Raw genomic sequence first — 253350 nt, forward strand, 5'->3', positions numbered from 1 at the left:
GACATTGTACAACGACGTTCCCAAATATGCGACTTCACCGCGGGCACGGACGGGGTCACTCGTGTATCGGACACGCGTATCTTTGACACTACAGCGCACGTCATGTCCTCTGACACAGGCTCCACCGAAGACTATGGAGGAGGCCAAGGCCGGATTTATGCAGGGGCTTACAAGGGCTCAGCCCAGGGGCCCAGCAGGTGGAAGGGCCCCTGGGCATGAGGAGAAAAAGGCTAGTTCAGTGCGGCTGTAAACGAGATCCCTCTATCTTTTCATCCTCCCTTACATGCAAGGCTTTACCAGACTGACATTATTGCTGGGTTGCAGGTTCTAGAATATGATGATGTCATCGGACCCAACGGGGGGGGGAGGAGACAGTTTTTCCTATTAACAGCATTACACTTTCACAAGTCATTGCTAAAAAGAAAACATAGGAATTTAAAAAATAGCATTAATATCAGTCACTGGGTCCATGATCTCTCTGTACAAGACCAAAAATGTCCTCAAAAATAAAATAATTTTCCCTCGATATAACAGTATAGGCCTTTAGAATGCTGTGATGTGACCTGCAACCCAGCAATACCATGAGACTAAACCAGGTCTAAACCAAACCAGGATTAACCTGGCTCTAAACCAGTTCTAAACAAGGTCTGACTAAGACTAGGACTAAATCCAACCAGGACTAAACCAGGTCTAAACCCGGTCTAAGCCAGGACTAAACCAGATCTAAACCAGATCTAAGATAGGTCTAAACCAGGATTGAACCAGATCAAAGATAGGTCTAAGCCAGGACTAAACCCAACCAGGATTAAACCAGGTCTAAACCAGGTCTATGCCAGGTCTAAACCAGATCTAAGATAGTTCTAAGCCAGGACTGATCCAGATCTAAGATAGGTCTAAGCCAGGACTAAACCCAACCAGGATTAAACCAGGTCTACGCCAGGTCTACACCAGGTCTAAACCAGGACTAAACCAGATCTAAACCAGGTCTAAGCCAGGTCTAAACCAGGTCTGAACCAGATCTAAGATAGGTCTAAGCCAGGACTAAGCCAGGACTAAACCCAACCAGGACTAAGCCAGGAATTCATTCATTGATCCTTTCATTGTAGAGAGGGAGAAATCCAACAGACTGACACACTGTATAGGCACAGATATTGTTCAAGCGCTATATACTGTATGTAAATAAATACATAAATTGATTGATTGAGTATGTGGGGGGCCCTGAGAAAACTTTAGCCCCGGGGACCACCAGGCACCCCTCCTGGAACCGCCACCTTAACGTGGTGAAGGGGTTTGAGCGCCCGAATGATCCTGGAGCTCTGTTGTCGGGGGCTTGGTGCCCCTGTAGGGTCTCCCAGGGCAAACAGGTCCTATAGGTGACGGGTCAGACAAAGAGCGGTTCAGAAGCCCCTCATGAGAGACCAACAGGCCCGGTTTGTCCCTCTGTGGACCCACCACCTGCAGGAGGAGCCGTAGGGGCTGGTGCAATGTGATATGGGCAGCTCCAACTGCTGCCCCCACGACCCGGCAACGGAAAAGTGGAAGAAAATGGATGGATGGACCACCAGGCAGTTTCAGAAAATATGGGGTTTTCAGAATGTTTCTCATATTTATATTAAGTCTAATTTTAGATGCACCAGAGTTGTCTCTAAGCCACAGCATCCAAAGGTTTTCAGGAGGTTGAGAAAAGGCTACTCGGGCTTTGTTGACGCCCAGAACAGAGCGAGAACCTGTCTCTTCTAGGGCATCAGGCATTAAAAAAATATCAGCCAAATCCCCATGCAACTGATTCCGTGTGACGACCCCAAACTAAACCAGAGCGGCGGAGTGAATGCGGCTGTAGAGAACACATGCTGCTGCTGCTGCTGCTGCTGTACGGCGGAGTGTGATTCAGTGTTTAGGCCCAGACTCAAGGCGACTGTCACAGGGCTGTCAGTCCACGGCTCGCACATCCAACACGACTGCTGCTCCTGGTCATCTTCTTACACTCTGAGGACACGCGGACACGCAAAGGACGCTCAGCCGCTACACAGAGCAAACAGTCTCACAAACAAGAGGGTCAGACACACAATGTCATCGTCCCGTCCTGCTGTAAAGAAAGACCATTGAAAGGAGACGTTTGAAAAGTGAAGAGTTTATTGTCAGTGTCAGTGAGAGACTTTATAACAAGGGCGCCATGCCATTAGTCCGACGTCTCATTATACCGAAAATTTACCATTGAGCAGAGGTGCCATTAGTCCGACATGTTAAACCCAGTTGTGTTGTGGATTAGAGCCATATACAACCATCAGGTTAGGGCCATAACCTTAAAGGGATATTTCAAGATTTTTCACATAGGGCCTCGTTTCCTCGTTATCCAGAGTGTTGCTGATTTCTGGAGATATTTTTTTTGTAATTCACGCAGTTCTTATGTTTGAAGAGTTTCGTGGCGCTAGGCTAGTGCATGTCTATGGTATCAGCTAGCCTGCATTAAAAACAGTCTGACCCGCTCCACAGAGCACCTGAGGCAAATCACTTATAACGCCGGAGTGTGGAAAAATACATCAGTTTTGGAAAGCAGTATGCGGTGAGACTAGCGCAGTAACTCAACGGTCCATACAGCCCAGTCCACTATTATGTTTACTTGGTCTTATTCCGGGACCACTCACAGTGCAGAAGGATACAATACAGTTTCTACTCATGATAGGGCGGAAGGCTCTTATGATTAAATGGGTTGGGGATGAGCCACCTTCAGTACAAATGTGGAGAGCCAAGGTATTGGATATCGTTATTTTGGAAAGGCTGAGATTCTGTATTAAAGGTCAATATGCAGCATTTGTAGAAAAGTTTGGCAAAATGGTAGAACACATTAAAACTTAGTCGCATTGTCTGAAATACAACAGTTTGGAGACTCACTGCTGGATGCACATTTTATTCTTTATTTTAGTATTGATTTACTTGAATCTGCATGGAAATCATCTTTTATATAAAATCTATATCTGGACTGTACTGGACTGTTAAAAACTTGAAAATGTTCAATAAAAAGAATGTTAAAGTATATATATAAATATTTCTATTTGTCAAATGGCAGAAGAATGAGAAATAGAATTTTCTACACCTTTATTTTATTACGTTTTATTTAAGATAACAAAGCCTTTAAACACATTGGGGAAGCCCAAAGGGCTGGAAATATTGGAGCAACATCTCAAGACATCAGCCTGGGCGCAGACGGGTCTTCCAAATGGACAATTCCCAAAGCATATGGCCAATACTGGTTACAAAGTGGCTTAAGGAAAACAAAGTCAATGTTTTGAAGTGTTCATCAAAAGTCCTGATCTCAGTCCAGTTGAAGTTTGGGCAGAGCTGAAAAGGCTTGTGCAAGGTGGCTACAAATGTGTCTCAGCTGCACCAGTTCTGTTTGGACGAATGGACCAAAATTCCTGCCAACTATTGTGAGAAGCTTGTGGAAGGAAATCCAAAATGTTTGACCCAAGTTATACAGTTTTAAGGCAATTCTACCAAATATTAATGAAATGTATGTAAACTTTTGGTTTTGTAAAAACAAAACATTGTGTGGAAAATTCTATTTCTCTAATCTCGATCTCAGCAGCAAATTCTAATTGACCAAAAAAGAAGTAAACGTTGATTCTGGTTTCATGTCAGACAGTGAGAAAAAAAATGTGTCTTTTTATAAAGTGTATGTAATAAACATATGGTTCCAGCTGTAGCCGCTAGGATCATTTGACCGATCAAGCCACAGCTCTATAAAAAACATCTACATGAGACAATCCAAACGTTGTTGAGGCAAATGTGGCGGCCATCTTGTGATTGTCCTATTAGCCAAATTGTTATGGAAATTAATGTAAAAAGAGTGCCTGAAATTTCCGCGATTGAGTCCAAAATTGTGAAAAGGGCTGACTCTTAAGAGCAAAATTCAAAATGATTTTCCCATCAGTATGGATGAACAGAGTAAGGAAAAGTATCACAAAAATAAGTCGAGTGTCATCAGTTTACATAAGTTCTTGCGCAGCATGGACGATCACAGCATGGTCGACCGAGCTGGACATTAGTGCCAGTGGATTACTATGGCAATGTCCTATCTAGAGTAGAGTTTTTTCATATAAAGCAATCAAAGAATGTAATAATCTCTGAAATTAATTTAAAAAATCAAATGGTTACAGTGCTTTTACCGGGGAATTGAAAAAGTGCTGAGAGGCCAAACCTCCCAGCACTCACAGGGGCTGGTTTTAGGTCCTTCATTATTCTATGACAAAATGCAGCTTTTGCTTATTCATTGTGAACCACTGGGGGCAGCACTGAATTATTTTAATGTATTTTAATATGTCTGTGAATAGGAATGGCGATTGGACTTATGCAGAATGAAACGTAGTGTGATTGGTAAAGAGTATGTGACTGACTATGTGATTGACTGTTAGAAGTATGAATGGTCATGCTGTATTTACTTTGATGCAACCAAGGACTACGGATGGAAACTATCTATTTAGCTATAATCTGGCGCAGTACATCTCTGTCTCTGTGAGCTTAATGTCTCTGTACATGTTCCCTTCAATAGAGATTAAAGTAAAGTAAGTTTTATTATAGATCAGACCTCTCCACAAAGTCAAGGTTGCGATTCGAGGAGGGTTTAATCTGGTCACTTTAAAGGGCATTTAGAGCAGTAGTTCCAAACTCATTGAAGCCCAGTTCCACTTTTAATTGTTTTGAATAAGATTACATTAACTTCAGCAAAGTCCTTTTCACAGTAAATAAACAGGCTCTGGTTTTAGCTACTTCCTGCTGGCAAGTTTAGGGTATAGACTTCCTGTACACATGTTAACTTCACTTCTTAACTCCCACCTGAACATGTTTTCTCCTGTTCTCCAAATGCTCCAAATCTAAAAGCTTCTTCAAAACAGTGATAAAATAACAAGAAGAAAATTAGGATGTAAACGCAACAAAAAAACGCTAAAAAGTGACCAAAAAAGCATAAAAAATGACAAAAACTCAACAAAAAAAATGACAAAAATCCATCAGAAAAAAGACAAAAATCCATCAGAAAAAAGACAAAAATCCAGCAGAAAAAAGACACAAATCCAGCAGAAAAAAGACACAAATCCAGCAGAAAAATGACAAAAATCCAGCAGAAAAATGACAAAAATCCAGCAGAAAAATGACAAAAATCCAGCAGAAAAATGACAAAAATCCAGCAGAAAAAAGACAAAAATCCAGCAAAAAAAGACAAAAATCCATCAAAAAAGACAAAAATCCAGCAAAAAAAAAGACAAAAATCCAGTAAAAAAGACAAAAATCCATAAAAAAAAATACAAAAATCCAGCAAAAAAATGACAAAAATCCAGCAAAAAATCCAGCAGAAAAAAGACACAAATCCAGCAGAAAAATGACAAAAATCCAGCAGAAAAATGACACAAATCCAGCAAAAAAGACAAAAATCCAGCAAAAAATGACAAAAATCCAGCAAAAAAATACAAAAATCCAGCAAAAAAGACAAAAATCCATTAAAAAAAAGACAAAAATCCAGCAGAAAAATGACAAAAATCCAGCAAAAAATCCAGCAGAAAAAAGACACAAATCCAGCAGAAAAATGACAAAAATCCAGCAGAAAAATGACAAAAATCCAGCAGAAAAATGACAAAAATCCAGCAAAAAAATAACAAAAATCCAGCAGAAAAGTAATAAAAAAGTGACAAAAACACATGAGGGAAATAAAAAGTGACGACAATGGCAAAGTGGAGAGAATGCATTTGGTTTTGGCGGGTGGTAAGGTTAAATGCTACATAAAAATTAGTTAAGGTGGAGCTATTTTACCATTAATGTATTAAAATAGACCAATTAGCTTCATGGCTAAAACACTTAGGGCTCGATCATAAATCCCACGTTACGTTCTAGTCTAGGTACATTTTTGAAACAACTGGTTAAATTAAGCCTAGGCATAAATTCAACCTGGAAGACTTATTTTCAGCATCTCCTACCTCAATGATCGCGTCTGTGAGGGGCACACCTCCACCTCAGCCTATCAGCGCAGAGCCACACTTTCGTCGCAGCCAATCCTCGGTCCCGTGTTTACGACTCCAGCGTTCATGGATTGTGCTGTGACCCACCTCCACCCCTCCACCGCCTCTTCTAGCTTCACACTGCTCCATCCTTCACAGGTCTCCCATACAACCACCAGTGTCCAGGCTCCGGGGAAAGACGTCCTAAATCTTTCTAATCACTGCTTTTCTCTGAGTCTATCCAGGTGGAAATGGTTAAAAGCTCGGAGTTGGTTTGGCGTAATATTTTGCAAAGTTTGATCCGATCCCGCGGTGAGAGCTTCAGCCGATCACCTCCCTCGCCTTACCTACAGTCGGCCTGTCCGAACCTAAACCATTTCGTCAGTTCCTCTTGTAATATCATCTACACAGTCTGACCAGTCTGCTGTAACAAATGGAGCACAGAGCCATCCTCAAAAGGGCAGCTCACTGAGTCGCTAAATGACTTAGCTGACTAAAAGGTGGCCCTCTATCAGCTTTGTGCAGTATTTAAATCTGCTGCTGCGGTCTGTTGGCCAAAACGCAACACTATTATGGCAGAAGTTACACAAAGCGTTGGCACATGCTGCGAATCGTAACGTCATCCTGCCCCAGCCAAAGAGCTTTCTATATCCAGCACAATGGATCGCATACGCTTCATTATCATGGACCTGCGTACTGTATACCGGTGCACATGTTGTACCCTGCATTTAAACACAGCCTTTTGTGAAGACAGGATTTACTTTAACATCAAAATGTGAAAATTCAACAATTTCATTAAAGGGACTATACGGGGGTTTAAAACGTGTTTTTTTTAAAAAGTATTTTCCTCCCTCTTCATGTTCCAGCCATGTCCTAATGTGTTGAATGAGCTCAGACCTGTTCACCTCTAAAATCCTGCACTGTCACTCAGAAAGGTGTTAATTCAGGTCTGAAGTGCCGTCATGCACAAGCTTAATATAGAACCTGCAGTTACACGTAAGACCTGAGGTGGCAGCAGGGAGTATAAAATGACAAACTTGCATCTAGTCTCTTTGAGCCAAATATTTTGTATACATCAGCGCTCGAATCGTTTAGAACTGCACAGCAGGACCATGGCTGAAATTTTCACATGGATTTGGGACCAATCACAGAACGAGGAGGGACGGCAAAGAGCTGAAGAACAGACAGACCGGCTCTTTCGAACGGTTCGAACCAGATCTCAATTGATAAAATGGAAACAGCTGGATATTTTTTTCAGTCAATTTACCCAGAACTTCCCCTGAACAAACAGAAGAATCAGCGCAACAAACTTTTTGCAAAAGAGTCTAAAGCTAAATGCACTGAAAATGATTTGACACTTTTTATTAGTCGTGGCACAAGAATTGATTCACAAACACGTTTTTCAAAGCATACGTTTGTCGCATCATAGATATTAGTTAGAGTTATCAGCAGGGGCGGACTGGGACTGAAAAACAGCCCTGGACTCTTATTTTTTTGATTGGCATCATCAGCAAAAAGAACGGGAAAGGCGGTCGTGGAAACAGAAGCAAAATCATTAATAAAAATAATAAATAATAACGGTCCCAAAATTGAACCTTGTGGTACACCATACTCCACGGAAATCCTTTTAGATTCATGTTTTTTTATACTGGGCTTTACCCAAATCTAAAAGCTTCTCGACTTGAGATCAACAATGTAACGCCTCATTTGAAAGCTAAGACCTACAAAAGTGGTGGAAACTTTTCGTCACGTCGCCACATTTTTGTTGTGTTTTTCTCACATTTTTGTAGGTTTTTTTGTCCGTGTTATTCTCATGTTTTTGTTGACTTTTCATCCTCCTTTTCTCGCTATTTTGATGCTTTTCTTTTTAGCTCTTACATTTGGGTAAAGCTCGGTTGAGGCGGGACCGGTGGCCCTAGAGCCGGTGGCCCTTCTGTGCTCTTCCAGAATGGACATATGGCCAGTCCGCCCCTGGTTATCAGACTGGCGTTGTTAAAACTTGACATTAAAATGAGCCAGACTTTTAAACAAATCCCAGAAAAGAGCCATGAATCCCATCGCGAGAACAGAATGCGCATCCCCAAGGCCTATAACTTCTCTGGCAGCTCCAAACTTCCCCACGAACTCCCACAGGTAATGTCCGCGTTTGTTCACATTTTTAATTCACTAGCGAGATGCATCAAATCATTGACTGGGAGCGGAGGATAGCCCGCGCTCTCACAAACAGGATTAAGTGCAGTTTGGCTGTGGATTATGAAAGGTATTACGAAGGAGCGTGGGTTTTGCTGCGCCGCTGCTGCAGAGGCCGCGCACGGGAGGCGTCGGAGAGAGAGAGAGAGAGAGAGAGAGAGAGGGGAGCAACAACAAGGAGACAGCCGAATGTGTGTCTGTGCAGATCCGGGGGATATCTGGGACAAAGCGCTCCGCAATCTGACAACCCCTCAGCCCCTTCCTGAGCTGTCAAAGTGCACACGCGAAGCAGCGCTCATTCACCGAGCTCCCTGCGCCATTCACCCCCCTCCTCTGCCATTCAGCGTGACGGTAATCCCCCCCCCACAGCCAGCGAGGATCCCCACCACCACCACCACCACCCCCCACATACAGAAGAAGAAGACAGAACACAGAGCGGGCTAAAATTAGCTCTCTATATCTGGGCGCCTCCGAAATAGAAGTGAGAATTGCTTACGGGGAAACAAAAGCGCGTTCGGAGCATCTCGCGGTCCTGCGCCCGGGAGCTTTGCACACAGGCGCGCATTGATAAATTTAGCAGCGCTTACGTAAGGCACGCTCAGTTTGAATCTCCCTGATGAGGCAGAAAGAGACGGTGTTTTATTGGGGTTGTTAATGCGGTGAGGGGGGGAGTGACAGGAGGGGAGGAGGATCCACGCGAGTTACTATAGGAGGGGATCCAAGCGCTTCAGGCTCGGCGCTCTGCGAGCGAAACGCGAGCTTTTCAAAGGGGTATTATGCAAAATCGACTTTTTCAAGCTTAACATTATGTTATTATGTCATTCCCTCGTTAAAAACATGCCTGAAGTGTTGCCTTGGCACATTCACGTATTTTTGAGTAATCTGTAAAAACTCTGATGGCGGCCATTTTAGGGATAGGTTTGCCTGAGTCCTCCTAGGAACGCCCCCCACCTCCTGGAGACGCCTCCGAGCTTTCGTCACCAGCCGAGTAACCGACCACTGCTCCTCAGCAGAACCCCCTCCCCACTGATGCCACAGACAGCGTGTGGAGGGGGCGTGTCGGAAAGGCTCAGAGGTTCTTAAAGAGACAGAGGCCTATTTCAAGACATTCACTACAGCCATTTTGAGAGAGCAATTTTATACAAGGCAGTTATTCTAATTTACTGCATTTACAGACCAACAGAAGGTTTGGTCATCATTGTAGTGTGATATAGACTGGTGCTATAGGACTGAAAAAAGTACAATACCCCCTCTTTAAAACAAACACTGTTGTGGTGTCTTGGTATTTATCAATCACAGAGCTTTGTAGCATCAACTTTCACAGTTTTACAACTTTTATTGCAAAGGTTGTTACATCGACAACAGTATATGTTAAAAATTGACTTGTAAAAGAATTGACGCTGAACTGACACTTTCAAAATAATCTAATGTGGCATTTTCTTTGAGTTAACGAATGAGGTAAAGTTACTGTAGGTGCTATAGAAACAGGTTTGGTTTTTTTTGTACTAAATTGCTACAATTGCTGATTTTGTTCTACTAAAATTAGGCTTTTGCCATAGTCACCATTCGTTTTACTATAGCGTGTTATTTGCATAGATAGCCCACATTTACATTATCTAAAAAATAAAAAGTTAATAAAATAAAGTAACTTTGTAATTTGCAGTTATGTGTTTTTCGTGCTTGACATCGCCATGTTTGGGCCGCGACTCACAGGCACTTTATCATTTTGGCCCTCGGAGACAAAAAGTTTGGGCACCCCGGTCTAGAGACAGGATTCTTAACTCCCGCCTGAACCGAAAGGATCTTTTTCCTCACGCTATCAGATTTTTTTTCCATCATTTTTTTGTTGGTATTCAACTCATTTTTGTAACTTTTTTGTCATTTTTTTTGTCATTTTCTTATCACATTTTTGTCATTTTTTTTGGGAAATTTTTGATTTTTTTTGGTCATTTTTTTTGTCATTTTCTTATCCCATTTTTGGCATTTTTGTCAATTTTTTGTAATTTTTTTGTCAACATTTTTATCATCTTTTTTTTTTTTTTGGTAACATTTTGTCACTTTTTTGTCAATGTTTTCTCACTTTTTTCTCACATTTCCGTCATTGTTTTCGTCTCAGTTTTGTTGCTATTTTCACAGCTTTTCTCCAGAAGCTTTTGGACTGGGGTAAAGCCAAACTGGAGAAAATGTGCTCGGTTCAGGTGGGAGGTAAGGGGTTAAAGAGCGCGGGGCAAACTCCACGGCGTAGAAACGTGTCGCCTAAATCCTTTAAACTTGCTCAACCTCTCGGTAAAAACAGGTTGCGTTGCCGGGTAATGGGAGAAATCGTGTCACAGTTAAAAAAGAACCGTTCGCCTCATCATTACCGCGCTTTGGGTTTGACGTGAGTTCCCGTTGATGTGACACTGATCCTCACATTCTCCCGCTGTGAAAATCCCGATAGTTTGGTCTGTGCAGATGACGGTGAAGCGCAGACTTGGCACCCGTCAGTCCCTCGCTCTCCCCCACAGACGGAGCGTGATGCCGCTGTGAGAATGTGCGCCCAGGGGTCCAGCTCTGTCCTGGCACAGGGGGCGCCCGGGCGAGCCAAGTGTGCCCCGCTCCAGACCTCATCCACACTGGCATCAGGAGGGTAAAGCGCTTCCACCGAGCTGCCTCAAGAGCTCAGTACAGGGTTTACCGCAGGAGACTGGGCGAATTCTGTGGGGAAACGTTAAAGTCTGGTTTTATGACTTGGTTTATGGTAGAAAAAAAATATGTATTTTCCTCCCCCTACATGTTCCAGAATGAGCTCAGACCTGTTCACCACAACTGCCTCTAAAATCCTGCACTGTCACTCAAAAAGGTGTTAATTCGGGTCCGAAGTGCCGTCATGCACGAGCTTAATATAGAAGCTGCAGTTACACATGAGACCTGAGGTGGCAGTAGTGAGTATAAAATGGCCAACTTGCATCTAGTCCGTTTAAAAAATGTCTGTCCCTCATTTTTGTGTCATTAGTTCAGCATCACTTTCCAATATTTATCAGGTTGAAGAACGTGAGATTGGCGCACCAATCACAGGCCAGGGAGGCAGTAGGACCATTATCCAATCAGGAGCCAGGCTCAGAGACAGTCCACCAATGGCTGTCGAAGACTTCCACAGTCACATTTAAATACAAACAAAGGGTTCATAGATACAGACGGCATCTCGTCATAGAAGGGGGCGTGGCTTCGCCGAGGGGGAAAATAGAATCTTTAGAGAAACACAATTTTCCCTCTTTTTTGCCATTTTCTGGTGGAATATGAACTTATTTATCACACAAATAAAGTCAAGTGTAAATCGGGCCCATATGGATATTTTCTCACAGCAGATTGTTCAGTAGAAGTGAAAAAACGGCAGTTGTAGCAAGCGCTAGCTAACCATTAGCATTAGCCCGATGCTAACATGTAGCATCAAGTTAGCATTCTCCGTTATTCATGTATTTATGGGCTGTTGAACCACTTTGCTCCTCCCCATGTCTTTGTATCATTATTTAGTAGAAACTATATTCATATTTCATTTGTTGTAGTTTTTGAATAATTAGAGAAAATATATATTTTTTCAAAATTGTTTTCCCCCTTAACTGTTTTCAAAAATGACCATATATGGGCGATTCCAGAGATGCCGTCTGTATCCATCAGCACACAAGATGACACCACAAAAGGGGTATGGCTAAAATGGTCCAAGTGGTCCTTGGTGCGCCGCCCCAGAGTCGGGCCAACCCTGGGCTCCCACCCGAACGGCCACACCCTTAAAGGACCTGCCAACCTGCCATACGAGCGATCGTTGTTATTGTTTACTTCCGCAATTTTCGCCGGATGTTTTGGTGAATGGTCGGCAACAGCTGATGCATCCAGGCCTCTAACTCGGTTTTATAAAATGATAGATCTGTTACAGTGCAAGAGAAGCAATGCCCTGTTTATGGACATTGTTTTTGCTGATTATAGGATTTTAATAAAATGTTTATCAAATATGAAAATGTGAAATGCCTACCACGGCCAACGGATGTGACGACATCGCGATCGCTCGTATTCGGGGCTGCTGGGATTTGATGTGAACAGCAGCCACACTACAAAAAGTAAATATCAAGCATTGGCTTAAATGACTTGAATTGAGGAAATGTCTCTTGTTTTGAGCGGTTTTCACTCATTTAGACACTTTTCCTGATTGGACCAAGTTTACTTTGCTTGTTTGAGGACATTTCAGACCAGTTCTAAGGGAAATCTCGCTTGAAATAAGAAAGTAAAATTGCCAATGAGATAAGACCAATTTTCTTACCCCATTGGCAAAGAAAATGACCTGAAATAAGGACGAAATGTATCGAAACGAGTCAGAAACATCTCAGAACAAGTGAAATAATCGAGGACAAATGCCCAAGAACATCTTAACTAGTCAAAACAACTCAAATTTGGATTATTGTGCTCAAATTGAGATGTTTATACTGATCTAGTTAAATACTTTTTGCACTTTGCTCTGTGTCTTTTTGAATTTTGTAAAGACACTCGTAGTCCTTAAGACTTAGTTAGAGACTGGTTTTGCTTTTTGTATTTCGTTTGGTTATTAGTTTGAGCTTTGTTTTGGAACCCTTATGAAACCTTTGTTCAATTTACCTTTGCATTCCTTTTTAAATAAATCATAACTTTAGTTTTACCATTTCACATCTTGGTTTTGTTACTTCCCCTTCACCTTAGCAGAGCTGGGTCGTAACAATTGGGGGCTCGTCCGGGAGCCAACACCTCCGTATATCCCAAGGGCTTTTTGACGAGAACATTGTAACATGGCAAAGAGCTCAGGAGAGATTTTCCTTTGATTTGAGAATAATAACTCGTTCCAATCCAATTATTTCCGTTCATTATTGGTCCACGTCCATGTGAAGGAACTTTCCACTCACTGATGAAGATAAAGTCTGTCTCTCCACTGCCTCCCGATGCAGATGTGATCATTAGCACACGTGACCCCCGCCCGCCCCCCTCTCCACCCGCCCACGACCCCTGACCTCCGCAGATGCTGACGCTAAATGAGTGTAGCCTTTAGCTCTGAGGCTAACTGCTCCGCGAGAGGGAACTGTGGACGCAGGCTAAACTGTATGTGCTGCTAAAGTGTGATAGATATGAACAGAAAAGACTGTCAGGGAGTCGGCCTGGAGCGCCCTCTGCTGGCAACAGTGGAAATGACAGTTTAAAAAAATACTTGTGGAGAGGAGGTTTTTCATATCTCATTCACTCTGAATTATCTGATTTCAAAGGGTTTCAACCTTTAAAGCAGTACTAATTAACTCATGCCCCTAGAGGCCATAAGCGCCACTGCAGGTGTCGTAGCATGTTGCGTTTTTTTTACTTATTAATTGTCCGTGAGAGTAAATACTACACTGACAGAAAAGACAAAGGGACAGAGGGATATTGTACATCCAATTACACAATGGAGATAAAAAAAATTTCACTCAAACTTGGCTGTAAATACTGTTTAAGTGGCGCTAGCCCGCAGTTAGCTTTGCCCGTTAGCATGTTAGCTTCTTCTTTGTGATTCTATTAGTGTGTATTGCTGACTCCAATGACTCTGACGAAGTTGCAATTGTGGTTTTGAGGCCAGAGACACCAGGGGGAGATGAAAGACCCTCCAATCATCCTATTAACACTTGTATTACCCCCAGAGGGACTACGGGAAGGATTTATTAAGGTAAACAAGTTACTTAGTTCTTCTTTAAAGGGACTATATAGTTTAAAAATGTTAAAATTGTGTATTTTCCTCCCCCTACATGTTCCAGCACTGTCCTAAGATGTAGAATGAGCTCAGACCTGTTCACCACAACTGCCTTTAAAATCTCGCACTCAAAAAGTTGTTAATTCGGGTCGGAAGTGCCGTCATGCACAAGCTTAATATAGAAGCTCCAGGTACGTGTAAGACCTGAGGTGGCAGTAGTGAGTATAAATGACCAATTTGCATCTAGCCCCTTTAACTTAGGTTAAACTTCATTGTCCCAAGGGGAATTTTGTCTTGGACTGACCATGTCGTGGTTTCTGCATTACGCAGACAAACTACAGCAGCTATAGATCAATACACGACAATAAAATACAAAAGAACAACCGTCTGCACATCCTGCATAATCTTAACAACGGGATGTGGCTGTTTCATAACAATCACGGAGCAAAAATAAAAAATGACACATTTAGGCCATAGATCAAACAGAGATCAGAACACAAAGTGCCATCTGTGATTATTATTAACATAATCTTTGTATCGGTTGCTTGTGTTCTCACTGCCCAATATCGTTTAACCCATTAACTCCCACCTGAACCGAGCACATTTTCTCCAGTTTGGCTTTACCCCAATCCAAAAGCTTCTGGAAAAAATCTGTGAAAATAGCGACAAAACTGAGACGAAAACAATTATGAAAATGTGACAAAAAAGTGAGAAAAGTTTGACAAAAAAGTGACGAAAAATTGATGAAAAAGTGGCAAAAATTTCACAAAAATGACAAAATAAATGACAAAAAAAAAGACAAAAAAATTACAAAAAATTGATAAAAATTTGACCAAAACATGACAAAAATTAGACAAAGACATTACAAAAAAATTACAAAAATGTGATAGAAAATTGACAAAAAATTGACGAAAAAATTGCAAAAATTTGACAAAAAAAAGAAAACCAAAAAAGAGTTACAAAAATGAGTTGAATACCCAACAAAAAAATGATGGAAAAAAAAATCTGATGACGTGAGGAAAAAGATCCTCTCAGTTCAGGCGGGAGTTAAGAGGTTAACCAATTGCACAAGCTCATATTCATTAAAGAGAGATTTAATGTTCTTTATTCTAGTTATTTTGAATCATACGCTGCAACTCATTAACTTACAGACAAAATCATACATTGTACATTGAAAATATCTAGAAAGATCATCTCTTTGCCATCACTGTGGGGAATAATAGGTTTAAACAGCAGTGGTTATTTACTCATTTTTACCAGTGGAGTGAACGTATGTCTTTAATGTGGATGACGGGGAGTTAAATGTTGTTAAATGTGTCTAAAAGCCTCCTATTAGCAGTTTTGCTATAACACAAAAAACAAAGTATCTGGTTTGTCCAATGCTATTGTTCGGTCCATATCAAATAACAAAATTAAAGTGGGCGACTGCTCTTTTATAGTCGTGTCTCGAAATGATCTGTGTGTTCAGACTCTCTAATGCATCGACACTGATCAAGCCGGGTGCAAATGGACTTTTTACAGCGTTTATTTACACGGGCTAATGTAATTTCCTCCACAAAAACGCACGCATGGCTCAGTAATTGTGTCGTGGAGATTGTATTCTCCGGAAACGTGCCTTGTAAAGTGTTTTTACTATTAAGTTTATAGTCTTTCTTTCACACTTCGTCTGGTGAAAAAAAACTCTTTCAATTACCTTTACAAAGCATCAATGTGTTAGTGTTATTAGCTATGTAACAGGAGAGAGTTTCTTGCGGTCCAATTTAGTTTCAGATTGCTGTCGGATAATGGAGGCGACGCAAATCCGGAATTGTGTCCGTGGGGCAATAACTGGGACCAAAACAAGATGTGGAAAAAGTGAAGGGGATACTTTCAGGACGCACTGTATCCAGTTTAAAGGGGCTAGATGCAAGTTAGTCATTTTATGTCTCACTACTGCCACCTCAGGTCTTATGCGTAACTGCAGCTTCTATATTAACCTCTTAACTCCCGCCTGAACCGAGAGGATCTTTTTCCTCACGTTATCAGATTTTTTTCCATCATTTTTTTGTCGGGTATTCAACTCATTTTTGTAACTTTTTTCTCACATTTTTGATATTTTCTTTTTTTCTGTCAAATTTTTGTCTTTTTTTTTTTCAAATTTGAATCACATTTTGATCATTTTTTTGTCACGTTTTGTCACATTTTGGTCATTTTTTCATCAATTTTTTCATCATTTTTTTTTTTTTTTTGTAATTTTTTTGTAATTTTTTCGTCAATTTTTCGTCCATTTTTTGTCAATGTTTTCTCATTTTTTTTCTCACATTTTTGTCATTTTATATATATATTTTTTTTTTTGGTCAAATTTTAATCCCATTATTGTAATTTTTTTTGTCACGTTTTGTCACATTTTTGTCATTTTTTCGTCATTTTTTTGTCCATTTCTTGTGACATTTTTGCCACTTTTTCATCAATTTTTCGTCACTTTTTTGTCACATTTCCATCATTGTTTTCGTCTCAGTTTTGTTGCTTTTTCACAGTTTTTTCCCAGAAGCTTTTGGACTGGGGTAAAGCCAAACTGGAGAAAATGTGCTCGGTTCAGGTGGGAGTTAGGGGGTTAAGCTCTTTTTGTGAATGAAGGCCGGTGGTTACCTGGGTACAAAGCATAGACTGTATATATAAATGGACAGCTTCTCCTCCCTTCTCTCTTCCCGCACCGATCCATCCGTCTCTCACTCGTGAACAAGACCCCGAGATACTTGAACTCCTCCACTTGAGGTAAGGACTCCCCACCGACCTGTAGAGGGGAAGCACCTTTTTCCGGTGGAGAACCATGGCCTCAGATTTGGAGGTGCTGATCCTCATCCCGGCCGCTACACACTCGGCAAACCGCCCCAGAGCAGCTGAAGGTCCTGGTTCGTTGAAGCCAACAGAACAACATCATCCGAAAACAGTAGAGATGAGATCCTGATGCTCCCAAACCGGACACCCTCCGGCCCCTGGCTGCGCCTAGAGATTCTGTCCATAAAGGTAATGAACAGAACCTTTTCTTGGTTCTCGGTGCGTGTTTATCTCTGCTATCCCAGAGTGTGTTTTCTACTTTTTCTCATGAAAATCAAGTTTGACAGTGCCTCGACGTTTCAGCTCCTGCACATCTGGGATTTTTTTTTTGGGACTAGACAATGCGCGACTGATGGATGACATCACGGCTTCTTCTTCTCTTCTGTCTCCGATCAAAACTGTCTGCGTCAAACTATGCAATAAATCTGTTTCCTGTTCAATTACAGCAACGTGTATTTCCCCCACTGTTGTCAGCAAAGAGCAACAAAAACCAGTGAATGTTGATTGTTAAAGAAATAACTTGCCGCCCTCGCAAAGTTTCTCAGGTTTTCAGAAGGGGCGCCGAGTTCCCCCGGACGCAAACTTTCTGAGCAAGGGAAAAGTCCTATAACTTCTCCTGCTTTATACGCGCTATAAATATCTCCGAACAGCACGTGGCGTACCTCGACAGTCTGTGAGAGCTGAACCGGTCCAAGGGAGATGACAGAATGATCGAGCGGTGCCAGCCAAATCGCTCTGGAGCACCATGACAGAGGGAGGCGCGACCGGACGCCAATCTGCTCGTCTGTCATCTTCACAGACTGGCACCGGCGCCCGGGCACTGTACTTCCTGTCCGGGATAATGAGGCCCGGGTTTGTTACAACTCGATTCAAAGGTGTGCAAACCTGGGCAGAGACGAGTACAATTACGTTTCATCCGCCACTTCAAGATGGTTACATAATCAGCTGCGAGAGACTGTTCCCATTACAGTGACACCCAAAGTCATCAGAAACAGCGAGCATGTGCTGTATCATTTCTACAGGTGCAATATCGCGCTTTAGTCAGGCTTTTAGAACGACTTTAGACACTGGTAATGTGGTTCTATGAGTTAAATGGTCGCATTTATATTTATTCTACCTGCTTTTAAGCACTCAAAGCGCGTTACATCAAGGAACCAGTCACCCATTCACACACCAGTGTCTCTGCGCCACCGTCGCCCCAGAAAAGAGTCCACGATGTCAATATAGCCGGACAACTCGATTCACCATATGGTGCGTTCATGTGGACCGGGGAGCTCGTTTTACCGAGATGTGACGTCGTTGTCTCCAGTTGGTTTGTGTTCCTTTTTTATGTGGGAAAGTGGAGATTTTGAGGTCATCAAATAAGGTCTTTTATCATTGATTAGCGCAGTGGTTAGGGCTGAACGATTAATCGCATTTGCGATTATATCGCGATATTACACAACTCGATTTCGAAATCGCACAGACACGCGATTTTGGCCCATGCAGCTGATGCCGCTGCCCATAGAAGTGAGTGTAGCAGCGAGAGACGCCACAGACGTCCGGGCTCCACCGCGTGCTTTTGTTTACTTCTCTGTCTACTTAAGGTGCGCGGTAGATCGTGGATATACTGTGAAAATATCAGCGCATATAAAGCAGCCACCGCTCAGGACTATTGCTGTTTCCTCTGTTAGCAATGCGTTAGCTGCAGCGCTCAGGACTATTGCTGTTTCCTCTGTTAGCAATGCGTTAGCTGCAGCGCTCAGGACTATTGCTGTTTCCTCTGTTAGCAATGCGTTAGCTGCAGCGCTCAGGACTATTGCTGTTTCCTCCGTTAGCAATGCGTTAGCTGCAGCGCTCAGGACTATTGCTGTTTCCTCCGTTAGCATTGCGTTAGCTGCAGCGCTCAGGACTATTGCTGTTTCCTCCGTTAGCAATGCGTTAGCTGCAGCGCTCAGGACTATTGCTGTTTCCTCCGTTAGCATTGCGTTAGCTGCAGCGCTCAGGACTATTGCTGTTTCCTCCGTTAGCATTGCGTTAGCTGCAGCGCTCAGGACTATTGCCGTTTCCTCCGTTAGCATTGCGTTAGCTGCAGCGCTCAGGACTATTGCTGTTTCCTCCGTTAGCATTGCGTTAGCTGCAGCGCTCAGGACTATTGCTGTTTCCTCCGTTAGCATTGCGTTAGCTGCAGCGCTACACGCTCTGATGCTCTGATCACAGAAACCTTCCTCCAGATTCACACGTCTCGGCTCCACACAGATGAAGCTGAGCCTGAGCTGATGTTCAGAGTCCTTTGCGGCTCACTTTTCAAGGCTTATGTTTGGGAATGTTTTGGATAAAGATAAGAACTTATCTCACAACCACTGACTAAAACACAAGAGCAAATAGCAAGAAATTATTTAGGCTATTTACTAAAAAAAACAAATTCAATATAAGCTTATTGGAAATGATGTAGGCTAAATGACTATGTGGACTATTTGGAATTATCTTGTGATTATAAAGGACTAAAGAGTGAGTAATGCTTTATTAAATCAGTAGTAAATATTTAATTGTTTTGCAACAAAAAGTTATTAGAGGAAAATCGCAATAAAATTGAAATCGCAAAATTGATTTTTGGCAAAATCGTTCAGCCCTAGCAGTGGTTCTCAACCTTTTGGAGCCGCGACCCCCATTATAACAGGTAAAGGGGTTCGATGAGTGTCATCGCAAAGTATTGGAGCCACATGGAAGAATCAAGGATCGAGAGAGTTATATTAGATAGGGAGCCATAAGGCAAGAGACAGGAAGGACAATGGAAGTGGGGGATGAGGCGAGTCGAGGAAGCCAAAGAACAAAATGTGCTGCTGAACATCTGCAGAATGTGACAAAGGGATCACGTTTCTTGAACCTTAAGACATATCGCTCAGCAAATTACAAACAGCTGGATTGAGTTTTTTTTAACAGGTGAGGCCACTCTAACCTCGTCTTGGGGCACTCCCCCTCCTTCAGGGGTGTCTACCTGGAGGTTCACACCTGAGTCCCACCACTTGAACAGGCCCAGGTAAGTGAGGCGGGATGAGGCAACGTTTTTTGTTCGCTTATGTTTATTTCTAAATGTATTTACTTTAGCTGTCCGCAGTATCTGGAGCATTTTCTTTTTCCATTTACATCCACATATTCCCTTAGAAGTACTCTTACTTTTACTGTCCCACGTATTAATAAAGAAATAGGACGCAGAGCTTTTCAGTTCTGATTGGAATAGTTTACCTTTATCCATTCGTTCTTTAACATTGTTTGGTTTATTTAGACCTCCTTATTTTCTCACCTAAAAACACCTTGTTTATGTCTTTAGGTGTATTTGTAATTTTGTACTTTTACCTCATCTCTTGGAATTGTTTCCTTTTGACAAAAGTTCTGTTGTTGTTTTTTATTTATTTATTTATTTTTATTTTGTACATTTTGTCTAATTATCTTGGAGGGGTTTGGGAGGACTATGGAGCAAGTTTGTTTTGTCTGTGCGACTGTCCTAATGTGTGTTTTGTCCTGTCTGTAGTGTTAGGATCTGGTTCTTTTGTATCACGCGAGAACAGTTTTTGGATATAGCCAAAGCAAACACTGGAGATAAAAGTCGTCTCAAAGATAAGGCTTTTATTGCCATTGTTCCAAGTTACAAAGCAGTATAACCAGCTGGTGACTTCAGAGAAAGAGAAGAAGTGAAGTCCAGAACTCCATTGACGGTCGCCTTTTATCCTAGTCTGGTGTGGACCATTGTCTATCAGCTCATCTCAGTGACATGGTCTTCTTGTTCTGTAGCGTGTGAGCAAAGCATGAGTCAGAGGTTTGTTCAGATTTCGTTATAATCCTTACAGTATCCTGTCTTTTACTGTGTTTTGTTAACCGTAACTAGTGTTTCGTGTTAAAGGACCCCCTCGCAAACGAGATGGCACGTCTCAAGGGGCATTCCATCAATAAACGTATAAAACTTAAACTTTGGAGAGCCTAGCCTACAGTATCCTAAAGGCCTTTTGTTCTAGTAGTAGTAGTAGTAGTAGTGAGTCCATGTATTCCTACAGAGTTTCTTTAAAGTAAAGTCAGTGCTCAGTGATAGTAGGGCACCTGTGAGAGAGCAGAGAAGAGACAAGGGCCGCATTCCCTCCAGAGCTCCACACTTGAACGAACACAAACTGAGAACTGCCGAGTCAGCGATAGTTTTCGAGTCGCTGACATATATTATCACGTCAGCTTTTACGAGCACATTCAATCCTAAAAAAGAACAATGTTTTCAAATCTAAAAGTCGATCCTTGGCATCCACAGCGTAGCATTAATCCAGTAATTAGATGAAAGGAAACATGCACGTTACGTAAAAAGCAGTGGTGCCGAGTCCTGCGTCCTGAAGTCCTCACCGTCAGCCTGGAGAGCCGGAGGACGGAGGACAGCGGTGACCCACATGTGTCCCCTGTCCTCAGCCGCCGCCGCAGTGAGGACCGGTGATGAATGGAGCTGTCCGGTCCATTCACGGTGTCCTCCTCCGGGACATCCCACCGAGCTGTCTGCACATCGCTGCTGCTCACACTGCAGCCGTCGCAGAGGGAAGGAGTCCACACGAGAGCCTGAAACAGCAGCTTTTGAATCACTCCATCCCCGACTGTGGACGAGGGTGACAAGGCTCGGACCCGATGAAGACAGAGCGATGGCAATGTCGTCACGTCAGGGGGCTGTGGAAGGAGACTTAATGGTTTACATAAATAATAGTTCTATGAAAGGCAAAAACAATGGGCCTCGTTCACTACACGTTCTTACGCACAAATTTGATGGGCTTCTTAGAAAGGTTTCTGGCCTTCACAAAATTTCTTCTTACCTTAAGGCGAGACACTGCAGGTGAATAGGGGAAAAAATAAATGTAGATATGTCAATTTGAAACTTTTGCTGAACATCACAGATATAAATATGAGAAAAAAATGTATTGCATTAAAATGGCCAAAATTGCGTATATTTTGTGCAACGAAATCAAAATAATGAATTGAGCCAGATTAAATTTTATGGTTTTATTTTATTGACATATTAGTAACTAAGATTTTTACAGAGGGGATTTAGGATATTTTGTTTAGTTTTTCAATAAACTAATCATCTGTAAAAACTCAAATTCCGCCTGTTTTTTTTTTTGTTTTAAAGCTGAATAAATCAGGCTAGGAATTAAATATTAAAAAATCCCTCTGAAAAAAACTTCAAAATATTGTTAGGTCTCAGACTGTAAAGTTTGGAGTCTGTGGGAGCTTCTATAAGGGCTCAGGCTCTGCCCGAGTGCGGCTTCTCTCATTCAGAGAAAACCAGCCCTGAAGTTCTTCGACTTTTCCGCTCCAGCGTCTTGTAGGAGGAAAAATGCCATATTTGGGTGAAAGCGTCATCACGGGGCCCCTTAGCAGGACACGTGGATGTAAAATCTGTCAATATTTATGAATGAAAACCTGCGGGAAAGACGGCCTTTCTACGCGATGCAGCAGCTACTTCCGGGTTGCCCCCACCTCGCAGACAAAACATCATAAAATAAACATCATGCGGGTGAGTTTTGTCATTTTTATATCTGACATGAAAACTAAGATGTAAAGGGAGGAAAATAGATACAAATCTCCACTTCGACCACTGTGAAAAATCAATACTTTCACCTGCCGTGTCTCGCCTTAAAGGGACTATACAGAGTTTAAAAATGTTAAAATTATGTATTTTCCTGTATGTTCCAGCCATGTCCTAATGTGTAGAATGAGCTCAGACCTGTTCACCAAAACTAGCTCTAAAATCCTGCACTGTCACTCAAAAAGGTGTTAATTCGGGTCTGAAGTGCCGTCATGCACGAGCTTAATATAGAAGCTGCAGTTCAGGTATGGCCTGAGGTGGCAGTAGTGAGTGTAAAATGGCCAACTTGCATCTAGCGCCTTTAACATTAGCAAATGAAGAACAAATCCTAAGAACAGGTCTCTTAAGCAAAAAACAACAACGCCCCAGTTCTGCACACCAGTGTTAATTTTGTCGACTCAAATATTTAGTCTTAATTTTAAAAATTGGACTAAAACTAAATTAAAAGTTTCTCATGAGACTAAAACTATGACTAAAATGTCCAGATATTTTAGTCGACTGAAATAAGACTAAATAAAAATGAAAAGGAGAGACTAAAATCATCCAAACTTCTACTGACAGTCTGAAAAAGCCTCATATCATATAGATTCACTGCCAAATGAACAGGTCTGAGCTTTGTTCATGTGGAGCAGCTCCATGAAGTCGAGGACCTTGATTTAGGCAGGAGGAAATACCACGTCGAAATACGTGCATTAGAAGTTTTCTAAACAGAGTGAAGAGGTTACGGACAGGAAAATGTTTGAAACGATGAACTGTACCTACAGCGCAGACGGAGCCTCCAGAACCACGATGTAAGAGCTGATTAATCAACAGGAATCTTGGGGCTTTTCGATGTTTTAAGGCGTTCACACAAAGGTTACAGCATTTAGTGACTATTTTACGCATCCGCACACAGCCCAGTGACAGCGGGACTGAAGGCTACGCGGAATCGACTTTGAGCAGGGGCGAATCCGAGTATACAGGGGCTGGGGCAGTACAGGGGAACCACTGACAGAAAAACTGCCAGAAACTAACAAAAATAAAAATATTATTTTATATTTATGTTTCAGACTGCAGTGAAAAGCAGCTCATATGCAAAATACTATATTTCATTTTTTTTAAGTCGCCCCCCACGGGCCCCCTTCCTTAAAATGCTGTCCCAGCAATTTTGTACATATTTTGAATGTTGTGGCGTTTAAATATTAATTAGATTTTAAATCCAAATCCATTAGATTTTAAAAAGTTTGATTTTAGCCTAAATGTTCAAAATCGCTATATCTTCAGAAAGCACTTGTAATTTTCAAGATTAAACACATTATGAAAAGTAGACACGCTGGCGTTTGTGACTTGAGGGGACTTGCCGGCTACAGCAAGACTTGACTTGACAAAAGCTATGACTTGACTTGACCCCATGACCGATTGACTTGGACTTGCTTGAGACTTGGACCTTCACGACTTGGACTTGACTCGAGACTTGCATTTAGTGACTTACTCCCACCTCTGGACTGTACCCACGTCCGCACAAATCAGAGCAGATTCCCAATACATCCTTCTCAATGTGGTGCCACGGGTCCAGGGAGGCACATGCGATTCTTACATCCTTCAGAACTGCTCTGTTGGAATGAGTCTGAGGCACGGAGCAGCTGGCGATGGATTATCAGTTGGCTTATAGGTGTGTAAAACGCTAATTTCTTGCCCATAACCCACACTCTTTTGTAGCCATTGGCCTGATCGAGGGTCTGCCTTGGCACCATGGATCATCACTCCAAAAAATCCACAGTAAGTAAGTTGAGCATGCTGAATCATAAACGGAATTTAATTGCAGGATTGTATGGCATGCTGAGTGCTGCGTAATATTGCAATGAAGCGGTGTGCCCTTTTCGGCTTGTAATGCCTCCGGAAATTGACACACCTCCTCGGCCACTTCAGGTCCCAGAACACAGGGCGGCTTTGTTAATCAGGCAGCGAATAATGTAACTGTGCTGTACAGAACACTCAAATGTACGGTCGTCCTGTTGTGTTGGCATTCTGGGTTGTGTGGGGGTTGTGTGAGGGTCCTGGGTTCAGGGGGCGTCCTGGGTTTTTCGGGTTCTGATGGTGATAATGGCGGGACTACCGTATTTTCCAGACTATACGTTTGTTAACCTCTAACCACCCGCCTAAACCAAATGCATTCTGTCCTCTTTTGGCTGTGTAACACCTCATTTGAAAGCTAAGACCCACAAAACTCATCTTTTTCCTCGCATTGTTGCTGTGTTTTTTTTTTTCTTTGTTTTTTTTTTTGTCACATTTTTGTTGAGTTTTTGTCACTTTTTGGTTGAGTTTTTTGTCACATTTTTGTTGAATTTTTGTCACATTTTTGTTGAATTTTTGTCACATTTTTGTTGAATTTTTGTCACTCTTTGGTTGAGTTTTTGTCACATTTTTGTTGCGTTTACATCCTTGTTTTCTTTTCATTTTTTGTGGCTATTTTGGTGCTTTTTTCCCCAAGAAGCTTTTTGATTAGGGTAAAGCCAAACTGGAGAAAATGGGATCCGTTCAGGTGGAAGTTAAGAGGTTAAGTGATGACGTTACAGCTCTACTTCCGGGTCCGCAGATGTGCGAGAAACCATGAAAAACTCTTTAAAGCAGTACTAAGTAACTCTTCCCCCTAGAGGCCGTAAGCGCAACTGCAGGTGTAGTAGCAAGTTACGATTTTTTAACTTATTAATTGTCTTCTAGAGTAAATAACTACACTGACAGGAAAGGCGAAGGGAGAGAGGGATACTGTGCATCCAATTATACAATGGAAATATTTTTTTCAAACAAACTTGGCTGTAAATACTGTTTAAAGTGACGTTAGCCCGCAGTTAGCTTTGCCCGTTAGCCTGTTAGCTTCTTCTTCGTGATTCCATTAGTGTGTATTGCTTTCTCTAGACCGGTGGCAGTCAAGTTGCAAACATGGTTTTCTGTCCAGAGACACCAGGGGGAGATGAAAGACCCTCCAATCATCCCATAAACACTTGTATTACCCCCACAGGGACTACGGAAAGGATTTATTAAGGTTAACACGTTACTTAGTACTGCTTTAATACCACAATCAATATTTCTGAAACTCAACGGAGGGTTACTGAACATACTTATTTATCAGGCCCATTAGCCAAAAATGCTGCACCTACTGCTATAAAAGTAATATTTACCAAAATCGGTACATCCGGGTTAGCGGAGAAAAATGCTAACGGCGCAGCAGCTACGCTAACCCCAGAACAGGGTTGCCAGGAATTGGGCGTTTTTTTAAGCTATTCCACGGGTGAAAAAAACTGTCTGCGTTTTTTTGCCTTGCTGTAATCAATGTCAAATTGTCTATTTCTGTCTTACTTTTGATCTAAATCACTATTTCGAATGACAAACTCTCAAATCCAAGGCTATGTGGGCTGCTTTTTTAATAAGGGTCGCAGGAGCACATGGGCTCTGTTAACTAGTAAACAACATGGAAAATTCCAGCCGCGCCGTTTGTCCGCGGGTTTTCAGATATTTTTGGGCGGGTTTGGCTGCCCAGACCTGGCAACCCTGCCCCGGAAGTAGCGACTTTAGTAAATATTACTTTTTTAGCAGTAGGTGCGGCATTTTTGGCTAATGAGTCGGATAAATAAGTAGGTTCAGTAACTCCCCGTTGAGTTTCAGAAACATTGATGGTTGTTTTTAAGAGGTTTTCATGTTTTTTTCTCGCATATTTGCCGGTTCTGCTAGGACCCGGAAGTGTAAGCTGTGACGTCACACTTTCCGAAACGTATAAGTCGCTCCGGAGACGCACCAGCCAAAATATGCGCAACGAAGAATAAGAAAACATATATAAATCGCTCCGGAGTATAAGACGCACTAGCAATAAAATTCCTAATGAAGAAAAAAAACAACAGGCTGAATAGGCGTACGCTATGCTAACGTAATACATTGATGGTTAGCTATGTGAAGCATAAACAACAAACTAACTAAATAGGTGTTTGGTATGTAAACCTCACATAAACTGTTGAGATAACTATAGCATAAAGAACAAACCACTGCACCGCTGACAAACCTCTCCCGGCAGCACATTTTTCAAGCTCTCAATTGTGAACTCGTTCCTCTAACTGCGGCCATCCAACCTTTAGCAACCTCCGCTTTCTTGCTCACTCAAAACTTTCTTTCTGTTGCTCGATTAGCCTGCAGTGCCCTCTAGCGGCATGTGAAATTATATATTTAAATTTTAAAAAATACCACAAAACATCACATATTAGTCGCTCTGGTGTATAAGACGACCCTGCCAAACTATGAAAAAAAGTGTGACTTATAGTTCGGAAAATACGGTACTAGTTCGTGTCTGATCTCTCGGTTTCTGGAGCGCCACACACAGCCGTCTCCTCCATGATAGCTGCTATTTTTTCATCCATGGAAGATACATTTTTACCAGCTGATGGCTCTCCTCCAGCCGCCTGCATTTCCCTTCTGTGTTGTGCTACTTTTTTCTTTGGTTTCCAGTTTTAAATCAAACCGCTTTTTTTCTACGTCGGCAGTGTTGCGCTTTTCCTTGGACACTGCATTGAAGACTCTATCAAGCAACGTTAATGCAGACTCTTTTTGTGTCTGCATATACTACTAAATAATATGTTTCTACGATCAGTCACTCCTTGTAGTAGTACCTGAGTTGCCGTTGAGTTAAAGTTCCTTTTTCTTTTGGGGTTTTCTAGGTTATTACTTTGTCCTCCTCTGTGTTCTTTTATAGTGAATGAGGTGGTGACATATGCTAATCAGTCCTAACACGCAGGCGCCTTCAGTTTGACATTCACCGACCTCAAAACACAGATGATTTACTCTAAATGTGTCAGGAATCTGCCGCAGTTTTCTCACAATGCCGTCTTGAGTACTTATTTAAAGCAGTGCTAAGTAACGTGTTTACCTTAAAGGAACAGGCCACCGTTTTTACATACTGAGATATGTTCTTACCTTAGCTTTGACGAGTTCTTTAGGACCTGTCTGATCTTCCCCCGTGCCTTCAGTCACGTAAACACAGCGCAGACGGCGTTAGCATTTAGCCTCTCCCTCTCTCCACTATAGCTCCAAAACAGGTCAAGATAGAAGCTACCAAGCTCTTCCACGTTTTCCCTATTTAAATATAGTTACGTGAAGTGTTCCACTACAAAGTATAATTACACAAGATTAAACAATGTAGATTTTCTAAGTGGATAAAAGGGGGGACTATATTGTAAGGCGTAATAATACCAGGAGTAGTTCAAAATCCACGCAGTAATCTTCACTTTACTGTGCGGATGCCAAATTACTCCGCGTCACTTAAACAGTATGTACAGTCAAGTTTGAGAGAAAAAAATGATCTCCATTGTGTTATTAGATGTACAATATCCCTCTCTCCGTTTGTCTTTTCTGTTGGTGTAATATTTATTCTCAGGGACAATTAATAAGCAATAAAAACAACATGCTACGACACCTGCAGTGGTGCTTATGGCCTCTAGGGGCATGAGTTACTTAGTACTGCTTTAAAATTAGATCATTATCTCATACTTGAAACGTGTTTTTTTCTTAATTAAACTGCAAAACTACTCAAACAGGGCATAGCTTCCCTTGCGCAGAAACAAATTGGTATTTTAATATAATTTGGCATTTCACCGTCAGGGAAGGTCACACCAAACGTAAACAACAAAAATTCCAGAACATTTAAAAGATTGGCCTATAATAGTAATTTCTGTGTTCTCTACCTCACAAATCCTGATCAAAACTTTGTTTCCGGGATCACGTCAAGGCAAAGATACAGACGGCAACTTGTTTTACAAGGGGGTGTGGCCTAGCCAAGTGGGAAGGAAGCTTTTAATGGGAATCACAATTTTTCACAATTTTTACCCGGTTTCTCATGGACTTCAAACATATTTACCACATACAAGTAAAGTCAAGTCAAAATCGTTTCCATGTGGATGTTTTGACACAGTAGATTGTCCAGTAGAAGCAAACACCAGCTAACCTAACACTAGCATTATGGTTAGCAATCCCTGTTATTTATGTATTTAAGGACTGTTGAACCACTCTGCTCCTCTCCATGTATCTGTATCTTTATTTGGTAGAAAATTCATCTATAATTCAGCGTTTGTTAAAGTATCTCTGCCGACAGCAGCTGTAAGCCGTTCCCAGCGCACACACCCCCCGGCTGCCCCTGTTTTCACCCCCGCTCACGTCATCGCCAGTGTTTTAACTTGTTTAAGAGGAGTTTTACGTTTAGATGGAAACCAAACAAAGGGACTAAAATGCAAGTTAAGTAAATGTCACCTGTTTTAATTGGCCAAATACCTATTAAAGGGACTATACGGAGTTTAAAAGTGTTATAATTAAGTATTTTCCTTCCCCTACATGTTTCAACAATGTCCTAATGTGTAGAATGAGCTCAGACCTGTTCACCACAACTGCCTCTAAAATCCTGCAATGTCACTCAGAAAGGAGTTAATTCGGGTCCGAAGTGCCGTCATGCACGAACTTCATATAGAAGCTGCAGTTACACGTGTGACCTGAGGTGGCAGTAGTGAGCATAAAATGGCTAACTTGCATCTAGCCCCTTTAAACTCTTGTGAAACAGCAATAACAACAGTTCAGTTTAAAGAAAAGTTCAAACTGATGGGCCTGTCTCACCGGAGGAGAGTTGCAGACATTGCGAAAACTGTCTCCACAACTCAGATTGATTGCGCACATAAAAAGGTTCTCTCTCACCAACCTGGAGACTAGTTGGGAGACTCGAATTTCCACTGGTCATTGAGACATCTCCAAGACGTCCTCTGGAGATAAGGTGAGTTCCCAGGAAGTCTCGGTGAAAACGGAATATGTTCAATTTCAGCGGAGTCTCCACATGTTCTCTGAGAGGTCTACGCGGTCTCAGGCAGTTTGTTGTCCTCAACCTGTGAGACGTTTCTGTGACGTCCCTGCAGTGTCTCTCGGAAACCAAGGAGATCTCAAAGAGTCGTATGGAGTCTCCTTGAGATCTCGGAGGCAATGCAGGGACGTCATGGAAACGTCTCGCAGGTTGAGGAGCTAAAATCAAACTTTTATCAAACTTTTATCAAACTTTTTCATTTTCACCGAGACTACCTGGAGACCCGCCTCATCTCCAGGGCAAGTCTTGGAGACATCCATGACAAGAGGCTCTAGTTGCCAACTAGTTTCCAGGCCGGTGAGATAGGCCCTTGAACAAGCATTTACATCAAATGAATTATGCAACTACAACTTTTCTCAACTAACAAACCAGCGTCCTCATTTATGTACTGGTAAAAGCTAGGGGTAAATACCAGAGGTGGGAGTAAGTCACTAAAGGCAAGTCTCGAGTCAAGTCCAAGTCGTGAAGGTCCAAGTCCCAAGTAAGTCCAAGTCAATCGGTCATGGGGTCAAGTCAAGTCAAGTCAAGTCATAGCTTTTGTCAAGTCAAGTCAAGTCTTGCTTTAGCCGGCAAGTCACCTCAAGTCACAAACGCCAGCGTGTCTACTTTTCAAAATGTGTTTAATCTTGAAAATAAGTGCTTTCTCAAGATATAGTAATTTTGAACATTTAGGCTAAAATCAAACTTTTTATAAAATATATATATATATTTTTTTTTTAATAAAATAAATTTATAAAATATCATGGATTTGGATTTAAAGTCTAATTAATATTTAATTGGCAAAAAATTCAAACTATATATATTTTAAATGAACAGTCTATGTACAAAATTACCGGGACAGCATTTTAAGGAAGGGACTTTAAAAAAAAAAAATGAAACAGAGTCTTTTAAACATGAGCTGCTTTTCCTTGTAGTGTGAAATATAAATATAAAATAATATTTTTATTGTTGTTATTTTTGTTAGTCTCTGGTGTTTTTTCTGTCAGTGGTTCCCCTGTACTGCCCCAGCCCCTGTATATTCGGATTCGCCCCTGCTCAAAACAGATTCTGCGTAGCCTTCAGTCCCGCTGTCACTGGGCCTCAAGTCCAAGTTAAGTCTCGAGTCACAAACAGCAAGTCCCAAGTCAAGTCAAGTCTTTTCGGAGCTTTGGTCAAGTAAGTCTCAAGTCCCAAAAATTGCGACTCGAGTCAAATGACTTGACTCGAGTCTCCCACCTCTGGTAAATACAAGGACCACTGCAAGAGGTAAGATCTCGTACGCCTCATTTTCCACACAGTCAAAGCGGCTTGTGCACAGACCCAATGTGACGTTAAAGGGACTATATGGAGTTTAAAAATGTTAGAATTATGTATTTTCCTCCTTCTACATGTTCCAATCATGTCCTAATGTGTAGAATGAGCCCAGACTTGTTCACCACAACTGCCTCTAAAATCCTATCACTCAAAAAGGAGTTAATTCGGGTCCGAAGTGCCGTCATGCTCGAGCTTAATATAGAAGGTGCAGTTACACGTATGACCTGAGGTGGCAGTAGTGAGTATAAAAATGGCTAACTTGCATCTAGCCCCTTTAAACACAGTGAATCTGAAGCTTGAGTTTAGCTGGTGCATAGAAAAGAGCATTGCATTACCGTACATGTCTTGTGTGGTTAAAAAAACAAGAGTTGTGACGAAGCTCGACTTAAAACAGCACTAACACTAACCTTGGCGTACCTCCACATTCCCTCATTCCTCCTCTCGGTAAGCGGTTCTGCAGAGGCAACCCGTGTTATGCCTTTGAGGTAAACTCTATGATGGATGAGATCTTTCCCGCGCCGTATTATGCAAAAATGGATGAATAAACAACATTTCCAGCATGCATTTCCACAAACCATCCGTCTCCCTCCGCCGGCACAACCTCTGTTGGATCTGATGTTTACAGGAGGTCACGGCTCAGGCTAATAGCTACAAATATGCGACGTATTTGTGAATTCATTCTAGGTAATGTATTTTTGGTAATGCGTCGTGACAGATGGAAGAGTTCTGCACCGATGCTCTTAAGACTCACCCCGAGTTTGCATCTGAAATATTAATGTGGTTAAATAGGTCTCTCAAGTCAAGTCTGAGGAAGATGATTTTAAGTGAAGCGACAGGAGAGAACGGTCTGATAGAGGAGATGGAGAGGCTGAGGAGTCTGCAGGTTCTGCTGCGGTGGAGAGGGAGCTGAGAAGGTGGCAGCTGAATGGGTGAGAATTGGGCGGTGCAGTGTTTAGCAGGGGCGGACTGGCCATATGTCCTAATAAAACCTGTACGTTTTAGAATTGATTTTAAAATTTTGTTGTTTGTTTTTAAAGCTTTGAATGGACTGGCCCCTCAGTATATCGTAGACCTCATCCGAATCTATACTCCGGCGCGCGCTCTGAGGTCTGAGGCCCAGCTACAGCTTGTGGTTCCTAAAACAAAGCGGAAAACCAGAGGGGACAGAGCGTTCTCCGTTGTCGGCCCAAAGCTGTGGAACGCTCTGCCCCTCCACGTTCGCACGGCCCCCACAGTGGAGTGTTTTAAATCTCGTCTTAAGACCCATTTTTATTCTCAGGCTTTTAACACCGCGTGAGTTGTATGGTCCCCGTGTCTTTTATTTATTTTATCTTGTTGATTTTATTTTTTTATTCAATGTTTTTAATTATTTTAATTGTTTTATCTATTTTATTGTTATTAATGTCATTTACGAACTATTTATTGTTTTATGCAGGTTTTAGTTAATTTATTTGTTTTTTTAATTATTATTATTATTTTTATTTATTTATTTTGTGGTAGAGCTAATAAGTATTGTACCTGTTTTAAAGATCTCATGTGCAGCACTTTGGAAACATTTTGTTGGTTAAATGTGCTATTCAAATAAAGTGGATTGGATTGGATTGGATATGTCCATTCTGGAAGAGCACAGAAAGGCCTCTGGCTCTAGGGCCACCGGTCCCGCCTCAACCGAGCTTTACCCAAATATAAAAGCTAAAAATAAAAGCATCAAAAGAGCAAGAAAAAGAGGATGAAAAGTCAACAAAAACGTGAGGAAAAACACAACAGAAAATGATAGAAAAAATAATAAAAAACAAAACAAAAATGTGACAAAAATGTGGCGACGTGACGAAAAGTTTCCATCACTTTTGTAGGTCTTAGCTTTCAAGTGAGGCGTTACATTGTTGCTCTCCAGTCGAGAAGCTTTTAGATTTGGGTAAAGCCCAGTATAAAAAAACATGAATCTAAAAGGAATTCCGTGGAGTATGGTGCACCACAAGGTTCAATTTTGGGACCATTATTATTTATTATTTATATGAATGATTTTGCTTCTGTTTCTACGACCAACTTTCCCGTTCATTTTGCTGATGATGCCGATCAAAAAAAATAAGAGTCCAGGGCGGTTTTTCAGTCCCAGTCCGCCCCTGGTGTTTAGCGCTTGTGCTTCACAGCTAGAAGGTCCTGGGTTGGATTCCCACCTGGACGGGGTGGTGTTTGCATGTTCTCCCTGTGTCGTGTGCGTAGGTTTCCTCCGGGTTTTGATGGCACAGACCGGTAGCATTGCTTCAGTCAGTCTACTCCAAAGGGGCAGCTGTGGCTACAATAATAGCTTAGCACCACTGAGTGAATCAATAATGACTACAGGGTGGCGCTTTGAGAAACCTGGTAACATAGGCTTGTAAAGCACAATACATATTTTTTGAAACTGGGTGCACTTTGGATATGAGGAGGAATCGCAGAAGAGGAGGAATCATAACAACAGACAAGCAGAAACCGAGGGGGAAAGATGAGTACCTGAGCGATGATGATGAGACAGACAGACCGACGGCAGCTCCATGAAAATCTAAGAAAAGAATGTGAGCTCTTATTGCATTTCAAACTCAGAAAACAAGTTGTCATTACTGACCCGGCATGAGATTTAAAGGCTACACTATTACATGATGGATTAAAGACGTACCGGCGCTGTGAGATAACGCACTCGGTGTAAATGAGGCGTTAAGCTCATTAGCTGTTATTTACTTTTAAAAAGCTGCTTTCTTCAGGACCATTATGGACTCTGTGCAGTAAAAAAAATCCATGGATCCCCACAAAAACATTTCTGTCCATACTATGCTGCTCAAATGAGTAAATAAATTAATGAAAATACTTTTGTTTTATATACAGATACAGATTGATGTAGGCTGTGCCTCAAGGTTCTATTTTAGGTCCTGAGGTTTTCTCACCTTTTTTTTCCCTTTCTGTTACATTTTGTGGGTTTTGTCAGGTTTATTTATCCTCTTACCACCCGCCTGAACCAAATGCATTCTGTCCTCTTTGGCCATTATATAGGTCTGTGTAACACCTCATTTGAAAGCTAAGACCCACAAAACTGATCTTTTTCCTCGCGTTGTTGCTGTGTTGTGTCACCTTTTGTATGGTTTTTTTGGTCACATTTTTGTTTAGTTTTTGTAAAAAGTTTTGTTGAGTTTTTGTCACTTTTTGGTTGAATTTTTGTTGAATTTTTGTCTTTTTTTTGTTGAATTTTTGTTACTTTTTGGTTGAGTTTTTGTCACATTTTTGTTGAATTTTTGTCACTTTTTGGTTGAATTTTTGTCACTTTTTGGTTGAATTTTTGTCACTTTTTGGTTGAATTTTTGTCACTTTTTGGCTGAGTTTTTGTTGAATTTTTGTCATTTTTTGTTGAATTTTTGTCACTTTTTTGCTGAGTTTTTGTTGAATTTTTGTCATTTTTTTGTTGAATTTTTGTCACTTTTTGGTTGAGTTTTTGTCACATTTTTGTTGAATTTTTGTCACATTTTTGTTGAGTTTTTGTCACTTTTTGGTTGAATTTTTGTCACATTTTTGTCTCTTTTTTGTCGCGTTTACATCCTTGTTTTCTTATTTTTTGTGGCTGTTTTGGAGCTTTTTTCCCAAGAAGCTTTTTGATTAGGGTAAAGCCAAACTGGAGAAAATGGGATCCGTTCAGGTGGGAGTTAAGAGGTTAAAATTTTATACTCACTACTGCCACCTCAGGTCATACATGTAACTGCACCTTCTATATTAAGCTCGTGCATGACGGCACTTCAGACCCAAAGTAACACCTTTCTGAGTGACAGAGCAGGATTTTAGAGGCAGTTGTACATTAGGACATGGCTGGAACATGTATAGCAGAGGAAAATACTTAGTTTTAACATTTTTAAACTCCATATAGTCCCTTTAAGGATTTTATTTCAGCCATTCATCTTCCTTCATCGAGAGGTGCTTTTACTTTTACTTCACTACAGCGCAGTACATCCCTGTTCTGCTGTTCACAAATTCACACACACACTGTTGAGGTTTTGCCCAGGTTAAATGGGAATATAAAAGAACATAACTGTACATCTGGGCAGCCACACACATTGACAATCACGTATATTTCCCAAAACTCGCACTCATGGACAAATTTGACATTCTTTAAACGGTTCCGCTCGTTTCGCCCGGTGCAGCCGATGTGTGAGAGAGAGAGAGCGAGGGGGAGGCCATCTGCTGTGAATAATCAGACATTATTTTGGAGCGGTCACACTGCTCACTGGTGTACAAGTGAACGCACTGGTGCACAATGCTCATATTGAGAGGATATGGCCAACTTTTTCTGGCTGCACAAAAGGAAATGTTGAATTCAGTCGACTAAAATATGTCTTTTCACATCGTATTGAAGCTTCTATATTGTGCACCTGCTTAGCCATGGGAGACGGAAACAGTATTTTAGTTTAGGCGACATTGGCATAGCAGGTTGTCTCGTGATCAGAAGGTTGAGGGTTTGAATCTCGCTTTCTGAAGGTGCACGCTGTCAGGGGCGGACTGGGACTGAAAAACGGCCCTGGACTCTGGACCAGCCTGGCCCAAACTAGCGTAAATGCAACACTTCCACAATGCATATTTAACCCTTAACCGAGTGCATTTTCTCCGGTTTGGCTTTACCCAAATCTAAAAGCTTCTTGACTGAAGGGCAACAGTGTAATGCCTGATTTGAAAGCTTACAAAGGCTTACAAAAGTGATTGAAACTTTTTTGTCACATTGTCGCCACATTTTTGTCATGTTTTTGTTGAATTTTTGTCACTTTTTGGTTGAATTTTTGTTGAATTTTTGTCATTTTTTTGTTGAGTTTTTGTCACTTTTTGGTTGAGTTTTTGTCGCATTTTTGTTGAACTTTTGTTGAATTTTTGTCACTTTTTGGTTTAATTTATGTCACATGTTTGTTGAGTTTTTGTATTTTTTTTTGTTGAATTTTTATCACTTTTTGGTTGAGTTTTTGTAGAATTTTTGTTGAACTTTTCTTGAATTTTTGTTGAACTTTTCTTGAATTTTTGTCACTTTTTGGTTGAGTTTTTGTCACATTTTTGTTGAATTTTTGTTGAATTTTTGTTGAATTTTTGTTGAATTTTTGTCACATTTTTGTTGAATTTTTGTTGAATTTTTGTCATTTTTTTGTTGAGTTTTTGTCACTTTTTGGTTGAGTTTTTGTCGCATTTTTGTTGAACTTTTGTTGAATTTTTGTCACTTTTTGGTTGAGTTTTTGTCACATTTTTGTTGAATTTTTGTTGAATTTTTGTTGAATTTTTGTCACATTTTTGTTGAATTTTTGTTGAATTTTTGTCATTTTTTTGTTGAGTTTTTGTCACTTTTTGGTTGAGTTTTTGTCGCATTTTTGTTGAACTTTTGTTGAATTTTTGTCACTTTTTGTTGAATTTTTGTCACTTTTTGGTTGAGTTTTTGTCACATTTTTGTTGAATTTTTGTCACATTTTTGTTGAATTTTTGTTGAATTTTTGTCACATTTTTGTTGAATTTTTGTTGAGTTTTTGTCAGTTTTTGGTTGAGTTTTTGTTGAATTTTTGTCACTTTTTTGTTGAATTTTTGTCACATTTTTGTTGAATTTTTGTTGCGTTTACATCCCTGTTTTCTTCTCATTTTTTGTGGCTGTTTTGGAGCTTTTTCCCCAAGAAGCTTTTTGATTAGGGTAAAGCCAAACTGGAGAAAATTGTCGCCACATTTTTGTCATGTTTTTGTTGCTTTTTCGTCACTTTTTTCATTGCTTTTTTCCATTGATTTGTTGTGTTTTCATCTCTTTTGCCATGTTTTTGTGGGTTTTTGTTGCTTTCCCGGCACATTTTTGTTTCGTTTTCATCCTCATTTTCGTCGCTATTTTGATTCTTTTCTTTCAAGCTTTTAGATTTAGGTAAAGCTCGGATAAGGCGGGGGATAAGAGGATAAAATGGAAAGGCCAGACCGGTGGCCCAAGAGCCAGTGGCCCCTCTGTGCTCCTCCAGAATGGACATGTGGCCAGTCCGCCCCTGCACGCTGTCGTTTTGTCCTTGGGAAAGACACTTCACCCACTTTACCTCCAGAGTCTGCGTAAATCGGTGTATGTATGAATAAGAGCGTGAATGGGTCAGTGGTTCGTTGATGTAAAGCACTTCGGGCCTGATGAAGGTAGAAAAGCGCTACATAAGTTGAGACCATTTACCATTCGTTAGTGACAGGACTTTGAAGCCACAAGGTTAATGTAGTGGATAAGTGGATTTTCTCTTCATTTCGCCCCATAGCAGTGGTTAGCCCAGAGGGAGATACTGACCACAGCCCTTGATCTTCTGAAATGATCAAATTGTGAACAACGAGCCCAACTTTTATGGTAAAGACCTTGTAAAGTTACATGACACAACACGAATGTCAAAAGCCGCCATGATTCACAGTAAGCACTCATTTAGGGCCTGATCTTCCACCTGGCGCAACAATAGCATCGCCCAAGACGAAGTTAGAATGTTGTGTGCAAAGAACGGTGTGCCAGTGCTTTGGCCGGTCGCCTGAGGGCGTCGCTTAGAGAAAAAAGGGGTCGGCTGAGGGGTGGTGTTTGCTGACGACAGTGAGGGCTTAGTCTTCGCTGTCCTCTCTACATTAACCCCTTAACTCCCACCTGAACCGAGCACATTTTCTCCAGTTTGGCTTTACCCCAGTCCAAAAGCTTCTGGGAAAAAGCTGTGAAAATAGCAACAAAACTGAGACGAAAACAATGATGGAAATGTGACAAAAAAGTGAGAAAACATTGATGAAAAAGTGCTGAAAATTTTTGAAAAAGTGGCAAAAATGTCACAAGAAATTGAAAAGAAATTGACAAAAATGTGACAAAAAAATTACACAAATTTGATTTAAAAATGACGAAAAAATGACTAAAATGTGATAAAAAATTGACAAAAAAATGACAAAAAATTGATAAAAAAGTAACAAACAAATGACAAAAATGTGACAAAAAATGTGACGAAAAAATGACAAAAATGTGACAAAAAATCACGAAAAAATGACAAAAATGTGATAAAAAATTGACGAAAAAATGACAAAAAATTGATTAAAAAGTGACAAAAAATGGGACGAAAAAATGACAAAAATGTGACAAAAAATCACGAAAAAATGACAAAAATGTGACAAAAATGTGACAAAAAAATGACGAAAAAATGATAAAAAAATTGACGAAAAAATTACCAAAATTTGACAAAAAATTACAAAAAAGTTACAAAAATGAGTTGCATACCCAACAAAAAAATGATGGGAAAAAAAAATCTGATGACGTCTGATCCTCTCGGTTCAGGCGGGGGTTAAGAGGTTAACATCGTCTGCAGCCTTGTGCATCTTGCAGGACAAACTACTAACTTGCTCCCACTGTGAGTTAAACATTGTCCAGCTCCTGAATATAATGTCCCGTTCTTAAAGGAGCTCTGGGTAAAGCTTGGGGAGGGACCACTGCTGTGCATAACATCACCATGAGGGTTAGTCCAGCTCCTGTCCAGACACTTACTGTGCAGAAGATTGCACAAAAACCCCCCCGTCGGGCTATTATGTTTCTCCATAGCTGTACATTTTTTCCAGTCTGAGCAAGCGTTTGAGGGCTTTCAGAGGAATTGTTCAACATCTAATTCCTCACCTCAGTGACCAGGGAGGGCTCGTTTGAAAACTTGACATCTCTTGTTTCTGAGACCAAAGAAACGCAAGTCTCTTTCACTTTCCACTCCAAAGCAATGTCAGAAAGTTGGCAATGTTGTCAAGAACATGGACCTAAGAGGGTTCAAATCTCACATTCAACTACTCGAAATGCACATGTACATATGCAAAATGTGCAGTAAAGCTCCTGCCTTATCTACAAAAGAGGGGAACGGAAGAGAATCTTATTTGTATTTTCATATGACACACTCAAAGCACTTCACATGAAAGGGAGGGGGGTTCATTCACTCCATGTTGATGGTGGTTAGATATATTTGTAGTCACAGTTTCCCCTGAGGCAGACTGACAGAAGCGAGGCTGTTCATATCTGCGCCAACGGTCCCTCCGACCTAGCCTGGTTTTACCAGACCCTCGTTCTTATTGTGTTTCGTACAAGGGTCTGGACCTTCACAATTGAGCTCCGTTATCAGGTGGGAGGGGTGAACTCCTTTGAAGCGATTGGATCTGATTTTCGCTACGTTTGGTCGTGACGTATGTAATACACCCGAGTGAGTGAAGCAGCGATTATAGCTCTATCATAGCTCTATCATAACTCTATCATAACTCTATCATAACTCTTGGGGACATTCCTTGAACATTCCAAGGCATCAGTTTTCATTTCTGGATATTTGGGAGCTGAGCCAGATCAGATTGAAGAGCTTCCATTACTTTCGAATCTGCCGCCATTGCCAAACTACAAGCTGCAAATCGGTGCAAATGCCTGACGTCACCTACAAGCCCCGCCTCCCCCGCTCTCTGAATGGTCGGTTGAAATTCAACCGATGTAACGCAGCCACTGAGATCAGACCCAGACGTACATGTAGGGAAATGATAATTCACCAGAGTTTACGGATGGCTAAGGCTAGGCTCCCTCCGACCACCACCAACCGTTCACACGTAGGCATTGGGTGAAGTGTCTTGCCCAAGGACACAACGACAGACAGACCCGCTCTACCATCTGTAAAGAGGGACTCCCATCAGCTCCATTGCCTGCCCCAAACTCTCCTTCAATGAGGTTCCTTGCCAAGAGAGAAACACCAGACTTTTCCATTTTGATTAGATTCCAAGCATTTCCATTTTGACTCATTTGTTGCATATTATCCTCATGCATTTGGGCTTTTTGGGTCTAACAGAGAAGAAACTAGGTGCTTGTGATTTCTGGATTGTCTCTGAAGTGCACTCCGTATTACATGACCCCTTTAATACCACTGCGGAGCTCATGCATCTGCTCATCCAGCACCAGTTTACCTCCACTCCAGCTCTCCCCCATTCCCCGTCCTGCATCGTGAATCGGATATTGCGCGCTCAAAAAGAAATGGGTCGCAGTCTGTAAAGCAGTGTCACGCTCGAAACCAAACCAAACATTAAATCTGAGTGCGCCTAAAACAAACAGCCGCCCGCGGAGAGCGATCCCGGCTCACACGTTCCTCCGCCGTGACCTGTGCATAAGCCGGAGCTGTCGGAACAATGAGCGCTGCACACGGCACACGGGCATTCTCCCCAAAACCAGTGAGTCACCGCATGCTAACAAGAGGATGCCCCACAGAGGAGGAGGAGGGGGAGGAGGAGGAGGAGGAGGAGGAGGAGGAGGGAGGAGGGGTACAGTTAGAATGGTTTTGGTTTGGGTTCAGCGATACTAATGCTCCCGATGCTGAGCGAGACACAGGCTATGCTTTTAGTGCAGGGGGTTATCACAATGAAAAACACTGGAGAGCGGCCGTTTATGGCTTTGTAAGTGAAGGATTCTGAACTCAGGGGAGAGACTTTAAAGCAGGGGTGTCCAAAGTGCGGCCCGGGGGTAAAATGCGGCCCTCAGACCAATTTTTGGTGGCCCTGTGCCTTCTAGCTGAATCTGGACACATCATCAGAGATAGTCCTTTTTATTTGAAATGTAATAATTCTACACGATTCTAACCAAACAACTGACCTTTTACTGTGAGACAGAGCTGGCATTAAGGTTTTGAGCGTAAATAAAGGTGTGGGGGCAATTTAAACCTCTGCTAGTCAAAGGTTTTGCGGCACTAACCACCGATCTATGGCCCTTCACCCTGTGTACGCTTCAGTATGCGGCCCCCCATGAAAAAGGTTTGGACACCCCTGCTTTAAAGGAACAGGCCATACTGAGATAATGTTCTTACCTGAGCTTAGACGAGTTGATTTGTACCCACACTGCAAAACGTGGATTCTAAGCAAGTAAAAAAAAATCTTACTTAATTTTAATTGACCAATTAATTATAAAACAACCAGTTTTAGAAATGTATATGGATTGAAATGAGTGGTGGGCCGTTATCGGCGTTAACGTGCTGCGTTATCGGCGTTAACGTGCTGCGTTATCGGCGTTAACGTGCTGCGTTATCGGCGTTAACGTGCTGCGTTATCGGCGTTAACGTGCTGCGTTAACGCGAGACTCTTATCGGGCGATAAAAAAAATATCGCCGTTAATCTATCCTCAAAGCTGGGTTGGGAGCTGGGTCTATACTCTACAAGCTATGATGACTTTCACCGTGATATTTTAAGGTCAGCACACATTACACGACTTTTATGCCCAAATTTGGACGCACAGGAGAAACGTGAGTGAATATAGCGTAGCGTATAATACGCACATGTTTCCCACCCCCCCCGACAGAGGCCTATATTTTCTGATCTGCCCGTAAATAAATACTTGTGGAGACTCCTGCCACAACTGTCCCATGTGAGAGACTTTTTTCTTTAGCAGGTCATATTGTGCAGAAGAGGAGATTTAGTTTGTCACCAGAAAATGTGAACAAGCTGGTCAGGCTGAGTGACCGGTGGAAGAAGGAGAAACAGCTTGGACTGATTGACACAAAGCTACTGACTGTACACAGTTCATCAGGACCTCTAATGTCGACCTACAGTTCAAAATTCATGTTTAACTGAATAAACAGTTAGGAAACACAAGTGCATCTTCTTGAACATGAATTATTTTCATCACCAATTATCATAGTAGAACGTTCTCATGCAGTTTGTGATGCATTTTGGAAACAGGAGATGAGCCCCTGGTCTAACGCACCGCCTGACCTGAGAAACTCGTTCTCAAAGACTTACTTTTAGTCATTATTTGGGCAGCACACATATTCTGAATGGTTCAGCAGAATTCAAGCGAGCCATTTTAATCTAGATTAATCTAGTTTAATCTAGATTAAAAAAATTAATCTATGCCCACCTCTAATTGAAATACATTCACCCATATGAAATGACCAGTATCGGTATCGGTATTGGTATCGACAAAAAAGAGCCCGAAAGTATCGGTATTGTATTGATTCCAAAAAATGTGGTATCGCCCATCCCTATTGGGGACAGCCCTAAACCGTATTACAAATGCAATCGGCCTGTTGCACCATGTGGCTACACTAGTTCCTCTGAGCTGAAGCTGTGGGCGCTAGTACTTCCTGTTCGTGTTCGTTTCCTTTAAGATGAGCTCAGACCAGGGAGTTCCTGTAGAAATATTTCCATAGAGACGTTTATGTTTGTGAGGATCAGGGAGTTTGTCTTGAAGCTAAAGGCTAATTTAACCTCTTAACTCCCGCCTGAACCGAGAGGATCTTTTTCCTCACGTCATCATTTTTTTGTTGGATATTTAACTCATTTTTGCAACTTTTTTGTCACATTTTTTTTTTTTTTCGTCAATTTTTTATCAAATTTTAGTCACATTTTGGTTATTTTTTTGTCAAAATTTTGTCCTTTTCTGTCAATTTTTTTGGTCAAATTTGTATCACATTTTTGTCCTTTTTTTCGTCAATGTTTTATCGCATTTTTGTCACATTTTGGTCATTTTTTCGTCATTTTTTTAATCACATTTTTGTCATTTTTTGGTCAAATTTTGTCAATTTTTTTCACATTTTTTTTGTCACATTTAGTAAATTTTTGTCATATTTTTGTCATTTTTTGGCGATTTTTTTGGTCATTTTTTTGTCCATTTCTAGTGACATTTTTGCCTCTTTCAATTTTTCGTCATTTTTTTCGTCACATTTTGGTAATTTTTACGTCATTTTTTTAATCACATTTTTGTCATTTTTTGTGACATTTTTGCTTCTTTTTCATCAATTTTTCGTCACTTTTATGTCAATGTTTTCTCACATTTTTGTCATTTTTTTGTCAAATTTTTTCACATTTTTGCCATTTTTTTTGTCGCATTTAGTCAATTTTTTGTCATATTTTTGTCATTTTTTGGTCATTTTTTTCGTCATTTTTTTGTCAATTTCTAGTGACATTTTTGTAACATTTTTGTCACATTTCCATCATTGTTTTCGTCTCAGTTTTGTCGCTATTTTCCAGAAGCTTTTGGATCTCGGTTCAGGTGGGAGTTAAGGGGTTAAAGCATTACACAATTTGAAATAATGCCTTTTTATGTATATTCTTTTAATAGCACGTTAGCCTTTAGCTTCAAAACAAACCATCAATCCTTCATGATCACAGGCGTCTCCCCTGAACTCGCTACATCAGGATTTGAACCGGGAACTCACCGCCCACAACGTCATCTGTAGACAATGTTATTATTATTCCAGGAAAAGAACACAGACAGGAAGTACCGGCGCTCACACCTTCAGGTCAGAGGAACTAGCGTAGCCGTTCTGTGCAACGAGCCCATAGGAAATCAGAAGTGTGTTTGGGCCATATTCACCCTATTGTTTCTAAACCACCCAAAAATGGTAGAACGCACTCTCACAGTCATCCAGCTTATATAATTATTGACATATTGTTTTGGATGACAAAATAGTTTTTGTCTTTTGGCGTCTTCTATCCAGGACAATTGCCAGTTAATCAGAGGCTCATCTACAATAGCGCTCGGCTTAGGGACCATTTGCTTTCATCCGCTTGGCATCGCAGTGGGATAATTTTAGCACACGAGCTTAACAAAATAATGAACAGATGGTGGCAAATTTAAAATATATTTATGTCACCAAAGCCGCGCAGACAATAAAATAACAAAGCCATTTTTTCTCTGCCATTATATCCAGCAGATGTTGATGAGCATTTGCATATTTTTCTTTATAGAAGCGCAGCGGCGTGTTAGCCGTGCGACTCTCTGGACAAACATCAGTCAGTTTGTGGAGAGATGGAGTGTCCAGATTGTTCTGTCCCGGCGTGTTGTTCCAGTGCGATCTCAGATAATGGGAGGGAAACATGATAAAACTGCACAATCAGCCTCTAATGCGGACGGTAACGAGAGCACGGACCGGGATGAATCCAGAGGGGCAGGAGCGTCCGGCCACGGTTGCCAGATCCTGAGTTAGCCATGAATCACCAAACGGCACGAAGTCGTAGAGTGAGTTTACATGCGCTCGAGTTACCTGGTTATTACCGGGAGTTTCATAAATATTAAGGTTTTGTCAAAGGCAGCTTCCCAATTACAGAAACCTAAAAATAGCAGCTTCCCGGGAATGACAAACCTGGATAGGCCATGAGCGCCGCTGCAGGTGTGTGTGCATGTTGTGTTTTTTTACTCATTAATTGTCCGTGAGAGTAAATCCTACGCTGACAGAAAAGACAAAGGGACAGAGGGATATTGTTCATCCAATTACACGATGGAGATCATTTTTTTCACTCAAACTTGGCTGTAAATACTGTTTAAAGCAGGGGTCTCAAAGTCATTTGGACTGGGGGCCAAAAATGCGAACCCAGCGTTGGTCGGGGGCCGCAACAGACAAAGCCTTTTATATTAAGTCAATTATGATTTAGCAACTTTTTATTGTTTGCTATAATTTTTGAAATTTTTTTGTTGAGTTTTTGTCACATTTTTGTTGAATTTTTGTCACATTTTTGTTGAATTTTTGTCATTTTTTTGTTGAATTTTTGTTGAATTTTTTGTAGAATTTTTGTCACATTTTTGTTGAATTTTTGTCACATTTTTGTTGAATTTTTGTCATTTTTTTGTTGAATTTTTGTCATTTTTTTGTTGATTTTTTTTGAATTTTTGTTAAATTTATGTCACTTTTTGTCATTTTTTTGTTGAATTTTTGTCACATTTTTGTTGATTTTTTTTGAATATTTTTAAATTTTTGTCACATTTTTGTCATTTTTTTGTTGAATTTTTGTCACATTTTTGTTGAATTTTTGTCACATTTTTGTTGAATTTTTGTCACATTTTTGTTGAATTTTTGTCACATTTTTGTTGAATTTTTGTCACATTTTTGTTGAATTTTTGTCATTTTTTTGTTGAATTTTTGTCATTTTTTTGTTGATTTTTTGTCATTTTTTTGTTGAATTTTTGTTGAATTTTTGTCACATTTTTATCACATTTTTGTCACATTTTTATCACATTTTTGTCACATTTTTGTTGAATTTTTGTTGAATTTTTGTCACATTTTTGTCACATTTTTATCACATTTTTGTCACATTTTTGTTGAATTTTTGTCACTTTTTTTTGCGTTTACATCCTTGTTTTCTTCTAATTTTTTGTGGCTGTTTTGGTGCTTTATCCCCAAGAAGCTTTTTGATTAGGGTAAAGCCAAACTGGATAGAATGGGATCCGTTCAGGTGGGAGTTAAGAGGTTAATGGCCACACAACAGAGCTGGTGAAACTCTAAATGTGTATTCTAAGTACATGTATTTAGTTACTCCCCAACACTGTTTATACGGATCACATAAATGCAAATTTCCCCAACCAGAGATGAGGAGGCTGCGGTGACTGATGACTCTGCTTCTATGGTTGACCTTTTATAACGAGGGAAAATAATTAAAACTCTGGGTTCCTGGTTTAATTAAAGATGGGAGATCAGCTTGTCTCTAATATACTGACCACGCTATAAACATGCTCTGCCCAATCCCGTCAGACCTTGGAAGCTCAGCAGGGAAGGGCCTGGTCGGTACTTGGATGGGAGACCGTTCGGTAACACCAGGAAGCCTATAGCGAATGTAGTGAGTGAGTGAGCGGTGGTGGTCGGAAGGGCCGATGGCGCAGACTGGTTGTCTCGCTTCTGTCAGTCTACCCCAGGGCAACTGTGGCTACAATAGTATTTCAACAAATTCAACAAAAATGTGACAAAAATGTGACAAAATGCGACAAAAACTCAACAAAAAAATGACAAAAAAATGACAAAAATTCAACAAAAATTCAACAAAAATTCAACAAAAATGTGACAAAAATTCAGCAAAAAAATGAAAAAAAATCAACAAAAATGTGACAAAACCTCAGCAAAAAAAATGAGAAAAATTCAACAAAAATGTGACAAAAACTCAACAAAAAAATGAGAAAAATTCAACGAAAATTCAACGAAAATTCAACAAAAAAATGACAAAAATTTAACAAGAAAATGACAAAAATGTGACAAAAATTCAACAAAAATTCAACAAAAAAATGACAAAAATGTGACAAAATCTCAACAAAAATGTGACAAAAATTCAGCAGAAAAATGTCAAAAATTCAACAAAAAAATGACAAAAATTCAACAAAAATGTGACAAAAATGTGACAAAAATTCAACAAAAATTCAACAAAAAAATGACAAAAATGTGACAAAACCTCAACAAAAATGTGACAAAAATTCAGCAGGAAAATGACAAAAATTCAACAAAAATGTGACAAAAAATCAACAAAAATGTGACAAAAACTCAACAAAAATGTGACAAAAATTCAACAAAAATGTGACAAAAATTCAACAAAAATGTGACCCAAAAAAAAGGTGACACAACACAGCAACAACGCGAGGGAAAAGATCAGTTTTGTGGGTCTTAGCTTTCAAATGAGGTGCTACACAGGCCTATATAACAGCTTACCACCACCAAGTATGGAATGAATGAATAATGCAATGTAAAGCATCTTTGAGTGTCCAGAAAAGCGCTATATAAAACCGATTTATTATTATTATTATGTAGCATTTGGTCGTTTGTCGAAATTCAGAGGAGACAGAGGACAACCTTGACTCCGGACATTAATTTTGGTCAAGGGATAAGTATCAAACCTCGCCCCCATCAGCCTAATTATCTCCCCCCCCGATCGGTCGTACTTTCCTCCAAACAGATGAGCGCGGCTGCATCTGAGCACCAGTCAACACTAATGTACATAAACGACATGACGTTATCGGGATCAACTGCTCCATTAGCTTCTCTTTCATTTCACACTGCATTTGCTTCGTATGCATGTCCCCCCGATACAGGCTGCACCACGGCCGTATTCATCTTCCTTAAAAGTGTCTTTTTTTGCTGGATTTTTGTCACTTTTTTAATGTTTTTTTTTAAAGGCAACAAATAATCGTTTGAATAATCGTGATTTCAATTATGACAAAAATAATCGTGATTATTATTTTTTCAATAATCGAGCAGCCCTAGGTGTTACTGCGTGAAAGAGACGAGTGATAAAGAAAAAAGTGGTTTCAGGCTCGTGGACAGAGGGAGACCAGGCTTTTACATCTTAGACCTTTCATCAAACACCGGGAAACATGTTCAGTGAAGGTTCTTGGAAGGACAAAACCTGTACTGAAGCTACACAGACGTCAAACAACATGGTTTTACCGAGTGACACGAGATAAGCTTTTAACGCTAACGTTTTCTAACGTAATAAACCAGCGGGAGACGTGGCTAAACATGAAGTCAATCTTCAAAACGTTTGTAATATCGTGACTGATACGTTTTATAATGGGCTATATGCACAGTGACCCCACGTGATTTCCGCCTGGACAGTCAGCCAGACGCTGTCCTTCCTGTTTGTTATCTCTTCCCATTAAAAATGAGCAGGTCCCACAGAAATGAAGCAATTGCTTAAGATTTGGTAAAGGACAGCGAGTAAAAGTTCAGATGTGACGGAGCAGGTTAAAAAATATTACGTGAGACTTAACGACTTCACTGGAGGAAAACTCCGTGTTCATAACGTGGATGTTTTTGTCTTGAAGCTAACGCGGCTAACACACAATAAAAAATAAAACTAGCGCAAAGTTTTGAACGAGCCTGTGTAGCAAGGCGAGCGGTAGTGGCGATTTAAAACCAAAATATCTCCGCCAAAATAAACTACTTTTAACATAAATATTGACAACGCCACCGGAGAGAAGGCTCCGGACCTTAAGGCACGCAGGTTCGTTTATGATAGACACAGGCAGAGTCCAAGCTTAGCAAAAATACATGTTTTATTTACTATTATATTTTGTTTCAATAAGTTACTTGGTTTCTCTTTCGTTGGTAAAACGTTCGGTTGGTACACAGATTTACATTTGCACATTTCATACACTACCACAAACTGGCAGCAAACTGCAAAGTCCCTTATTTGACAGTATTACAACAAAAGTAAGGTCCGTGAATGGGTTAAAAGCCGGTTAAAAGACAAGGCAACAACATGGACAGCGCCGTCATCGCACCAGCGCGGCCAGATCACCTGTAAATTAATTAAAACTGTTAACACCTAGCCTTACTGGTGGAATATAGTGAAACTCTGCCCCAAACGTACCATCGAACGCAGGGCACAACACACGGGTGTGGAGCCATGACAGCAGACGCACACCATCCCTGCCCATGGAGCATCTGGGGCTACATCGTGGAACCGTTACCACGCGGAGCTAAACCACAAAACCTCCAGTTAGGGCCAGTAATTAGTTACATTAAATTCGAGAAGCTAGAGCAAACGCTACCTGTCCTTCGGAAGAGCGAGGAACGCACCGACACCGGCGGGACCAGGAAGTGAGTGACGTCAGAGAACGAAGGAGTGAGTGCATTGCGCTTATATACTCGCGGCGCCACCAGCTGGCGGGAGGAGGTGCAACAGGCGCCATGCCACATTCCACCCGGCCAACTGTATCGTCGCCCCGACGATAAACCAAAACATTCACACGATTCCCCCCACGACTAACCAGACTCATTCATTCACATGGCGAGAGAGGAGTTACCAAACACTGCTCTCCCAGAAATAAAAGATGAAGCACTAACGCAACCAACTACCAGGACTGCATATCTCCAAGTCGTACAACCCCGTGCACATGGGCTAGACTAGGTGCCGTGAAGGCCGCAGAAGGGCGTGTTGAGTACGGATAGCGCGAAAACAAATACATAATAGAGGCTCCATAGCTTTCTTACAACGGCTGCTTGACGCAAATGGGTCATTGAGGCATCCTTCCTCCCAATGCACCCACCGCTGCCCAGGTATGAGCAACTACACACGATAAAATAATCCTGAGCTCCCTAAAGGCTATATTGGGCTACCTCTGACCATCTCAGTGGTAACAGCGGCTGCGCGCCTGTGCGCCATTTAGTAGCTAATCGAGGAACTCACATCTCGCCTTACCTACACCGCTACTCGGGGGTTTGAGCCACCCACTAGAGGCCACCAAATACGGGACTATAGGACCGGGCATCAGGATGCTGTGACCTCACCCACTACCGTCCTGCAAGTTCCCCTCAGCTAAACTGGACTCCTCTGCTGTTGCCTTGTCTTTAAAAACACAGAAAATAGATATCGTTATGTTCAAGTTACTAGAAGATTTAGCTGTTTGGCGTAGCACAAGCGTTTGAAACAGTAGTAGCATTACAACAATATTCACGTAGGTTTGCAAGTCACATGACCACCATAAACTTAACAGTACATGCAGAACATAAACATGAAATCACGCTTTTAAACACAAAAGCACAACATGCAAAAATTATGTGCAATAAAACAAACACAAATGGCAGGTCAGGAGAGGCTTTGGCCTACTATGAAATCAGGGCTACTGCTACACTGACAATTTAGCTTTAGCATTGCCTGACACAAACAGTAGGCTATGGAACACATGCCTGTGTTGGGAATCAATCCGGCCGACGACAACGCCAAAATGTAGCAAGGCGAGCGGTAGTGGCGATTTAAAACCAAAATATCTCCGCCAAAATAAACTACTTTTAACATAAATATTGACAACGCCACCGGAGAGAAGGCTCCGGACCTTAAGGCACGCAGGTTCGTTTATGATAGACACAGGCAGAGTCCAAGCTTAGCAAAAATACATGTTTTATTTACTATTATATTTTGTTTCAATAAGTTACTTGGTTTCTCTTTCGTTGGTAAAACGTTCGGTTGGTACACAGATTTACATTTGCACATTTCATACACTACCACAAACTGGCAGCAAACTGCAAAGTCCCTTATTTGACAGTATTACAACAAAAGTAAGGTCCGTGAATGGGTTAAAAGCCGGTTAAAAGACAAGGCAACAACATGGACAGCGCCGTCATCGCACCAGCGCGGCCAGATCACCTGTAAATTAATTAAAACTGTTAACACCTAGCCTTACTGGTGGAATATAGTGAAACTCTGCCCCAAACGTACCATCGAACGCAGGGCACAACACACGGGTGTGGAGCCATGACAGCAGACGCACACCATCCCTGCCCATGGAGCATCTGGGGCTACATCGTGGAACCGTTACCACGCGGAGCTAAACCACAAAACCTCCAGTTAGGGCCAGTAATTAGTTACATTAAATTCGAGAAGCTAGAGCAAACGCTACCTGTCCTTCGGAAGAGCGAGGAACGCACCGACACCGGCGGGACCAGGAAGTGAGTGACGTCAGAGAACGAAGGAGTGAGTGCATTGCGCTTATATACTCGCGGCGCCACCAGCTGGCGGGAGGAGGTGCAACAGGCGCCATGCCACACCTGCGCAAAAAAGAATCGTCCTGTTAGTAGTTTAAATAATATTTACTTGTTTACATGTTATATTATCATTTTTCAAAACTAGCCTTTAGCTCTAAGATAAAAGCTCCGCCCCTTACGACAGCTGGCGTTTCCTTTGGGGCTGGATTCACAGCGAACATGATGTTTGTAATACGTTGCTGTGACTCCATCAGTAACTCGTTGTCCTTAACCAGATCCTGAGCTTCTCTATATTTGTGTGGGAACCTGCTAATTGTGAACGTAAACGACCAGCGACAGGAAGTGCTGCGTCTGGCTGACTGTCCAGGAAGACGTCACGTGGGGAAACTGTGCATAAGCCTATAGTTTGAACCCAAATGGCTCGTTTTATTTCGGTCGTTCCTTGTTTGTTTTGGCTGCGGAAAAAGTCGGCGTGGCAGCTCGGCAGCAACACGTCTTGTGGAGGATGAAATGTCAGAGCTCAGACCAACTTTGTTCTCGTTCTTTTTGCCTCAAGAACAAGAACAAAGTCCTCGCGTCTTGTGGAGGATGAAGAGGCCTTTAGTTACTGTTACTACGTCCGTCGAACAAATGGTCAAACACGATCAGCGCCACAGATTGTCATGAGTGTCAGTGACCTTTTTTGGAGCAAAACCGCCGTGATATCCTCCAGATCGAAGGAAAAGGGGTTACAGTCTGCAGCAGAGGGAGATATTCAAGATATTAAACTATCCCACGAAGGATAAAGGACTATTGACACTACAGCAAACAGACAGACGGGTCTCCAGCAAAATCAAAGAAACCTCATGACCTCGTCCTTAAATGCAACAGCACCGCCTTGTGGACCAGTCGTGCTCTTGCCCTGCCTGGTAAGCACCTCTAGGAACATTTCTCCTGTGCGCTAAAGTTAGCTAACGCTAGCTAAACCTACAGGCGCCACAATGACAAACAGCTACAGCCGGTTATCAGGACCGAGACAAAATACACAGAACTTTTATCAGGGAGACACAAACAAGTGAGACTGTTGGCTTGTAAAAGTTCACCACCGCCGTCAAAGTTGTTGTTTGTTGTTTGTTTCAAAACTTGTAACGGTGTTTTGCACTTCCAGGCCACCATAGATTATTACGGTGATTTGGTCGGCATTGGTAGTGCGCGTGCTTCACAGCTAGAAGGTCCCAGGTTGGATTCCCACCAGGTACGGGCCTTTTTGTGTGTGGAGTTTGTACGATCTCCCCGTGTCTGTGTAGGCTTCCTCTACCACTAAAAACATGTATATTAGGTGAATCCTCCAGCCAGATGATTCTGACCTGCAGCCTGGCCCCACACTACAAGAAGTAAATATCAAGCATTGGCTTAAAGCAGTACTAAGTAACGTATTTACCTTAACAAATCCTTCCCGTCGTCCCTGTGGGGGTAATGCAAGTGTTTATGGGATGATTGGAGGGTCTTTCATCTCCCCCTGGTGTCTCTGGCCAGAAAACCATGTTTGCAACTTGACTGCCACCGGTGCGGAGAAAGCAATACACACTAATGTAATCACGAAGAAGAAGCTAACATGCTAACGGGCAAAGCTAAATGCGGGCTAACGCCACTTTAAACAGTATTTACAGCCAAGTTTGAGTGAAAAAAAATATTTCTATTGTATAATTGGATGCACAGTAACCCTCTCTCCCTTCGCCTTTCCTGTCAGCGTAGTATTTACTATCCAAGACAATTAATAAATTAAAAAATCGTAACTTGCTACTACACCTGCAGTTGCGCTTATGGCCTCTAGGGGGAAGAGTTACTTGGTACTGCTTTAAATGACTTGAATTGAGGAAATGTTTCTTGTTTTGAGCGGTTTTCACTCATTTAGACACTTTTCCTGATCGGACCAAGTTTACTTTGCTTGTTTGAGGACATTTCAGACCAGTTCTAGAGTAAATCTCGCTTGAAATAAGAAAGTAAAATTGCCAATGAGATAAGACCAATTTTCTTACCCCATTGGCAAAGAAAATGACCTGAAATAAGGACGAAATGTATCGAAACGAGTCAGAAACATCTCAGAACAAGTGAAATAATCTAGGACAAATGCCCAAGAACTTCTTAACTAGTCAAAACAGCTAAAATTTGGATTATTGTGCTCAAATTGAGATGTTTATACTAGTCTAGTTAACTACTTTTTGCAGGAAATGGCTTCACAACACCACCGACCATGAGTCATAAAGGCTTTTGTGTTTTCATTCAGATTCTTTGAGAAATGGCCAAAAAAAATCCTCCAGGGCGTGTAAACTTATTGGCACAACTGCATGTTTTTACCGTTTACCATTTTAAAGTTGAATAAACGTTTTTGGCTCCTCTGCCGACCTGTGAAGGAGTGAGACAGATTTCGACGTATCTATCCAGGATAAATGCGAGCGGCTGGAGGAGCTGGCCCATACATCTGTGCTGCTGTGATTATTATGTCTCATGCTTATAAAGACAAACGACCCAATAAACCACAGGCAGAAGCAACGTATGGGAGCTGTACATGGGCAGAAGATAATCCACGTCACACAGTGTTACAGCCATATTACCAGGAAATCGTATCAAGTGGTCTGCATGTTGGTGTGCGTTTGTATCCGCGGGATTTTTCTTCATCCGCTCGAAATGCTCCTGTAAATGTATCCTGTAAAACGTTGTTTTTCTGGATACTTTTGTTCGTCTTTACCGTGTTTTTGTGTAGGTTTGGTGGATTTGTTTACTTTGAGAGTCAGTCAAGAGAAATGGTCCTGAAGAAAGCAGCTTTTTGAAGATAAACAAACTGCTAGCTTATCAGCTAAACCCATTTGAGATCTACATCTTCTTCTGAGACACTGAACAGTGAAGAGGCACCAAGAGCCCCCACACCTGCAGCACGGAGGAGGCGTCACAAGAGGAGCTACAGGAAACAACAAAAGGGACCAACAAGGAGATGGTGATAGACTGTGGAGGGAGCTGTGCAGGAGGAAGAGGAAGGACGAGGTGGAGCTGACCAGTGCAGGACACCACGCTCTGAGACGGGGACAAGCCCAGGAGGCAGTGCACCGTTTCAGATGATCAGAGGAGACAGAGGGCAGCTACAGTTTCTCCATCCTCCAAGGTCATGCGGGTGGAGTGGCTGAAGGACAACGAGATCATGGACCCGGCCGAGGACAGGAACTTCTACATCACCGTGGACACAACCTGATCATCAAGCAGGTGCGTCTGTCCCACACGGCCAACTACACCTGTGTGGCCAAGAACATCGTGGCCAAGCGCAAGAGCTCCACCACCGTGGTCATCGTCTACGGATTTCCCATCAACCAGTGCTCCTCCTGTGACCAAAACAGTGAAGATGGCGGCCGCGACACAACGATCTTTCACCAAAGAAAAAAAAAGAGTGGTGCTGCCGGATGCTCTCTCATCGAATGCAATTTCTCCATCTGTGAGATCAATAAAGTATCATCTTATCTTAAATGTCATTAGTTGGAGCCCCTTGCTCTGTATCGTATTCCAAAACTAGAACTGTGACTTTATAGCCAATACAGTGCCTCTCGAAGGTACTAATACACCTTAAACTTTTGCACATGTTTGGGAAGTTGGCAGTGGTGCTGTACTCTTTCCATTTCCGAATGATGGATTGAACAGTGCTGAGATGTTCAAATCTTGGGAAATCTTTGTATAACTTAACGCTGCTTTAAACTTCTCCACAGCTTTATCCCTGACCTCTCTGGCCTTCATGATGTTGTTTAGTGACCACAGCTCTGAGGCCCTCACAGAACAGCTGTAATTATTCTGAGAGTAGTTTACACACAGGTGCCGCTATTTAACCGTTAGGCCAAGGAGTGAACATTCTGGAGTCATGAGGAATGTTTTAAAGGCAATTTAATGCACTCAGAAAAATGCTGTATGAATACTTACACTGCGTTCCAAATTATTATGCAAATGACATTTTTCTAAGATTTTCTAAATTGTGAACTCAAATGAGAGTCAGCATATTTTTTAAGTCTTTAACTGGTAGAGGATCATTTAAATGTGGTGGAAAAAAATTCCTAGTGATAACAGTATTTTTTTCAAAAATAAATATAGTAAAAACCTCAAAATCCACTGTTCCAAGTTATTATGCAACTCATCGTTTCAATACATTTTAAAGCTTGTAATTAACTGAAAATGGTCATTTGTTGTATTTGTAGCATTAGGAGGTCATATTTACTGAAATCAAAAGCTATTTCAATCAAAAAAATATTAACAGGTCAAGTTATATTTGACCATAGGAGCCCTTGTGTGATAGCAGCTTCAAAATTCTTAAATCCATTAAAATTGTAAGTTTTTGGACAGTTTCTGCTTGGATTTCTTTGCAGGATGTTAGAATAGCCTCCCAGAGCTGCTGTTTGGATGAAAATTGCCTCCCACCCTCATAGAAGTTTTTTTTGTTGAGGCTCCAAATGTTCTCAACAGGGTTGAGGTCAGGAAAGGAGGGGGTCCACATCATGAGTTTCTCTCCTTTTATGCCCATAGCAGCCAGTGATGCAGAGGTATTCTTTGCAGTAGGACATGGTACGTTGTCATGCATGAAGATGATTTTGTTAGGGAAAGCACGGCTCTTCTTTTTGTAGCATAGAAGACAGTGGTCAGTCAGAAACTCCACATATTTTTCAAAGGTCATTTTCACACCTTCAGGGAGCCTAAAAGGGCCTAAAGGGGCCGACCAGCTCTCTCCTCATGATTCTGGCCCAAAACATGACTCCGCCTCCTCTTTACTGACGTCACAGCCTTGTTGGGACATTGTGGTCATTCACCAACCATTCACTACTCCATCCATCTGACCATCCAGCGTTACACGGCCTCATCAGTGAACAAGACTGTTTGAAAATGAGTCCTCATGTATTTCTGAGCCACTGCAGCTGTTTCTGTTCATGAACATTCAATTTACAGTTTAGGGGAGGCCCGGATAGAAGGATTATGCACAACTGCAGCCTCTGGAGGGTCCTACACCTTGATGTTTGGGAGACTCCAGATGCACCAGCAGCTTCAAATACCTGCATGCTGCTTTGTGGCATCTGTTCTCCTAACCTGATGTGTTTGTCTGGCAGAAACCGTCCATATTGTGCCTTTATCGGCACAAACCGGAGTGTGCTCTGAATCATCCACAAATCTCTTATCAGTACAATGATTACACTTAATCTTTCATGAAATATCGAAGGTTTTCATACCTAGACCAAGGCATTCAACTATTTCACGCTTTTCATCAGCAGAAAGTCCTTTTTTCTTTCCCATATTGCTTGAAAATGATGATTTGCATAATAAAGTGGAACACCCTTTTTCAGTAGTTTTTCCCTTAACTGGGCTTAACCCGACAACTAATAATCCCAGGTCTCTGAGATTTATGTCAGTGATTCATAGAGCCCTGAGCCACGATACCATCCATGAGTTTCATTATTATTGCTTTTTTTTTTTACCTTTTTGACACAAAAATCCAATTTGCATAATAATTTGGAACGCAGTGTATGCACGCCCCACTTTTCACTTTTCTATTATTTGAAAAATAACAGAATCATGTATCATTTTGCTTTCACTTCACAGTTGTCTGTTACTTGTGTGTGAACTTTCAGTAAAAAATTCGAAATAAAATCTTTATGTTGATGGTTTATGTAAACATGACAAAATGTGCAAAAAGTCAAGGTGTATTAGAACACTGCAAAAAGTGAATATCAAGCATTGGCTTAAATGACTTGAATTGAGGAAATGTATCTTGTTTTGAGCGGTTTTCACTCATTTAGACACTTTTCCTGATCGGACCAAGTTTACTTTGCTTGTTTGAGGACATTTCAGACCAGTTCTAGGGTAAATCTCGCTTGAAATAAGAAAGTAAAATTGCCAATGAGATAAGACCAACTTTCTTTCCCCATTGGCAAAGAAAATGTCCTGAAACAAGGACGAAATGTATCGACACGAGTCAGAAACATCTCAGAACAAGTGAAATAATCTAGGACAAATGCCCAAGAACTTCTTAACTCGTCAAAACAACTAAAATTTGGATTATTGTGCTCAAATTGAGATGTTTTTACTGATCTAGTTAATTACTTTTTGCAGAGCACTTTCGAGAGGCGCTGTACGTACAATACAGACGGCATCTCTGGAATCGCACAGTCCCGGACAAAAGTTCAAGACCTGCTGAAAAATTGCAAAATATTCACATTTTGCGTGGAGGTTTCTAGTAGAACTTCAATATGTATCAAGAAGAAACGATGCTTAAACTGTTTGAACTTTGCAAGACAGTGAAAGGTGGAAGAAAGTTTGATTCTCTGATGCTAAAAAATGAGACCTTGATCCAGCTGGAATGTCAAGCAGATGTTTTCTACGCCCCACAGACAGGGGGCGCCATAATGCTGCACACGGGGCAGGGCAAAGGTCAAACGGCCGCTGGCTCTGGGCAGATGTTACAGAGGGCATCCCTCAGACTGACCACTGGATACTCGACTCCAGTAACGGCTTCATTTGGGTCGAGCATCGTCCAGTGTCTTGACGGATCCTCCGGCTCAGGGCTCTTGGCTCGTCCACTTGACTTTCAAATGTTGTTTTACAGCGTTCCACCTCAGCAGTGACGGCGCTGTGAGAGGCTCTGCTTATGCAACACTTTCAAAAATATAATGCTGTTTGCCTTTACAATCAGGACGTCATGACCGAGGGAACAGAAAAGGACAGGTTTTCCCTCTTAAAGGCATGTCGTCCGAAACTTTACATTGAAGTTCTACTTGGAACCTTGTAAAGACCAACCATACAAAATGTGAATTCTTCCAGTGGGACCGGATCTAGAGGGGTGGGGGGTCCCATTGAGTATTGAGGGTTGAAAAATAAAATTAGATTCAAGCAAGAGTCCTGAGCTTAAGGTTAGGGCCAATGGTTGTATATGGCTCTAATCCACAACACAACTGGGTTTAACATGTCGGACTAATAGCATCTCTGCTCAATGCACTGCAAAAAGTAATTAACTAGATCAGTATAAACATCTCAATTTGAGCATAATAATCCACATTTTAGTTGTTTTGACGAGTTAAGAAGTTCTTGGGCATTTGTCCTAGATTATTTCACTTGTTCTGAGATGTTTCTGACTCGTTTCGATACATTTCGTCCTTATTTCAGGTCATTTTCTTTGCCAGTGGGGAAAGAAAATTGGTCTTATCTCATTGGCAATTTTACTTTCTTATTTCAAGCGAGATTTACCCTAGAACTGGTCTGAAATGTCCTCAAACAAAGTAAACTTGGTCCGATCAGGAGAAATGTCTAAATGAGTGAAAACCGCTCAAAACAAGAAACATTTCCTCAATTCAAGTCATTTAAGACAATGCTTGATGTTTACTTTTTGTAGTGTGGTACATTTTCGGGAATAATGAGACGTCGGACTAATGGCCTGGCACAGCGGGGTGGAGGTCTTGCCACCCCATTGATGTCATGTAATGTCTCACATCTGCTCTAGAAGTTACTTTGGTGTTTACAGAGGCTCACTCTCAGTTAGCACTTCTTTTGACGGGACAAAGAATGATAACAACTTTATAGCTAAATAAGGAGCCAGGTGCCAACTCCTGTGGCTCCCCGGATGAAGGATTTTCTTTGTTTTTGTTTTTTTACAAAGGTTTAAATTCAAGAAAAACTTGCATACAATCACTATAAACACATTGTAATATATGTTGCCACCCCGGAAATGATCCCTGATCGTGCTTGCCACCCCGTGATTTAGTTTTCTAGATCCGCCCCTGAGAGGGACATCTTTTCCTTTTTATTTAAAACAGCTCTGCTTGTCTACAAGTCTTTTATCATTTTAGAGCCGTATGAACCATCTCGGGCTCTGAGAACTTCAGGGAGGGGCCTCCTGGTGGTTTCCAGAGTCAATAATAAACACGGTGAGGCTGCGTTTCAGTTTCATGCAGCTAAAATCTGGAACAGTCTTCATGAGGATGTGAGACAGGCCTCAACTCTGACAATGTTCAAATCCAGGCTGAAAACAGTTCTTTTTACCGATGCATATGACTGAAAGTATTTTATCTGCACTCTCGCCTTTTACTGTAATTGATTAATTTTATGTTGATGTTTTTATTGATTCTATTTGTTTTCTTGTATTTATGCAACTGTGAAGCACTTTGAATTGCCTTGTGTATGAATTGTGCTCTACAAATAAACTTGCCTTGCCTTATTTAGTCATATTTTAGTTGACAAAAATATCTGGAACTTTTAGTCATCAACATCCATCCATCCATTTTCTTCCACTTCTCCGTTGTCGGGTCGTGGGGGCAGCTGTTGGAGTTGCCCAAATCACATTGCACCAGCCCCTATGGCTCCTCCTGCAGGTGGTGGGTCCACGGGAGGACGGCCTCACGATTAACCGGGCCTGTTGGTCTCTCATAAGCGGCTTCTGAACCGCTCTGTGTCTGACCCGTCACCCAGGACAGGATCATGCGGGTGCTCAAACCCCTCCACCACGTTAAGGTGGCGGCTCCAGGAGGGGAGGCATCAACATCTTTCGATTTCATCTTAGTCTAAGTTTAGTCTGCAAAAAATATTACTTTGACCCAAATCATGACCTTTATGTAATATTTGATTTACATCGGACGACTTCGACAAAAGTTCTTTCTGATTTTAAAATCCTCAGTCATTATTTGATAGATTTACAAAAGCGTTAAAGTGCATCATTTCTGCTTGAGGACCACATTTCTCTTCACACTCCCATCCATTCGTATTGTTTTTCACTCTTCGGGGCTAAAAACCTCACAGAATGCCGACGCTCGTGCCAAATAAACGCTCCCTTCAGCTGATGGCGCCGTGCTCTTCGAACATTTTGCGCGGCGGCCTTTTGGAGCGCTCCCCCGGCCCCCTGACAGCCTCCTGATGACAGATAGGGCCGGCAGCGGTTCTGCTCCACAAACTCTCCTCCTCAGCTCACCTCTGCTCCTCCCTCACCGCCGGAGAGACAGAGAGAGAAAGAGAGAGAGAGAGAGAGAGCGGCGGCCATTTTTCAACCCAAACCACCACACACCGTCAACAAGTCTGCACGCTCCACGCCTCGCTGATAAACACAGAAAGTGTCTCACACGTCCAGAGGAGACGCTGGTCAGATCGAAATGAGGGAAAACCTGAGGTGAAATCATTGAACTTAACTTATGAGCTACAATGGTCTTTGGGGGTAAATACATATACAAATACAAACCTAGCAACACTTGCAGGCCTTAGCTTACAAATGAGATGTTACACTGGCCTGCGGCTCTCCAGTCAAGAAACTTTTAGATTTGGGTGATGCCAAACTGGAGAAAATGTGTCTCAGAATTGAAAAACGGTGGCTTGTTCCCTTAACAATAATTCTAACTAAACTGGACTAAATACCGATTTTGAACTGTACATTTCAATACATTTCTTGGTCTGAAGGCATGCTTTGAGTAGGTTTTGGAAAGCTTCTGGACAACTGAGAGCCTCCATAAACATGTTTTTAAGGGATGTTTCAGGATTTTTGACATAGGGCCTCATTTCCTGGTTATCCAGAGTGTTGCTGATTTCTGGAGATATTTTTTTTGTAATTCATGCAGTTCTTATGTTTGAAGAGTTTCGTGGCGCTAGGCTAGTCCAAGGCTAGCGCATTTCTATGGTATCAGCTAGCCTGCATTAAAAACAGTGTGACCCGCCCCACAGAGCACCTGAGGCAAATCACTCATAACACCAGACTAACCATATAAATGATTGTGTCAGTATCAATCAATCAAACTTTATTTATAAAGCGCTTTTCATACCGAAAGGTATTTAAAACATTTAAAACAATACGCCTGGGACAACCTTGCATATATATACATTTTATATATTAGGATTAAATAAATAGATTAGTCAGTTAAGCTAAAAAGGTGGGTCTTGAGCTGCTCTTAAAAACATGAACGTTCTCCTCAGGTCTGAGCTCCTCCTCAGGTCTGAGCTCCTCCTCAGGTCTGAGCTCCTCCTCAGGTCTGAGCTCCTCCTCAGGTCTGAGCTCCTCCTCAGCCCTGAGCTCCTCCTCAGGTGGTTCCAGAGGCGAGGGCCGTAATATTGGAAAGACGCCTCACCGTGAGTCTTTTTGTTGACTTTAGGAATAACTAGGAGCCCCCTGAGGAGGAGCGAAGGGGCCGTGAAGGTTCATAAGGTAAAAGCAGTTCTGAAAGATAAGAAGGACCAAGACCATTAAGACATTTAAAAACATTAAAAGAACTTTAAAATCGATCCTGAAACACACGGGGAGCCAATGCAGCGATTCTAAAACCGGTGTAATGTGGTCCCGCCTCCTGGTCTTCGTCAGGACTCGAGCGGCTGAAGTTTGTAAAAGTTGTAGACCTGAGATACATCACATGAATGATCGCATTTTGAGGGACTATTTTCTAGCAGATCACTCCGCCGCCGCGTAGCTCATACAACCACGAAGCTGATGCTGCTCAGATATAAGGTATGGACACGGACATTTATATGGTTAGTCTGGTGTTATAAGTGATTTGCCTCAGGTGCTCTGTGGAGCGAGAACACGTCTCAGTATTAGTAAATAAACTGGACTAAATACTGATTTTAAACTGTACATCTCTGAAGGCATGCTTTGTGTATGTTTTGGATAGCTTCTGGACAACTGAGAGCCTCCATAAACATGCTTTAACCTCATGTCAAGTGCGTCACTCTAGCGCTCTCTGCTGGAGACATTTTGGCGCAGAGACATTAGGGCTAATTACTTTGACCTTTTTTCCGTACTGTCATTTATTACAAGTTCCAAAGGAGCCTGAATCCTGTGCTCTGTTGAAACTGTGAAGTGAGTACATTCTGTGGTTTCAAAATGTTTCATAATAAGTGTGTTTAGAAGAACAAGAATCCCTGGTCATTCACCGGCGAGTGGAGAAAAGGCGTTCTCTCTCCCGCGCGCCGTCCGTAGATTATTATTGAGGCGACTTCCACGTATCAAGAGTGACGGCAAATAAACAAATCTGATCGTCGGCGCCGCTCGAGTTTGGCAGCGGCGGCGAACGTGGGCATCGGGCCCAGACTGATCCCGGTGTATGATGATACAGAGGAGGATCATTCTGGACTTACCGGGCGAGAGGACACACTGCAGAAAGTGACCTGGAAATGAGTGAATTTGTCTCTGATTTGCGACTCTGATTTAAAAAAATCTGTCCATGGGGCGAGATATTTACACTTAAAATCAGATGAAACAAGCGCAACAGTTTTATTGCAAGTAAATAAAACATTTTCCCCTCGTTTTGAGTGCAGTGATTTACTTTATCTTAATGTAAGTGTAAATATTTTGCCCCATGGACAGATTTATTGAAGTTAAACCCTCAAATCAAAGACTGAAGTATCAATCTCAAGATTATAATGCATTTCAAAAATAATCAAATAACCTCTTAAAGGGATATTTCAGGATTTTTTGACATAGGGTCTCATTTCCTTGTTATCCAGAGTGTTGCTGATTTTTGGAGATATTCTTATATTTGAAGAGTTTCGTGGCGCTAGGCTAGTGCATTTCTATGGTATCAGCTAGCCTGCATTAAAAACAGTCTGACCCGCTCCACAGAGCACCTGAGGCAAATCACTTATAACACCAGACTAACCATATAAATGTCTGTGACGATAGAGTAATTTCAACCATTTTGCATTTAAAATAACTTATATCTGAGCAGCATCAGCTTCGTGGTTGTATAAGCTACGTGGCGGCGGAGTGATCTGCTAGAAAATAGTTCCTCAAAATGCGATCATTCATGTGATGCAGGTCAGTTATATTCCAAACATTATTCTATGGACACAGACATTTATATGGTTAGTCTGGTGCCTCAGGTGCTCTGTGGAGCGGGTCAGACTGTTTTTAATGCAGGCTAGCTGATACCATAGAAATGCACTAGCCTAGCACTTGAACTCTTCAAACATAAGAACTGCATGAATTACAAAAAAATATCTCCAGAAATCAGCAACTCTCTGGATAACTAGGAAATGAGGCCCTATGTCAAAAATCCTAAAACATCCCTTTAACTCCCCTTTAACTCACGAGACTGTTGCCCAATCCCTGGCCCAATGCAATTTGCACACCTGCGCTGAGGTGCGCAGTTTGCGATAAAAGAAAGAAGCAGACGGGCACGCGGTGGACGAGGCGCAGGAGGAGGGCGCCGGACGAGAGCCATGGGGACGAAGGACTGGAGGACGAAAACGCAACGTGAAGCACCAGGGCGGGCGGAGTGACGGCGGTGAGGGAGCGTGCATCGAGGCCAGGGACGTCCCCCGGACAGGAGCGGCGGGATCGAGCGCGGCGGCGGCAAGCTCTCCGGGCTTGCGCTCCCCGAGGTGGACCCCTGCAAAGCCTCCGTAGGAGACTCCTGGAGCCGGCCGGACCTCCCCACCTCCAGGGAGTTGACTGAAGCACCTTAAAGCACACCCTCCCCATTTTTAGTCCGTTTTAACCCATATGTTTTAGTCCTCCTGTTAATGTATGTTTTAACTGTGCTTTAATTAACTACATTAAATTGTATTTTATGTTCTTAAACTGGTTTTATCATTGGCCACACCACAGATTCTCCAGAAGTCAAACCTGTGACACGAACACTCGAGGAATGACGACATTACAGTTGGTGTCCGAGCTGCTTCGAGAGGCGGCTAAGTGCATTGATCAAGCTGTGCAATCAACATCATCAGAACAACGTGCTCCCCAGAGAGGAGCCACCATGGTCCAGAATGTGCTTCTGGACACTTGGTGCCTCCCGTTGATGTCGAAGTTTCAAGACTTGTTTCCCCCATGTCCCCGCACACCGGCTGCTGCTGGACCCGTCGAACAAACAACTCCACATGGTTATTGAGCTACACTCATACGCTTTTTTGTCTCATGAATAAAAACTTCACCACAGTCCCACAAAGAGTCGAAACAGAAAATTTACAAACCCTAGGGTTACGGGAACCGAGATAGCACTGGCGACCTGTCACAGCTTTCCCAAAATCGAGAGACGCAGGCGGCTTTGAATTGATGAGAATCTGCGGAGCCACCTGTATTCGTCAGCTGATGCTCTTTCCATGAAGGATTCACTGGTCGATACTCGAGGGATCCAGTCAACTCTGTACATCATTCCACAATCTACATCAGACCTAGAAGTACCAGAAAATCAAACTGCAAATGGAAGAGGGCCTATCTTGCACTCACTGTGGAGAATGTTTCGTCTTCACCAAATCATAGCGAGAGCTGTTCCGGACATGGACGTGCTGAAACAAATAGTCCACATTCCTTGCAAGAGGAGTCTATTAACACAGCCTCTACATTGTCGACAGTGGCTACAGCTCCAACAGTTCCTAAAGCGATGAACAAACCCCAACACAAACCTCATGTGGTGGAAGTCGGCCCATTTGATGCCTGGGTACCGAAGCACATCCTAAAGAAGTCCATTCATTTCGTAGGGATCATGAAAATGGCGACACCCTCAACATGAGCTTGAATCTACAGGAGTCATTGGAAGAAAGAAGCAGAACCGTTGTTTATGTCCACAAAAGCCAAATGTTAAGTGGACCATCCCGTTGAAATACAAATTAATCGGAGACAAGGCTGTAGACGAATGAGTCACCAGATTTGTGTTGGCCATAATAATGGACTGTGTTCAAAATGGACTTCATCTCAATGAGACAGAATCGAAGACGCTTTTGTTTGAGGGAGAACAAGATCGTCTGGTCCGAGCCAGCTCACTAGACCTGAGTGATTTCTTTGTCGTAGCTGAAGGAGCACTGCTTCAACCACGAAGCTCCAAGATTCTATGGCCTGAGCACAGCCATCAAAGACATCGGTGCCGAGTAAAGTCACATCACAGATGCTACTCGAGAAGATCCAATGGCTCAACGTGTGCACCCTGGAACAGCAGCCGACTGTCATCCTTGCATCAATTTATTGAGAACAACTCTTCTTTAAAAAAGCTGCTCTTCTTCTGGACTGGATGGGATGTGGTTCCTGAGCGACTCAAAGTATTTGACAAGGACCTTCCACACTCATCCACATGTTTTTTCAGGCTGAAACTGCCACATTTGACACATTCCAAAATCATCTAACGGCAAGCATTTCATCCTCCTATGCAGTTTGGTCAGTATTAAGGAGCATGTGTACGTCCATGTGTTACGGGGTGCCTTCTTTCTTGCCATTTCTTTGCCCACTACATCGCATGCTAGTTTGCCGTGACTTTGTTTTGATTGTGTTACGTAGCACAGCTGGGTTGGACATTGGGTGGGCTGGAAAGGGGATTAATAGGACTACGCCCCAATTACCTCGAGAGCTGTTTCCATTGGTCAACCTAGGCCACCGGCCGGCTTTTGAGTGAATGGAGTGGACATAACAGGGGGGAACGGTGCACCAAGAGGACCTGGGACGGTGCAGAATGAGGAAGTGGACGGAGGAGGAGTACCAAGGGACAGACCGGGAACAGCTGCGGAACGGCAGTCTTCCGATCAGACGCCACAGACAGGGGGATCGAAGTGGGGACTGGCCTCCAGGACTGTATACAACGCCATGCACGATAAGTATACAGGGACGTATCCCACTGTCCTTCCTGTTTCTGTTTAAGCGCTGGGCCGCTCTTTGATCGGATAGCTGAGGTCCGTGTCTTCTACTTCATACAGCTTCATCAGACTGGGACGGGAGGTGCCATGCGCGGGGACTGAACCCACCAGGAGGACACCAGGTTCACCGCTCCATAAACGCTAAGTAAAGGGACGTGTCCCATTGTCCGCTGTACCGGTCTCCTTGAGAACGCAGTGTGTGTTTACCGGTGGACTGCTGTTCGTGTCCCGCTGTAGCTCACGGCGACGGTGCGAGGACTGGGCGAGTGTGGAGCTGACGCGGGGAGGGTCCGCAAAGACGTTCGGACAGGTGGACCCGTGCGGGGCTAAACGCTCACGGTGGCGCCAAGGAGGAGCGTGAGCGTTGGTTTATATATTTCCTGTGGTCATTTCTTAGTACCTGGTATTCGGTGATCAAAGGACCTGTACTTGTGACACATGTTTTGAGTCCTAGAGAAACCTTTGAATTTTTTTTCTATCATACTTTTGTCTATTTCCGAGATTTGTTGTAAGGCTCGGTGGATTAGGTCCACATACCTTTATTTTAACACTTTTCTTTTTTTGGAAGTTCTCCTGCTTTATCTTTATTTTTTTATTTTAACAAATGCATTTTTTTTTAGTTTAGTTTATTTCGAAGAATTTAAGAACAATGATAGTACAAGTAATGGATACCAATACAGCAATTGTTCAAAAAGGAGTGGGTTGAAGTGTGACCTTATTTAGTCCCACCCCCTTTTCTACTTGATATTTTTACAGGAGCAAAAGAAGCTCAGATCGTTCTTCTTTTACAACAACCTGCTCAATATTTACCACAATTGTTTTACAAACTCTGAATGTCTTTCTACAACATACACATCACGGCCATAGAAATCCAGCGACAATAATGTTACTGATTGTTTAAATTGTTGTTTAAATTATAATTAATATCCAGCTCTATAGTTTGTGAAGACCATGTTTTTATACATAGATTTAAATTGGCAAACTCTGGTACATTTCTTGAGTGACACATTCAAGCTATTCCATAGTTTTACGCCGCAAACAGCAAGTCAGAAACTCCTCCTAGTGGATCGGACAACTGGGGTTTTGAAATTCATGTGACCCCTTTATCTATACTGGCTGGTAATAGATCATTTTTAGCTTTAAACATCATTATTGCGGTGAAATAATTGATTAGATCCTTCAGTTTAAGTTGATTTGACTTTTATAAATGTATAAAATATCTTCACAAAAACTGATAAATAAATAAATAAATAAAGTTTAGTTTAATTGTTTAGTTGAGCATTCCTCAAAGGGCGTGGGCCGAAGCAAGAAGCCTATGAGCCCCCACCCCCAATAAATAAATTAAAAGAAATATGATTCATCATCTTCGAGGCGACGACAAGGCCAAGCATAAAGTTGTAGTTCATTATGATCAAATTGTTGTTGTGGTCGTGCGGCTCAAGGTTGGAAAAGAAAACCCTAGAAATGCACATGGTCTGCTCTTGAAGAGGGAACAGCTTAAAATAGGTCCCCTTTAAGTTACAGCATCAAAGCGCCGTTGCTTTGGACTGCAGCGCTGGATGTGATCAGAGATAGTGCAGATCTATAGGCGGAAGGTGCGCGTGAGCCAGTAGGGCCACAGTAAACAGTGCATTAGAGTCCACAGTGTTCCACAGCAACAGTAAATGTCAACGGTCCATCACAGACAGAGCAGAGGCCGAGGACACAGCCGGGGATCAGGGGAGGCACATACAGGGAGGATTGCATGTCGGCACACTTGAATAGTTAGGACTTCTCTCATAAGGATCTCTCGCATCGTGGTCGGAGCTCACGTGGTAAAAAATTAAATTCCACCGTTATTTTGCAAATGACATGCTGACAAATCAGTAAGTGCAGAGGAAAAGTGTAAACTGTACTGTAAAACTGTAAAAATGTGAGGACACGCACGACAAAATCCAAGAAATAAAAAGAATGTAGTGGAAGCAGTAGAAATAGAAGCTGTTTTTTTCCACTGTTGCCTTTAGCAGAGAGAGAGGAAAGCCCTGATTAAAACAGGAAAATCCTACTACATGATTAACATTTCACAACATCATGTCTCCAGTAAAAAGGGTGATTTTGCCGATTGTAGCATTTAGCAGAGTTAGCATAACATCTGCACGTAGTATACATTCATAGTTAGTCTTAAAGAGGGGGTATTATGCTTTTTTCAATCACATAGCACCAGTCTATATCACACTACAATGATGACCAAACCTTCTGTTGGTCTGTAAATGCAGTAAATTAGAATAACTGCCTTGTATAAAATTGCTCTCTCAAAATGGCTGTCGTGAATGTCTGAGCCTTTCCGACACGCCCCCTCCACACGCTGTCTGTGGCATCAGTGGGGAGGGGGTTCTGCTGAGGAGCAGTGGTTGGTTACTCGGCTGGTGACGAAAGCTCGGAGGCGTCTCCAGGAGGTGGGGGCGTTCCTAGGAGGACTCAGGCAAACCTATCCCTAAAATGGCCGCCATCAGAGTTTTTACAGATTACTCAAAAATACGTGAATGTGCCAAGGCAACACTTCAGGCATGTTTATAATGAGGAAATGACATAATAACATGTTGTAAAGCTTGAAAAAGTCGATTTTGCAAAATCCCCCCCCTTTAAGCAGCTTCTTTCCTCTAGCTTTTGGGCTGGCACATCTGAATAATTTCATAAACTCCATCAAAAGGTTGTATGTGTCCACAGACTCATGGCCCTTGACTTTATTCAATGGTCGCTTCTTAATGCAGTGGCCATTTGTGTCATGTTTCCTCTGTGACGCCGCCCACGTGCTCTTTGTTATGAAAGCAGAGGTACAGACGTGTTGAGTCTTATCACGTACTGAGTTCTAAACCCTGCTGCACGGAAAAACAACATTCTGTTTCAGCACTGAATGATCATTCTTGAGCAGCGCAGGTCAAGAAAAGTCACCTGTGACCTCCAGTGACCCGAGTCTGTAAAGACGCCGGACACACAGTCCCTTCTGCTCTTCACGCTCATGGTCGAATGCTGTTTGACAGACTCACTACTGCTCTGTCATCGGCCCCTTGACCTGGAGTTTACAAACACGTTTACGGTTTGGATGGAGTTTGTGTGTCTGGTGCCGTCCTTGTTTTTCTTTCTGAATGGCTCTGCCACGTTCGGCTTTCCCGTTTTGTGCTAGTATTAGTGGCTATCGGCTCTGTTTTTTGGCTCCATCAGTGGGGAGTTTGCTTGTGTGATTTTATTTTCATTTTTGTTTTTTTTGTGCGCCTCGTGCCTCGGTGTTGGTCTTCGGGAGGGCCTCACCGATGCATGGCCTGCTGTGTGAGGCACGCCTGGCTGCGGGGGAGGGCTCTGCGGTCTGGTCGCAGGTCTCCTCTCTGCTTCCAAATAAGCAGGCTCCGGACATGGAGGTCGTCAATGTTATCGCTGAGGCTTATCCCATGTGTGGTCGGTCACTATCAACAGGTGTGAGGTACCACTCCACCAGGGGCGTCTCCACTTCCTGTGTGCGATGGCTGACGCTGGAGACGGTTGTGAACTATGTTTCTATGAATCCTGAATGACCACCAGAGCGTTCAGTCCCTCTGAACCCTTTCTTGATGTGAGAGTCATTTTACTTTATTTGCCCGGCTCTGCCCTGGCTCTTCCCTGTCCATTCCACGCAGGGAATTAGTCTGGTCACGGAGCACTTGGAGCAGTTTGAAGGGGCGGGGCCTAACGCGCACAGATTGTCAGTGAAATAAACCAATTTGCGATTTGCGGACATGGCGACAGGTGTGTCCAATTCAAAAAATATGAAGTGAATATGAACTCACGCCGAAGCAAAATCCTCAACTACTTCATCCATGATTAGTTTTGGCTAATGTTATTACACTAGTGGAGCAGCGAGTGACGTAACCTTGTCATTTCTCTGTGACGGTCGTGATTGGTTCGGCCTTAGCCGCCAATCAGCAACTTGTTTACCGTGTGTGGCCAGACCCGCCTTCTTTCGCACAGAAAGAAGAGGGTGTGGTTTATCAGGCTATGACTTTAGACTTGCGTAGGTCACCGGAGGTCACAGGTGACTTTGCTATTAATTTCTCAACCTGCGCACGCTCAAGAATGACCATTCAGTGCTTGAAGCACCGTCTCCGGGATTCATAGAACCATAGTTACATCCATAGTTACATACGTAGCTTACGTTATAGGCCATTATCCAGCTGGACAGTACAGAGTGAAAGACAGTGAAGAGCAGGGAGAGACTATCAGCAGATTGTTGGAGCTGGGACTCTGTCCTGAAAAAGGCTACGACGGAGAGTGCAGGGTCATGGATTGGAACGTGTTGGGGTCCAAAGAGTTGGTGCACAGGAGTTACTGTAGGTTCTTGCCCACTCTGCAGAGCGGCCGACTGGACCCCGGCTGGACAGAGTGAATCAGGGGCACATGAGCAACACATTAACCACAATTACACTCAATATACCAGTACAACTATATTTTACATTGTTTTCAACTACCTTTAGCAGATTGATTTGACACTGCTTGTGCTTACAATCTCAATACCACAAACTGACCTGGACAGAGGACAAACATGAGTGAATGATGGAGAGAAAAGGTTCAGTTGTTTTTTAAACAGGTAGAAAAACCACACAGGACGACCCAGTTCGACCATGTTGTAATTGTGTCATGTAACAGAGCAACAAACACAGCCCTCATTTCTTATGCAGAACTGACTCTCCCTAAATGTCACTGCCGCTCTCGAGATTTTGATCTTTCTGTAACGTGGCCAAAAGCTAAACAAATAAAACTTGAATTTGCGTCCCTTCTAAGTTAAATGCACATGCCTAAAGATTAATTTAAAATGTACAAATAAAGCTCAGCCATTGTTATTCACGAGTGCCCCAGTCCCCGAGCCTCGTCTCTATTGTTATGTTAATATCCAGGTGCACACACTGAGCCGATGCCGATCTGTTCTTCAAAGGCTCAGGCTGAAGTCAGGATTTTATCGCATTATGATGCTGGTAATTAGTCATATGCTGCTTTAAAAGTGCCAAGAGGAGCAAACGTAAGCCGCGTGTTTCTGCCAGACTCCCAGGCCACCGGCGCTGCGTCTGAAATAATGGGCTTTATCTCTGCTACGACTGAATGATAAAACAGCTGATTAGGATTGTGTTCCATGTAACTCAGCTCGCCCTGTGGTCTCAAATGCTGGCGTTTTGTTGGCCCCTGGTCTTTATTAGACAGGACGGCTCAGGGTGAAAGGGGGTGACAGCAGAGCAGGGAGAGACATTCAGCAAACTGTTAGGACTCACTGCCGGCGTCTGATCCACGTGAGAGATGAAAGCCCATTAACACAGGCAGGTTATACGAGATAATATTTCATGCTGATGTTAGCGTTAAGCCGCTGTTAACTCTACTTTAGCTCGTGACATTAGCACGTAGCTTACCTTCATAGCTCGTCTTTCGCTGCTTCTTTCCTCTAGTATTTGCCTTTGCTTCTCTAAGTAATTCCATGAACCAAACAAAAGACACAGGGCCAGATCTTGTGGTTCATAGCACAGGCAGTAGAGCAGACGGGTGGCGCTCCTTGCAATCTCCAGTGTCATACCTGAGGCAAAAAGTGGGCAGGACAGGAGGGGGGACAGACTCGCATTGCGATGTTGTGGTGCCGCCCCCTCCCCATGCTTTCCCCAGACCTGCGGAAGGCGGTGGGTTTGCTCCTGTAAATGCGTAACATGCTGATGCAGCGCAATGTTTAATAAAGATTAAAGAAATAAAAGTGTCCCTCCGCTGCTGCAGATCCAAGATGAGCGGGCGGGACAGAAAGGCAGCAGCCTCGCGCTGGACACCGTTCGAATGCGCAAAGTTACGAAATGTAAAGGATTTAATTGATCAGAAACTGTCATATCGGCCTCGGAGGAGTTACAGAGTTATGCAGCAGTTACAAGAAAACTGTAGCGTATTGGAACATTTGAGCTACAACTGCGGGATTCTGGGAGCGGCTGAATTGGAAGAAAAAAAAAAGTTACTCTGCGGCCTGTAAAATGCGCTTCTTTCTTTTGGACTGAGCTGTGGCTCCACAAGGAGCGTCATCAGGAGGTAAAGACTGACACACGATGGAAATGTCTCCTTAAAACGCAGCTCAAACCTGGTGTTGTGGCACTTGAGGCATGTGTGGTTTATTTATGGAAAACTGTTGTTGTCTTGGTGTTGGGGGTGTGTTTGGTGTTAGGGGCACGTTGATCTACTGTATTAAAGTAAACCCATGCGTAACCGATGCTCAAACAGAGTTTTCAAGGCAATTTCGCTTTTGTTTTCAATTTGACGTCGAGGAGAAGAAGACAAGGCAGAGCGATGTAAAGAGGAACCTAATGTGAAGGCTGCCACAGAAGAGCGGTTCCCAGTGCTGCTTGTAATGAACCACACCTCAGTCGGAGAGGCCCTTGTGGCGCCGCCTTTAGCGCCACATGCAGGATCACGCGCGCACCACGTTGCGTTTAGAGTTGCGCACGGACTGCACCAGTCACAAGATCTGGCCCACAGTGTTCTCATCGAGGCAAACAAAACTTTTCATCTGCGATCTGTTGTTCCTTTAGTTATGTGTATTCCAGCGTGTGCATCCGTGCAACTGCGGTCTTTTAGATCAGTGGACAGCTGTAGGGGTGGGACTTCAGCTTTTAAAACCCCGCGCACCTTTGTTCTCCCTCTCATTCTTCAATCCAATCCAATCCACTTTATTTATATAGCACATTTTATAAACAAGTGTTTCCAAAGTGCTGCACATAAAATCGGCAATATAGGAATAAAAAATTAAATAAATATAATAAAATCAAGTGAAACCAAACTATACATTTAGCTAAAACAATAAAATAGTTCTTCGGTTTGGTCTTGTCCCTCTCTCAACTTGCGTGTTCATGTCAGGAGGAGAGGACACATCGCGCGGGGTAGTTTTAACTTTGATTTTGTATATGCGTTGTTTCTGCATGTTTTGTTTTCCTTACGGGATTTGAAGTGTTTTTAGTTTAACGCACCCCTGCCGTAATGGATTGATCCTCCCGCCCAGCCAATCAGACTGTTCCCCCAAACGGCGTAATCAGTGGACAGTGTTTTTAAACGAGGAAGTGGGACTGGAAGAGGGAGAGTCACCGGTGGACGTGGGGACCGAGGGACAACTCGACGCCGCCGCCCTATCGCAGCAGGACCGTGGATCCAAGGCCAGCAACAGCAACAGCAGACAGCATATGATACGCCCTACAAGAGCTAAGTGAAGGGACGAACCCATGATTATCGCCGTAGGCGTGTGTGTGTGTGTTGACGGGTTTTGACGAGCGGTTTCACTGACGGCTACTGTGTCGCTGTTTCCAGCTGTGCTTCGCCTGATCGCACGGAGGGGTGTCGCGGACCTGCGAGGGGATCGAACCACGGGACGTATACGGAGCTCCACGCAGCAGAGGCGCAGCGCCTACCCGATAGTCTGCCGGGACGGCTCCAGGCTGGTGACTCATACCACGGATTATCATTCCCCGGAAATCGTTTTAACCTTAGAGTTTTTAACGAACATTTTATCTGAACAATTATTTTTATCAGAACAATTTTATCCAAAAGACTTTTATGGCAATAAACTTTCTAAAACTTTCATTTGTGTTGTGTTGTGTGGCCCGGGCTCAGAACGAGTTTCAAACTGCGACATTTTGGCGTTGTTGGCAGTAGCCCTTACCACACAGCACAAACATGCCAGACGTAAATAATCCACCTGTGGACATACAAGCTGCACCAGTAGGAAACCAAGCTATTGTTAACACAATGGTTATGCCTTTGTTTATGGGTGTGCCCTGGGTGCCAAAATTTTCGGGGGAATGTGATCAGGTGAAATTTGGAGAATGGGTTTGGCAAATTGAGGCCATGTTGAGAGCCCAAGGTCTCAGTGATCAACAAAAAGCAGACTTTGTCATTGGGGCACTAGAGGGCAGCGCACGCAGAGAAATTTTACTACTTGATTCCAACCTCAGAACTACTGCGGCACAAATTCTATCCCATTTGAAAGGGTTATATGGGAAACGGACTTCTTTAGCGCAATTACGAGTCCAATTTTTTAAATGTCAGCAGCAGGAAGGAGAAAGCGTAGGGGCGTTCATTTTACGTCTCCGTGAGCTTTTTAGTAGGTGGAGAACAGAGGAGCCAGGTGGCAGTGCACAGGACGAAATCACTGCTCGTGACCAACTGATCCTGGGTCTGAGGGCCGGCCCCACCCAACAGGAGCTCCAGAGGCTGGTGCGGCGCAATCCCGACCTTACCTTCGCAAGGGTCTGTGATGAAGCCCGTGCGCTAGAGGACGACCATGCTGGCTCAGAACACGCTTGGACATCAAGGGTACAAACACCTATTGCATCTACTCACAAGCCTAATGACTCGTTTGACTGGAAGGAAAAATTTAAAGCTGACATACGCCAGGAAATGCAGGAACAACTGTCAATATTAAGCAAAACTCTCGTAGAGGAACTTAAACAACAACTGCTCCCGAGTCAAGCCTACGCTCATCCTAATAACTCCTTTAGGAGGAGACAGGCCGCTGCTCCGAGCCATATAACTGACTTCCAGTGGGACGATCAGGGGAGACCTATATGCAAACTGTGTAAACAAGTGGGCCATATTTTAAGATACTGTCCAAAAAAAACACAATCACCACCGACTTTAAACTAGAAACCCCAGCCACTGTTGGGCAGGTAGCTGGGGAAAAGCCACCGGAAATTTTAAAGGAGAAGATGGTTGGCTCATGCCCAGGGGTTGAGATAATGGCTTCAGGTGTAAAAATTCCTTGTGTTCTGGACACTGGCTCCCAAGTGACGCTGTTTTCAGAGACATTTTTCCATAAATGGTTTAATAAGGTGCCCCTACGGAGCACCGGAGAACTAAAATGGCTAACTCTTAAGGCTGCTAATGGACTACAGATTCCGTATGTGGGTTATGTAGTGCTAGATTTCGAAGTAGCTGGAGTGGAAGTGCGGGACAAGGGTGTCATTATAGTAAAGGACTCATGCCTTGGAGCAGACAAGGCTATTCTTGGAATGAATGTCATTTTTAGCTGCTGGGAGTCTTTGTTTCAAGGAAACCACCCAGGGACTACAGCCTTCAGAGTGACTGTAACCCCATCAGCTTACAATCATTGTGAGAGGGCCTTCGTAGTTTGTAACAGTGTTGCTCAACACCAGTTGACTGATGGGAGGATTGGTGTTGCTCGTCTGACCAAAAACACCACTGTTGAGGTCCCACCACAAAGTGAGGTGGTTTTATGGGCAAATGTCTTGGGGACAGCGCAGCTCCCTCATGGTGACGTCCTGGTGGAAGGGACAACTGGGGGAATGGAGTGGCAAGTGGCACGGACGCTCTGCAGCTTCAAAGGGGGTAAGATACCTGTGAGAGTTCAAAATCTTAACCCTTACCCTGTCACCATTCCTCCAAGGCAGGCACTCGCTTCTGTTTTTCTGCTGTCATCTGAACAGATCTGTAATGAACAGGACCTGGTGTTGACTGCAACTGATCCAGGCACGGTGGAAGTGGACGTGAGACCAACCCTCGCCTCTCCACCATCAAACCACCCGGTGTGCACGCTACGTGGTGAAAACCTCAGCCCAGAACAACAACATAAGATGGATAACCTTCTGCGGCATTGGAGCTCAGTCTTTGCAGCCAATGAGGATGATTTCGGCCATACCAGCGCAGTGTTGCATCAAATTCCAACAGGAACCGCACCACCAAGCAGAGAAAGGTACCGCCCTGTTCCTCCGTCTCTGTATTCTGACTTGCGTAGCCTTCTACAAAACATGCTGGACCAAGGAGTTGTTAGAGAAAGCTCTAGTCCATGGGCAGCCCCTATTGTCCTTGTGAAAAAGAAGGATGGGTCATGGCGTTTCTGTGTGGATTACAGGAAATTGAATGCGCTAACCCATAAGGACGCCTTCCCCTTGCCCAGGATTGAGGAATCCCTTACTTGTCTCAAACAAGCGTGTTGGTACTCCACCCTTGACCTCGCCAGCGGCTATTGGCAGGTAGAAATGGACCCAAAGGATAGGGAGAAAACCGCTTTCACCACCCCACTAGGCTTGTATGAATTTGACAGAATGCCATTTGGCCTCTGTAACGCACCGGCCACTTTTCAGCGGTTAATGCACCGATGTTTAGGTGGTCTGATACATGACTCCCTCCTGATCTATCTAGATGATGTCATTGTGTTCTCACCCGATTTTGACTCTCACTTGTCTCATTTAGATCAAGTTTTCCAGCGTCTGTCGAAACACGGCCTCAAACTTCAACCACATAAATGCCACTTTTTCCAACGCAAAGTCAAATACTTGGGACATGTTGTCAGCCAGGAGGGGGTATCAACAGACCCCGACAAGACTGCAGTGGTCCAACAGTGGAAGCCCCCGCACACTGTAAAAGAGGTTAGATCATTTTTGGGCTTCGTGGGTTACTACAGGCGTTTCATTCCGGCCTTTGCCAAGATTGCCGCCCCGCTGCATGCCCTTCTGAGAGGTTCTGCTGCTGTGAGCAAAAAGGAACAAAGGGTTACTTGGTCACCCGAGTGCCAAACAGCATTTGAAAAACTTAAACTCGCCTTACTAAGTACACCTGTACTCGCCTATGCTGATTTCTCTAAACCTTTCCATCTCTACACAGATGCGAGTCTGGAGGGACTAGGTGCAGTCTTATCCCAAGTTCAGGAGGGACGTGAAAGAGTCGTCGCATATGCCAGCAGAAGCCTGCACCCCACGGAAAAGAATGATCAAAACTACAGTTCTTTTAAACTGGAACTTTTGGCACTAAAGTGGGCCGTGACTGATAAGTTTAAGGACTATTTGTTAGGGGCCACTTTTACAGCTTACACTGACAATAACCCATTAGTCCATTTGGATACCGCTCAGTTGGGCGCAGTTGAGCAAAGGTGGGCGGCAAAGCTGTCAAATTACCAATTTACTATTAAGTACAGACCAGGTGTGGCAAATAAGAATGCTGACGTTTTGTCCAGGCTCCCACAGAGCTGTAGACCCGACACCAGTGTTGACTCAAATCCCGTGACTGCAAAGCTTGACGATGTGACGGAATGGCGTGAAAACCAGCAGAAGGATGAAGCACTCAGACTGGTTTGTGCATGGCTTCAGCAGGACACGAGACCCCTCAAAGAGGTGAGACTTGCAGCACCACAATTGGCCAGAAGCCTTCTTAGACACTGGGACAAGCTCCAATTGAACCAAGGTCTTCTTCAGCGCGCTGTGAAAGATCCTCTAACAAGTGAAATTTTCCATCAAATAGTGGTTCCCCCGGTATGCCAGCATCTACTGTGGGAACGCTATCATTCCTCGAGTGGACACATGGGAGCTAATCGGATTGAGGCATCATTGAGGAGATCGTTCTTTTGGCCACACATGGGGGAGGATGTACGCAAGTGGACAATGCAGTGTACCTCCTGCTGTGAACAAAAAGCCGGGCCAGAGGTAAGAGCACCCCTCCAGCCCATACAGTCCTCTTACCCCCTGGAGACGGTGGCCATTGACTTTCTGTCCTTAGGAAACCCCCAAAGCCCCTATCCGTATGTCTTGGTGATGACCGATCTATTCTCAAGATTCGGGTGGGCCGTGCCAACAAAGGATCAAACAGCAGTCACCACAGCCCAAGCCCTCTGGCGAAATGTGATCCAAATATGGGGTTGTCCTGAAAGAATCCTGTCTGATAGAGGAGCAGCATTTGAATCCACTGTACTCCAGCAGCTTTGCAATCTTTACGGCTGCAAGAAGGTACGAACCACACCCTACCATCCGCAGGGTAATGGCGCCTGCGAACGTTTTAATCAGACTCTGTTAACCTTGTTGGCCTCCTTGAGTGATGAGGAGAAAGTGAGATGGACAGACAGCCTACCTGCCTTGCTCTTCACATATAACAACAGCGCACATAGTAGCACTGGCCTCACCCCTCATTTTGTTTTGACAGGACGTCACGCCCGGCTTCCTGTAGAGATGGCCACAGGAGCTCCAACAGAGTCTCAAGCCTACAACATGCATGACTGGGTTGCTAATCATCACCGGACACTGACCAAAGCTTATAAACATGTAATTACGCGAACAAAAGCACAACAACAAAAGGATAAGGACAGGTATGACAAAAGATGTCAGGATGTACCGCTACTCCCAGGAGAAAGGGTGCTGCTCAGAAACTTCCATCGCCATGACCAAGGCAAGCTGGCGCCCCGTTGGCAACGGTCACCCTACGTTGTTGTGTCTCAACTCCACCCTGATTCGCCGGTATATGAAATTCGGCCTGAAGGTCAGGTGGGGCCTATAAAGACTATGCATCGCAATAACCTTAAACCATGCCCACTAGAACCTGGCGATCAGTTGGTTACGGAGCCTGCCCAATCGAGACACTCTGTGCCACCAAATTCTATGCCGCTCTTCTTACCTGTTGTATTACGAGTCTCGTTCGGCACCCGAGCCAGCAGGGAATGAACAAACGCCAGACCCAGGGTTTCCACATGAACAGCCACTCGTAAGACGTTCTCAGCGTCGCAATTTGGGTAATCTACCGTTAAGGTACAGAAACCAATCACTGTAGTAGTCGGGACGACTATCTGAAAACTGGGGGGAGATGTCAGGAGGAGAGGACACATCGCGCGGGGTAGTTTTAACATTGATTTTGTATATGCGTTGTTCCTGCATGTTTTGTTTTCCTTACGGGATTTGAAGTGTTTTTAGTTTAACGCACCCCTGCCGTAATGGATTGATCCTCCCGCCCAGCCAATCAGACTGTTCCCCCAAACGGCGTAATCAGTGGACAGTGTTTTTAAACGAGGAAGTGGGACTGGAAGAGGGAGAGTCACCGGTGGACGTGGGGACCGAGGGACAACTCGACGCCGCCGCCCTATCGCAGCAGGACCGTGGATCCAAGGCCAGCAACAGCAACAGCAGACAGCATATGATACGCCCTACAAGAGCTAAGTGAAGGGACGAACCCATGATTATCGCCGTAGGCGTGTGTGTGTGTGTTGACGGGTTTTGACGAGCGGTTTCACTGACGGCTACTGTGTCGCTGTTTCCAGCTGTGCTTCGCCTGATCGCACGGAGGGGTGTCGCGGACCTGCGAGGGGATCGAACCACGGGACGTATACGGAGCTCCACGCAGCAGAGGCGCAGCGCCTACCCGATAGTCTGCCGGGACGGCTCCAGGCTGGTGACTCATACCACGGATTATCATTCCCCGGAAATCGTTTTAACCTTAGAGTTTTTAACGAACATTTTATCTGAACAATTATTTTTATCAGAACAATTTTATCCAAAAGACTTTTATTCAATTCAATTCATCTTTTTTATTTGAGCATCTGAGCTCCACAAAGTTCTTCATAGGAACAGAGTTCAGCAGAGTAATTCAGCAAAAGAAAGATACATGCGTAGGTGAATAGCCAAATAGATAAATAAATAACGTGGATATGATGCTCAAAAGGAGTAGGCAGAAGCTTCAGCTTGTTAGAGCCTACCCCCTTTCGTACTTAAGAAATAGTTACATTCATTTACTATGCACAAAGAAGATATGACATAAAGTCATTTTATCATATTCCAGTGACTTTACAATCATCAATATTTATGTTACAACATTCTGCTGGTTCAAAGACAGGGAAAGAAAACTCAATAATTACAAATACCCATCACTGCCAAAAACAACGAGTCACCAATCTTAAGTTGAACATTTGTTCCTTGTTGTTTTTTGTTTTTAGTTAAGTACTTTTAATGGACACAATATTATTGATTATATTAATTACGACCACATTATATGATTGATTAATAAATGTAATTTATTTGATATTTTATGCTATTATATCATTATTGGTTAATTTATTATACTATTATTTTATTATTATTGTTGCTATTAATTCATAATCAGTCACTTCATTGTCACCATCTACAGCAGACTATGTGACAGTGAGAGCCCTATTCTGTGATGTGCATTAAAAAGCAGAGTGTGGGTCAGCTGGGAGGGGGCAATGACCCCCAGTCAACCGGCCCAACCCTGCTGCCCTGAGTAGTGACTTTACAAGTGAACGTTAGTAATCTGTGCTGTATGATGCTTCACATGACGAGTTTAATGAGCCCATTGGGAGGAGGGGGGGCCCTTCTCTCCAACAGGTCCATGTCTCGCCTGCCCTGATCCTTTGTATAGTTGAGAAGCAGTGATGGTGACAACAAGCAGACACAATATTGAGTTACTTGAGGTTTGTCTTTGTTATACTTGGTTTAGTTATGACACATCAGAAAAAGTATTGGTGATAAACGATCGAAGTAGATGTAACAGCGATCTGCATTTGTACTTATAGCCAAATATAGCCATATATATATCTATATAGCTTTGACTTCAGATTCACATATCTGATACAAAACAGAGATATGTGAGTAAGACAAAACAAACAGTTATATACACTATGTACATACATATACATCAGTGGATACAATCTCTTTTTTTTTTTTTTTTTTTTTTTTTTTTTTTTTTCCTCCTCTGCAAAACTAGTTTGTCAGTTACAGTACTACAACATAGATATTTTACTGCAGTTGTTTCCATTTCCACACTCAAGGACATTCCTCCGTCCTGTACGCAGACAGTATGAGTTGTTTATACTTTGATTTGAATTGATAAACGGATGAGCATTGCTTGAGTTGGACTCCCAGTTTATTCCAGAGCCGGACACCAGACACAGACACACACATTCGTTTCCTCGTGGAACTAATAGTTGGTACTTTAAGTTGACAACATCCCCTCAAATTGTAACACTCATCTCTTTTTGTGAACAGTTTTTGAATATTTTGTGGTAATAAGTCCCGGTTGGCTTTATACACTAATTGTGCTGTATAAAAATCAACTAGATCCATGAGTTTGAGCATGTTACTTTGTAAGAACAATTTATTTGTGTGTTCGAGGTAACCAACTTTGTGAATAGTTCTGATTGCTCGTTTTTGGAGTATTACAAGGGGATGGAGTGAACTTTTGTAATTATTACCCCAAACCTCAATTCCATAAGTTAAATATGACAGTATAAGACTTGAATACAATATATACAGAGCCTTATGATTTAAAACATACTTAGCTTTGTTTATTATCGCAATATTTTTTGATATCTTTCTCTGTATGTGTCCAATGTGTGATTTCCAGCTCAGTTTGTTGTCTATAGTGATTCCCAAAAATTTGATTTCTGTTACTTTTTCTATTTTAGTACCATTTATAGTTATCCATAATTCAGGATTTTCCTTGTAATTGCCAAACATGATCATTTTTGTTTTGTTCAGGTTGAGTGATAATTTGTTTAGATCCAGCCATGTTTTAAGCTTAGCTAGTTCCTGATTTACATCTTGTATTAGTCTATTATAGTTATCGTTTGAATAAAATATGTTGGTATCATCAGCAAATAACACCATTTTTAATAACTCTGACACTTTAAATATATCGTTGATATATAAATTGAATAGCAAAGGTGCCAGTATAGACCCTTGAGGCAGTCCACAAACAATGCCCATACATTTTGATTCAGTGTCCCCCATCTTAACAAATTGTTGCCTCTCGTCTAAATAGCTTTTAATCCAGTTCCCAGCAACTCCCCGAATACCATATTTTTCTAATTTTTGTACCAAGATAGAATGATTGATAGTATCAAATGCTTTCTTAAGATCTATAAAGATTCCAACAGCATGTTTTTTGTTGTCTAAAGCACTGGTGATTTCTTCCACAGCATCAATAACGGCCATAGTGGTCGATCTTTTGGGTCTAAATCCGTATTGCCCTTCGTAAATTAGCTTGTGCTTCGTGATAAATTTATCCAACCTGCTGTTGAACATTTTCTCCAATATTTTTGAGAACTGCGGCAGAAGAGAGACTGGTCTGTAGTTTGTAAATATGTGTTTACTTCCGTTTTTAAATAGAGGTAACACTTTGGCTATTTTCATTTTATCTGGAAAAGTTCCAGTTTGGAATGAGACATTACATATGTGAGTAAAGGGTTTCAGAATATTGTCAATAATTATTTTTATTAATCTCATATTTATGTCCAAACAGTCCATCGATGACTTATTTTTACATTTATTCACAATAGATTTGATTTCAGTCTCACTCACGTCTGAGAGGAAGATGGTTTGCGGGTTCCTTTCTATAACTGAATCCACCATTATGTTATTATTACATGCTGGGATTTGGGCGGCTAATTCGGGTCCAACATTTATAAAAAAATCGTTGAATTTATTGACAATATTCTTCATATCATAGTTTTCAGTATGGTCATCTATAAAGTAGTCCGGATATGAGTTAACTGTACAACTGTCTCTTAACAATTTATTCAGTAAACTCCAGATTCCTTTAATATTACTTTTGTTTTCATTTAATTTGTTATCGTAGTATAATTTTTTGCTGTTTCGTACAATGGTTGTCAGTTTGTTCTTGTATATTTTGTACCGTTCTTCAGATTCTTTTGTTCTTTGCCTCATAAATTTTCTATATAAATTATTTTTCTTTTTACATGCATTAAGTATTCCTTGTGTTAGCCATGGACACTTAGATGTTTTTTTCTCTCTTGTATATTGACGCGCAGGGCAGTGTTTGTTATATAATGAACAAAATATTTCCAGGAATGTATTGTAGGCCCTGTTCACATCATTCTCCACAAGCACATTTGTCCAGTCCTGGTTAGCTAGCTCACAATTTAGCGCATCAATAGACTTCTCGGTTAGTACCCTTTTATATGTATTTTTTGGAGATTCATCGTTTTTTTCATAATTGTCGTTGAGCAATGCAAATACAGGAAGATGATCAGTTATGTCAGATATCATGAGACCACTAACATTGGTTTGTTCCATAGCATTTGTAAAGATATTGTCAATGAGTGTTGCACTATGCGAGGTAATCCTACTAGGCCTGGAGATAGATGGGAAGAGGCTCATACTATACATAGCGTTCACAAAATCATCAGTAGCACGATGGTTGTTTGGATTCATCAGATCAATATTGTAATCACCGCAAATAAATAATGTTTTATTGACAGTAGAGAATGTTCTCTCCATCCATTCGGTAAATAATTCAATGCTTGACCCCGGTGATCGATAAATACAACTAATTATAATATTTTTTTTCCTTTCACAGTTAATTTCAATTGTTACACATTCAAGTAAGTTATCAACTGATATTGACATTTTTTCAATCATTTTGAACTTTATTTTATTGCTTACATATATAGCTACCCCACCACCTGCTTTGTTTTTCCTGTTCACATAATTTAAGTCATATCCTTCCAATTCAAAGTTGTCAATGCCTTTTCTTTCGTTAAACCATGTTTCTGAAATTGCTACTAGGTTAAAAGGAGAAGTAAATTGTTGCAGATACTCTTTAATACTACTGAAATTAGTGTACATGCTTCTGCTATTAAAATGAATAATGGATAGTTTTCCTTTGGTGTTAACAGCATTGAAATCATTATCAGAATAATAGCGGCAGTCAATGTTAGTATCTGACAGAAACATAGTATCAGGATCTAGGTTATTCTCTGGGTCATAATCACTGTGTTCATTGTCCTCTTGAGGATTGTTGAGATTGGATGTCATTGTATACATGTAAAATGATGTATTGTTACCTCTGAGATGTCACTCCCGTTCCAGTCATATCAGTCATATTTGGCTAGCTCCTCCATGCTTCTGACAACCAACACCTTTGCGTCCTCCGGTGGTCCGTTTAGCTTGATGAAGATTTTGCAGTTTCTCACCCAAGTGCTCTGGATTTTGTCTTGCTTCCTCAGGAACCTGGCTTTGCGTGCTATTTCTCCGTTCTTCCGTGTTAAGTGGTCATTCATGTAGACGTTAGTCCCCTTTAGTTTCCGTCCTTGTTTCAGTATTTCGATCTTTTTCTTCCTGTTCGCGAACCGCATTATCACCGCTGGCGGATCGTTGTCTCTTCTCCGCGGGAGCGGGTGGCAGGCCTCGATGTCTTCCACATCCAGCGTTATTCCTTTGGATCGTAGGAAGGTCGCCACCTGGTGTTCCGCGGAGGACGTGTCCTGCTCGTCTGGCTCTGCACCGGTGCCGGCCACCGCTTTGGCATAGTTCCGGGGCTTCACTTTCAGCCCAGTCACGATCACATCATTGACTCTGGAATATTGCTCCATTTCGTCTACCCGCCTTTCCAGGTCAGAGATTCTTTCATCCTTTTCAGCATTTTGCTTCCGCAGCTCTTTGACTTCCTCCATCAGGTGTAGAAGTTGTTTTTGCTGAGCTTTAATAGCGCTTGTTTCAGCTGTTAGGAAGTCGAGTGACTTCAAGATTTCTCCGACCTCCTCCGTATTCGCTGCCTCTCTTGGATGTTTATGCAGCTCTTTCAATGCGTGTAGTTCCTCTGTTAAGGAATCTAGCGACTTTTTTATGTCATCCATCTCTTTTTTCGGTGGCATAACTAGCCACACACGAGGGGCGCCTCTTAGCTACCACCCCAATAGCCGCTCCTCTACTTACACTAATTCTGGCAATTTATGGCAATAAACTTTCTAAAACTTTCATTTGTGTTGTGTTGTGTGGCCCGGGCTCAGAACGAGTTTCAAACTGCGACATTCACAGCAATGCTATGATACAAATTTAGATATTTGTTTTAGTTGCATAGTTAAAATAATGCTGACCTGTTAGTCTTGTCCACCAGGGGTCCAGGCCAGTCTGAAGGCAAGTCGGCTGCTCTGCTGGGACGGTGTATTGCAGGGGTCGCCAACCTTTTTTACCTGGCGAGCTACTTTTACACACGTTGGAGAGCTACTTATGCTTCAAAAACACTTGTGTAAAATGCGGCTTAGGCGGAATTCACCCAGGAGAATTAGTATTTCAAAGAAAATGACTCAAGCTTAGTCCTTATACTTTACAAAATTGACCAAACTGTTCACAGATTGTGTTCAGCAAGTTCAGAACAAACAGAAAATGCATCTAAAATTTGAGTTATCAAGTGTGTAGAGATGTAGAAAGTCTTTGGCGAGCTACCTAGAAAGGCCTGGCAAGGTGCTGGTTGGAGATCCCTGGTGTATTGTATGTTGGGGTCATAGCACCTTACCAGCGCAGAGACCATGGAGCCGACTAATCAGCCTGAGCCCCTCGGAAAGAGATCGTCTGTCACAAAGTTCCTTCCACCAATGCCTTGCTCCTAGGGGGTATGAAAATATGTTCTTTCAATGCTTTAAAAGTTCGGGATTGTTCCCTGGATTGATGCCCTGGAAGTGATATGTCCGGGCTCAGAGCTGCTGGTGCTTCAGGTGTTGCCATGAGAGGACAGATTTTCCACATGGGAATGACGGAAAAACAAGGTGCTATTGGTATAAAAGTAACAATACCTGAATCAAGCACTTAAAGCAGCGCCTGAGCCGAGCCGATGCAGCCACTGTTCAAGCGTGAGTCGCCACGTGGTAACGAGACGCCTGTTTTACAAGCGTGACAACGGACTCGATTGATTTGTCTGTTTGCTGCATCGCCGTTTGTCATTATGGAGCCACCAAGGAAAAGAAAACGTTCCGTGTGGGATCATTTTGCTCTCATAAAGCCTGATGAGGTAATTGTTCTTCCACGGTAGAATAGTTCAGGGCCACAGCTGAAAAAGCGGGATGCTTTGCGACAGACGCAGGTGGAAATATGCAACATTATCACAATTATTATCAGTTGCATTCGTTCTACTACTGTGAAAAAGTCTTGTGATCAAGTCTTTACGCTCAATGAAATCCAAAGAAGGACAAAAATAGTGACATATTTTCACTCCAGTGCTGCTGCCAGGGCAAAGCTGGAATAGCACAGATCAAATGTTGACCAAAAAGTGTCTGTTTGGGTGAATCTGGTGTCTTTGAACACACCAGCGCTTACGCCTGAGGAGCATGAAATCATTGTAGAGGTCCTGGTTGTTCTTGCTCCTTTTAATACAGCCACAGAGGAGCTGCTGTGTGAGGAGAAGCGAGTGAGCGGAAGGAAAATAATACTCCAAAAAGTGCACCATCATTAAAAACACCAGTGGGGAAACGACTCCAACTGGGAGACACTGAAACCCCTGGGACCCAAATTAAGACATGAAGCAGCTTATGACAGAATAGTTGAACTCCAGCGTTACGTGACCAGTCCAAACGCTCCAAGAACTCAAGACCCATTGGAGAACTGGATCTCTCAACAACACACACGTCCACACACGTCCAGAGTCCTGTTTAATCCAAAAATATCTGTGTGCAGCCGCCTCATCGGTTCCATGTGAACGGGTTTTCTCTAAAGCAGAAGAAATTGTGTCCAAGAAAAGAAATCCCCAACATTTCAAACACGTGTTTCTCAGTGAAGTTGGTAGTGCCAGGGTAGTGGGACAGCGAAAGGCCCCCCCCGTCACCAACCCACCTGAACTCTTCACCATCGGACGTCACACCCGGAAGCCACAGTAGCAGGGTCACAGCTTTGGCCAAGTTGTTGTGAAGTTGTTTCATCGTGATGGAGCGTAAAGCCGGCGACGTGAGGGCTTAAAGGAATTGGCTTGTTGCGCGATGTGGCTACGCTAGTTCCTCTGAGCTGAAGTTGTGGGCGCTAGTACTTCCTGTTATTATTATCCATTAAAAATTAGCTTAGACCCGTTCGAATCATCATCTTTTCAAGAGATTCTGTGGTGGACAGTGAGTTCCTGGTAGATGGTCACTTCCTGCAGGTGAACGAGTTGCTGTACAGTGTAAATATGTCCGTAGAGGAGACGTCTATGTTTATAAGGATCAGTGAGTTTGTCTTGAAGCTAAAGGCTAACATTCATTTCATGCATTATGCAATTTGAAATAGTGCCTCACATATAAACTAATCTGCATATAAACCATATTTTTTTTAATCTGTATTTACTTTTATTCCATTTTTATAGCATGTTAGCCTTTAACTTCAAGACAAGCTATCAATCCTTTATGATCACAGGTGTCTCCTCTGAACTCATTACATCCTACATCAAGATTTGAACACACAAGAAAATGATCATCTACCAGGAACTCACTGCCCACAACATAATCTTTAGAAAATATGATTATTATATTCCAGCAGGTCCGAGCTGATCTCTATAGGAAAAGAATACAGACAGGAAGTACTGGCGCTCGCAAGTTCAGGTCAGAGGAACTAGCATAGCCACACCGTGCAACAAGCCAATAGGCCACCGTTTGTACATACTGAGATATGTTCTTACCTTAGCTTTGACGAGGTCTTTAGGACCTGTCTGATCTTCACCCGTGCCTTCAGTCACGTAAACACAGCGCAGACGGCGTTAGCATTTAGCCTCTCCCTCTCTCCACTATAGCTCCAAAACTGGTCAAGATAGAAGCTACCAAGCTCCTCCACGTTTTCCCTATTTAAATATGGCTACGTGAAGTGTTCCACTACAAAGTATAATTACACAAAATTAAACAATGTGGATTTTCTAAGCGGATAAAAGGGGGACTATATTGTAAGGCGTAATAATACCAGGAGTAGTTCGAAATCCGAGCAGTAATCTTCACTTTACTGTGCGGATGCCAAACTACTCCAAACATCGAAAAGCCCCATGATTCCTGTTGATTAATCAGCTCTTACATTGTCGTTCTGGAGGCTCAAACGTTTTCCTGCCCGTAAATCTCCTCTTCACTGTCTTGCGAAAACTTTTAATGCATCCAAAGAAATATTTCCTCCTGCCTTTTCGCGCTGTATCGATTACCATAATGTAAACAAAGATGCGCCGCTTTTACGAAATGAATCCTGATCTTTCGACAGTTTCATTCAAATAAATAATAACTATAAAGTCACAGCGAGTCATTGAGAGTCATTGGCCTCAAGTCCAAGTTAAGACTCGAGTCACAAACAGCAAGTCCCAAGTCAAGTCAAGTCTTTTCGGAGCTTTGGTCAAGTAAGTCTCAAGTCCCAAAAATTGCGACTCGAGTCTCCCACCTCTGCTATTTAAATACGGTTACGTGAGTAGTTCCACCATCCCAATTTTCTGCCTCATGTCTTTTAAAAATCAAACTTTCAAACTTTCTAAATCTGGCCAAACTTAATGAGCACTGCCGCGTTCTGAAGAGCTCACAGCAAACTTGCGGATGTGTCGTTTCGATTCTCCTCAGCGCAGCTCCTGACGCCTGACACGGCCTCAGCCCCAGTCAGTGGGGGAGGCGGCCTCGCTCTGGGCTGAGATGGAGCCGGAGGAGCGGAGATTGTTTGACGAGTGAATCAGAGTAAAGCTCCTCTCTGCTGACGGGAGTCTCACTCTCCAACATAAGCCCCCAGTTACAAACACAGAGTCTGATCCCACTGTTAAGAAGCCGTCAGGAACTTGATTCTGCTGCTGAACTGATTAGTGTCTGGGAAAAGTTATATCTAGGGTGAAGTCAAAGATCAGAGCTTTGAACTGAGCCGTGTTTGGCTAAAGTGAGAGCTGGACGAGAGTGTTTTCAGACGGGGATGGTGGTCGACACATGGGGTAGAAATTGTGACAAAATGTTGTGTTTTCCCACCTGTATTTATGGTGATGTTCATTCTGGATCAGGAGTATGGGATCCTGATGGTCCGAGCATTTGTCCCACTAACTGACGTAGGGATCGGTACTTTTGCACGTGTCAAATTCATTTTAATTCACAAGTTTTGAGCCCGTTCCCAGTACGGACCCACCGGAAATGCCTTTTAATCTGCATCTTCCACTCCATGTGCTCACTGTGTTCAGACGTGAAATCAGACAGTTAACGAACAATTAGAAATAGGGATGCACTGATACCAGTATCGGGTATCGGGCCGATACCACAGGCTTGTACTCATACTCGTACTCATTCATGAGGTCCCGATACCAGAAACCGATACCATTAGACGTGCGGCCAGTGCACCTACGAGGCGCAGCTATGAGGCGCCTCTCAGCTGAGGAGAGAAGAAGCAACAAACTGGAGAATTCTTTAGTGTAAATGCAATAATCCACATAGATCTGACTTTATTACAGACTGCGCTCTCTAAATCAGAGTCTGAGCTGGATTTAACCAGAGCTTAATGTTGTCAGTGAGGCAGCGTCTGCAGTGTTTACAACATACAGGCTAACGTTGCTAACTCACGGCTAGCGGTTTTGGCCATTCTGACGCCGTTTTATGCCCAGGGGTTTATTCATCTGAAAAACTAACCCAGCGACTAAAAAGTCCTCAGAAAATCCAAATTAAAGACATACAGCATGTTTATATTGAGCCAAAATGAGCTGCAGCAGAACAATGAGAACGCTGTAGCTACTTGCTAAGTTGCTACAAAACACATGAGAAAATCTACAGGAGCTGAAGTAAAGACGAAAAGAGACCATTTAAGTAACATCTCAATACTATTGTTAAATAAAAATACATAAATGAATAAAGCACAGACATTGGGAGCTTTTGGACATGGGCTTTTCTGTCTATGATGGACAGAGCAATAAAAATAAATTATATTGAATGAAAATAAAATAAATAAATAAATGGCATCAGCACAATTCTAATATAACTGCTCTTAAATGTGTCGCCTACTTCACTTTAGGAAATGTACATGAGTAAATTAACTAATTACAAACCAACCTGCTGTGAAAAAAGTCAGAATGTTGAAGAAAATGCCTTGTACTCGTATCGGTATTCGGTATCGGCGAGTACTTAAATCAAAGTACTCGTATCGGATTTAGAAAAAGTGGTATCGGTGCATCCCTACTTAAATAGACAGCTCCTCATCATTACAATGACAAGGGGGAAATCATGGCGGATTTACGGAGTCTCCAGCTCTGATGAAGCATGTTCCTAAAAAGGGCATAAGGGCGGGATCTTCACTGCAGACTCCGCCCTTGTGTTAACTAAAACGTTGCAAGAAGAAGATAATGTGCAGCCCTAGTTTGAAACAGAAATCAGGCTTTCTCCATCTTTAAATGCAAGATATGAACGATTTTCCGAAATATTTCAAAAACAGGCGCAAAAGTTAATTAGTTAAAGCTCGGTGACTGAATTCAGGAGATTCTTAGCTTTCAAACAAAGAAACCGCTGAAAGTCCAAAGTCACCGTGAAGAAGCTGACTTGACTGTGCTCAAAAACAGCGATATTTCCTCCTTCCATCAGTTGCTTTTGACCATCCATCCCGCTTTGCGTCGGCGCCTCCTGACAGCCCGGACAAAAGACATCCTGACCCTCATGAAGACAGATGCTCCAGTCGTGCAGAGGACACCAGTGGACATTAGCCTGTCCCCTCTGTCCCCCGGCCCCGGACCATCCTTTTCCATTACGGGGCCGGACATCCATATTTCTCCATCAGTTCCATACTGTGTGGTGTCAGTGGCCTTTTACATAAAACATTTGGCCACATTCTGTGATGGATTATGTGGTATCAATATTAATAAAGGCTGTGTGAGACCTCGGGCTAGAAGCTTAGTTTATCAATTATGGATCGGATTTGACAGCTGATACAAATGACTCCACATAATGACATTAAAGCTGTTGAATATTGATCAAGAATGTTTAAGGATGCGATTTATTATAAGTCAGGAAAAAAATCAAACCAGCTGGATTATCTTGACTTAAGGCGAGACACTGCAGGTGAATATGGGAAAAAAATAAAGGGAGAGAAATCAATTTGAAACTTTTGCTGAACATTTTATGTTTTCACATAAAAATAAGGCATTTTGAGCATTAAAATGGCCAAAATTGCCTATATTTTGGGCAACGAAATCAAAATAATGAAGATTGAGCCAGATTAAATGTTATGGTTTTATTTTATTGATATATTAGTAACTAAGGTTTTTTCAAAAAATCTGTAAAAACTCAAATTTCGCCTGTTTTTTTTGGTTTCAAAGCTGAATAAATCAGGCTAGGAATTAGATATTAAAAAATCCCTCTGAAAAAACCTTCCAAATATTGTTAGGTCTCAGACTGTAAAGTTTGGAGTCTGTGGGAGCTTCTATAAGGGCTCAGGCTCTGCCCGAGTGCGGCTTCTCTCATTCAGAGAAAACCAGCCCTGAAGTTTTGTAGCGAGTGCGCATGCTCGGCCCATTCTTCGACTTTTCCGCACCAGCGTCTCGTAGGAGGAAAAATACCATATTTGGGTGAAAGCGTCATCACGGGGCCCCTTAGCAGGACACGTGGATGTAAAATCTGTCAATATTTATGAATGAAAACCCGCGGGAAAGACGGACTTTCTACGCGGCGCAGCAGCTTTTTCCGGGTTGCCCCCACCTCGCAGACAAAACATCATAAAATAAACATCATGCAGGTGAGTTTTGTCATTTTTATATCTGACATGAAAACTAAAGGGAGGAAAATAGATAAAAATCTCCACTTCGACCACTGCGTGAAAAATCAATACTTTCACCTGCCGTGTCTCGCCTTAAAAGCCGACGCCGCTAAACATGTAGCGTCTTTACTGGCCGGGGTCGGGGACCAACGTGACAGATTTATCGGACTTAGAGATAATGTAGCCAGATGTTTTAGCTCCCCATTGTTTTGGCAGAGATTGTTCTGAGATTGGAAACACCTGTCATGTGTAACTAATCACTGACCCAGCCTGTGAAGAAGCTACATGTGGCCAATAGGGCTGTCATGGTATGAACATTTTACCTCACGGTTATTGTGACCAAAATTATCACGGTTTTCGGTATTATCACGGTATTTTTTTTAATGTGTGTTCAGAAAGCATTGATCGTCCTACACAAACTGAAATAGATTCAAAAAAGTTTAACAGTGCTTATTATATATATTTTTTAAAATACAGACAAAGCCTTATCAAAAGTGCAACTTTTCACATCAAAGTAAAGGAACTAAATGTACCAGTTATAGCGCCAGAAACAAAGATAAACCGTCTGTATCAGGAAAATTGTCCTCAGTTTGTGTCCGTCCAGTGAGCTTTCGCTTTGCAGATTTGGGAAAATGCCTCAGACAGTGATCATTATTTAATTCATAAAACTGCGGCGAGAGTGAATCTATTACAATCTGCCACCGGGAGCCCTGTAGTGCACTGTGCCGTTGTGCGGAGGTATCCGGACACGGCTTATGCTGGCGGTGGCGCTGCAGCCGCACTATGGGGCGACTCGTTACATTCTCCCTCAACCCAAAGTCCCACATCAGCATTTCAGCTAAAGCGCTAACGTTAGCTTCCTGCTATAGAGCTGTGACGGTCACGCAGGAGAGTCAGAGGTTCGAAGTTTTGCTGCTTTAGAGACACTTTTTCCTGCACGTTCCACAAACAGGAAAACTGTCTCTATCAACTGTCCTTCAGCTTCTTAAAATACCCAAAATGTGTCCAGACTTCAGGCTCGGTCTCTGAGGCTGATCCTGCGCTGTCGTGTCGGACATGATTCCAGCTTCGAGAAAGTTTAGTTTTGGTTGTAGCTACAGAGGCGCCTGCGGCAGCTTCAGCAGAGGAGACGGCGGCTCATGAGGCTCACTTTGCCTAAACCGCGGGTGCAGCAATCCACCGAGATAATGTATTTTTTCAAAAACAAGACGGTTATTATTACCGTTAACATTTTTACCAGGGTTTACCGCTACACCGGTGACCTTGACATCCCTAATATTAAGTACATAAAGTCACCGGCACAAGCAGACTGGTTTGAAGTTGTTTTTAGTGTGTTTGTTATGCACTGGTTTTATGCACGTTTTTATAGTATTTTGCGTCAAATCAACAATTTCTGTCGATTGGACGCAGATTGACTGTGCAGGAGATAAAAGGCGGAAGAGCTGGCGGAATGACAGGCACGAGCAAAGGAGCGACGCACATGAGACCGGGCGACCGAGGGACCGATTTACACTTGACTTTATTTATGTGATAAATAAGTTCATATTCAACCAGAAAATGGCTAAAAAGAGTGAAAATTGTGTTTGTGTCTAAAGATTCTATTTTCCCCCTAGGCGAAGCCACGCCCCCTTCAATGACGAGATGCCGTCTGTATTTATACCTGCCAAAGTCGGCGAAGTGGGGGAAGATGAGCCTCTTTTTGCTTCGGTGGTTATTGTGTAAAAACAGTATAAAATAAATTCAAAATGTCACTATTTATATATACATTTTGGATTGAAAAAATCGCGGGGGTGAGTATGTTTTTTAACCTCTTAACCCCCACCTGAACTGAACACATTATCTCCAATTTGGTTTTACCCACTTCTAAAAGCTGAAAAAAAAGCATCAAAATGACATCGAAACACAACAAAGTGACGAAAAAGCGACAAAAACACAACAAAAGAGCGACAAAAAAGTGACGAGAAAACAGGGCAAAAATAAATAACAAAAAACTAAAAAAAGTGGCGACAACGCAACAGAAAGTTACCATTAGTTTTGTAGGCCTTTAGATTTGGTTAAAGCCAAACTGGAAGTAAAAAAATCCAGGCAAAACATCCCATATAATGTAAAACACTGGCATTTGCAGAAAACTGTCCTTTACTCTGGGCTTCAGTGGTTCGGCCCTCGTGATTTGGCGATGATGAAAATCGGCCCTTCACCACAGACTTGCCCACCCCTGGTCTGTCAAGTTTTGGCCGGGAAACTCCCGTATTTTACCCATCTTTCCAGCCGTCCTCCTGTATTAGTATTATCCCGTCAATCCCCCGTATTCTAACAAAAATGATGATGATAAAAGATTCCTCAGCCTCTCCAAACACTCAACTCTAAACGCCGCCTGAGTGGTAGTTGTCGCGAGGTGTCAAGTGTCGGCCGGGAAACTACTTCATGTGGAGCAGCTCCATAAAGCAGAGGACCTTGATTAAATATGATTATTATGAATATTATAAATCACTGTCTTAGGTCTTTCAGATGAGGCGTTACTCTGTTGCTCCCCAGTTGAGAAGCTTTAGATTTGGGTGAAGCCGAATTTGAGAAAATGCGAGAAAAGATCGCATTAACGCTAATTTGGGCCAGGCTGGTCAGAGTCCAGGGCCGTTTTTCAGTCCCAGTCCGGCCCTGGGGCAGAATGTCCATTTACCACATGTGTATATAATGTGTTGTTCATATCCTGAGCTCTTATTATGTCAATGCCCTCGGCTGGACTCTTTTTTTTTAAAGGTCCTATATCATGCAAAATCGACTTTTTGGAGCTTTTAGCCATGTTGTTATGCTATTTCCTTATCAAAAACACCCCCAGAGTGGTTTGTGGCTTCATTCACGCAGCTCTCAGTAATCCTCCTGAATCCTGCTCTCTGAGCAGCTGCTCCTCCCTCTCCTGGTGAACGACTGAGTGTTCAGTTGTGTCGTCACAGCGGAACGGAAGTGCTCGACGTCTGTAATGTAATGTCTTAATTCTATGCTTACGGACGGATTTTAATTTGTAAAACAGCGTTTTCATTATTTCTGTCATAAGAGAGAAACAAAGAGAAAAAAAAGAAAAAAAATACAAAACAAAAAAAAGGAAGGATGTGCCCGAAGTGCTTCCAGGTCAGCTGAGGCCAAAACAAACACCCCTGAGCATCTGAACATACGTCATGTTTGCGCTGCAGCTGAAGATGGAGCTCGTTATAACTGGACACACCTGTTCTTCATTCTTAACTAACGATCATGTCACGGACGGAGAAAAAGAAGCGCGTTTGGCTACGAGGACGAGGAGTTTATTCAACCCTTTTCAGGAAGAGGCCACTCAGCTGTTTTTTTTCTCCTGGATTCAGCGACTTTCACCAAAATATTGTTTTTCTGTGACTGTCTCTGATGGATGTTTGGTGAACCTTCGCCAGAACCAAAGTGGATTAACTTTTATAACCAACGCGAGTCCCACTATGTAAACAGCGATGGACCAGAGGGTGAGTCAGTCCAAACGCGGGTTAGCTTGTGTGTTAGTATATTAGCATGTGTGTTAGCATATTAGCATGTGTGTAAGCATATTAGCATGTGTGTTAGTATATTAGCGTGTGTGTTAGCATATTAGCTTGTGTGTTAGCATATAAGCTTGTGTGTTAGCATATTAGCATGTGTGTTAGCCATTTATGAAGCTGTGTTGCAGATGTGAACTCCATATAACTGCATCGCAAAGTGACTTCACTTATTGTTGTTTATTTATATTACGGTAAAGTTGTATGTGCGGAGAGAGAGGGGGCGGAGTTAACTGAATCGAAGCGTTGTGTCTTCCGGGTTCGAAAAATACCTCCAGAAAACACTTATATTTATCACAAAAATGAGTGCTCCATAGTGGTAGAGGTACAATATATCACATAAATGCCTATACTTTACTTTGGAATGGCTAAAATAGCATGAGACAGATCCTTTAAATGTATAGTAATGAGCATTCTGGTTATTCTTTAAAAATGCATAACTTCGAATGGGCCTAAGACTTACTTTTTTTTGGACATACTCTGGAATTTATGCTCTACATGGCACGTATGTTTGACACCCCTGGTCTAAGCACTTCCTGTGAGTGAGGATTTCGATTGTTGTCACAAAGAATGATGGAATTAAAATGGGAATAAATGAAAAACTTGTAAAAAAGCTCAACGGAATCAGTTTGATCACAGAGTGGAAAGACAGCGCGAAAAAGGAACCTCAGATTATTCCTTTGCCACGTGATGAGGTCAACCATAAGGTCCTTGTGCAGTTTGGACAATCCGTCCTCCAACCGCACAGTCAGACGACAAAACACGGTCCGATTCTCCTACAGCCTCAGACTGAATATTTTAAACACGATCATCATATTCTGACTGACTTCAATGAGGTCAAACTGCTGCTGTTCCATAAACACAGACTGTTGGCACATCTGCACTAGTTTCAAACATGAGCGACATAGAAAACGATGATCAAAAAGCAGTTTCAGACTCTTAGAAATAAAAACGCTCTGGTCAAATATTCCACCAAATCCTGTCCTTTGGTTGATCCTCAGAGATCCAGAGGCATTAACTCCTCTGCAGCACAGTTTATGCAAATGTGCCGTGTGGCTTAAGTTTCTATTCTAAATGAAAGCAAAAACAGTCAAACTGCCTGATTCATTTAGACCATTTACTTTAACACAGTCGGATGTGCACTGGTGACTCCAGCATTTATTTTGTCCCTTTTATTAAGTTTGTGCAGATTAAATATGTTGCCGTCGATCATCTACAGCCGTCGTGCAGAGACCGGCAATTTGCAGAATCAATAAGTTTCTACTAAATGAAAGCAAAAGCGCAAACCGCCCTCATTTAGGTCGTTTACTGAGGCAGATCTTTAAACACGGACATGACGGAGCTGTGGCGGCTCCAACATGTATTTTGTCACTTTTATAAAGTTTGGCTTTGGCTTTTTTTATTAGGTTGCGTGGGGACCATGGGGAAAAACTCCTTTGGCGATGTGGTCTGCAATAAAATTACAAAATCAATTGCGATATTAAGGAAAACTAGAAGTTACGTTCACAATTCTGTAATGTTATATTATAACATTATATTATACTCTAATACAGTGGTTCTCACTGGGGGTCGCCAGATCATTATCATATAATCTGATATTTTATTGTAGAATGTGTTTGCTATTATACCAGTGTCATTATTTGTTCGTAATTTGATGAATTTCATTTTAACCATTTGCTTTTTTTCTTTTTTTCTTTGTTTTTTTAAAGATTTATGTAGGCTACTATTTCTATTTCTCATGGTGTGACCTGAGCGGGGGTCTCGAACCCTTTAACTGTTAAAATGGGGGTCGCGGCGCCAAAAGGTTGAGAAGCACTGCTCTAATATACTCTATACCAGGGGTGGCCAACCAGTCGGAGACCAAGAGCCGAAATTTTCAACCTTGATCCTGTGAAGAGCCACAAAGGCACCGGCCATTAGCGAGATCCCGGGGCGGTAGTTTATTGTGATTAAATAGAATGTGACCGTTTTATTTAATCACAATAAACTATAACTTTATGCCTTTTTCTTTTTTTTTTAAATAATTGTGTTAGATTGAATGGTTTTACTCCTCAACAAGATTGAAATACATGTATATTAAATGACATTTTGTGTTTCCTGAGACAGAATTAGATTATTATCATTATTTTTATTTTTTTTAATGCTGGGGTGTGTTTGTATGTGGGGCCCTGCCCACTGATCCCCCTTCTCTGATTCGCCCCTGGCCTGTGCGCTCAGTGCCTGCAGCTTCGTCCTGACTGGACTGTGCAAAGAATGCACTCTAGGCTGCACAAAGTTCATAAACTTTAACCAGGAGCCTCTGGACGTCCGAGAGTCTGTTTTAAGTTGCATCTGTTACAGTTATAGCACGTGTGAAAGAAAAGTCATGACTTTGTGTATTTCCGCGTTACGATGTCGCGCTTCGCATCATACGCTTCATAAGAGCTCCGCTTTTTTCCATTTCCTAATTTTGATCTTTTTCTGTGAATATGTGGCCAAATTACATCAAATAAAGAGTGGCTGATCAGAAATCTGAAAAGCACAGAAGCTGATCCCAGAGCCACGATCTGCCTGCCTGTTGTTCAACCTACATCCAGCTGTGAGTGAGGCTGCACGGGCTCCTTTTACACACCGCCTCGAAAAGGAGAGAGATACGGACTCTCATTCATGTAGTGATGGAAACATGGTCTGTAGGACGATGGTTGGATTTTTGGTCAAAGACTGTTACAGTTTATGGGAAATATTTACCAATTATTTTGCAAAGAGCCGCATTGTATTAAACATCTCCAATCATGCAAAGAGCCGCACTCCGATTGGCCAAGAGCCGCATGCGGCTCGAGAGCCGCGGGTTGGCCACCCCTGCTCTATACTATACTATACCATACCTTTCCTACTACAATATTGTCTGGGCGAGTACTTTTCCAAGTTACCTCCAAGTTAAATTCAAAATCTACTCTTGCAAAAGGCTTTTGTTCACGTAGCAACATTTTTAGATTATAGTGCACCAAGCGCTCCTCTTTCCATGAAGCTACAGTTGTTAAAGATTTATGATATTAATATTGATCAAATCTGTACATTTGCTCAGATGTTAAGACAAAGAAAATCTCCTTCCTACTTCAGCAATTATTTTGTTGAGAAACGTCAAGTTCATTGTCATAAAACCAGACAGGCACTGACATCTTCCACTAATGCTCTAAATATGAAGCTTGATACTCAATCAAAATAGAGATAATAATAATAAAAAAAATACACAGTTCACAGTATTTTTACTTGAAGTATGTGATTAAAATATTAGACTTTGTGATGATTTACTGATGAATCCTGTCATCATCAATGAAATGATTCATTGATATTACAAAGGGATTTTTCATCTGTTATGTTATGCTTCACGGACAGGCTCCAGTTTACATCACTGACCAAATCCAGCGCTACTTCAGCTCGGAGTCTGAGGTCTTCAGGTCAAAACCTGCTCATGGTTCCTCGGACCCTTTACAAAACCCGAGGAGGCGGGTCCTTCAAAGCCGCTGCGCCCCGTCTCTGGAATGAACTTCCTCTGTCATTGCGTTCCCTCGATTCTGTGGAGACTTTTAAAAAGCAACTTAAGACTCATCTGTTTAAAAAGGCTTTCGAGAGCAAATAGAGCCGACTCTTTGAATACATATTTTTAACTGTCTTTTACTGTTTGTTTTAGTTGCTGTTCACTGTAAAGTACTTTGTGACCTCTGTCTGTGAAAAGCGCTATATAAATAAAGATGACTTACTTACTTATGTATTTGACCAGAAGGAAATGTTCATGTTCATGTTCTCTCTCTCAACGTGAGATCTGTCATTCATTTGGGGTGTGACATAAAGTATTAGCCTTTCGGGGTTTCTGTCACACTCCATTACCTATTGTTTTAATGTAATCAACATTTCTGTAGTTATTAATGTGAAGATAAATAAAAACAAAATAATAAAAATAACATGTGTCCCCACCAATAATAGCACCAAACCTATGCCCTTGATTAAATGTGCGCCTGTCAGTCACCAGTGGTTGCAGTGTGGTGTGGGGGTGGGGAGATCGGTGGCTTATGGGATGGCACATAGCTCCTAATCGCCGATGAGGAACCACCAGAGGTCCCCTGCTAAAGATAGGACGCATAGAGGCTCCTTTCCCTACCTCCTTCCAAACTCACAGCCCTATTCATCAGACGCTTATTATCTACGCACATTAGACCTCTCACCCCATCATATGAAGGAAGCAATCAACATCAATCAGTTCCACCTGGTGCTGCTGGCGTCAGGTGGAACTGATCGATCGTTACCTGCAGTGATAAACGGTGGCCTCTGCCTCCCTCTAGGGGACACACACTGTAACTGCAGTGATAAACGGTGGCCTCTGCCTCCCTCTAGGGGACACACACTGTAACTGCAGTGATAAACGGTGGCCTCTGCCTCCCTCTAGGGGACACACACTGTAACTGCAGTGCATGAAAAGAACAACCAAAGTGAATCTGATGCTACATGGAGGTAGCCTGGCTAACACCAGACTAAAATCACAAGTGATATTTAGTCTGGGGACCAATTCATTTTCTCGTAGGAGAGGTGTGGTTTACGATTGTCCATAGCCGTTTATTGGGCGATACGGAAAAAAAAAAAGTCTATCATGCGTCTGCACGTAGCCATGGCCAATCGTATCATCGTATGAGATGACGTATGACGTACCCGCTGTAAACTTTTGAGCTAAATTATTTAGAACAAGGTCTAAAGCTTGATCGAAAAATACCATCGCGTCATGTTGGATCCGTAAATAAACTTTTTTTTTTTTTTAATCCGTAAATAAACTACAAGCTTCCATATATGAATAGTGCGTCATCGTCTTGCCGTCCCTCCCCGCTCTGTGATTGGTTCCCAAATCCACGCGAAAATTTGGGCCATGGTCCCCAGGCTGCTGTGCAGTTCGAAATAATTCGAGCGCACACAGCAGCCTGGTGTTAGCCAGGTTAACATGGAGGTTAAAATGCTGTCAATGTCTTCTGAATGACCTGGAGGATGCCGCCCAATCACCATATTAGGACAAATATCACGAACAACGCTGGGATTTGGAGACATTGGGCTTTTTACTTGGGCCACGATTGGGAAGTTCGGCCCATGGATTTGGATAAGGATGAAAATCAGCCCACCTCGAAGCTAACTTGAATACGCCTGATTTATACTCACTTTCGAAGATCCGGCCGAGCTTTTGTACAAAGCTATAAACCAAACATTAGGATGCATTTGGTCCTCCTCGAAGTGCTTTATTTTGATAATCCATTTCAAAGCTTCAATGGTCAGGGTCTGGGTGAGTGTTAAAGGAACAGGCCAGCGTTTTTACACACTGAGATGTTCTTACCTGAGCTTAGACGAGCTGATACAAAACTGTCTGGTCTTTGAATCAAAAACACAGATGGATCAATATGAAGGACACAAAACACAGTTGCCCTGGTGTGTATTTGCACTCTCCGGGTACACGGGGACATACCTGCTTGTTTTGGGACATTGAAGGGCACCTCGTCCCAGCCTGTGTTTTTTTATAGAGCGTCGCGGGACGGTCAGGGGGACACCGTCTGCCCCGTCTGATCCGGAGGACAAAGACATGTTTTTGGAGGGTAACAATATTAGGCCGTTGTGTATGTTCATAGGACTGCAGTACTGAAGGATATTTCTGCACGGTTTCCAAAGTATTTACCCACTGCTTTTAAAGTCATTGAACTCAAGTGGAAGTCACAAGTAGTGCGTCAAAAAAACTGCTGACCATCCCATACCTCAAGGGCGTCGGGTATGGATACTGCAAAGTTACTTTCATAACACTTGATTTGTACTTTCACTTGAGTAAAAATATGACAGAGCGACTTCTTAGAGAGGTTTTTACCATATGGTACTTTTCACTTCTACTTGAGTAATATTATAATGAAGTATTTGCTTGCTGGAGTAAAAATAAATAGTTACTCGTCTCACTGTGATGACTCGGTGGAACGAAAGCTTCATGTCGTCACATAAAATAAATGACATTTTTTTGTATATTTTTCTGGCTTTACATTTGGAAATAGGATTTTTGTTTCTCATAATTACTGTCATGACCTCAGGTACTTTTTTACTCTTACTTGAGTAATTTTTTGGTCACTACTTTCTACTTCCTTTTGCATAAAATTAGTTAAAAGTAAAGTTGCTCTTATTGAGTAAATATGTCGTCCACTCTACCCAATGTCTGTGTGGTGAAAAACACCGACATTCGCCCAAATCCTGTCGCTAAACTCGTTTCTAGCTTTCACAATCCCTCCTGCAGATTTTCATACAAATCAATTACATGCACGTTTCACGCTCGTGTACGGCTTTGAGCTCGGGCTGGGTATTGCTGGGTTGCAGGTTCTAGAATATGATGATGTCACCGGACCCAGTGGGGGAGGAGCCAGTTTTTCCTATTAACAGCATTACACTTTCACAAGTCGTAGCTAAAAAGAAAATGTATGGATTAGAAAAATGATCATTAATATCAGTCACTGGGTCCATGATCTCTCTGTACAAGGCCAAACATTTCCCCAAAGACAAAATAATTTTTCCGTATAGGCCTTTAGAACGCTGTGATGTCACCTGCAACCCAGCAATTCAGATTTCCAAAATCAATAAACTTCACCATTCACTTTGATTGATTTTTGATCAGTTAAGGATATCACACAGCACCAGGTTCAGTTGGACATGAGAGACATCCTCAGACAAACTAACGCTGCAAACAGTAGAAACTAAATTAGTACAAATATGAATATTTACATTAAGAATTGAACGCTCCTTTGTTGCGTAAAGACGCTCTGGCTCAGCCAATCAGGTCTTTGACAGTAACAACATGGCCACTCAGACTGAATAAACCACTAAGTTTTAGCCTTGCATTAGCCTAGCTCCAGTGCTTAATTTGATCCCCCGCATTCCCCCAATTCAATTTTTTTCAGGGTAAAGGATCCGGGAAATATTTTGGAGGATCCGGCAAAAGATGTATCTGATATAATGGTGTCTAATGAGAGTGTTCCGGCAAATGTTTTGGCCTGTTCCCCCAATTCATCACATCAGACGTGTTCCTGAAAATACAAATTTATAAATTAAACACTGCCTAGCTCCACGAAACTCTTCAAATATAAGAACTGCTTGAATTACAAAAAAAAATATCTCCAGAAATCACACTCTGGATAGCTAGGAAATGAGGCCCTATGTCAAAAATCCTGAAACATCCCTTTAACAAACGTATTAAAACTTTTTTTTGTGCCTCTCTTCAAGTCATTGTTGAACAGAGGCCCATCATTCCTACCTCCATGTGTTTGTCTTAACACAAGAAGCATCGTCCTATTTCCCCCCCCACTCTAATACAGATATACAAGCTGGCTCCAAAAACCCAAACTGCTAGCATGAATGAGCGTCAGTTGGCCCCCGCTGAAGTCTCACTCAGTCCATCGCTTTTCTACAGTCAATGAAAACAAACAGCCTACTTCGACCACCACTGCTTTGCTCTGAAGTACTTTGTGTGTACAGATTGTGCTCTCTCGAGAAAACAGTCGAATTAGCACCTGTACTTCTTTCTCCTCCATCGCCGCTCGTTTGAGGGCACCACGAGGAACATCCAAACATCTCCATTAGCACCGCTCTATCCCAACGGAGACAATTAGTGCCTCCCCCCTCTCCTCACACCTCAGCCCGATTACACATCCTCCGAAAACCCCGCGCTAAACCAGACGTCTGCAGATGAAGCCATCATCATTATGTTGTATTTCGGAGCGGTTCTGGCAGCGCTGTTGGGGAGGGGTAATCCTCAACAGCCTCCAGATATTTAGCACTTCCCCAGCCCTTAACAAGAGGATCAAAAGCACTGGTCGCCACTGCCCCCCGGTGGTCGGTCAGGGCACCTGCGTCTGCGAATACTGGCTTGATTAACAATATAAAGCAAACAAATGAAAGAGTAATTCCAGTGGGCTGTATGACGGGGAGTGTGGCTGGTGTGCGTTCGCGTGGTGGTTTTTAGCCGGGCGTGGAGCGTGCGGATGACATTAGGGAAATGGCGTCGCCGTGGTAATATGCTAATGCACCTGTAAGCCCCGGCGGAATTACACGGGCCACTGGGCGCTGACATCATATCTGAGAGTACATTAGTTTGACTGTAAAAGTGTGAGCGTGACCTGATGGAGGGGCCAAGCGTGTCGTTATTACAAGGCGGCGGCTCCGCTTTGGTCATGTTGCGATTATGTCGTTCTATGGTTTAAGATAGATGTGGATTAACCCCTTAACTCCCACCTGAGCTGAGCACATTTTCTCCAGTTTGGCTTGACCCCAGTCCAAAAGCTTTTGGGAAAAAGGTGTGAAAATAGCAAAAAAGTGAGAAAACATTGACAGGAAATTGACAAAGAATTGACAAAAAAATGACAAAAATGTGACAAAAAAATGACAAAAGTGAGATAAAAATTAAAAAAAAAAAATACAAAAATTGACGGAAAAAATGACAAAAATGTGACAAAAAAATGACAAAAATGTGACAAAAAATGACAAAAAAACGATAAAAAAATTGACAAAAAAATTATACAAAAATTGACGAAAAAATTATACAAAAATTGACGAAAAAAATGACAAAAATTTGACGAAAAAATTACAAAAATATGATAAAAATTGGACAAAAAAATTACAGAAATGAGTTGAATACCCAACAAAAAAATGATGGAAATTTGTATAATTTCTGCCTGTCCATCATTTACTCTTGTCATGTCTTCATTATGAGCACAAGAGGAGATGCAGGAAACAAAACACAGGAGACAAATGAGGAGGTATATGGGCGAGACTCACAGCTAAGCCACACATAAGATAAGATAAGATAAGATGATACTTTATTGATCTCACAGATGGAGAAATTGCATTCGATGAGAGAGCATCCGGCAGCAGCACCCATTCAGTGCGCACCACTCTTTTTCCACTCTTTTTTTTCTTTGGTGAAAGATCGTTGTGTCGCGGCCGCCATCTTCACTGTTTTGGTCACAGGAGGAGCACTGGTTGATGGGAAATCCGTAGACGATGACCACGGCGGTGGAGCTCTTGTGCTTGGCCACGATGTTCTTGGCCACACAGGTGTAGTTGGCCGTGTGGGACAGACGCGCCTGCTTGATGATCAGGTTGTGTCCACGGTGATGTAGAAGTTCCTGTCCTCGGCCTGGTTGATGATCTCGTCCTTCAGCCCCTCCATGCCTTCTATCCTTAGTGTTCTGGCTAATGGACGTTCGCTGGAAATTAAAACAGATGAACTACTAAGTTCTCCTCAGAAGATGGTAAAAGAATATTGTGGAGCGGAGGGAGCTGTGCAGGAGGAAGGAGGAGGTGGAGAAGACCAGTGCAGGACACCACGCTCTGCAACAGGGATAAACCCAGGAGGCGCTGCACCGTTTCAGAGGCTCAGAGGAGACTGAAGGCAGCCAGGTTTCGGTTTCCCCAACCTCCTAAAACATGTTGCTGCAGTGGTGTCGTTAAACTGTTGTACGAAATAAAGGACTTTATTATTATTTACGTTATTTGTATTGTTCTGCGCCAAAACACCCCACACAGCAGAGCACTGGACTGAAGCACCTGTCATCATGTGACAGTTTATGCTCTGTTGTTTATGTAATATCATTTAAAACTAGCATTGTTAAAGCAGTACAAAGTAACTCTTGCCCCTAGAGGCCATAAGCGCAACTGCAGGTGTCGTAGCAAGTTGTGATTTTTTAACTCATTAATTTTCCGTGGGAGTAAATACTACGCTGACAGAAAAGGTGAAGGGAGAGAGGGATATTGTACATACAATTACACAATGGAAATATTTTTTTTCACTCAAACTTTGCTGTAAATACTGTTTAAAGTGGCGCTAGCCCGCAGTTAGCTTTGCCCATTAGCATGTTAGCTTCTTCTTCGTCATTCTATTAGTGTGTATTGGTGCTCTGGTCCGGTGGCAGAAAAGTTGCAAGCATGGTTTTCTGGCCAGAGACACCAGGGGGAGATGAAAGACCCTCCAATCATCCCATAAACACTTAATAATAAAATAATGTATCGGTTTTATATAGCGCTTTTCTGGACACTCAAAGACGCTTTACATTGCATTATTCATTCACTCCATACCCAGTGGTGGTAAACTACTATTGTAGCTACAGCTGCCCTGGGGTAGACTGACGGAACCGAGGCAACCAGTCTGTGCCATCGGCCCCTCCGACCACCACCAACCTCTCACTCACTCACTACATTCGCTAGGCTTCCTGGTGTTACCAAACGGTCTCCCATCCAAGCATCCCTTCCCTGCTCAGCTTCCAAGGTCTGACGGTATTGGGCAGAGCAAAGGCGGTATGACCACAACTTGTATTACCCCCACAGGGACAACGGAGAGGATTTATTAAGGTAAACACTTAAAGGGGGGGTATTATGCAAAATGGACTTTTTCAAGCTTTGCATCATGTTATTATGTCATTCCCTCATTAAAAACATGCCTGAAGTGTTGCCTTGGCACATTCACGTATTTCTGAGTAATCTGTAAAAACTCTGATGGCGGCCATTTTAGGGATAGCTTTGCCTGAGTCCTCCTAGGAACGCCCCCACCTCCTGGAGACGCCGAACCCCCTCCCCACTGATGCCACAGACAGCGTGTGGAGGGGGCGTGTCGGAAAGGCTCAGAGGTTCTTAAAGAGACAGAGGCCTATTTCAAGACATTCACTACAGCCATTTTGAGAGAGACATTTTATACAAGGCAGTTATTCTAATTTACTGCATTTACAGACCAACAGAAGGTTTGGTCATCATTGTAGTGTGATATAGACTGGTGCTATAATACCCCCTCTATAAATAACCAGAGAAACGCACATTAGAATTTGGCTTCATATGGAAAGTGTCCAGTTTCAGAAAGATATATTGACTGAAATGACCATTTACCCCAAAAAAGTCTTGGTTTCTTTTCGCCCATCACTAGTGAGGAGTGAGTGGACTAAGTTTAAACCTCTGGGTGCGTCAAATACCCGCTGCAAAAATAGCATTTTGTGTCAGGCCGGTCATTTTGAGCACGTTTTGTCGAATCCAAGAAACACTTCACTTCCCTCCGTGCCAGCTGAGGACAAGAGATTTACTTCCCCGTTTTAATGACGGACGCTGCCAGTGAAAAAGGGGGCGACAAATCAACGCCGAGATGTCCATAATATTTTCAAAAGCACGGATAAGCGGCCGTTAAAAGCTGGCGCGATCCTGTAAACTGCTGTGAATAGTGGCCGACTTGTTACCCGGACGCATCATTCAAAATAACGTACGGGAAAACAAGCGCGGGCCTGATTTACGGTAGTGAAGGCAACTGGAGCCAGAGCCGTGGGAAGATGTTTTAGTTAGGGGGCGCTGAGGGACAAAATGTACCCCCAAAATACTTTTTCTGTGCATAAATCCTATTTATTAACCTCTTAACTCCCGCCTGAACCGAGAGCATTTTTTCCAGTTCAGCTTTACCCAAATCCTGTAGGCCAGTGTAACACCTCATTTGAAAGACCTACAAAAATAAACTGATCTTTTTCCTCACATCACATTTTTTTTTCATCACTTTTTTTGTTGGGCAGTCGTCTCATTTTTGTCAAATTTTTAGTGATTTTTTTGTCACTTTTTCGGCAAATTAATCGCATTTTTTTTGTCAAATTCGTATCACTTTTTCGTCCATTTTTTCCTCTATTTTACGTCAAATTTTTCTCACTTGTCAATTTTTTGTCAATTTGTGTCATTTTTTGAAGTTTTTTTTGTCATTTTTTTGTCAAATTCTTTTTTTCGTCCATTTTTTCTCAATTTTTTGTCAAATTTTTCTCACTTTTTGGTAAATTATTTGTCCATTTTTATCATTTTTTCTAATTTTTTTGTCACTTTTTTGTCCATTTTTTCTCTGTTTTATGGCAAATTTTCTCACATTTTTGTCACTTTTTTGTCAATTTTTGTCAATTTTTCGTCAAATTATTTGCATTTTTTTGTCAAATTCTTATCACTTTTTCGTCCATTTTTTCTCTATTTTACGGCAAATGTTTCTCACTTTTTTGTCAATTTTTAGTCCATTTTTGTAATTTTTTTGTCACTTTTTCGTCCATTTTTTGTCACTTTTTTGTCACTTTTTTGTCAAATTATTCGCATTTTTTTTTGGTCAATTTTTGTAATTTTTTTGTCAATTTTTTCTCTATTTTTCGTCACTTTTTCGTCCATTTTTTCTCACTTTTTTGTCATTTTTTTGTCAATTTTTTGTCAATTTTTCTAATTTTTTTGTCACTTTTTCGTCAAGGTTTTCTCACATGTCTCTTCATCCTTTTTTTCGTCTCACTCTTGTTTCACACCTTTTTTCCAGAAGCTTTTGGACTGGGCTAAAGCTGGAGAAAATGTGCTCGGTTCGGGTGGGAGTTAGTGCGGTTAATATTGCCTGCAGTTCACAAACTATCCACCAGGGGGTGCTGCAGCGCCCTCAGCACCCTGGGTTCCCACGGCCTTTGACTGGAGCGCAGAACAAAAACACACGACTCGATGGTGGTTTAATGTTTAATAAAATCCAGAACTAAATATACAAATAGAGCGGATTGAGACGTAATAGTGGTATTTTTGAGGCACGGGGGCATCTCGTAGTTAAATAAAACACTCAATATAAAGTCGTAGAAAAACAATCTTCATTTATCAAAACAATGTTTCTAAAAAAAAAAGACAGTGTCAGTAGATAAGGCAGATACAGTAGAACCGCTTTGGCTTTAAGGAGGAAATTAAGACAGATTCCGGAGAGTGGCACTGCTTACGCGCTTTGCATAATTCAGACTTCGGCGGCGGGAAGCTCACGCTGGGAGCGATTACGGCGAGCCACGAGTCGGATATGGATGTGACGAAAATGGGATTGATTTGACGGCGTTTAAAAAAATAATGAGAGGACACTTATGGTAAGGGGAAAAGCCACGGGAAGCGGCGATAAAACGTTACAGCGGCGAAGGGTCCGGAGTCAATCGATGTTTTTAATTAGGCCGCGTGACGTGTTAAGCCTTTGTAATGTCCTCTCTTTGTCAGCGCTACAAACGGGTCTCATAGCGTCGTAGATAAAGGTGCTAAAGCTGTCATCTGGGCCGGATTGTTTAAGCGCTGAGGATGTTTCAAACGAAGGCGGCGCGATTAAAGGAAGTCCAAGAGCAAAGGTGCAATAAGACTGGGTGATGTGGATATATCGACTTCATCCCTATTCCCCAAATGTTTTCCCTATTTTTCCCCCCTATTTTTTCCCAATGTTTCAAATTTTTCCTCCCAATTTTTAATCCTAATTTATTGTATTTTTATTAAAATTTTCCCCTATTTTTTCTCCAATTCATCCTTTTTCCCCCAATTTTTCCCCCATTTTTAATCCTAATTTTTCATATTTTTATTAAAAATGTCCTCAAATTTTCCCCCAGGTCATTCCTATTTTTCCACATTTTTAATCCAAATTCTTCATATTTTCATTCCAATTTTACTCCCATTCCCCCCCCCAATTCATCCCTATTTCCCCAGTTTTTTCCACATTTTTAATCCTAATTATTCATATTTTTATTAAAAAATTGCCCAAATTTTCCCCCCAGGTCATTCCTATTTTTCCAACATTTTTGATCCAAATTCTTCATATTTTCATTCCAATTTTACTCCCATCCCCCCCCCCCCCCCAATTCATCCCTATTTTCCCAATGTTTTACACATTTTTAATCCTAAATATTCATATTGTTATTTAAAATTTCCCCAAATTTTGCCAATTTTTTCCCCAGGTCACCCCTATTTTTCTAGATTTTTCCCACATTTTTAATCCTAATTTTTCATATTTTTGTTTCAATTTTTCCCCTATTTTTTCTAGAATTCATCCTTTTTTCCCCAATTTTTTCCACATTTTTAATCCTAATTATTCATATTTTTATTAAAATTTGCCCCAAATTTTCCCAATTTTCCCCCCAGTTCATCCCTATTTTTCCAGATTTTTTCCAAATTTTTAATCCTAATTTTTCATATTTTTATTCCAATTTTTCCCCTATTTTTTCTCCAATTCATCCCTTTTCCCCCCATTTTTTTCCACATTTTTAATCCTAATTTTTCATATTTTTACTAAAATTTTCCCCATTTTTTTCCCCAGGTCATCCCTATTTTTCCAGATTTTTTCCACATTTTTAATCCTAATTTTTCGTATAATTATTCCAATTTCCCCCCCCAGTCATCCCTATCTTTCCCAATTCATTTCCACATTTTAATCGAAATGTTCCCCTATTTTTCAGAATTTTCAGCTCAAATTTTCCCATATTTTTCCCAAAAGTTTTTTCCTTTTTGTTACTCATTTCCTTCCCTATTTTTCCCACATTTATTGATTTTTCCCCCTAATTTTTCTACATATTTCTCCTATTTTTTCCCCTCATGTTTCTGAATTTCATCCCTATTTTTACAAATGTTTTTCTCTATTTTTCTTAAATTTGTCCCCATTTCTTTAAATTTCCACAGCCAGAGTTTCGATATGTTTAATTTAACTCAGTTTTCCCCATTTTTTGACTCTGGACTATACCCCGGCTGCATTAAAGACACATTACTCACTCTGCAAAGACAAACAAAGTGCCCGTTTTCCTCTTTTCTCTCTCCTCTAATAACAGTTGTCAGAAATGTCCTGGGTCAGAGGCTCCTGAGAGCTGCTCTGGTGGTGAATCCCCGGTGTTTCCTCTCACGGTGCTTACAGATGAAGATGTAACTACTCCCTCTTCTCTTCAGCCTCCACAAACTAAACGGAGACTACGGGGCCGGCGCCGGGACAGTTAGTACGGCTCCACCTTCAGGCTCCTGTAGAGGCAGCAGGTGAACACCATCCCGATCACCTGCGACGGGACAGGGGTTTCATTACAGGGAGAAGAGCTTTAGGACAGTTCAATCCACTACAGCCTTTTTCACTGAGGGCCACATACAGAAAAATAAACAGGTCAGATATAGAACTTCACCTCTATTGGATTAAAGTTAGCGAATTCAATAGACGTTAACTCTGCTTTTTAATTAAATATGTTTAAAGTAAAAAAAAAAAAAAACATCCTTCATCACAGCTTTCTATTAACCTCTTAACTCCCGCCTGAACCGAGAGGATCTTTTTCCTCACGTCAGATTTTTTTTTCCCCATAATTTTTTTGTTGGGTATTCAACTCATTTTTGTAACTTTTTTGTCATTTTTTTAAATTAAAATGCTTTTTTTTTTTGGCACATTTTTGTCAAATTTTTATCACATTTTTGTCATTTTTTTATCACACTTTTGTCACATTTTGGTATTTTTTTCATCATTTTTTTAATCAAATGTTTGTCTTTTTTTTTGTCATTATCACATTTTTGTCATTTTTTCCGGCATTTTTTAATCAAATGTTTGTCATTTTTTTTTTCATTTTTTTTTTCATTTTTTTGTCATTTTTTGGTAAAATTTTATCACATTTTTGCCACTTTTTCATAAATTTTTCGTCACATTTTTGTCACATTTTGTTACATTTTTGTAATTTTTTCAATCAAATGTTTGTAATTTTTTTGTCAATTTTTTATCACATTTTTTGTCATTTTTTTGTCAATTTCTTGTCAATTTCTTGTGACATTTTTGCCACTTTTTCATCACTTTTTCATCAATGTTTTCTCACTTTTTTGTCACATTTCCATCATTGTTTTCGTCTCAGTTTTGTTGCCATTTTCACAGCTTTTTTCCAGAACATACAACTGCCGTTTTTTCGCTTCCACTGAACAATCTGCTGTGAGAACATATCCATATGGGCCCGATTTACACTTGACTTTATTTATGTGATAAATAAGTTCATATTCCACCAGAAAATGGCAAAAAAATTGTGTTTCTCTAAAGATTCTGTTTTCCCCCTCAGCGAAGCCACGCCTCCTTCTCTGACGAGCTGCCGTCTGTATCTATAGCCTTCCGTTCTCCTCCTCAGTATTAATCCACAGGCTCTTTAGCTGTGACGTCGTGTGAGCGCCCCCTACCTGCACACAGGCGATCCCAATGCCCACGGCCCCGATGATCTTCAGATGCTCCAGGATGAAGTTCTCCAGTTTGGAGATGCAGCCGCCCTACAAAACCAAAACAAAGCCTTTACAACACAAGACGAACAGAACGCGAGAAAGATATTTTATTGACGGCTCCGGTTCCCAGACAGAAGAATATGAGCAGTGGGAACATCGACCCGCTCAGTCAGATACGGAGCTCTATCGCATCGATCACTGATTCAATTCAGATTGATCAGAGGATGAACTTTTCCAGCTCTGTGGGAGAGGAAGACGGATTCTCAAACACTTTGGAAGAACTTGTGCAAAATAGTGAACTGCCTTTAGTCCACGACTGTAGGAGGGTACTGGAGGTGAAAAGAATGAGCACCACTGACTCAGAGTTACAGAGCAGAGATTATTAAACTTTCTCCACCATTTTAATACATTTATTTTTGTTGTGATGCAGCTTTTGTGACATTTTGAATGCCCAAGTACTGCATGTTAAAGCCGCAAATGCAGAAAAAAAAATATATCATTGCATTTTTCATTTCTTAGATAAGTTTTAGACAAGATAAGATACGATGATACTTTATTGATCTCACAGATGGAGAAATTGCATTCGATGAGAGAGCATCCGGCAGCAGCACCCATTCAGTGCACACCACTCTTTTTCCACTCTTTCTCAGTGGTTTTCCTTGAAGCCCCGTGTATCAAAACATGAGAATAATTGCTAATAGGTTTTTTAAACAAATAAACTGAAATTGGACTGTTTAACCTCTTAACCTGAACCGAGAGCATTTTCTCCAGTTCAGCTTTACCCAAGTCCTGTAGGCCAGTGTAACGCCTCATTTGAAAGCTAAGATCTACAAAACTCATCTAAATGGATCTTTTTCCTCACGCCATCAGATTATTTCCATCTTTTTTTGCGGGTATTCAACTCATTTTTGCAAGTTTTTTGTCATTTTTTGTCATTTTTCTTTGTCATTTTTTGGTCATTTTTTTGTCATTTTTTCCTCAATTTTTTGGTATTTTTTTGGTCATTTTTTGTCACATTTTTTCGTCAATTTTTTGTCAATTTTTTTGGTCATTTTTTCGTAACTTTTTTTGTCAAAGTTTTCGTCACTTTTTTGTCACATTTCCATTGTTTTTGTCTCAGTTCTGTTGCTATTTTCACAACTTTTTTCCAGAAGCTTTAGATTTGGGTAAAGCCAAACTGGAGAAAATGTGCTCGGTTCAGGTGGGAGTTAAGGGGTTAAGCCTCTTAGCCTCTAAGCCTCTTATGAATTGTGCCCGCCCCTTTATTCGTTCAAGCGGGTGGTAAGAGGTTAATGCACCTGTAGTCGCTTCTCCATCTAATTTGCTAGAATAATATAATTTATGACCTGACCGTCTGATCCCCTGCAATCCCAGGGCCCCCCAGGTTGGGAACCACTGTCTTAGATAATCATTTTGGTATTTTCAATGAACTTATACAGTATTGTTAAGGGATGTCATTATTTTGTAATAAATTTAGATTTGATGAAGATTTTGATTCTTTCCCTTTGTTATTGATTCTGAAATTTGTGTCATTGGAATTGAAAGTATCGATTCTTTGGCGTCTATTTCCACACCCCTTGTTTAAAGGGATATTTCAGGATTTTTGACATAGGGCCTCATTTCCTAGTTATCCCGAGTGTTGCTGATTTCTGGAGATATTTTTTTTTGTAATTCATGCAGTTCTTTTGTTTGAAGAGTTTCGTGGCGCTAGGCTAATGCAAGGCTAGTGCATTTCTATGGTATCAGCTAGCCTGCATTAAAAACAGTCTGACCCGCTCCACAGAGCACCTGAGGCAAATCACTTATAACACCAGACTAACCATATACATGTCTGTGTCGATAGAGTAATTTTAACCATTTTCCATTTAAAGTACCTTATATTTGAGCAGCATCAGCTTCGTGGTTGTATAAGCTACGCGGCGGCGGAGTGATCTGCTAGAAAATAGTCCCTCAAAATGCGATCGTTCATGTGATGCAGGTCAGTTATATTCCAAAAATTACTCTATGGACACAGACATTTATATGGTTAGTCTGGTGTTATAAGTGATTTGCCTCAGACTGCCTTTAATGCAGGCTAGCTGATACCATAGAAATGCACTAGCCTTGCATTAGCCTAGCACCACAAAACTCTTCAAATATAAGAACTGCATGAATTACAAAAAAAAAAAAATATCTCCAGAAATCAGCAACACTCTGGATAACTAGGAAATGAGGCCCTAAGTCAAAAATCCTGAAACATCCCTTTAAGTACAGGTGTAAATAAACCCACGTCAGGGCTAAACTCCACAGATATTCTCGTTCTTAAGCCTGAACTGTGAGCCCAGAGCAGTTTCCCTCCTGGAGCCTGGTCTCACCTCCACCTTGTAGATGTTGGAGGGGTGGTCTCGCTGTCCGCACATGACCGTGGGCGTCTTACAGCAGCTGTCCGGGACCTTCCTCCCGTCGGCGGCCTGGGAGCGGATCCACTCGCTGGCCGCCCAGTCCGTCGACCCGTTGCTCCCGCAGCACTTGAACTGCACAGACACAGGATATTCCAGAAGTAAGAAGCAATCCTAGCTTAGTCAGAGTCAAATACTGTCTTCTTCATTTCCAATTCTGTGGCAGCAACACTAACACGATGACTTCTTTTTAGCTGGTGATTCAAAAAGCCAGAGTAAAGCATGATATATATTGGTTTTATTGAGAAACACTGCGACACACCTCGACTTCTGAGTAAAGTAGAAGGACCAGGGAGGGGTCGTTTGAAAGCTTGAAGTTCCTAGTTTAGTCTCACTTCCTGTTATAAAGTTTTGTCCGAAAATCATCCATGTTGTAGTCGGAGGGAGCATTGGGTTAAAAATTAAATCTATGGAGAAACATTGAATCAGTGCAATAATTCAAAATGTAATGGTGAAGATTTGGTATTTTCTTTACTTTATATGTTATGTTATATGTGACCAAACTGGCCCAAAACCTGAAATGTTAAAATGTAGCTCTGCCTGTAGTGTCTCCCCTGAAGTGGAAGTGAGAAAGAGGCCTGAGTTTTAAGGACTTTGCGTCAGTGTTTGAAGGGCTGTGCAGTGGAGGGAGCACCAGTCCGTCATACTTAGCCTGAGTCAGAAGCACTTGGGCTGGAGAGATGCTGCCGGGCCCCGTCACTAAAGGCACTAATCTGATGGATAACGGCGCCACGCCCCGGGCGGACACATGGGAGGATACGTGACCCCGTGTGGGAGTGGGACGGGTAAAATCCTCTGGAAGGTTCGGGATTTAAAGGCCCAACACCTTTTGATTTTAGTCAAGAGTTAGTCAAAAAAATCTCTTCCATTTGAGTATTTGAGTCTAGGTTTAGTCGACTAAATATAAGATGAATTTATCATAATCTTTCAAGTTTTTGATGATGATTGATTACCAGATTAGTAGCTGATTATTTTAAAAAGCCGAGACTCATCGATTAGTCCCATCTTATTGGCATTTGGCAAATTTTGACTTCACACAAAAAAGGGATTTACTTTTAGATTTGATTTAACCTGGGTCCCAAGAGACGGGAACAAAACTTCCTAACATACTATATGTTGCGACACATTTCCTCAGACACATATTGGAAACATTATGCGGATATGATTTGGATATTTCAAAGCAAATTGGGTAAATTGGGAAAAAGGTTTTGTGAAATGAAAGAAAACTGTTATTGAAAATGAAGGGCAAACCTGCAGCTGAATGAATTTTGGACCAAAACTTTTTTTTTGGGTATTTTTGATGAAGTCATGGCATAAAAGATCAAGAATGGCAACATGAAAAAGTGGGACATCGTCTAAATTAGTGAGACAAAGGTCTAAATCAGGGGTGCCCAAAGTGGCCCGCCAGAGAATGACCTACTTTTGCGTCCTGTATGGTTAATACTCTCTCCTGTTCGTTCTCAATGGTAAATATGGATGCAGTACACCTTTTGGCCACCAGCGTCAAATTGGGGGCGCTGTTTCACTCCTTTCACAAAGTTAAGCAAACACTGTTGTGGTGTCTTGGTATTTATCAATCACAGAGCTTTGAAGCATCAACTTTCTCATTTTTTCAACTTTTATTGCAAAGGTTGTTGACAACAAAGGTTTATGTTAAAAATGGACTTATAAAAGAATTTATGCTGAACTGACACTTTCAAAATGATCTAATGTGGCATTTCACAGTAGGTACTATACAGGTGGCATTTTGCGCTATATTGCTACAATAGTTGATTTTGTTCAACTAAAACTAGGCTTTGCCATAGTTAACATTAGTTTTAATGTAGCATGTTATTTGCATAGAAAGAATCAAATGCAAATGTATACCGGAAAATAAAATAACTACCGTAAATTCTCTAATACTGGCCTGTGTTCCATTAGAGGCCGGGGATTTTATTAGAAACTATAGTGGTAGAAATATTCCCCATGTTAGGAATTTGTCTCATACTCGTGTAAATAAAAACTCACGTGCAGGAAGTAACAAACGGGAACCTGGGCCGATGGGGACGCTGCGGAGGAGCTGATCCGAGCGTAACTTTGACACAGATTTAGCCACTTTTCAAACCTCCTGTGACTGTATTTGGAAACAGGGCAACAAGTGTTGTGTGACCCTCCAGGGTTTTAATAAAGTCTCCATCGCGTCTTCAAAGCACGTCCAGCTGCTCCGTGTGCAGGTCAGTCCCACGCCTCAAAATAACTCCTCCCATCAGCGCGAGCGTCTCGTCTTCTCTCGGGTCAGTGTCATGATCGATCACAAACACAAACGCTCCGTCTAAACTCGCCTTTTACACAACATAACAACAAATAATCCGGTCCGCGGTAAAAACGAAACAGAAACCTGCAGTGACATTGATGTCAAAGCTCCGCTAACAGCAACGAAACACTTCCTGTTGTCCCGACAAAATAAAAGGCGTCAATGTTCCAGCCGCTGGGAGAGGGTTTGAAATGTTAATTAATAAATGAACCTAATATTTTAGGTGCAAATGGACACGTTTTTCGTTTTTCTTTGTTTTTCTGGTCGTCCGTTTTGCTCAAATAGAAATAAACGCCTGTCTCTAATTGTGGCCTGGTTCCAATAAAGGCCTGGTCCTCGATGTCTTTGAGTAAATAAAGGCCCCGGCCTATATTAGAGCATTTTCGGTATTATTATTTGCAATTATATGGCCTTCATGCTTCACATCGCCGAGTTCAGCCCGTGACCCACAGGATTTTTTTCATTTTGGCCCCTGGAGACAAAAAGTTTATGCACCCCTGGTCTAAATGATGCAGTGCGACCAAAAGAGGGACATTATTATTATTATTATTTCTGGATTCTATCACAGACGGACCTGCTGTGGTTATAGTTAATGTGTATTTCCTGCTGGTTACCTCCTGCTGCAGCTTGTCCACGGCGCTGGTGATGTGTTCGTGAGAGCTCTTCTCGTACTTCTGGATCATGGTGTTCCTCAGACTCTGCTTCAGCTCCTCGTTCAGCTGGAAACACAGAAGCAAGTCTCGAAGTCAGAAACACAATACACAAACCATGGACCGTCGCACTGGCCACGTTCACACAAATCAGCAGCCGCCTTCAGGGCCGCGGTCACTGTAATCAGGTGGCTATTATGTTTGTTATGAAACCCTCTAATTCTCTCATTGACCTAAATGAGGTCTAAACCGAGTGTTAACCATTCCTAAACCAGAAACAACACCCGACTTAAATGCATTACGAAAGCATGAATGAAATTGGAAAATCTAAAGTTACAGATGAGCTGAGTCAAATGAAGAGACAAGTCTACAGCAGAGGCAGGGCTGGAGATACTGACAAACTGTTATATATCAATATCTTTGGGGACTTTCTCGAGAACGACAATGAAATGATAATGTTGCAAACCATCAGAAATATGCAAAAAATGTGTTGGAAAACATCTTAATATATTTTTTTTTGTCGCTCAAAAGGATAATTGTCCTGAATTGGCCTACAAAAGTGCAACCCCTATGCTCCCCCCAAATATTATATTATATATATATATATATTTTGTTTTTTTCCCTTATAATTTTCCATAATTTCCCGCACCTTTTCCCAAATTATTCCCTAATTCGCCCCCATTTTCACTTTGCAGTTTAAAGGGACTAGATGCAAGTTGGCCATTTTATACTCACTACTGCCACTTCAGGTCATGCGTGTAACTGCAGCTTCTATATTAAGCTCGTGCATGACGGCACTTCGGACACGAATTAACATCTTTTTGAGTGACAGTGCTAGCCTGGCTAACACCAGACTAAAATCACAAGTGATATTTAGTCTGGGGACACCAATTCATTTTCTCATAGGAGAGGTGTGGTTGACGATCGTCCATAGTCGTTTATTGGGCGTTACGCAAAAAATAAAAGTCTATCATGCGTCTGCAGGAGCCACAGCCAATCGTATCAGCGTATCCGATGACGTATGACGTACCCGCTGTAAACTTTTGGGCTAAACTATTTAGAACAAGGTCTAAAGCTTGATCGAACAATAGCGTCGCGTCTGCTGCTGTCATGTTTGATCCGTAAATAAACTTTTTTTTTTTATCCGTAAATAAACTACAAGCTTCCATATATCGAATAGCTCGTCATCATCTTGCCGTCCCTCCTCGCTCTGTGATTGGTTCCCAAATCCATGCGAAAATTTCGGCCATGGTCCCCAGGCTGCTGTGCAGTTCTAAATGATTCGAGCGCTCACAGCAGCCAGGTTATGACAGTGCAGGATTTTAGAGGCAGTTGTGGTGAACAGGTCTGAGCTCCTTCTACACATTAGGACATGGCTGGAACATGTAGGGGGAGGAAAATACTTAGTTTTAACATTTTTAAACTCTGTATTGTCTCTTTAAGTTGAATAACAGAAGTAAATGCACTTTTTCATGATATTCTAGTTATACGACAAGCACCTGTACAGTACATGAGTTCTGCAAGTGTATATAATCCATTTATTAATTTATTTTTGCTGTAATGTCTTTATTGTTGCTTTGTTCCTTTTGTTTGAAGAATTTTTATTGTATCGATTTTGGGGGTGGGCTCATAAGCTTTTTGCTTCTCTCCTTTTGAGCAGAATGTTTACTGCTCATATAAACAAATAAACCAAAGTAAGTTGTTTTACTGCAGTTTGCTGTTGCGTCGGTGGCTGAGCTCTGGGTGATAAACTGAAAGTAAACGCTGGTTCTGAAGCTTTGGTGACTTTGTGGCTTAAACAGGCTCACATATTTACTCCAACATTCGTTTTTTCTTCTTCTGCCAGACTTATTTGCAACTCAGTAAAAAAAAAAAAATGTAAACGACGGCGACATATGGTGCAGTAAACCGGAGTCTTCGTCGGGCAACGTCCTTTAATCACCTCCAGAGCGTCGGTAACATTTGAGGGGAGGGGGGGGGGGCAGGCGGTTGGCGAGGGGGGGGGGTTTAGGAAGCCACGGTGCCTATTCCCGGAGCAGCGGCAGACAGCGCGGAGGAGCCGGTCTTGGGGGCTCAGTTTCCATGGCAACGGGCCAGCTGGGAGCGCGCGGCAAATCAAGGCGTGAAGGAGATATCAGCGGATGGCATGATTAGAAAAGAGCGGGGGCCAGAGGAGGAGGAAGAGGAGGAGGAGGAAGAGGACGGAGGGATGAGGAGAGGATAGAGGCGGGATTCTGAATGGACCTGTTGACGGTGAAGAGAGAGAGAGGAGAGAGGAGGGAGGAGGGAGGGGGGGCGCAGGTGAAGGAGGGAGCGTTATGTAACCAGATGAAAAAGTAATGAAGACGTCGATTGTGTTATAGTGGAGCCCCCGCGATCCGAGCAGCGGCAGACGGAGGAGAGGCGTCACGTTAAGCCTCCGACACGTGGAGGGATTTCTACAGGTCGTTTTCAGGGAACAGAATGAGATCATTTTCCCGTTCTCACACGGATGGGGATGGGAGGGAGGGATTGATTATATGACACACACAGACACACGGCTCTGCCAAAGTACGACTCCGATGTGTCAGCTCTGAGGACCTCGGGGGGGGGGGGGGGCGGCCGGGTTTCCTGCTGGGTCCAGAGTCGGGACTAAACGCGGTGAGGCTGCGCTTCGGTTTACACAGCGCAGTCGGGCTTCGGTTTAGCCGTGCGTGTGACACTGAAGGGATTTTATCAGGACTCTTTGCTTTAACCTCTTAAAGGAATAGGCCACCGTTTTTACATACTAAGATATGTTCTTACCTCACTTTAGACGTGTTAATATATCCCCGTCTGGTCTTTGTCCGTGCGCTCTGCCAGGCAAACGGAGCACATACGCAGCCTCTCCTACATGTCATATAGCTCCAAAAAAGCTCACGATAGAAGCTACCAAGCTCTTCCACGTGTTCCCTATTTAAATAAAGTTACGTGAAGTGTTTTCATGCGAAGTATATTTACACAGAAATGTAGCATGTCGATTTTATAAGCAAATAAAAAGGGGGACTATATTGTGAGGCGTAATGATACGAGGAGCACAACGTCCGCGCAGTAACTCCTAAAGACTTCCCCCGCTCACTTCCGTCAATAACCTTTAGGAGTTACTGCGCGGACGTTTTACTCCTCGTATCATTACGCCTCACAATATAGTCCCCCTTTTTATTTGCTTATAAAATCGACATGCTACATTTCTGTGTAAATATACTTCGCATGAAAACACTTCACGTAACTTTATTTAAATAGGGAACACGTGGAAGAGCTTGGTAGCTTCTATCGTGAGCTTTTTTGGAGCTATATGACATGTGGGAGAGGCTGCGTATGTGCTCCGTTTGCCTGGCAGAGTGCACGGACAAAGACCAGACGGGGATATATTAACACGTCTAAAGTGAGGTAAGAACATATCATAGTATGTAAAAACGGTGGCCTATTCCTTTAACCCCCGCCTTAACCGAGCAGATTTTCTACTCACCAATAAGTGTGACGCTTCATTTGAAAGCTAAGACCTACAAAACGGATCTAAACGGATCTTTTTCCTCGCGTTGCTGCCGTGTTGTTTGTTTTTCCCACACCTTTTCATCTAATTTTTACCCTTTTTTTGTTATTCTTTTGTGGCGGTCCTGTTGCATTTTGTTGCTTTTTTGCGGCGTTTTCATCCTACTTTCTTCTTGTTTTTGTCTCTTTTTCAAGAAGCCAAACTGGAGAAAATGTGCTTGGTTCAGGTGGGGGTTGTGAGGTTAAATATAATTAATTACTGATTATATTGACCTACCTACTTGTGAAATACCTTGTGTATAAATTGGGCTGGAAATATTTTATATTTACATGAGTGGTGTCAAGCTTGTCAATAATGCCAGATAAAGTGCCATAATAATGGCTTTTTTAAGAGATTGTATGTTTTCTACGTTTGTTCAGTGGTGATATAGTTCAGTCAAAGTTGGCGACATGAAGAAGCGGGATGTATTTCAGTGGATTTAATAAGAAAAGGAGACTAGGCTCAGCCTCGAGATGGTGGAACAGGAGGAGACAGCGGAGACAGCGGGGAGGCTAGCCCCGTTAGCGGCGAGGTGAAGCTAAACACTCCAAACTCAAGTGCCGCTAAACTCTGCTCGTGGTTAAAATGTAGCTGGAAAAGGTGGTTGTCGTAAACTTTTGGTATATACGATATACGATTCGAACGTCAGTCGTGACCCCCCCCACACTACACGACCCGACTCCGTGTGACCGCCTTCGACCAGACGCGACTCGATTAGACTCGGCACGACTGAGAATTAGAGCAAAATCGGGCATAAAAGTCGTGCAGTGTGTGCTGACCTTAAGATGTTCAGAGATGATGGGGATGTAAAATGGTGAGCTGCACCATCGATTGTAGCAGCATTGTAAGTCTGTCTTAGTGAGTTTCAGATTCTGACCAGCCTGAGGAAAGCTGCCCCTGTTAGCAGTGTTTCTAACATGAGCTGCTGTTGTTGTTTTTGCTTCCACGATTTTTGCCAGATGTTTTGGTGAATGGTCGCCAACAGCCTCTTATGCTGTTTCATGAAATGACTGATCTGTTACAGCGGAAGGAAAGCAATGCCAGATCTCTCGCTCTCTTCTCTGTGTGATCAGGAGATACTGAGGTTGGCAGTTAAAATCTCTCAGGATCTGCCCACGTTATGTTCTCTGCATTTGAGGTTCTCCCTTCAGGACGTCGTCTGTGCTTCCTCTGCTGCAACTCAAGGAAGGAGAGAGACCTTTGTTCTCAAAGCAGTGGAGCTTCTCAACACACAAACATCTCCACTAGAACAAGACCAATGTGGGTTTTTCTATTTTTCCAAATATCTGGTCTATAATCCACTCCAGCAGAGGCAAATTTTATTTTCATCACTTTAGTAAGTAAGTGCTTTATTGTCATTGTATAAGCGTACGAAATAGTGTTCAGGTGTCAGTCCTGAGCCGCGCTGCCTCAGTGAGTGTTGGGGAAACTGTAGCACTCTAGAAACCAGTCTGCCACGTATCTCCACAACAGTCTTTGACCATCTCCTTGTTTGTCCCTTTGTTGTTTCCTGTAGCTCCTCTTGTGCCTCCTCTGTGCTGCAGCTGTGGGGGCTCTCGGTGTCTCTTCAGTGTCTCAGAAGAAGAAATGTGTAGGTCTCAAGTGGGTTTAGCTGATAAGCTAGCATTCTGTTTAACATCAAAAAGCTGCTTTCTTCAGGGCCATTTTGGACTCTCAAAGTAAACAAATCCACCAAACCTCCGCAAAAACACGGTAAAGACGTACAAAAGTGTCCAGATAAACAACGTGGAGCAGAAACCACAAATGCAGCTCGCAGAAAAAGGTAAACAATTCAGCTGCACTGCCATGTCAGACCAGCAGACTTCAGGTGATTCAATCATAGTTTCGGTCCCAGCTTTGATTAGTTGACGTTAGCATTAGCATGCTGCGGTGAGCATTAGCATACTGTTGCTAATGCTACAATTGAATTCTCCAGGTTCTGTGCATGGACATGCAGCATGTCCTTATTGACTTGTTTTAAAGCCCTGACCCTCAGTGACCATATTAGGGTAATCTATAAGTATTTTTTGCTGTCTTCACTACAAAAAGTGAATACCAAACATTGGCTTAAATTACTTGAATTGAGGAAATGTATCTTGTTTTGAGCGGTTTTCACTCATTTAGACACTTTTCCTGTTCGGGCCAAGTTTACTTTGCTTGTTTGAGGACATTTCAGACCAGTTCTAAGGCAAGTCTCGCTTGAAATAAGAAAGTAAAATTGCCAATGAGATAAGACCAATTTTCTTTCCCCATTGGCAAAGAACATGACCTGAAATAAGGACAAAACGTATTGAAACGAGTCAGAAACATCTCAGAACAAGTGAAATAATCTAGGACAAATGCCCAAGAACTTCTTAACTAGTCAAAAAACTAAAATCTGGATTATTATGCTCAAATTGAGATGTTTATATTGATCCAGTTAAATACTTTTTGCAGTGTTGCCTGTGTGCCATCTTGCCTCTCGGGAACAAATAAAGTATTTTGATTTCATTTGTGAACATCGTTTTTGCCATTCATTGAGCTATTATTATTTAAAAGCAAGAGTCCTGGGACACAGTTGCTTTTGACTCTGCTGGGGCTGGTATTGTAATTTGTTGATGACTCGGGAAACACTAACTCAAAACAAGGCACAGACGAACCTGAAAATCTTTCATTTATGAAAAGAGAGAGCTTCCACAAACAATCTCTCCAAGAGGTACATTATGAGACTAATCAGAAGTCATGATTGAGATTTTTGTCAATATAGCGTGAGATTAAGCAGCAGGTGTGAGGCGGATATTGTACTGAATGTCCAGGAAGTTAAAAAAAGTGGTTATTTAGTGTTGATGAGTCTGGTAGAGGAGGTAACAGCTTCTCTTTCTGCTCAGGAGGCCATCATTCAACCATGGTGGGCCCCCTAGTGGCTGTGGGGCCTTATGAATTTACTCAGTCTGAATATTAGAAACGGCTCTGTTTTATCCCGCATACTGAATGGTAAATCATTGCAAACATTAATGCCTCTCACAGAAAAACCCAGTCCGGTCTCCTGCTCTGTGAGGATGTGAGACTCCTAGAAAATATAACAAATACATTCTGCTGCCGTAGCTCTGGCTGTACCTCACAGATCCTCCCGGCTCATGGCTGTGAGCTGCTCTTACATCAACCAGTGGCAAATGGAATTTCTAGTGCAACATTAATGGTGCGGCGCGGTGCCTTTGTGGTGGTGTGATGAGCTCAGCCCGTCTGCGTTGGAGCTCATTCATAAAACAGGCCTCCAGAAACAGGATTTATGCACGACACCGTCTTCTGGAGAGATTCAGAATTCATCCCGGGCATCAGTTCAAGCACACGTGGTTGTAGCGAGCAGGGTTTGGGGCGTGTTCGGCGCCCGGTTCATTTTCGAACAAAATGGTTTGAAGAGGGAAGTTGGCAGAAGTTTCCCAAATGAATGTCCAAATAAATGATGAATAGGAGTTTTAAAAGTGGGATGTGAGCAGTTATGTTTCACTTCTTTTTAGTTGTAATTGAAGGAAAGAAACAACAATTAAAGTTTGTTTTCTTTAATCTTTAGCATAATTTAGTCTTTTTGTTCCACATTTTCTACCCACCTCTAGTTACAGGGCATCTGCAGGGTTGGACAAGTCAGATTTAAGACTTTTTAAGACCTTTTTAAGACCAAAAAATCTCAAAAACAAGACCTGTTTTTGAACGCACAATATATAAATGGACTGTAAAGAAAATCACAGTCACAAAAATCCAAGCGTCAAACTGTTGCTAATAGGCTATATGCACAGTTTCCCCATGTGACGTCTTCCTGGACAGTCAGCCAGACGCAGCACTTCCTGTCGCTGGTCGTTTACGTTCACAATTAGCAGGTTCCCACACAAAAATAGCGATAGCTCAGGATCTGGTTAAGGACAACGAGTTACTGATGGACAGTCACAGCAACGTGTTACAAACATCATGTTCGCTGTGAATCCAGCACCAAAGGAAACGCCAGCTGTCGTAAGGGCGGAGCTTTTATCTTAGAGCTAAAGGCTAGTGTTGAAAAATGATAATATAACATGTAAACAATTAAATATTATTTAAACTACTAACAGGACGATTCTTTTTTGCGCAGGCTCGTTCTAAACTTTGCGCTAGTTTTATTTTTTATTTTGTTAGCCGCGTTAGCTTCAAGACAAAAACATCCACCGTTATGATCACGGAGGTTTCCTCCAGTGAAGTCGTTGCGTCTCACGTTATATTTTCTAACCTGCTCCAGCCACATCCGAACTTTTACTGGCTGTCCTTTACCAAATCTTAAGCTATTGCTTCATTTCTGTGGGACCTGCTAATTTTTAATGGGAAGAGATGACAGACAGGAAGGACAGCCTCTGGCTGACTGTCCAGGCGGAAATCACGTGGGGTCACTGTGCATATAGCCCATTGATATCACAGTGGGATGTACAAACTTAAAGGAACTATACAGAGTTTAAAAATGTCATAATTATGTATTTTCCTCCCCCTACATGTTTCAGCCATGTCCTAATGTGTAGAATGAGCCCAGACCTGTTCACCACAACTGCCTCTAAAATCCTGCACTGTCACTCAAAACAGTGTTACTACAGGTCTGAGGTGCCGTCATGCACGAGCTGAATATAGAAGCTGCAGTTACGCATAAAACCTGAGGTGGCAGTAGTGAGTATAAAATGCCTAACTTGCATCGAGCCCCTTTAACGGCTTAATATTTCCTATTAGGTATTTTAACAACCACTCAAGTTTAAACAACCCTAACCCATAATAAGAATATAGTGATTATTCACAATTATCGACCAAACTGATATTTAGTTTGTGTATTTGAAATGCTTTATAAAACTTGAACTGATAAACATTCACTGTTTCTAAAAGGAAAAAAGCTTTAAGACTCCTTTGCATTGAATAACACAAAACACAGTCAACTTTACTCCTTTATAAATAACTATCATAATTATTTTTATTAGATTGTTTGTAGGCCAGAATCTTGTCTAGGTTATACAGTGCGTTCCAAATTATTATGCAAATTGTATTTCAGTGCCATAAAGGTATGTGATGAGTAGTTCTCAGGTTAAGTCCAGTTAAGGGAAAAACTACTGAAAAAGGATGTTCCACTTTATTAAGCAGATCATCATTTTCAAGCTTTATGGGAAAGAAAAAGGATCTCTCTGCTGATGAAAAGCGTGAAATAGTTGAATGCCTTGGTCTAGGTATGAAAACCTTCGATATTTCATGAAAGATGAAGCGTAATCATCATACTGATAGAGATTTGTGGATGATTCAGACACACACACGGGTTTGTGCAGATAAAGGCACAATGAGGACGGTTTCTGCCAGACAAATACATCAGATGAATAGAACAGCGGCTACAAAACAGCAGACAGGTAGTTGAAGCTGCTGGTGCCTCTGGAGTCTCCCGAACATCAAGGTGTAGGACCCTCCAGAGGCTGCAGTTGTGCATAAACCTTCTATCCGGCTCATTTTCTCATTTTCAAACTAATTTTCAAACAGTCTTGTTCACTGATGAGGCCGTGTAACCCTGGATAGTCGGATGGATGGAGTAGTGGATAGTTGGTGAATGGCCACAATGTCCCAACAAGGCTGTGACGTCAGTAAAGAGGGGGCGGAGTCATGGGGAGAGAGCTGGTCGGCTCCTTTAGGATCCCTGAAGGCGAGTTTCTGCTCTGTGCAGCGCCCAACATGTCAGCGTGAAAAATGTCTATTTTTTAAATTCAATTGTGAGCAAATAATGGGTCAGACACACGTTAATTTTTAAGACCAGTTTACCATGGATTTAAGAGCAAATAGGCAGAATTTGAGCCTTTTTTTTTTACACTTTTTAAGACCCCGCTGATACCTTGTAGTTAAAACTTGCTGCTGTAACTCACCAATGACATAAAAAAAAAGCCCAAGTCTATTTCCCTGATCCAAATTTGAGCCGGTGATTGGTCAAACGATCTTTACCTTCACTGTCAAACCCCTTTTCGACCCATTGTGTTGTTCCTTACCTGTTGGTAGTAAATGTAAGCCAGGACTCCAGCCAGAACCTCAAGCAGGAAGATACACAGCAGCAGGACAAAGTACTGCGGAGAGAAGAGACAAAAGTGTTCACATCGCAACAATAACTAGAACTGCCTTTTATTAAGATTAAAGACGGGGAGCGGCGAAAGTACATACTCAGCTGCAATCGATGCACACAAGCAGCGCAAGAAATGATTTAGAAGTTTGTAACAATAGGATATATAGATGCAAAAAATAAAAAAAATATCGAGTTCTTAGCGTTCCACCATCGGAAAAGTTGCTCGTTCACGCGAAACATTTAAAGTAAAGCCGCGTCAGTCGATAGCCGCTGATAAAGATGTGTTTGAATTAATTAAGAGCCACAATTCCCCCTGTTTATTGACTTTTCCTGCTAAATGAGGCTGATGAATACGAGGTGGATCATTCAGAATTACATCTAAGGTCCAAAGACATCAGGCGTCCCTCTTCTGGTTGGTCTGTAAACGTTACACACACCATTCACATCCCATGGTCTTGATGAAGTGCTGAGTGCTGGGTCTCCGGGGACAAAGACACTGATCATTGTGAATTAGAGGCCCATGGAGAGCTCTGGGCTCTCACGGGGCCGGGACGGTCAAAGGAGAGGGTTTTACGGACAGGCGGATTAGATCTCCACAGGATCAATGCGAAGATGACTCCTGACAGAACTACAAGACCAGAGCCGGACTGAACCATCAACCAGGACTGAGCAATTCATCGAAATTGCAATCTCGATTTTGGTCAATCTCAAGAATCGTCATGGGACTTTATAATCGTCAGGTTTAAAGCTATTTCTTTGGCAGGAACGGCGCCTATATTGCAGGTAAGATGAGAAGATTTTTGTGTGTTAACCCCTTAACTCCGACCTGAACCGAGCACATTTTCTCCAGTTTGGCTTTACCCCAGTCCAAAAGCTTCTGGAAAAAAGGTGTGAAAAAGCAACAAAACTGAGATGAAAACAATGACGGAAATGTGACAAATAAGTGACGAAAAATTGATGAAAAAGTGGCAAAAATGTCACAAGAAATTGACAAGAAATTGTCAAAAAATGACAAAAATGTGACAAAAAAAGACAAAAATTTGATAAAAATTTACGAAAAAATGACAAAAATGTGACAAAATGTTACCAAAAAAAAAAAAAAAAAAAAAAATTGGACTAAAAAATGATGAAAAAATTACTAAAATTGACAACAATGTGACAAAAAAATACAAAAATATGATAAAAATTTGACCAAAAAATTACAAAAAATGGGCAAAAAAAAGACAAAATTAATGATGAAAATGTGACAAAAATGTGATTAAAAAAAATGATGAAAAAATGACAAAAAAGTTACAAAAATGAGTTGACTACCCAACAAAAAATGATGGAAAAAAAATCTGATGACGTGAGGAAAAAGATCCTCTTGGTTCAGGCGGGAGTTAAGAGGTAAACTGATGCTGGAGTGAAGCCTTTGTTTTTGTTTAAGCTGAGGTTTGTATAAAAGATATTTCTAAGCTACTGCTACGTCGTACATGTCATTTTCATCCATTTCATCATGGAAAAAATGTAAAAGGAATAACAAACCATAAACCAATTAGCCTCTTAACTCCCACCTGAACCGAGTGCATTTTCACAAGATTGATTTCTATTAAAAGTGAAAATAAGTGCCAAAAAACGAGACGTAAACGCAACAAAAATGTGACAATAATGTGGCAGAAAAGTAACAAAAAAGCAACAAAACATGGCAAATATGCAATAAAACAGTTTCAAAAAAAGTGACAAAAAAGCAAAAAAAAGTGACAAAAAGTGATAAAAAAGTGATAAAAAAAGTGTTAAAAGTTACAAAAAAGTGACAAAAAGTTTAAAAAAAAAATGACAAAAACATGACAAAAAGTGATAAAAAAAGCAAAAAAAAGTGACAAAAAAGTGACAAAAAGTGATAAAAAATGTGACAAAAATGTGATAAAAATGTGACAAAAATGTGACCAAAAAGTAACGACACGGTAACAACGCGGTCTTAGCTTTCAAATGCAGTTTCTCTGGCCTATAGGCTGTGAGCACCAGTCAAGAAGCTTTCAGATTTGGGTAAAGCTGAACCGGAGAGAATGCGTTTGGTTCAGATGGGAGTTTAAGTTATGAGACAACAGTGGACCAGCTGACAAAAAGAATGTTATTTTTTATATCAATGTTTTCTATAAAAGGATCACCTCAGGAACTCCAATAATGTTGTTTTTCCCTGTACCTCGCTCAGCACGTAATAATAGCTGCACGGCTGAACCTTCCACAACAACAAAGACTACGTGGGCGGTGCCACATGGAAACATGAGAAACACGGTCCCCACAATACACACGATGAAGACAATTAAGATAAAGCCAAGGCAGCGAAGTGAACATTGGGCAGTAGGTCTGGGATGATTCGCTTTAGGTGCCACAGAAAGTCATGTGTCTAAAGGTTATAAACCATATGTTACTTGACAACAGTAAAGTGAATTCCCACAGCAGCATATAGGTTTAACATAAAGTGCTCCTGAAGAAATATCACATTTAAAAAGGATGGAAATTATTACTATATATTGTCCTAGCTTTGGTGGAGTTTATGAAATTATTCAAAGGTGTCAAGGCAAAACTGGAGAAAAGAGGCCGCTATAAGACGAACTATAAAGTCAAGCCAAGTACACATGTTATGCTAACAGCAGCTAAATGCTACAATCAGCAAAACCTTTTCCAACAGCGATGCTAAATATTACATTTCATAGGACATGCCCGTTTTCAAGAGGGTTTTCCTCTCTCTCCACTGGCAAATCAGAATCTCAGTCTGTTCACGTACGGCTGTGCAATTAATCGAAATTCGATTACGATTACAACAGTAAACGGTTACAAAATTAGCATAATCGCAAAAAATTGATTATAATTTTTTTTTTCAATTCTATTTTTTTTTTTTGCAAAGCAGACTTGCGTTATTTCACGGCGCTGGGATTATTTTCCCTTCGCTTTTCACGTGCCATGACTCATGCTTTTGTCTGACATAAAAACAAACGGCGCTGTGTGATGATGTCATCAGGCCGCGCTGCTCAGTTTACTTGCGCAGGTGTGAGGGCCGGCCAGCAGGGGGCAGGTGTGAAACAGAGACCTCTCTTTAATCAAGGTGTACTTGAAATCATTTGTACTTTTATGACTGTCCAGAAAACATAAAATATCATCATAGTGTTTTGATGAATAAATAAATAAAATAAAGATAGACTTTTTTTTAAAAGCAACAAATAATCGTTTGAATAATCGTGATTTCAATTATGACAGAAATAATCGTGACTATTATTTTTTCAATAATCGAGCAGCCCTATGTTCAAGTCACATTAGCTTAAAGGGGCTAGATGCAAGTTAGCCATTTTATACTCGCTACTGCCACCTCAGGTCATACGTGTAACTGCAGGTTCTATATTAAGCTCGTGCATGACGGCACTTCAGACCCGAGTTAACAACTTTCTGAGTGACAGTGCTCGATTTCAGAGGCAGTTGTGGTGAACAGGTCTGAGCTCATTCTACACATTAGGACATGGCTGTAACATGTAGGGGGAGGAAAATACTTAATTTAACATTTTTAAACTCTGTATAGTCCCTTTAAGTTCAGGGCGCTTTGGCCTGGAAGATGGTGCCCAAAGCCGCCCTGGTTTGGTCTTCCTCTGAAACAGTTGTGCGTCTCTTCCAAGCACTGGAGAGGAGAATCCGTCCGAATGTGGAATTCATCAAGCATCAAGCAACCGGAATCCAAATCCGGCTTCCTCAATTCTGTGGCTTGCTCTTTCCAGGTCTGTGAAGAGTCCCAGCCTGAAGGGGAGGAGTCCAAGTATCTTATCGTCATGTTTACCATTGAGGTCAGTGACAAGAGAGGTTTTCCAGTCTCCGAACAGAAGCAGGAGTCCTGACGGTTTCTCCGCCTCAGCAGCAGCTCTTGTTCCTTCCCTCAGAGTTTATAGCAGGTCTGGCCTTGAAGACACTTTCACTATGATTCTTGTGCACTTGGTATCCCTATATCAGCTCTGGTTCTTCTATGAGAGTTCACACTACACTTTGAAATGATCAAATCCATCTGTCGTTCATAGCTCGACCAGCAGAGGTAGCAAGAAAAGTGGAAAGAGCTGCAGTAAACATCACCAAAACAGCAGATCGTCACACCCATAACTCGGCTTTCATCATCAGACAAGACCACTTTCTGAGATAAGTCAAACGCAAGATTCCATTTCTGTTTTGAGAAGTCTGACCGTGAGGCTGCAGTGTCATCGTGACTGCGCCCGAGACTTGTGGGGTCAGAGGAACAAGTGTCTTCCGTGGCCTTGCGGAGTCCACTTAAACTTTAATGTCCCTTCGGAGCAATTTGCTTCGGAGACGGAGGTAAAGTGAAGTGTGAATAATGCATCGGGAGTGAACGGGATCCAAATCTTCCCCCTCTGTCAACACGAATCAGGCGGGACGGGCGCAAAGCCGGCGACTCCGGGCCACATGCAATATTAAAACAACTAAAACCAAAAGGACAAAACGCTTCTTGTACCGATTATTGGTGTCTTTAGAAAAAACCTCTAGGCCTGTGGAAGCATTTATAGGAGAGCAGAAGACACAACAGAAAGCTGAAAGGGACTAGGGAGTAAATGTGGGGGAACATCCTGAGTCGACATTTGACATTTCACGGTCTGAAACGTTTTGCCCTGTCATAAAGAAAGGCCTTTACCGATAACTGGTCTTACGATCCCTTTTCTCTGCTTCCACTTTTGTCTCGTGGCGAGTGTTGACCTTGCTGATGCAGAGAAAGGACACCACTGCCCTCAGTCACTTATCTCTTTGATTGTTTCACTGTGTATCGTTTGTTCAAGTTGGGAAAAAAGTCTCGGAAGCCCTGTGAGGAAAACTCTTATCTGTCTCGATATTGAGATTAGAGGCGCAACAATCTTGACAAAGGTATTGAACCGCAGCGTCGACCTTTGATACAGATGAGAACGGGTGAGCTGCATGTCTTTGAGCTGTAATCCCAGACTATAACATCTTCTTCGCACTTTGTTTTGACTTTTCACTTGAGAAACATTAAACCTGAGTGATGAAATGTCAGGTTGTTTGCGTAGATAAATGGTTTGTTCAAATCAAATTCTCTGCCTGACCCCCCCAGAAAGTGTCCTTTACCTGTATGTACCTAACTGTTCTGATCTGGGTTCTGCTGCAGTTGGTCGGGTCTCGGTTCAGACGCCCTGAGCCTAAGAAAGGACCGGGTTGTTCCATCAAGGGATTTCTTCTTTTTTCACCTGCATCTGACTTTGCGGTCGCTTTATAACCACAGAGCTGGATTCAGCCCAAGCTGACGTAGTTACGGAGTTAAAGACTTTATTCCAAATCAATACGGTCTCAAAGCAAGGGGAGTTGTACTTCCGGACCGGAGAGGAGGCGGGACTGTGGAGCTCTCTTGGCCCTCCCCTTTAAGCACATTAAGGCTCCTTCCGAAACCATCAGATTGCTAAGAGCTCTTACGCCAAACCGGATGTGCGTCAGCGTCCGCCATGACAAGTTGCTTCCGAATTGGTCTGTCAGTTAGGAAGTAGTTAGGAAAAGGAGCCTTGATGCTAACTATCACAGCCACTTTAGCATAGGGACCTCTGATGCTAACTATCATAGCCACTTTAGCATAGGGACCTCTGGTGCTAACTATCATAGCCACTTTAGCATAGGGACCTCTGATACTAACTATCATAGCCACTTTAGCATAGGGACCTCTGATGCTAACTATCATAGCCACTTTAGCATAGGGACCTCTGATGCTAACTATCATAGCCACTTTAGCATAGGGACCTCTGATGCTAACTATCATAGCCACTTTAGCATAGGGACCTCTGATGCTAACTAGCATAGCCACTTTAGCATAGGGACCTCTGATGCTAACTAACCGGTGATTAGGAGCTCTGTGCCATCCCACAAGCCACTGCGCCAAACCCCCACCCCCCTCGCCCCCACCCTCGAGTGATTCATGCGCAACCACTGTTGATTGACAGGAGCACATTTAATAATAAAAATAATAATAACTAAAAATTAAGATTCTGCACAAGCCAAACTTTATAAAAGTGATAAATCCATGTTGTCGTCTCCACAGCTCAGTCACATGTCAGTGTTAAAGAGGAAACTCAGGAAATCCTTTTGTTTTCATTTAGTAGAAACTTAAGCCACATGGATCATTTGCTGCTGTAGCTTTAAGAAACAGCTGCTGAAATAAAATAAAACTAAAGGGAAATGTTTGGATCATTTAGATTTATTTTTCTCCTTAAATGTCTTTGTTTGGACACTATGTTGTTGTTGTACACTGTACACTAGGGGGCGACATGCACTTTTGTTTGGCTTGCACTCCACCAATAACTTTAAAGAAGAAGAAAAACAGCTGTTGGTGATGTCACTTCCCTTTCCCCTGTTTAAGGACGGACGGATTGTGCAAATTCTGCTGAAGCTCTAGTTCACTAACTGCACAGATCTAACAGTTGACCCCATGAAAGGTTAAGGAGTTAGTTGCTAGTGTTAGTGCTTAGAGGCTACAATTTGATGGTTTCGGACGCAGCCTAAGAATCTGGAGGTCTGAAGGGTTCGTGAGAGCTGAACATGAACATCATTTTTGGAATTTACTGATTTCTCTTTTGTAATGCCATGCGGCTGATTTGCAATTTTATCCGACCTCTCCCGTTTCCGCCTCAGTAATTGGGCCACGCGACAATAAATCAAAATCGCAATGAACTCTTTTTCAATTCACACCCACGGGCGGCCACAAATTACTGCAAGATTTTCCTCGGGAAGTTTCCTGCTCCCCTCGCATTTTAGTTGGTCCTCGCGACGCACTCCGAGCAAACTTAAGGGCACAGTCTAATTAGCGCCCTCCGGTTGCACTGTCAGCGGGTCCATCTGAATGAATAGTTCAAAGCGGCGTTTCCGAGTCTCCACAAACCCTCCCCGCTTCCTCGGTCAACGTGAGATGTTTGCAGAGAAAAGCCTCCTCTCTCTCCAACGCATCTCGGTGCAAATATTTGAACGCTTGCGCCTCCCGCTGACCTACTGTATTCTCCACAGGCGCATTCTGCAGCTCGCCTTCGCTGATGAACAACAACTCTTGCAGCAAGGTCAGGCAGTTATGCGCCGTCATCCCTTTTCCATCGACACACTGTTGCAGAGGAATTGTGTGGTAGCGGTTGATGCGACGTTACAAAGGCGCGATTTCGGGTCTTGAAGTTATGAACCGCTAAGCCTGCAGTATAAACCGCTCCGAGACGTTTGGTACAGCAAATCCTGGTGTTGGCTTTAAAGTGTATTGTTTCCGTCTTTTCTCAAGTACGGGTCGTCTGAAGTGAAGGGAAGTGTATCAGAAAAGGCAAAAATAGTGAGAGCGCGATGATGATGATCCAGGAAAAAGCGCTGGTTCGGTTTTTGGTTCTTTCATTTGTAAGCCCTTGATCTAGAGCAGGGGGGCCCAAACTTTTTGTCTCCGAGGGCCAAAATGAAAAAGTGCCTGTGAGTCGCGGGCCAAACGCGGCGATGTCAAGCACGGAAAACACATATAACTGCAAATTATGGAGTTACTTTATTTTATTTACTTTTTATTTTATCGATAGCCTACATTTTCCATTGATTCTATCTATGCAATTTTTGCTTTTTTTTTTTGTCCATTTTTTGTCAATTTTTTAATCACATTTTTGTCACATTTTTGGTCATTTTTTGTCAATTTTTTATAACATTTTTGTCACGTTTTTGTCTTTTTTTTGGGTCATTTTTTGTTCCATTTTTTGTCATTTTTTTTTCATCACATTTTGTCACATTTTTGTCATTTTTTCATCACATTTTGTCAATTTCTTGTGACATTTTTGTGACATTTTCATCATATTTTTCATTCCAGTTTTGTTGCTATTTTCACAGCTTTTTTCCAGAAGCTTTTGGATTGGGGTAAAGCCAAACTGGAGAAAATGTGCTTGGTTCAGGTGGGAGTTAAGGGGTTAAAACAAATGGTAACTTTGGCAAAAGCCTAGTTTTAGTAAAACAAAATCAACAATTGTAGCAATTTAGTGCAAAAAAAACAAACACCTGTATCTACAGCACCTCATTCGTTAACTCAAAGAAAATGCCACATTATTAGATTATCATTATTAGCATCAATTAAAGTATTTTTTTTATTTTTTATTTTTTTACCGGTATACAGTGGTTGACGTCAACAAACTTTGCAATAAAAGTTGGAAAACTGTGAAAGTTGATGCTACAAAGCTCTGTAATTGATAAATACCAAAACACCACAACAGTGTTTCCTTAACTTTGCGAAAGGAATGAAACAGCGCCCCCAATTTGACGCTGGTGGTCAAAAAGTGTACTGCATCTATATTTACCATGGAGAATGAATGGAAGAGTTAGTTTTAACCACACGCAAGTAGGTCACTCTCTGGCGGGCCAACAGAATTGCTTCGGGGGCCAAATTCGGCCCGTGGGCCCCACTTTGGGCACCCCTGACCTAGAGAGTTCAGTCGCCAAGCTAGTTTTACGCTCTGCAATCTATTACATTATAGTACAGGGGTCGGCAACGTCAGGCCCTTAAGATGAGTTTGAGAAACATGATTACCCAAATCAGAGAGTACTTTGAATATTATTAGAGTTAAATGGGAGAAAGAAAGGTAGAAATACTGTCAATGCACCCAGTTAGGTCATACATTATGTACAACACTGGCATTTGAAGGAAGTGCACTGGAAAAAGAATCGTTTTAAGGAAGAAATTACATAAATCTACTTGAATTATCAGATTAAATCTAAGGTTTGAGTAGATTTGGTCTGGTCTTAGAGGAGATAAAACCTTTAGTAGTTGTTATTCTCTTAATTCAGATGATTTTGTGTCATTTCAAGTGAAAAACAATTATTTGTCTGATTTGAAGTAGGTTTTATTCTTGTTCCATTGGCGCTTTAGCATTTGATCTTGGATCAGTTCAAACCGACTCAAATTCAACATAGAAGGACTTTAATTCAAGCAATTTTAAGTCATTCATCTCATTTAAGATGGTCATTTTTCCAGTGTTGTGCTTTACTTTGGGCTAATAAAAACTTGCCTACCCCTGTTATAGTACATAGTATTACTACACAAATAAATTCTTCCTCTGTTCCTAACGCAGAACCATTTTCAGTGGGACGCAAGAAAACATTTGTCAAAATTTAGATACTGAAAGCGTGAAGGAAAACTGCCAGAGTCTGTTAAAATGACTTATCGAGTTGTTTTGATCATAATTTCTGCTTTAAATGCTTATCTAATAGTCATCCAGTAATGATTTGTGGGGAAAATAGCGTGTTTTGCACCACACATAACAAATGGCATTTTTATTTGGGTCGTCGCTTTCCATTAGAGGCCGAACGATGTGGGTTTTTCTGAGATCGATTGATTGGATATGCACCGCCTAGATTTTTGGCTGCTATTTTAGGCGGATTTTTCCAAATGTCTGGTCTGTAATCCTGTGTATGATGCTTCTAAACTGTAAATTGTGACAGCAGGGGGCGCTTTATTGGGGCATAGGGTTGATTTATTCCGGACATTCATGTTTTAAAGCAGTACTAAGTGACGTGTTTACCTTAATAAAGCCTTTCCCTATGGGGGTAATACGAGTGTTTATGGGATGGAGGGTCTTTCATCGCCCCCTGGTGTCTCTGGCCAGAAAACCATGTTTGCAACTTGTCTGCCACCGGACCGGAGCCACCAATACACACTAATAGAATCATGAGGAAGAAGCTAACATGCTAACGGGCAAAGCTAACTGTGGGCTAGCGCCACTTAAACAGTATTTACAGCCAAGTTTGAGTGAAAAAAAATATTTCCATTGTATAATTGGATGTACAATATCCCTCTCTCCCTTCACCTTTTCTGTCAGCGTAGTATTTACTCTCCAAGACAATTAATAAGTTAAAAAATAGCAACTTATGACCTCTAGGGGCAAGAGTTACTTAGTACTGCTTCAAAGCTCTTAATAATAAATAATAATGCATTGGTTTTATATAGCGCTTTTCTTGGACACTCAAAGACGCTTTACTTTGCACTATTCATTCACTCCATACTTGGTGGTAGTAAGCTACTATTGTAGCCACAGCTGCCCTGGGGTAGACTGACAGAAGCGAGGCAACCAGTCTGCGCCATCGGCCCCTCCGACCACCACCAACCACTCACTCACAACATTCACTAGGCTTCCTGGTGTTCCCAAACGGTCTCCCATCCAAGTACCGACCAGGCCCTTCCCTGCTTGGCTTCCAAGGTCTGACGGGATTGGGCAGAGCAAAGGGGGTGTGGCCTCATGTCACCAGTTAAAGGGTCTATAGGTAGATACTGAAACCTCCAGTTTGGGTATCAGGAGTAAAAAAGCTGGACCAGTGCACTCTCAGAGCATATTCTGAGATGAAAGTATTTTATTTCATGGCTATAAGACAGGCGTATTCAGTAAAGCTTCGGACGTCCGCTGGGGTTTGAGAACATTAAATATTGAATAGTGCTTTTTATTTATGTGGACAATTTCCCCGAGTTAAAAATGTGTTTTCCTGCCAAAAGCAGCATCTGAGGTCAGTCACACGTCGGTGTTTTTTATGCAAGACTTCAAAGTGCTACAGAAACACTACCAAACTCAAACAAACTTAAACCATGCACCTTATATAATGAATCTTCTTCTTCTTTTTCTCCTCCTTCTCCTTCTTCTTCTTCTTCTTGGAGCTGCAGGATTTTGAAATGATGAGCCTTCTCCGTGGCTTAGATCGCGTTAAAAGCCTTTTAGCCCTTTGTTTGGGCGGCCATGCTGTTTGGTCGAGACGTTCAGCTGGTTCCTTTCATTGTTGAGCGTTGTCAGAGCTTTGCCTCGTCCGTTTTTTGTTCGGCACATTCTCTTTCCAATTAAGCCCTGTTGTCGCAGATCTGACCGTGATTTAGGTTTGTTATGGATAAAAAATGGTTTACTCCGGCATCTGGTCTGGATATCTAGAGTCCGATTTAAACAAGCCCTGACAGCAGTGCTTAGTACCTTCATCTTCTCCTTCTTCTTCTCCTCCTCCTGCTCCTTCGTCTTCTCCTCCTGCTCCTTCGTCTTCTTCTTCTCCTTCTCCTCATTCTCCTTCTGCTCCTTCGTCTTCTCCTCTCCTCCTGCTCTTTCTTCTCCTTCTCCTTCTTCTTCTCCTCCTTCTCCTTCGTCTTCTCCTTCTGCTCCTTCGTCTCCTTCTGCTCCTTCTCCGTCTTCTTCTTCTCCTCCTTCTCCTTTGTCTTCTTCTCCTTCGTCTTCTTCTTCTCCTCCTCCTTCTCCTTCTCCTCCTTTTTCTCCTTCTCCTCCTTCTCCTTCTCCTTCTCCTCCTTCTCCTCCTTCTCCTCCTCCTCCTCCTCCTCCTCCTCCTCCTCCTCCTCCTCCTCCTCTCCGAACTTAATAGCGGGCTGTTGTCCAAACTAATGTGCAGGTTGCAGAGGCAGCAGTCTCGAGTACAGATGCACAGACCTCCCTATCCACACACACTTCCTCCAGCTGTTCGAGGTCTTCTCCTTCCCCTTCACCTCCTGATTGAGACGACCAGGAGGCATCCGAACTCCTCCTGGGTAACTGAGCTCTTCACCCTATCTCGAAGGGCCCAACCACCCTGCGAAGGAAACAGATTCCAGCCGCCTGTATCCGCGATCTTGTCCTTTCAGTCATGACCCAGATCTCATGACCATCGGTGAGGAACAAAGATCGGACGAGACCTTTGCGAAATATCCCATGTCCATAGTGCTTTATTATGTGTAAAGGTCAGCACACACTACACGACTTTTCTAGTCGTAAACGATTTTATATAGAATGGGGGGTCCACACTGCACGACTGGATTCAGTGCGATTTTCGAACGTCTGGGGGTTCACACATAACGACTGAGAATCGTAAGAGCGACACACGATTCTGACAAACAGCTGATGTTTTATAACACAGCGCGTCTGTCCTCTCGACGGCTTCCAAAACTGACCCCAAATCCGCAAAGACAGGTCTGTGTTTGTGAGCGTGGGATAACGTGTGTGTCCCGATTGGTCAACGGTGTCAACAATGTCACAACACCGCAGTGCTAGGCTAATGCTACTACGAAGCTTCAACTTGGCTATAGTTCTGTCACATGGAGATAAAGGTTGGCGACAGGAAGAAGCGGGACGTATTTCAGTGGATTTAATAAGAAAAGGAGACGGACCTCAGCCTCGAGATGGAGGAGACAGCGGAGACAGCGGAGACAGCGGGGAGGCTAGCCGCTGTTAGCGACGAGGTGAAGCTAAACAGTTCGTCTCCAAACACAGTAAGTGCCGCTAAACTCTGTTCGTGGTTGAAATGTAGCTGGTTGTCGTGAACTTTTGGTGATATAAAGTTGTGCTGTTTCGTGTGTGGGGCTGTGGCCGTGAAATGAGTTGTTTGTGCCGCTGGTTTAACAGAGAAGTGAAAAAAGGAGGCGCTGCGGTGTTTTCCTGTCTTTATATCTCTCTGTCATTCACATTTGGGACGGTAAAATCACCCACGTTTCTCCCGTGCGTCCAAATCGGGCTTAATAATCAAACATGTTTGACTTCCTACGACTGAAGTCTAGTCGCGTCTTTCTACCCCCCACACTACACGACCCGACTCGATGTGACCGCCTTCAACTAGACGCGACTTGAATAGACTCGGCACGACTGAGAATTAGAGCAAAAATCGGGCATAAAAGTCGTGTAGTGTGTGCTGACCTTAAAGGGGTCTAGTTTAGACCCCTACAGAAACATGTTCTCAAAAGGCAACACATGATTCTTGTGTTGTTCAGCAGCTTCAGTCGTTCTCTCAAATGTTTACGCTGCTGGACATGATTAAAAGTCGCACCGTGAACTGAATCTTCCTTCGAAAGATTTAAGGCTGTGGTTTCAACTTTGTGAGGCATGGCGCATTTGGAACCCCGGGCGCTCCCTCTGACAGATGGGGCTCAACTACCAATAAAAACCGGACCTTCCTCCTGACATTAATTGACACCAACTAAAATTTAACGGGTCTAAAGTGGTGACGGGGCACTTTCTGCGCTGCTCTGTCCCTGTTAAAAACCCGGGAACGGCTTCTCCAGGAGCATCACTGTTTAACCTCTGCCTCTGCTTATTAACACGGTGTTAGCGTAGCCTTAGGAAAACAGGATGAGGGGAAAATAAACATACAAAGAGGAAACTATAGTATGATATAATGATACAGCAGATAAACTGGACAGAGAGAGGAAAGAGAAAACTGTCTATGGGATCTCTTTTACATGTGAAGCCAGCTAATCCTGTAGAAAAGACCTCTACAAACATACCACCATAGATACAGACGGCATCTCTGGAACCGCCCATATATGGTCATGTTTGAAAACAGTTAAGGGGGAAAACAATTTGGAGAAAAATCTAAACTTTCTCTAATTATTCAAAAACTACTTTAACAAACGCTGAATTATGAATATAGTTTTCTACTAAATAAAGATACAAAGACATGGAGAGGAGCAAAGTGGTTCAACAGCCCATAAATACATGAATAATGGAGAATGCAAACATGATGCTACATGCTATTGCGTTTTTTTCACTTCTACAGAACAATCTGCTGTGAGAAAATATCCATATGGACCCGATTTACACTTGACTTTATTTGTGTGGCATAAATAAGTTCATATTCCACCAGAAAATAGCTAAAAAGATTTAATTTTCCCCCTCGGCGAAGCCACGCCCCCATCTATGACGAGATGCCGTCTGTATTATATGTTTATAAGTGGCTGCCGAGCTCCATAGTCTGTTTATTTCTCTGAGTGTAGAAATAAAAAGGAGAAGCAGCGTTTGACCCTAGTCGGCTAGTCCAGGAGACTTTTCGGAGTCGGTGCTTAATGTGTTTTCCGTATTTAGCCGTTAGCATTAGCCATCATACATCGCAAATTGTGAAGTTGGAAGCTACCACGCTCTTCCCAGACACGCACAAAGACCAGACAGGTACGGATCAACTCGTCTAAGCTCAGGTAAGAACATAATATCATTTTAGGGATAGGTTTGCCTGAGTCCTCCTAGGAACGCCCCCACCTCCTGGAGACGCCTCCGAGCTTTCGTCACCAGCCGAGTAACCAACCACTGCTCCTCAGCAGAACCCCCTCCTCACTGATGCCACAGACAGCGTGTGGAGGGGGCGTGTCTGAAAGGGTCCGAGGTTCTTAAAGAGACAGAGGCCGATTTCAAGACATTCACTACAGCCATTTTGAGAGAGACATTTTATACAAGGCAGTTATTCTAATTTACTGCATTTACAGACAAACAGAAGGTTTGCTCATCATTGTAGTGTGATATAGACTGGTGCTATGTGATTGAAAAAAGCAGAATACCCCCTCTTTAAAAGCCTGAATATAAGATAGTACGAAGTAGATCTGAAATGTTCCCGTAAACCCACCTCTCTTTTCACCAGAGACATTTCCTGGACCTATTGTTTAAAATGTGCCTCTATTTCAACACTATTTCATCACACCCCTGCTTATAGACTTGTACATGGTCTAACTTTTAATCAAGCGTCTCTGCCCTTCCGACCTCCACAGCTCCGGACGGTCCCGCCGCTTCTGCTTACTCCGCCGTTTTGTATCCGCTCCCGATCGCTCGCGCCAAACTATTATTCCACATCCCGCCGCCCCGCGCGCCCTTACGTATGCCCTTTTTAACAATCCAGATAGCATCTCCCCTTGGCCACAGGTCCGCGGCGCTCGCTCCGTGATTCATCGGCCCCAATTCGAGCTCGTCAGGGATGCGCGGGGCGTTCGAGAACAATCCGACACTCCCAGCGTTTGCCTTATTGATTGTGTGCCCATACAGCCCGGCTTCATTTATCGAGTAGAAATGCGTGCGGCTTTTCAATTATCTTTCAAAGTCTTTCGAAATAGGCCAGACCTCTGCCGGCGTCTGTCTGCGATAAACTGCCACCGAGTGAGTGATAAATCGGCTGCCACTTCCAGCAGAGACGTGCAGCTATTTGACACTCGGCATTCTGACGGGAGCCAGAGCTTATATTTTTAAAAATGAACAAACCACACGGGTCTTTTCAGTAACTTTTGAGCAACTGTTTGGATTTAGCAGAGTAAAGCTAGATCAGTTAAAGGGATATTTCAGGAATATTGACATAGGGCCTCATTTCCTAGTTATCCAGAGTGTTGCTGATTTCTGGAGATATTTTTTTTGTAATTCATGCAGTTCTTATGTTTGAAGAGTGTAGTGGCGCTAGGCTAATGCAAGGCTAGTGCATTTCTATGGTATCAGCTAGCCTGCATTAAAAACAGTCTGATGGTTCAGGTGGGGGTTAAGAGGTTAAATCTTAAGGGTGGACACAGAGCATTAAGTAGAATCGAGCAGTTTAAGTCACAGCACTTTGTTTATCGTGCATAAGTAGCCATGTGCTCTGGGGCTTGGCATCTGTTTACAGGCTTTTGTATTGTTTTTATTCACACGCCGTGGTATCGGACAGGAACTCAGTTTCAGCGACTTCTCACAGCCCGAGCATCGGATCAGGGAAAAAAAATGTGTCCGAAGAATCAAGTCTCGTTTCCATCCATTTTGTTTTGTGCTCTCAAATGTTCAGCTGTTCACAACTTCTTAAGTTAGGAGCCCTGATGAGAGTTTATACCTTAAAGGGATATTCCAGGATTTTTGACATAGGGCCTCATTTCCTAGTTATCCAGAGTGTTGCTGATTTCTGGAGAGATTTTTTTTGTAATTCATGCAGTTCTTATATTTGAAGAGTTTCGTGGCGCTAGGCTAATGCAAGGTGTCTATGGTATCAGCTAGCCTGCATTAAAAACAGTGTGACCCGCTCCACAGAGCACCTGAGGCAAATCACTTATAACACCAGACTAAACATATAAATGTCTGTGTCCATAGAGTGATTTTAACCATTTTGCATTTAAAGTACCTTATATTTGAGCAGCATCAGCTTTGTGGTTGTATAAGCTACGCAGCGGCGGAGTGATCTGCTAGAAAATAGTCCCTCAAAATGTGATCATTCATGTGATGCAGGTCAGTTATATTCCAAACATGATTCTATCGACACAGACATTTATATGGTTAGTCTGGTGTTATAAGTGATTTGCCTCAGGTGCTCTGTGGAGCGGGTCAGACTGTTTTTAATGCAGGCTAGCTGATACCATAGAAATGCGCTAGCCTTGCACTAGCCTAGCGCCACAAAACTCTTCAAACATAAGAACTGCATGAATTAGAAAAAAAATATCTCCAGAAATCAGCAACACTCTGGATAACTAGGAAATGAGGCCCTATGTCAAAAGTCCTGAAATATCCCTTTAAGATCGGATTTAGACGGGGCTTCATTCACTTCCCAGATAGTAAGATACGAGCATCCACAGTAGGAAACATGCAATGCTCGTTTAGATCAGATGTTTTGTTCAGAAACAGTCACAAAGTAGTCCTAAAAAGGCCCTGTACAATTACTTTTTTTAGTATTGAAATGAAATATATATTGAATACAGGGGGGGGGAAAAGAAGACTATAAAAAGCATTTCAATGGATTGTTAGCTTGTAGGCTAGTTTTTGTTAGCATTACTGCAACCGTGAAAAGGGTAGGGTAGGGACAAGGGTAGGCAAAATAAGCATTAGCTTCAGCCTATACCTTTTTCGGTCATTTTGTATGTTATGTTATGAAGAAGTATACTTAACTGAATGTCAATCTTTTGTCATAATTTTGACCGAATAAACGGAAACTGTGAAAAGTGATGAATAATTTTTGGAATATAACTGACCTTGTATCACGTGAATGATCGCATTTTTAGGGACTATTTTCTAGCAGATCACTCCGCCGCTGCGTAGCTTATACAACCACGAAGCTGATGCTGCTCAAATATAAGGTATTTTAAATGCAAAATGGTTAAAATTACTCTATGGACACAGACATTTATATGTGGAGCGGGTCAGACTGTTTTTAATGCAGGCTAGCTGATACCATAGAAATGCGCTAGCCTTGCATTAGCCTAGCGCCACATAACTCTCAAAACAGAAAAACTGCATAAATTACCCAAAAAATATCTCCAGAAATCAGCAAAACTCTGGATAACTAGAAAATGAGGCCCTATGTCAAAAATCCTGAAATATCCCTTTAATACTTCCTAATTACTTACACACATTCAAACTGCTTTTTCAATTTCAGCTGCGACTGACCTTGCATCCGTCTAAACATCATCAAAAGCCCCTTAGCCAATTTTGGAAACGAAAATAATTTTAGATAAAGCCTATTACCTCGTGTGCTTTTTCCTTGCCCAGAAGTGTATGTGTGTGCGCCCTGTTGTTGGCGACACAGACACAGTAAAAAAAAAACAAAAAAAAAACACCGCAGTAAATGCCAGATCTGCCGGCTGTGTGTTCTGGCAGGGCCGGGTGAGACTCTGCCGTTTGCACACAGGAAGCCGCTTTATTAACTTCTCGCAGATAAACGTGAGCGAGAGAAAAACACAGGTGTCTCTGCTGGCACCCCACGCCTAATTAAATACCGGAACACATGCCTCTGATGAGTCGGGGTTCGTCTCAGAGCACAGATAAACACATTCAGGACTATGAGCAATGAACTGAACTGGAATTTGAGCGTGACATCGAACAGCGTCGTCTTACACAGTTAACGGGGTTATTTTTCTACTGGGAAGTTTTGTGATCTCCAAAGTTCTGGCTGGACGAACTCGCAGGAAGATACGCCAAAGAACTTACGTAACGATTTCCAATCCGAGCCAGTAGATCACAATTCAACTTGATCTCAATTCAAGCCCACTTCGTAACTTTATATTCCCCAAAATAGCGGCTCGTCACAAGAATTAGCTCATAATCGCCCAGCCCTATATAGATACAGACGGCATCTCTGGGATCGCCCATATATGGTCATGTTTCAAAACAAGGATGAAAATGCAACAAAAGAGCAAACAAGAAAGTTGCAAAAGTTGATGAAAAAGTAAGAAAAGTGTGAAAAAAAAATACAAAAAAGAAGTGAAGCGCCGTCATGCATGAGCTTAACCTCTTAACTCCCGCATGAACCGAGAGGATCTTTTTCTTCACGTCATCAGATTTTTTGCTCCATCATTTTTTTGTTGGGTATTCGACTCATTTTTGTAACTTTTTTGTCATTTTTAGTCACTTTTGTCACATTTTTGTCTTTTTTTTGGTCATTTTTTTTAATTTTTTTTTGTCAAATTTTAATCACATTTTTGTAAAAAAATAAATAAAAAAATTAAAAAAAAGTCACATTTTGTCACATTTTTCTCATTTTTTGTCACATTTTTGTTTGTCATTTTTTTGTTTTGTTTTTGTCAAAATTTAATCACATTATTGTAAAAAAAAAAAAAAATTTGTCATTCTTTTATCACATTGTTGTCATTTTTTGTCATTTTTTTGTCCATTTGTTGTCCATTTTTTGTCATTTTGTTGTCAAATTTTTATCACATTTTTGTCATTTTTTCCCACATTTTTGTCAATTTTTTTTTACATTTTTTTACATTTTTGGTCAAATTGTTGTCACATTTTTGTCATTTTTTTCATCAATTTTTCGTCACTTTTTTGTCACATTTCCATCATTGTTTTCGTCTCAGTTTTGTTGCTTGTTTCACAGCTTTTTTCCAGAAGCTTTTGGACTGGGGTAAAGCCAAACTGGAGAAAATGTGCTCGGTTCAGGTGGGAGTTAAGGGGTTAATATAGAACCTGCAGTTACACGCAAGACCTGAGGTGGCAGTAGTGAGTATAAAATGACCAACTTGCATCTAGTCTCTTTAGGATTTGGGTAAAGCTGAAGGAGAAATGCACTCGGTAAGAGGTAAAAGCAGATAAAGACGATCATTACGATGAGCTGAACCTAAAGCGAGTGTAGGCTCCTCCCCTTAAGGACACCGGCGGGTGAATTCATGCCGCGCTCGCTCCTTACCACCCGCAGCAGCCGCCTCCGCTCCTTGAAGGTGGCGCAGCAGCCCAGCACGCCTGTTACCATGACGATGGCTCCAGCCAGGACCAGGATGTAGGCCGAGGCGGCGTATGTGGCGGAGGGCAGCAGGCTGATGTAGTCGCTCTTCTCCAGCAGGGTCCAGACTCCCACAGCCATGACCACGCCGCCCGCCAGCTGAGGAGGAGCAGCACAGGGACATGTTCACGACAAGCTGCAAAAGAAACATCCTGCCCTGATATGAAACCAGCTAACCCTGTAGTTAACGCCTCTACAAACCTGTCCTGGAAGGCTCTTGATTCTTGTATTAGTTTAGCAGGTCATTTTCCAGTCTAAATACTACATAAACAAATATGAATATTACATAAACATGACCATAGCTGTGTCAACAGATATAATAATAATGAAAATAGAAAATGAGCGCTGCTTTGGGTCCCATAGGTGTAACAGGTTGTAGTAGACTCACGGGTGCTCTTCCAAGGAGCCGATAGTGCATGAGGCCAGAGGAGAGACTGGCTGTGCGTGTCAAAAGCAGTCCAAAAAGGTATGGAGGCACTCCGGAGTAGCAAAAATTAAAAATCCTTTATTAATGCATGGACAAGAAGATTTTATTAAAAAACGCCAACGCGTTTCGACAGCTATGTCTTCATCAGGGCGATTTTTGTGAATGAAATCACTTAAAGATGTGTTAAAATACCAGAGAGGGTCATACTAAGCTCTGTTATTATTGTACTTTTCACATGTGTTTTCCTGCATGTGAATGTTTTTTAATATGTCCTGTTAACATATGTAACAATAAGCTCTTAATAATTAATAATGTCTTAATAATTTCATGTTGTACATTGTGTGTATGTATTGGTTTGTCACATTTGGGTCACGTAACACCTCACGTGAGCCCTCTCGGGTATTTTAACACACTCTTACCGCAATGAAGAAAAAAAGCTAATCACGGGCTAAAAGCTTGATGGCCACAGCTAGAGGAACGAGTTTGCAAATGAGAGCTTGAAAAACGTGCTGCCGGGAGAGGCTTGTTAACGGTGCAGTTACGCCTCCGGTGCAGAGGTCGTTGCCATAGCGATTGTTCAGAAGTGACACCGAGGATGAGGAGGGTGAAGTGTCTTGCCCAAGAACACAACGACAGTGTGCACATGCTGATCCTATTGTATGGTTTAATCTAGTTTAGAAATGTCTCCTACTTCCACAATCCCAGCATGTCCCTAAACAAGTCCTAATGAGCTCCTGTTCAGCCTCTTAACTCCCACCTGAACATGTTTTCTCCTGTTCTCCAAATTCTCCAAATCTAAAAGGTTCTTCAAAACAGCGACACAAAATGAGAAGAAAATGAGGACAACAAAAACTAAAAAAGCGCTAAAAAGTGACCCAAAAAAGCGCCAAAATGACTAAAAAACAACAAAAAAGTGACAAAAGAGCACCAAAAAATGACAAAAATCCAGCAAAAAAGTGACAAAAAATCCATAAAAAATGACAAAAATATAGGCAAAAAAATGACAAAAATCCATAAAAAAGATGACAAAAATCCAGCAAAAAAGTGACAAAAATCCACACAAAAAATGACAAAAATATAGGCAAAAAAGTGACAAAAATCCATTCAAAATGACAAATAAAAAATGACAAAAAATCAATTTAAAAAAGTGACAAAAATCCATAAAAAAGTGACAAAAATCCAACAAACAAATGACAAAAATCCAGCAGAAAAAAAGACAAAAATCCAGCAGAAAAAAGACAAAAATTGACAAAAATCCAGCAAAAAAAAAAACACTTAAGGGAAATAAAAAGTGACGACAATGGCAAAGAGGAGGGAATGCATTTGGTTTTGGCGGATGGTAAGAGGTTAAAGCAGTGACTGAACTCTGGAGGTTCTCAGCTTTCAAATGAGTAACGGCTTGCTCACATACAAGAGATTTCCCGGTTAACGTGACATTTCCTAGACTGAAGTGTCAAAAGAACGACTAAATAACACACGCAGTTCAAAGCCGCTCACTGTAATTAGCAGCAGCTCAGGATCGATGCGGAATCGATGGCGTCCCGGAGCGAGCGGGCGGCGCCATGTTTGATCTAAACCAACAGTCCGCAGATACAGGAGGACACGTGTGGGGAGACGCCAGATGGTGCTGTCACTTTGACGGAGATGTCAGTCTGAGCAGATGTCTCATTTAGACTTGGTTAAAAGCACAGATGCCGGCGCCGCAAAACACGCTCCTTATTTGGAAACTGCAGCTCGAATATTCAAATTATAAAACCACAGAGACACAAGTGCACATTCACAGTCTTCTGTAAAAAAACACAAGGTATGATAAATGTTTTAACAAAAAGAGAGCAACTTGTTTTTTAACAAATTGTATAAAAAAGCCCAGAAATATGACAAAATCAGAGCCAAAACAAGGGAAAATGAAACTTTTGCAGTTCTTTTATATATATATTTCCATGTCTGTTTGTCTAAAGGTGTGTAAATCTCAGTCACATGGACGACCTCTGTGATTTTGCAAAACATTGTGGCTTCATGTGCCATGTATAGAGTTCGGGAATGTGACGTCATATCGCTAAGCATTATGGGATTAGCAGCTATTGTAAACTAATGGAGATTTTAAAAGTTAAAACACTGGAGTTATTGTTCACATTAAAACACTTGGACGCCACAGTGAGTTAGGTGTATTTACCAGCAGTAACTCAGCAGCTAACGGAGCTGTTCCACGGCTCTTTTTCTCCACTTTTTATACTGTTTTCAGCTAATGTTAGGCTGTATCCGAATCTCCACACTAGTCCCTAACCCCTCATTCACTACACAGGCCCGCACTATATAGTCGACTATATAGTCACTGATTCTGTTGGCGATTCGGACACAAGCCACTACTTTCTCCGCGCTGCGTGACGTCACGCGTGCTGCGGCGTGCAGATGTTTTTTTTATATTTTTTTATCTGAATTTATTGGTACAAACGTTTATTTTATGAAAGAGAACGACTGTTTTGGCACTTTTACAGGCGTTACTATCATCACAAAAAAGCAAAAAAAAAAAAAAAAAAAAAAAGTCACCCCAGCGTGAGCTCAGAGACCCAAAAGTAGGTCACAGGCAGGTGTCCGAAGCGCCAGCAGATTGAGTGACTACATCTGCTAAAAGTTCACTAAACTCCGGGAATAATGTATTTCTGCGATAAAGACCAACCAGACTCATGAGACAGTGGAATATTTATGGATAAATACGAGTCAGATACGCTTTTACTTCACATGGATTTTACGTGAATGGCTTGGATTATTCGAGAGGAAGCTGTCGGTCATTTAACAGCGCAAGCTAAAGGTTATCAGCTAACGTTAGCATCTTTTCACCGTAACCGTTTATATTGAAGTCGTTTATTCATGAGAAACACGCAACACACGACTGAAACAGCTGATTTACTTCAGTCGTGTTGTTTAGTTCAAAGACCTGTCGCTGTCAGGCTCTTCTCTGACTCTCGCAATGCATTGTGGTCTATATTGACCCGTTTAGTGACCATGGACTTTTTTCTCTCTGGACATTCGGAGACCCCTACAAAATGGCGTGACCACTATATAGTCACTATATAGGGAATAGTGTGGACATTCGGATACAGCCTTAGTCTATGGAAATGTATGCTAGCAGCTGCAAAGATGGCAAATCTCCATGGTAACTGTGGAATTTCCCGAACTCTATTGCTGGGTTGCAGGTTCTAGAATATGATGATGTCATCGGACCCAACGGGGGGCAGGAGCTAGTGTTTCAACTCTTTCATACACGATTTAAAGCAAAGCGACATAAATACATATTACATTTTAAGGTAGTGGCAAGAAAAAACATCTCTGGTCCTTTTTTCTGCGTTTGGACAATCTTCAAGTGTCGTCTCTTAAAGCCACACTGCGGAACATTCCGGGTGAGAAGGAGGTGAAGGAAGTCACAGCTGTCAATGTTCTTTTTCCTCCTATTTCATTCCACTTTATGTTTTTGTTTGAAAGAATGTAGATTGTAGAAATGTGCACTCGTGTCGAACTGGTGACACTTCAAGGCTTTCTGGGTGAAAGTCTGAAAGGATTGGCTATTGATACAGACGGCATCGCGTCATAGAAGGGGGCGGGGCTTCACCGAGGGGGAAAATAGAATCTTTAGAGAAAGACAATTTTTCACTCTTTTTAGCCATTTTCTGGTGGAATATCAACTTATTTATCACATACAAATAAAGTCAAGAGTAAATCGGGCCCATATGGATATTTTCTCACAACAGATTGTTCAGTAGAAGTGAAAAAAGGGTAGTTGTAGCTAGCGCTAGCTAACCGTTAGCATTAGCCTGATGCTAACATGAAGCATCAGGTTAGCATTCTCGGTTACTATATTCATAATTCAGCATTTGTTAAAGTACCTTTTGAATAATTAGAGAAAGTTTAGATTTTTCTCTAAATTGTTTCCCCCCTTAACTGTTCTCAAACATGACCATATATGGGCGATTCCAGAGATTCCGTCTGTATCTATGGGCTTTTTTGAACGTTGTGATGTCACGTGCAGGTTCTAGAATGTGATGATGTCATCGGACCCAACGGGGGGGAGGAGCCAGTTTTTCCTCTTAACAGCATTACACTTCCACAAGTTGTATCTAAAAAGAAAATGTATGGATTAGAAAAATGATCATTAATATCAGTCACTGGGTCCATGATCTCTCTGCACAAGACCAAAAATGTCCTCAAAAACCAAATAATTTTTCTTCTATATATTAGTATAGGCCTTTAGAATGCAGTGATGTCACCTGCAACCCAGCAGTAGATACAGACGGCATCTCTGGAATCGTCCATATATGGTCATGTTTGAAAACAGTTAACAGTTTCTCTAATTATTCAAAAACTGCTTTAACAAACGCAGAATTATGAATATAGTTTTCAATTAAATAAAAATACAAAGGCATGGAGAGGAGCAAAATGGTTTAACAGCCCATAAATACATAAATAACGGAGATGCTAACCTGATATACGTGTTAGCACAGGGCTAATGCTAACGGTTAGCTAGCGCTAGCTACAACTGCCGTTTTTTCACTTCTACTGAACAATCTGCTGTGAGAAAACATCCATATGGACCTGATTTACACTTGACTTTATTTAAGTGATAAATAAGTTCATATTCCACCAGAAAATGGCAAAAAAGAGTGAAAAAATTGTGTTTCTCTAAAGACTCCATTTTCCCCCTCGGCGCGGCCACGCCCCCTTCTATGACGAGGTGCCGTCTGTATCTATACTATTATACAGAGGAAACATTATTTTGTTTTCAATTACATTTTTGGTCTTGTACAGAGAGATCAGGGACCCAGTGACTGATATTAATGATCATTTTTAAATTCATATATTTTCTTTTTAACTACGACTTGTGAAAGTGTAATGCTGATAATAGGAAAAACCCAGCAATTGCCGGGTTGCAGGTTCTAGAATGTGATGATGTCATCGGGCCCACAAACACTATAAAAAAAAAATATATATATAAACAAATTCGACCCTTTACTACAACAGAGGCAGCAAAGTCCTGCCTCCACTGTATGATATTCTCCCATATTGAACATTGTTTCACAGGATGGTTCTTTGCTGGTGCCACTGCGCTTAAACCAAGTCAGCAGTTATACAAAACAGCTATTAAGGTACTGGATCAAAAACCCCAGTCTTTTCCCAGATGTGCTCTGATTACGAAATATAAATGCTTTAATTTTGAAAATCTAAAGTCTTTTGAAATGAATGTCTTGTTTATAGAGTGCAACATGAGCTGGCCCCGCCTCCTCTTAGGGAAAAATAAATTGTGAAACCAGCACTCGATCAACAGTCAGGGGGGACTGTGAGGTACAGTTTCCATTAACCTCTTAACTCCCACCTGAACGGATCCACTTTGGCTTTACCCTAATCAAAAAGCTTCTTGGGAAAAAAGCACCAAAACAGCCACAAAAAACAAAACAAGAGAAAACAAGATGCAACAAAAATGTGACAAAAATTCCTCAAAAACATTTTTTTCCCTCCATACAATAGTATTGGCCTATAGAATGCTGTGATGTCACCTGCAACCCAGCAATAGACCCTTTCGCTGCTGACATCATCAGTGACATCATCTGGAGGCAAGAAGTGATCAAGAGGAAAAAGATTAAACTAAAACTAGCAAATATAAAAGTAAAACTACAAGTGGCATGTGACTGTTTAAGACATGTGGTTCTGTTGTGGCTTAGGGTGCAAGAACAAGAGAAATTATATTTAAGACGACAAAATAAAGCTTATCTGATATTTCCATAGAAATATATACATGGAAGAGGCATGTTGTCCCAGCTCCTATCTCTTTACATAGAGGTGCTCAGTGGCGCATGACTCCAGTTTCGTCCGCCATAACGGCCCAAAGTACCCGTATGACGCGTCATCTGTATCTATGCTCCCACGGCCCAAGTGGGTGAAAGCAGCGTGAGCGCGCACGGCTGCCGACGAAGCCTCAGAGCGGAGCGGACGCCATTACGCAAAAAGTCAAATCTCTTAATATCATTGTTCTTTAAATACAAAATGTTTTTTTAAGGCCATTTCAGGCGAATAAGCTACGATGCTACGATGACTTTGGGGGTTAGTTTGTCAGTGCGGGGCTTAAAAAGCTAGTTTAGCCGCTCTTTGAACAACCGGGCGCTTAGCGGCCGTTCGGACGTACGTAGCCGCGCACATGAACTTCCGCTCGGTCACTTTTCAGGGAAGTTTCGTAAGTGCTGGAAGTCTTGATATTGTGATAGAATTGATAAAAATCGAGTTGTTACTTCACTGTATTTGCTAGTATAACATCACAACTAGAATTGTTTGGCTGAAATACAAAGAATGAGCACTGCAAAAGTGTTTTTTATTACATTTTCATTGGTAAAATGTGAGATATTGTTTTATATACAGCATTTATCTGTACTGCACTGTACTGTACTGGATCCAGGACAGATGCAGAAATCATGCATTTTTTTGTGTTTCATTCTACTTACACAAATATTGGTGTAAGTACATAAGTACATTAAATGCTGGTAGTATTTTTTTTAATTAATTCAACAGTTACAGGTTATTAGTGCCATTATTTAATTTTCAGAAATGAGTTTCCAATAACATGTAGACTAGTTGTTTCTTATTAACCATAATCCAATGCTATAAACACATGCTATATTCAACATACATTTCGTATTTCGTTTTTGGCTAAAGACTTAGAGAAACATAAACTTACTTGAGATGTTTGTTATTTCGCGTTTGTCCTTGTTTTTAGTCCAGTTCATTTGTTTTGCTCAGACTTCAGCCGCTAAATCACACGAGGGAGAATCTGCTCGTTCATGAGTCATCACGCACACGCTCGCGCACGTCTGCGGCCCTGGTGACGTCACGTCATTAGAAAACTTTTAAAAATGTATTTTTGATGCTTTACAATTTTTTTTCGAAGAAAAAAAGTCCATGTCCTAAAAATAGTAATTTTAAAGAAATATATTTGCCTCAGTCTGAAACTCCAGATGCCCTGTGGACCATTTTACAGGCTGCTCCTTTTACATGAGTGTCTATGACAAAAAGGGCTTTTTGGGCTGCTGGCTGCAATATCACGGCCTGCCACTAGCACAACTGGAGACGGGTGTAAAGGGGCGGACCCCCCCACTGGATATTTCCAACAACAGTTAGACATCTGTTTATCGTTACTATGACAACAGCTACAATGGAAATAGAAAGGAATCCAGCTTCCTGCCTCCAGCTAAGCCCGGAATGTTTACAAACAATTAAAGCGTCTATGTTTCTGTTCTTAACACTTGTGTTTCGAGAGACACCGTCGCAGATTCACACATCACGTTTCTGCCAAAAGAAAAAAGGACAAAAGTTGATGAGGTGGAAAAAAGTCAATGAACCCTGGGCATGGCGTTTTGAATGCCAAAGATGTTCCTAAACCGGAGAACATGAGTGACATCTGGTGGAAGCCGAACGCAACTACATCTAAGTGATGAAGAGACAAAACAAAAACACTTCTGTAAATCATCATAAAAGTAATTTACAAGAACATTTTATCACAATAAACCCATCACTGACTTATCGCTAACGTGTCGTTTAAAATCAGCCTCTTGTTGTGGGATATTTTATATGAATGTAAGGGCTTAGGGCATTAAGGTGAGACACTGCAGCAGAACTACATTACTCTACACATCGTTTCTGATCGGTTCGTTTGTGTTTTTGAATGAAGAAGAGTTGGAGTTCGTGACCCACTTTAAATATGGTTAGTGCTAGATCGTATGCTCCGGAGGGACAGTCTGCTGTGAAAACGTGAGATATCATGACACAAATTAAGGTTAGGGCCAGGGAAATGGTTAAGCTCTTAACTCCCGCCTGAACCGAGAGGATCTTTTTCCTCACGTCATCAGATTTTTTTTCCAACATTTTTTTGTTGGGTGTTCAACTCATTTTTTTAACTTTTTTGTAATTTTTTATCACATTTTTGTCATTTTTCGCCAATTTTCTCGTCAATTTTAAATCAATTTTTAGTCACTTTTTTGTCACATTTTTGTCATTTTTTAGTCATTTTTTATCACATTTTTGTCATTTTTTCGTGAATTTTTCGTTAATTTTTTGTCACATTTTTTGTCACATTTTTGACATTTTGTTGTCAATTTTTTATCCATTTTTTTTGTCATTTTTTCGTCAATTTTTTGTCAATTTCTTGTGACATTTTTGTGACATTTTTGCCACTTTTTCATAAATTTTTCGTCACTTTTTTGTCAATGTTTTCCCACTTTTTTGTCACATTTCCATCATTGTTTTTTTTTCCATCACTTTTGGACTGGGGTAAAGCCAAACTGGAGAAAATGTGCTCGGTTCAGGTGGGACTTAAGGGTTTAACTTTAAGGATTATTTGTATTTTTAGACAAACCAACTCATAGATTTATACAAACTCACAGCAGACCGTCCCTCTGGAGCATACGATCTAGCACTAACCTTTAAATATCCTTGGATCCCAAACTCACATTCAAAGAACACATTAACCTCTTAAGACCCGCCTTAACCGAGGCACATGCTCTTTATCCAAATCTAAAAGCTGCTCGACTGGAGCTTTTCATTTTTCATTCATTTATTGAATTATTTAATATGGACATAGCAAATACATTGGACGAACCAGATGCATTGTTTAAAGTGTTGTAGCACATGTGCTAATTTTCAACACCTGTCCATAGGGGGCTTTTAGGATTTAAAAATAAAACACATTATTTAACACGGTTACAATAAAACAGATTATTAAACTAGATAAGGCACATTTTGCACATGTGAACAGCTTTGGGCCGATTTGAGCCAGTTTAAGCTCTCTGGTAAAGATGGTAACGTTCGTCTGCAGTTTCAGAGCCGTGGGCAGAGAGAGTTCCACAGTGTAGCCTCTGAAGGAGAAGCTCGACTGTCCAAAAGATTTTCTACATTTTGGGAGCACACAGTCCCCCTTAACTGAGGCTCTGGTGGAAGCTCTGAGAGCCCTGACACCTCACCATGAGGCCAGAGGACAGAGGTGACACACAATTGTTCAGACATAGGTTTATATGAGGAAACTGGAATGTCAAAGGCTGTTTTCATGAAGTGATTTTTTATGTACTGTACGTTGTGGCAAAGTCTCACCACAAGAAGCAATTACAAACACTAAATTTAGTCAAAATATTGTGAATTCTTTTTCAGAAGGATTTCCCGAGATGTCATTTTTTCCACTTCTTTTTGCCGACAAAACAAATCCAAAGGCAAAAAGATATTTCCAAAATCTCTACAAAATGGTCGTATTTGTCAATAATATAAATTAACCTCTTAACTCCCGCCTGAACCGAGAGAATTTTCTCCAGTTCAGCTTTACCCAAATCCTGTAGGCCAGTGTAACACCTCATTTGAAAGACCTACAAAACTAAATTGATCTTTTTCCTCAAATCAGATTTTTTAAATCTCTTTTTTTGTTGGGCAGTCGTCTCATTTTTGTCAAATTTTTTGACTTTTTTGTGACTTTTTCGTCAAATTATTCGCACTTTTTTGTCAAATTCTTATCACTTTTTTTGTCTTTTTTTTTTACATTTTTTGCAAATGTTTTGTCACTTTTTCGTCAATTTTTGTCACTTTTTTGTAAATTTTTTGTGACTTTTTCGTCAAATTATTTGCATTTTTTTTTGTCAATTTTTTGTCAATTTTTGGCATTATTTTTTTACATTTTTGTAAATTTTGTGTCACTTTTTGGTCAATTTTTTGTGACTTTTTCGTCAATTTTTTAAATTTATTTTGTCACTTTTTCATCAAATTATTCGCATTTTTTCATCAATTTTTTATCACTTTTTCGTCCATTTTTTGTCACTTTTTTCACATTTTCATCCCTGTTTTCGTCTCAGTTTTGTTGCAATTTTCACACCTTTTTCTCCAGAAGCTTTTGGATTGGGGCAAAGCTGGAGAAAATGTGCTCGGTTCAGGTGGGAGTTAAGGGGTTAAATGGTAATAACAACCCTGGCTCTATCCATTATTCACATTTGCCTCAACAAATGCAAGTTTTTGGTCATTTTTAAACATAATCCGCCTTGTAAAAACATGAAATGAAAGAAAACGACACATTTCTCTCAGATTTCTGTCTCAGCTGCGTCTCGTCTGAGAACTCGGTTACGTAACGTGAATCTAAACTCGGTGTTGATATAAATATGCAGTTTTCTTGGATGACTCAACACATTGTTTGTATCGTGACATGTGCGTTTGCGGAGGCCAGTGTGAGACAGACATATGAAGGTCCCATATGTGCAGCTCTGCGTGTGTTCACACCGCGGTCACATGACAGCTGCCGACACGCACACGCCAACACGCACACGCTGACACGCACACGCTAACACGCACACGCCAACACGCCGCTCTGATCAGCAGGATAACACACTCACAAGTCACAACACACTTTCATATGTGCGGAGCGGGGTCTGGTTTTCATGGTCAGAAAAAGAAGAGGAAGATGAGGAGGAAGAAGAAGAGGAAGAAAAAGAAAAAAAGAAGAGGAAGAAAAGATGAAGCAGAAGAGGAAGAAGAAGAGGAAGAAAAGAAGAAAAAGAAGAAGAAAAAGAGGAAGAAAAAGAAGAAAAAGAAGAGGAAGAAAAAGAAAAAGAAGAGGAAGAAGAAAAGAAGAAGAAAAGAAGAAGAAGAGGAAGAAAAGAAGAAGAAAAAGAAGAGGAAGAAAAAGAAAAAGAAGAGGAAGAAGAAAAGAAGAAGAAGAAAAAGAAAAAGAAGAGGAAGAAAAAGAAGAGGAAGAAGAAAAGAAGAGGAAGAAAAAGAAAAAGAAGAAAAAGAAGAGGAAGAAAAGAAGAAGAAGAAAAAGAAGAGGAAGAAGAAAAAGAAGAGGAAGAAAAGAAGAGGAAGAAGAAAAAGAAGAGGAAGAAAAGAAGAAGAAGAAAAAGAAGAGGAAGAAAAAGAAGAGGAAGAAAAGAAGAAGAAGAAAAAGAAGAAGAAGAAAAAGAAGAGGAAGAAAAAGAAGAAGAGGAAGAAAAGAAAAGAAAGAAAAAGAAGAAGAAGAAGAGGAAGAAAAAGAAGAGGAAGAAAAGAAGAAGAAAAAGAAAAAGAAGAAGAGGAAGAAAAGAAAGAAAAAGAAGAAAAAGAAGAGGAAGAAAAAGAAGAGGAAGAAAAAGAAGAAGAAGAAGAAAAATAAGAGGAAGAAGAAGAACTTTATTTAGATATTGCCTACCACAGACATAGTCACAAAGTGCTTTATATGAGACAATTCTACGACTGACCTTAAAACCCTTTAGAAACTTACAAAAAACCTCTAAGCCGAGAAACTCCTCCGAACATTCTGCTCTGACTCCCAGTGAAAGCCCGGCCGTAGTTACTTTGACAAAGTCTCGGTAAACTGAGCGAGTGCATAACGTTAGAACCAAACTAACGGCAGCGTCGCCACGGTTACAGTGATTCACGGATCAGCCGCATGAATGAAAGCCCCGCATGGACACTGGTCTCAGTCATTAGTTCTGCGGTTCATTAGTTCAACTCTCTTTATGCCGAGCCCGGGTCGCCATGATGAATGTCGTGGGATGTTCGTGGACATTTTTAGGCCCTTTGCCCCATGGGTCGATGACATCATCAAACCTTTATAACGTTTGTTGTTTTTGTACATCAGATCAAAGGACAACTTTAGCTCTGCTGCTGGTGTAATGTCTAATAATGCTTCTTCTTTCTAATAGTGCTCATCGGGTCAAACGCCACTCGGTTTATCTGCTCAAACAAGTGACGGAAACTAAAACAAAAAACATGGGCTCCTCCGGCTCTGAAAAGACTTGTCCTAAAACTAGCTTTTCCTCTCTTTTTTTTCTACTGTCGTCACCGAAGAAGGTCAGAGCGGACATGTGTCACGTTAGCTTTACAGAGACACTTAAGTATTCAGACCTGCTCTGTTTGGTCCACTTTAAAAAGACCAGGGTTCGTTTCTAACACTGGTCCGGATCTTTTATAAAAAAAACAACAAACAAATCCTGGTGCGGATCGAAGAACTTTTTCGGGTGGTCTCGGTCCACTTCCTCTGGTGCGGTTCGCTTCAGGTGTGAATATAAACCACAGTTGATCCGTGACAACTCCAGGACACATGCGCCTTTTTGAGCTTAACAAGCCACCGTACCAAGGCACTGTGGGAAAAGCTAGCCCTTCGCTGCTGCTAACGCTAACACTGGATGGATGCTACAAACAATGAGCCGTGGACAGACCTGGAGCCTTGAGGAGACACTGAGCCTCCTGGATATTTGGGCAGATGCACCAACACAACTGCTAGAAGAGACACACAATGTGTTCAGCAGGTTTAGTGACAAAATGAAGCAGAGGCTTCGAGCGGTTTCCTGAACAGCCGCGGCGTCAAAGTGGAAAAAACGTTGCCAAACCTAAAGGGATATTTCAGGATTTTTGACATAGTTATCCAGAGTGTTGCTGATTTCTGGAGATATTTTTTTTTGTAATTCATGTAGTTCTTATATTTGAAGAGTTACGTGGCGCTAGGCTAGTGCAAGGCTAGCGCATTTCTATGGTATCAGCTAGCCTGCATTAAAAACAGTCTGACCCGCTCCACAGAGCACCTGAGGCAAATCACTTATAACACCAGACTAACCATATAAATGTCTGTGTCCATAGAATAATTTCAACCATTTTGCATCTAAAATACCTTATATTTGAGCAGCATCAGCTTCGTGGTTGTATAAGCTACGCAGCGGCGGAGTGATCTGCTAGAAAATAGTCCCTCAAAATGCGATCATTCATGTGATGCAGGGTCAGTTATATTCCTAACATTATTCTATCGACACAGACATTTATATGGTTAGTCTGGTGTTATAAGTGATTTGCCTCAGGTGCTCTGTGGAGTGACTGTTTTTAATGCAGGCTAGCTGATACCATAGAAATGCACTAGCCTAGCGCTAGGAAATGAGGTCCTATGTCAAAAATCCTGAAACATCCCTTTAAATGAAAGTACGAGACGCATTAAAGAAGAGGAGGAACAAGAACAACAGTTTGTCCCGTGGCCATAATAGAAACAAACAGCTCAGCAGATACTCCGGTGAAGCTGAGGTTAATGGTAAGTGGTTTAGTCTCTTACGTTTCGTTAATTATCATCGACAAATATTCATTTTTATTTCATTTGTTGTGGTCACTGCTGTCCAATGGGAGCATCGATCGTCACACGTGTATGTGTTTACAAAGTATAGTTCACTTGCAGAGAGTACAGTCTGAACGCGAACCGCACTAAACGGGAAAAAAAAAGTCTGCTTTTAATCCGGAACAAACAAGCAGACCAAAGGACTTTTCTGGTCTGAATACACCCTTCATTTGCATATTTAATCATATTCTTCATGTAAAATAACAAGTGCGTGCTAGACATGAACGAGAACAATTAAATGATACGAGTCACTTCTGAAAAAGTTGTTACAAAACTAGCGGCTGATCTTGTTTCAGTATGTTTTAATGTTTTAAGTTCATTAACAGTTGACCAGGACTAAAAGCTTCACCAGCTTCACCAACACATTCACAAGATTTTAATCTCTTTCCTCAACTTTTTTTCTGCCTTTTGTGAACAAAGCACGCGTTTATTCAGTTTCCAGAGAAAACATCTCAAATGTGCATAATTCAAAGCTATAATTGGCTCGGAAAGTTCAGTGGACAGTGCGATGAATGCGTCTTCTGTGTCGTGCATGTGGGTGAGTGAGCAGCTCGGCTTTGAAGCGGCGGCTCGTGAAGCAATTACGATTTGTGAAAGTATTCGAAAAGTGGGCCTCGATGAGCAAGTTTAGCCATTTGTTGTAACTGATGCCATGAATTACAAAATTATATCTAGATGCAAACGTGGGCTGGAGTCCCTTCACTATCACTAAACTAAACAATCTTTTTAGCTTCAACTTTAAAGGTAAAATTATTAATACCATGAGGAAGCATTCTCTTTCGTCTTTGGTCTCATGTCCTACTGTTATTTAGCACAAACCTACCCAGAAGAGAAAGTTGAAGGTGATCAGGAGATATTTGAGGCAGATGGTTCCACATGTTTCCTTCTTCTCGTCGTACGCACCCATTCTGCAAAACACACGAGACAAATCATCAAACACAAGTAGACTTGAAAGCAAAAGCTACTACAACAAGACGGGGTCATATGGTATTTAATAGATACTAATAATTATTATGCAAATTGTATTTCAGTGCCATAAAGGTAAAATAGAAAAATCTTTAACTAAACTCATGGATGGTATTGTGTATCACTGACATCAGTCTCGGTCAATTTGATGTCACCAAGTAAGTATAAAAGTAAAAAGCCCAGGACAAAAGTTACAGCCCAAACCCTGACATTGGTCCTGGGCACACAACTTTCCACATTATTAAGCAGACCACTATTTTCAAGCAATATGGGAAAGAAAAAGGATCTCTCTGCTGATGAAAAGTGTGAAATAGTCGAATGCCTTTGTCTAGATGTGAAAACCTTCGATATTTCATGAAATATTAAGTGTAATCATCGTACTGTTGAGAGATTTGTGGCTGATTCAGACACATGCGGGTTTGTGCAGATAAAGGCACAATGAGGACGGTTTCAGCCAGACAAATACATCAGATGAATAGAACAGCGGCTACAAAGCAGCAGACAGGTATTTGAAGCTACTGGTGCCTCTAGAGTCTCCCGAACATCAGGGTGTAGAACCCTCCAGAGGCTGCAGTTGTGCATAAACCTTCTATCCGGCCTCCCCTAAACTGTTCATTGAAGCTCATGAGCAGAAACAGCTGAAGTGGCTCAGAAATACATGAAGACTCATTTTCAAACCGTCTTGTTCACTGATAAATAGGGATGGGTATCGAACCACGTGTCCACCCGAACCGTTAATCTCCAGCTAATCACACGGGGTCAAATAATCACTAAAAAGTCTCTCTCCGCACTAGGGCTGAACGATATGGACAAAATTTAATATCTCGATATTCATGCCAGATATCTCAATATCGATACGACATAACTATGGGCTAGGTGAAAACTCAGCATTTTGCAGAATATTTTAATATTTAATATTTTAATATTTTGAATGTACATATCTCTATATAAATACGATAACAATATATTTTTCTTTTGCGATATTGATATCTTGAATGTTCATATCTCGATGTCAATACAATATCGATATATCTTTCAGCCCTACTCCACTTTCAATTGGAAATAAAATGTTGAATAATAAAAAAAATATATGCCAAGGATTAATGCTTACATATACAGCAGCCTCTATCGAACTTTTCATTTTAAAGCACCGATCAGAGTACCGTTAAAGTACCGGATCGATAAGGAGTATCGATAGGAGGAGTAGTATCGATAAATCCTTAACAATACCCATCCCTACTGATGAGGCCGCGTAACCCTGGATGGTCAGATGGATGGAGTAGTGGATAGTTGGTGAAAGGCCACCATGTCCCAACAAGGCTGTGATGTCATCAAGGAGGGGGCGGAGTCATGTTATGGGCCAGAATCATGGGGAGAGAGCTGGTCAGTCCCTTTAGGCTCCCTGAAGGTGTGAAAATGACCTCTGAAAAATACGTGGAGTTTCTGACTGACCACTTTCTTCCATGCTACAAAAAGAAGAGCCGTGCTTTCCCGAACACGATCATCTTCGTCATGACAACGCACCATGTCAGGCTGGACGTGTTTCTGAGCAAACCGTGTCCTGGTACCCGGCCAAACGTCAGGCTGATATTAGCTTGTTTGTGCACAACAGGCAGAAACGGTATTCACTGTGAACGTCCCGTCAATGAAAACTCACACACGTCATGTTTCTGTCACCAAAGAGCCGTTTAACTCGTCACTGTCACGTTATTGTCAACGGGTACAGGGCCTTCAAATGAAAAAGTAAAATGATTCACACAGATTCTGAACTCTTTGGAAAGAGTGTGGGCTGTATGAAGAATAGCGCTGTTGTTCTCAAACAAGGTCAAACCGAGAAGAAGTTTCTCTTTTTCTATTTCCAAGAACTGGCTTTAACACCCAAGCTCCTCATTTGAATGTAGCTACCAAAGAAGCACAGTCTCATGTTCTTTTCTTTGCTGAGGGCGGCCTGTTTTTTTAGTGCCATTGTACGAGGCACAATAAAAATGAGTGGGTACTTCACTTCACTTTACGGCTTGTTTTCTGACTTGGCCTACGCAGCTGCAACTGCTGACCTCTACACTCCTCCACTCCTGCAGTTTTTCAGGAGCTACACATACATAATTTAAAGCTATTACACAGCCGTAATTATGATGAACAGGCCTTAAAGTAATTAAGCATTTAAAGAAAAACTCCACCCTGTTTTAAAGGATGAAGGCAGCCGTCTCCAATGGCTTAAGTGAGAAGCCCATAATAAGGATTTAGGTTTCGTAAATGCAACTTGAATCACTCACAAAGCTAGTTAGGAACAGCTTTAGACCAGCAGCCAAAGGGAATTTAGTTTATTTTACATTTTAATTTAAGAATATGGAGAATTTGCCAAATATTTGCTGAGCTTTTGGAGCAGGACGAGAGAGAGAGCAGCTCAGGTCTCACTCTCAAATGATTTAAGGAGGAAAAAGACAAGATAAAAGTAAGTTCAAGCAAGAGCTACACTTGGATTTAAACCTGGTTAAAACGAGACAAAACAAGCTCCACAGTTTAGTCACAATAATCATCATCATCAGGAAAAACATTACACAACGATCACTGGACTTTTCTGCACTACTTGGCTATGACAGGCTTTAGGTTAGATTAGGGCTGGGCAATGAATCGAAATCGCAATCTCTACTTTGGTCAGTCTCAAAAATCATCATGGGACTTTATAATCGACAGCCATTTCTTTGGCACAATCAGTACCTAGTTTGGGAGTTTGAACGAGTGAAGCATTTGTTTTTGTTTGAGTTGAGGTTTGAATAAAGATGTAGTTAATTGTATGAACCAGCAAAATGTATTTAATTACATCGAATCGAAAATCGAGATCGATCAATACGGGGGGGGAAAAACGTGAATACTTATTTTCCAAAATCACTCAGCCCTAGGTTACCTTTATATAAACAACTCACAATATTATTCTGATCATTACTAATATATTATATCAGTTATTCTTGAACCTCTTAACCCCTCGCCTTAACCGAGCACATTCTCTTGTTTGCTTTACCCAAATATAACAGCTTCTTGAAAAAAGCATCAAAATAGCGACGAAAACGAGGATGAAAATGCAACAAAAATAGTGCTCAAGACAGAGTGAAATAGTGCTCAAGACAGAGCGAGTCAAAACAAGACTTAAAAATGCATATAACTGAAAGCATTTTATCTACACTCTTGCCTCTTACTGTAATTGATTAATTCTATGTTGATGTTTTTATTGATTCCATTTGTTTTCTTATATTTATGCAACTGTGAAGCACTTTGAATTGCCTTGTGTATGAATTGTGCTCTACAAATAAACTTGCCTTGCCTTGCCTTGCCAAAAATGTGACAAAAAGCAACAAAATAATCGATGAAAATAGACAAAAAAGTCAAAAAAGCGTCAAAAAAGTGTCATAAAAAGAGAAGAAAACGTGACAAAAATGTGACAAAGAGAAGAAGAAGATCTTTATTTATACAGCGCCTTTCACAGACATCGTCACAAAGCGCTTTACATGAGATAGTTGGACATTCACTCACTCAGTGGTGGTAAACTACGTTTGTAGCTTCAGTTTCCCCTGGGGGAGACTGTCAGAAGCGCCAACGGACCCTCTGACCACCACCATACATTCACTCACACACATCATTCATCCTGGCCTATTGTACATGTTTCTAGTGGTAGGGGAAACCGGAGTGCCTGGAGGAAAACCTATGCAGACACGGGGAGAACATGCAAACTCCACACAGAAAGGCCCGTCCAATACCAGGAGTAGTTCGAAATCCGCGCAGCAATCTTCACTTTACTGCGCGGATGCCAAATTACTCCTGGTATTATTACGCCTTACAATATAGTTCCCCCTTTTATCCGCTTAGAAAATCCACATTGTTTAATTTTGTGTAATTATACTTTGTAGTGGAACACTTCACGTAACCATATTTAAATAGGGAAAACGTGGAAGAGCTTGGTAGCTTCTATCTTGACCTGTTTTGGAGCTATAGAGGAGAGAGGGAGAGGCTAAATGCTAACGCCGTCTGCGCTGTGTTTACGTGACTGAAGGCACGGGTGAAGATCAGACAGGTCCTAAAGAACTCGTCAAAGCTAAGGTAAGAACATATCTCAGAATGTAAAAACGGTGGCCTGTTCCTTTAACTAACTAACCTAAATTTTGTCCCTCAGCCCCCCGACTAAAATATCTTCTCACGGTGACTGATGTGCTGTTAATTCACAACAGGCAATATTATCCTGCGAGATTAAGGGATCCTTGAATGAAGAAAACGAACTCTTCAAGACAGTTTTAGCTTTGTTGTTGTAAATACACTCTTTACATCATATCCCCTTCTGTTCTCAGATGGTCTCACACATGTGTCACTGTCTGAGTTTGAGTTTACAAAAGGAAACTCCAGCCCGACCTTCCTTTACCTCACCGTTCTCTCAAGCCTGGACTCGTCTGTGCTGCTGACTGTGCTGACGCCGGCCTCCTCTTCCTCCCCTCCCCCTGGTAGCACGAGCCCGCTAATTAAATACAAACGCAACTTTCTAGACGACAGGATTGTTCTGTAAGACGCAGCTGAGTCAAGGAAAAGAAAACGGGATTAGAGCGGGTCTGCATCCATCTTCTTACAGCTCAAAGTCCTTTCACATGACACGTTATTGAACAATACCTCAACGTCTTGATCCTAGAATGAGGTTATTTCACTTTAGATCGTTTCTGTAGACAGAGAAGATATTGAACTTTATGCCAATTTTTGTTTCATGTGGACGGGCACTGTGTAAGCAAGGCCACGCGGCGCATGTTAGTAGTCGCTGTGGATTTTCTGTAACAACCAGGACCATGTTGTAACAAAAAATAATGTCCTGGGGGACGGCCACGAGACAAAAATAAGTCTGGGATGGAATCACAGAGCGCTTATCTAAACCGTTTGGAATCAGCTTCATGGGAAGTTAACTCTTGTAAGAAAGTTGATTCAGTGTCAGTGATATTACACAAGAAAGGATTTGTGCAGTGTTTTGAAAACGCTCTGAGGAAGGTTTATGCCTTATGTGTAGATTTTCTCGTGTGTTTTGTAGTAACTTAGCGAGTAGCTACAGCGTTTTCATTGTTCTGCTGCAGCTCATTTTCCCTCAATATAAACATGCTGTATGTCTTTAATTTGGGTTTTCTGAGGACTTTTTAGTCGCTGGGTTAGTTTTTCAGATGAATAAACCCCTGGGCTTAAAACGGCGTCAGAATGGCCAAAACTGCTAGCCGCGAGTTAGCAACGTTAGCCTGTATGTTGTAAACACTGCAGACGCTGCAGCACTAACAACATTTAGCTCTGGTTAAATCCAGCTCAGACTCTGGTTTATTGAGTGTCGTCTGTAATAAAGTCAGCTCTATGTGGATTATTGTATTTACACTAAACAATTCTCCAGTTTGTTGCTTCTTCTCTCCTCAGCTGAGAGGTCACGTCAAATGGTGTCGGTTTCTGGAATTGGGACCTCATGAATGAGTACGAGTATGAGTACAAGCCTGTGGTATCGGTGCATCCCTACCTCGGGCACAACCTTTTTTTTCTCTCTCTTTGTTTCTCTCTTACGACAGAAATAATGAAAAAGCTGTTTTACAGCAACAATACTAATAAAATAATAGTATAATAAATAGTATAATAAATTAAGCAATAATGATATAATAGCATAAAATATAAAATAAATTACATTTATTAATCAATCATATAATGTGGTCGTAAATAACATAATCAATAATATTGTGTCCATTAAAAGTACTTAACTAAAAAACAATAAACAACAAGGAACAAATGTTCAACTTAAGATTGGTGACTCGTTGTTATTGGCAGTGATGGGTATTTGTAATTATGGAGTTTTCTTTCCCTGTCTTGGAATCAGCAGAATGTTGTAACATAAATATTGATGATCACTGGAATAGGCCAAAATGACTATATGTCATATCTTCTTTGTGCATAGTGAATGAATGTATCTATTTCTTAAGTACGAGAGGGGGTAGGTGCTGAAGCTTCTGCCTACTCCTTTTGAGCATCATATCCACGTTATTTATTTATCTATTTGGCGATTCACCTACGCATGTATCTTTCTTTTGCTTGATTACTCTGCTGAACTCTGTTCCTATGAAGAACTTTGTGGAGCTCAGATGCTCAAATAAAAAAGATGAATTGAATTGAATTGAATTGAAAATCAGGCCGTAAGCATAGAATTAAAACGTTACATTACAGACGTCGAGCACTTCCGTTCCGCTGTGACGACACAACTGAACACTCAGTCGTTCACCAGGAGAGGGAGGAGCAGCTGCTCAGAGAGCAGGATTCAGGAGGATTACTGAGAGCTGCGTGAATGAAGCCACAAACCACTCTGGGGGTGTTTTTGATAAGGAAATAGCATAACAACATGGCTAAAAGCTCGATTTTGCATGATATAGGCCCTTTAAGGATTGATTGTACAAACATTAACATAATATAAACCTTATAAAACAAACAAACCGTTATAAAATATTGTTTTGTTTTGATGCAACAGTACAGTAATTTTAAAGTAAATCCCATGTCTACAGGTTTGTACACTCACTGCGCTGCATTTACAGTGAAAAAAATCCCAGTCGAACTTCTGGATAGCGATTTCCACCAGAGAGAATCCGGAGCTGCCCTTTCACTTCTAAACTGCAGCCACTCCGGGTGTTATGACATCACATGAATGAACACAACCCCGGGACATAAGCCGCGGTTTGTCAAGGGCAGATAAAGCCGGGGGGGGGTTTCGTCTGGTCTGGAGCAGGCAAAGGGCGTCTGACACGCTCGCTGTAAATTGCGTCTGTGAGTAAAAGCGCTGTCTCGTCTACCCTTGACATTACTGTGGGGAAGCACTTGGAGCGCCGCCAGGAAGCGTTTTCACTATATTAAGTCTAGCGTGCGTTTCGGCATTGACTTTATGAGAAGAGCAATGGCCCTGTTGAGACGGCCGTGGTGAAGTAGCTTTAGTCAGGTTAGTGAAGTGTAAAAATAATGTTTATCGTCGGGCGCTCTATCCGCAGGGCGACGGGTTCAGATTTATTGGAAACATATCTTGGACTGAGTTCAGATATGCAACAAGTGCGCTGTTAACAAGACTTGCTTTTCGAGTAGAGCAGTGCAACGTAACACACAACAAACTATTCACTGGAAAACAAAGCCAATGTAGTGTTTAGGGCTGAAACAATTCTTCGAGTAATTGAGTAATTCAAAAACAAAAAAGCCTTGACGATTCGTTTTATTAAATGTCACCAAAGCCTGTTTCACCAGGACTGAATTTATTGACTCGCATCATTTTCTCTTTGCCAATGGCAGAAAAAGACAGAAAATGTCATAAAGTGTGGGACCATTTTACGACGTAGTCCAGTGTATATGGATTCATCCAACCAAAACAGTAACTCGGAGCCTCTACAACAGGGGTAGGTAACGTCAAACCCGAGGACCAAAACCTCTGGCCCCCCAAGATAATTTTGAGAAATATTATTGTCCAAATAAGAGATCAAATACCTGTTAAAGTACTCTTAAAATGCAGTATTTTAAAAAGAAAATGCATGGAAACACTAACTGTGTCCGTTATAATGAATGTTATTGGGTTGTTTTGATCAGAATTTCAGTCTTAAAGCAGTACTAAGGAACTCTTCCCCCTAGAGGCCATAAGCGCAACTGCAGGTGTCGTAGCAAGTTACGATTTTTTAACTTATTAATTGTCTTGGAGAGTAAATCCTACGCTGACAGGAACAGCGAAGGGAGAGAGGGATATTGTACATCCAAATATACAATGGAAATATTTTTTTTTCACTGAAACCTGGCTGTAAATACTGTTTAAAGTGACGCTAGCCCGCATTTAGCTTTGCCCGTTAGCCTGTTAGCTTCTTCTTCGTGATTCTATTAGTGTGTATTGACACCAGGGGGAGATGAAAGACCCTCCAATCATCCCATAAACACTTGTATTACCCCCAGAGGGACTACGGGAAGGATTTATTAAGGTAAACACGTTACTTAGTACTGCTTTAAAGGGAAATCTACTGCTTGTTCAACAAAAACTTACAAAACACAATATTTTATACGACATATGACAAATAACAGTTTTATTTGGGTCCTCGGCTTGTCATCCGAGGGTACTGGTGGGTCCCAAAGCCCTGACACTTGGTAACCACTGATGTAAAACATAAGAAAACAGTTCTTTACTTTAGGCTACAATGTTGACGTTCGGCTTGGGTGTTTCGGCAATGACAAAAATCGTCCCTCCACGACACAAACTTGCCGACCCTGCTCTACAAGGTAATGCATTTTAGCCAGTATTATAAGTTATTAGTGATCAGGCATAATAAGTAAGTTCTAAAACAGTCTGAGACAGAGGAAAACAACAGGTTCGAGACACACTGGACTAACAGAGACTCAAGTCATAGTGAATAAACAAACCAGCTTTGAAGCCCCAAAGACAGTTGTCAAATTGGCTTGGTTTGATCAGTCTTAGATCAGTCTGCTTTTCAAGTAGAAGCTTCAGGATAGTGAGAACTCTTTCTTAATCCATTATCCAATTTCTTTGCAGGGACGACTTTATAAGAGTAAATCTCCAGCCTCTTGTTTCACTGCCCGTGTATAAACTATTAGTCACACTCTCTCCATGAGAATCAAAGACATGCTCAGGGCGCACTCAGTCTGAAATCTACTCCACAATGGACTTGTCGCTGCTCACACAAAAACACCTGTGACCTCAGCACACCTGGGGCAAAGCAAATACCACAATGCATGAGACATAGACTCGCCTGAAGAGCTGTTATTCGAGTAGTTTCGTGTGAAATGCACAGCGACAGGCTTTCACTGACGGCAAAACTCTACATTTATAGAACAAGTTTCACTAGTTCACACCTACGTTTATGGTTAGGCTGGAAGTTTGTCATTAATTCAGTTTATCCCTAAAATTAAGTGAGTATTTTTCTCTCAAGAATACATTCTGATTGTACAATTTCAAAGTTTTGCTGTAGATTAGACATTAATACAGGCATGACACCATAATGATAGGAGTAAAAGGATTTCTTACCTGAATAAGGTCGTTATTACTAGAGCTGCAACTGATGCTTAATTTGGCCATCTACAGATTATTTCCTATGATTAATCGGCTGTGAAAGGCGCATGAAAAGAGTATTTTTGAAACATTTCCCACATAAAGCTAAAGCTTGAACATGCTTTTGGAGTAAACTTATAGTGAATGTTAGTTGGAGGCTCATTTGAAACCTAAAGGTGCGTACACACCAAAAGCGTCCGCGCCTCCAGCTTCCATGTTAACCCTATGTAGAGGCGCTTCAACGCGCTTCGAAATGCAAGCAAAGCTGTCCGCGCGTATTAAGCGTAGCAAACGCGAGCGGATGAGGAAGGACGCGCGTCAAAGCCAGGGAGAACAGCGCGGTGAGCGAACAGGGAGGCCACGCCCACTGCTTCATGCACTCAAGTAATCCAATCTACACGTGCGTTCATTTATGCCTTGTTAACCAATCAGGGATGCTGACTGGGCTCAGGCGTCACCTGTTACCTGCAACAAACCATGCCCGAGTCGGACTCGGTTCGACTTTGGCCGCTTGGAGGAGGGGGGGCGGAGCGCGGCTCGCGTTTGCTCGTGTATGCGCACACGCACGGATACAAGCGGCTGTTGTGTGGGCGGGTGCATTTGTCACGTATAACAGTGAGAAAAGGCTGTATTTATCAAACAGAGCAGGGGCTGCCTCGCTCTCGTCTCCCCGGCCCCGACCGCTTCTCTCCCGGGCGGCTCCCCGGACCCCCGGCCACCGCTGGTCTCCCCGACTGCTCACTCCCGACGCCCTGGCCGCTTCACGCACATCTCGGGCTGACTATACGGGAGCGGCTGCGCTTCTCCCGCCCTGTGTCCGAGCTTCTCTGCTGCTGTACCTGGTTTGGCCACAGGCTTTAGTGGGACAGATAAAACCTGCGGGTGCATTTATCGCTTGTGATTTTGGTGCGCGTTCGTGTTAAGTGCTTTGTTGTAACGTAAAGCGCAGACTTCAGGAGTTCACCAACACAAAGCTGTTTAACCAGTGGCCGAAGCAGCAATGAATGACATAAACTGAGCGTCAGATCTTCTGTTCTCGTAGCCTTTTTTGAAGGCTGTATGTGACTCCAAAGAAAGGCTCAGAGCAGCAGGTGCTGCTCCACCCCCCGCCTCAGCTGAGCGGGACAGAGCGACGCGTACTTCTCTATTTCTCTGCTTTATTAAAATCGACTGTTATATTCACCATAGCCCTTTTTGTTAAACTGTAGTAAAATACAAAGAAAAGTGGAGTGAAGAGATTTGACAGGGCTCATAGTAGACATTATTTCACGCAGCTGTTTAGGTTTTTTTTTCTTCCACATTATGTTGCGCTGCTGCTGCTCACGTGCACTTGTAAACAACTCCTCGTGCTCGGCCACGGCTCGGTTCGTTTGTGTAAGTGTGAGCGCGGGCCGTTCGGGGCATCCAGGCCTTTCCTCAAACGAGATGGAGAGTGGCAGGTTCGGATGTCAAGTGTGAGTGTGCCCTGAGTCAACAGACACGCCTCCTATGTCTGACGCTTGCAAAACTTCACGCGCAGCAAACAGGCGTTTGTCGCGAGTGTGAAGTATGTGAAGCGGCGTTGTTTGGCGTCCAACGAGAGGCAGATGGGGCGTGGATGCGCGTTTGGTCTGTACGCACCTTAAGACACTTCAGTTCAGCCACAGAGCTGTAAAGACGCTGCACTGGCACTGACTGGGACTTTATTAGGGACACGGAAGTTTATTTACAAACCGGTTAAAACCATAGAGTTCGGGAATGTGATGTCATATCGCTAAGCATTATGGGATTAGCAGCAATTGTAAACTAATGGACATTTTAAAATACTGGAGTTATTGTTCATATTAAAACACGTGGACACCACAGTGAGTTAGATCGACAGAGCTGTTCCACGGCTATTTTCTCCACTTTTTATACTGTCTTTAGCTAATGTTAGTGAATGGTAATGTATGCTAGCAGCTGCAAAGATGGCGGATCTCCATGGTAACTGTGAGAGTGGAGCTAATTCTGCTTTCTGATTGGATAATTCACAGACATATAATATTTATACAATTTATAAAGTCCAAAACACTCTCTTTCCTTTCTTTGACTTTAGAAACAAATTAGTTTTTCATCAAACATATTGAATTTTCAGTCTGTACCAGAAATCTGAAAATTCACTCACAATAACTACTGTATTTCAAAAATCGATTTGTTTGCTTCAGTTGTTGTTTCAGCCCTAGTTATTTCTTAGTTATTATTAACTAAGGGGGGGGGGGGAACAAATCTCTGAATAATCAAGTTTGGCCTTGGCTCAGTAAATAAGGCTTGTAATTAGACACCAATAACAACCCATTATGACAGAACACCTTCAAAATGTTGTTTTAATATAAGACTATGATGCATAAGGCTGGACAAAATTAATAGTGATTATGTCAAAAGTATCAAGTTTTCATAATCATGGAAACAAAATATTGTGTTGATAGACCATTTCATTGTTTCCAAGTGAAAGTTAAGACTAAAAATTGGAGGCAACAAACCAAAAAAAAAGTTTTGCGTACAGAGTCTGCCCTCAAATTACACTATTGTTACACAATTACAGATTAAGAATAGGCTTCTTATTCCTAATACGCTTTTATTTGGAAACAGCGAGCCACTTTTTGTTAGTCTTCAGCCCAGAGTTTTGCCTGTAAGGTAAAGTAAGCTAGCTCCAGGTTATCAATCTGTGGCAGACCATACATCACTTTGTAGCCGCCGTCCAGATGCTAAACTTCCGCCATGTCGCAGCCATTTTACCCACATAAACACCTCCAACACTGCCCACAAAGTACAACAATTCACTGAAAACACAAAAAACACAGAGGAATAATCTTTTACTGGCGTTTTCGAGGGAGGCGTTAGCTAGTTTGATGACGTAGCCGCGCGTTAAGCTAACTAGCGTGACAAACCGTTAGCCGTTGACGTACCTGGCCGACGTGCCGCTTCGTAAATCACTGCTGGTCCCGGTTCGCGGTCGGAGAGGTTCCCGGTGTGGCCTGGTTTCGTGGTGAAGCTGCGGGGTGAACTCTCCGGAGGCTGTCCCGTCTCTTCCACCGTGGCTGCAGGCTCCACCCCGGATACCTCACCCCCCTGATGCGGCATGGGTTTTTTTTTACTGTCCCAGGGCGATCCATGTTGGGCTGACGAAGGGGGAGCTATATGCGGATTATTTTCATGCCTTCAGGAGACATGGATGAATCATTTTTAACTGTATGTGCTAATAGTCTAGTTGTAGGCTTAGCTGTGTGAGAAACTGAGTAGAGTAGCCAAAAGGTTTACTCAAGTAAGAGTAACTTTAAATTAACTTTACTCAAGTACAAGTTAAAAGTTGTGGCCTAAGTAAATACTCAAGTAAAAGTGAAAAAGGTTGGCCTACTTTGAGAAAATGTTGCTGGAGTACTGAGTAACTGACTGTGAAAATCTGATTTGGTTTCAGTTTTGACATAAATTATGAGAAACAGTGTGAAAATCCTAAATTTCCAAAGAAAATACCAGACAAATGTATTAAAAACATGTGTTTGAAGAAAAAAGGGCATAAAACAGAGACTACATATATTTTATGTGTCAACATGAAGCTTTAGTTACTTTAAAATGTACTCACAGTGGCACAAGTAACTTTTTTTTTTTACTTTAGTAGGTGGTGCAGGTGGTGGGTCCTCGTAAGGACGGCCTCATGGTTCTAACCGGGCCTGTCGGTCTCTCATAAGGAGCTTCTGAACCGCTCTTTGTCTGACCCGTCACCTAGAACCTGGGAGACCCTACAGGGGCACGAAGCCCCCGACAGCAGAGCTCCAGGATCATTCAGGTGCTCAAACCCTCCACCACGTTAAAGCCACACCGCATAGAATTTTACCCTATATATATAAATACAAGCATTAATTTATGACAGATATTTTCATCATTGAAAAATACCTCATAAATGTAAATGGTCTCAACTTATATAGCATTTTTCCACCTACATTAGGCACTCAAAGCGCTTTACAGCAAGGATCCACTCACCCATTCATACTCTCATTCATACACCAATGTACACAGACACTGGGGGCAATGTGGGTGAAGTGTCTTGCCCAAGGACACAACGACAGTGTGCACTTTCAGGAGGTGGGATTCGAACCCCCGACCTTCCAATCATGAGACGACCCGCTCTACCAGCTGCACCACTGTCTCCCATGTACAAACAAACATTGATGAGGCGCACCCCTCCTAAGATCTGACAGTAAACTTTACGGGGAGTGGGTACGTCTCCAGCTCGTCTCCATGGAGATGTGACGAAAGGCAGAAGAATGAGAATTTAACACTTTAGTTTTTCATCCAAATCCACTCTTTTATTACCCACTGCAGTAACAGCATTTTCTGTGTTGAGCTGGCCATTAGGATCAGTTTTTTGTTTTTTGTTTTGCATTAATATAGTCCAAAATGCTACGCAGTGTACCTTTAAGGCGGCGGTTCCGGGAGGGGCTCATATCGTTCAGTAAAAAGCACTGAATGATATAACTGCTCTAATAAGTACAGTTTATTCAAAAGTTACTCAAGTACTTGAGTAAATGTAACTGAGCAGCACCCGTCTCTCAATACATTGATTATACAATGGTCTAGTTTTTAATCTATAATGAGCAAACCATGGTCTGTGGGCTTATGAAAAAAGTGTATGTAGTTCTGTGACAGGTTGTCATATTGTTTTCTACTTATTATCCGCTTGGTGGAGTAATGCCTGTAATAACTCATAGTTTTACACCAGTGAAGTGGTTATTTATGGAGATGAGTTTGAATATTAATAATGTTCTAGAACAGTGGTTCCCAACCTTTTTTGTCTCACATACGCCTTGAGTTTTTCATACAAACTCCAAGTAAACCCTTTCTTCAAGGATCCTGCCTGTATTTTTACAAAGTCATCAACCAAACTACTCAATTCCATATTTAGAATGGTGTGTACAAAATGAAGCTTAAACATCTTAAATACCACTCACCTTGATTATTAGTCTGAATGAATTCCTCTGCTAAGAACTCAAGTATCCCCAGGGGTAGCTGTACTCCTGTTTGGGAGACACTGTTCTAGAACTTATTTATTTCCTTCATTTTAACAGGCAAAACATTTAGAACAGATTGTTATTTACAGTGTTGGCCTGAAAGTGCTTAGTGTGCAGTTTAACCCCTTAACTCCCACCTGAACCGAGCACATTTTCTCCAGTTCGGCTTTACCCCAATCCAAAAGCTTCTGGAAAATAGCTGTGAAAATAGCAACAAAACTGAGACGGAAAAAAAAAAAATGGAAATGTGACAAAAAAGTGACAAAAAATTCATGAAAAAGTGGCAAAAATGTCACAAAAAATGTCACAAGAAATTGACAAAAATGTGACCAAAAAATGACAAAAATGTGACAAAAAAATGACAAATATGTGACAAAAATGTGACCAAAAAATGACAAATATGTGACAAAAATGTGACCAAAAAATGACAAATATGTGACAAAAATTTGATTTAAAAAATGATAAAAATTTGATTAAAAAAATGACAAAGAAATGACAAAAAATGTGACAAAAAAATGACAAAAAATGTGACAAAAAAATGACAAAAATGTGACAAAAAATGACAAAAATGTGACAAAAAATGACAAAAATGTGACAAAAAAATGACAAAAATGTGACAAAAAATGACAAAAATGTGACAAAAAAATGACAAAAATGTGACAAAAAATGTGACAAAAAATGTGACAAAAAATGACAAAAATGTGACAAAAAATGTGACAAAAAATTGACCAAAAAATGACAAAAATGTGACAAAAAAGTGACAAAAAATTGATGAAAAAGTGGCAAAAATGTCACAAAAAATGTCGCAAGAAATTGACAAAAATGTGACCAAAAAATGACAAAAATGTGACAAAAAATGACAAAAATTTGATTAAAAAAATGATAGAAATGTGATAACAAAAAATGACAAAAAATGACAAAAATGTGACAAAAAATGACAAAAAAGAGTTGAATACCCAACAAAAAAATTATGGAAAAAAAAAATCTAATGAGGTGAGGAAAAAGGAGTGAAAAAGGCGGGAGTTAAGAGGTTAATGGAACAGGGAAGGGGACACAAAACAAACAAAATAGTTACAGTGAAGTAAAGAAGAGGGATTTTTTTTTTTGGGGAAAGAAACACAAGCTTCCAACTCGGACCAGTAAGTTGACAAGCAAGGAATGATGAGTAAATAACAATAATGAGTCAATTAAATAAAACAGCTGTGATACTGCAGCTTTATTACAGCTGCAGAATGATCTCAGCGCACTGACTTATGGGAACCGACAGATATTTTCCACTAGATGGTGCCATGTTTCAGCTCAAAGACTTATTGATCTCAGCAAGAGCAGCATCCACAAAGGCGTCAGCAAAAAGAAAAGTTCCACATTAAAATAAACAAACAAATCAATATTTGAAGAAGAAAAAAAGTGATGGCTTCAGTGGGTGAAACGGGTTGTGAAGGAGGTCAGGTGAAAACGTGAAAGAAAACGTGCAGTTACCAAAAAGAGCTGCTCCGAGTCCCTCCAACACCCGATAAAAGTACTTTATTGAATTACGGACATGCTGACTTCGACAAACTAATCAATATATTTGTGATACAGGGAGGACCGGACACGGGCTGGGATCAGCTGCTGCAGTTTGAGGGATACGAGGATACGAGGGAAGCGGGGGATTGGAGGCTGAAGGAAATCTAATTAAAGCTGCTGGTCTCCATCTGTGGCGGCTTTTTGTCCCCGGGCAGACGAGCGTGAGCCGACCTCCTACTGCCACCTCCTCAGGTAGGACTTTATCTGTTGCCAGCAGTGTAATTTGATATAATGGAAACTTTAGTTAGTGAAAACACAGCAGATGTACATGAAGTTTCTGAGACATTTGACCTAATTATAACATTTCCTCCAAAAGCGCTTGTTTTTCTTTGTATAATAAGATGTTTTACTCGGCACTCGAGCATTATTCAAAATACACAGATGAAAGTTTACTGACCTTCAACATCAACAGTCAGCTTCCTCAATGAAAGTCAGGAAAGAGCATGATAGTCATTCCAATTGCGAAATAACAAAGGTATCACTTAGAGCAGTGATCTTCAACCATTTTTACTGGGCAACAAAAACATCAGAGCTACTTGTGCTTGAAAGAAATTGTCTTTGTAAAATGTGGTGAGGTGGAGCTCACCCTGAAGAACTAGAAGCCGAGATGATATTTTAAAGAGTTTGGTCTTTATATTTACTATATTGAACCAAATGTTTGCAGATTTACACCCTGATGTTTTACTTTTATGACCTGTTCTAGTTTTTTTTATCCTATTTTTATAGTTGTTGTTCACCTATTGTTGTATTTCTGCTGCTTGTTGTACATGGGATACCTCGTTTTTATTCTGTTTAACTGGTTGCACATTTTCCCGTCTGTTTTTGCATAACTCTGAGTGATCTTCTTGAACGCCGACTGTAACAAGTGAATTTCTCCATTGTGAGATCAATAAAGGATTATCTTATCTTATCTTAGATTACCCATAGAAAAGAAAATGCATCACCCTTACGTGGAAATATACAGTGTTTAATAATATACAAAGTGTTTGGTGAGCGACCTAAAACGGGCTGGAGAGCTGCTGGTTGGAGATCCCTGACTATGATAAAATGATAAAAGGATGTACTAACATTTGGAGCAAATGTACTGTGAAATCATTTGAACTGATAGTCATTTTTTTTTTTTACATGAGAGTCTTGGGGCCACTTATACATTCAGATGCATAAAATACTTCACAGTTTACACAAAAATTCAAATTATTCAAATTTAAAGAGCTTCACCGTAGTTTTTAAAAAACATAATGTTACTACCAGTGTTGGGAGTAACGTATTATATATAAGTTTTTCAGTAACTGTAAATGTAATTTACTAAAATTTGAGGATATAGTAAACTACAATATCCTCCCGGTTTTGTATAAAGCAAATAGAAAAATATTGCCAGTGAACATCCAAGAAATGCTTGAGAAAAGAGAAAGTCACTATAATCTGAAAGGAACAGACGTCTTTAACAAACCCGGGTTCAATTCTGAAGCAATGGAACGAACTGTTACAGTGACAGGAATCAGTTTATGGAATAAACTCCAGAAAGAAGTGAAAAAGTCAGAAACTCTCCTGCAGTTTAAAATACACATAAAAGCTACAATGTTAAAAAAGTATGAAGTACTTGGACCTGAATAATGTGGGATATTTGATTTGAACAAACATGAATACGACGGTTTGTTTCTTTTTGACCATTTTTAACATTCAAGAATACGAAGGTTCTGTATTTTATATATTGAAAAAACTGAATATAGAATATAAAAACATCTGTTAATACTGTAAATATACATATGTATACATAAGACTGTAAATATATGTATGCAGACATAAATACATACCATTTTCCAAAGGACAACAGTGTTAAGTGTAAAGTGTGAAGTAACAAAAGGGGCAGATATTATAAGACTTATATATAAGACATACTGTGTTGGCGGTTTTATTGTGATTGCATAACAACACTTTTGAATGAAATAAATAAATAAAATGAAATGAAATAACTAAGGAATATAACATGTTACTTACTACACAAAATTGAGTTGCAAGTGCATCCATGAATGAAAAAATGCCAAACTCCCCCCAAATAACGCACACTGGTGTCTGAGATTTGCTGTTGTTAATGTCCTCAAAACAAAACACAAGAGAATGGGGGAAGAAAGGGAAAGGAAATCTGTGACTGCACTTTTGCTCACTGGCATTATTACTATTTTCACTTTAGATTTTGCCAAAAGTAACTACAGATTCCTAAACACTAAAGCAAATGAAGTTAAATATTAGGGGTACTTTGAAGTAACAACACTTTGCACATACCTCACTGAAAACAGTATTTGATTATCCAGATATTGATTCATGTGTATCTTTATTCTTAAAGGTGCATTATGCAACTTTTTATGTGGGGAAAAAAAGGTGATATCAGTGTGTGTTTAACTTTGTCGTGACCAGTGGCTGTGTGAGTAGTCAGCGTGGCGCCTTTACTTTCCATCACAGTGGTCTCTAGGACGCTCCAGGATCAAGTATTTGGAAGGATGGACCCTCTCACCAGAAAACCAACAAAACAACTGATCCTGGAGCGTCTGTGATGGAAAGTAAAGGCGCCATTCTGACTACGCACACAGCCACTGGTCACTACAAGTTCAAATACACACAAATATCACCTTTTTTTTCACATTAAAAGTTGCACAATGCACATTTAAGGAGTGCAGTAGTAAACAGCTCCCGGTTAATTTTTAATGCTCAGCCATTTATTATATATCTTAAATTGCATCACATTCCAACACATTGTCCTTCTTTCGAAAAGAAGTTCACAAATGGGGAGGAAGTGTGTTTACAACTCCATGGGGTCTTATTTGCAACTAAATGTATTATTAGGTTTTTTACGATTTCTACAGCTCTATATCAGAAAATAAACAAGGGGTCAGAGGGGAATGAAACGACATGCTGATTCACATGTACCCGGTGACTCTGCACCACATCAATATGAGCCGAATATGGGGCAATACGTGAACGCAGAGTCCGCCGTAAATCTCCCCATGCAGAGAATTAGCCCTAATCTGCCCCACACCTGCCACAGTTTATACTTGTCCAGCAGCGCGTGGCCAGAGGTCAGAGAACTCCTCCCCCGGGCCATGGAGTTTCATCCAAACCAGCAAAAAATATATCACGAAGGGGTCAGAGAGATTCAGTCAGACACCACTTCCATGAAGCAAGGTGGCAGTTGTCATGGGTGGGCTGAGTTTATGTGACATCGTGACATTTGGTCGAATAGGTTGCATTCACGTGACATCACAACATTCTAACAGAGTCATACAAGGGGGCGTGGCTTAGCCGAGGGGGAAGGAAGTTCGTCTTGGGAATCACAATTTTCATTCTTTCTAGCCGTTTTTTGGAGGACTATAAACAGATATCACAGACCAGGGTCCATGTGGATGTTTATTCACAGCAGATTGTCTTATATTCACCTTATTCACGTGGGCGCTGCCATTAATTGTGTTTCCCCTTCACTCTTAGTTTACATAGGACTGGAGAAGTCCGGATAAAATCAGTTCTACAAGCTGTTTTCAGGCCATACAGAGAAACGCTGCAGTGTTGACTTGTGAACATTGGACATTTTACACAAATCAATCTACTAAACATCAGATTTTAGTGGCGAAAATTTCCGTTTAATGAACAGACATCGCACTCACAGACTTTTTTCTCCAACAGAAAGGGCCGGGGCTGTGGGGGCTGAACATGTGCTTTTGTTTTGGTCGCTTTAAAGCAGTACTAAGTAACGTGTTTACCTTAATAAATCCTTTCCGTAGTCCATGTGGGGGTAATACAAGTGTTAATGGGATGATTGGAGGGTCTTTCATCTCCCCCTGGTGTCTCTGGCCAGAAAACCATGTTTGCAACTTTGCTGCCTCCAGGTTGGAGTTACCAATACACACTAATGAAATCATAAAGAAGAAGCTAACATGCTAACGGTCAAAGCTAATTGCGGGCTAACGTCACTTTAACCAGTATTTACAGCCAAGTTTGACTGAAAAAAATATTTCCATTGTGTAATTGGATGTACAATAGCCCTCTCTCCCTTCGCCTTTCCTGTCAGAGTAGTATTTACTCTCCATAATTAATAAGTTAAAAAATCGTAACTTGCTACGACACCTGCAGTTGCGCTTATGGCCTCTAGGGGCAAGAGTTACTTTGTACTGCTTTAACGCGGCGAGCGAGTGCCGACCCGCACCACAGCAGGACCGGCTGTAGGCTACATCTCTTTCTCTCAGAACACGAACATTGTTGAGCTCACGATGGGGTTAATAAAGTTTTTAGTTTGACCTGTGAGAGCCTGTAATGCTTAAGGAAGAACACAAGGAAGCTCTATGTAAATGAGGACATGAATGTGAGGCATAAGCACCGCTCTCAGTGCTGCTTGTAATAAACCTCAGTCCTCTCTCCTTTTATAAGCACCGCCCTCTCGCGATGGAAGATAATCATAGTGTGAGAGTTTGCGCTGTCTTTGTGGCACAAGATCTGACCCCTAATCTTTTTTAATGCTTTAACATAAAATTTGTATGTAAAACATTGATTAATACTTATCCCAGATATAATCCCGTAATTTAGAAAACAATAAAAACCTGCTACATATCTTATTTATCTTATTTATTAATGAGTCAGTCGATGGAATGTTTTTGCTTATTGTGACATGGTTTTTCATTTCCTAGTTATATTAATTTGACAGTGTTTTGCAGTCTTTGTGCGTTTTATTTATCTGACTATCTTAAAAAACAAGGAACAAAACATGAATTATTGTTAATTGCCCTTAGAGTTAATGTTTGAGATTTAAAGCTAACTTGTTTACCTTAGTAAATCCTTTCCTAAGGTAGACCCTCTGGGGGTAATGCAAGTGTTAATGGGATGATTGGGGGGTCTTTCATCTCCCCCTGGTGTCTCTGGCCCGAAAACCACAATTGCAGCTGTCCTGCCTACGGGTCGGAGCACCAATACACACTAATGGAATCATGAGCAAAGCCAACTGTTAAAGCCAAGTTTGAGTCAAAAAAAAAAATCTCCCTTGTGTAATTGGATGTACAACATCCCCTCTCTCTCTTTGTCTTTTCTGTCAGCGAAGTATTTACTCTCACGGACAATTAATGAGTAAAAAACACCTGCAGTGGCGCTTATGGCCTCTAGGGGCAAGAGTTACTTAATACAACTTCATATCAGAATTGCTACATTTTCTGTGAGGTCCATCCATTGTTTTTTTGTTGCAGATCTAGAAGAAAAAGCGCAGCAGCCAAATGAATACGTCTTTTTTTTTACAGAATCGTCCGTTGGTGAAGCAGAATGAAGGACGCTACAGGCTGAGCGCTCTCTCCACATGACTGTTTTAAACTGCCACAATGTGATCTAACCGAGTGGAAAAGTGAGCCTTGCACAGCCTGAAGACGTCAGCTGTGAATGCAACATGAACAGACGGATGACAAACCAGCCTTCGTGCTCCACACAGGTCACCATGTCATTGATTTGTTGGTTTTGCATTAAAAAATATCTCAACACACGTAATAAAAGTGAACGTCGACATGTGAAACAAGTTGAAGTCTTTTCTGCTTCACCGTAATCCTCTGTGTCCCTGCAGGCGTGAGGGCTGATGTTCACGTGGGGCGTGGCTGGTAGAGCAGTGCAGCAGTGGATCCGCAGTGGGCCCAGCAGCCTGGGCGCCCACCAGGCTTTGCGCCCGAGAAGCTCCAGACCAGCAACTACAGCGTGGTGCTCTTCATCCAGATGAGCCTGCTCTGCTTCGACCTATTCGTCAACTCCAGCAGCGAAATCCTCCGCGACGAGCCTGCCAACCAGCTCATGCTCTTCATGTAAGGAACACCTGACGATTCTGATATGACTTAAGGTTTCCTTTTGGGGGAAATTATATTTTTTTCTGGACAAATCTACTAGACAAAGCTGACAGCACCAGCCTCTTAAATGTTCCAGTTAGTCTGGTAGTAGGACATCCTTTTCAGGCTTATGAAGAAACCAGGCTCTCAGACTCCCAGACTGATTAATGTCGATCTTGTGCACGTCCTACCTCCCAAAGGCCTCTCAGAATCTGGGGAAGTTGAGAACACAAAGTCAGAGTGCACCATGTTCACCACCTCAAAGCTGTGGGCGCCAATTTATGTGAATGCTGTGTTTAAAGAGGGGGTATTATGCAAAATCGACTCATGTTATTCTGTCATTCCCTCATTAAAAACACGCCTGAAGTGTTGCCTTGGCACATTCACGTATTTTTGAGTAATCTGTAAAAACTCTGATGGCGGCCATTTTAGGGATAGGTTTGCCTGAGTCCTCCTAGGAACGCCCCCACCTCCTGGAGACGCCTCCGAGCTTTCGTCACCAGCTGAGTAACCAACCACTGCTCCTCAGCAGAACCCCCTCCCCACTGATGCCACAGACAGCGTGTGGAGGGGGCGTGTCTGAAAGGCTCAGAGGTTCTTAAAGAGACAGACGCCTATTTCAAGACATTCACTACAGCCATTTTGAGAGAGACATTTTATACAAGGCAGTTATTCTAATTTACTGCATTTACAGACCAACAGAAGGTTTGTCATCATTGTAGTGTGATATCGACTGGTGCTGTGTGACTGAAAAAGCATAATAACCCCCCTTTAATGAAAGACAGATCAAGATTAGCACAAAGAAGCCTCCAGTCAGAGGGAGATTGCATGATTGATTTGTTTTTTCTAGTAGCACAGTCAACACAATAACACTTTCAGAAAAAGTCCATAACAGCAACAATATTAAAAAGATGTGGTTTGACGTTTGACTCGATCCTCCTCTGCTGAAGCACATTTCCGGGTCTAATTTCTTGTTCTCTTCTTGTTCTTTGGCAGAGTCCAGGACACTTCCATCCTGCTGAACCTGATCATTATCCTGCTGATGCTCTTCAACACGTTCGTCTTCCAAGTGGGTCTGGTGTCTGTCTTAGTGGAGCGCTTCAGGGCACTGCTAATGCTCTCGGCCCTCTACCTGACCTTCAGTGTCACGCTGCACTGCTGGCTCATGGTGCGTCCCGGGCCCGCGGCCACAGATCAACATCCGACACACGGTCAGAAAGTCACCAGCTGTTCCTTCCTCTTCACAGAACCTGCGCTGGTTTAACACCAACACGTACGTCTGGACGGATGGACTGCAAGTGCTGTTTATGCTTCACAGGACGGGTAATTTTTTACAGTTATTTCTTCTTCTGTATAAAGAGATCGACGACAGGTCAGACTTAACGCAATAAAATGATCCTGACAGGCAAGTTCAAGAAATATCGTGCTGAACTATCGTGCGATTCAAAACATGTTTTACGCAGGGGCGGACTGGGACTGAAAAACAGCCCTGGACTCTGACCAGCCTGGCCCAAATTAATGTATATGTGCACTTGCCAACCGCCTTAACGGAGCGGATTTTCTCCAGTTCGGCTTTACCCAAATCTAAAAGCTTCTCGACTGGAGAGCAACAATGTAACGGCTCATTTGAAAGCTAAGACCTACAAGAGTGATTGCAACTTCTTGTCAAGTCGCCGCATTTTTTGTCATAGTTTTTTTGTTTTTTCATTCCTTTTTTTTGTGGCTTTTTGTTGTGTTTTTGTCACTTTTTTGTTGTGTTTTTGTCACTTTTTTATTGTGTTTTTGTCACTTTTTTATTGTGTTTTTGTCACTTTTTTATTGTGTTTTTGTCACTTTTTTATTGTGTTTTTGTCACTTTTTTATTGTGTTTTTGTCACTTTTTGTTGTGTTTTTGTCACTTTTTTATTGTGTTTTTGTCACTTTTTGTTGTGTTTTTGTCACTTTTTTATTGTGTTTTTGTCACTTTTTTTATTGTGTTTTTGTCACTTTTTTTATTGTGTTTTTGTCACTTTTTTATTGTGTTTTTGTCACTTTTTTTATTGTGTTTTTGTCACTTTTTTTCTATCATTTTTTGTTGTGTTTTTGTTGACTTTCCATCACATTTTTCGTCACTTTCTTTGTTGCTTTTCCAGCACATTTTTGTTTTGTTTTCATCCTCTTTTTTGCCGCTATGTTGATGCTTTTAATTTTAGCTTTTAGATTTGGGTAAAGCTCGGTTGAGGCGGGACTGGTGGCCCTAGAGCCAGTGGCCCTTCTGTGCTCTTCCAGAATGGACCTATGGCCAGTCCGCCCCTGGTTTTACGTGAAATGATTGGCTGTGAGCAAAGTCCCAGACGATCCTGCTTCTGAAAACAGTCATTAAAATATTAAAACCTTTTCTAAAAGTGTTGAGGAATGAGATCTGCCTGAGGTAGGAGTGCCACGGAGCAGGAGCCCAGTCTGAAAATGGACCTGTGGCCGACGTGTTGTATGTAGTTTTCCATCTTCTCAGTCAACACTAATGATGTAAGTGTTGTCAAAAAGTGCGATCATGAAGCTCATTCATGCATCAGTATTTCACTAATAGAGTTATACAGAGTTTAGCGTAATTAAGGGACATCATGGAGATATCAAAAAAGCTTGTAATAATAATTATACATTTTGCTTGTATTGCACTTAACATAGATGAAAATGTTAAAGGAACAGGCCACCGTTTTTACATACTGAGATATGTTCTTACCTTAGAGCTTTGACGAGTTCTTTAGGACCTGTCTGATCTTCACCCGTGCCTTCAGTCACGTAAACACAGCGCAGACGGCGTTAGCATTTAGCCTCTCCCTCTCTCCTCTATAGCTCCAAAACAGGTCAAGACAGAAGCTACCAAGCTCTTCCACGTTTTCCCTATTTAAATATGGTTACGTGAAGTGTGACACTACAAAGTATAATTACACAAAATTAAACAATGTGGATTTTCTAAGCGGATAAAAGGGGGAACTATATTGTAAGGCGTAATAATACCAGGAGTAATTTGGCATCCGCGCAGTAAAGTGAAGATTACTGTGAAGATAACTGTGACGGCTTTTTTTTTTACCAGTTTTTCTGCTTTTTTGTAAGTGTTCTATGGCATTTTTGTAACTTTCTGATTTCTTTTTCATCCTTGTTTACATCTTGTTTTCATCTCTATTTTGGCGCTCATTTTCAAGAAGCTTTTAGATTTGAGTAAAGCCAAACTGGAGAAAATGTGCTCGGTTCAGGTGAGGGTTAAGAGGTTAAAACATCTAAAACATCTCGATCTTCATTATCACATGTATTTTTACATCTTGAATGCCACATATGTCTTTTGTGAATCCTAGTAACTCTGACTATTGAAACATTCTCCCTCATTGCTGCTGAATATCAGTAATGTAAATGTCATATTTGATCAGCAGCTGTAGTGAGTGTTGTAGTTCAGCTCCTCGTGGGCGTCATCCATTCACGCTCTTAAGCTCATAAGCAGAAGAGAGGATTTATGGTCTGGCATTGTTCTCCGCCGCTGATCCTCTCTCAACTATGGAGACGGGCCGTGTTTATGTTTTGTCTAAAGACCCGCCCACAAAGATAGTCGCCCTGTCATTAACTTTTATCTCAGGGCTTTGGCTCAAAAGGCCACAGAGAGATTAGTGATCAAATACAGGTCCGGTTAATTGGGTTATTTGGTCACGTCCTGCCTGAGCCGTGACACCAGGGTCAGTTTGTAAACATAGTCGGGACAGTCGTAGATCAGTCACATCTTTACATTTGTTTAAATCATCTCTGTGTAATTATCTTAAACGTTATGTCAATGCTATTAACCTCTTAACTTCCACCTGAACGGATCCCATTTTCTCCAGTTTGGCTTTACCCTAATCAAAAAGCTTCTTGGGGAAAAAACACCAAAGAGTGACAAAAATTCAACAAAAAAATGACAAAAATTCAACAAAAATGTGACAAAAATTCAACAAAAAGTGACAAAAAACTCAACCAAAAAGTGACAAAAATTCAACAAAAATTCAACAAAAATGTGACAAAAATTCAACAAAAAGTGACAAAAAACTCAACCAAAAAGTGACAAAAATTCAACAAAAACTCAACCAAAAAGTGACAAAAATTCAACAAAAATTCAACAAAAATGTGACAAAAATTCAACAAAAAGTGACAAAAAATTCAACAAAAAAGTGACAAAAATGTCACAAAAATGTCACAAAAATGTGACAAAAACCCAACAAAAAAATGACAAAAATTCAACAAAAAGTGACAAAAACTCAACAAAAATGTGACAAAAACTCAACAAAAAAAAGACAAAAATTCAACAAAGTGACAAAAATTCAACAAAAATGTGACAAAAATTCAACAAAAATGTGACAAAAATTCAACAAAAATGTGACAAAAATTCAACAAAAATGTGACAAAAATTCAACATGACAAAAATTCAACAAAAAAAATGACAAAAATTCAACAAAAAGTGACAAAAATTCAACATGACAAAAATTCAACAAAAAAAATGACAAAAATTCAACAAAAAGTGACAAAAATTCAACAAAAAAAAGACATTTTTAATTATGTAAAAAAAATTTGAGGAAAAAATGAGTAATAAAAATGAGCAAAGCTGAGGGGCTAAAATGGGAAGACAAGAAAAAATAGGGGCAAAAAAAAAAAGTGTAAACAAATACAAAAACAAAACCAAGTCACTTCCTTTAATGCTGTCTGTGGACCAACAGTAACAGTAGCCAGCCAGTACGTTTGTACATTTACTTAGTTATTAACCACCTCTGCAGCTTTTCAGAATTTGAGACCATGCACAATTACTTAAAGGAACAGGCCACCGTTTTTACATACTGAGATATGTTCTTACCTGAGCTTTGACGAGTTCTTTAGGACCTGTCTGATCTTCACCCGTGCCTTCAGTCACGTAAACACAGCGCAGACGGCGTTAGCATTTAGCCTCTCCCTCTCTCCTCTATAGCTCCAAAACAGGTCAAGATAGAAGCTACCAAGCTCTTCCAAGTTTTCCCTATTTAAATATGGTTACGTGAAGTGTTACACTACAAAGTATAATTACACAAAATTAAACAATGTGGATTTTCTAAGCGGATAAAAGGGGGAACTATATTGTAAGGCGTAATAATACCAGGAGTAATTTGGCATCTGCACAGTAAAGTGAAGATTACTGGAGAGGGGGAGAGGCTAAATGCTAAACGCCATCTGCGCTGTGTTTACGTGACTGAAGGCACGGGTGAAGATCAGACAGGTCCTAAAGAACTCGTCCCACTACATATTCCAGCCATGTCCTAATGTGTAGAATGAGCTCAGACCTGTTCACCACAACTGCCTCTAAAATCCTGCACTGTCACTCAGAAAGGTGTTAATTCGGGTCTGAAGTGCCGTCATGCACGAGCTTAATATAGAAGGTGCAGTTACACGTATGACCTGAGGTGGCAGTAGTGAGTATAAAATGGCCAACTTGCATCTAGTCTCTTTAAACCTGTATAATTGAAAAAATATCTGGTCTGTCCGTTATGATAAAAGCAGTGATTTTAAAGTGTGTGTGTGTCCGCAGCGTCGGTGCTTTACTATTACTTCTACAAGCGCACGGCTGAGTGTCTGGGAGACCCGCGGCTCTACGAGGACTCGCCCTGGCTCCAGGATCTCGTCTCCCGGGTCCGGCACCAAGGACAGGGCTCCTACTGACAGAACCATCAGAGCGAAGGCTGAAGGAACAACCAGCGGCACAGGCAGATGCATAAAGGAACATGTGGGAAACCTGTGCCAAGTATAGAAGTACCGAGCTGGATATAAAACCAGTGGGCGGGGCAACACCCTGGCTCCACATCTGGAGATGGGTCCCACACTGGCCCCACGCTGGCACTGCTCCTACAGGTCGCCCCAGCAGCAGCGAGGACGGGTCAAATGCAGAGAACGAATTTCCCTCCGAGGATTAATTTCTTAAGGCGAGACACGGCAGGTGAACGTATTGATTTTTCACGCAGTGGTTGAAGTGGAGATTTTTATCTATTTTCCTCCCTTTACATCTTAGTTTTCATGTCAGATATAAAAATGACAAAACTCACCCGCATGATGTTTATTTATGATGTTTTGTCTGCGAGGTGGGGGCAACCCGGAAGTAGCTGCTGCGCCGCGTAGAAAGGCCGTCTTTCCCGCGGGTTTTCATTCATAAATATTGACAGATTTGACATCCACGTGTCCTGCTAAGGGGCCCCGTGATGACGCTTTCACCCAAATATGGTGTTTTTCCTCCTACGAGACGCTGGAGCGGAAAAGTCGGAGAACGGGCCGAGCATGCGCACTCGCTACAAAACTTCAGGGCTGGTTTTCTCTGAATGAGAGAAGCCGCACTCGGGCAGAGCCTGAGCCCTTATAGAAGCTCCCACAGACTCCAAACTTTACAGTCTTAGACCTGACAATGTTTTAAGGTTTTTTCAGAGGGATTTTTTAATATCTAATTCCTAGCCTGATTTATTCAGATTTGAAACCAAAAAAACAGGCGGAATTTGAGTTTGTACAGATTTTTTCACTGATGATTAATTTATTGAAAAACTAAAGAAAATATCCCAAATCCCCTCTGAAAAAATCTTAGTTACTAATATGTCAATAAAATAAAACCATAACATTTAATCTGGCTCAATTCATTATTTTGATTTCGTTGCCCAAAATATAGGCAATTTTGGCCATTTTAATGCTCAAAATGCCTTATTTTTATGTGAAAACATAAAATGACAGAAAAAATGCAATACATTTTTTTCTCATATTTATATCTGTGATGTTCAGCAAAAGCTTCAAATTGACATCTCTACATTTTTTTTTTTTTCCCTATTCACCTGCAGTGTCTCGCCTTAATGAAGTTTTTTGCTGACTTCCTGTTGGCCTGTGTGGGACAAACACAACTTCCTGTCCACATTCTTACGTAAATTGAAAATAAAATATTTTAAAAAACTTGAGAAATCTTAAACATCAGGCTGAGTGTGATTCAAAACATTATATTAGGTTGTGCTGGTGCTATTTTAACAATTGTTAGCATCAGATTAGCATTAGCCTTTAGCCTCAAGCCATCTTTCCATAGGAATAAAACACAGACATGAAACAAAACTCTTGGAAGTTATTAAAGATGCAGATGGCAACGTGTCAAACAAGGGGGCGGAGCCGAGGGGGAAAGACGTTTGTTATGGGAATCACAATTTTTCACAATTTTGGACGTTTTCTGTCGGACTATGAACATATTTACCTCAAACAAATACACACTTAAAGCTAGCGTTAGCATGTAGCATGAAGCTAACGTTGCATCTTTGTTATTAGCAGAAAACACATCCATAATTCAGCCTTTGTTAAAGTAGTGGTGGAGTGATGGGTGAAAGAGAAGTTATTTTCCTCTTTGTTTTCCCCCTCTGGCTGCATCAAACATGACCATTTGTGGGCGATTCTATATTGCTATGGTACAATCCACGCACGGAGCCTATTGACCATGTTTTAGGTTGATGGGAGGAAGCCTGACCTGCTGAAGTCCGTTCTTAAACTGCGTTGCACTTTGGACATGAACTTTTAAAGTGACAGCATAGATTTTTTTTGCTGTACATTTCCAGTGTTAGTAAATGTACTGGTCAAATGTGAAATAAAATGTTTAATAACAGCGTTGATGTTTTACACTTGACTTGCTCCGGTCCGGTCTTCGAACAGGTGGGACAGGTGACTGAAACTGGTCACTCGGTGCATTTCTCTGTACTCTCGGAGGAGCTCTTCATCCTGCAGTTTAAACTGAAACAGAAAATGAAGGATTTATTCCAGTAAACCCTTGAAGAACCTGACTAGTGTTTTTTAAACTCACCTTTACGGCGTATTTATGATACATCTCTGCTTCTTTGAGCCTGTTAGACTGAAGAAAAGCGTTTGTTTAGTCTTTACTTTTCACAATGTGCTCCATATATAAGTGAATGTGCTGTTTAAGATGTTAAAGGGTTAGACTTGACTGGGAGATATTGAAAAACATTTTATATCTTTGATAATGAACCGGCTGTGAGCGGCTTTATTTATTTTATTTATCTGTGTGTTTGGTTGGGACAGTGCATGTTAATTAACATACATGCATGTAAACACCCCCCCGATTGTAAGCATGGGGTAATATCCATCCGTCGTCCCCCCCGGTTTGTATAAGTACTTGTTTTTAGGGTTTCTGGGAGGTCTCCTCTCCTAGTGGAACCATCTCCATGGTTACACATCCAGTCCATCCATGGAGATGGTTCCATCAGCAGAGAACCCGACCAGAAAACTAAAAAAAAAATTGGTCCTGGAGCGTCATAGAGACCTCCATGATGGAAAGGCGCCATGGTAACCAACTGATACAGCAGCTGGGTCACTAAGAGATCAAATACTCACTAATCATCCCTCCATCCACCCACCCACCCATCCATCCATCCACCCACGCCCTATGCAGGCGCTGGGTCCACAGAAGGACGGCCTCATGATTCTAACCGGGCCTGTTGGTCTCTCATAAGGTACTTCTGAACCGCCAGGGGCACGAAGCCCCCGACAACAGAGCTCCAGGACCATTCGGGTGCTCAGACCCCTCCACCACGTTAAGGTGGCAGCTCCAGGAGGGGACGCCCTAATCAAGTTGTTCTAATTTTTTTAACACCAACATAAAGTTTTAGTTACAGACTTATTCCCAGAGGAAAGTAAGTTACCCAGGTTACTCTTGTAAAAAATACAGTTTTATCTCAATGAGACCTTTCCTTCTAACTCTCCTAACATGTTGGTATCATCCCGGTTCTTCACAGGGAGGTGTTTATTGGCACTGACTCACCTGGAGGTTGATGAAGGACAGGTGAATCCACACTTCTGCATTGCGGCTGTTCAGACGGTTGGCCTCAGTCAGGGCACTTTCAGCCAGACTCAGCTCCCCCAACTGCCACAAAACACACAAAACACAAGCAGTCACTGAGGACGGTCACTGAGGACGGTTAGAGACAGGACACACTCTCATTGGCTGATTACCCGGTAACAGGCCACGCCCAGGCCCAGCCAGGTGAGACAGGACGGAGACTGTTCACACGCCTGCAGGTGGAGCTCTTTGGCTTGTTCAAACTGAGGACACAGCACAGCACACAGTGAAAAGTACTTTGCAGAAGTACTAGTAATAGTGGTGGTAAGAGTAGTAGGAGTTGTAGTAGTAGTAGGAGTTGTAGTAGTGGCAGTAATAGTAGTAGGAGTTGTAGTAGAGGCAGTAATAGTAGCAGGAGTTGTAATAGTACTAGGAGTTGTAGTAGTGGCAGTAATAGTAGTAGGAGTTGTAGTAGTAGCAGTAATAGTAGTAGTTGTGGTAGTAGCAGTAATAGTAGTAGGAGTTGTAGTAGTGGCAGTAATAGTAGTAGGAGTTGTAGTAGTAGCAGTAATAGTAGTAGGAGTTGTAGTAGTAGCAGTAATAGTAGTAGGAGTTGTAGTAGTGGCAGTAATAGTAGTAGGAGTTGTAGTAGTAGCAGTAATAGTAGTAGGAGTTGTGGTAGTAGCAGTAATAGTAGTAGGAGTTGTAGTAGTAGCAGTAATAGTAGTAGAAGTTGTGGTAGTAGCAGTAATAGTAGTAGGAGTTGTAGTAGAGGCAGTAATAGTAGTAGGAGTTGTAGTAGAGCCAGTAAAAGTAGTAGGAGTTGTAGTAGTAGCAGTAATAGTAGTAGGAGTTGTAGTAGAGCCAGTAATAGTAGTAGGAGTAGTAGTAGTAGCAGTTATAGTAGTAGGAGTTGTAGTAGAGGCAGTAATAGTAGTAGGAGTTGTAGTAGAGGCAGTAATAGTAGTAGGGGTTGTAATAGTAGTAGGAGTTGTAGTAGTGGCAGTAATAGTAGTAGGAGTTGTAGTAGTAGCAGTAGTAGTAACAGTAGTGTGTAGTTGTGCGAGCTGACCTGCCCCGCCTCCTGGCAGATGGTGCCCAGCCGCAGAAGGACCAGGTGGGGGTCAGCAGGAGGAGGCTGGAAGCTCAGGCTGCACTCGTAACTTTCCCGTGCCCTGCAGAGGGCGCCCTGGAGCAGGTAACAGTGGCCCTTCAGAGCCCAGGCCTCCGCATTCTGTCACAGGGCACAGGCATCAGACTCCTTCACAGACTCACTTTATTTCAGATTCAGAATTAAAGGGATATTTCAGGATTTTTGACATAGGGCCTCATTTCCTAGTTATCCAGAGTGTTGCTGGATAACTAGGAAATGAGGCCCTATCCTGAAATATCCCTTTAACCTCTTACTGCCCGCCTAAACCAAATGCATTCTGTCCTCTTTGGCTATTATATAGGCCTGTGTAACAACTCATTGGAAAGCTAAGACCCACAAAACTGATCTTTATCCTCGCGTTGTTGCTGTGTTGTGTCACCTTTTGTATGTTTTTTTTTTCTTTTTGTTGAGTTTTTGTGACATTTTTGTTGAATTTTTGTCATTTTTGTTGAATTTTTGTCACTTTTTGTTGAATTTTTGTCACATTTTTGTTGAATTTTTGTCACTTTTTGGATGAGTTTTTTTCACTTGTTGTTGAATTTTTGTCATTTTTTGTTAAATTTTAGTCATTTTTTGTTGAGTTTTTGTCACATTTTTGTTGAGTTTTTGTCATTTTTTGTTGAGTTTTTGTCACATTTTTGTTGAGTTTTTGTCATTTTTTGGTTGATTTTTTGCCACATTTTTGTTGAATTTTTGTCATTTTTTGTTGAATTTTTGTCACTTTTTTGTTGAATTTTTGTCACATTTTTGTTGAATTTTTGTCACTTTTTGGTTGAATTTTTGTCACATTTTTGTTAAATTTTTGTCACTTTTTGGTTGAATTTTTGTCACATTTTTGTTGAATTTTTGTCACATTTTTGTTGATTTTTTGTTGAATTTTTGTTGAATTTTTGTTGAATTTTTGTCACATTTTTGTTGATTTTTTGTTGAATTTTTGTTGAATTTTTGTTGAATTTTTGTCACATTTTTGTTGAATTTTTGTCACTTTTTGTTGAATTTTTGTCACATATTTGTTGAATTTTTGTCACATTTTTGTAGATTTTTTGTCACATTTTTGTTGAATTTTTGTCACATTTTTGTTGAATTTTTGTCATTTTTTGGTTGAGTTTTTGTCACTTTTTGTTGAATATTTGTCATTTTTTTGTTGATTCTTTGCCACATTTTTGTTGAATTTTTGTCATTTTTTGTTGAATTTTTGTCATTTTTGGTTGAATTTTTGTCACATTTTTGTTGAATTTTTGTCACATTTTTGTTGAATTTTTGTCATTTTTGGTTGAATTTTTGTCACATTTTTGTTGAATTTTTGTCACTTTTTGTTGAATTTTTGTCACATTTTTGTCACATTTTTGTCACATTTTTGTCACATTTTTTGTTGAATTTTTGTCACATTTTTGTTGAATTTTTGTCACGTTTGTTGCGTTTACATCCTTGTTTTTCTTCTCATTTTTTGTGGCTATTTTGGTGCTTTTTTCCCCAAGAAGCTTTTTGATTAGGCTAAAGCCAAACTGGAGAAAATGGGATCTGTTCAGGTGGGAGTTAAGAGGTTAAGATTTAACCTACGTACAACAAAAGAAACAACTGGTCTTGTAATTACGGCGTGTGATTGGATGTGGTCCCACACACTGTCACATTTCACTACCTCATCGTTGTGGTGCAGCGCCTCCTCCAGGTTGGCTATAGCTGAGGCGTATTCCCCTCGGCGCAGCTGCAGACGGGCCAGGTGGAGGAGGTAGGACACGGTGTAGCCTCCCTCTGGAGACAGCAGCTCCTGGGCCAGCGCCCGCTCCGCCATCTGCAAAAGCACGCGAGAATTATGCACAGTTCACATCTCTTTTTGTGGATTAAACAGAATCTTACTAAGCACAAGACTAGAACATTTGGTGTCTGCAGGAGCTATAAAGTGGGGATGTTGTCTCCAGTGTTTTCCCTAATGAATTATGACGTATATCTGTAGCATTTGGGCTCTGTGGTGTTTTGTTTGCGGTGGTCTGTTACCTGCAGGGCGTTGTTCTGCAGTAAGAAGCTGACGGTCTCTGTGTAAATGCTGGGTCGCTGTGTGGCTTTCAGCTGCTTGGGCTCGCTGCTCTTTGCCTCGTGGCCGGAGTCTGGATCTTCTTCTTCTGATCCTGCAAAAGTTGTCACCTTGTTAGTGGTTACTGGACTGAGACTCAGGCTCGCTCTGAAATTGTCAAATGTTTCATTAACTCATTAAAGGGATAGATACAGACGGCATCTCTGGAATCGCCCATATATGGTCATGTTTGAAAATAGTTAAGGGGGAAAATGTAAACTTTCTCTAATTATTCAAAAACGTCTTTAACAAACGCTGAATTATGAATAAAGTTTTCTACTAAATAAAAATACAAAGACATGGAGAGGAGCAAAGTGGTTCAACAGCCCATGAATACATAAATAATGGAGAATGCTAACAGAATGCTTCATGTTAGCATCGGACTAAGGCTAACGGTTAGCTAGCGCTGTTTTTTCACTTCTACTGAACAATCTGCTGTGAGAAAATATCCATATGGGCCCGATTTACACAAGACTTTATTCATGTGTGATAAAGAAGTTCCACCATAAAAAGGCTAAAGAGAGTGAAAAAAAGTGCTACGTGGTGCTAGGCTAGTACAAGGCTAGCACATGTCTATGGTATCAGCTAGCCTGCATTAAAAACAGTCTGACCCGCTCCACAGAGCACCTGAGGCAAATCACTTATAACACCAGACTAACCATATAAATGTCTGTGTCCATAGAATAATTTTTGGAATATACTGTTCGGTCAGACTGTTTTTAATGCAGGCTAGCTGATACCATAGAAATGCGCTAGCCTTGCACCACGAAACTCTTCAAATATAAGAACTGCTTGAATTACAAAAAATCAGCAACACTCTGGATAACTAGGAAATGAGGCCCTATGTCAAAAATCCTGAAATATCCCTTTAAAGTTAAAACTACAATAAGGATCTTTCCCACATACTACGAATATTAATAATGATGCAGTATAGTTGACAGTTTGTGAGGTCATTACAATTTCATGAGAGGAGTTGTTTTTGAAAATTGAGTCGAAACAAGACTGAAAAAGACTCATTAACTCATTCCTCTGACCCACTTTACCCTTATCTAAAAGCTTCTTGAACAAAGTGTCAAAACGGTGATGAAAATGAGGATGAAAATCCAACAAAAAAGTGACAAAAAGCCACAAAAGTGCAACAAAAACACAATAAACACACAAAAACACGATTAAAAAGTGATGGAGAAGCAAAAACAAAAAGAGCCACAAAAACACAACAACGAAAAGAGACAAAGAATCAACAAACGAGTAAATTAAAATGTGCCGGAAAAGCAACAATGACACAACTAAAAAGTGATAAAAACGACAACAACGTGGCAACAACGAAACACAAAAACTGCTAGATTTGGGTAAAGCTGAACTGGAGAAAATGCACTTGGTTAAAAAGAGGTTAAAAACGAAGATGTTAAAGGGGGGGATTATACAAAATGGACTTTTTCAAGCTTTACCTCATGTTATTATGTCATTCCCTCATAAAAAACATGCCTGAAGTGTTGCCTTGGCACATTCACGTATTTTTGAGTAATCTGTAAAAACTCTGATGATGCAAACCGGTCCATTTTAGGGATAGGTTTGCCTGAGTCCTCCTAGGAACGCCCCCACCTCCTGGAGACGCCTCCGAGCTTTCGTCATCAGCCGAGTAACCAACCACTGCTCCTCAGCAGAACCCCCTCCCCACTGATGCCACAGACAGCGTGTGGAGGGGGCGTGTCGGAAAGGCTCAGAGGTTCTTTTTTTTTTTTTTTTTTTTTATTTATTTGAAAAAGAGGGACAATACATATTAATGAACATTGTAAACAATGTAAATATGCCAGATTATAGCCTTAGGCTAATTTCCATCTGCAGACCCCCTGGCAGGTTGATTTTACACACGAGTTAGTAAAAACATACAGAGACACTATATACAGACTATGTACAGAGAGAAAGGAATGAGAACAGTGATCACATCATGTTAAAACAAATAACAATAACAAGAGTGGACAACAGAGGAGAATATAGAAAATAGTAAATGCATCGACTGTATTGCACAAACCTCAATAATGCACATACCCTGACAGACCTGATATTGCACTGACCCATATTGCACCATTCTGTATTGCACTGACCCATATTGCACCATTCTTTATTACACTGACCCGCATTACACTGACCCCTATTGCCCAACCCATTTTATCTGACCCTTATTGCACAACCCGTATTACACTGATAATTGTACCTCTTTTTTATAATGCACTAAACATGATCACATGTTTGTGTGCCCCTCAGCCACACTTTTAAATGACTCCTGAATGTGGGGAGACTTGTGCTTTCCCTCACTGACAGTGGAATACTATTCCAGAAGCTCACTCCCTGATATGACAGGACGTTCTGTGAAAAGGCAGTCCGCTTAAATGCCAATTCACAGTCACCTCTCACAGTGGCTCGAGTCACTCGAGACCCCGCAGCACTGCTAGACTTTTGTTTAATAAAATCACTTAAAGAGACAGAGGCCTATTTCAAGACATTCACTACAGCCATTTTGAGAGAGACATTTTATACAAGGCAGTTATTCTAATTTACTGCATTTACAGACCAACAGAAGGTTTCATCATCATTGTAGTGTGATATAGACTGGTGCTGTGTGATTGAAAAAAGTATAATACCCCATCTTTAAGGAGAAAACTAGCTAAAATCTCAACATTAACCACTACATTAACAATCAACGTTTGCATCTGCCATGTCTTTTCTTAACTAAATATAAAATTGGAAGAAAAACAAAAACTTGGTAAGGAATAACACAATTAACTCATTGACGGCCAATGACGCCTATAGACGTCAATTAGGTTTTTCAATGGGAACAGCTGCAGCAAAGCCTTGTGCATGTCTGGTGTTAAAATCTTAGTTGTGCTGCCACCTAGTGACTCAATAAAGAACTACAAGTTCTTTTATTGAGTCACTAGGTGGCAGTATTGCTCTTTCGTTTTCTCAGCTTTTTGGTCAGAAAACAGCATTTTGGGTGATTTCACCTATTTTCTACGGACGATTTCTAAAAAATGGAAAGAGGGACAAACAAACTTTTTTTAGATGAAAGAAGAGAGTCTAATCTTTCTTTTGGTGGGTTTCGTGTTGACATAGACCTAAATTTTCTGAAATCCAGTCCAAAATAGCTGGGCCCTGTGTTAAACCCACCTGCGCTGAGGCTTCTTCTCTCTGCCTGCTCTTGCTCCTCTGGAGGTGGAGGTGACGCTGCCTGAGTCACTTCCTCCTGTGGATCCTCGGCTGTTTTCTCGGCCATCAGCTCCGTCCAGTGTTTCAGAACCTCTTTCAGCTTATTGGACTCTGCAGATTTTAGCAGCTTGTTGGCCTCCAGGAAAGCCCTCTCTGACAGGATCTCATCCTCCTGGCTCTCATGAAGCAGGCCTAGAGACGCAGACACAGAGGAGACACATGGACCTGCTCACAAACTGTCTCATGATTTCTTTGGGATTATCTGCTGTTGGAATGGCTTGGCTTTTTGAAATGTTTTAAAGCTTTAGATTTACTTCTCTCATTGTGTTTGTGTAAAGTGTTTGGGATTAAGGGTTTGACACAGGTCCTATTTTTAATCTTATATGGTGTATGTGTTCAGTCAATGGAATTTAGCGTCCAATCAATTTCTGAAATACGTATTGATGCACAAACATAGGAGAGACTGGAAGACCCCTTTAAACACCAGCAGATGAAGTATTATCACTCCGAGTTCAATTGTATTACTTTGAAGACCTGACTCGCACCCAGAGCACATGGCTACTTAACATGCAGCAATACAAAAGGATGTACTTTAGCTCTATTTACCTTTGTTGGACTCGATTCTACCAGAGTTCTGACTCTCCTCTAAAGGTAACATGGAAGTACTACAAAGGTCATTCTTTCCTTATGATACGCCATAAAATGTGCCCGCCCCTTTTCTCGTATTAGATTACACAGGACTGCAGAAGTCAAGAGAAAATCAGTAACTATTCGTGCAAGTCAACATTTTCCCTACATTGTCTTGTTCTCCACAAGAGGCAAAAGTGGGAAGGCGGAATAAGGTGAATTAGTTGTGATTATCCGATTTATTTATCAGGGCTGGAACAAAATATCTGATTTCGATCACAATACTTTTTGCTGCAATACCAAGAATCGATACTTTATCAACTATTGCAATACTTGCTCCTTTGTTTTTCCAGTAACAGTTACAGCCAATGGGCGCTGGCTGCTCTGCTTTATGACCACGACACTAGAGGCCGCCATTGCTGTAGTTCCTCCATATCGCCGCTAGTCTCCCATTGAAAAGCATTGGAGTTTAGACACCTTAAAAACAACTTTAACGCCTGGTTTCAATTTTTTCAACACTAGACTAGGCTAGATATTCCTCCTGAGATGACGCTGGGTTAATCACAATTAAAGAAACCAGGCTGGTTTTCGTAAAAATAATTTTTGAAATCTCGAACTTAATGAGGGTCGGACTGTTAGCATTGGAGCAGCGTGAGCTACACGTCACGCAAGGGCGGAGTCTACAGTGAAGATCCCGCCCTTATGCCCTTTTTAGGAACATGCTTCGTCAGAGCTGGGGAGGAGGAATCTGAAAATCCTCCATGAATTCACCCACGAGCGCGGTCAATATGGTAAACGGGGAGGAGTGAGCAGAAGACGTCCATTATTGTTTACAGTCTATGGCTACAGCACTTTGTTACATTTTGTGTTAATGCACTTTTCAATCTTATAGGGGCTAGATGCAAGTTGGCCATTTTATGCTCATTACTGCCACCTCAGGTCACATGTGCAACAGCAGGTTCTATATAAAGCTCGTGCATGACGGCACTTCGGACCCGAATGAACAGCTTTCTGAGTGACAGTGCAGGATTTTAGAGGCAGTTGTGGTGAACAGGTCTGAGCTCATTCAACACATTAGGACATGGCTTGAACATGTAGGGGGAGGAAAATACATAACTTTAACATTTTTAAACTCTGTATAGTCCATTTAACACTTTAATAAATGTCAAATGGCATTTGGTTTATAAACTTTGAACACATGACTGTTTTCTTTGTAAACATTTTAAGGTAAACATTTTACTTATCATAATTACTTACTGTATCGCAATACATATCAGATAGGCCCCTGAGTATCGTGATTCGTATCGGATCATGACAAAAGTATATCGTCTCAGCCCTATTATTTATAATAGAGAACAGAGATGATATAGTCGTTTAGCATGAGCCAATGTGATACACCGTGATTCCACAATCCTGCAAATATCTGTATATTAGGTCAGGCTCATTTACACTTCCACTGCTCTCCCTCATGTTTGCGCATGTGCAGTTTGCCTCACCCTTGACCTAGCACGTATTTCAGAAGTAAGGAATTGAGAAAAACTTTTATCCATTAGTTTATACTGTCTAGTCAGTCATACTGTCGATACGTGTCAGGCATAAATGTGTCTTCTAAACCTCTGTTTGAGCTCACATTTATGCCTATAATTTGTGTCTAAAGGCGGATTTGTCACTTGTATTGTTTATGCATCATAGTTTGGTTAGTGCGACCCCCACTGTCAACAGGAGGAGGTAAAGTGAATTCTGCATGATACTGTATGTCATGTGTTTTGTCAAACCAAGTATTGTCCAGGCCACGACTCCATGGTTGTCCAGAGTGGCCGCTTGTTCCAGGAAGGTCTGTGCGGCTGTGTAGTTCTCACACAGGAACGCCAGGACGCCACACATGATCAGGCTGATGAACCACCACAGAGAAGGGCTATGAGTGCGAATACACAACATACAAAGTGCTGATGTCGGGTCTGTACCTGGGCTGGTGAATTGGATCTATGGCAAGAGCTTCATAGAAGCACGTTCTGGCCTTCAGGTAGTCTTCAGTCAGCATGTAGTGACTCCCCAGATCAAACAAGCTCTGCGGGTCTTTGGGGTTCTGCATCAACACCTGCGGAGAAACACGTGGTTTTAGGTCTGACAGTAAGCAGGCAGGCGTCTTTGGTTGGTTGTAAATCACGAAAGGTGCAATTGTTTTGGCAAAATAATGTTCACAGCAGAGAACTAATGCACATGGTCTGGCTGTGTAAAAGCCTAGTTTAGACCAGTGGTTCTCTACTGGTATGGTGTCAGAAAACATAAAGTAAGAATTACATTTGTTATTTGCTACATACTGGTATTTCACACAAGGTATTGTTAAACAAGCATTAAATCTAATTCTCTATATATCTCTATATTCTCCCCAACACTGTCCTGGAGCGTTATCTCTGGACACAATAATAAATTGCTTATGGTCACATGACCAGCTGCCTTTAACCTGTCCCCGCTCATAGCAAAAAACCTGAGGTGACAGGGCGTTTGCGGTCGCTGGATCAGCCTCATCCATGGGGATTTTTAAGTCACTCTTAAAAACGTGTCTTTATGCGTTCGTTTTTAAAGCAGCACTAAGTAACTTATTTACCTTAATAAATCCTTTCCGTAGTCCCTGTGGGGGTAATACAAGTGTTTATGGGATGATTGGAGGGTCTTTCATCTCCCCCTGGTGTCTCTGGCCAGAAAACCATGTTTGCAACTTGACTGCCCCCAGAGCGGAGAAAGCAATACACACTAATGTAATCACGAAGAAGAAGCTAACATGCCAACGGGCAAAGCTAACTGCGGGCTAACGTCACTTTAAACAGTATTTACAGCCAGGTTTGAGAGAAAAAAAATATTCCCATTGTATAATTGGATGCACAATATCCCTCTCTCCCTTCGCCTTTCCTGTCAGCGTAGTATTTACTCTCCAAGACAATTAATAAATTAAAAAATCGTAACTTGCTACTACACCTGCAGTTGCGCTTATGGCCTCTAGGGGGAAGAGTTACTTAGTACTGCTTTAACACAAGCTGAGCTGAACATTCTACACTGTTGCTTTTTTGTACCTTGTATGTATATTTTTGTCTCTCACTGAAACATGTACAGCCCTGTGCTTTATGAATAAACGTTGATGTACCTCAAGGCAGTGCTGGTGAGCCAGCTCATAATCCCCAAGGGACTGAGCCTCTCTGGTAAAATGTCGGACCTGGGATGGGCTCAGGTGAAATTCTTCACTTGTCTCGACTTCTTCCTCCGAAAGCATCTGAAAACATTCTGAACATGAACACCACATTTTGAGAACATATGAATTAAACTAATGAAAGAATGTTCCTCCACCTTGTTCAGGCCGACGTGCATCTCGTTTACCAGGTAGGCGTACAGGTTGCAGATAAACACAGCCCTGTCGCGGGAGTCGTTGATCAAATCACTCCCCGGCATTTTATCCCGAGCCAGCCTCGTAACGGCGTGCTGATGTAGAAACAGACCGTTCAGGGATGTGCTAGCAGAAGACACAACAATGTTGTGGTCCGTAGAGTCTGACCTTTAGTGATTCTCTTATGGAGAAGTATCTGCCGGAGAGGTTGAGCTCTGCCATCACCTGTGCCTTCAGCTCTTCTTTGTTCACCTCTGAGAGCTTCACGTCTGCTCCATACAGCTCGTCCACCTGCTCAGACACAATCCGGCCCACGTTGCAGACCTGCTGGTGGAAGTTCTGCACTGCCTGTGGGAACAGTCACACACGGGGAAGAATGTGCAGTATTTCAGTGTGGTATTTCATCTGGTGTAAGCCTTCTCTTGTACTGGATGTTCTGATGGCTGTTGATGTTTGTAGCCCTTTTGGTTTTGATGTACATCAGGAGACGCCGCTCTGAAACAGGAGGTGTTGAACGGCTATGTTCATACCGGTTAATAAAGGGCGAACACTACTTCCTGGTTTTCACCTCTGCACTACATTTGATTAAAGATGGGCAAAGTGAAGCTTCATGAAACTCCACAGCAGCTGACGAGATTCTGCCGGAGCCTCGAATCACAGCTCGAAACTGTGCATTATGGAGAAAAAAAAAGTTTAAAAAGTTGATATTTGTGCCTGCTGACGGACTCTTTGGTCTGTTTTAAATAGTTTGAAAAATATTAAATCCCTAAAACCAGAGCAACGTTTTTGAAAAGGCTTCCTGCCGCTTGTTTCTGCGTCATATCCCGTGTTTCTCTAATTGGTCCCGTCTGTCAATCACGTTCACTCCCAGACCACGTATCTTTGAAAAATCTTTGAAAAATGGCAATATCCAAACGGAGAAAGAAGCCTTAACGCCTTCACCTGTTCTGCTTTGGTGGGTCCTGGAGTAACGGGTGGTTTGGGAGGGATCAGCGCCATCACTCTGCGGACACAAGCCACAGCGTTCGTCCACAAATCTCGAGGTTAGCGGTTTGAATGAGGACTCCTGTACCTTCTGGACAGCTCCTCCGGGGGAGTCTTGGGGACCAGCGGCTTCTCCAGTGAAATCTCCACCAAAATGTACGTCCTGGCGTCCAAATATAACTGGACGAGGAGTTTTGAGAGAAAGTTATTAACAAAAAAGCAACACGATATTATTTGATGACTTTCTTCTTACATTTCCCTGTAAGTTGACCGTTTCAGCCGCGAGGTCCGTCGCTCCGTCTGCTCCAGCGTCCACTCGGCTCTGCACGGGCTGCGAGGACGCCGCACTTTCATTAGAGTTCATGTACTTACTGAACGATTCATTCATCAAATAACCGTCACTGCCTGTGCTTTGTTACAATATAGGCAGGTTATTACTCGCCCTGCCACGACAACAGAGTTTAAAGTTCGATGCATTGAGCCACAAAAAAAAGCCTCTAAGGCTCTAAGGAAAGCTTTGTTTAAAAAGTACTTCATCTTAAAATATCACACAATGAACATTCAACCTCCTTAGGGAAAGAAATATAGTATTACATTAGTAAAATGTAAAATGGGACGTTGATAAATGAACTAAAGATAAATATTGAGCCCAAAAATGTATTGCTTGTCTGCCATTTATTGAACAATAAGTCGATATAGTAATTTTTGTGACAGTCCTAGGTGTACTATATAGTTCAGGGGTCTCCAACAGGCGGCCCGCGGGCCATATCCAGCCCGCGAGATGATTCAATCCGGCCCCTGACTTGTAGTATGTAAAAAAAACAGGCTCATTCATACTTGAATGAGAGTGAATACGGAGTTATGCATTTTTAAAGAAATAACCAGAATGTTCACTTCAGCCACTAGGGGGCAACACTATATAACACATGTCCAGCAGAGGGCACCTCATCATGCTGTAATAGGTTTACCTAGTGTTAGATCTTTTGCTTCGTTTGTCCAATACAACTTGATTTCTATAGCATTTCATTTCATTTAGTTATTCATTTGAGCAGAAAAAGTATGTCAACATTTTACAGAAAGAAAAAAATACCAAACAAGACTTTGTGCTCAAAAGGAGTAGGAAGAAGTTCAAAGAACTTAAAGTAAACCTACCCCTTATCTCTCATTCAAGTAATCATCACATAAACTTACACATAAACCGATGCATGAGTCTGTGCTTACATATTGATATAAATCGTTTATGATCGTACAAAATGTCAAAGAATTTCATCATTTACAGTCTACCAAAATATAAAAATAAAGGATTTATCATTTACAGTCGTAAATAAATGAATACACCGTATGGTACATAAGAGTTATAACAAGGCACAACTCTCTTTCGTTCTGATCACACAAAATATATATAATATCGCTCAGCCCTGCTATACCAACTATACCCAAATGTATAAGCTCCGTAAAACCATGTAGAAATAGAAACTATCTGTCCATAGTCATTCACTTAAGATTGACAGGGAAAGCACATTTTATAAACAAGAGTTCAACCATATTGTCATCTCGAAGTGACTGCCCAAACTGTCTATAGGTGCTTCTCCCTCTTCCAATCAATGCATAGCTCCCTCTTTATTGAACTGGTCCCAGGTAAACACCTCTAGACCTCAGTGCAGAATTGATCCAAGGTCAGACTGGCTTGGATCCTCCCCTGAAATGCACGTGCTTCCTGTATTTGTTTGGTAGTAAATCCTCGATATTTCTCAGCAGTTTTCCGAGTAGAATTTCCTCCAAAACATCATTATTATGGCATTTCAAAGTTCCTATAACTCTGAGTGACCCTTTCATGTGAGTTGTGCGGACTGACCTTCCTCGCGGCGCCCTTGTTGCCCGCGCCCTTCTTGCCCGCTACTGCTGCCGAGGCGCCCCGAGCCGCCGCCGCCGCCGCTTTGGCGTGCTCCTTCAACACGCTCGCGCTGCGCTTGGCCTGAACACACACGTCACGATCCGATTTAATAACAGACACAACACACGCTTTTCCTCTGCAAAATCTGGAGTGATTTCTTCTAATTCTCAATGGGCGGGATTGACAGGCGTATAAACCAATCAGAGAAAGTGGCTCCAATGATGCTTGAGGATCCATTTAATTCAAAGTTTTTTAGGAATTCTGGGAGGTTTTCGGAATGAAAGGTATGCGTAACCATGGAGACGGTTCAATCAGCAGTGAAAACCTACCAGTAATCCTAAAAACAACTGATCATGGAGCGTCTTGGGAGGAGCAGAGCAGCTTAGTTAACCACCCAAGCAACCGCTGAGTCACTGAAAAGAATAATATCAACTTTCCCTCACGTAAAATGTTGCATGGTGCACCTTTAAAGGAACAGGCAACCATTTTTCCATACTGGGATATGTTCTTACCTGAGCTTAGAGTGTGTATTTGACCCAGCGGCTGTATGAGTGGTCAGGAGGGCGCCTTTACTTTCCATCACAGTGGTCTCTATGAAGCTCCAGGATCAGTTGTTTGGAAGGTTTTCACTGCTGACGGACCCTCTCACCAGAAAACCGACAAAACAATTGGTCCGGGGGCGTCATATAGGCCGAATAAAAAATTGCACAATGCACCTTTAAAGGGATATTTCAGGATGTTTGACATAGGGCCTCATTACCTAGTTATCCAGAGTGTTGCTGATTTCTGGAGATATTTTTTTTTGTAATTCATGCAGTTCCTATATTTGAAGAGTTACGTGCCGCTAGGCTAATGCAAGGCTAGTGCATGTCTATGGTGTCAGCTAGCCTGCATTAAAAACAGTCTGACCCGCTCCACAGAGCACCTGAGGCAAATCACTTATAACGCCAGACTAACCATATAAATGTCTGTGTCTAAAGAATAATGTTTGGAATACAACTGACCTTACATCACATGAATGATCACATTTTGAGGGACTATTTTCTAGCAGATCACTCTGCCGCTGCGTAGCTTATACAACCACGAAGCTGATGCTGCTCAGATATAAGTTATTTTAAATGCAAAATGGTTAAAAATGACTCTATGGACACAGACATTTATATGGTTAGTCTGGTTTTATAAGTGATTTGCCTCAGGTGCTCTGTGGAGCGGGTCACACTGTTTTTAATGCAGGCTAGCTGGTGCCATAGAAATGTGCTAGCCATGCACGAGCCTAGCGGCACGAAGCTCTTCAAATATAAGAACTGCTTGAATTACAAAAAAAAATATCTCCAGAAATCAGCAACACTCTGGATAACTAGGAAATGAAAAAAAATCCTGAAATATCCCTTTAAGTTCATTTAAGAAAGTATTTTACAAGTGGTTAATTTGGTTTGTTATTTTGGTTTTGGTCGTGGCAACATGATTGTATCGATATAAAACTTCTCGAGATTTGATTGGCTTGAGCAAAGTTCCAGACGCTCCTGCTTTTGAACAGATACAAAAAGCAGGAGTGGACGGCTGGACCAGCAAACAAACAGCAGCGTTTTTGACCAGTAGAGAATGAATTTATTACTAATATCTCCATTACAAAATACAGCCGATTGAAAGTGTATGAACAGCACCTTGTCTGAGAGCAGGCTGTCAGTGAAGGGCTGGACGCAGTAGGCTCCCCTGATGCGAGTGGCCCCGGGGAACAGCAGGCGGCCCATGTCCACAAAGGCCACCCCATGAAAGGGGATATCCGGGTTCTCCTCGGGAAGCTACGCCGGCACAGAAACAGATGAGTGGAGAGGAAACAAACACTGGACTGGAGATAAAGTACAATATAAATATGATTTTGTACCATTTTAGCATTAGCCGCCGACCTCATGATCTCCACCGGCCACAGTCTGCATTTGGTGATTGTGTCTCGCAGCCTGAAGTGCAGATATATAGAATAGATGGCAACAAGAACAACCTTTCACCGATGACTCCATGTCTGAGTCTGAGGATGGATGATTCCACTCTGACCTGTTCGTGGCTTCTCCGCTGAGGAAGCAGCTCATCTCCACATCCCAGCTCACTCGGCTCTTCTTGGTCTCCGCCTCCTCGCGGAACAGGCGATCCTGAGGGAACACACAGGGATCGGCTCAACCTTCTGTATCTGTGGTGTTGTCGTAGCACATTTACTACCTTTGTGTCATGAAAGCAGTAAAAAGTTCAAACCGCAAGTGTTAATATCTATGACCTACCTTTATATCAGGGTAGGCAACCATGTGAAGCTCTTTAAAGGTGCATTATGCTACTTTTTATGCAAACAAAAAAGTTGATATCAGTGCTTTTTTGAGCTGTCAGTGACCCGGTGGATGTATGGGTGGTTAGCTTGGCGCCTCTATGACACCCCAGGACCAATTTCATTTATGTTTTTTGGGGGGTTTTCGGTAGATTATCTGGATGGACTGGTAACCATGGAGACAGATCCATCAGTAGTGAAAACCTTCCAGAAACCCTAGTAGTCCTAGTAGAAAGTACAAATTTTAAAAAGACAAGACAAGACAAGATAGCAAAAATCTTAAAGGGGGGTATTATGCAAAATCGACTTTTTCAAGTTTTACATCATGTTATTATGTCATTCCCTCATTAAAACATGCCTGAAGCGTTGTCTTGGCACATTCACGTATTTTTGAGTAATCTGTAAAAACTCTGATGGCAGCCATTTTAGGGATAGGTTTGCCTGAGTCCTCCTAGGAACGCCCCCACCTCCTGGAGACGCCTCCGAGCTTTCGTCACCAGCCGAGTAACCAACCACTGCTCCTCAGCAGAACCCCCTCCCCACTGATGCCACAGACAGCGTGTGGAGGGGGCGTGTCGGAAAGGCTCAGAGGTTCTTAAAGAGACAGAGGCCTATTTCAAGACATTCACTACAGCCATTTTGAGAGAGACATTTTATACAAGGCAGTTATTCTAATTTACTGCATTTACAGACCAACAGAAGGTTTCGTCATCATTATAGACTGGTGCTATGTGATTGAAAAAAAACATAATATTCTTTAATAATCTAATAATCTCTAAGGGAAGGAATTATAACAATAAGAATAAATAAAAACAGAATAGCAAAAATTAGAATAGACTATAAAAAGTAGAATATTGAGGTGTAAATTTTACTTTACAGTGTTGTTGTACACTCTAACAGCAGTGGGGACAGAAGGACCTGTGGTAGCGCTCCGTCTTGCACTGAGGGTGTCTCAGTCTGCCACTGAAAGAGCTGCTCAGCTGCTCTACAGTCCCGTGCAGTGGGTGGGAGCTGTTGTTGATAACGTGCAACTTCAAAAACATGAACGCGCTCAAGTTATTCACCCGTGCGGCAACACGACTGTCAATGGCACTGATGGTACAAAGTCACAGCGCCACCTACTGTTCTGTAGGTGTTCTGTAGGTGCATTATGAGGATTAATATGGGGCAAAATATGTGACCAACTTTTGCTTCTTGCTTTTATAGAAATGTAGTGGAGTAGAGAGTAATGAGTTCTCAACAAAAATACTTCTCAAGTATAGTACACATATTGAAAAATATCATGTACTGTATAATAGAGAGTTAAACCTATCATCATAAGTGTCAGAAATGATATCAATAAACATTTGTTGGTATCCTACATAATGTATGTTTTAAGAGTAATCACTGCAGGTGTTTTTCTTACCCCTCGGCCCGTTAGCTCCCCGTCTTCTTCCTCGATGGGCGCCGGCTCCACAGTGGCCCCGGGCAGAGCGCTGTTGACGGGCAGCAGCTGAGGCAGGAACGGCCTCTTTTTGGGACGTCCCTCCTCCTCTCTCGATCCTCCAGCTTTGAGAGCGCCTTCGCTGAACACCAGGCGCTGATTATTCTGACGATCACACACAAGGTCAAACGGAGAAGCAACTGTCTGTGAGCCACTTTATTGGTTGCTTTTCGTAATTGTTTCTTCGAATTGCTGCACAGGAATGAGAATATTTCGTAGACAGTGTTGGTCTCTGCTGAGTGTAATACCATTAAATTACGCTATAGAGTATAAATCTCTCTTTTATTTACTGAATAAGCAGCGTGAGTGCGGTGCACCTGGGTGCTGACGGGGAGCTCCAGCGCTGCAGTGTAGGAGCTGGAGGTGGGAGAAGACCCAGCCTGCTGCGTCCAGGGCTCGGGCACAGAGAAGGCCGTCTCCACAGTGACCCTCAGCAGGTTGGAGCAGGCCAGGTCGACAGAGGACATCAGGGCCTCGGACACATCCAGCTTCACGTCCAGGGTGGGCTGCACCGGGCGGAGACAACACGGGTCAGGGGGGAATCGGCTGACCAGTGGGTTTGGCAACTGTGTCGTGAATGGAATAACTAGCCCTAAGCTAAATAGAAGGTCATATTGTAAACCCCATCTTAACTCATTGACTGCCAGCCATTTTCAAATCAGAGAGCTCCCCACTGCCAGAGGTTTTTCAGGATTTTGACTGTTTTTTCAAGACCCACAGAAAATTTAGGTCTAGGTCTATGTCAACACGAAACCCACCAAAAGAAAGATTAGACTCTCTTCTTTCATCTAAAGAAAAAGTTTGTTTGTACCTCTTTCCATTCGTAGGTAATCGTCTGTAGAAATTAGGTGAAATCACCCAAAATGCTGTTTTCTGACCAAAAAGCTGAGAAAACGAAAGAGCAATGCTGCCACTTATTGAGTCACTGGGTGGCAGCATTAGGCAGCACAACTAAGATTTTAACAACAGACATGCACAAGGCTTTGTTGCAGATGTTCCCATTGAAAAACCTAATTGACGTCTATAGGCGTCATTGGCAGTCAATGAGTTATCTGAGTGCATTTTCTCCCATTGTGGTTTATGGATCTTTTTCCATGTGTTATTTATTTATTTTTTTAAACTTTTTTCACTTTTTTTTCTGCGTTTTTTGTCATGTTTTCATTGCTTTTTATGGATTTTTTGGGTCAAATTTTCATCCATTTATTTTCACTTTATTGTTGAGGGTTTGTGACTTTTTGTCCACATTTTTGTCGTTCTTTTGTTGCTTTTTTAGATTTGGGCAAAGCCAAACTGGAGATAATGTGTTCGGTTCCGGTGGGGGTTTAGAGGTCAGTCAATAATATTTAAGTTTTCCAAGTTTTCCTTGTTTGAAATGCTTTGTGATTGTTATTTCACTTCCTTATTTATGTTGAGCTCAGGATGTGACATATCAGGAGGCAAACCATCTCCATGCAACTACTGTATACTGTATTAAAGAGCCGTGAGGGACTCCTAGGTTTATGCTTGGAAGATGTAGCTTTTATGACTTAAAGCAGTTCTAAGTAACTCGTGCACCCTAGAGGCTATAAGTGCAACTGCAGGTGTTGTAGCAAGTTGCGACTTTTTAACTTATTAATGGTCTTGGAGAGTAAATCCTACGCTGACAGAAAAGGCGAAGGGACAGAGGGATATTGTACATCCAATAACACAATGGAAATATTTTTTTTCACTCAAACTTGGCTGTAAATACTGTTTAAAGTGACGCTAGCCCGCAGTTAGCTTTGCCCGTTAGCCTGTTAGCTTCTTCTTCATGATTCCTGAAATATATTGCAGGAATCATCACAAAAAGCACCCCTGTGAAAGTTTTACAGGGGAACTTGGTTTGGGCCTACTGTGGTTTGGCAGATTAAGTTTACAGGTTTTGTGGTTCATTCAGGCTTTTTAAACAACTTTATGGGACCTTAGCCATGACATTTTCCTAGTATTACTTAAAACAATGTGTCTTTCTTGGAAAATACCCCTAGAACTTCAGATTTGATTAAATGTAGTTATGCAATACACCAACAGAGGACGCATTGCTGCTTCTGTCAACTGCAGTGAAAAGACAGAAGGCTCAAATTGACCACAATGTCAGTGTGACGTTTGTCAGAGTGTTGGTTGGCTTTTTAGAGTGGAAGAGATGGTATATAATACAATTCTACAACATGGTTAAAAAAAAAAAAAAAAAATGTATTTCACATTAGTGTGTATTGGGGGCTCCGGTCCGGTAGCAGTCAAGTTGCAATTGTGGGGGAGATGAAAGACCCTCCAATCATCCCCTTAACACTTGTATTACACCCAGAGAGACTATGAAAAGGATTTATTAAGGTAAACAAGTTACTTAATACTGCTTTAACATGACACCTATCTAAAACAGACCTAAATGTATTCAAGATGCAAAAAAAAGTGCTGATATATTCAATTATTCAATGAAGTTAAACATATTTTTTGTGGGATTAAATCTTGACTAAAACTAAAGACTTTCACATCATTCTGAAAGTCTTCCTCGGTTTTATTTGTCAGGTCACAAACTGGGCCTTTATAGCCTTCAGTGGATGAGTGAGACTTGGCTCCACTTTGATTGACCTCTCTTAACTTACATCTCCTTAACAGCCCAGTGTTTCTGTTACCTTCCTCCACTTGAGTACAGCTTTCCTGACCAACTCATCAGAAGCTCCTGCATCCTGGCTGCTCTGAAGGTGCACAACATTGTAAAGAGATCGAAACGTGTTCAAACTGTCACTCTCACCAACACTTTCCTGGACTATCATTCTCCCCTTTGCTAGAAAAACAACAACAACATGATAAACGTGTGGTTCTGAATCCTCACTAAGAGCCTGCCTTCCATGTGACGCTGGAAACAGAGATTTTATGGAGCGTGAACCCAAAAAAAATATTGATGATAAAGCAGGAACTTTACGATTGGGGCTTTGCTGTCCCGGCTTTTGGTTTGCAAGTCTGTTCCTGAGTGGAGGGTGACTCTGGAGGAGAATTTGGTCTGGCCTGAAAAACAAGCAGAGAAAAGGAACTCAGAGACACCAGAAGGACAAACCGACAACAAAACATTTTAAAGAGATGGTTTTGAAGTGGACAGGTCAGTACTTGGGACGTGGGTCATGTAATGGAGAGCCTTCAAAACTTTATGTAATGTAAATGCAAGAAGAGTGTCATGGTTTTCCTTTCTTTCCTAAACCCCAAAGAGGATATTTGACAGAAGCGTCCCGCGCACTTTGATATTTTTTTTTAAATAACTTTACCATGTAGGAATGGAAGGAGGTCCAGCACAGCCTGGCCCAGCACTGCCGTCCTGGCGTCTGCTTTCCTCTCATCAGGCAGGAAGTCCAACACATTCACTGGACACCACAGCACAACACAATAGGCCATTTTAAAACCTTTATTTCACCAGGAAAATGTTGAGCAGCCTCACCTATGACGAGCTTCCGGGCCAGCTCGGCGATGGCCTGGGGCTCCCTGGAGCACTGGAAGCTGCAGCTGAAGTCATAGAGGAAGAAGTTTTCCGAATCATCCTTCAGTTTCTTCTCTGACTCCCCCAGCACTGTCCCATCCACCTCGACCTTCACAAAACTCTGGAAGGAGGGTTTACGCCCTTGCTGAGGAGAAGAGCAGCGTTATTAGTTAGTAAAGTGATTCAGCCACATTACATTTAGGGGGAAATTTCAGTTTGAGTTACGTCACAGGCATAAATGTGTGTCAAAGATTTAAAACAGACAAGTATATTACATTTAAATGACTTTTCTTCAGCTTACTCTTATATGCGTATTGTATTCCTATAGCTCCAAACAGGGGTGAAGTTGGAAGCTACCACGCTCTTCCTCAGGCACAAAGACCAGACAAGTACATAAACTTTGGACAAATGACATTTCACTTACCATAATTATTTATTCTGGATCGCAATATGTGTCAGATCGGCCCCTGAGTATCGTGATACGTATCGGATCATGACAAAAGTGGATCGTCCCAGCCCGACTGTATTTCTTATTTCTCAGACTCATTAGCCAAAAGTGGCGCCTACTGCTAAAAACAAGCTATATTTACTAAAGTTACTACTTCAGGGGTAAACGTAGCTGCTGCGCATCCGGGTTAGCGGAGATAACCCAAATGTACCAATTTTGGTAAATATTACTTTTTTTTTTGGTTAATGGTCCTGATGAATATGTTCAGCAACTTTCCGTTGAGTTTCAGAAATATTGATTGTGGCATTAAAGAGTTTTTTGTAGTTTCTCGCACATGTCGGGACCCGGAGGTAGAGCTGTGACGTCACCAATTAAAGGGGAGGTATTATGCAAAATTGACTTTTTCAAGCTTTACCTCATGTTATTATGTCATTCCCTCATTAAAAACTATCCTGAAGTGTTGCCTTGGCACATTCACGTATTTTTGAGTCATCTGTAAAAACTCTGATGGCGGCCATTTTAGGGATAGGTTAGCCTGAGTCCTCCTAGGAACGCCCCCACCTCCTGGAGACGCCTCCGAGCTTTCGTCACCAGCCGAGTAACCAACCACTGCTCCTCAGCAGAACCCCCTCCCCACTGATGCCACAGACAGCGTGTGGAGGGGGCGTGTCTGAAAGGGTCAGAGGTTCTTAAAGAGACAGAGGCCTATTTCAAGACATTCACTACAGCCATTTTGAGAGAGACATTTTATACAAGGCAGTTATTCTAATTTACTGCATTTACAGACCAACAGAAGGTTTGGTCATCATTGTAGTGTGATATAGACTGGTGCTATGTGACTGAAAAAAGCATAATACCCCCTCTTTAATAAACATATGAGATGAGTGAGTCAGAATTCTATGGAACTTTCCCCTCTATGTCCGTTTTTCATTAAATTGCTGCTTCTCTAAAATAAAACTATACTTATTACTTACAACAGATGTTATCCGTAACTAAAAGTCATAATTACAAAAGGATTAAAATCGTGTCACATGATGCACTCGTTATTGTTGTCACCAGGCTATGACGTAGCTAACGTTAACGCTTGCTGAGTGCGACCTCCGCTAACTTAAAAAAAACTAAACTAAACAAAACTAAACTAAACCAAACCAAACCAAACCAAAGCAAACACTTACCAGTCTGTTCGCACGAAGCACCTGCACGGTGATGGTGTAAGGAGGAGCAGCAGCGGGAGTTTGAGGCGCCTCCATGTCGCTAAATGATGCAAAAAAAGAAGCTAACGTCAAACAGACTGGCGTTTCCATGACGACGGTGGACTCAGTGCGTTCAGGAGCTTCGGGAATTTCAAGCTTTACCGGACACCAGCGCTCACAAACTTTATACAACATATTTCATTTGTTTTTCTGTGTGTATTTATGTACTAACCAGTGAACTATGCCTTGTGCTGTGTTATATTTGTTAAGCTGTGCCATTAAAAATTGGGGCGAAGATTCATAGTAGGGTATAAATGGTACAAAATTCACTAATCATAAAATTAAAGAAGCAAAACTGACTTGAAAAATCTACTTTTATTTAAGTAGAATGCACGCAGCTCATGTGGCACTGCAGCGTGTAGTGACAGTGGTTCAACACAAGGGGGCAGCAGTGTACCGTGACATTTACCAAGCTTGATCCACAGAAACGACCAAAACCCTGAAGGATATTTAGCTTCAACACATGTGATTAAATATAATAAAGAAAATGAATCAACATCATCCATCCATTCAAGGTTAATCGGCCGCCTTATAAAGATATTTTATCCTGGTTATCTTTGTGGCATCACTGTGACTGAAAGATTAATTTGAGGAGGATGTTTTGAGGATGGAAGGTCAGCTGCTGCTGCTGTTGTTGAGGAGGAGAAATCATCTTTCAATGTGCTGCGCCCACATCTTAGCACTTTATTGATTTCATGTCAATCCAAATAGTCTGTGTGAAAGTGACGCGGAACACCATGAAGGGCACACAGGCTTATGAAAAGAAGCCTTTGCCATGTCTTTCCATCTTCATTTAATCATTAACGTTATTTGTATGTTCAATTATAGCATTTGAGATTTCAAATTAAAGCCATACTGTAGAATATGTCACACAATTTTTCTTTTTGTTTATTATGTAATACCTTTGCCCTTTGAAGCCTTCTATTCATCATGCTGTATATAAGACATCTCTCACTTCCAGACTATTTTGCACCCCCTCCATTATGAGCTCAGTAAAGTCCCATCTTATCTCAGAAATAAAGGGGCAAATCAAGTTTATAAAAAGCAAACTGGGTCAAACGATGGACAAATGAGCTGATGTTATTGCACACTCGGAAAGGGATTTGAACCAGGGCTCTCTGAACAGTATCAGGAGCGCCCATAGTGCTCGGCTCAAAGACTTTCTACATTTCTATGCCCGATGTGAGGTTTTAGATGGATTTTCTTGTTGTGAACATGTTTAACACAATCTACAAATATTTAGGTGCATACAGTCAAGTAATTTTCTTTGTGTTGAAAACCTAAAACTCCATCCATCCGTCTTCTTCCACTTGTCCGTTGCCAGGTCGTGGGGGCAGTCGTTGGAGCTGCCCAAATCACATTGCACCAGCCCCTTATGGCTCCTCCTGCAGGTGGTGGGTCCACAGAAGGACGGCCTCACGATTAACCGGGCCTGTTGGTCTCTCATAAGGGGCTTCTGAACCGCTCTTTGTCTGACCCGTCACCCAGGACCTGTTTGCCATGGGAGACCCTACCAGGGGCACGAAGCCCCCGACTACAGAGCTCCAGGATCATGCGGGCGCTCAAACCCCTCCACCACATTAAGGTGGCGGTTCCAGGAGGGGAGCCTAAAACTCAAGAAGTCCATTTTTGTTAGTCTAAACAAAATAATCTTCACAAGGACATGTTTAAATATTGCACTGATTCAATGTCTCTCCATGGACTCCTTTGGGAAATTGTCATTTCAGGGACATTTTCTCAAAATGCATTTTTGGGCAAACTTTGGGGAAGAGGCGAATCTGCCCAGATGACAAAATGGGCAGAAAATGTGTAAAGCACAAGAGCCATCTCGTTTCTTCTCTTTCATGTCCATATTGAAGTGCAGTGCAAAATGGTAGATAGGCTTGTATATAATTGAGACGCCATACTGTTCGTGTAGCTCTGTGGGGAGCAACCGGTTAGGGATCATAGGGTCATGAGTTTATGGTCTTTGGTGGTTTAGTCCTTGGACATCCACTGATAAAAAGCAGAAATATGTATGCGTCGTCTTAAAGGCTCATTCATACTTTCATGGAATCACGAAGAAGCTAACGGGCAAAGCTAACTGCGAGCTAATGTCACTTTAAACAGTATTTACAGCCAAGTTTGAGTGAGAAAAAATCCATAGTATAATTGGATGCACAATATCCCTCTCTCCCTTCGCCTTTCCTGTCAGCGAAGTATTGACTCTCCAAGACAATAAGTTAAAAAATCGTAACTTGCTACAACACCTGCAGTTGTGCTTATGGCCTCTAGGGGCAAGAGTTACTTAGTACTGCTACTACTAATAGGGAAAAAGTAGAATCGCTTGGTAGCTTCTATCTTCACCTTGTTTAGCGCTATAGAGGAGAGGCTAAATGCTAACGCCGTCTGTGCTGTGTTTACATGACTGAGGGCACCCGTGAAGACCAGGTACAAATGAACTCGTCTAAGGTAAGAACATATCTCTGTATGTAAAAACAGTGGCCTATTCCTTTAACCTCTTAACTCCCGCCTGAACCGAAAGGATCTTTTTCCTTAAGTCAGATTTTTTTCCATCATTTTTTCTTGTTGGGTATTCAAATCATTTTTGTAACTTTGTCATTTGTCACATTTGTGTCATTTTTTGTCACATGTGTCATTTTTTCTTCAATTTTTTTTATCAATGTCATTTCTTTTGTCAAATTTGTCAAATTTTTGTCATATTTTTGTAAAAAAAAAATTTGTCACATTGCAATTTGTTCGTCAATTTTTTGTCACTTTTTTGGTCAATTTGTGTCTGTCATTTTTTCTTCTATTTTTTTTTCCAACTTTGTCATTTAACAATTTGTCAAATTTTTGTCATTTTTGTAATTTTTTTGTCACATGTCATTTTTTCTTCAATTTTTATCAATTTGTAATTTAATACATTTGTCAATTTATCAATTTTTTGTCGTATTTTTGTCACAAGTCATTTTGTCAATTTGTCATTTATGTAAAAAAATTGTAATTTTTGTCAAATTTGTCATTTTTTTTATCAATTTTTTGTCGTATCTTTGTACATTTTTTCGTCACATTTGTTCAATTTTTGTCACTTTTTTGTCAACGTTTTCTCACTTTGTCACATTTCAATCATTGTTTTTGTCTGTTTCGTTGCCATTTTCACACCTTTTTCCCCAGAAGCTTTTGGACAGGGGTAAAGCCAAACTGGAGAAAATGGTTCAGGTGGGAGTTAAGGGGTTAATAAAAACCATGAGGAAGGTCTGCTCACACAGCCCTTTCCAATACGTCGAGCTCGATCGTGTTTACCGCTCACACCGGCGTTCAAGTGTCCCCATTGTTGCATCTGTCACCTTTAAGAGCGCATCGCCCCCATCACCGCGTGACCATGTGCACAGCTGTCGCTTCCAGGGCAGCGCCTCGTTCTCCCGGGAGCCTCGTGGTCCGGCGAGCAGAGGTCAGCGCCACCACCAGCAGCAGCTCGAATGATGCAAACGCTAATGCACCCGTGCCAAAAGACGGATCCATTATTAATGCCCAACATCTGACAAATCAAACGACCATTCGATGCATTCACTTCTTGTTTTATTCATAAGATGGGTCATTTTTTTTTGTTACATCTTATGCACAGCAGATACATAGACAAACATGTTTCTAAACCACAAACGAAATTCCTTCAAAACGCCTTTTCTTTCCTTCTTTCTTTCTTTCTTTCCCCCCCAAAAAAGCAAACCCCCGTTTTGTTCGCGGCACAGTTTTCACATTCGGAAAAAAAGATTCTTTCTGAATACTCTTGACAAATCCCCCCTTTCCCCCCCCACACTTTAAACAAATTGCACTTCTTTTTTAAAACTACTTCAAACAGGATTATAGTTTCAAAAAAATGAACACCGAGACGACTAAACATCCAAACTTATACAGGTTTCAATATTTAGTAGCACACAAAAAAGTACAAATATTTCTCTTTTTTTTTTTCTTCTTCTTCTTCTTGCACAAATAATGACGGACACTGATATGGCCACGTAAAAAGGACTTCGGGATTGTCAGAAAAGATGCATTCACAAAAAAAACGAACAAAGAAAAGCCCATGCCAGATAAGTCACGCACAAAAAAGGGCCTAGACCGAAGTTCCACAGAAACAAAACTCGATATTCGCCGTCTACGGAGAAAAACAAAAACAAAGAGGCAACACAAAGTACGCGACGGAAATTTACACACAACTCTGCGCTCTAAAAATTCATGCCGGAAAAGACTAACATGCAAATACTTAACACTTCTAAGCCCCTCCCCCCTTCCCTCGGAGCTTGACGTGGCAGGTTTTTCCTCCGTCGTCGTCCGCGGGTGTGTTTTCGTATCCGAGGTGTTTTTTTTTCTGAAGCGCTAAAAGGTGGTCGAGGTACCGCAATAGTTGCCAAGGATGAGCTCAAGATGGTCGACGGCGAAAGGATGCGTCTTCCCCCCCCCCGCGCCCTCCGTCCGTTCGAAAAACGAAAAGGAAGGGGAGGACATAAATACTGTTTCTAAAGTCCGTTAAATAAACCTGATTAAATTAAACGTCGAACTCGGCAAAACCTCACTTCAGCTGGACGAAGGCGTGGCTCCCGGAGACCTGTGTGGGGGGGAAAGAAAGACGCGTTACCACAGAGAAGGGTTCGGTGTTTAAAAAAAAAGCTCGACAGAACTAAAAAGATACACAATATACCGTAAATTCTCTAATATTTAGGCTTTTATTTACTCAAGCACATCGAGGACCAGGCCTTTATTAGAACCAGGCCTTTATTTCTATTTGAGCAATATTGACCAGGGGCGGATCTAGAACCAAAATCACGGGGTGGCAAAGCAGGGTCAGGGATCATTTCTGGGGTGGCAATGTCGAAGGTTTATAGCGGGGGGTACGCAAGGTTTGCTTGATCACAAGGAAATTTTTCCGTTTAGATGCAAACTGAGCCCCCCCAAAATTATACTCAAATAGTAGCATTATCCATAATATAAGTCGGGGGTTTATAACTCGGGTACAATTTAAACTTTTGTTAAAAAAAAAAAGAAAAAAAAGTGAGCCTCTAAAAGCTTCTAGGGCAGATGACCACATGACAACGGGGTGGCAGCTGGGGTGGCAAGACCTTTACTAGATCCGCCCCTGAAACGGATTACCAGTAGAATGAAGAAAAACAAGATTTGTGTCCATTTGAACCTAAAATATTAGGTTAATTTATTTACTTTGCAAACCCTCTCCCAGCAGCTGCAACATTGACGCCTTTTATTTTGTCGGGACAACAGGAAGTGTTTCGTTGCTGTTAGCGGAGCATTGACATCAGTGTCACTGCAGGTTTCTGTTTCGTTTTTACCGCGGACCGGATTATTTGTTGTTATCTTGTGTAAAAGGCGAGTTTAGACGGAGCGTTTGTGTTTGTGATCGATCATGAGACTGACCCGAGAGAAGACGAGACGCTCGCGCTGATGGGAGGAGTTATTTTGAGGTGTGGGACTGACCTGCACACGGAGCAGCTGGACGTGCTTTGAAGACGCGATGGTGATTTTATTAACCTCCTAAACCCCACATGAACCAAGCTTATTGTCTCCAGTTTGGCTTTACCCAAAGATTCTCAACGGGACCGCAACAGAGTAATGCCTCATTTAAAAGCTAAGACCTTCAAAAGTGATCAAAACTTTTGTCATGTTGTCGTCGATTTTTGCTGCTTTATCATCACGTTTATTATGTTTTTTTTGTTGCGCTTTTTTGATGCTTTTCATCGTACTATTGTCATGTTTTCGTTAAGTTTGGGTCACTTTTTTGTCGGCCTTTTGTAACGTTCGTGTCACTTTTTTATTGCCTTTTGATTGCTTTTTTTGGTCATGTTTTCGTCCCATTTTTGTCACCTTTTTGTTGCTCTTTTGATTTTCATCTTTTCGTTTTCATCTTGTCACTATTTTGTTGTTTTCTTTAAGCTTTTAGATTTGGGTGATGCCAAACTGAGAGCTTGGTTAAGGTGGGGGTTAAGGGTCACACATTATTTGTCCTGTTTCCAAATATCGTCACTGAAGGTTTGAAAAGTGTCTAAATCTGTGTCAAAGTTACGCTCGGATCAGCTCCACTCCGGGTTCCCGTTTGTTTACTTCCTGCACGTGAGTTTTCATTTACACCAGTATGAGACAAATTCCTAACTTGGGGAATATTTCTACTTATAGTTTCTAATAAAAGCCCCGGCCTGTTTTAGAGACAGGCTTTAATTTGCCTCCGCCAGCCGTGAACCCGGCCACTGTTAGAGACCCGGCCTCTAATGGAATACAGGCCAGTATTAGAGAATTTACGGTATTAAAAACATCATGGACATTGTTGAACCTACACCATAAAAGATGCCGTGCCCCCCAAAAACTAACACCAAACAATGGACTGCCAAAAGATGGTGATGACACACTGGGAACGGAAAGCCTAAGACTCTTAGTGCTGCACATTGGAAGGGGAAGAAAGTGCAGTTGAGGAGGGGGAGGGAGGGGGGAACATGGACCAAAGGTTACTCACTAAACATCTAACAAAACTGCCGGGACTTCCATCCGGGCTGGGAAGTGTCGGATGGAGTGGGGTACCAGCGCATCTAAAGAGACACAAACACAATGATGACACAGAGCCTCACCAGGCCGGGGCCCGTCTGTCAGTGGGAACCAGCCCCTCTAACTGTGCTCACTGAAGCCATGGGAATGTGGAGCGGGGAGCTCAGAGGACAATGCTCCTGCGGTAATTAACAGCCATGGAGCAGGACGGCGCAAAGTCTGTGTGGACCTGATAAACCCCCATCAGCAGCACCGTAACACACGCTCACGCAGAACGAGGACAAAGTCAAACGCAGCTGGAGACCGTCCCCGTCTTTCAGCAACTCTCGATTAAGAAACCTCGCCGTGAGCCAACGCAGGCGGCTCCTGCTCCGTCAGAATACACTGAAGCCGGCACTTTTCTTACAAGGCAGAAGTGTTTGTGCAATGCATCGCTCACATTCCTGCGTGCCCACACTGAGCCGTGTACGAGCGGCTCCTGCATCACCTCCGCAGCCTTACATCACACAAGGAAGTCCGCGCTGACCTCCACGCGACCCAGGAACACGGCCATTGTTCAACACTACATTTGGCTACGAAAAAGACAAAGCCCAATAGTCTGTGTGCACGGAATGTGTTCGGCCCATTTCCTGTTGGCCGGTGCAGGGTCAAGACTTTCTGTCCACGTTTCAATGTAAATAGAAAATAAAACGTCATCGAGCTTAAAAGGAGTAGTTCACCGTTGTTACATACTGAGATATGTTCTACCCTTAGCTTTGACGAGTTCTTTAGGACCTGTCTGATCTTCACCCGTGCCTTCAGTCACGTAAACACAGCGCAGACGGCGTTAGCATTTAGCCTCTCCCTCTCTCCTCTATTGCTCCAAAACAGGTCAAGATAGAAGCTACCAAGCTCTTCCACGTTTTCCCTATTTAAATATGGTTACGTGAAGAGCTCCACTACAAAGTATAATAATACCAGGAGTAATTTGGCATCCGCACAGTAAAGTGAAGATTACTGCACGGATTTCGAACTACTCCTGGTATTATTACGCCTTACAATATAGTTCCCCCTTTTATCCGCTTAGAAAATCCACATTGCTTAATTTTGTGTAATTATACTTTGTAGTGGAACACTTCACGTAACCATATTTAAATAGGGAAAACGTGGAAGAGCTTGGTAGCTTCTATCTTGACCTGTTTTGGAGCTATAGAGGAGAGAGGGAGAGGCTAAATGCTAACGCCGTCTGCGCTGTGTTTACGTGACTGAAGGCACGGGTGAAGATCAGACAGGTCCTAAAGAACTCGTCAAAGCTAAGGTAAGAACATATTTCAGTATGTAAAAACAGTGGCCTATTCCTTTAAAGGAATAGTTCACCGTTTTTACATACCGAGATGCTCGTATCTGAGCTTAGACGAGTTGATGTGTACCTGTCTCGTCTTTGTGTGTGCCCTCAGTCACGTAAAAAGACCAAAGATGTTGTTAGCATTTGGCCTCTCTCAATGTATTCCTATGGCTCCAAACAGGGGTGAAGTTAGAAGCCACCACGCTCTTCCAAGGGCACAAAGACCAGACAGGCACACATCAACTCGTCTAAGCTCAGGTAAGAACATATCACAGTATGGAAAAGCTGAACGATTCCTTTAAAAGCCTAAAAACGTGTTAGCATTAAATTATTGTTAGCCTTTAGCTTGGCTAATATTGTTAGAGGATAACATTAAATCACCATTTATCATACTGGGTCAGGCTGTACAGTCGTGCTCTCTCTGTCATAGCCTTGACTGTGAGGCTCAGACTCTCAGCCACTGTCTGCTTGTGTATCAGTCTGACGCTCTGAGAGGGTATGTATCCCTTTTCTGTGAAGCAAAGACAGACTTAAATGGTAGGACTAGCGCAATGTCTGGAGTTCATGTCTCCGGGTCCCGCACCGATGGTAAATAAACTTCTCCTGCATAAGACATCCAGACTGCTGCCTATTCTTCATCTATCCTCTCCAACACCATTGCCATTTCTCTAACAATTATGAAAACTTAAGTCTCTTTTGCTGAACTATTTACATCCTGAGTAAAGTTTAAGGGACTATACGGAGTTTAAAAATGTTAAAAGTGAGTGTTTTCCTCCCCCCACATGTTCCAGCCATGTCCTAATGTGTAGAATCAGACCTGTTTACCACAACTGCCTCTAAAATCCAGCACTGTCACTCAAAAAGTTGTTAATTCGGGTCCGAAGTGCCGTCATGCACGAGCTTAATATAGAAGCTGCAGTTACACATAAGACCTGCGGTGGCAGCAGTGAGCATAAAATTACTAACTTGCATCTAGCCCCTTTAAACACACTGTATGTAATAATACAAAAGCAGCACGTTTTCTTCCATGCTCGGTTTAAACTGTGACACATTTGCTAAAACATAGTTGGCTAAAAAATGCACCCAGTTGTGTTTTGTTTGACTATTCTTGTGATGTTTATAGTTTCACTTCCTTATTGGACACTTCCTATCAGCAGCTTAAAAATCCAAATAAAAATAACTTTTCTTCATTAAATTGCTGCTTCACTGAAACAACATGACGCAACTGTTGTCACCCTTCTAAATAAGTCATATGTTCAAAAGCATTAGGATCTGTCATATGCACTTTTATATTTTTTCTGCAAGAAACACTTAAGTCTTCATTCGAACAAACCAAGAGGAAACAGTCGCTTTATAAAGTTAATCATGTTGCTGTACACAGAGCCTATAAATGCAAACTAATTTAGAGCTTTCACACAAAAAACAACATTTACATAACAACTAAAGTACAACACAACACAAATCTCTGCTTTAGTTTCCATTGTGAATGTTTGAAGCTTCCTTTATCATACACAAATAAAACTCAATTAAGGAGAAGTTTTATTTAAAGGGGGGGTATTATGCAAAATGGACTTCTTCAAGCTTAACATGTTATTATGTCATTCCCTCATTAAAAACATGCCTGAAGTGTTGCCTTGGCACATTCACGTATTTTTGAGTAATCTGTAAAAACTCTGATGGCGGCCATTTTAGGGATAGGTTTGCCTGAGTCCTCCTAGGAACGCCCCCACCTCCTGGAGACGCCTCCGAGCTTTCGTCACCAGCCGAGTAACCGACCGCAGCGTGTGGAGGGGCGTGTCGGAAAGGCTCAGAGGTTCTTAAAGTGACAGAGGCCTATTGGCTTGTTGCACGGTGTGGCTATGCTTGTTCCTCTGACCTGAACTTGTGAGCGCCAGTACTTCCTGTCTGTATTCTTTTCCTATAGAGATCAGCTCGGACCTGCTGGAATAATAATCATATTTTCTAAAGATTATGTTGTGGGCAGCGAGTTCCTGGTAGATGATCATTTACTGTGTGTTCAAATCTTGATGTAGGATGTAATGAGTTCAGAGGAGAAACCTGTGATCATAAAGGATTGATAGCTTGTCTTGAAGTTAAAAGGCTAACATGCTATAAAAATGGAATAAAAGTAAACAGATTAAAAAAAATATGTTTTATATGCAGATTAGTTTATATGTGAGGCACTATTTCAAATTGTATAATGCATGAAATGAATGTTAGCCTTTAGCTTCAAGACAAACTCACTGATCCTTATAAACATAGACGTCTCCTCTACGGACATATTTACACTGTACAGCAACTCGTTCACCTGCAGGAAGTGACCATCTACCAGGAACTCACTGTCCACCACAGAATCTCTTGAAAATATGATGATTCGAACGGGTCTAAGCAAATTTTTAAAGGAATAGGCCACCGTTTTTACATACTGAGATATGTTCTTACCTTAGACGAGTTTTTTAGGACCTGTCTGATCTTCCCCCGTGCCTTCAGTCACGTAAACACAGCGCAGACGGCGTTAGCATTTAGCCTCTCCCCCTCTCCTCTATAGCTCCAAAACAGGTCAAGATAGGGAAAACGTGGAAGAGCTTGGTAGCTTCTGTTTAAATATGGTTACGTGAAGTGTTCCACTACAAAGTATAATAACACAAAATTAAACAATGTGGATTTTCTAAGCAGATAAAAGGGGGAACTATATTGTAAGGCGTAATAATACCAGGAGTCGTTCAAAATCCGTGCAGTAATCTTCACTTTACTGTGCGGATTTCAAATTACTCCTGGTATTATTACGCCTTACAATATAGTTCCCCCTTTTATCCGCTTAGAAAATCCACATGTTTAATTTTGTGTAATTATACTTTACTTTACTTCACGTAACCATATTTAAATAGGGAAAACGTGGAAGAGCTTGGTAGCTTCTATCTTGACCTGTTTTGGAGCTATAGAGGAGAGAGGGAGAGGCTAAATGCTAACGCCGTCTGCGCTGTGTTTACGTGACTGAAGGCACGGGGGAAGATCAGACAGGTCCTAAAGAACTCGTCAAAGCTAAGGTAAGAACATATCTCAGTATGTAAAAACGGTGGCCTGTTTCTTTAACGGATAATAATAACAGGAAGTACTAGCGCCCACAACTTCAGCTCAGAGGAACTAGCGTAGCCACATCGCGCAACAAGCCAATATCAAGACATTCGCTACAGCCATTTTGAGAGAGCAATTTTATACAAGGCAGTTATTCTAATTTACTGCATTCACAGACCAACAGAAGGTTTGGTCATCATTGTAGTGTGATATAGACTGGGGACTGAAAAAAGCATAATACCCCCCCTTTAAACTAAAACCATGGCCAACTAGTGAGCAGTGAGTATTTGGGTCTTGATCCTCCAGGCTGAAGCGTGCAGCAGAGATCACTGTGAACATGCCTTTAATACTCGCGTGTCGAACATCAGACCAGTGGTTCAGTTCACGCTCTCACCTGGGCATGGAGCGCCGCGGCCGCTGCAGCCGCCGCAGGGTAAGTGAAGGCGGCATGAGGCAGCCCGGGGGTCAGCTCGGTGGTGTACAGGGGGTACGGGGTCCAGGCGTCAGGAGAGGCTGGGATCAGTGCTGCCCCCGTCAGGTCATCTGTGGACGCACCGGGAAACACTCAACTTAAAAAAAAAAAACGACAAAAAGTCTCCCTCACATGATCTAAATCAGACTTTGTATATTTGGAACGGATTCGTTTGCCGTAATGGATGCGTTCAGCAGGTGTTTAGGCTGAGAGCCAAAGCAACTGCCGACTTGACCCCGAGGGGAATTTCCCGCCGAGAAGCAGAGCGGCTGTTTGTAGTCAGAGGACACATGCATGTGAAGGGTGAGTTAGTCCTTCATTTGTTAGATTCTCTTTAGCGTCCAGGAACAGTAAGAGAGAAAAAAGGCCAATCGAGTCCTGGCACTGCAGGGTGTGAGTGGATGAGCCTAGAGAGTGCAGCAGTAAACTTACATGGGTCCCGTGCAATGAAGTGTGCTCCTAGAGCGGGGTGGATATTTGTGGGGTTCGGTGTGGCCATCAGCTTACTCTTTGCCATCTTCGTGTTGGCTTTAGCAAACTCTAAGCGCAGGGTCTGGGGGCTTTCGGGGTCAAATCGGATTCCCTGGGGGGAAAGAGATGAGGGGAGCGGGGACACAGTATGTAAGGGACGTGGCTCAGTTAGGATTTCAGCTCGGGCTCACCTCGGCCTCCTCTCCTTTAAACCGTGCTTCAATACCCAGGGCGGCCCTTCACTGCGGCCCCTGCACAATCGGCAGGTGGACCCGTAATAGTTCTAAGAGTTGGCGTCAAAGTGAAATGGCGACAGAAGCCAAATGAGTGCCAACTTTCAGCAGGGTTTCAGTATCCAACCCCTCTTTAAGCCAATATGGAACTGCATGGTCATTCCAAGTTTTGTATTTAAAAACCAAATGTCCAAGTTCCCCTAGTCTAGTGCAGGACACGCCTGGTATTCGGACACGGGAGGAGAGCGGCCGGAGTGACCGTGTAGTCGTTGGTGGTTAAACCCTGCTGGTGTTCTGTGCCCTAAGCGCTGTGCCCACATGCAGGTGAATATCTGTGTGTCCGTCTGAGTGCGCCTGCTGTGTGTCTGAGTGATGCCGGTATAGGAGGGCTAAAAAGGTGTTAGATTTACTGCCAACGTGGCCTAGTGGTGACAACTACTCGACATGTGGCCAATAACTACACGTGTGGCTACAGAGAACAGGAGTTAACAACGAAGCAGTGGTAATGCAACATAAGGAAAGCTATAGGAGCGGAGCAGATCCGGCCCAGTTTGGGGACGAATCATCCGCTTTGTGATACAAGCACGAGATTCGTCATAAACGCCCAGGGCCTTGTTTTTGCAGAAAAGCCCGTTAGCGGCAAAGAGTTTAAACGAGAACAACCACGGGTCACTTGAAAACGGCTAAAAGTTCAGTTTCAGTTTTTCAGATCTAAACTGCAGTGGCTGATGGGTCTTACAACAGAAGATCAAGATATAGCAGAGTTAGTCTTGTATTTTTTTTAGCTTTCTGTCCCATTGTCCTACACTTTAGCAGCTCATCAGGTAAATGTAATGGATTCAACTAGTTTGGAAAGCATTTAAAATGTATTTTAAACAGGAAATGTGTCCAATAATGACTCAAAAAGTTTCAATGAAGGTTCCATTAGAGCAATGAACGTCTGATGCCGGCCGGGCTGCATCCATTGAATCACCAGTGTATGACCCAACCAGATACAACCATTGATAATAAACTAGCTAAGGCAGCGCAGTGGCAGGGCAGTTAGCACTCTTGCTTCACAGCAAGAAGGTCCGAGGTTTGATTTCAGGACCTTTTTGTTAGGGCTTTTCCACCATGGTGCTGGTTCAGAGCCGGTTCAGAGCTGGCCCAGAGCTGGCCCAGAGCCGGTCCAGAGCCGGTCCAGAGCCGACTTGCTTTTCCACCAAAATGAGAGCTGTGCCTATTGCCATAGCAACGCTTCGGGAAGTCAGCCGTCACATAAAACATGGATAGTAAAATCTTACTACAGACCCTTCTGTTTACAAAAATAAGTTTCTGCTCCTGTCACAGCAGCCGTTAACATTTTCATTTCTTCTTTCTAATTGCTCCCTCTTGTTTAGCTGTAGCTTTAGAGCATGAAGCAAAACTACCGTTAGTTTCCTCCACAGAGACCGTTTTGGCTTCTGCAGGAAGTTCACTGGTGCTCGTTTCTTGGTCCAGCTTTTAACGGATTCCCAACCAGCACCAGTTTTTTGGAACCAAGAGCCGGCATTTTTTCAGTGGAAAATGAAAGAACCAGCACCAGCACGGTGGTAAAGGGCTGTGTGTGGAGTTTGCATGTTTCTCTGTCTGGATGGGTTTCCTCCGGGTCCCCCTCCCCCATCAACAAAAAACATGCACAAAAGGCTGATCCTCCTGCAGGTGAGTCGGACCATCAGCCTGGCTCCACGGGTGCACCCACTGCTCCTTACAGGCCCAGCAGTATCGAAGGATGGGTCAAATGCAAACTTTTTTTTTTGTCTTCCACTAGTATATTGTACAGTCATATTTTTTTTAGGAAAAACACCCAATCCAATTAAAGCATTTTCATGAACTCATGTCTGACAATGACCCTGCATGTTGTGAAATGAGCCTATAAACTTGTCCCAGTGAAGAATTGGGACGTCACAAAAGTTGGGAATGAATTTAGACCACAACATATTTAGTGACTTTCTCCTTCATTGTTTGCATTTTAAAACAAATCAGGGCCTTTAACACTTTGTTTGGCTAAACATTTCAGCCCAACCTAAAATGACAAATACCAAAACAGGCCAGCTCTGTGTTTGTTCTAAGCTCTTAGGCTTCCTGTATGTGCGGTACATTCTCCCTCATCGACTCATCTAACCGGCTCCAAACCCACCGCGGAAAAGGCCCCAGGTCGGAGCGACTTGGACCTCCCATTGGGCCAGATTGGTTCATTTTAGGAAAAGGAAATGGTCCGTCTGTCCTGCCCCGTCCCGCTCTTATGGGAAGTGATACAAGAGATACAGACGGCATCTCTGGAATCGCCCATATATGGTCATGTTTGAAGCAGTTGAGGGGGAAAACAAAAGAAAAATCTAAAACTTTCTAGAATTACTCCAAAACTACTTTAACAAATGCAGAATTATGATTGTATTTTTATTGGGTAGAAAACTATAAAGACATGTAGGAGCAAAGTGGTTCAACAGTCTATAATTTTTTACTATTTTTGAACAATTTACTGTGAAAAAACGACCATATGGGCTCAATTTAGACTTTTATATTCTGCCAGAAAACTACTAAGGAGTGGAAAATGGTGTTTCCCAAAACATAATTCCTTCCCCCTCAGCAAGGCCACGCCCCCTTGTATGACCCGGTGCCGTCTTTATCTTTGCTACTTAGTAAAAATAGACCAGGAATCTGACCACTGATAACCGATGAGGACCAGAGCATCAATGGGTCTGCTGTGTTCGACATATAACCTTGTACAGGCTGATAAAAAAGTACATAAAGTACCTATTTTAAGGTTGTTGTTCTGCCATGTTGTCGGCTAACGGGCTTTTCTGAAAGTTTAGGCCCCAGAGACAATTCATACCAAATTCGGTGCTTGCATCACAAGGTGAACAATCGTTGGCTGAATCTGCCCCGCTGTAGGACCAGACTAAGAAGGGAGTGTAGCAAGGTCAAAGTAAACTACCGTAAAGTCTACGGGATTCTGGCCTCTTTCCAAAAATGTCCCTGCCATTGAATTATAAGAGACATTGGGTTGGCTTTGAGTCTTTGTGAGAGAATGATCTTGTATTCCCAGTTATTGTAGGACAAAGCACAGGTTAGAAGAACGAACAGACATGTTGAAAAGAACACTGGAGAATGAGACCGTGTAGGAAAACAGAGGGATGCTTACGTTCAGTGCATTTTTGGCCGCTTCAGCTCCGGAGCGACTGTCGAAGGTTACAAACCCGACAGGCTGCAAGACACAGAACAGACATCCAGAAAACAGTGCACCAAACAGCACCACAGTCGCCCCACCCTGAGCAGTGGGTTTTAATCAGGTTTCCCAAATTCTGAGCAAAATCCACTGGCATTTGTATAAATCTATATCACCTCATATCTGGAGACACCAATCATATTGAAATAATTATAAATATTCTACCATCAGCCTGAGCCAGCATGTTTGTCCAAATAGGTGGTGTTCACATGACATCACAACATTCTAAAGAGCCTATTCACCTTATTCCGCCCCGCCCACTTTTGCCACTTTTTACGTTGTCTCGGCACCTGTTGTCCAGACACTTCCGGTCGAGCGCGAAGCCTGTTCATTTTAACGGAGATCGAGGGAAAATATTCTGCCCTCAAATCTGATGTTTAGTCGATTGATTTGTGTAAAATGTCCGATGTTCATTTGCACCGACATGTCGACACTGCGTTTCTCTGTGCGGCAGAAAAACGGCTTTGTTTTCATGTAGTGACTGATTTTATGTGGACTTCTCCAGCCCCATGTTAACACATAGGAGAAAAGGGGCGGGCACAATTCATGCCGGCGCCCACGCGAACCTCCGGAATAAGGTGAATAGTTTAACATTAACGTGGAGGGCAACTGAAAATTCCACTGTGGTAACTGTGGTAACTGTGGTAACTGTGGTAACTGTGGTAACTGTGGTAACTGTGGTAACTGTGGTAACTGTGGTAACTGTGGTAACTGTGGTAACTGTGGTAACTGTGGTAACTGTGGTAACTGTGGTAACTGTGGTAACTGTGGTAACTGTGGTAACTGTGGTAACGCTGATTTTTTTTCCTAGTTTTTGGTAAATATTTCTTGAAGACACTGGAAGAATCCACATGAAACGAAAAAAGTTCACTTCCTCCGTCCACATATAAACCAATGTCCAATTATTTCCTCAAAGGCATCCAAAAGTGGGGGCAATATTCTAAACTTGAGCGTCCTTAGGAAGGACTTTCAGACATAAAAATAATATCACAGGTTTGTGAATGCAATCACTGTCACACACTGAAGAGGAAAATCAGTTAACTTTCGTACAAAAACTGTATTTCTCCCATAGAGTTGTATTGGGCCTGCCCTCCATCTGACATAACATCACCACATTCTAAATCTTGAACGCTACCTATTTAATTTCCCCACATGTCCTTTGGGTAAAACAAGCCTTCAAACATTAGAGACGTCTTGGAAAGGAGGCGTTTAACGCAGTATTACGCAACTTGTGCTTGGAACTTCTCATGCTCCTACTGATATATGGGAGATACTAAATCATAACGTCTGCCACAAAGACATTTAATAAAACTAGATCGGACATGGTGCTCGTTGTCATGGCAAACATCTTGTGACTGGCCGGCGAGGCTAACCCCAATAGCAACCAACGCAAAACCAGGAGCTACATTTTCGTTGATTGAACGGCAGAATTTGAGAAACCGATCACAATGAGTATTACTTCCAAGTCTAGTTCTCAGTCAGGACCAGGCCATTTCTTTGAAATGTCTGCAAAAAACTGCAAAAAAAATATATATATATTTTCTTGCCAGATCTGACATAAGGTCAGGCACAATTATCAAAGTCATGAAATGACAAAAACTAGATAACAGTATCAAGGAAATCAGTGTTCATTTCATTACACTGGGTTGGCCACAAGATGGCCGCCAGAATTTCCATTTGTTTCTAACGTATTACTATGGACATGTCGTATCTAGAGTTTTATTAAAGATCTTTGGTCTGCTATATATAAATAAAAAGAAGCGGCATTAAGCGGACAGTCATGTATTTTTCCTATAGCTGTTAGCATTAGCCATCCATCATCGCTACTTGTGAATGATCCAGATGTTTCCAGCTGGATGCCGTCTATCAAGATGGCGAATACTATTGATAAATTAGCAAACGCTTCATCCCCAGCATAAACCCGAGGCCTCTGCATCCTCAGGCATCCTGTGATTGATTGAAGTGTAACCAGGCAGACGCTCGGCGATGAACACGTTACTCTCCCCGACTCCCCTCACCTCGTGCAGGCGCGTGTGCTGCAGACTCACCTGTTTTGATGTTAACTTGATCAGTGACCCTTCATAGCCCTGTGGAGAAGACACAGCCGGTTACCCAGTGAGCAGTCACATGAACTCGCTCACTGCACACACAGCAGCCAGAGCAGAGGAGGAACATCAATGTTAGATTCACAGGCCAGGTCCAGTCGACTGAGGAACAGCTTCATACATTTGTGTTAACTGTTATAACAATTGTGTCCGTCTCATATACACACGCACACACCAAAAAGTCATTTTAGAGCAGAACTACGTAACTCATGTCCCTAGAGCCCATAGATAGCACCTCTAGAATCGCCCATATATGGTCATGTATAAGTAAAATCGAAACTTTCTCTAAAACTACTTTAACAAATGCTGAATTATGAATATAGTTTTCTACCAAATAAAGATACAAAGACATGGAGAGGAGCAAAGTGGTTCAACAGCCCATAAATGCATTAAAAAAAAAAGGGAGAATGCTAATTCATTGTGCTAACGCTAGCTAGCGCTTGCTATGACTGACGTTTTTTGCTTCTACTGAATCTGCTGTGAATAAATATCCATATGGATCTGATTCAGACTTGACTTCATTTGTATGTGATAAACAAGTTTATATTTCGCCAGAAAATGGCTAAAAAAAAAGAGTGAAAAACTGTTTCCCTGAAGATAGATACAGACGGCATCTCGTCATAGAGCGTCATCAGCTGAGGGGGAAAATAGAGGGAAAATTGTGTTTCTCTAAAGATTTTTGGCTATTTTCTGGTTATTTATCACACATACATAAAGTCAAGTGTAAATCAGGCCCATATGGATATTTTCTCACAGCAGATTGTTCAGTAGAAGTGAAAAAACAACAGCTGTAGCTAGCACTAGATAACCGCGCCAGATAATCGCATTAGCCCGATGCTAAGATGTAGCATCATGTTAGCATTCTCCATTATTTATGGGCTGTTGAACCACTTTGCTCCTCTCCATGTCTTTGTATCTTTATTTAGTAGAAAACTATATTCATAATTCAGCATTTGTTAAAGTAGTTTTTGAATACTACGCTGACAGAAAAGACAGAGGGATATTGTACATTGAGTGAAAAAAAAAAAAAATCTCCATTGTGTAATTGCGTAGTGGCACAAACTTGGCTGTAAATACTGTTTCAGTGGTGCTAGCCCGCAGTTAGCTTTACCCGTTAGCAGCTTCTTTGTGATTCCATTAGTGTGTATTGGTGGCTCCGACCCGGTGTCAGTCAAGTTGTAATTGTGGTTTTCTGGCCAAAGACACCAGGGGGAGATGAAAGACCCCCACATTTTGAAAGTATGATTGATTTAAAACCGTTTTAAAATCCAGATTTGGTTACTGAACACATTTTAAACTCAACCAGGAATGTTAATACAAGACTTAAATGTGAACTGCCAATGGAGACGGAAGAATTTTCTTTCTCCCTAAAAAGACTTTACTAATCTTTGCGATCATCCATCATCGCCCATAACATTATAGGACCAGAACCTCTTTTGGATCTCCTTGATTCATGGATAAAGTGCAAAGCTAAACCTGACCAAAGGATTCTTTCGGTTGATGTACGTCGTTTACATTTCCATTACAGTAAATCAGGATTAAGCTAAGAGGCCGTCCATCAGTGGCGCGCTCCAGACTCCCCTTGTAAGGAATCCAGTCTCCCAAGTCCCGTTTCCTGCTCACTCTGGCTATATTTGGAGACCTTCATTCCCAACATAGATTTCAGATACAAGGGCAGAGAAAGGCTAGGGCTTCACAATGTAAGCTAAACATCACTCAACGCTTCTTTATTACTCTACACAACATCAAGTGAAATAACGGCAGTTGTAGCTAGTGCTAGCTAACCATTAGCATTAGCCCGATGCCAACATGTAGCAATATGTTAGCATTCTCTGTTTATGCATTTATGGGCTGTTGAACCACTTTGCTCCTCTCCATGTCTTTGCATCTTTATTTAGTATAAACTATATTCATAATTCAGCGTTTGTTAAAGTAGTTTTTAAATTAGAGAAAATTTTCATTTTTTCAAAATTGTTTAAATATATAATATATTACCATATATGGTCATGGGAGAAAAATCTAAACTTTCTCTAATTATTCAAAAATTACTTTAACAAATGCTGAAATATGAATATAGTTTTCTACTAAATAAAGACACAAAGACATGGGGAGGAGCAAAGTGGTTCAACAGCCCAAAAACAAACAAAAATTGAATGCTAACATGATGCTACATGTTAGCATTGTGCTAACACAAGCTAGCACTTGCTATGACAGCAGATTGTTCTGTAGAAGTGAAAAAACGGCAGTGAGAAAATATGCATATGGACCCGATTTACACTCGACTTTATCTGTATGTGATAAATAAGTTCATATTCCTCCAGAAAATGGCTAAAAAGAGGGTAAAAAATTGTTTTTCCCCAAAAGATTTCATTTTCCCCTCGGCGAGGCCACGCCCCCTTCTATGACGAGATGCCGTTTGTATCTATAGAATCATAATTTCAACTTTGTCTTATTCAGTGGTAAAACTGAATGAATTTATATAGTGCTTTCAAACCTTTATTAGGCCCAAAGCGTAATTTAGCAAGGAACCAATCACTCATACACCAGAGGTAAGGTCATGAGACGACCCGCTCTACCAACTCTGCCACCGTGAAACTGGATATTTGGTTCCGTTTTAGATCAATATTTATTGCATTTTCTAACCAAGACCAAGATGCAAAAAGCTGAATATCACTTTAAGATCCTGAGGCCACGAAAAGTTGTTCCTCGGGGAAATGGTGGTTCATATTTCGCTGGCACTGGGGAGCACGTCTGATGAAAGTTGATTAAATAAAAGACTTGTCCAGCTCTGGTAATAACCCTGACCGCGGCGCTGAATCAGGCCCGTCTTTGATTCCCATGAACAGGACAGGACGTGTCACTCCTGTTCCCACTGGGCAACTACAATGGCCAGATTTGCATATAGGAAAATGAGGCCACCGCATTGTTCCCATGCAGCCTGGAGCCCTTTAGTTCCATAAACAAACCTCCCTCTCTCTGGACTAACTAACCACACTGGGAGAAGTGGACTCGCTCGCACATGGATGAGCCGGAGGAATGTGTAAATGAGTAAGCTCTAGATTGGCCAAAAAACTCCCTCCCCGCGAAAAAGCTCTGGCCCGTGTGTTACTGCGGCGCTCGTCCCGGCGCAGGTTGACAAGCGGAAATGTTCCTGCTCAGAACTGACCCGACGCGCCCGACTTTAGGTCTAACACAGGAAAACACCCGGATCAGTGAGGGTCAGTGTGGGGTGTGTGGAAACAGGACCCAACATGGTGATTTTGTGCATTAGATCAGAAACGAAAACCCATGCAGGCTCTGAGTACCTAAAGTTAAACCATTTTCTGGTAGGTCCATGCTCCCGCCATCTACAACATCGCTGATTTTCTCACATCATTTTGGAAAAGGAAGTGATCCAGACTTGCGGACTTTTGTGCCAGAAACTAGAAATTTTAAGGGGAGACACTACAGGCAAAACTAATTTTTTTCAGTTTTCAGGTTTTGGGCCAAATTGGTCTCTGAACATATAAGCTTTCACCCGTAGACAGAAATTATGCCTAATCTTCACAATGACATGTAGCCTGGCTAACACCAGACTAAAATCACAAGTGATATTTAGTCTGGGGACACCACTTCATTTTCTCGTAGGAGAGGTGTGGTTTACGATCGTCCATAGTCGTTTATTGGGCGACACGAAAAAAAAAAAAAAAGAAGTCTGTCTTGCGTCTGCACGTAGCCACAGCCAATCGTATCATCGTATGAGATGACGTATGACGTACCCGCTGTAAACCTTTGAGCTACATTATTTAGAACAAGGTCTAAAGCTTGATCAAAAAATACCATGGTGTCTGCTGCTGTCATGTTGGATCAGCAAATACACTTTTTTATTTTTTTTATCCGTAAATAAACTACAAGCTTCCGTATCTCGAATAGCGCGTCATCGTCTTGCCGTCCCTCCTCGCTCTGATTGGTTTCCAAATCCACCGGAAAATTTGGGCCATGGTCCCCAGGCTGTTGTGCAGTTCGAAATAATTCGAGCGCACACAGCAGCCTGGTGTTAGCCAGGTTAAATGACATGTTTAAATATTGCACTGATTCAATGTTCCCCCATAGACTTATATGGGACAATGCAATTTCAAGGACCTTTTTCTCAAAACACATTTTTCTGTCATTGTGGCGACACTATGTCCACGTCAGTCGGACCTAAAGACTGAACAATACTTGGAAGATTTTTTCAGAGGGATTTTTTATTATCTAATCCCTAGCCTGATTTGAGTTTTGAATGTCAAAAAATAAGGCGAAAATAAAATTTGTACACATTTCTCCACAAAAAAAAACAGTTTTTTTTTAAAAAACTAAACAAGAAATCCAAAATCACCTCTGAAAAAGTCTTGGCAACTCTTTTATCAATAAAAAGAAACCATAAATTTGAATGTAGCTCTATCCATTATTCAGATTTCGCCGCCGAAAACATCTGAAATTTGGGGCATTTTTAGGCATAAAACACCTTGTTCTTATATGAAAAGATAAGACAGAAAACTTGCAATGTATTTTTTTGAAAATTTACTTCAGAAGTAGATGTTCCTCCAATTTAACTGTTGTGCACATTTCATGAATGCACATGTTCAGATTTTATGTTCAAACGAATAGATAATATAACAATGAAAATCATAAAATAAAACTAGGTTGCATGGTAGAAACACACAAATATACTTGGAATTGAATAAATATTAATTTTCAATCTGGCTGTCCACTTTAATGAAACTTAAAGCAAGATTTAAAGCTAGGGTGCCCAATTTTCCCGGTTCAAACTGACTTTTTTCTAGCTCTCACAATCCCTCCTGCACATCAGAATTGTTGAAGCAAATTGATGATGCACGTTTCACGCCCGAGTCCAGCTTTGAGCGGTGGCAAAGTGAGGCAGGAGGGACCGCCGCTAAAATCACACTAAACATTTACGTGAAGACAATGTAGTGTTTACAACAGCAACGATAAATTCACCCAGCAACAACAGGCAGGCAGGTACCACGGCTTTACAGAACAAAGTGTTGGGTTGAGACCTTTAAAAAAAAAAGGGCTGATAAATTGCTTCAATGGACGAAAACTATAATAAATAAATATTTTATCTGGGTCTCAGCATTTCAACAAAGAAAATGAAGACTGGTCTTGAATAGGGCTGGGTACCGTATAATGTTTATTTATATAACATAAAAGGCCACTTCTTTTAAATTTGGATAATTTATTGAACTGAAACGAACAAGTCACTTCCTTTAAGGCTGAGAAATCTGTTTTTTTGTTGTTGTAAAGTCAGTGTGTTTTTACCACCAGAGAATGTTGTGAACAGCAGTAAAACAGACCTCGTTTCATCTAGGGCTGTCACGGTATGAACATTTTACCTCACGGTTATTGTGACCAAAATTATCACGGTTTTCGGTATCACCGCAGTGTTTTTTTAAATGTGTGTTAATATGTTCAGAAAGCATTGATAGTCCTGCACAAACTGAAATAGTTTCAATAAAGTTTAACTGTGCTTGTTACATAAAAAAAATACAGACAAAGCCTTTTCACATCAAAGTAAAGGAACTATAACGATGTGTTGTTGATCGTTTTGAGGGTGTTACATGGACTATTTATAGCGTCAGAAACAAAGATAAACTGTCTATAACTGGAACATTGTTGTTGTCCTTCCGGTGAGCTTTCGCTTTGCAGATTTGGGAAAATACCATCAATATTAAATTCATAAAACTGCGTCGTAATGTGCCATTGTGTGGAGGTATCCGGACACGGCTTATGCTGGCGGTGGCGCTGCAGCTGCACTATGAGACGACTCGTTACTTTCTCCTTCAACCCAAAGTCCCACATCAGCATTTCAGCTAAAACGCTAACGTTAGCTTACTGCTATAGAGCTGAGACGGTCACGCAGGAGAGTCAGAGGTTCGAAGTATTGCTGCATTTGCTGACATTTTCCTGCACGTTCCACAAACTGAACTCTGAGGCTGACAGATCCTGCGCTGTCGTGTCGGACATGATTCCAGCTTCGAGAAAGTTTTGTTTGGGTTGCAAACAACAAAGTGCGCATGCGCGGAAGCTGCAGCAGATGAGACGGTGGCTGGTGAGGCTCACCGTGAGGTTATTCACAGAGATAATAATAAACACAAAACAAGACGGTCATTTTCACCGTCAAAATTTTTACCGGGGTTTACCGCTACACCGGTTACCGTGACATCCCTAGTTGCATTGTCTTCATCTAATTTTGATGGACTGATAGAAATAAATTCACTTTGCCACAACTCAAAGCCGTACACAAGCTTGAAACATGCATACAAACAATTTGCTTGAATGATTCGGACTTGCAGGAGGAAGTTTAGGCCAAAAAAAGAAAAAATCTGGCAAGTTTTAATGCTGTCCCTGGACTCAACTGGCATCAAAACTCAGTCTCTAAAGATACACATTTTTGGTACCAGTAGTACCTAAACTTTTTATTGTTTAAGGGTCCCCGCTCTAGTTCTGAATTATATGGACAGGCTAGTTTTATCTCCCTCCCAGCGATTGGAAGTAAAGTCTGTAAAGCTGAATCAAAAAGTTCAGCACATTGAAATCTCTGCACCTCGTCAAGGGCCCCATTCAACCCCTCAAAGGGCCCAATTTGGACCGCGGGCCTTTACTTTGAATTGTTTTAGGTCAGCGTCCATATTAACACATCCAGGAGCAGCAACAATGAGAACCAACATAGTAAAAAACTAGAAATGCTGTCCATTTTATTCTTTCTATAGGGATACTTTAGCCTGGTCCTGCACTGTACTATAAAAGCAGAAATCTATGAAAAAGGGGGTGTTGCTTCCAGGAAAGATATGAAATGTGTTTATAAACCCATCCCTGTTAGTCCTTGATATGTTAGGAATGAGACTGACTGAAACAGCATAAAGCATAGACACAGGGGTGTTTTCCAAGTACTGGAATTTTAAAGTGGATCCAGTAAATGGAAAAGCACCGGTGACACCGACACAGAAGCGTCTGGATCAGGGGAGTCCATTTAGAGTCACAGCATTCGACGCTTCACACAGAATGACTGGGTCTGACTTTACCTTGAAAGGTCTGAAGAGGAGGTACAGCTCCCTCGGTTTAATATCCACGGGGAGGCCGCTGACAAACAGTGTCCGCACCTGCGAGGAAAGAGAAAGAAGGATTGTAAACCCAGAGGGAGAGTTGTATTTTTAGCGCTGAACGATAGCGGGGCCTGTGCAGCAGCAGAGGAGGAGGAAGAGGAGGAAGAGCGGCGGGACGACACTTCCTTCCTACGACTGAAAGGTCAGGAGGTGGAGGTGACCGGGCGACAGCGTGTGGGGACAATGGGACGTTCGTGGATACATGTCTGTGCAATTCATTTCTCTGGTAAACCGTGGGCTTTGTAAAGTCTACGGCCTCCTGTGGCAGAAACATTTTCTTATTTTGGAGCAGTGGCAACATTTGACCCTCGAAAAGATCCAATCCACTGTTAAAACACTCAAAAACTATACATTTCTATAAAGTATACTTAATATGTCCTGAGAAGAACCACGAAACCTTCATGTTGAGTCGAAGTGAGGATCAACTTCACCATTTGTTCATAACAAAAACGAGTTTGAGCCCAACCTTTTTTACTTGGTATGCAACAAACATGTCAGAAAGCTACTTATGTGTAAAATTTGACTCAGGCAGAGTTCAGGAGGATTAGCAGACGCGATGATATTTCAAACAAATTAATTGAGTTTTGTGCTTTTTTTTTTTTACTATATTGAACCAGATTGTGTTCAGTAAGTTCAGAACATAAAGAATCTAAAATGTGACTGACAAGTGTACATCGAAATGTAGAAAGTGTTTGGTGAGCAACCGAGAAAAGGCCCTAGTTTAGAGTCCAGACTTTCAGAAATAGACACTTAAGAGCAGGGGTGTCCAAATGCGACCCTCAGACCAATTTTTAGTGGCCCTCGTCCTTCTTGCTGAATCTGTATCGGAGATGGTCCTTTTTATTTGAAATGTAACAATTACTACACTATTCTAAACTAACAACTGACATTTTATTGTGAAAGCTTTACCAGACCCTCGTACTCAGTTTCATACAAGGGTCTGGATCTTCACAATTGAGCTCTGTTATCGGGTGGGAGGAGTGAACTCCTTTGAAACGATTGGGTCTGATTTTCGCCAGCGTTTTGGCGCCCGAGTGAGTGAAGCAACTCTACCATAACTCTACCATAACTCTACCATAACTCTACCATAACTCTACCATAACTCTACCATAACTCTACCATAACTCTACCATAACTCTACCATAACTCTACCATAACTCTACCATAACTCTACCATAACTCTACCATAACTCTACCATAACTCTACCATAACTCTACCATAACTCTACCATAACTCTACCATAACTCTACCATAACTCTACCATAACTCTACCATAACTCTACCATAACTCTAGGGGTCAGTCCTTGCACATTCCAAGGCTTCAATTTTACTTTCTGGATATTTGGGAGCTGAGCCAGATCAGATTGAAGAGCATCCATTACTTCCGTATCCGCCGCCATTGCCGAACTACAACCAGCAAATGCGGCACAAATGCTTGACGTCACCTACAAGCCCCGCCTCCCCCGCTCGCTGAATGGTAGGCTGAAATTCAACAGATGTAACGCGGCCACAGATCAGACCCAGACGTACATGTAGGGAAATTATAATTGACCAGAGTTTACGGACGGCTAAGGCCAGGCTCGGCATGAAGGTTTTCAGCATAAATAAAGGTGTGGGGCACAGTTTACACCTCTGCTAATCCAAGGTTTCGCGGCACTAACCACCGATCTATGGCCTTTCACCCCGTGCATGCTTCAATATGTGGCCCCCATGAACACTGCTGCTTTAGAGGAAAGCATTCATTTAACGTTTGATCTGAGGTTTACTTTGAGAAATCCATCTCATTGGTAAAAAGCAGATTAGTTTTTATAAAAAGGAAACCAATCAAATTGAGTTGATCAAAATGCAGGGGGGTGATTTATTCTTTTTTTTTTTTTAATATCGGCATGGCTTTAGTTACACATGTGCCCAGTCGGTTCTGGGGCATTTTGAGATTTTCACAGATTGTTAAAGTGTCGTCTCCGAGCTTTCCAACAAGGTGCAACCCATGGAAATCTGATAACATTTGGAGAAGTGAGAGCAATTTGAAGTTAAAGACCCAGAAGATGCTTTGTTTTGTCCTTTCGTATATTACAAACGCAGACATATTTGTGGGAAAAACACTGCACATCTATGATATGAAGCCTTTGTGTACATTTCATGAGCTTACAGGTTAGTTTTCTACTATTCTGTGAAAGCTGTGAAATGTGTCTATAAACTCGTCTATAAAGAATTGGGAGGAATGAGTTGTTGAGATGTTTGTAATAAAATAAATCCGGTATGGGCCTTTGAATGCAACATGAACTGCCTCTAAAGTTCACGTGATTGGTTGAATCTGCTTCACTCGGGAGCATGAGACTGACCAGGAAGAGGAGTGGAAAAGTCTTGAACATAAAACTGCATCAATTTACAAAGTTTAAGATCTCTCCTAAAAAAAGTACATCACAAAGAGCAGATCACGGCTACAGTTTTATGATCACATCTCCACACACTGAGGCCAAACCCGTCACAGTGCAAGTTTCTGCACTAAAAACAGTTTAGTAAATGAGTATCAATCCCTGTCATTCGAGTTGAAGCTCGGAGCTGAGAGTTCTATATTTGCCTTTAAGGTTGTGGCCTTTTCTTCACGGCAGTTTTACACACGCATTTCACAAAGTTTATGACACGTGATGCTGCTGGAAGCTTCGACGATACTGTACAAGAGTCAACGTTCACTCAATCTTATGAACGGCTCTTTGAAATAAACAAATTCCATTCCAGAACCGTTTGTCCCGAGCCTGGTCGCTTCCTTTTGTTTACAAAGACGTGTATCTGGGATCAGGGGTGATTTATTGCAATTCCCAATTGACAAGCGTATAAACCCAAGCTGGATATTCGTACACTGCAGAAAGTGAATATCAAGCATTGGCTTAAATGACTTGAATTGAGGGAATGTATCTTGTTTTGAGCGGTTTTCACTCATTTAGACACTTTTCCTGATCGGACCAAGTTTGCTTTGCTTGTTTGAGGACATTTCAGACCAGTTCTAAGGTAAATCTCGCTTGAAATAAGAAAGTCAAATTGCCAATGAGATAAGACCAATTTTCTTACCCCATTGGCAAAGAAAATGACCTGAAATAAGGACGAAATGTATTGAAACGAGTCAGAAACATCTCAGAACAAGTGAAATAATCTAGGACAAATGCCCAAGAACTTCTTAACTAGTCAAAACAATGTGGATTATTGTGCTCAAATTGAGATGTTTATACTGATAGTTAATTACTTTTTGCAGCGTAAACAGGGAAGTGAGTGGTTTTTACGAGGCCAGAAGAGCGGAGACAAATGTGAAGGAGTCAAAAGGAGTCATTAGCAACTCAACACGAATCGATGAAGTTTGGAGCGGGTCAGGGGGGGAAAACGATGACGCATCAACATCTACACAGGTACATTCTTGTCAAGTACATTTAAGAAAATGTTTTACTAGTGATTAATTTAGTTCCTGTCGAAATGAAACTGAGATTTGATGTTCCTGGTCTGAACACGACTGCAGGCAAAACTTTCATTTTGAGCTTCAGGGAGAGTTTGTGCCAAATTTGCACAACAAGGAGGTTTGTTTTGTTTTTTCCTCGCTGATTTAATATTTCTCCATTCACTACTTGCACATGACCCATAATGCTTTGCGTCTTGGGGGTATAGCTACGACCTAGAGGCCTTTGAACAATGATGAAAAACAACTCCTGCTGTGCTCGTAATTTCTCCAACAAGCAAAAACGTAATCCTAAAAAACTACAAAGCTCAGCACACGAAGTTAACGGGAGCTTTTTCCCCGATCAATTTTTCAAAATCAATAAATTAAAGAGGTACAGATTTTCTTACGCTTTGGTTTAGTGTAACTGCATATTTTATGGTATTTGGAATATTAGTCTCTTCGATGACGCCATATTGTTTACAGCAGCGAACCCCCCCGAGGTGCAATGCATTATGGTTTTGCGCAAGTAGCGAATAGAACATTTAAAAACCCCAAGGCTTGTATTTTCTGCATTATAGACCAGTGGTTCTCAACTGGAACGGCATCGGGACTAAGGCTGAAACGATTAATCGATTATTGAAATAGTCGACAACTATTTTAGTAATCGATTCATCGTTTTCTGGTTCACACAGACTAAAATTGAGCAAAAATGACATAAAAATTTAGTATTTTTGATGAAATCCTACTTTGTTTATACAGTTAGGGTCTGTGTACATTTGGTTCATTGTAAATTTAATGATTAGAGCCAGCAAACATTTCCCTTTAGTTTACTCCATCAACACATCTTCAAGCAGTGCCACTTAAGCTATTTGTGATTTTAAAAAAAATAGAATACAATTTTCCTACACTGTTCACAGCCAAGCAATTACTCGATTAATCGTAAAAATAATCGATAGATTTATCGATTACAAAATAATCGTTAGTTGCAGCCCAAATCGGGACCCACCATCGCCAAATGACAAAACTGAATCGACACAATGTAAAAAACAAAAACATGTGATAAGTCTAAAACAGCTGAAATCATAATATAAACAATCAAAGGCCATTTTGACTCGTGTAATGTTTTGATGCTTTTTCAGCAGAAAAATATTGAATATGTTTTCTGGGAAAGACTCGCGACCCATAGAAGGTTTTGTGACCCACCAGTTGAGAAACACTGCTCTAGATACATGAAGGTTTCACCTACAGAAACGCAAGATTCTCCAGCCTCTTTTCCCCCCAGAACATTTGGTTATACATTTCTGGATTCATTGAAATGTTGACATCCCCCAAAAAGAGGTGAATTGTTTTTTTTCCTCAGAAGAGCTTATTTGAAGAAGTGGAAGCTCTGCACAACTAAGAAGGCGACAGGTGATTCAAGCTTTTTTTATTTGACATGTGAATGGTTTGAAATTATTTTTTTCTCATCCTTGATTGTGGTAAGAGAGGGGGAATACTTAACTTAAAAAAAAAAAAGCCTGATGAAGGTCAGAGTGACTGAAATGTTGCAGCAATAAAAGCTAAGAAAAAACTCTGAGTATGTGTGGGAGCTTGTTTATTCCCCAAGTTCAGTAAAGCTTTTTTACAGTCAAAATCCCCCTTAGGAGCTGTGTCCAATATGTCAAAACTTGGATTACAATTTGACACAAAAAGCCTTATTCCCTACGACATATTAAAAACACATCTTAATCCGTTTTGATATTCATGTCATTTGTCAACATTAAAAGTTAAACTGATATGTAAATCATTTCCCTTTCACTCGTCCATTAAGGGACTCAAAGCAGGACGAAGCGTGTAGAGGACGGGAAATGAGCGCGGCGTTTAGTGCGCTCACAATGGGAACAAAGGCGGCTGACAAAAGGCCCCCGCGGTCCCCTGACTCTCCCCGCCAGGAGCCACTTAGGAGCTGAACACACACACACAGACACAGGGGCCCGGGGGAAGTCAAGTCCAGCGCTCCATTCACGGCTCTCAATAAAAAGGGCCAAGGCCAAGGCGGTTATTTAGTCACGGATTACAACCCAAACGTTTAGTGCCTTTGACGGCTTTATTTAGGGGGAGATCAAATGATGCAGGTCTGGGTCGTGTTTTAAATTCACTCATGATTTTGTTATTGTGTGATCGAAGTGTAAATGAGGCGTCTCCAGTCGATGAACTCTCCATCACCAACAATGAATGATTTTTATTTTTATTATAACACAATGCACCTCAAAGCATAAAGGCTGATGCAAATCAATAACAAAAGCAAACTGCTGATCTCTCATTCAAAGCCAAGTTTACAAATGCAAGACAATAGATTAGTGATTGTTGTTTATTATTGATCATTTTTAAATTGACAATTTTTTGCAATTTGAATTTTTTGCCATTCATTTGAAATTTTTTGTGTGTTTCCATTTTTTTATTTTTTTACTTTGACAATTTATATTTATTATTTTTTATAATTTATTATTATTATTATTATTTTTTTACAATTCTAAATATTGACAATTTGTATTTTAATTTTTTATTTTTCCAATTTTAATTTTGAAAATTGGCATTTTCAATTTGTATTTTTTCCAATTTTTTTTTTGCATTTATTTTCTATTATTTTATTTAGATTTTCTTTCACAAATAGGCTGTGTCAGACATTCAGCCTGTTGTACGGAATTTCCAGATCATTTTTTACATTTTTTTTATTTTGACAATGTATTTTTTTTTTTACAATTTATCATTTTTATTTTTTACCCTTTCAATTTTTCATCTATCATTTTCATTACAATTTTATTTAGATTTTCTTTTACAATTGTGTCAGACATTCAGCCTGCTGTATGGAATTTCCAGAGCATTTTTTACATTGTTTTATTTTGACAATTTGTATTTTTTACCCCTTCAATTTTTTTGCATTTATCATTTTCATTACAATTTTATTTACATAGTCTTTTACAATTAAGCTACGTCAGACATTCAGCCTGTTATATGGAATTTCCGGGATAACATCATTTCCTTTTCCCATTAAAGATCCTTGCCTGAAGACAAAAATAAAAAAATGTAGGTCTTTATATAAAAGCTATTCAATTAAAAAAAAAAAAGAGAAAAATAAAACAGCCCTAAAACACTCCAATTCCTATATTTGAAACCCATTACGTCATTGCCCAGAAGTCGGACATTTTGGGGCCTTGGCTTTTATCTCTTCAGTAACGCGTCCCTGATCCCGTAAAAGTGTGAGAACCCCCTTCAGTCGCAGCAGGCCTCAGTGCCTCAGTGTGTGTTTCATGGATTTATGCTCTGGCTGTGGAGGATTCGTGCCAAATGGATGCTCCCGGGTGACGTCACTTCATGTCGCTGTGGTCGGTCCTCCCGGTAAACAAAGCGGACTGCGTCACACCGGACCAGAGGCCTCGCACACAGGCCCCAAACAAACGCAAAAAGTAATGAACTAGATCAGTATAAACATCTCAATTTGAGCACAATAATCCAATTTTTAGCTGTTTTGACTAGTTAAGAAGTTCTTGGGCATTTGTCCTCGATTATTTCACTTGTTCTGAGATGTTTCTGACTCGTTTCGATACATTTCGTCCTTATTTCAGGTCATTTTCTTTGCCAATGGGGTAAGAAAATTGGTCTCATCTCATTGGCAATTTTACTTTCTTATTTCAAGCGAGATTTACCCTAGAACTGGTCTGAAATGTCCTCAAACAAGCAAAGCAAACTTGGTCCGATCAGGAAAAGTGTCTAAATGAGTGAAAACCGCTCAAAACAAGAAACATTTCCTCAATCCAAGTCATTTAAGCCAATGCTTGCAGATCACGATAACACCCGTTTTCTCATTGAATATTCAGTTTTAATTTGTGGAATGCAAAAGACATGAGGCCAAAAACAACTGGGCCGTAGATTTTTTTTTTTAGCCAAGGCTTATACTTATAACCTCTTACCCAAATCTAAAAGCTCATCGACTGGAGCTTACAGCCTATAGGGCCAGTTATGCCTCATTTGAAAGCCAAGACCTACAAAACTGATAAGATTTTTCCTCTCGTTTGTCATATTTTTGGTGCTTTTTCCATCACGTTTTATCACCTACTTTGTTGCCCATTTATTTTCTGTGTTATTGTCGCTCTTTTGTCATCGTTTTCATCCTCACTTGTCGCCATTTTGACCCTTTTCTCCATGAGCTTTTAGATTTGGGTAAAGCCGAGCTGGAGAAAATGTGCTCAGTTCAGGCGGGGGGGAAAAAAAGATTAAATAAAAGCTTTATTTTTGGCCTGAAGGACAGCAGGGAGGCACGTTTAGCAAGGTGTTGGCACCAGGGCTTGAACTCACGACGCTGAGGGGAGATAAGCGGTGCTGCAGTCTTAACCAATCAGCTGCGCAAACTCTACAATTTTAAGATTTTGAAGATGTGGAGGTGTAAAAACATGAAGCCAGGCCTTTATTAATGGACGGGTTCTCCATTTTACGCACGCTCCAAGTGCGTAGGCCACGTTTACCAGCGTCAAAATAATATTCTGAGATGTCTCGTGCGTAAATGTCTGTATCTTTTGGACTCCTTTTTTCGTTCCCTGCGCCTTTTACGCGCTTCCCTCGCCCCGTATAAACCCCCCGGAGTTCACGGAGAGTCCGCGCGCGCACACACACACACACACACACTCACCTCCTCCTCGATGGTCACGTTGTTGTTGGGCTCGGGCTCCTTCAGACTCATGCTGAGGCGGGCTTGAGACGCGGCCGCTGCGCTCAGGAGTAAGCTTCGGGTGGCGGAGTGCGAGGTGCCCCAAGTGCGCGTGCAGCCGTGGTACTGGTCCTGGTGCCGCTTGAACTTCACCAGAGACGCGGTGGAGAGGAGGTGGTGTGGAGGGCGTGAGGACGGCGCGCTGTCCGGGCACTTCTCGCTAACGGCAGCAGCAGCAGCGGCGGCGGCGGCAGCGGCACAACTCGGGTTCGGAGTCGCAGAGGTGGCGGCGGTGGGAGAAGGAATCATTCACGGAGAGAAAGAGGCAGGACGAGCGGCGCGGGAGGAGGGGGGGGAAAAAAAGTTACAAAAGGTGAAACCAAAGGTGCGAGTGCTCCGTGCGCGAGGTGCAGAGGGGGAGAGAGACGAGCCCAGTCCGCTCACATGAAGCCTGTCCGGTAGCCTGTGCTCTCAGCTGTGCGCGGTGAACTGGGGAAGACCGCACTGAAGTTTGGTGATTGGAGCGCTGTTGACTGGTGAGAGAGCGCGCGCGGGCCCCCGCCCCCGCCTCCGTCTCCTCCCTCCTCCTCCTCCCCGCGCTCCCCTCGCTCTCTCCAATTAGCTCATCAATTATGGGCACCGCGAGCCCCATCAGCCGCATTGGCGTCAGCTGCGTCAACGGGGGCCGCGAGAGAGAGAGAGAGAGAGAGAGGGAGGGAGAGGGAGCGTGAGCGCGTACGAGGCCGCACCAAGGCCTTTCTCCTGCGCGTCTGCCATTTCTGCAGATAACGTCATCACAACACAAGAAATATTCACTCAAGAAAGAGAAAGAAATTAATGCAAAATGTAAAAAAAAAAAAGCCTTGATCTCTCCTAAAATAGCCTATTGATGAAATTGATAAAGATAGAAAGAAAAGAAAAAGAAAACAAGAAAATGAATAATCGTTTAAGTTAATCAAACATTGGTTCTTTTTCATCCGGGACAGAGAGTAACCAAATATTACTAACAGGGGCGTCGGACTGGGGGGGGGGTAAAGGGTGCTGTGTACCCAGGGCCCAGAGCAGGTTGGGGGCCCTGAAAAGTGCTGCACAAAGCGTTCTGTGTTGTACTTTCGAAGTTTCCTCATAATTGATTCTATAAGAATTGAACAACCGGGCTGAAATACAACGGTTGCTACAGGGAATTTTGCACAAACAATAATGATGGATGAATTTAAAATTGTGCCAAATGGTTGAGCCGGCTTCAAATATGGTGAGAGACTAAATGAGGCTGAAGCCCTTGAGCTTTTTTGTTCATGAGACAACAAAGTATAATACTTTTTTTTTGCAAAATAGCATTTTAGTGCCTACTTTAAAGTCACACATTTGTTATTCCCAGCACAAATATCCCATGTCCCTGGTGCAGCCGTCCTGTTTAATGTGGTGCTAATAATCATTATGCAGAATATTCCACCACCAATTTAAATATCTATATCACTACCGGGATTGAAGGTTATTCAATTTCTGTAACTGAAGCCGATCCAGATGAAATTTCAAGTCAAACATCGAGTACACAACAAACACAAACAAAACAATGAACTAAGTATCCAGGACTAATCTAGATTTGTAGGTCGCTGTATATAATAAAGCTATAATAGAAAATAAATCAACTGCACTGTCAAACCACTGTCATGTGGTTGAAGAACAAGAAATATGAGGGGGGTCCAAAAAGAGAGTTTGTACCGAGGGCCCAGAATTTGGCGCTACGCCCCTGGTTACTAATACATAAAAGATACTGCATGAAAAAAATTTGGAAATATTTTGTCCGATTGTTGAATTTTGAAAAGTGTATAATGTAATCGATGTGGGACTAAGAAAAACACGTCTTCTAATGTGGAACCCAGTAATGAAAACACTTTATTTGAATGTTTCTGTTATTGGCTTGCCCTGTCAGAGCAAACTATTTCAGCAAATATTTTACTGCTGTTTTAAAGGAATAGGCCACCGTTGTTACATACTGAGATATGTTCTTACCTTAGCTTTGACGAGTTCTTTAGGACCTGTCTGATCTTCACCCGTGCCTTCAGTCACGTAAACACAGCGCAGACGGCGTTAGCATTTAGCCTCTCCCTCTCCCCTCTATAGCTCCAAAACAGGTCAAGATAGAAGCTACCAAGCTCTTCCACGTTTTCCCTATTTAAATATGGTTATGTGAAGTGTTACACTACAAAGTATAATTACACAAAATTAAACAATGTGGATTTTCTAAGCGGATAAAAGGGGAACTATATTGTAAGGCGTAATAATACCAGGAGTAGTTCGAAATCCGCGCAGTAATCTTCACTTTACTGTGAGGATGTCTGACTTCAGATAAGCACAAGCGTCTAACTACAGGATTTAGCCGCGTTTTTCACGCCCGAAAAGCGTTTGGTGTGTATGCACCTTAAAGGCTGCATGTCGGTCCACTTGAAGTGAGCTCTGGTGCAACTCCAGGGAGAATGAGCTTCTTTTGTGCAACAACAACTCCCAAAATACATAGCTATTCTAAAAAATAAATTATTTAAGAACTTGTAAATGTGACTGAGCAGCCGACGCTTCCAGTCCTATAAAGTCAGAAAGAAGGTTAAAGTGACACATTAGACGATTTTTTTTTTTAGGATAAGCTTTCTTTAGTTTAACCATTTTTGTGATGCTTATAGTTTCACTTCCTCATTGGACACTGTCTTTTTTGTAGCTTGATGAATATGTGTTGTCCAGATTCCTCCAGTTGTGTCCTGCAGTCGTCCCTCACATGACAAAAATTCAACAAAAATTCAACAAAAAAATGTCAAAAATTCAACAAAAAGTGACAAAAAACTCAACCAAAAAGTGACAAAAATTCAACAAAAATTTAACAAAAATTCGACAAAAATTCGATAAATATTCGACAAAAATGTGACAAAAAATCAACAAAAAATCAACAAAAAATCAACAAAAATTCAACAAAAATTCAACAAAAAATTCAACAAAAATTTAACAAAAATGTGACAAAAATTTAACAAAAAATCAACAAAAATTCAACAAAAAATCAACAAAAATTCAACAAAAAAATGACAAAAATTCAACAAAAAGTGACAAAAATTCAACAAAAATTTAACAAAAATTCAACAAAAAAACTATAAAAATGTCACAAAAATGTCACAAAAATTCAACAAAAAATCAACAAAAAAATCAACAAAAATTCAACAAAAAATCAACAAAAACTGACAAAAAACTCAACCAAAAAGTGACAAAAATTCAACAAAAATGTCACAAAAATTCAACAAAAATGGATGGATGGAGAATCCCATGGTCATATATAATGACACAACATTGGCATTTGCGGTAAATGGTTCTTTACTTTGCAACAATGGTGAGGTTCAGCCCATGATGTTTTACCAATAATGAAAATGGTCTCTCCACGACACTAACTTGCCTTTCCCAGCTGTAAAGGCTGCATGTCGGTCCACTTGAAGTGAGTTTATCTTTTTTGTAGCTTGATAATTATGTGTTATGCTCTGTCCAGATTCCTCCAGTTGTGTCCTGCAGTCGTCCCTCACATGTGTAGGATTTGTTTTTTAGCGCCGTGCTGGAGCAGAGCACAGTGACCAGGGCTTCCTCCGCGCTCTCTCAAAGGCCAGCCGTTTCCTGACTTTGTATCCAGACACAATCAGGTCTGAGGGTCCGACATGGGGGGCGTGAGGGGGGGGGGGGGTCCGCCACTGCACCGCCCTGGTCATTAGTCACTGTGTAAATATGTCTTTGTACAGAGCAGGGACTGGACAGGAAGCGCCGCAAATACACTGCACTCAGCCTTTAAAGGTGACCTCACTTTGATCGGGATTGGAACGATCTGACCAACTTCTCTCCACAAACTTTAGGCCACTTTTACATTATTATGTGGCATGGTATGTTTTGTCTGTTTCATGGCATTTATTAATTTCTGTGTTTCTTATAAGGTGATGTTTAGTGGCAACTGGATGTAAATGGTAATGGATTCAACTTATATAGCGCTTTTCTACCTTTATCAAGCCCAAAGCGCTTTACAGTGAGGAAGCAGTCACCCATTCACACTCTCATTCACGCACCAGTGTACGCAGAGAAATTCAACAAAAAAATGTCACAAAAATGTCACAAAAATGTCACAAAAATGTCACAAAAAATCAACAAAAAATCAACAAAAATTCAACAAAAATTCAACAAAAAATGTGACAAAAAATTAACAAAAATCAACAAAAAATCAACAAAAATGTCACAAAAATTGAACAAAAATCAACAAAAAATCAACACAAATGTCACAAAAAATCAACAAAAATGTCACAAAAAATCAACAAAAATTCAACAAAAATTCAACAAAAATTCAACAAAAATTCAACAAAAATTCAACAAAAATTCAACAAAAAATCTACAAAAAATCAACAAAAAATCAACAAAAATGTCACAAAAAATCAACAAAAATGTCACAAAAAATCAACAAAAATTCAACAAAAATGTGACAAAAATTCAACAAAAATGTCACAAAAAATCAACAAAAAATGTGACAAAAATTCAACAAAAATGTCACAAAAAATCAACAAAAAATCAACAAAAAATCAACAAAAAATCAACAAAAAATCAACAAAAAATCAACAAAAAATCAACAAAAAATCAACAAAAAATCAACAAAAAATCAACAAAAATGTCACAAAAAATCAACAAAAATGTCACAAAAATCAACAAAAATGTCACAAAAAATCAACAAATTTCAACAAAAATGTGACAAAAATTCAACAAAAATGTCACAAAAAATCAACAAAAATGTCACAAAAAATCAACAAAAATTCAACAAAAATTCAACAAAAATTCAACAAAAATTCAACAAAAATGGAAAAAAGAAAGAAAGAAAAACATACAAAAGGTGACACAACACAGCAACAACGCGAGGAAAAAGATCAGTTTTGTGGGTCTTAGCTTTCAAATGAGGTGTTACACAGGCCTATATAATAGCCAAAGAGGACAGAATGCATTTGGTTTAGGCGGGTGGTAAGAGGTTAACAAATCAAAATTTGATTCTCATCCCTTCCCCAAAAAACCCTCCTCCATTTTATCCAGACTCACACAGCTTCACCGTATGGGCCTTAGTCATTGCCACAAATGAAAACGTTGAGCTGAAGCTGCATCAACACAAATCTTTCTAAAACGACACCTCGTGTTCTCGTGTTCTTCGTATACGGGCAAACGTAGGAGGAAAAGCACTCGCCGCCTATAAAATATTGACTTCTTTCTAATGTTTAATTTATCCGGCACAAAGTGTGGCAGACATGCATCTTCCACCGCACACATTTTCACATCAGTGGCTTCATCAGCGGCTGCACTACAGCCCTGTGAGGTTCATCAGGATTTATGACATGGAGGTGCTTTTTATGTTCTGGGAAATGAGCCGAGGTGCTCAAGAGCAAAGTAAATTTACTCACGTACTGTGTTTAAGGAGAGTTTTTGGGAGTGGTGCATCTTCAATGAAGGTCTCATCCAATGGGACAGAGGCAAAACGTTCGAGACTTCAGCTACTGAGTACAGAAGACGACTCGAGAACCTTCATTGAAGAGTGTGCTTTATTTGAGCGGGACGTCTCCAGCTCGTTTCCATGGAGATGCCGATTAAAGGCAGCAAAATATGAGATTTAAAGAGATTAGGGCCTCATCCAAATCTATTCTTTGATCACCCACTGCTAAAATAACACTATCTGTGTCGAGCTGGTCATTAGGAGCAGGTTTTGTATTGCTGGCAACAGTTTAGTCCACAATGTTACATAGTGAGACTTGACCTCTTAACTCCCGCCTGAACGAGAAGATCTTTTCTTCAGATCAGATTTTTTTTCCCATCATTTTTTTGTTGGGTATTCAACTCATTTTTGTAACTTTTTTGTCATTTTTTGTCACATTTTTGTCATTTTTTTTGTCATTTTTTCATCCATTTTTTTTATCTAATTTTAGTCATTTTTTGGTGATTTTTTTGTCATTTTTTCATCCATTTTTTGTCACATTTTTTTGTCATTTTTTCATCAATTTTTTATCACATTTTTGTCATTTTTTATCACATTTTTGTCATTTTTTGGTCATTTTTTGGTCATTTTTTCATCCATTTTTTATCACATTTTGTCATTTTTTTTGTCACATTTTAGTCATTTTTTGTCACATTTTTGACATTTTTTGTCACATTTTTGTCATTTTTTGTCACATTTTTGTCATTTTTTGTGTCATTTTTTCATCCATTTTTTATCTAATTTTAGTCATTTTTTGTCACATTTTTTTGTCATTTTTTCATCCATTTTTTGTCACATTTTTTTGTCATTTTTTCATCAATTTTTTATCACATTTTTGTCATTTTTTATCACATTTTTGGTCATTTTTTGGTCATTTTTTCATCCATTTTTTATCACATTTTTGTCATTTTTTATCACATTTTGTCATTTTTTTTGTCACATTTTAGTCATTTTTTGTCACATTTTTGTCATTTTTTTGGTCACATTTTTGTCATTTTTTTGTCACATTTTAGTCATTTTTTGTCACATTTTTGACATTTTTTGTCACATTTTTGTCATTTTTTGTGTCATTTTTTCATCCATTTTTTATCTAATTTTAGTCATTTTTTGTCACATTTTTTTGTCATTTTTTCATCCATTTTTTGTCACATTTTTTTGTCATTTTTTCATCAATTTTTTATCACATTTTTGTCATTTTTTATCACATTTTTGGTCATTTTTTGGTCATTTTTTCATCCATTTTTTATAACATTTTGTCATTTTTTTGTCACATTTTTGTCATTTTTTGTCACATTTTTGTCATTTTTTTGGTCACATTTTTGTCATTTTTTTGTCACATTTTTGTCATTTTTTTGTCACATTTTTGTCATTTTTTTGTCACATTTTTGTCCATTTTTTGTCATTTTTTCGTCACTTTTTTGTCAGTGTTTTCTCACTTTGTTGTCACATTTCCATCATTGTTTTCTTCTCAGTTTTGTTGCTATTTTCACAGCTTTTTCCCAGAAGCTTTTGGACTGGGGTAAAGCCAAACTGGAGAAAATGTGCTCGGTTCAGGTGGGAGTTAAGGGGTAAAGGAACAGGCCACCGTTTTTACACACTGAAATATGTTCTTACCTGAGCTTAGACGAGTTGATGCGTACGCTCCATCCGTCCCTCACTCGTGAACAAGACCCCGAGATACTTGAACTCCTCCACTTGAGGCAAGGACTCCCCACCGACCTGAAGAGGGGAAGCACCTTTTTCCGGTGGAGAACCATGGCCTCGGATTTGGAGGTGCTGATCCTCATCCCGGCCGCTACACACTCGGCTGCAAACCGCCCCAGAGCAGCTGAAGGTCCTGGTTCGTTGGAGCCATCAGAACAACATCGTCCGCAAACAGCAGAGATGAGATCCTGAGGCTCCCAAACCAAACACCCTCCGGCCCCTGGCTGCGCCTAGAAATTCGCCCATGTGTCCAATTATATTAAGAAACTTTTACTTGTAATGACCACCAGAGGAAATGTTTCAGCCAATGTTAGTTTTTGAACAGTGTCTACTTTCATGGTGGATTTTTACTTTCTCTCTCCAAGATTCGATCTGAAACTGTTGAACATGACTCACGGTAAAAGTTCATCTCTGATCAAACCAAGCTCTTCTTTTACATGACAAGGACAGGCCTCGCAAAAACGTTCCCAACTTTCTGGCCGAGTTTAAATAGAATCCTTTCTGCGGCGAAGCTTTCATGCCCAAAAATGTCTCTGCCATCCACACACCCAAACATAGAGATGGACCGGCATGTCTTATTCATGTGCATTTGGAGAGCGGCAGACGGCCATATTTGGGCCTCGTTCCTCTGAGCATCGATGTGAAAGCTTTACATTACAATGGCAGACACTTTTACAGCGGAAGGAACAGGCTGCCCCAGTTCAATCAGACGCACTGACGTCAGTATCTACACTTTACATCTTTACATGGGATAGTTGTGCTCGTACAGAAAGTATATTCTCCAAGACGTATGAACAGAGTTAGTTATTTCATCTAATAAATAGAATATAACAAGTACTTATACTAACTTATGATAGTGTTTTTTACCGGTGAGACCTGGCTCTGGAGCGGGACATCAGAAAATTCACTTTTTAGATTAATTTCTTTGATCTGTATAGACTCAGAGTTTGGGAAATTCCACAGTTACCATGGAGATCCGCCATCTTTGCAGCTCTTAGCATACATTTGCATTGACTAACATTAGCTAAAAACAGTCTAAAAAGTGGAGAAAAAAGCTGTGGAACAACTCCAGTAGCTGCTGAGGTACTGCTGGTAAAAACATCTAACACACTGTGGTGTCCAAGTGTTTCAATGTAAACAATAACTCCAGTATTTCAACTTTTAAAATCGCCATTAGTTTACAATTGCTGCTAATCCCATAATGCTTAGCGATATGACGTCACATTCCCGAACTCTATTGGACCAAGAAATTCCCCTGAGATCCGGATTCTCATTTCCAGAGAAGTCCTGGCCCCAGAGTGGAACCTATTGTACATGTTGTAGTGGTAGAGGAAACCAGAGTACCCGGGTTGAACCTGGGACCTCCTCGTTGTGAAGCACGAGCGCCAACCACCAGGGGCCGGACTGGCCATGTGTCCATTCTGGAAGAGCACAGAAGGGCCACTGGCTCTAGGGCCACCGGTCTGGCCTCTCACTTTACCTCACCCTCACCCCGGGCGTAACCAAGCTTTACCCAAATCTAAAAGCTTAAAGGAAAAGCATCTAAGAACAAACATGTGCTGGAAAAGCAACAAAACTGTGACAAAAACACAACAAAACATGACGACAAAGCAATGAAAGAGCGATGAAAAAACAACAATAACATGAAAAAAAAAAAACAAGAGACGAAAACACAACGAAAAAGCCACAAAAAAAGTAATGACAAAGCTGCAAAAAGCAACAAAAACATGACAAAAATGCAGCGACAACGTGACAAAAAATGACCGTCAGTTTTCTAGATTTTAGCTTTCACATGAGGCGTTACAGCGTTGCTCTCCAGTCAAGAAGCCTTTGGATTTGGGTAAAGCCGAACTGGAGAAAATGCTCTCGGTTAAGGCGGGTGGTAAGAGGTTAACATGTGTATTTGTGGAAGTGTTAGTTTTAAGTTTCCATTGAAAGATTCTGGAACAATTCCGGTTTCCTCTACCCCTGAAAACATATAAGGCAACTTTATTTATCCCGTGCATCTCATACACAAGTCAATAAACTCAGTGAACTATAGGCCAAGCTGAGTGAGAGTGTTTGAGAGAGCGAGTGTGAGACAACAGACGGAAATTAGGCTGAGGCTACAATCCCGTGTGATGTGTTTACATACGTGTCCCATGTGTGTTCACTGGTTTACACTGTCCCGACCAAAACAAGCAAATAATAAAACACAACTTTCTAATAGAGGGACAAACGGCAAAGTTTTATATGGGCAACTATGGAGCAGAGAGAAGAGCGGCTCGTCTTGTGTGATCGAAGTGTCGGCGGTTTCGAATCCCACAAGTGATAATAATAATAATAATAATAATAATAATGATAATAATAATAATGCATTGGTTTTATATAGCGCTTTTCTGGACACTCTTTACATTGCACTATTCATTCACGAGGCAGCCAGTCTGCGCCATCGGCCGCTCCGACCACCACCACTCACTCTCTCTCTCACCCACTCACTACATTTGCCAGGCTACCATCTACCATCCAAGTCCTGCCAGGCCCTTCCCTGCTTAACTTCCAAGGTCTGACGGGATTGGGCAGAGCAAACACTGGCTGAATGTAAACGGACACAAACATGGGATGTTTCCAAAAGCTCTAAAACACTGTCCTCATGTGGCAAAGATGATCTCTCCTGTTATTGATAATTCACCTTATACCATGGTCTGGGTGAATACTGGATTCTGATTGGCTGGTGCATTATTTTGGTATTTATTTATTTATGGCTTATTTGGTAGGGACAGTGCAAGTTAATGAACAAGCCACACCGGATTGTAGCCTTAGGCTAATTTTCATCTGTCGTCCCCCATGCGCACTCTCAAACACACTCTCATACATCCTGGCCTATTTTACATGTTTTTAGTGGTAGGGGAAACCAGAGCACCCGGAGGAAACCTACTCAAACACGGGACGAACATGCAAACTCCACACAGAAAGGTATAACCGCACACGTAGTCCGGTAGTTAAATCACTGGGATATCACTCCGCTGTGGCGTCGCCATAGCAACGTATGACACAGCTGAATCAGATAAAGGCGTAATTAGTGACTGACAGGAACGTATGAGATGGATTTTGTTTAATTTCAACGTTTTTGGCCAAAACAAAACGTTTGATAAATGTTTGTAGAGGAGAGTGAGCAGCTAGGTTAGCTATAATAACATCTGAGCTTTACATTTCTATTGAAAACGGTTAAGGCTATTCATCATTTTCAGACG

The 253350-nt window shown here is 41.5% G+C and overlaps 4 protein-coding genes and 1 long non-coding RNA gene across 6 annotated transcripts; 2 read left to right on the forward strand and 3 right to left on the reverse strand.

Moving 5' to 3' along the window:
• The first annotated feature begins 75619 nt into the window (after positions 1-75619).
• LOC306962462 lies at positions 75620-76334 on the forward strand. Its single transcript, XR_013792820.1, has 3 exons — positions 75620-75693; positions 75767-75993; positions 76187-76334. It is a non-coding gene; the product is annotated as an uncharacterized lncRNA (long non-coding RNA).
• A 31415-nt stretch (positions 76335-107749) lies between these two features.
• LOC306961840 (CD151 antigen-like) lies at positions 107750-169707 on the reverse strand. Its single transcript, XM_079554768.1, has 8 exons — positions 169557-169707; positions 157420-157504; positions 142936-143127; positions 123995-124069; positions 114407-114511; positions 111416-111574; positions 109023-109109; positions 107750-107881 (listed from the first exon to the last, which is right to left on the reverse strand). The coding sequence occupies exons 2-8, from the start codon at positions 157501-157503 to the stop codon at positions 107822-107824; spliced, it is 762 nt and encodes a 253-aa protein (XP_079410894.1). The 5' UTR covers position 157504; positions 169557-169707; the 3' UTR covers positions 107750-107821.
• An 8804-nt stretch (positions 169708-178511) lies between these two features.
• Positions 178512-184974, forward strand: LOC306961849 (transmembrane protein 138-like). The gene is made up of 5 exons (XM_079554781.1): positions 178512-178680; positions 178810-179041; positions 180059-180230; positions 180310-180385; positions 184617-184974. The coding sequence occupies exons 2-5, from the start codon at positions 178956-178958 to the stop codon at positions 184745-184747; spliced, it is 465 nt and encodes a 154-aa protein (XP_079410907.1). The 5' UTR covers positions 178512-178680; positions 178810-178955; the 3' UTR covers positions 184748-184974.
• A 1676-nt stretch (positions 184975-186650) lies between these two features.
• Positions 186651-210198, reverse strand: cfap70 (cilia and flagella associated protein 70). The gene is made up of 26 exons (XM_079554682.1): positions 210109-210198; positions 208447-208630; positions 208277-208372; positions 207940-208022; positions 205319-205507; positions 204924-205106; positions 203257-203351; positions 203090-203162; positions 202869-203006; positions 201166-201285; positions 199564-199641; positions 199399-199490; positions 199269-199329; positions 198495-198674; positions 198290-198421; positions 198090-198215; positions 196912-197045; positions 196723-196838; positions 194282-194512; positions 191038-191168; positions 190682-190834; positions 188962-189123; positions 188063-188152; positions 187872-187973; positions 186897-186944; positions 186651-186826 (listed from the first exon to the last, which is right to left on the reverse strand). The coding sequence occupies exons 1-26, from the start codon at positions 210181-210183 to the stop codon at positions 186713-186715; spliced, it is 3186 nt and encodes a 1061-aa protein (XP_079410808.1). The 5' UTR covers positions 210184-210198; the 3' UTR covers positions 186651-186712.
• Positions 210199-214641: 4443 nt separating this feature from the next.
• On the reverse strand, positions 214642-243414 carry LOC306961836 (RNA-binding protein, mRNA-processing factor 2a). 2 transcript variants are annotated; one of them, XM_079554756.1, is made up of 8 exons: positions 242878-243414; positions 234703-234780; positions 227582-227620; positions 225450-225512; positions 222015-222165; positions 221505-221653; positions 216683-216755; positions 214645-214771 (listed from the first exon to the last, which is right to left on the reverse strand). In XM_079554756.1, the coding sequence occupies exons 1-7, from the start codon at positions 243202-243204 to the stop codon at positions 216690-216692; spliced, it is 873 nt and encodes a 290-aa protein (XP_079410882.1). In that variant the 5' UTR covers positions 243205-243414; the 3' UTR covers positions 214645-214771; positions 216683-216689. The 2 variants fall into 2 exon arrangements, with proteins under 2 accessions (XP_079410883.1, XP_079410882.1); XM_079554757.1 differs by lacking the exon at positions 216683-216755 and having other exon boundaries at positions 214642-214771; positions 242878-243412.
• Positions 243415-253350: the final 9936 nt, after the last annotated feature.

Source organism: Gobius niger (assembly GCF_951799975.1).
Source record: "Gobius niger genome assembly, chromosome: 4".
Taxonomy (NCBI): Eukaryota; Metazoa; Chordata; class Actinopteri; order Gobiiformes; family Gobiidae; genus Gobius; species Gobius niger.

Coding starts and splice junctions, on each gene's coding strand:
- LOC306961840 (XM_079554768.1), bottom strand. CDS start 157,503: ATGGGTGCGTACGACGAGAAGAAGGAAACATGTGGAACCATCTGCCTC. Junction 124,070..142,935: donor GGAGGCGGCTGCTGCGGGTG/GTAAGGAGCGAG, acceptor TTCTCTCCGCAG/TACTTTGTCCTGCTGCTGTG. Junction 107,882..109,022: donor TTGGGATCGCCTGTGTGCAG/GTAGGGGGCGCT, acceptor GTCCCGTCGCAG/GTGATCGGGATGGTGTTCAC.
- LOC306961849 (XM_079554781.1), top strand. CDS start 178,956: ATGAGCCTGCTCTGCTTCGACCTATTCGTCAACTCCAGCAGCGAAATC. Junction 179,042..180,058: donor AACCAGCTCATGCTCTTCAT/GTAAGGAACACC, acceptor GTTCTTTGGCAG/AGTCCAGGACACTTCCATCC. Junction 180,231..180,309: donor CGCTGCACTGCTGGCTCATG/GTGCGTCCCGGG, acceptor TCCTCTTCACAG/AACCTGCGCTGGTTTAACAC.
- cfap70 (XM_079554682.1), bottom strand. CDS start 210,183: ATGGAGGCGCCTCAAACTCCCGCTGCTGCTCCTCCTTACACCATCACC. Junction 187,974..188,062: donor TGGGCGTGGCCTGTTACCGG/GTAATCAGCCAA, acceptor GTTTTGTGGCAG/TTGGGGGAGCTGAGTCTGGC. Junction 186,945..187,871: donor TGTCCTTCATCAACCTCCAG/GTGAGTCAGTGC, acceptor GCTTTTCTTCAG/TCTAACAGGCTCAAAGAAGC.
- LOC306961836 (XM_079554756.1), bottom strand. CDS start 243,204: ATGATTCCTTCTCCCACCGCCGCCACCTCTGCGACTCCGAACCCGAGT. Junction 225,513..227,581: donor TCAAGTTAACATCAAAACAG/GTGAGTCTGCAG, acceptor TGTGTCTTGCAG/CCTGTCGGGTTTGTAACCTT. Junction 222,166..225,449: donor CGGCCAAAAATGCACTGAAC/GTAAGCATCCCT, acceptor CTTTCCCCCCAG/GGAATCCGATTTGACCCCGA.